This window comes from Sphaerodactylus townsendi, linkage group LG06 (assembly GCF_021028975.2).
Source record: "Sphaerodactylus townsendi isolate TG3544 linkage group LG06, MPM_Stown_v2.3, whole genome shotgun sequence".
Lineage (NCBI taxonomy): Eukaryota > Metazoa > Chordata > Lepidosauria > Squamata > Sphaerodactylidae > Sphaerodactylus > Sphaerodactylus townsendi.
The window spans coordinates 109,870,564-110,119,485 of NC_059430.1; the positions used below are offsets into that span (position 1 = coordinate 109,870,564).

The 248,922-nt window shown below is 50.5% G+C and overlaps 5 protein-coding genes and 1 long non-coding RNA gene across 15 annotated transcripts; 2 read left to right on the forward strand and 4 right to left on the reverse strand.

Moving 5' to 3' along the window:
* Positions 1-304: 304 nt before the first annotated feature.
* Positions 305-39,171, reverse strand: SESN2 (sestrin 2). 4 transcript variants are annotated; one of them, XM_048500544.1, is made up of 10 exons: positions 38,707-39,171; positions 18,950-19,010; positions 13,682-13,879; positions 12,075-12,257; positions 10,320-10,532; positions 9,469-9,619; positions 8,916-9,034; positions 7,639-7,829; positions 5,291-5,435; positions 305-3,962 (listed from the first exon to the last, which is right to left on the reverse strand). In XM_048500544.1, exons 3-10 carry the CDS (start codon positions 13,793-13,795, stop codon positions 3,876-3,878), a joined length of 1,203 nt encoding a protein of 400 aa, XP_048356501.1. In that variant the 5' UTR covers positions 13,796-13,879; positions 18,950-19,010; positions 38,707-39,171; the 3' UTR covers positions 305-3,875. The 4 variants fall into 4 exon arrangements, with proteins under 4 accessions (XP_048356501.1, XP_048356498.1, XP_048356497.1 ...); XM_048500541.1 differs by having other exon boundaries at positions 8,916-9,031; positions 18,950-19,015; XM_048500540.1 differs by having other exon boundaries at positions 18,950-19,015.
* A 3,586-nt stretch (positions 39,172-42,757) lies between these two features.
* Positions 42,758-43,976, forward strand: LOC125434808. The gene is made up of 2 exons (XR_007244830.1): positions 42,758-43,051; positions 43,593-43,976. It is a non-coding gene; the product is annotated as an uncharacterized LOC125434808 (long non-coding RNA).
* An 8,993-nt stretch (positions 43,977-52,969) lies between these two features.
* Positions 52,970-70,896, reverse strand: FAM76A (family with sequence similarity 76 member A). 2 transcript variants are annotated; one of them, XM_048501325.1, is made up of 10 exons: positions 70,783-70,896; positions 68,748-68,812; positions 67,917-67,971; positions 67,024-67,176; positions 65,921-66,078; positions 64,812-64,898; positions 63,639-63,770; positions 57,337-57,472; positions 56,061-56,162; positions 52,970-55,406 (listed from the first exon to the last, which is right to left on the reverse strand). In XM_048501325.1, exons 1-10 carry the CDS (start codon positions 70,861-70,863, stop codon positions 55,320-55,322), a joined length of 1,056 nt encoding a protein of 351 aa, XP_048357282.1. In that variant the 5' UTR covers positions 70,864-70,896; the 3' UTR covers positions 52,970-55,319. The 2 variants fall into 2 exon arrangements, with proteins under 2 accessions (XP_048357282.1, XP_048357283.1); XM_048501326.1 differs by lacking the exon at positions 63,639-63,770 and having other exon boundaries at positions 70,783-70,895.
* A 1,466-nt stretch (positions 70,897-72,362) lies between these two features.
* Positions 72,363-123,486, reverse strand: LOC125435892 (ryncolin-3-like). 4 transcript variants are annotated; one of them, XM_048502361.1, is made up of 9 exons: positions 122,512-123,486; positions 120,698-120,865; positions 82,313-82,450; positions 81,033-81,170; positions 78,896-78,949; positions 76,831-76,958; positions 75,092-75,221; positions 73,758-73,892; positions 72,363-73,207 (listed from the first exon to the last, which is right to left on the reverse strand). In XM_048502361.1, exons 2-9 carry the CDS (start codon positions 120,792-120,794, stop codon positions 72,957-72,959), a joined length of 1,071 nt encoding a protein of 356 aa, XP_048358318.1. In that variant the 5' UTR covers positions 120,795-120,865; positions 122,512-123,486; the 3' UTR covers positions 72,363-72,956. The 4 variants fall into 4 exon arrangements, with proteins under 4 accessions (XP_048358318.1, XP_048358322.1, XP_048358321.1 ...); XM_048502365.1 differs by lacking the exon at positions 81,033-81,170 and having other exon boundaries at positions 122,512-123,484; XM_048502364.1 differs by lacking the exons at positions 81,033-81,170; positions 82,313-82,450 and adding an exon at positions 119,313-119,450 and having other exon boundaries at positions 122,512-123,483.
* Positions 123,487-125,603: 2,117 nt separating this feature from the next.
* On the reverse strand, positions 125,604-143,078 carry LOC125434666 (tRNA selenocysteine 1 associated protein 1). 2 transcript variants are annotated; one of them, XM_048500211.1, is made up of 9 exons: positions 142,860-143,078; positions 141,199-141,293; positions 137,056-137,155; positions 135,394-135,446; positions 134,434-134,565; positions 133,675-133,794; positions 129,877-130,039; positions 127,557-127,590; positions 125,604-126,151 (listed from the first exon to the last, which is right to left on the reverse strand). In XM_048500211.1, exons 1-9 carry the CDS (start codon positions 142,884-142,886, stop codon positions 126,018-126,020), a joined length of 858 nt encoding a protein of 285 aa, XP_048356168.1. In that variant the 5' UTR covers positions 142,887-143,078; the 3' UTR covers positions 125,604-126,017. The 2 variants fall into 2 exon arrangements, with proteins under 2 accessions (XP_048356168.1, XP_048356167.1); XM_048500210.1 differs by having other exon boundaries at positions 125,604-126,169.
* Positions 143,079-143,190: 112 nt separating this feature from the next.
* LOC125434665 (CCN family member 2-like) lies at positions 143,191-188,147 on the forward strand. 2 transcript variants are annotated; one of them, XM_048500208.1, is made up of 7 exons: positions 143,191-144,384; positions 145,306-145,308; positions 169,167-169,341; positions 181,468-181,681; positions 182,245-182,499; positions 185,230-185,447; positions 186,744-188,147. In XM_048500208.1, the coding sequence occupies exons 3-7, from the start codon at positions 169,276-169,278 to the stop codon at positions 187,053-187,055; spliced, it is 1,065 nt and encodes a 354-aa protein (XP_048356165.1). In that variant the 5' UTR covers positions 143,191-144,384; positions 145,306-145,308; positions 169,167-169,275; the 3' UTR covers positions 187,056-188,147. The 2 variants fall into 2 exon arrangements, with proteins under 2 accessions (XP_048356165.1, XP_048356166.1); XM_048500209.1 differs by having other exon boundaries at positions 186,661-186,881.
* Positions 188,148-248,922: the final 60,775 nt, after the last annotated feature.

Here is a 248,922-nt window from a genome sequence, read left to right on the forward strand (position 1 = left end):
TGGCCAGAGAAGTTTACTCAGTGACCTTAGGACTAAACACTCCAGCTCTAACCTTCCTTCCAAGGTTGTTGTCGTGGGCATTAAAAAAATTTTTTTCTGCTGCATATGCATGTGGAATGGGCTGGTCTACTTCAATATTTTGCGTAAGGTACATTCTTTCTGTTTGGGTCTGTCGACTGTATGGAATAAACCTAGTATATGCTAATTTATGAGATGTGAGAGGGGAGAACAGTGCCCTTAAGCCGCAGCATGGCAATAAAAGAGCTAAATGGATACAGATTTAACTGTCAGGAAAGAAGCCATCTTTGGAAAACAAAAGGCAATTTTATTTGTCAAAACAGAATTGGTAGCAAAGTCACAACAATGGTACAGTCAAGAGTAAATACATTTAAAAAACCATAATAATTTACACAGAGTGAAGGTGCAGCTGAGATTAAGGGAGACTGCCAGGACTCTGACTGTCCCACTTGGAAGGGGGGGGGGTGGCCAGATGGCAAAAAAACATCTGGTGCAGGTGTGAAATGTAGCAGCCACACCCACCTAAAGAGTTCTACTTCTCTGGCCACCCTTTCTCCATCCCCCTTCCCCCCCCCCATTTATACTGGGCTGATTCTTCACCTCCCAAGGTCACAGAAACTGGCTTATCCCACAAAAAAGGAAAAGGAAAAAAAAGATCCACCAGAAATGAACGTACAACAACCAACAAGAACAAAAAAAAAAGGACCTGGATGCTGATGAAGCCATCCGTACTGTGCAAAATGGGTAGAAAACATTAGCTTGAAAAACAAACCAGGAATTGACGGGGGGGGGGGGCGGCGGCGGCAGAAACAATGATCAAAACCAGCTTGAGGAGTTGAGGCCTGCTCAGCCCAGTCATGAGACAAGCCAGCCTCTGAATTTCACAGTGTGTTTGTTGCCTGATTGTATAATACTGCTGTGAGCAAGGACAAAACCAGAAATCCCCTTTTCAGAGATGGCAGGGGCTCATTCTGCAAAACAGCCACGCGCCAGGCTGTTCCATGGTAATGCTACTTTGACTTGCGTTCCCCTGTGAAAATGGCTGGGGAGAGAGAGAGAACCTTGCAAAATTTTACAGAATGTGTCCTAGATATTTAATAGCAAGTCCCTGTTTCAGAAAGCCATTAAGTCTAGCTTTGCAATGGAAGAGGTATCGTAAGGCAGTGTCTTTATGCCTAGGACCAGCTCCTTAACTGCTTAAGCAGAGTTGTGCTGCAGGAAATGCAGATTTGTGGGTCCCCTCCAAAAATACTGCTCCTGGGAATCAGTAGACCTGAAGGAACACTGTCGAGGACAAATCAGGGATCTGAAGTTGGTGGGGGAGGGGGGCTCCAAGCTGTAATAAACCAGACAACTGACAAAACTGGATGTTTATGCCATCCAAGGGTAACTACACTTGGAGCACACAGACCTCTTTGACCATCTTCCAAGGGCAACTGTCACATGTTTCCAGGGACTTCCTTTTAAAGAAGAAAATTAGTACACCAGAAGAAATATAAATCTATCTGGACTCCTGGAAAGAAATTCGGGGACTCTGTTGCAAGCCCACTGTAAGTCACCCCTTTGAGTAGCTGTTTGGCAGACAGCTCTCTGGCAGGTGAGATCAGGTTGGGGAAAGGAGGCACTGTGCCTTCCAAAGCCTAATTTTAACAGATTTGAGGGCTCAGTTCCTAGTCTGTTAACCCTTGGGCTGGAGGCTTCCAGTCTCAGCAAGACGAAGGGGGGACAGAAGCGTGCCTGAATCAGGACAGAGAAGGTCAGCTTTGTTCTTAGTGAAGATGGTACCTGTCTTTAAACCCTCAAAGATCTCTCTCCTTCCTCCACAATCAGGATGGGCTATTTGGCACCTTTGCATAGGATGGACCCATAACCATATTAGGAGAGTGGAACATGGCCAGAATCCCGCATGCCACAACAGTGAACTCCATAGGCTGTTTGCTGTAAGCAGCTCAGAGGCCATGCTGTCAGAGATCTGGGCAGACTACATTAAGAGCAATTCCAAGCACCTCTGCAGTAGCTTTGGGCATATAGCACATGTTTCAGGCATTTGAGTTCTCCTTTGTTTGAAGGTACAGGATTGTTATCTGCGAAGATGTCTGCACTGGCTGCACAATCGACATTACAGGAATTCTCTTGCAGCCCCACCTTCTTCCTACTCCATGAAGAGAAGAATTTGACCCCTTGAGTGAAAAGGGTTAAAACGCACAGAAATGTTACAAGTTCACAGCAAGAAGGGTAAATCTCATGGCAAGATGTGAATGATAGAATGAAACATACAACTACCTTTTGGATGTTTTGAAATGGAGGGACATTTTAAAGAAATAACTGAGTTAAAAGGGTCAAAGGAAACAATTGGGGTGGGAAAAAAATGAATCAGTAGCTGTGCTCAGCAAGTTCTTTTCAGATGTTGCCTCCAATGAGTGCACAGGTCTTCCTACTCTCTGCAGCTGCCATGTTGTCTGAACAAAGACAAGGTGTGGGTATCAACTGCAATATGCACAAGCTGACCACTGGATTGTACAATGTGGCCACTGCTCCTATCGAGGGGGGGGGGGTTTCCACTTTGGCCGCAAATTACATTCCAGAGGATTTCAGGTTAATCCTCCCCGCCCAACTGAAAGTCACTGAGGGAGCAAAATTGCCGAAACATAGGCAATTCAGGAAAGGAGATTTTCCCATTGCTGAAAGCTAATAATTAGGACTTTGGGGAGAGAGGAAGTTGTAAAGAAGTTCTGCTAATTTGAATTCTCAAAATACAAAAGCAAGAGAAGATCTTGGAATCAGAGCTATTATAGGCAGATTTTGCCAAAAGACCCATCTGCCTTAAAGTGGGAACTTTTTGAACAGAAATTCACATCCTCTCCCTCGGCATGAATGGATGGTCCACTCAAAAACAGAAGAGCTGCGTGCTCCAGACGTGCAGTACCTCCAGTGCAAAACTGCCCAACTTTCACATGACTCCCACCCCTTGCCCACCTGCCAAAAAAAAAAAATCTCTAAGATTCTGGCCCAGCTTATCCCTAACATTGCATTTCTTCCCAACCCATCCCCCCAGAACTGTACACAAAACAAGGACAGTGTTTGGAGGGCAAAAACCCTCTACCAGCAGAAATGCAGTATAACCACCAATCGCAGAGAACAGTCAATCTGCCCCAACCCCCAGCACGCCACCTTCCCAATTTTTAAACAATCATCAAGTTTGCAAGAGACACTGGTGATCTGCTTGAACCTTCAAAGACCGACAGCAAGTATATAGGCCACAGAAAGAAAGCGCACTTTTGGTACGGCAGAAGGATCTCTTTGGTTCATCGAATCTTCGCCCCAGTTGGTCGAGGAGTAGCAACCTTGCAAAAAGATGCAACCAGAAGACCAGAAATTCATTGCACTCTTAATTTGGGGGCAGGGGGGAAGATGGGTGCAGCTGTGGCAGGAAGCTACCACCCATTCGAACACATCCTGGGCCAATCAAAGGCTTAGCAAACTAGTCTTCCAAGATTCCAGCCCAAAACTGACCCCATGGAACCCGGAGACCCTACATTGGCCAGCGACAGAGCTTGCAAGCCACGCAGCAAGCCGCTGATGGCTCCAGATCCAGCCAAAGTGGCAGGAGTATGCGAAAGTCATTTTTCACCACAGGTTCACCTGAACAGTTTGGACTTTTCCCCAAACCCCCTTTTCTTGGCAGTCTCTTGTCAGGAGATCCTCTTGAAACTACACTTTTTATCTCCAATAGCCAGACAGAGACACGGCCCGGTCTTTTCATGATGATTTCTGAAAACAGATCGCTAACTTTAAAAATCTCCCCTGTCCTCCAGGTGGTCAGTGCTTCTTGCAGGACAAGAGAGGGGACGGTCCCATCAGGTCATGTAGCGGGTGATGGCACGTAGGGCGTAAAGCAGGGCAGCCTGCATGCGGGCTTCCAGGAGAAGCAGGTTGACATGTACCTAGAAGGAGAAGGAGTAATTTGTCAGAAAAGGAAAACACAAGCAGCATGCACCAAGATGGTCCCCAACCCCACCACAAGAAGGAGGGCAACTCTTCAGCCCATCAGCAAAGAAATGCCCTGCCCTGGATAGGCTGGGCTAGCCCCATCCTCTCAGATTTCAGAAGCTAAGCCGAGTCAGCTCTGATTGTATTGGAATGGGTGACGACCAAAGATTTGGGCTGCTATGCAGGGGTATACGGTGACAAACCACCTCTGCTCTGCTCCTGCACTGAAAAACCCCACAGGGTCAGTCAGCCACAATTTGATACAAAAGAAAGATTTCATCTTCCCTACATGCAAACAAGGATTATCTGGGCTATTTCAGAGAGAGACATTCTTTAGTAGATCACAGGGTATGCTAGAAGGCACATGATAACTTTGTTGAATAAGCAGGGCTGGATCTAGTCCAGGCCTAGACATGATTCCTCTTTAAGTCCCCATGATGGAAGAAAGGCAGATTAATGGAATGGAATGTTATGATACTGTTGTCATAAAAAAATGCAGCAACTTAAGGGAAATTGAGGGAATACAGAGATGTCCCTCAACCTCAGGCCTGGGAGAATGCTGTGAGTGTATGGGAGCGCTGAGCTCAACTTCTGGAGACTCTCTGCTTCTTCATGTACTTATTTTAAAGGAAACCAATGTCTAGCTATTGTGACTTCAAATCCTGGAAGTTAGCATGGAAGCAGCATTTTCAAGAGGCAGAGGAGAAGTTTCTAAGGCTGTTCCCTGCAGGGCATCCCCCCAGGTGAGAACCCCCTCCCGCAAATGCTACCTATGAGGAAGTAACCGTGTTATGCCACTTGCATAGTTTGCACAGACAAGAGAAATCCAGTTTTCTCAATGCAGACTTTTCAGTGACAGTATCATTACTGCCCCTCCTCAAGAATTGTAGCTAGTTTTTATGCGGGGGGAGGCACTGAAAGTGTCGCTCTCTCAACCTGAAGTGGCATAGCCCCATTCTCACCCCGCCCCCCGCCGCCCACCAATTCTACCACTTCATTCTGCCCCATGTCTATATTAGGGTTAGACGAGGTGCCAAACAATACACATTTAACTCTTGGGTGGGGAGGTTTGAACAGGTGTACCCCTCTTCTGGCTCCGGAAGTGGAAATTCTCGTCTGTGGGAGGAGACATAAAGTTAAGATTTTCTCCACCTTTTTGAAAACTGGATTTGGAGGCTACATTTCTCTTAAGATTGCAGGAAACGATGGCCAATTTTCCAACCACCACCACCACCACCACCCCGCCCCCCCGGTTAGAACACATCAGTAAATAATACTTTACCTTCTCGGAGTGCTTGAAATGTCTCCAGAAGTGTGTATACATTCTCTTAGTGGTTTTCTCTGGGTAGCAGGCTACTGTTTTGATGTAAACCTTCAAGCTGCGCTCCAAGAGCTGGTTCACTTCCCTATAATCGTAGTCATCATACCTAAGAAAGGACAAGACGATGAGAACTTACGATGCTATATTAAAAACAAAAGAAAACAAAGAGTCTGATCTTTGGTTTACATACTCGGGCTACAGCTGTCCTAGGACTTTCCTTACTGATGCCAGGTTGCACGTATGAACAGGTTTCCTTACATCATGCCTTACTGATGCCAGGTTGCACGTATGAACCTGTGAAGCTGCCTTATTCTGAACCAGACCACTGAAGAAGAGGAGTTTGGATTTATACACGCCACCTTTCTCTCCTGTAAGGAGACTCAAGGCAGTTTACAAACTCCGTTCCCTTCCTCATCCCCCAAAAGCCACCAGGTGCGGCTGAGAGAGTTCTGAGAGAACTGTGACCAGCCCAAGGTCACCTAGGAGGAATTCAGGTGCGGGGAAACAAATCTGGTTCTCCAGATAAGAGTCTGCCGCTCATGAGAAGGAGTGGAGAATCAAACCTGGCTCTCCAGATTAGAGTCTACCTGCTCTTAATCACTACACCACATTGGTCCATCGAAGTCAGTATTGTCTACTCGGACTGGCAGCAGATCTCCCGCGTGTTAGGGTGAAGATCTTTCACATCACCTACTACTTGTTTATTTTGGAGTTGCCAGGGATTGAACCTGAAAACTTCTGTAGGCAAAGCAGAGGCTCTTTCACTGAGCCACAGCCCCTCTCCCCTTACATAGCGGGGAGGCTCTCCATTGGTGCCCTCAACCACTGAACACACATGCAGGGTCCCAAGGTAGAGGCCTTTCACATCACCTGATCCTTCCTAGCTGGAGATGCCGAAGATTGAACGTGGGACCTTCGGCATGCCAAACAGAGGCTCCATCATGGACATCCCAAAGGGTGTCAACATAATTCTAACCTAAAAGTACAACTGGAATGCACGTAGAACAAGCCATCAAAGCTGGAGCTGAGTAGATCGATGTCTGGGCAGAACCCACAGAAACCCAAGAGCATTAAGGTAACCCAGGGAAGTCCTAGTTGGGTTGATGGCCTGCCCAAATTCTGGGGTACACTAACCCCAAGTGATGGATAGGAGGCAGTCGATGCACACTGGCGAGGGGAAGGAGGCACGTTGCCTAGCCAAGCTCCAGGAGACACGTGGCCAAGTCAAACCCCAGACAGCAAACAAGAAGCCACACATGGTGTGAAGTTGCGCCAGCCCCTGGGGGGTGGGGGCTCTTTTTCCAGGCTGCTTACTTCTCCCAGTCTGCCCACGTACTAGGATGTGATTTGAAAGGGGAGAACTAGAACTGGGATCTTCCGTGTACTCTTACAACCAAACTAGGACCCCTCCTGGGAGATACAACCGCATCTGTCCTGCCAAGAGAGCACTGTCCATCTCCTTCACATGGAAGGCCCAGCAGAGGCGGAGATGGAGCAAGTCCACCCACATCCTTCACGCATGTCTAACATCCGACTTTGTAAGAATTAGGTGACTCAGTCCTTTAGTCACACCCGCTTGGGTAAGCTCTGCGCAAGGCCAGCCACGTGGCCTGGGCTCGTCTATCCAAACAGATACCAAGGACCAGTCAGGCGACTGGCTCAAAGGGTCTTCAGTGTTTTCTCATTCCAAGAACTGGAAAGGTAACTAATTCTTTTTTCCCCCGCAAGCAAAACACAGATAAAGAAACCAGACGTAGACCTGCAAGAGACTCCTGTTCTCAGCCCCAATCTTGCTACCCAGATATATGCTCAGGGTTTTGTACTCAGAACATAATTCCCAGGCATGCCAGGAATCAGATCTGAATCCAGACTGTGGGGAAAGAATGCTCAGTGCATCCTCTCCTCCAAACATGCATGCACCATTTTCCCAACCTGAAACACCCAGCAGGAGTTAGTATTTGCCCTAATGAGGAACTTTACTGATGGGCTAAACGTAAGTGCTCCCAGTGTGGGAAGAACGCCATTCCCCATGGCAGCTTGAGACTGGGAAAATGGTATGGGAAATGTAGGTGGAAGATTCTCTCTCCCCATGGTCCAAACCTGGGCCCAAATGTACCCTGAAATAAGGTCCTTGGCTGGAACTTTCCCAGCACATGTGGTGAACGGGACCACGGTAGACACAAGGAAAATATGGCCTGTTAGGCTGTCAGAACAATAATTCTTCAAATGCAGAAGGTCTACAAGTGAGTTTGTGATGAGGAGACACAACAGGCTAAATGGGGGGGGGGGGAGGACCGAGTGGGACCTACCGAATGCCAAAGACACAGTGAACGTAATTCCAGATGGCCCTCCGGAGCATAGAAGTGTCCACACCGCTGTGCATAGCTATTGTGTTATAGGTCAGGTTGTAGACCACCTGGAATTTCTCATCTAGCAGCTGCCCCACATCAGGATACAAGCGATTGATGAGAGAGTAGCCATGGTCTTCCCAGGTGTAGTCCTGGAGAGAGAGAAAGAAGTTGGCACAGACGTTTCAAAGAGATACACAGCCCCAAGCCTACAATACTGTGCTTAATTTCATTTATACTCCTTTTCTTGTCCAATGGGGATCCAAAGCAGCTGGCAACACCATTCTGCGTGCCCCCACTTTATTCTAAACACCCCGTAAGGAAGGTTGGGCTGAGTGTATGTCTCAGTGATCTGGTATTTGAATCTGATTCAAGGCCAATACACTAACTACCACGGCAGTTCTCTGTAGGACCCCCACGGTTTTGAAAAGATTCTCCCCAAAGACTGCACTTTGCCAGGGTAATCCACTAAACCAGGGGCCCCCAACCTTTTCTAGCCTGTGGTTGCGTTTGGGATTCTGAGACAGCACGGTGGGTGCAGCAACAAAATGGCTGCCATGGGAGGTGAAGTCAGACACAAAATGATTGCCAACAACTTAACTTCAGTAAGACAGTGCTGGTCCTTGTACTTCGCTGGCAGCTGTGGCCAAAGCAACGTTTTAAAAAATCTGCACAGAGAGCTCAAATCTCCAATAGTCAATCAAGCCTTGCTGGGCAAAAGACCTCTTGACCCCCAACCACTTCCTAAAAACATCAGGCAGGAAACAGAAAAGATGTCTGTGGGAACCACCATATTGGGGACACCTTACTCTAAATAGTACTGTAGGGTGTTCCACTGTTGACAGTAATTTTATATTCTGCCCATCCTTAAGGAACTGAACCCTCCCCCTCTCAGCCTGCCCCCCACTTCAGAGGAGAGCTACCAAGATAATTTGGTGGGGTTTTCTAGTTAATGGAATTGGAGCCACCAAACTGGTAATGTCCTATAGTTGCAAAATGTAGCTCTGCAGCTGTCAAGTCCAGCCTAGCCACCCATCTGTAGTACACAGGCAATCTAAAGACCAAACAATGACCTGCAAATTGCAGCACGCAAATGTAGAGCATGCTGTGAGGATTGGCACTGAATGAAAGAACTTAGCATCTTTAGGGAAAGGTTGGTTGCTGGGTTTTTTGAAATGAGGATGAATGCCAGGGCCCTCCTGAAAAGAACGGGTCTCAAACACAGACAGACGAAGTACCTGGGCTCGGAAAGTTGGTGGCGTTTGCTCTCCTCTCCTGGTGAAATCCTTGTATCCAAACTCTGGATCCTCCACAAAGCACAGGACGTTGGGAGGCAGGGAGTGTTCGGCAATATCTACTGGGGGAGGGATACCAAGAAGGTAACAAGAGGACACGGAGAAGGTCACCTAGTGTTCCCCTCTTGGACGAACCCTGAAAGGGTTCTTTGGTCCAAGAGAAGAAATACCCCCAGCACGTTAATATGATCATATCCTGTAGCCTGGAATTCCTAATTAGCAACATTTTGTGCTGTCAAACAAATTTAAAGAGACAAACATGTACTCAACCTCTTTGCAGACAGAAAAGTAACCCATTTGGGAACCTTCAGGCATGTTCACAGCATCCAGCTACGACCATGCAAAGTAGGGACGTTCTCTTCTTAGTCTGCTAATTCCACTGGCAAAAGCTACCTGCAGAGTGTTTCCCCCATCCCTTCTGAGCTGGCAAGAAACCCTGCAGAAGACCCTCTGCCATCTTTGCCCTAAACTCCATCCAATAACTCTGCTGTCTTACCTGAGGTAGTAACAAGCAAGCTCTCGGTTTTCTCCATCTCGAAGCGTGTTTCCATCTCCTCCTGGGTGACGGCCTCCTCTTCCAACTGGCACTCCTGAAGCAACTTCATCCTCTCCATCAACACCTCCACCTCTTCCATAGCATCTGTGCCCTGGGAAAGGGACACCAACATACAGGGCTGACTCACACAAAGCCAGATCCTTGGTCTACCAAGAGCAGGACTGTCTACTCTGGGCTAGCAGTGGCTCATTGGAAGAAGTCTTTCCACCTGATCCTTTTAATTGGAGATGCTGGGGATTGAACCTGGGACCTTCTGGATGAAAGCAGACATTCTTATCCACTGAGCCACATCCCACCTATGCTTTCACCCTCAACACAAAGGCCAGGCAAAATCCTGCCATGCTGTGCTTATCCATTTTGTTCCATTGCCTTGGTATTAAAACATTCTGCTTGGCAGCAAAACGGGGATTCAACAACTCTCCCTCCTCACTATTTTAAAGCCAACACTGGCTAAAAAGAAGAAGAAAAAATACATGTTTAGAAAGACAACTCAGACATGTTTGAGAATTTATCAAGGAGACCTGGTAGAAGTTCGCTTTTTTTGTGCCAAAGCAAACCTTGGCTATCCGTTACACCCAAAGAGGACAGAAGGGCCGAGGCCTTCCCAAGATGAGATCCCCTACCACCACACCGTCTTTGCTCAACTTCAAAAGGTCTAAAGTAGGTTGGATTTCATAGATGCTGGCCCTCTGGTAGAAGAGGCCTGCCAGTAGATTGACAGAATCCAACCCATCATGTTCCGCTGGCAAAAAAATTGGAAGGACATGCCCCAAATTCTCAAGTTCACTCACACTGGAAGCGCTCACTCCATCCTCCGAAGCTGGGCTGCTATCACAGCTGCGTGGCGAAGGGGGCTGGAATGCGTGGCCTCCGTCCTGGTCGATTTCCAGGTTGATGCCACACCCAAACACGAAAGAAGCCAAGGAGTGATAATGCGTCAGGAGCACCAGCGCTTGGATAAGTTCTGCGAGGGACCAGCTGTTATCGCCCGTCTTCAGGAGTGCCTGAAAAAAAAGACCACACGCTTGACGCTGCCTTACACTGCATCAGCCCTTCGGTGGATCTGAATCCCTGTTGTCCAGTCAGAAGGGCAGCACCTGTATGGCATCACCTCTTAGCTGATCCTTCTAACTGGGAATGCTGGGGGTCAAACCTGGAACCTTCTGAATGTCAAAGCAGATGTTCCACCACTGAGCCACACCATCCCCGCCCATGCAAAAGTGTCCCATCAGTTAGCGCAGAGTGCCAGAAGAGAATCCAACAATCTATGCTATTCTACCACTGAACACAGCCCAACCCTATGCCCTAAAGTCGGTATGGAGTTCAATAATTGGTCCTTCCTGTGATACCCAAAATATTAGGAAACAGTAAGTCTTTTAGTTCTACTACCCAAGATTCCTTAATTTCCAGAGCTGCTGGGAGCCTTAGTCACACAATGGAAGTGCTCTCCTGCCAAGCTACACCTGCAATCTCCAAACTGGCCTCAGCCCAAGAGCCACGACCAAGTCAAAGGCTCCTGTACAACCTTGCTGGTTAGGATGACATTTCACGCTTTGGATGCCCTCTTGGTTGCTTGCTTCACATAGTTAGCCTGCGTTACTGTACGCTGCAATGATGTGTTTCACTGGAGACAGGCTCAGCAAATTTAGAGACGACTGGACCTGGACAGCCCAGGCTAGCCTGACCTCATCAGATCTCACAAGCTAAACAGGGTGGACACTGGCAAGTATTTGGATGGGAGGCCTCCAAGGAATAGTAGGGTCCTGATGCGGAGGGAGGCAACAGCAAACCACCTCTGAACGTCTCTTGCCTTGAAAACACCCCCAGAGGTTGCCATAAGTCAGTTGTGACTTGATGGTGAAGGAAAAAAAATTAAAGACTTGGTACTTCTTGTCCCTGCAAACTGTTTCGCCTACACCGTCTCTGTCCTTACATGAACCCTGTAAGCAAGAACAGTATCCTCAGCAGCATGACTTACAACATGCCTTCCTGGCATTCGTGCGCTTGCACATGCACAGAAATCTCACTGCATGTGTTCCTGACCCTCTCCCACAGCTGGACACCACGGCCAGCTCATCACAGGCAACGTAACAGGCTTTGCATTACCACGAACTGGGAATCAGAGCTGTAACTTGAAACGAACTGAACACTGCAACAGCCCGGTCAAGGGAAGGCACAGGCCCTGGCTCCTTGATAACCTTCCCTGGGCAAGTTCAGTGGCTGTGTTTGCTCGCAGTTAGGATCCAACGGATCGCTTTGCTAGCTGTTGGCCAAGCCTTTTCCTCTCCCAGTCAGCCCAGTGAATGCATTTTAGCATTGTCCCATGTGAGCGAGTCCGTTTACTTGCCTGGCAGGGCTACCCTAAACAGATTGATTTTAAACACCTCATTGACTTCCACAAACTTGAAGGGTGCAGCTCTGCTCAGCTTAGGACTGCAGTGAAAACCAGTCTCCCAGCTCTTATCAACCCAGCGGCAGCCCAAGTGGGATTAACCACAAGGCCCCAGACTTTCTGAGGTCCCTTTTCTGCCATTTCGAGCGCTCACCTTGATGTGATCCTTGGTGATCAGCCAGGGTCGGTGGGCCAGGATCTTGTTGATCTCGTTGAGGTTCCGCAGTTTCTGCGGGGCATACTGCAAACCTCGCAGCCACAGTGGGTCCCCGCCGACTTGGAGGAACTCTGCCATGTGAAAGCCAACCAGGTAGGAGCACTGATGCCGAGCAGCAGCCTACGGGGAAGGCAACCGGCCAGAGGCTAATTAATTTATGGAACTCCTTGCTACAGCATGTAGCAGCAACCAGCTGAAATGGCTTTGGAGGCAGATGCACAGAGGAGGGTAGATCTACCAATGGCCATCAGCCTCAATGGCTAAATGGAAACTACGAGTTTAGAGGCAGCATACCTCAACCCTAATTGCTTTGACCTCGGTGTTATTATTTAAAAAGGGACTGCAGAGTTACACCACTGTGGAGGGAACATAGCATCTGTTTGTTGCATATATTACCTCCTTGTTGCTGCACTGCTTCCACTGACATAATATGAATAAAGAAAAATGATGTTCTTCATAATAAGTTATGATTATTCAGATTTCTGTAACCCTAGTCCCAGTACATCATTCATCAGATGGCTCTCTATATTGATTTAAAGCAGTGGTTCTCAACCTGGGGGTCGGGACCCCTTTGGGGATTGAACGGCCCTTTCACAGGGGTCGCCTAAGACTCTCTGCATCAGTGTTCTCCATCTGTAAAATGGATAAATGTTAGGGTTGGGGGTCACCACAACATGAGGAACTGTATTAAAGGGTCGCAGCATTAGGAAGGTTGAGAACCACAGATTTAAAGGATCTACTCGCCACTTTTCTAACTTGCAAAACTCAATAAAACAATCATTATTTTTTAAAAAAACTCATAAAAAACCACAATTCAAAATCTCAATTAGGGCTGCCACCCAATAAAAACGGAACAAGTCAAATGCAGTCCTGAATAAAAGTATCTTTCACTGTCTCTTGAAGGCACATCTCCCTGGGGAAGTTGTTCCATGATCATGGGGCTGCCACCAAAAAGGCTCCTTCTTGGGCGCCCACTGGATGAGCTTCTTTTTGGAGGGACAATCAGGAGGGCCTCAACAGTGTATTGACTTTCACTGAGACTCACACTGTGTAATCGACTTTGAAAGAGTTTATATACTTTGTCTCAGAAAAAGACAATAATAGAGCTGTATATTCCTCAATGTGCTGGACCTTCTTTGTTTCAGAATGCTCTGCCTGGCTCCTAGTACCTATCTGGCCCTGCTCCCCCGCCCAATCAGTTTGAAAGTAAAAATACACTGCTCGTGCGTCAAAGCACCATGTTCAATAATGCACAAAATAATGGTTTTGACAATGGCAATATGTAAAAATGAATGATAATTTTCACATTAGTTCGGGACTATATACTAACGCGGAAGCATACAGTTTTCTCAACAGTCCATACTGACATCTGAGACAGAGTGTAGTTTACTATAAAAACAGTAACAGTAAAAACAGTAAACAAAGAAATTCCAAGTATTTGGCAGATGCAGAACTAGTACACTGTACAGGCAGAAGGTAACCAGACCAGACTTACATCTGGGGTTTTGAATTAGAGAGCTGGTTCCTACCTGCCCTCCACTCACCATGATAGCGATATAGTGGCGTTTGTGATAGGGCAGTGGGCCGTCCATCCGCAGGAGGAGATACTGAGTCTTCCAGAAGCTGGTGAGGTATTCTGGGTGCAGCCCCATCACCATGGTGATGTTATCCACCCTGCCTGTCGAAACAAAGGCCTCAATGAAGAGGCGCCGCTGGGCACTCTCTACTCCTTCCTGTAGGATCTAGGAGTGGAATAAAAAAAACACCTCAGCCTTGAAAGAGCACAGACAGGCTGCACATACATATCTTTTCAAAACAGAGACAAAAATTGATGAGACATCATCCAATCGGAGAGACCTGGTGATTCATTTCAATATTTGTGCCCCAATTTTCTCCTCAAGCACCTGACAACAGTTCTCTGTTTTTCGATTTTGTCCTCACAACAAGCCTGTGAGGTAGGTGAGGCTGAGAATGGATGAATGGCCCAAGCTTCCATGGCAGAGTAGGAATTTGAACCCGCATCTGCCACATCCCGACTGACATCTGACATCCCAACTACTAGACAATGCTCCCTCTACAGCAGTGATGGCGAACCTTTTCGAGACCGAGTGCCCAAACTGCAACCCAAAACCCACTTATTTATCTCAAAGTGCCAACCCGGCAATTCAACCTGAATACTGAGGTTTTAGTTTAGAAAAAATGGTTGGCTCCAAGGCGTGCGTTACTCGGGAGTAAGCTTGGTGGCAGTCGGTGGCTTTGCTTTGAAGCAACCGTGCAACTCTTCCAATGGGTGAATCATGACCCTAGGAGAGTTTACTCAGAAGCAAGCCCCAGTGCCAGCAACCGAGCTTACTCCCAGGTAAAGGATCCCACTTTAGTTCTTCGCATGAAAATCAGTGGGGTTTAACAGTGCTTAGCAGGGTTACCTACACTGCTTCCCTAAAACTAGGTCTTAGGTTTAATGCTAATAATCGAGCCCAACAGCCCAGGCCAGCCTAGATGCGTGGGCGGGGGGAGGGCGGCGACTCTGCACGTGCCCATAGAGAGGGCTCTGAGTGCCACCTCTGGCACCCGTGCCATAGGTTCGCCATCATTGCTCTACAGGGGTGTGTGAGAGATGGAGGGGGCACTGAAAAAGAGTCAACATAAACTCTCAAAAGTCTCCATTTCCAACGGCAATTTGTATACTCAGTCAATTGACGCAATCTTGTTATTTGTTCAATCAATACCCTGTCCGGAAAATACACCCCTCCACCAGCCCAAACTATCGCACGCCTCCCTGCCTAGCACCCTCAGCTGGGGAGTTTCAACACAATATACACAGCTCCGGGCTCCCAGATTGAGAATCCCTGCCTCATGACGTCGGTTGGAAGCAGAAGCTGCCTCCACAGTCAGCCGTCAAAAGCTGTCCAGGAACACGGTGATAAGTTTCCACCCGGTCGGCCAATGGCTCTACGGAGCACTCGGGGAATGAAGAAGAGGGGAGGGGGGCGGAGGAACTGGCACCAGGCCAGGGGAAGGAGGCAGCGGCTGCCAGCCAGGGGAGGAAACACCCCGGCAGAGCATGCGAAGGCAGGGCACTGTCCCTGTCCAAATGCCAGAGCCGTTAGAGTGGTTAGTCACACACCACTCCCCGAAGGTGCCTCCAAGGCACAAAAGAGAAATGGAATTTGACAGGTGTAGGAACGTGGTTAAGAGAGGTAAGTCCGCACGGGCTCTTGAGATATGTTGTTTGTGTGCCCAGGCAGGGAAGGTCACTCGATAAATATGGAGATGACGCCACTGCTGGACGATGCTACCACATGTGTCAGATGAAGCACAGCCAAAGATCTGATTACAGCAATAGCCACTCCGTGTAGAAGCTACAGAGCTGGCTCCCCCAGAGCTGGCTCCCCACCCCAGGGAAGGAGGAAGAATTAAGTAAACACCTTGCATGTTTCCCAATGCAGCAGCCCGAATGCCCTGATTTCATCACAGCTTGGAAGTTAAGCAGGGCTGGGCATGGTTAATATTTGCTGGGAGACCACCAAGGAAGACTGGGGGTGCTATGCAGGGGCAGGCAATGGCAAATCACCTCCACTCATCTCTTGGCTTAAACCCCCCCCCTCCCCGTCCTGGTATCACCATGAATGGTGGACAACAGACCATTATAGTTATGCAACCAAATTTGCTGTTTCTCACCTGCTCTCTCACAACACTTTCAGAAATCTGAAAGAAAAACAAAGTTCCTCCTTTGGTTTAGGTCAGGGGTCTGCAACCTGCAGCTCTCCAGATGTTCACAGACTACAAATCCCATCAGCCCCTGCCAGCATGCTGGCAGGGGCTGATGGGATTTGTAGTCCATGAACATCTAGAGAGCCGCAGGTTGCAGACCCCTGGTTTGGGTTATTTAATAAGAGAGCCATCATGGCACAGTGGTTAAGAGAGGCGGAACACCAATCTGGAAACCGGGTTTGATTCCCCGCTCCTCCATATGAAGATTGCTGGGTGACCTTGGGCCAGTCACAGTTCTCTCAGAACTCTCTAACCCCTTGTGGCAGCAGGCAATGGCAAACTGAAGACCTCTTCCCTTGAAAGCCCGACAGCACAGGTGTCAAACTCGCGGCCCTCCAGAGGTTCATGAACTACAATTCCCATCAGTCCTTGCCAGTATAGCCAGTGCTCATGATGGGAGGGACTGATGGGAATTGAAGTTCATGAAACTCTGGAGGGCTGCGAGTTTGACACCCCTGCTCTACAGCACTGCCAAAATCAGATGTAACTCGACGGCAATTTCCACCACCACCATGTATTTATACCTTGCCTTTTTCCTAAGCGGGGATCAGAAGCAGCTTCCAGCTTTCTCCCCTCCTCCATTTTATCCTCAAAACAACCCTGCAAGGTTGGTGTAGTTCGGTGGTAATAGATAATTATGGACTACAATTCCTGCCAGCATGGCCACTGGTCTCCACTGCCGCTGGCAGGGGCTGATGGGAATTGTAGTCCATAACATCTGGAGTGCCAAAGGTTCACCACCACTGGTGTAGGCCGAACGTTCATGACAGGCCCAAGGTGACCAGGCAGGCTTTCCTAGCACATTTTACAGAGGAAATATGGATTCATTTGGGTAGGTTGCTCTTTGTTGTCGTCTGCGATGCCAGTCCCAACAGTGGCAATCCTATTATATTCTACACCCCAAAGGAATGGCCAAGGAGGTGGGGATGAAAGGGTAGCGTTTCCCTCCTTTCTCAGTTAGACATCTAGCCTGTGAGTCCAGGAACTGGTGGAGCATAACAGAAAGCAAGCTATAAACCACCGTTTCCAGTTCAAATCACAGTCATGAGCTTGCTAGGACAAATATCTCCACTTTGGGGGAGGGATAAACTAGGGCAGTGATAGCGAACCTTTTCAAGACCGAGTGCCCAAACTGCAACCCAAAACCCACTTATTTATCGCGAAGTGCCAACACGGCAATTTAACTGAATACTGAGGTTTTAGTTTAGAAAAAATGGTTGGCTCCAAGGTGTGCATTACTCGGGAGAAAGCTTGGTGGTAGTCAGTGGCTTTGCTTTGAAGCAACCGTGCAACTCTTCCAATGGGTGATTCACAACCCTAGGAGGGTTTACTCAGAAACAAGCCCCATTGCCAGTGACCGAATTTACTCCCAAGTAAAGGATCGCACTTTAGTTCTTCACATGAAAATCAGTGGGGTTTAACAGAACAGGGTTACCTACACTGCTTCCCCAAAACTAGGTTTTAGGTTTAATGCTAATAATCGAGCCCAGCGGCCCAAGCCAGCCTAAATGAGTGGGGGGGGGGGCTCTGTTTGCACGTGCCCACAGAGAGGGCTCTGAGTGCCACCTCTGGCACCCGTGCCATAGGTTCGCCACCACTGAACTAGGGGGAGGGAAGTGGCATATCTACCAGAGAGACATGGGGGGGGGGGTCAACTGACCATGGGTGCCCATTAGATCATGTGGGGGTGCCTGGTGGGCCCATGGCAGGCTCCTGGCCCAGCTGCTTCTTCAGGAGAAGCCAGGCAGAGAGACTGCTGCGGGCCCACTGGACGCCCCTTGGTCCAGCTTCGTCAGGCTGCCCAGGACCACCGACACCTGATAAGTGGGGCATGGGAAGGGGGGGCACCCAGAGCAGGTGTTGCCCTGGGCACCATTTTCCCCTGGCACACCTCAGGGTGAGGGTGAAAAATGTCAACCCTTGCTCTCAACTGCACCTCACAGCAGTATAGTTTTCTGCCTTCCATAGAATATTTTAAACTTACACTGGCTATTTATTGCAACTATGGCTGTGCATGCCCACTGTGAGTCGCTTTGAGGAGTTACTAAGCAAAATGCATTTTGCGTTAAATAAACATACTGTTCTATCTTACAAGGCTAGAGTGCGATAGTGAGAAAACTCTCTGAACGTCAACAACTCCCTCAGTGCCAAGTATTATTAGATTTTTTTTACACTCTTGTTCCAAACAAGCATTTTAAAAGCATGGGATAGCAATTTCAAAATATGCTTTCAGCCCTAATAAAAGGTATTACGTGGATTTTGGCCTCAAATTTAGTTTGAACTAATAAGGCAACTTTTTTGGGCTAGTTGCTAAACATTACAGATTCTGCTCCTGGGAGAAGACAATGCCCAGTGGAAGATGCCTTATCCAAGCCAACCACCAAACATTCCCAGAAGTTACACCTTTGCAAATTTAACCCCCAACTTCAAAAGTGACCACAAGGTCTTCCACACCTGGACAGGGCAATTTATTTTATTATTTTTATTTACAAAGTTTATACTCCTGCCTTAGAAGGACCACCTAGGCAGCTAACAATTTATTTATTTTTATTTTATTTATTTATATATTGGATTTGAAACCGCCCATCCCCGAAGGGCTCTGGGCAGCGTACAGCATAAACCATAATAACAACATGGCATTATAAAACCATTCAAGCAAACCTCCCTCCCAAATGCACTTCATCGCACCATTTTTAAGAGTTTTTAAATCACAATTCAAATGCATATAAAAGAGCTAAAATACATACGAAACATAAAACATTGGCTAGGGCACAGTAATCATTGAGGGGTGCCAAATAAAACAAAGAAGTCCTCGCCCGCTCGTGAAAGACCACAACAAATGAGAACAGACCAATCTCCCTGGGGAAAGGATTCTGGAACTTTGGGGCCATGACCAAGAGGACCCTGTCCTGGATTGTCAGAAGGTGGAGGCACCCGAAGCAGGGCCTCCAAAAATAACCAGGTTCATAAGTCTGTTGCAATTGTTACCCCAAGTCTGATAGCAGAAGAGAAGATCATCACAAGCCAGAAGAACTCACCTCTTCTACGGGGATGAAGGAGCTCGGACCTCGTCCTAACTGCCGGGGGATTTTCAGGCCTCTGTCCTGGGAAAAAGGAAAGAGGCATTAAACAACTCCCATCTCACACCCACCCTCTGTTATCAGGGATCCAAAGAAAAAGTCTTCACAACACCCTACCCAGAGGACATCAGCCAAAGGCTTCACATTATGCCCCCCAACCCCCCCCCCGCTCCCGCCCCCGCAAAGCAACAGATTGAAAGCGAACAGCTTCACTGCTTCAATTCTCAAGCTTCTGCTGATGAGACATCTTTTTATGCACGGCCTCCCCCAAAGCTACCCATGGCCAGATCCCCGATCTAGAGTGGCAGCAGTCGCCATACCTGCCTAGAACTGGTTCACCCAGAAGCATGCTGGGATTTTCCATTCACTTGCCTGCCCTGCTGATCCTCAGTCAAGGAGGCAGCCCGGAGGGAAAGAGAGGGACAGTTTCCCCAGCCCTCTACAAGGAGTTACTGTGATCTGGATGCTTTGGCAAAATGGGGCTCTTCTGACCCAGGCAGCCTGATGAAACCAAGCAGAACAGTTACAGGCAGCGATGCTTACATCAGCATTGCCTCTTCCCCTGGGGCAGGAGGGGTTCCTTTAACCTAGTTTTTCTCTCTGGTTCCAAGGACCGGGCCTGCCAACACAAACAGCCCCAGGGTGAAAGACAGCTGAACCTGCCATAGCTAACAAATTCCTTGACTAAGCAAACATGAAAGGTGTGTGTGTGGGGAGGGGGGGGGGATTTTTTTAAAAAAATAAAACTCTAACCTAACTAAAGGGGACCCACTAAAGCTACTTTCTACCTAAAACACACACTGACGCTCTGATAACTGGGGATCTGGTAGAAACTGGATTCTGTGGAGGATGTCGAAAGAATTACAGAATGATTAACTGTGGGAATCTTCCCATCAGGGGCATGCATAAGCCTTGAATCAGAACACAAAACAAGTTGCATGAGACTTTTGGCTCTTTTAAAAAATGCTTCTAGTCCTCATGACTGTGAAGATGAACATGAGTCTTTTTTTAAGGGGGAGGGCACAATGAACCAGAATATTTTTTCATGCCTCAACTTAAATCAGACATTATTCAGCAGATTTGCTTGATTTCTGATAGCAAGCAAAACACCAGAAAGACGCTTTACCATAAATTCATCAGGGTAGCAGTTAGCAGGGTGGCAAATCATAACACATAAGAAAAAGACCCCCCCCCCTTTAAAATGCCAAAAAGGAACTGAATAAAGATATTTGATTTCTAAAAGTTAGGGATAATGGAAAACATATTACAAATTACAACATATTACAAACAAATTTAAAAAAATTATCTCCCATTTCCTCCCAGGAGTTATTCGTGGAGTTCTCGCTGCTTCCATTTTAACCTCACAATAACCCTGTGAGGTAGGCCAGGCTCACAGAGTGGCCAAAGCCACCTAGCCAAGTGGGAATTTGAATCCAGATCCTGCCTAGGACAGCTACACCACCTGAATTCCTGCATCAGGAACAGTTTCAAAGCTGCACAGCTCAACAGTATCATGCACATTCATTATGAGAATATAAAATGCATGAAAAAGTGTATGTCCCAGGGACAGAAAGCCATCTACGCCCATGTCACTTGTGAATACAGGACCAGTACAAATGGAAATGATCTGTGGCCCGAGAGACAGCAAAAGAGGATTTCCAATGTTAGAGGGCAGATTCAGCAATAGCTCCCCCACCCCCAACTCATTATTTGCAAATCTTGAAGAATGCAAAGTTTAAAAAAAGGAAAAAAAGAACGTCATCAGCAATTCGAGGAAACTAAGCTAAGACAGCAAATATTCTTTTAATTAAGAGCTAATAACTTCCCAGAATTCACACACAGAGAAGGGACAGTAACTCTTTAAACAGAATGCCCACGGTTCATTCAGTTCGTTTGGCTCCATACTTCTCCCCCCCACCCCATGCCCAGCTCAAAAACGCTCCAGGCATGCCCACAGCCCTAGAACAATCCTATAAAATGGACAAGCCCTTTCCCTCATCTTACAAATGGGGGCATTGAAGTGACTTACAGGTATTTGTAGAACGCCACCTCTAATGGGTTCCTGTCAGAGTAGAGACTTGAACCCAGAACCTCTCACCACTTTACCAGACATGCGAGCGCCAACTTTGGGACCGTTACCCCATTTCTCCACCCCCAATCACTTTATATTTTCAGGCGACAGTGCATTCAAACTACGAATCACTCTGGTTTAAACCTTGCCTCTGCCACAAATCTTAGGCAAGCCATAATTTACAACATGTGGGTATTAATACTGGCCTACCTTATTGGGCTGTTTTAAGTGTCACAGCAATACAAGGCACCCAAAGTGCTTTGAACACTCAAAAACAGCCAGTTCTATGTGTTGCACAGAGGAGTACAGTTTAACAGCAATAAACAGTCGCAATAACATTGCCAAGGCTGATTATTAGGATTCTTATAAATAGCCCACCAACAATGGAAGAAACGTACTTTGACCTTTTTATTCCTGAGATCTGGGAATAGAAAGAATTAGCCAATTTAATGGATTGTTGAAGGTTTTCATGGCCTGTCGTGGGTTTTCTGGGCTGTGGACTGATAGTTTTTGCTCCAAACGTTTCGCTCACATCTGTAACATCTTCAGAGGTATGTCGCAGTACCCTCCCCTTAAAAAATGTACATCTGGTCTTGCAGAGGCACACACTAAGGACTTTGCCACAGGCTGACCTTCGCTACTCCTCCCTCTCTCCCCCCACCCTCCCCACCACACAAACACACACCTTCCTGGATCAAACAAGGCTAACTCAGCAGGAAAATAAAGCTCTTCCAAACCGCTGACTCTGCAAACGCCTCTCCAACCTCAGCGCACAACAAGAGCTTTGATAAAGAGACGGCAATAACAGGAGGGCAGCAGGAAAAGGGGCAGGATCCAAAGGTCAGGCCTTGCGCAGGGCGAAGAAGAGAGCCAGCTGCTGTTGCCAAGCACCTAGTTAAAGGGCAGAGCTAGTTAAACTGTATTCCTCAATCACCAGAGGCTCAAACGAGCCAATCACAGCTCGGGATCGCGAACCACATCCTTCCACCAAGGCTTTGGGAAAACTCTTTTAAGGAAAGGCAGTGAGTTAATGCGCGGCACTCATAGTGGTTTCTGATTAATTTAGCATTTATTATTTATTTGATTTCTCTCCCCCCCCCTTTTAGTTCACAGAGAAAAGAGAACTTTCCACCTTGTTTTTTTTGGTTTTTAATAGCAACCAACAGTAAAAACCAAAAGCAAGCAAGCAGTAATACAAAGAATAGAGCAAAGACCTCGGCAAATGCAAAATCACAGTGCTGTCCATTCAGGGCCTGTTTGACAATAGTTGAGTCCGGTAGCACCTTAAAAGACCCACAGATTTTTCCAGGGTATGAATTTACTGAGCTGTTTGTAAGTGACTAAGTGAGCTTTGATTTATAAAATGTTTGTAGGTCTTTAAGGTGGTACTGGACATAGATTTTATTTGGCTACTATAAACTAACACAAGTGTAAGAGTTTTTAGTAGCCTACTGGGTGACTTTGGCCTAGTCACGGTTCTCTCAGAACTCTTTCAGCACCACCAACCTCACAAGGTGTCTGTTGTGGGGAGAGGAAGGGAAGGACTTTGTAAGCCACTTTGAGACTCCTTACAGGTGAGAAAAGTGGGGTATAAATCCAAACTCTTCTTTCAAGTTCTTTTAATCCTGGTAGAACTATATGAATGCTCATTATTATTACAAAGGGAGGTAGAGTATAATTCAGACCCTGCTCTTCTTAAAGCGCAAAGTGTAGGACCAGGGACCCCGGCTCAAATTCCTATTCGCTATGAAACTCACAGGGTGACCCTGGGATAGTCTTTGTCTCTACTTAATCTACAGGGCTCTTGTGAAAATCAAATGAATGAGAAGAAATCCGTGAACACCTCTTGAGCATCTTGGAAGGAGGGCAGGATAAAAATGTTTTAAATGTACCTGTGTTACAGAAGCTTTCTAAGGTTTGACTTTTTTTGTTATATTGTCACTGTTTCCTTAGTACTCTTCTATGTAAATAAACACATTTATTAATTTTTTGAAAAATGTAATCAACTGGATACCAAATAACAGCCAATACCTGGTTTTGATAGACTAACGATTTTGTACAATCGCTTTGAGGGTTCCCCGCCCCCCTGAAAGAATGGGGTAAACAATCTTTAAGATAAACGTTTTGGCCAGTAAGTTTACCAGTGGCCTTGACAGTAACGCAAAGCTCAAGCAAGATGTCAATAAGGACCAACCAAGGCGAAGACTGTAGGAAGCCAAAAGCCATTTGAACAAGAGTCAAGGATACACTAGTCTAGGATGACTCAACATAAGCCAGACAGAAAAATACACAGGGCTATATCAAAGGTCTCCAATCCAAAGTGCCACATATTCAAGACTGCTTCCTCCTGCCATGCACAATTCCAGCTAAACTAATCACTGAGGACAGATCAATACTCGCAATTGACGGCGTGATTACGTACAACTCTCTCCTTGCCAGCAAGCACACACATGACAACCTCCCCCTTACTCTACCTCCAAAATAAATTAGGAGTCCAGGGGCATTTTAAGGGATAAAAGAAATTTATTCCAGAGTAAGCTTTCACGACTCAGTGCCCCTTTAATGGAATAACTATGTTAAATAAGCTTGAGATGATGCCTTATGTTAAACAGTTCTAAAACCTGGAACATGAAAGAAGCTTTACCCTACTGAGATTTGGTGTTTTTCCCCTCTGCCATTCTTGAGGGCAGATATAGAAGATCTCTTAAAGCAGTGGTGGCGAACCTATGGCACGGGTGCCAGAGGAGGCACTCAAAGCCCTCTCTGTGGGCACGCGCAAACAGAGTGCCCCCCCCCCCCACATCTAGGCTGGCTTGGGCCACTGGGCTTGATTATTAGCGCAATTATTAGCATTAGCTAATTGATTATTAACATTATTAGCATTAAACCTAAGACCTAGTTTTGAGGAAGCAGTGTAGGTAACCCTGTTAAGCGCTGTTAAACCCCACTGATTTTCATGCGAAGAACTAAAGCGTGATCCTTTACCTGGGAGTTAGCCCAGTTGATGGCAATGGGGCTTGCTTCTGAGTAAACCCTCCTAGGGTCGTGATTCACCCATTGGAAGAGTTGCATGGTTACCTCAAAGCAAAGCCACAGACTACCACCAAGCTTACTCCCGAGTAACGCGCGCCTCGGAGCCAACCATTTTTTCTAAACTAAAACCTCAGTATTCAGGTTAAATTGCTGTGTTGGCACTTTGAGATAAATAAGTGAGATTTGGGTTGCAGTTTGGGCACTCGGTCTTGAAAAGGTTCGCTGTCACTGTCTTAAAGCATGTGTTTGCCCATTTGGTGAAGGAGCATTGCAGCATACCCTGTGTGCATGTAACATGCACAATAAAATAAGGGAAGCTTTTATCAGTCCTATAATTAATCCTCTTCCGGGGAGAAACAGGAAGACTCTTCTATCATCCTGCAGATAAGACCTGCAAACTTATGCTTAGGGTTCCAGTGTATATTATTCGGAAAACCTGCAGAGATCATACATAAAGTTTTAATTAGAATTTTTTACAAGAAATGTTATAATTTTTAAGGTATTAGGAAATCTTTTAAATCATTCTGAAATGCCTTTTGCTGGTTTTACTAATATTGTGAGAGACTGGGAAGGTTATCTGTTTAGCTGACAGCATTTTGGAAGTTTTATGCATTATTTCACTGTATTTTCTCTGGTTAAAGACGGTAAAATAAATATGTTGTTGCTGAGTCAAAGCCCACTTCATCAGATAAACTGAAATGTATTTCCATTAAGTTGATAAAATCTACCTGTTCACCTTTCCTTGTTGCTTAATACCTTCTAGCCACGCTGAATCACCGATTCTCAAAACTGGTTAAGAGATAAATCCAGTGTTTAGAGGATTCCTGCTAAGAAAGCTGCAAAGGCCATAAAAAAACAGCAGTGGCGTAGAAGGTTAAGAGCTTGTGTATCTAATCTGGAGGAACCGGGTTTGATTCCCCGCTCTGCCGCTTGAGCTGTGGAGGCTTATCCCGGGAATTCAGATTAGCCTGTGCACTCCAACACACGCCAGCTGGGTGACCTTGGGCTAGCCACAGCTTCTCGGAGCTCTCTCAGCCCCACCCACCTCACAGGGTGTTTGTTGTGAGGGGGGAAGGGCAAGGAGATTGTAAGCCCCTTTGAGTCTCCTGCAGGAGAGAAAGGGGGGATATAAATCCAAACTCTTCTTCTTCTTCGTCCAGTAATGGGATCTTTCAGATGCCTGTTCTCTATAGATCTTGGATCCCCCATAGATCTTCTCGCCTACTTCTCAGGCCAAAAGAGTACACCCAGGATTGCAACAATTTGTTATCTTTACAGGCATTGCTCCCAAAATACGTGTTTATTCATTCCACATCTAAGAACCACAAAATGAACTCAGAACACCCCCTTCATCATAACTGAAGCATCAGGACTGTATCAGTCTCAAATTGCTAAATGACAGTCGATCCAGTGCTTTAAAATTAATCCACTGGTATGGAACAAGCTTGCTTCGCAAACATAGTGACCCTCGCCTCTAAACAAACGTATCAGATTACATTTGGAGAGGTCACTTCTGCAGGATCCATAAAGGGAAGGATACAAACAAGTGTGTCATTTGGCAGGGGATGCAGAAGCATCCAGTTAAGAAATAACTCTCCACAGTAGGCAATCTTCCTCAAGCATCCGCGTCTTCTCCAAATGCTCCTGAAAAGCGGCCAATTCTCAAAAGAAGCCGCTGTGACCAAACGAGTCATCCTCAAATTAGAAATGGCAACGTGCCTCCTTGTTTGGCGTCTTCTGTGCCCTCAATATCATGAGCTTCCTGGAGTATCGGCTGTTTAGGCATCTTCCCCCACCCGTTTTATGAAGTCATTTTTTCCTGCAAACCTGGCAAGTCCTCCCAAGTACTACTCCATGTTAAGCGTGCATCTGACCTAGTTTTGCAGCTTCCACCATACATTAGACATTTTGCGATTAGAGTAGTAGCCTTTCCCAGAAGTCAAATTTGAGAATGCCCACCTGCCCCTGGGGCAATTGAGCCACCATGTCAATTGCAGCCAGAGATCTCATATCCCCAAAGACTGCATAGGCAACCTGCAACTTCAAACCAGATCAACCACTTCTAATCTTGTGGGATGTGAACATGCAAATAGAGAATCTAGCTAGAATATTTTTTATCCTGCCCTTCCTGCAAAGCAGCATATATTATGCTTCTTTCCCCATTCAGTCTCACAACCACCTTGTGATGTAGGTTAAGCTTAGAGGACATGACAGGCCCAAAGTCACCCAGCAAGCTTTGGGGCATTCAAACCTAGGGACTTTAAGCTCTGACTCCAGCCCTAACCACTACACCACACAGGAAGAGTTGGATTTATATCCCCCCCTTTCTCTCCTGTAAGGAGACTCAAAGGGGCTTACAAACTCCTTTCCCTTCCCCCTTCACAACAAACATCCTGTGAGGCAGGTGGGGCTGAGAAAGCTCAGAAGAACTGTGACTAGCCCAAGGCCACCCAGCTGGCATGTGTTGGAGTGCACAAGCTAATCTAGTTCACCAGATAAGCCTCAACAGCTCAAGCAGCAGAGCGGGGAATCAAACTCGGTTCCTCCAGATTAGAGTGCACCTGCTCTTAACTACTATGCCACTGCTGCTCTCAACCACTGCACCACTGCACTAGCTAACGTACTTGATAAATTATGAGTAGTATTTGAGGTCGAGAGAGCATGACTAGCTCAATATTACCCAGTGAGCTTCGTAGCAAGATGGAGGTTTGAACTTGGTTCCTCTTGGCTCCACTGTGCCATCCCAGAATAATCATCCCTCCCTTGACCTTGTATTTAGTCAAATCCTACCATCACCCATAAGCAAATACTGAAGTGCATTAACGTGCCGGCATTATGATCAAAACAGGATAATGGAGATAAGGAAGCCACACAAACCAACACTGGTCCATTCAATCAATCTGGGATCCTCAATCAAGTCTTTGGGCCAGTCATGACCAGATGAGATCCGTTGTTAGGATAAAAAGCTAATTAGTATCTCCAGCAATTTCTTTGGCTTATCAGGGAAGGGCTGCAAGGTGAACAGAGAGATCTGCCACTTTCCCATGATCTACAAAACCCCTAAAAAAAGCTGCAATTACCCCCATGGGTGCAAAAAAATGGCCCCAGAGTTCGTAGTCGCCTTCTCCCACCTCTACAGCGAATTAGAGACAGGAGCACAGAAGGAAAGGGTTTTAAAAATTCCAAGCCCCCTTTTTTAAGCAGCTGCCCAGCGCTGCTAATAGGTGGTGAAAAGTGCCCTTGAGTTGCAGTTCCCTGATGGAAACCCCACAGGAGTTTTGAGGCAAGAGATGTAAAGGCCTGGTTTTGTGCAGTGACCCTGGACTTCCTCAGTGGTCTCCATTCCAAGCATTAACCAGGGCTGGCCCTGTTTTGGCCTATCAAGGTCAGGGCAGAGCTGTTAATGAGCGCTTCTAAAAAAAAGCCATAGAAGATCTTCTAAATCTTGTTCTGGACTGACATTTGACTTTAGTGGAAGTTGGCTCCTTTAAGCCAGGGATTCCCAAACTTGTTGAGCTTTAGGTAAGCACTTTCGGGATTTTGAGAAAGGGGTAGTGGACAATAGCACAAAACGGCTGCCGTGAGAGGGCAATCACAAAAAACACTGAGAGGTTCTAAACCAAGCATACTCCTATGACAGAGGTGGGCATTTCTGAATAGATGCTCCCTGTACACACCAAGGTGATATTGCTTGGCAGGGCTACCCTGTCCATCACACATATCTAGGCAACCGTTCAGGGCACTAAAGGTAGGGGGGTGCCCAAACCAGCCCTGTTGCTACCCCCCCTCCTCCAGTGGGGTCTGCCACAACAAACTGCCCCAGTGCACAGTCCACAGTGAGCTTGCTACTTCCTGCCCTCTGTCAGGAAAGGGGGTCAGCTTGTTGGGGGACATGGAACCTAGTAGTCCATGGCCCCAGTGACAGCAGCGTGAGGAGGGGGCAGCTTCCCCTAGAGCAAGGAGGGTGAGTCGCAGCTTTCCTGTGGTGGCAGGGCATGACCAAATTCTTTGGCCTAGGGCACATGTCATTTGGCCTAGGGGACAAAAGGGTACCCCAAAAAATCCTTGGGCCCACCCAGGCTCTGAAATATCCCCTGATCCAATGAGGAGGAGGAAGGAGCCATGGGGATCGCCAAATCTTGGTTGTAGCTTCACCCACACAAAGGGAGCCTCCACTAGGTTCTTACTAAAAACACATTCCTCACTTGGGATGCACAGCGTCAGGCAGGGGATGGGTCTCCAAAAAAAATATTGGCTCTCCTTCCACCTAGTCGATTGTGGCTGCAACGCAAGATCTACAACAATCAGCCCCAAGATAACACAGACGGATCTGCACACCAGACAGGAGGGAGCCTGTAGAAATCAATCACTCTCCCGTCTTTTCATCTCTGGCTGCCAAACAGCTCAGACAGGCAGACATACCTCGATTTTTAGAGCCTCCTCTCTGCAAAACACCTCTCCTCGTCCATCAATCTCGACATGTCGCTTGACTGGCTTTCCCATCCTCAGTGGCCTTTGGGCTTCCTGTTTTAACACCTTCTCCCAATTTAATAAGCCGGTCCCGCCCACGGATCTCTTACGTCACACGTCCCTATGATGCAAGTTCCCCTTTTCACGAAGGGAAGAGCGTAAACACCCAGAGATTTTGACTTTGTAAAGCAGGCAAGTGGGTGGCACCAGACAGCTCTCCGAAAGCAGCATTCTCTGCTGGCAGAAATTAATCACTCTCCTTCCATCTTCACGACAGCTGAACCAATTCTGGTACACTCTGCGTTGTGGGTAGGGCTGCCAGCTGCCAGATAGGATTTGGGGATCCTCCGGAATTACACCTCATCTCCAGACTACAGAGATCAGTTCTCCTGAAGAAAATGGCAGCTTTGAAGGATGGGCTGTGTGACTGTACTCCACTAAGGTCCCTGTTCTCCCCAGTCTTCAGGAGTCTCTCCACCTGATCTAGAACCTTAACCCCCATTTCTCGCCAGTCACCAGGGGAGGCCTGGCAACCCTAGTCATGGCTCAGTGGCAGAGCATCCACTTGGCATTCAGAAGGTCCAGTATCTCCATCTAAAAGAATCAAGTAACATGATATGAAAGACCTCCACCAGGGATCTTGAAGAACTACTGCCCATCTGAGTAGACAACGCTGATGGACTGATGGTCTCAGTAGGATGTCCAAGAGTTCCAGGACAGCATGTATGGGGTCTCCTCTCTCCATTTTACATTCACAACAGCCCCCTAAGAAAAGTTACAAATGAGGCTTAAGACTGACTGTCTAATTCCAGCATCACCAGATCTCTCCACCCCTTAGCCAACAGTCTAACTGCCACACCAGTGAGTTTCAATGCCTCTGTCTTTTCTATTACAGACAATGCCACTCACATCCCACGCAAACTGCTCCTTCAAAGCCTGCCCTAAAGTCTTCATAATATCTAAAAATAATAACGTGGAAGTAGAGGTGTCATTAAATGAGCAGTTTCAAGCCTGATGAATAATAATCCCCTACCTAACAGGTGGTAGTAAGGATGGGGGGGCGGGGGAACAAACTAGTTAACTTTGTTAATTAAAGGCTGCCTTTCTTAATTCTACTGGTTCATCTTCACTCTTTTACCATCTCACCCTATACTCCTTCAGTGCTGTTCTCCATTAGTTGTTCTTCACTTGTGCATTCCTTGGTTTGTGACTATGCCCCTTACACCTTGGTGGGGTATACATCCAAATTCTTCTTCCCTCTGAAACGCTACCTTGATCTACTTTTAAATACACAAATTAAGCTTGTTTCAACCCTTGCCTATATTCTCATTCCTTTGATGTGATCAACCACCTCCCCCCGCCCCGCCCCCGGGACATTTTAGCCTGACTACTGTTTGTTTCTGGCAACATTTGTATTGAGATCGCAACTTTTACCTTCGCTTATTTTGGTTAAGCACAAATATACTTCTCAGCACTTGATGAGAACTACAGAAATTTATTGTGTAACCATAAGTTAATCTGGGTCATTTCATGCAAAACAATTTTTTTAAAAAATATTACTGAAGCATACAACAGGTCATAGAGGAATGATACATATATTTTGAGTTGCAAGTGAAGGGACTTGAGAAGTGTGCCGCACTTTAACAAGACAGAACCAGACGGTAGAATCTTTTTGGAACTTGAGAAGAATTGTGTCTGTTCAGCGCCTGGTCAGAAAATGGGACTGTGAATCCAATGGGTGCCATTTTAGTTCCTTGTTATGTCAGATATCTGGGAAGGTCAGCTGTTCATTATCTGTTAGATTTCCCCCCCCCCAACTATTTTAACTTGTGTTTACATATCCCTTGTTATTTTTTTTAACTTGTACTAATCATCTTCATACATGGATTGCCTTTTCTAATTATAAATACAGTTTCTCTTCAGACTCTAAATGAGTTTCTCTTCAGATTCTAAATGATGGGGGGAGGGGGGAATTGTAGCATTTCTGAAGAAAAAGCTAGCGAAAGTCACTGGGTTTTTAACATTCCTACCTATTCCATCGACTTCTTATCATGTAGGAATTAAAACCAAGGCCAAGAGTTTGAAAAATTTCACAACACTTGACAGACAAAAAGATGTCACGATTTAAGGTGAATACACTTTGCAGTGCAGTGGATGGAGGATCAAACTAATTTATTTAGAATATTTCTATCCTATCTCTTCAGAGTCAAGGTGACTTACAATTTATCAGTATCAATTTAACAGTATCAAAGCCATAGACTAAGATCTCAAAGACCCAGGTCCGATTCCCCACTTGTTATGGCCAAGTGAGACCTTGAACCAAGTCTCTCAGCTCATAGCCCAACACACTTAAGTCTTCAGATACTTTCACTTCAAATACATCTGAGCTCAACTAGGATACCTGTCCCCTCAACAGAAACTGCATGGTAAGTTACCCTGGGATGGTAGTTAAGTTTATGAAGTGGCATCCTCTGCAATAATCAAGGCTTATTAAACTAATTAACCACAACAACATCCTCCTCTGGCTATAAGATCTACAAATGAAGAGAAAAGCTATTGTTTGTCTACGCCTGCAGGGCAAACTGCCCATCGGCTGATCTGATACCTAAGCTGTCTGATTTTTAGCATGGGAAACCATCTCAGCCTCCCTTGGAAAGAACTGACATTGGGTACTTGATTTGCTAAATAAGCTCCAGTATGCTGACTTGGATGAGTGACGCTGAACCGAGCCGCTCATGCTTAGTCAGGAATTGGCAAGCGCGCACTTGATAAGCAAGTCAGGAAAGGTTAAGCAAATTACATGCCCATGCAGCAAAACAAACCTGTCATCACAACAAACTAAAGAGGCCATAGAAGCTTCCAAGCCAGTTGCCAGCAAAGCCAAGCCTGCTATCAGGGACTCCTTCCAAATTCCAAGCTTGACGGAACCAACTGTGATTTGTTTGAATCAACTGCGATTTGTTTGTGATGAGGACCGAGACAGGCCTCTGGTCCATGAGCTCCTTCAGACTTCTCATGAGCAGCGACTGGAAAAAAAAATGCTATTTGCTGGGGTAGGCAAACCAGAGATTTGCCTACAAATCAGGATTCAGCTGCTTTAGAAACCCATTTTGGAGGCAGCAGAACAAGACCCAGTTTGACATTTCGCGTGATTTCGCATAATGAACAATGCAGTTCATTCCCATTTACTATTTTTCCCAGTCAGATGTTTTAAGCACACAAACAACTGGTTTTGCTACATATATTTTAAAGTGACCCCCCCTCCAGTGGCGAAGCTACAAGGGAGAGGGGGTGCGCTGTGCACCAGGCGCACGCCTGGGGGGGCGCAGAAAATCGCCGGCAGGTTCCTCCCCCCCGCGGCACCCCCCATTCCCACACGTACCTTAGTTCCTTTCCCTTTTGAGAACTTTTTCAGGCTGCAAAAGGCCTGTTCGTAGTAAAAACTCCCTAAGGAACTACAGTTCCCAGGAGACCTTGGGGCTCACAAGGTCTCCTGGGAAGTATAGTTCCCACCAGGCCATTTTTACTGAGAACAGGCCTTTTGCAGCCTGAAAAAGTTCTGAAAAAGGAAAGGAACTAAGGTAAGTGTGGGAAGGGGGAACGCTGCTGTGGGGGGGAATATAAAATGCGCACAGAGCGCAGTTTGGCCCAGCTACGCCTCTGCCCTCCCCCAATCTCTATATTGTTTACAAGTTTCAGAACATCCTGGCATATACCTCTCACAGATGTCCATCTGTGGCATCTGAATATCTTTATTTCAAGGGAGGCTGAATTCCAGTTTGAGGCTCTGAAGGGCTCCAGTGCAGATCTTCTCCTTCTCCCTCGCTGTCACCTCCGAATGATCAGGTCTCAGTGTACACCATTTTGGTTCTTACTCCATTTCACCTTCACAACTATCTTGTAAGGTAGGTTAGATAGAATGTATTTCATCTTCACAACAAACCTGTAAGGTAGGTTAGGCAGAAACTATGTGACTGGCCCAAGGTCAGCCTGTGAGCTCACCAGATGGGAGGAGTTCAGACATATTACTAAATATATTTAAGTCAGCGGTGTGATGCGGCGGCCAAGAAAGCCAATGAGATTTATTCTGCATTGGTTAGACCTCACCTGGAATATTGTGTACAGTTCTGGGCAGCGCAATTCAAGAAGGATATTGACAAGCTGGACCTGGTTCAGAGGAGGGCAACCAAAATGGTAAAAGGTCTGGATTCCATTCCCTACAAGGAGAAACTTAGGGAACTCGGTATGTTTAGTTTGGTGAAGAGAAGGTTAAGAGGTGACATGATAGCCATGTTTAGATATCTGAAAGGATGTCATGTTGCTGAGGGAACAAGTTTGTTTTTTGCTGCTCCAGAGACTAAGACAAGGAGTGATGAAGGAAAAGTGAAGGAAAAGAAATTCCATCTAGACATCAAGAAAAACTTCCTGACAGTAAGGGCTATTTGACAGTGAAATGCACTACCTTAGAGTGTGGTGGAATTTCCTTCTTTGGAGGTTTTTAAAGAGGCTCGATGGCCATCTGTCAGGAGTGCTTTGATTGTGTGTTCCTGCATGGCAGGGGGTTGGACTTGATAGTCCGTGGGGTCTCTTCCATCTCTATGATTCTATACCCCCATCTCTTATAGCTGCTTATGTACTGCTCCACAGACTACCAAGAAAGCACATATCCAGTATACCCTTTCCTGTGTGAATCAGAGACATTTTATCTCAGAAATGAACAAACAGTGCAGAGACGGACGGTAAAATTGGGTCTCTCTGCAGAACACTGTGCCATGAAAAATGGACATGTTTTCTATTTCTTCCTTCATTACCTAGAGCATGCAAAAATCACCTGCAGGCAACAAGGCAGATCAGTTTCTCATCTCTCCCCCTCAAGCGACAGGGGGGGAAAAAAAACCCAAATCCAAACTGTGAGCCAATAACCGTGGTGACTTTTTTTGCAAGTTCACAATAAAACTGCAACTAGCCAGCCCCAGTTCTCCAATGTCAACGTTATCGTGCTGATCAACAAGAGCCTGGAGAGATAAGGAACTTCATGGCTGAAGCCACAAAAGCGAAGTAAAATGATGTCACATCAGCAAATCGGTTTGGAAACAGCAGTCGGAGAAGAGAGCTGTGCACCGCTGCTGCTGAGTTAAAGTTTGCGTTCCACATTCAAGCACAGCGCCTGCTTGGAAAGGACATCAAAGGCTTTGTGTGGGATATCAAAGGCCTCCAGGGGGACATCACACAAATTGGCATTTGCTATGCTCCCACACAGACCTGCTAGCTAACCCCATACAGAAAAGCAGGCTGCTCCTCCTATTTAAGAGACACCTTGGGAGAAAATAAGAATGGCCACTATATCCTGAGATATTTGAAAGAAGAAGAACCCAAGTAGCTGAAGAGTTCTCAATTTCGTCCAGTTCCCCAATTTGCCTAGCGCTGTAATCATAGTTTATTCTGCCTGGTTGATGCAGGATCTCAGACAATTTAATAACATTTACATGGCACTTTCAGCCTGTAAAGTGCTTCACTCTCAAGCTGTTTTGTCATCTGTTACAACACCCCTGCAAAGGAGGGCGGCATCTGCTTCCCCTATTGCAAATGAGACACTGAAAGACAATACCTCGCATCTAGTCAGGTTGTGCAGGAGGTGAAATTCGAACCAGGGACTTTCTCTGATCACAGCCTCTTCCACTGTAGACTGTGAGACTAGGAACAGGTCTGAATTGCCACTTTACCAAGGAAACTCATTGGTTGTCTTTGTGCCCATCCTTCTCAGCCTATCCCAGTCGTTGTCAGAATAAAATGGAGGATTATGTTGTACAGTTGTCCCTCACACATTGCTGGCATTAGGGGAGCAACCGCCCCCCGTTATCTGTTTAACTTTAAAAAAGAAATTGTATATATTTATGGTATTAAAAGATGAAATATGTTGATATTATACAATATGATACATATATTTTATGCATTTCTGAGTTTCTAAACTTTTTCAGTGTTGCCTGCTGCTTTCACGAGTCTGTGGTTTCCGCAAAACACCCCCCCAAATTCCCATTTAATTTCTTACGCTAACCTGCGATATAGCAACACCGCGATGAAGAAAGTTGCAATGTGGAAGGGGTAACTGTATACTGCTTTGGGTATCCACAGGGAAGAAAAGAGAAATATAAATATCTGATCAAAGAAAAATTATCTTAATTGCTATATAGTATTGCCTTGTGTACTTTGATTCCAAACCACTGGGGGATAAAGGTTATTTCACTACAGGAGAATTAACAGGCTAGGTTTTTATTTTACCAGGTCCTTTACCGCCTTTGTTTTCCAAAATTCATTCCTCTACATCAGTGATGGAGAACCTATGGCACGGGTGCCAGAGGTGGCACTCGGAGCCCTCTCTGTGGGCATGCGCATACAGAGTTCATCATGTGGGGGGTGGAAAATCACCCCTCCCCACACACACATCTAGACTGACCTGGACCACGGTGAGCAGGGAGGACTCGGCTGGCGGGCCTGGTGCCTGTGCTCCGGGTGGCTGATGCCGGGGGGGGGGGGGGGGGCGACTTGCTGGAGGCTAGAGCAGGCTGGCCCCTGCTCAAGCGGGTGGGGTAGAGGAAGAGGGAACCAATCGGTTTTTTCTAAACTAAAACCTTAGCATTCAGGTTCAATTGTCAGGTTGGCACTGTGCGATTAATAAGGGGAGTTTGGGTTGCAATTTGGGCACTCGGTCTTGAAAAGGTTTGCCATCACTGCTCTACATGTTCCCTCCAGCAATTCTTTTCTTCTGATCCCATCTCTATAAATATAAAATCCTGAAAAACCATCCAGTTTGATCCTTCTGCAGCTTCCCTGACGTCTGCTCCTGCCACCCGTGCTCTCAAAAACCACTCCCCACCCTAATTTAAGAGAAGCAGAAATAGATTGCCTTTTGTTTGGCAAGCGTTATTTTCCATCTGCCTTGTTAACCTCCAGGCAGGGCTGTTGCAACACACTTTATAAGTTATTACCACTGAAGACTGGAAACTTCAATTAGTTCAAATTGCAACCTCCAATTTAACAAGCCAGTATGAAGCATACCAGGGCTTTCTGCACAGCGCATCTCCTGCTATTTGTTTCAAAATTGCAATCCAAAAGATCGGCATGACCTTTTTTATAGCCATGAACAGTTCACATCCCAACTACTTCCAGGGTCTATTACTTCATCACTGCCTTCCCTATGTATTCATAGCTCTAAATCTCACAGCTCTAAATCTCACAGAATCAGAGTTGGAAGAGACCACAAGGCCCATAAAGTCCAACCCCCTGCCATGCAGGAATACACAATCAAAACACTCCTGTCAGATGGCCATCCAGCCTCTGTTTAAAAAACCCCAAAGGAGGAGACTCCACCACACTCCGAGGCAGTGAGTGCATTCTACTAACAACCCTTACTGTCAGGAAGTTTTTCCATCTGCCTTGACATGACATCCCTTCAAATATCTAAACATGGCTATCATGTCACAACCTTCTCCACACTAAACATACCTAGCTCCCTAAGCAGCTCTTCCTAGGATATGGAATCCAGACCTTTTACCATTTTGGTTGCCCTCCCCTGGACCAGTTCCAGTTTGTCAATGTCCTTGAATTGTGGTGCCCAGAACTGGACACAGTATTTTAGGTGAGGTCTGACCAATGCAGAAGAGTGTGGTACTATTATGTCCCTAGACACTATATTCCTAATGATGCTGCCCAGAATCACATTGGCTTTCTTTGGCATCACACTGTGGTCTCTTTTCTGACTGAAGGACAGGACCTTTTCAGTGACCGTGTCCACATGATAAAATTATTTCCCTAGAGAACTTAGGTCAGTTGAGTTTTACTTTTTTAAAAAATAGTTTTTTAAAAAGAACTAAAAAACAGAGCTGCTGGGGAACCTAGTCTGAATGCTTTCACAATCAACCGAAGGAGATCTACAGTATATTTTTATTGCTCCTTTAAATATCGACTGCAACTTTAGGAGCTATGGAGGAATGGATTTCACAACTTCATCTTAAAAAAAATCTGCTCATCACTTTGAAGGTTCTTTACAGACCCCTTGGGTGGAGGCACTAGTGGAACAAATGAAAAAAATGTGTCTTTGGTGGGGAAAAACCAAGTATGAACCGAAGTATAAACAGGGGTCCCTTCTCATGTGCCCTAAGGAGGCAGCACAAGGAAAGAGGATTCAAACCACTAGCTGGATGGAGAATTACTCAATCAGGGGAGTTGTTCTGCGAAAGCTCCGGCTGCTATTCCTAGGGGTGGGAGGCGGAGCTCTCCTGCAGGCTGGTTGGGTTGAGGACTGGGGGATTATGGATGAGGGAGGAAAATGTGGAAATCCCAATGCAGCCTCCCCATCCCCAGTCTGTTAATTCTCAAGGGCTGAAGAAGCCTTTTGATTCAGCGGCTCTCAACATGCTAGAACAGTGGTGGCGAACCTTTGGCACTCCAGATGTTATGGACTACAATTCCCATCAGCCCCTTCCAGCATGGCCAATTGACCATGCTGGAAGGGGCTGATGGGAATTGTAGTTCATAACATCTGGAGTGCCAAAGGTTCACCACCACTGTGCTAGAACTTGCTTGGTTACCATCAAGCTGGTGTGGGGGATTTTCATCTTCCTCTTTCCTTTGATTAATTTGCAAACACCTTGCTTTTCTGCATCCCTGGGCAGTACACCAGAGGATACAGGGATCTTATCTCTGATTGGCGCGTTTTTGATGCGTCTCTTATCGGTGACCGGGAGACATCTCAGTCATTTGACTATCACAGGGATAGTCAAGTGGTGGACAGGAATCTATGGACAGGTGGGGGCAGGAAAAGGGGAACAAAAAGAGAGCAACCCCCCTCAAAACCCTCCAATGCATTTTTTTTAATCTCTGCCTTTATACCTCACTCTTCTCCCCAAGGGAGACTCAATACAATAGTGCTTACAACTCTTCTCGCTTATTCTCACAACAACCCTGTGAGGTAGGTCAGACTGAGAAACCATGCATGTGACTGGCTTCCAAGTTCATCCAGAAAGTTGAAATCCTTGGATTAAACAAAACTGCAATTGCCCGGAACATTCTGCATTCACAGGTTTAATGTCTGTATTGAAGTCTTTTGACCCAGAAGCATGAAAGGGGGAGAAAACCAGCCCCCCCCCCCTCGAAGATGATAATGTTGAAAGAGCAGCCCACTTGAATGATGGAATCCTACGCAACAGTTCCCTGGGATTACGCCCGACTAAACAGGGTGGGATTTACACCAAGTAAAGAATTCCAGGGCATGCAATCTCAAGGAAGACCCCACAAAAGTGATCAACCGTTTCATCACTCATTCAGTGGGGTAAAAGGTTTTAGGAACAAGCAATACAGGTGGTAGGGTATAGTAGCTAAAGTGTCAAAACAACCCCTAGGGTTCATAACTCACACCCAGCTATGACATTCATTGTGCGATTATGACCTACCTCAATGTGGCTAAAGATACAGAAGAAGATCTACAATTTAGCCGTCCACTTAGTAGGGCCAGAAGATCTGCAACGAAGGGCAAGTCTGTACTTGCCCCAGCCCAATTTTATACATCCCTAAAAATGAACTGCGGACGGAAGTGAGGCTGGCTCGGGCTCACGCCACTGCTCCCTAACTACCCAAAACCGATACAGAGTCAAGCGGCAGCCGATCTTCATGAGCATGCGTCCTTGGAACTCCCCGCCACTGGAGATCCGGGAGGCTGAAGCCGATGTAGCAACCCAACTGTGTTTACTGGAAGTGATACCGCCTTGCTATTTTGGAAAGCGGCGAGGCAGACCTTTCGCTAGCACGCCATTCCATTTGAGGACATCTGTCACACCAGGTCGCACAAAACTATCAGTTGTCTCTAGTCCAACAGCCCACTCCCGAGCCCCCCGCCCCACGGATCCTCCCCATTCTCAACTCCCTGCGGCTGATGCAACTACATCCTATCGAGAAAGTAACAGCCGACCTTTCCGCACCTATGCCGCAGCAACTGGAGAGCCCCTAGCTCCCCGCCCCCTCCCCGGGTTGCAAAACCCCGAAAAAGACAAAAATGCACCTGAAAGGGCGTCAAAGGACAGGAGAGTATTCCAACCCCAAATCTTTTTCCCCCCCTAAGTGACCGATGCGCGAGCGTCTGCTTTACCTTCTCCCTACTGAAAGCTCCGCAGTTTTCGCAGGGCAGATAGCCTTCGACTCCGGAGCAGCCGCAGCTCTCAGAGTCCGCCACGATCATAGCGCCGCTTTTAGCGCAAGGGAAGCCTGATCGGAAACTAATCTATTATCAACAGCGGGTTCCAAAACTTGGGGGAGTTGGCTTTATAAAAATAGTAATAATAATTTTTAGGGTGAATAACCCGAGCGCAGGGTTGCATAAGGCAGGAGAAAGACGCCGCCGCCAGTCTCAAGATCAAAGGCGATCGGAGCAGGCTTAGGATTCGACCGTGGAACGCTCGGAAGCCGCGGCGTTCTAGAACGTCCAGGGGCATCAGGGTTCTAAGAAGGCTCAAGCGGGGCTTCGCATCGCCGCCGGGCGCTCCTCTCCCCCTACCAGGAACAAAAAAATAACTTGCCGCGGCGGTTCCTAACAGCGGCTTATTTCATTCGGACGAGTTTGGTGGGCGGAGCGAACACTGGCGGCATAGCCAATCGGGTGGCAAAGGGCGGAACCTTTCTCCTCCTCGGCTTTGCCACCCTCCCGACACGCGCACCAATGGGCAGAAGACGAAGCACGCGTGGCCTGACGGGAAAGGTAGTTTTCCACTTCGAAATATTGTTTCTCAATTCTAGAAGAGGAAGGAGAGAGCGAGAAACAGAACAAAACATCGATACTTGTTTTGGTTTTGCAAAGAGGTCCCCGGACAGATTGAAAAGCCACCGATCCTTTGACTGCGCGAAGGAAATCAACCGCTCTAGGGCCACCCGTGCACGTCTTTGGGAAATGCACGGGATAGAAATCTGAGCTGTGGGCACGTAATGCGCTAAGTTCTGCCCCTAACAGGGCTTGAAGAAAGCCAGAGCAAAACACGTCGGTGTTTGCGCAACTAAAAGTGCCATCCTATGCAAAATGACCTTGGGTTAAGCCCCACCGGCGGCAGGAGAGCTTACGAGTCAATATTGCATCAAGTTGCCGAGAACGCTGTCAACAATGCCATCAGCTAAACCTCTCTGCTTCGCTCCTGCTCTTCTGGCATTTCTGTACTAGGGCAACGCATTTTCATTTGCCCCAACTTTTGGTTCCATTCTTTTCCATCTTTTGATTGACCATTTAAACATATACAGTAGTGGATGTACAGCCTGCATTATTTTAACATTTCTGCCTGGCGAGTGAGTCTGGTGCTGTTTTTCCTGCTGCTGCTAGTTGGGTTGGCTCGTTGATTGGATTCGTTGTTATCATTCATGTAATCGTGTTTCATAAGCAGATTGAGAGTTGAGCTGACACCAGAGTTATCGCTTGCATGTTTCCCAGTTTTATGTATCATAGGCCCCTTCCACACATGCAGAATAATGTACTTTCAATCCACTTTCAATGCACTTTGCAGCTGGGTTTTACTGTGTGGAATAGCAAAATCCACTTGCAAACAATTGTGGAAGTGGATTGAAAATGCATTATTCTCCATGTGCGGAAGGGGCCTTAGGCTGCAAATTGCAATCCTATAAACTGTTCCCTGGGAGTACGCCCCACTGAATATGGGGCTTACATAGAAGTAAGATAGCCAGAGAGAAGGTGCATACCCCGCCCTAGCATGTGCCAAGCTCTAAACTCTACTATTTTGCAGCATGAACCTAAACACGTCTACTCAGAAGTAAATAGCATTGTGTTCAATAAGGCTTTTCCACTGGTAAGCATGCATAGGACTGCTGCGATTGTAATGCAGTCCTACACAGAGGTACTTCAGTTATATTTCAGTGGGTTTAAACTACACAGCAACAGATAAGATTGTCATTGGAGGAAAGAACAGAAACTCGGCAAAGGATTCACCATTTGGTAGGTTGGGAGAATGCAGGCTTTTTTCATGGAGAATATGAGTAAACAATACCTTGTATTTCTGCATTCAGAACAACAATGTATATATATACACACACATATCTATATATATCCACCCCCACCCCCACAATCTTGCTTGTGTAATATAAACTGTATTTATTAGACTCACATGAAGCCCAATACTACACGTTTACTGAGAATAAGGCCACCCCCTTATAAATGGAACTGCTCCCTAAAATCCTAACCTAAACCAACCTGAAAAAGATTCACCAGCCATTCTTAATCCATCGAGAGAGTAACCTGAAATAGCTCTCCCAGGAATTCGACTTGAATCTATTCTACACGGCTTAATCTCCGGATAATGTTTTTGGTATTGTTCTGTAAGCCCAGGAATACTCCCAAAGCAAAATACAACTTAAGGATGTGGTGGTGAGTTTGTGACCTAAGTAAATAAATTCCCTGATTAACAGTTAGATCTGGTTAACAGTTAAATCAGTCCATAATCCAAATCAGTCTAAAGTCTTAAATTGTGCATTCCCGCTTGAGTGCAAATTTGCTCATAACTGAATGGGGGTGCTTTCATCTGAAGAGTGAAGTCCTTGGCAACTCTTCATTTCAAAGCAAGGTCGTAAGGAACAAAGTGGGGTTCGCAGAGCTTGGATTATAGAAGGATTCCAGCTCAACTGGAACAGCTAGTTAAAGGCTATAAACTGCTGTCTTAAACATCAAGGGTCTGATTGTCTTCCCATATTTTGCATAGATAACTGAGCCAGGAACAACAGGTTTTTTGGTAACAAAGGAGATATCTGACTAGTCTGTTTAGCTTTCAAGGTGAATTAAGAAAACAGACTGACTGAGCTCCCTCTTGGGACGTGCAAAACAGCACGAACGAAGAGAGAAAACAGAAGGAATAAGAGATGGGGCAAATGTAGGTGTGGGTGCAAAGCTTAGTGCTGTTCAAACAATGTTCGTTTCTTTTTTTAGACTCAGAGCACTGATCCAGAATCATAAATTAGTTCTTGAACTGAAGGCACTACTGAAGAAGCACTTCTGAAATCCCAAATCCACTGCCTTGTGTGGTGATCAAACACCTTCCCCCTTCACAAGAAGGGCTGTTTTTTTATACCCCACTTTTCTCTGCCTTTAAGGAGTCTCAAAGCGATTTACAATCACCTTCCCTTCCCACCCCCCAACAACAGACAGGTGGGGCTGAGAGAGTCCTGAGAGAACTGTGACCAGCAGGCTTCTTGTGGCAGAGCACGGAAACAAACCTGATTCACTAGATTAGAGTCCACCACTCATGTGGAGGAGTGGGGAATCAAATCTGGCACCCCAGATTAGAGTCCGCTGCTTTTAACCGCTAGAACTATGCTGGCTCTAATTGAATGTAACAATAATAAAGATCCTTTGGCATCTTAAAAATAGATAATAGCAGCAGCTTTTGTAGAGCCTATCAAATGTATGAGGAATCCTGCTTGTAGAGAAGTATACACACGTGTACAGAGAAAGACCATCCTCCTGCATCTTTGAAGTGTTGCGGCAGAGAACCTGGCAACACTATATGTTGGAATGAAGACCAAAGCAAGTGATACCAAGCAGAATGCAAACTTTGAGTTTGCCAGGTCTCTTTGTCAGACCTCCTGAGCGGGCAGAGAGAATGATATTTCAGACCAGGACTATGGGGGCTTTTTTGTTTGTTTCTGTATGGAAAGTCCTGCAGATTTAGGAGACTTTAGGGGCACAGTTTGTATCAAGCCATCTTGGTGCAGAAAAAGTTGTACAGTCATATTGGTTTGTGGAAAATTCGTCCCCCCCACCCCAAACAATCCCATGTCATACTTCTTACTGGGTCCAGCAAAAGGTATCACATGGATTTTAGTGCTTAGCACACCACTCATGTGGAGGAGCGAGGAATCAAATCCAGTTCACCAGATTAGAGTTTGTCGCCCATGTGGAGAAGGGAGGAATGAAGCCTAGTTGCCCAGATTAGAGTCAACTGCTCTTAACCACTACTTCACTAAAGACCCCCTTCTCAGCCCATTTTTGGTTGGCAAAACGGGTGGGGGTGGGGGTGGGGGCAGGGGGAACAAAGCTCTTTCTCCTTGTACACTGCAGTCCTGATCCAAATCAAACCCTGAATGGTTGGGAGTGTAGTTCCAAGCAGGGAAACTGCAATTGCAGATGCATTACACAGATCAGCGGAAAACTGTATTGTGTAGTTAGGGCCATGTACAAATCCAAAGTTAGAATAGCAAAGTTTTTATTGTCTGAGGTAACCAGTGTTCGTACTTTTGTCAGCAGACGTCAGCTTTTTTCGAAGTCCTGAAGATTGTTCAAATGTTACCCCCGATAAATGTGACAAACTGATTTTTTTTTTCAGGGCAAAGGAACCAGGGACAAGACGCTGATCAGGATCATGGTTTCTCGCAGCGAAATCGATATGCTGAAAATTAAGAGCGAGTTCAAGAGAAAATATGGAAAGTCCCTCTATTACTTCATCCAGGTGAGTGAGAGGTCAGAAGGGGGTCACTGCTTGCCTCTGCATAATAACCCTGGACTTTCTTGGCAATCTCCCATCCAAGCACCAATCAGGGCCAATTCTGCTTAGGTTCTAAGTTTGGATGAGATCAGGCTAACCTGGGCCAAAATGTTGTACTTGTCCCTAAAAATCAGCCTTGCGGGTACACTGTTCATAATTCTAATGATGACCTCACCACACCATACAGAAGGTTTTCACCGATTGGGGGTCACCCCCCCCCCCCAATTCAGTTCAATTAAGCTGTAAGCACATTTGGTGCTCTTTTAGGAGAGGGTCAAGCACTTTAAAATAAACAGGAAGGCCTGTTGAAAATTGCAACGTGAGGAAAGAATCCCCCTGCTTTACAATCAGAACAATACACGGATAGTGAAAGAGAAGAGGCTGAGTGAGGGGGGAGTTTTGTGTATTTTTGTATCTTTAATTCTGCGCCATTTTGAAGGTTCTTTCGAGATGTGCAGGAAGGTTCCTGGGATAATTTCTCTCGTCTGTTTCGCTTTCCATGCAGCAAGACACAAAGGGGGATTACCAGTAGGCGCTCTTGAACCTCTGCGGAGATGACTGAAAACTGCAATGGAGAAGACCCGTCCTTGCCCAGATCTGTGTTTTCTGCTTCCCTTCTCCTCCTGCCACTCTAGCCCCATCGATGCACTAACCTCTTCTGTCTCTGTATTTGCAAGACTCAATAATGTGGGTTGCTTTTGTGTAGTCCCCTAACTCGGCCCTGTGCGGCTTTTAACTCAAGTAGCTAACCTAAGCAGCAGCAGTAACGAGGCTGGAGAAGTTAACATTCCACAGAGAGAGAGAGCAGCGAACCTGTGCTGTGAAATATTCTGCTTCTGTATATTATGTACCTGTCAAAAGTACAAATAAAGTGGAATTGTTACTTTGAGAGAAATTGTTCTGGAGCTCAGGAAATCTCTTCTTTGTGCAAGAGCAATCTTTTGCCTTGTCAATTTCTCCTGATTCTGTCTTTCTGTTGGATATTCAAAGAGATTCTTAAGTAGCGGAGTAAAAAACAGTATGCAGGGATGCTGAGTTGCTTTTGTTTCAATTATACTTTATTTAGCTAAAAGGAGGGAATGGTTACGTGGGTGAAAAAAAAAGAAATGCTAGACTCGCAAATGCAAAGTACGACATCTTGTCTAATTCTATCTGACCATGAGGTCCTCTTCTCCTGTTCTGATCTGTAACTGCCCGGAGCCCCTAGGGGATGGGGCGGTATAAAAGTCTAAATAATAAATAAATAAATAAATAAATAATAACAAAGAAAGTCAGGTAATGTATTGTCAAAAGCTTTCATGACTGGATTCAACTGGGTGATGTGGGTTTTCCGGGCTGTGTGGCCAGCCCGGAAAAACCCACAACAAAAAGTCAGGTAACTTTGTAACCTTACATGTGTGTGCTTCTCAGCACCCAGGCAATGGTGACCAATGATTAAACCACAGGCTAGGTCATAAACTGTGACCTCAACATCTTGTTCACAAATAGGGACTTAACCGCTTAGTAGCTGGATTGGCTGGCAGACACTTGCAAATCCCTGCAGTTTCTCACTTCCTCGTCTATTTTTCACATCATTCCTCTGGAACGCCCCCCCCCCCCCCCCAATTGAACATTATTGATTTGGCCGCTTGATGGCAGCATTCCGGCGCCCTGTTTTGAAGTGTCACAGCGAATACTATATGAGCCGGAAGTATTCTCCTGAATCATCGCCCCCGTTTTGTAGTCTTTCCGCCACCACATGGTACTTGAAAGTGTTACCGCTAATGGGGTCCCGCATGCCTCCTGTACCAGAAGCGCACCCAGTATTATTCCCCCGTTGTGTAGTCTTCCCTCCACCACACGGTACCCAGAAATGTAACGGCCTAATATGGTCCCCTGTGCCACATAGACTTTCACAGAATCACCCCCCTCTTCTGTAGTCTTTCCTCCACCGCTCCGTGCTGCAAACTGCCCCAGCCAAAGACAGGCAGCGTGACACAGAATCGTTCCCTCCGCCCCCCTGTAGTTCCATTAGAAATGTAAAATCAATAAAACATTCCTCAAAATAATACAATACAAGTATTAAAATGGCCTGGGTTAAACGTGGTTCTAAATTATACCCTCCCGACCACCACAAACCCTCACGGAAAGAAATATGGGACTGGAGGGGCTCTGAAATCAGACAGGAAAGCACCCGGGTGCATGGGCAGGAGTTCCTGCTGCATCAAAGGCCCCAACAAAGACCCCTTGAGAGCAAGGGTGGGTGTTTACGTAAGATATCCTCCAGGTTGGCAAAAGAGTCCACTGGCTCAAATTCACCAACATTCCTAACATGTTGCCGCTGAATGATCTCCAGTACAGTAGATGAATTCTATCTTTTCTTTCTGGCAATCTAATGAATTCCTCTCTTACAGACCTGGAGCGATCTCTCTCGATCTCTCTCTGCCATAGAAACTGAGAGACAGAGGCTGTTTTCTTGGGAGGACTCCATGTTACCTGAGCAGACAGCACTATATTGCCACCTGCTGGCAATTTACAAACATTTAAAGCAATATGTTGAAGCGAGAGTTCCAGCCCAGGCAACGGAGCAAAAAAAAGGACATATATATTGTCTCCATCTGATACTCATTCCGTAAAATGAAAATTATTGCAACCGAGTTCACAAATCTGTATGAGGGAACGAGACCTTGTAAAACAGTTTGTGTATCAATAGCGCCTCTTGAAACAGACATTTGCTTTGTTGTTGATATTCTTTGCGTTCATTTTTTTTTAAGGGAAAGAGAAACGAGGACTTCTCGGTGGTCGACTAAGAGCTGATTGACCAAGATGCCAGGGTAGGTGGTGCTGTGCAGTTACGGATGCCCTCTTACCATCTTTTAATGATTTATTTACAAGCTTTATACTCTGCCTTTCTGCCTTTCTCAAGAGCACCAGTGCAGACAGGCATAATGAAAGGCATGTCTTAAAAACAATCTTAGAATCCTCCCAAGTAGGGAGAAAACCATCTTTCTCTGATGTATATCTTCAGCTTTGGGTATTCCAGGATACACTGCCTCTGAACCTGGACGCTCCATTGTTGTCCCATAGTTACGGTTGGACAGCCTCTGTTATGAGCAAGGCAGGCAAGCAGGCACCTAGTTGCAGGACTTTCTAGCATGGCCATAAAGCAGAGCTGTTTAGAAGCGCTGATGGGTCAACTTGAGGGTGATAGATATGGTTATGGGTTTTTAATTATCCGCCTTAATACTGCGTGTCCATGATCTTAATTTGTGATTATTTTTGCACTGTGTTTATGGTTGTTTTCTGCCTTGGGTCCTGATTGTGTCTGGAGAAAGGCAGAGTGTAGAAGTACTGGAAGTAAATATGTAATTACTGCAAACAAAGTTGAGCTGACCAAGAAGGGAACTTCAATATTTTGAGAGGGGTCCTGATGCCAAACTCCAGAAAAGAAGCAGGATAGAAGCTGGGTTTTTTTCTTTTTTTTAATTTCATCCACAGGACCAATCCACAGGAAAGGCGCTGTCCTCACCTGCAGAAAGGTAATTTGAAACACACTGAGGCGAGCGAGCGTTTACGGAGGCAAAATTCATATCCCAACTAGCCAGCCGGATTGATCAAATACACTAGACCATCTTTTGGTCTCCAGAGGGAGGGGCGGGGGGAGAATCATAGAGTTGGAAGAGGCGCCGAGGGCCATCAAGTCCAATCCCCTGCCATGTAGGAACACACAGTCAAAGCACTGACAGACGGTCATTCAGCCTCTCTTTAAAAACCTCCAAAGAAGGAGACTCCACCACACTCCAAGGGAGTGCATTCCTCTGTCGAACAGCCCTGGCTGTCAGAAAATTCTTCCTGATGTTTAGGTGGAATCTCTTTTCCTTCACCTTGAAGGAAGGAGAGGTGGAACTGGTGAGAAGGATTAATTTACTAACCAGCGTTACTGTTGTAGGGGTGCGTTAGCGAACCCAGTAGAGCTTCAGAAAATGCACAGGAATGCCTGCGCCATCTGTCCCCTCCTGGGCTCACACGTACGCACATCACGAGATCCCCCAGACGCCCGGGTCACAAGATGCCTGAATGTGGATTCGACCCAGACAGGAACGTTTCTCCCTGCACGTACGCAACCCTCCGCTGAGTCATGAATTGCGCAACTTTCTCCCGCTCTCCCGCCTTCCCAAACCCTTAATAAAGGTGCCAGGGACCCCAGCTCGGCAGACTAGCCAGATCAGCTAGATTAGCCACTGGCTTCTCTCCACCAGTTTCCTGATATCGCTGCGTCTCGTCTCTTAATTGCGTCGTCGTAACGACTTCATACTGTAATATTTTTGTTAATTGGTTTTAAAGTTTTAAATCAAGATTTATATCTTAAAGTTGTATGATGTTTTCAATTACATTGTAACCCGCCCAGAACCCTTCTGGGATGGGGCGCCATATAAATCCAGCAAATAAATAAAAAGGTTGGGGACTCCGATCTAAATAAAGGTTCTCTTTGTGCCTCTGTTTCCCTCCCCTGATGGTATTTGAGAGGTACAAGAGGCACAGGCCCTGTGATATGTAGGAGAGCATCAAGAAAGAGGTCAAGGGAGATCTGGAATGCGCATTCTGTAACCTTGGTAAGTAAATGGAAAGGCGGCTGGTCTGAGGGGGGTCGAGGGGGCAGAGATCGCTGACCTGTCCCTGCTGCTCATCTCTCCAGAGCTGTTGGTTGACCCAAAGGGGCTTTTCCTGCAATGGCCAAACTTATTCATACTTTAAAACTCATCTGAAGTTTGTGTCTTGCTGGATGACACCTGGGACCACTGAAACACTCGCTGGCCGTCAGCTTAAGATCTCCAAAACAAACACTGGGGAAAGCCATGAAATAGTGTTTGAGCAGACAACAGTTTAGATGTATCGGTTAGGAGGGGGGGTTGGACTAAGAGCATGTGACCCAATAAGTCACCCAGTAGGCTTCCACGGCAGAATGCGAATTTGAACCTGGGTCTGCCAAATCCCTAGTCCCACAGTTTAACCATGACACCATGTTGGCTATGGGCAGCAAATTCTTAGTCCTCATGGTACCCTGAGCAAACCTTTTGGGTCTTGCGCCCATGCCAGAGTTGAGAACTTGCCAATCATAGTTCACCTCAGAGGAAGCCATCTTTGAGGAAAGCTAATCTGCCGTCACTGATCTTCACATTTAGGAGTCTTGGAAAATTTACCACGAACACCTTGGGTTTAATTTTACCTTCCGTGCATCTTCACCTCGGGTTCTCTTTTTCCTCTCCCACAGTTGGCCGCATTCAGAACAAACAACTGTACTTTGCTGACTGGCTGTACAATTCCATGAAGGTAGAGTATCTGAAGACACGCCCAACACACGGTACTGTGGGAAGATCTCCTGCACAGATTCTAGCGGGCTGGTTCCTAGTCAGTGGAATTGAATGAGGGCTTTGCTGTGCCATTACGTTGTACTTTGTTTTATTTTTATTTATTTTCCACATTTTTATCCACTCAACCACTCAAAAGCAGAATACATTTGAAACAGCAAATAAAATAGTTAAAATCAATAAATACAATAAAATACAACTTAGTAGACAACAACCTACTAAAAAAGGTGCCACTCTTGCCCACGGGAGGCCGACGACGACGGGAACATAGCCCGGCTGGCTTGATGGAAATGCCTGATGGAATAGTTCTGTCTTGTTAGCCCTGCGGAATTGTTTTAGTTCCCGCAGGGCCCTGATTTCATTAGGGAGCTGATTCACGCAGGCCCAACAAAACTAAAGTCCAGCAGTTCATCAGTGAAAGATTACTGCATCTATTACGAGCTAGATTTGAGTTCAGTGGGACCTTAGAGACCAATACGATTTTGGGGTATAAAAGTTCAAGAGTCAGAATTCCCTTATGTCTGATGAAGGGAGTTTTGACTCTCAGATGCTCGTGCCCCAAAAATCTACATGGTTCTACACTGGACTTGAATCCAGCTGGTTGTGGTGGGTTTTCTGGGCTGTGTGGCCATGGTCTGGTAGATCTTGTTCCTAACATTTCACCTGCATCTGTGGCTGGCATCTTCAGAGGTGCATCACAGAGGGAAGTCTGTTACACACTGTCCAATGAGAAGGGAATGTTTAGTAGGCTACATATTGTCCATGTCCCAGGGTGGGGAACCAATCAATAAGTGTTTGGGTGGAACTTGCTAAGCAAAGGTGTGGTTGAGTGCATTGTATTGCAAGTTGGGTTGAATCCAGCTGCTTCTCTGCAGACTAATAACAGCTCCCCTCTGCACTCTTTGCAATAAGCCCATAGTGACAACTCATAATTACCTTGTAAACAACTAATATATCTCAACATCTCTTTCCTCCTTTGTGATTTCCAGCTGCTGAGTCACCAGCTAATGCTAAAACATATTCGCTTACTCTGTTGAATCCTTTAACCAAAAACAAAACAAAGCAGGTGTAGTTTTACCCGTGTCCAGATTTCGGGGTGGGTGGAAGGCTTGTTGTCATAGAATAAGCCATGCATTTTCATGCCATACTGAGTAACTGACAGAATGATCAGATGGTTTATAAATAACCAAGAGCTGTATGTTGTTTAAGTAAAAGAAGACATATTGTGCCTGTAGTGTTACATCATGGCTCAGTTAAGCAACAAGAAAAGCCCTTTAAAGGTCTGGAAAGCGATGAGGGAAATCCAGGCAGCCATTTCAGCCACAGCCTCTCTGAAGCTTCTCTCTCCTTTGGAGAAAATTAGTATTGTCTTTTCCCCAGACTAAAGGGGGCCAGATGAATTGTACACAGATCAGGGAAGATGTCTCATGGATACTCCACTTTCCTGCTGAGGCTGCCCACAGTACATATGGAAACAGGCCGCTAGACCTATGGAAATTTACGCTGGAATAAAACTGTAGTAGAGAGCCAGCATGGTGCAGTGGTTTAGAGCACGTGCACTTTAATCTGGAGAACCAAGTTTGCTTCCCCGCTCTGCCACTTGAGCTGTGGAGGCTTATCTGGTGAAGCAGATTAGCTTGTGCACTCCAACACATGCCCTTGCACTAGTCACAGTTCTTCGGAGCTCTCTCAGCTCCACCCACCTCACAGGGTGTTTGTTGCAAAGGGAAGGAAAAAGAAATTGTAAGTCCCTTTGAGTCTCCTTACAGGAGAGAAAGGGGGGGTATAAATCCAAACTCTTCTTCTAGTAACTCCTGTTCCTCTTCAGATCTGAATAAGTGCTTTTAACTTGTTCTGTCTGTTCATTAGATCCAGTCGACGTTGGCCAGGTGAAAATATACATTATGAGATGACATTTCTGAGGAGGTCTTTGGCGTTCTGCACCTGGGCCACCATCCAGCAGATAATGCACGGCAGTTCCTTTTTAGAGGGGTTTCTGGTGATTGAGAGCAAGTGTTTTGTTTCATTGACGGTTACGGCAAGGCATTGTAATAATCTTTTATGATTTATGCTTGGATTCTGGTGCTGATTGATTTTTTTAATATCTTTGATGGATGTTGTTGCATTTTAAAAGCTGTTATCATCTCATGTGCCAGAAAAGAGAAGGCATATATGTTTTTAAAAAAATCAGTAAATCAAACAGCAAGTGTATTGCAGCTCAGGATGTGAGCCTGTGCATTAGTAAACATGAGCTAGTGCTGCACAGCGGCAGCTCTTACCAATAAACAAAATGATGTCCTTTAAACCTAGTGAAGGTAGCCCTGGGTTTAAGCACAACGTTTACTCGTCTCAGTGTATTCCCACTGCACTTCATGGGAACATTACTGTTTACTAATCAGGGAAATTATACTTTTCAAAAGCCCCAGATAGCAATCTCCTCTGAAGTATGGCTGCAGCAAAGTCCGGAAACCAGAAATAGTTGCACAAACATCCCAGGTGTTTCTGCATTTCTTTGCCCAGCAACAGCCTTCTTTCTGCCTGAGCCAGGAAGAGTCGGCTAATGAAGACGTGTTTTTACACAGTACCTGGGAGCCATTTGCTAGAGCAGCCAATAAATGGGCTGTTGTTGGAAAAGCGGGGGGGGGGGGGGGGGGAGGACAGTCAAATGCAGTTGGCTGACTGGAGGCAGTTTCTCAGCCAATCTGGCCAGGAGGTACCACAAAGGAGGACCAAGGAAGCTTGTAGTCTTGCGCAAGCTGACTGTTTCCAAAACCCGCCCCCCCTCCACGAGCTCTCCCTAGCAGGGATGGAATAAAGATAGAGACCCTGCCTGTGGACTGCTCTGGGTTTTAGCCCTTCAGTGCCTTTGCACAACTCTGGTTCCACAAGAATTGAAAGGAATTCAATCCACCACAAAAAATCCAAACTTCACAGCACACCCTTTTTGTTAGGGCCAGCCAAAATATTGTGAAAAGCTCAGCAGAACTCTTCTTCAGACCAAATGTTACCACCAGTGTGTTGATCTGCATTACATTTTATTTTTGCTGCCATCAAGCCGACTTAGGGTGACCCCGTGGGGTTTGGAAGGCAAGAGGCAAGCAGAGATGGTTTGCCACTGCCTGCCTCTGCGTAGGAACCCTGGACTTCCTTGGTGGTCTCCCATCCAAGTACTAACCAGGGCTGAGCTTTTGTAGGGATTGGGCTGGCCTAGGCTAAGCTGGGCTTCAGTGCATGGGACTTGATTTCTAAGCAGTACATCATCCCGTGGCTCACTGCTTTCTCAAAAAAGGAGCAGTTCGAGCCATAGTGGGCTTTGGAGAGCCTTCCAGCGTTTTCTTCCAGAGGAGTATATTAGCTGCTAACATAAACATAAAAAGGAGTCTTGAAGCCACTTTAAAAACTGATTCCAAAAGAACTTCAAAGGGGAAATCCAATGCTGAATTATGACTCATCAGTTCATCTCACTCTCTTGCCCACACTTGAATAAGGACTTGGATTTCCTCCTCACAATCTGTGTTAATAGCTCAGTGAAAAATACTCCCTAGTTGCAGCTGACTCATGGCAACCCCATAGGGTTTTTAAGGCAAAAAAACAGACAGACAGAACAGAGGTGGTTTGCCATTGGCAGCCTCTGTGTAGCAACCCTGGACTTTCCCATCCAAGTACTAGCCAAGGCCAATCCTGCTTAGCTTGCAAGATTGGGCTAGCCCAGACCATTCAAGTCAGGACTTTAATTTTTCTGCAACAAACACAGCTACCCTTTGGGATTTATTAACCCTGGCCCCTCAATGATGCGGCTGGCCTCCACTCGGGCCAGGGCCTTTACAGCCCTGGCCCCTGCCTGGTGGAATGCTCTTCCTCCAGCTGTCTGGGCTCTGTGGGATCTCAGTGAGTTCTGCAGGGCCTGTAAAACCGAGCTGTTCCACCGGGCTTTTGGGGAGGCCGGCCGCTGATTGCCCCCCCCTTTTTTTCATAACATCACTGGACCCTGCCGTCCCCGCCCTTTTAGGGGGTTTAGCTGTGGGACACCATCTATTGTGTTTATTGTAATTAGAACGCTGTGTTTTAATGGGGTTTAGTTTTAATATGTACAGAGCCATAATTTATTTATTTCCGGTTGTTTGTTGATTTATTTTATTTTGTGCTCTGCCTATATATTCTGTGTTCACCTTTGAAGATGCCAGCCACAGATGCAGGGGAACATTAGGAACAAGATCTACCAGACCACGGCCATATAGCCCGGAAAACCCTCAACAACCAATCTCGTCAGACTTCAGAAGCTCAGCAGAACTGGCCCAGGTCAGTACTTGGACAGGAGACCACCAAGGAACTCCAGAATGGCTATGCAGAGACCAGAAATGGCAAACCATCTCTATTGGTATCTTGCCTTGAAAATCCTACGGGTAACCCAAAGTCAGCTATGACCTGATGGTACAGTCCACCATCATATAAGTGGAGTTCTGCATTTTAAAGTAATAAGAACTGCAGTAAATGCGGCAATATTGAAAGAGTCACATGAAACGAGAAACCCTAATTACAGAAAATACAGTTTAATCCTCTAAGTACAGCAAATTCCACAATAGCACCAGCAGTTCCTTACACTTTAATGCTTCAATGCCCGTGGTCTATGCTGGATCAGGTCCAAGACCAGGAAAAGTTTGGCTGACTTGACCGAGAAAGGATTATAGACAAAACAGCAAAACATGAAACCACTGAAGATTTCCCCTTCCCAGATCTTCCCCTCTCCCGCAATATTTACATTTTTATACAAATCCAAGCATTCTTTTAAAGTCATCATTACAAACAAGAAAAAGAAACAGCATTACTATAAATCACCCACTTAAAATGCATGATCGAGTCTGACCACAATTGAGAAAAAAGATATTATTTACAGAAAGTCCCATCTTTCTCTTCATTTCCATAGACCAGAGAATCTAAAATTAATGTTGCTTAATATTGGGTTTTTTTAAAAAAATCCTACCAATCAGGGTTCCTCCTCTAAGAAAGTTTACGTATAAAAATTAGGTCTCCGCTGTTATAGGTTTCCAGGGTGATAATTTTTAAAACAAGCTGAGACTTCTTTTTCAAAGCAAAAAAACAGCCCCAACAAAATATAAATAACCCATTTTCGTGTCATCCCCTCCATCCACATTCAAGGATCATAGTTCTTCAGAAAACCATCCTTTATATATATATATATATATATATGCTTTAAAATATCCGTAAAAAGCTCCAGCAGAGCAGCTGTCCTGTATCTTATAATTTTAAAAAGATTAATTTCTCAGCTCAAATGGCTGGATAGCATGCATTCACAAGGTCAGGTCTCTGGCTCTGAACCACCTCTTCAGGCCGAGGCCCTGCACATGAGAGCCACTTAGCTTTCTCCCTCCTTGGCGCCACAGCTTATGCTGTACAATCGGTTTCCCGAGAGATGTCTTTGGGTGCCTGAATAAAACAGGGGCCAAATTCATTTGCCTTCTCCACTCAATTAGGAGAGGGCTACATGGTTAGTCTCCCTGGAGCTCTCAATGCTCCCCCGACCCTCAAGGAGCCAATATAATTTTGGAGAACACTTGTCCTCCCTTTGTATTAGTTCCTGTACTCTTGCACCACTGCAATTCAAAACAGTATGGGCATACTCCTCCCCACAACAAAAAAACACATGCATAGTTGTGCATGCCCTGATCTGGATAGCCTCAGCCTAGTCTGGTCTCAGAAGCTAAGCAGGGTTGGTCCTGCCAAGTATTTGGATAGGAGACGTCCAAGGAATACCAGGATCGTGACGTGGAGGCAGGCTATGGCAAACCACCTCGCACATCTCTTGCCTTGAAAACCGCACCAGAAGTCACTGTAAGTCAGATATGACTTAACAACACACACACACAAATAATTGTGTGTCATTAATGTCAGGATAAAGCCCGCATTCCTCAGGATAGGTCTGGCCTTACATTAGATGTTAACAAAAAATCCACCTCCTTCAACCTTTCCTCCCCACAAGAGAGTAACAAACCACAGAAAGAAGCGAAGTCTTGATGATAAAACCCCCCAAGCCCACCACTATTCTTTGAAAACAAAAAGCCATGTAAATTAGCACAATAAAACAAATAAAAGCCTCTTGCATACAAATGAACTTCCCAGTAAGCTGTTAACAGAGATGCTAACTCTCTAGCAATCCAGACGACAATATTGTTTGGTTTAATGCAACCCTCCCACGCACCACAGAACCCCAAAGCATTTTAGAAATGCTCTTGCATTCTGGCCTGATGCTTCATGCATAAGGAGAGTCAAGATTTTTTTAAAAATTTTTTAACGCAAGGAAAACATTAAAAAGGGCTTTCAGTTCTGTATGCCTTGGATATATCGGAAGGGAACGCAGTGTGGTATAACCCAATCTTGTCAGATCTTGGAAGCTAAGCAAGGCTGGCACTTGGATTTCAAACCACTTCTGCTTCTCACTTGGCTTGAAAGCCCTCGCTGGGGTTGCCATAAGTCAGTTGTGTCTTGACGGCCCTTGCGTACATATGCTCAGAACAAAGAGAGAGCGAGAGCGCGCAACAGAAATCTCCTGTTCCCAAAACAATCCCTGTTTCCTGTATGGCAGCAATCATCAAACCATTTCTGAAATATGTCCATGTTGAGAGTGTCTTGGGGTTAGGAGCCAGGAGGGGTGGCAATAATGGGAAGCATCCCCTGTTGCTGGACAGCAACAAGAGAACTGCGTTATCAAAAACCCAGCATTCAAGCATGCGATTGAGTCTCCGCGCACAGCAGGTTATGTCTGTTACAATGGCAATCAAAGTTTGGATCAGGAAAGGTTCCAATAGAGCTGGTCAGGATCTTAGCTCAAAGGCTCCTTTGTGGTGGGATGAATTTCGGCATTGTGTTTAGGGGGAGGTGATCATTCCTGGCTTCTCGGGCTTCTTGCCCTTCGATAAAGCAGCGGCTTGCTTCAGGAGCTCCCTGTTCTTGGCCTGTTGAAAACAGAGGGAGGACAAAGGAAAGAGAGTGTGTTTTAAATGCAGCGGGGATGCAATTATTCAGGGTGGGCAATGGCACGAAATTCAGGGTAGGGCCCCGAGGAACACAAGCAAGGCAGCAAACAGCGCAAGAAAAACAGTTAAAAATTCTACACTTAAAAGCACTGTCCAACAACAGGCATGAATCGTGCAAACCTATTTAATTTGCAATGTTCTAAAAATCAGCACTGTATAATTTTATTCCAATATTTGCTGCTGCACCTAGAGCAGGCAGCTGCCAATCTACAGAATCTAGTTCTGTCTTTATTTTTAAATCCAAGATGCTGCACAGACCCGTCACCACATCCCACCCATTAAAGAATGTATTTTTTCTTAGCAGAAAGTTGTTAAATTGTGCCTGGACTATCTGGGACAATTTAACAACTTGACTCAATTTTCTAAGAGCCAGGGGCTCTCCCAAAATGGAAGATCTAAAGCTGTAGTTTAGATAGACAGGAAGCTACAGGGATGAACGTTATAGAGTTCTGAACAAAAACTAGAAGATGCACAGGGACATCACAGGACACAGACAGGTCGCTTGTGGAATGGGTGCAACAAGTACAGTGGTGAATCAGCTCCACGAAGCCACAACAGTGAACCCAAAGTTACCTGCAATTGTTCTGTGACTTCCTTGTGAGTCTTTTCCATTTGGTTCATTTTAACCCGCATCTGGGATTCCTGATACTGCAGATCAGCCTTCAGCTCAGTTATCTGTAGCAAAAAATGAACAAATGGGTTGGGCTCGGAAGAGAACGAGCAAGTTTATATTGCTCTATACTGGAGAGAGCACATTGCAACAAGGGCAGCCCTGCAGAAACTGAAATTGTTGAAGTCAGCCAACCAAGACAAATACAAGACTCACTGGAAATGACAATAACGCCAGGAAAAGTAGGAAAGAGGAAGATTCAACGTGAGATGAGTTGATTCAGTAAAGAAAGCCACAGCCTCCAGTTTGCAAGAACTGGGCGTGGCTGTTAACCTTAGGATGTTTTGGAGGTCATTAATACATAGGGTCACAGTAAGTCAGAGGAGATTTGATGGCAAATAACATACAGACGTGCGCACACAATACCCAAGATGTCACGAGCTAATGACTCCAACTGATAAAAAACATAAAAGGGGTGAAACTGTCAGGTGTGTGAAACACATTGGGAACAACATGGACCAGGCTTAATTCAGTCAAACTAACGTTTGTTTGTGAGAGGTACAGATTTCGTAAATCACCAGGCTCACATATGTCCTTGTTCCTTTCCCTTGCACAGCATGCCAAGACTGAAGACAGAAACCTTTGACAAACTCTTATTTAGATGTGGACACCTTTAGCAAACTGAGGTTTATTTCCTCAAATTTCAAACCCTAATTTCTTAATGCACCTGCACTGGGACATCACAACATATTGCCATTAGTTGAGGGTTTCCATTGTCAGTCTCAGGGCCCTGCTCAGGGGGAAGGAATGCAGGAGCCCAAGCATTAACTGGGTTTGTGTCTGTCATACATCAGCTTTGGTTTGTCCATAATGTCTGAGTGAGAAATGTAGAAAGAAACCTCACTTATAGTTAATATACACGTCTTTCTTTATGCTTTATAAGGACACAGATATATAACAGGGTCCCACAAATGCACTTGGAGGCCTCCCGATTTGATGAGAATAAACTTGAGTTTGATACCAAGAACCACCATCCTGCTTTCTTTCACAGAGCTTCTGAAGAGAGCAGAATACATTCTGCCTGCACACTGGTCATCAGCGGCATCAAGCTTATGCCAAGCAAAGCTCCATTCTTCAAGCAGCAACATTAAGCACAAATTTCCCGATGAAGACGTCGGCGGGGCATCTTTTAAAACAAACTGGCCTGCAGCCCTGCAAAGACAGGCCGAAGGATATTACCTTCTTCTCTTTCTCCAGGATCATTTGGTCCTTTTGGTGTAGCATCTTCTTTAGGCTGGCTACTTCTTCCTTCAGCTGGGCTATGATCACAAAATGGTCTGTGCCAGGAGAATCCAACGCGAGGTCTGGAGAAAAACTGCAAGAGACAAGGAGGAGGGCATCTTGTTACACACGGCTCTATTTGATTCAGATCTTCTGCTGCACATTTGCTCCATGGGGCACCACGAGCAGCCTGTTTCTCAGGGTCATAGTCAGGAAGAAAACAATCATTCACAAGATAAAACCTACAAGGGGAAGGCTGTACTTCTGTTTTGAATTCACTTTTTTCACCTGCTTGCAATTAGTCAGAGCTGAACCACAATTAAACTGGCAAGCCAAACCAGATCCTAAATAATTCGCATTTCTGCAGTCCCCAAGTGTGCTTTTATCACTCCTCCCACAGTGCAAACAGCAGCTCCAAGAGGCAAAGCAGTCAGGCAAATGCAGTCCCCATCAGAACTGATGCTTCTGATTGGTCTATGTATCAAAAAAGAGATTTCTGGAAGACCCAATCATTGATCACCCAGTGCTTCCTTTGGCTTGGCCATTTCCAAGGAAAGCCTTTATTTATTTGGCTATATCCTGTAATATGACAGAACATTCCTGAATCATAAATCTTATATAGATGCCTGAGTATTAAGGTATTCCTCGGAGGCCCTGGTCAGTAACCCCACTGACTGAAGTGCAGTTGGTGGTTATCTGGGACACAACTTTCTCAGTAGTGGTACCAAAATTTCACCTTGGTTCCTCCTGACTCGTGTTTAAGCACCCAGATAAGGCAATTCGATCCAAAACAGCCTTTCTGATGCTCCAAAAGCTGCCAGGATCTTCAATTCTGCTACTTTAGCCTGAGTTTGATTTTGATCAAGATACTATTAGCTTGATTGTTCTCTTTTGACAACCCGAAACAGCAGCACTTGTATTGGTGCATTGTGATCATTATATACCACTGCATTAAATTATTATTAAACCACTGTTAATGAATGGCCAAAGAATTCCTGACAAGGAATTAGTTTCACATCTCTTAGCCAACCAGCATCCTCTAACAACAGTGATGGTAGCCAAATTCCTCCTAATTACTATGAGGCAAGCTAAGCAAAGGAGTGCAATAGCCAACTTCAATGAGTAGAAATGGGAGTGTATCATGTTTGGTAAAATTATTTTGTAGATATCTTATGCCAACAAAGATTGATCAATTGGTTATTTTTCTCTCTCAACCCATCCCACCTTTATTCCCAGCAGTTCAGGGTGGCTTCCCCTCCAATCTTACCCTCACAAAATCCCTGTGAGAAAAGCTAAACTGAGAAAGTATTACTGGCCCAGGTCTCCTATTGAGCTTCTCAGCTGAGGATTTGGCCCTGGCTCTCTCCAGTCTTGCCCCAACTGCTATACCACCCTACCCTGCCTTAGTTCCAGATAATTCAAAGCAATTTCTTTTAAGTTTTGCAGTCTCTTTGATCTTTGTCAAAGTGGGTAATTCAAGAAGCCAGAGGTAGCACTTACTGTATAAGGCCAAACGCCCTCACACTCAATCACACAGAGTGTAAAACACGGTAATTCAATTGGCAGGATATAAATGCTAATAAAATAATAATATATATTTAAAAATAATAATACTAAAACAACAATAATCCTAGAAAAAAATCTTGTTGGGAACAGAGGAATTGGAAGAATTCAGAGGAATTGGAAGAGGAATTGGAAGAATTCAGAGCCCTTCGGGGGTAGAGCGGTATAAAAAACCCATAAATAAATAAATAAATAAATAAATAAGAACCCAGGGCTTGCTGTGAAAGCACATGGGACAACTATGTTGTCTTAAGCTAACTTGGACAGGATAATGGAAACAAAATGTAGGTGGTTCTCAACTGCCCAAGAGGAAGTTGCAAGTATAATAAAGAGAAGGATAAAAGATGCTGCCATAGCAGCTCTGTCATAACTAAGAAAGTACCAGAGAACTGGAAGGAAAAAAAATTATACATGCAGGATAGTATAGTCGTTCTATCCAAAAAAGGCTCAAGTTTTTCAGTGCCTTACACTGTATGAAAATCGAATAAAAATGGCAAATCTGTGGCACTTAGCCCTGAGTAGATTAGCCAAAATACATGGCACAACTGTTAGAAAATGCTGGCACTGTGAAATGGAAAATGTGTGGGGTTTTTTTGATGCATGGTGAATTTGTCCCAAAGCTGTTAAATATTGGCACATGGTGGTGGATACAATTACAGTTGGAAGAGGGCTTAAACTTTCCTTCGCTCCAAAGCCTGTCAGCAAGAACTGCGTCTAAGCACTCTGAGCTGCCTGTGCCCATCTAAAACATTATGCAGAGCATTTCAAACGTTCGAGGCGCTTCAGAAATCACAGCCACATAAAGAAGGTTGGTCTTGCTAGCCCTAGAAAGCCAGCCAAGGATGAGAGAGGGCAGTTTGTCTACAGTCAACCTTGCAACAAGGGACACCTGGCTTGTGGCTCACACAACCCACCATTAGGAACAGCTTTAAATGGGAATAAATGGCCAGGAGCTGTTCAACAGGTTGTGCATTCCATGACAGGCACGTCAATGCATATACGAGAGCCAGCATGGTGTAGTGGTTAAGAGCAGGTGCACTCTAATCTGGGGAACTGGGCTTGAATCCCTGCTCTGCCACTTGAGCTGTGGAGGCTTATTTGGGACACTAGATTAGCCTGTGCACTCCAGCACACACCAGCTGGGTGACCTTGGGCTAGTCACAGCTTTTCAGAGCTCTCTCAGCCTCACCCACCTCACAGGGTGGGGAGGGGGAGGGGAAGGGAAAAGAGTGTGTAAGTCCCTTTAAGTTTCCTACAGGAGAGGAAGGGGGATATACATCTAAACTCTTCTTCTCCTCTACAGGAGCCATCAAGAAGCAACCCAAATGCACAGCTGAAAGGCATTGCCTTCAGACAGGAGAAGGGCTTGCCAGACTTAAACTGGCCCCAACTCCATTTGCTTATTTAGACAATTCCCTGGATCTTGCATCTAAGAAAATGGTGCTATTCACATAAAATGAATATTTAGTATTTTGGTAAGATACTTTTTGTCTCCATGCATCTCCTGCACTCTGGCGTGGGGCAGGTTGCTTGCCAGAGCAAAGCCTTGGCCAGGAGTATAGAAAAGGCATGGGGGAGAAAAATCTTTGTTGTAGGGTGAATGGCCCCGTCATGTTTTGCATTCATGGATTCCAAGACTCAGTCCCTGATGTCACCTGTTAAATGATTTCTGGGAACTAGCGTTGGGAAAGACGCATCTCTGCCCAACAACCCAGAGAGTATCCACTTGAGCAAACCATGACGCTATCAAGTCACAGACATGGCAACCCCATACAGTTTTCATGACAAGAGTTGTTCTGAGGTGGTTGGCCATTGGCTGCTTCTGTGTAAATATCCAAAGTTTCCTTGGGTCTCCCATCCAAGTCCTAACCAGGGCCAACCCAGCTTAGCTTTCAGGATCTGAAAATACTGAGCTAGCCTGGGCCAACCAGGCAACAACACAGCAAATCATGCTGAGACATATGCACCAAAAGACCTGATTGAATACATACACAATGATTTCTGGTGAGAATATGGTGTTGCTGCCGAGGGCTAGGGTAGATTTGATGTGAAATTAGAGAAGGCATGCTAATGTTTTGGAAAATCTCTGTTTTTTTAAAAACGGAGTGAATGAATTGGCAAGATAACTCTTATCAGCCTGAGGTTTTGTGTTCTGGAGTTTAGGCTACTGTGGGTGTGTCCCCACCTCCGCAAATCTTCTATTTTCTAACAAGTATTTTAAGTCTCTGGGTTAGACAGCCTTTGATTGCTTGGCTCTGCCTTTTACAGGGCAGTATGTACCTCTACACATCTCCCAGCTCCCTAGGGGCATCATGTTTTATTTCACAAAGAAAAAAAACCCTATCCCATGGAATCTATGCCATTGGTCCCACAAGTACATAATGCCCTCAATACCAACACTTACTTTGTACGACAAAAAAAAGGGAGCCTTGTTCATGGGTTGCCCAAAGCACGCAGCCTCTGAATTTGGCAACTTGAATGTAAGATCCCACACTCCCACATCTAGATTCAAAATTATCAGAGCAATTGCTGAATGGTTCCCAAAGGCCAATGCAAATCCAAGGGGAACCACAACATTGCAAGACATCGTACAAACCTAGGTGAAACGTGGCAGCTAACACCAAACCTGGGATCTTTTCACACAGATGTTTTCCCTTGATTTGGGCACCAAACTGTGGCAATCCCCTACCGCCAAGCTTTCTTCCACCTGTGTTTTCCATCTGCTGTCATTCTATGGGTTCCTTGTCATTTTGGAGGCCTATCTCAACTTGGAAAGAGGGTTTAAGAAATCACAGAAAGAAAACAAATGAAAACATGGGCAAGAAGAAGCTCAGAGAACACTGTTCCAGATGGACACTTCATTTTCAGGCCCACCTGAGATCACCAAAGGCTTCTTTGAGGATTATGCAAGAGGAATTTACTAGCCTTCACCTCACCTCTGTAGCAGGCAGATTGGAAACCCACTGTCTTGACACAAAGTTTTAGAAGGCTCTACACTAGCCTTATGATTTGAATTTATTGTGCAAGCCAACTTGAAGGCAGAATATCAGTAGTTTAAAATAATAGATAAAAAGACACAGTAAAACTAAGGCTGGAAGCAGTGCCTTTCTGGATGGTTAAGGCATTTGCAAACAAGTTCAAAAAGGGCAACTTATCACATGGTAAACTAAAACGGGAGGGGGTGTGGAGAAATCTGAGGCGTAGCCTGCATTAAGGCCCTGCTCACAGTACCAACCTGGGCAGTGGCAAAACTACCTCAAAAGTTTTAAATCACTCCCACTACAGCTACATTCCAAAGTGATTTGTTTGGTCCCAGAATGAGCCATGGAAGCTGCTGGCCTTGAGCAATCCCTTCCCCTCTTTGCTTGCTGCACCAAAGGCTTATGAGTTTAGAGCTACACTCAGAAAACTGTTTGTTTCTTGACTGCAGACATGAATCCCAAACTACTGTTGAATCTCAGCTTGGAATCTTGATTTGTGGCTGAGGAATTAAGTGCAGCTTTGGAGCGCCTGATTCGGACATCATGGCAAACTTCAGTCTGTTCTAAACCAGGAAGCGTTCAATGGGAGCACACAGAGAGAGGGAAAGGGGCTGAAGACCTCCAGGTGTTGAACAAAGCCTATATGGGGCAAAGCCATCGCAGTATCGTGGCAGCAGGGCAAGCAGGCAATAAAACCTGCTAAGAGGAGATGACAGGAAAGAGAATAAAAGGGTTTCGTAAATGCCATGCTACAAGGGATACCTGTGTAATGTCCCCTGGTTACCTTAGACCAGTGGTTCTCAACTTGGGGATCAGGACCCCTTTGGGGGTCAAACGACCCTTTCACAGGGGTCGCCTAAGACTCTCTGCATCAGTGTTCTCCATCTGTAAAATGGATAAATGTTAGAGTTGGGGGTCACCACAACATGAAGAACTGTATTAAAGGGTCGCGGCGTTAGGAAGGTTGAGAACCACTGCCTTAGACGGAAAGGCCTAGGGCACTTTTGCACATGCAGAATAAACCACTTTCCATCCACTCTCACAACTGTTTGCAAGTGGATTTTGCTATTTTGCACAGTAAAATCCAGCTGCAAAATGCATTGAAAGTGACTTATTCTGCATGTGCGTAAGTGCCCTTAGCTAGCATGAGGATCCTTCTGTACTGGGGTACCATTAAATGGAAAGCATACTGAGAGATAGTGTTAGGAGGAACCTGGCCATGCGTAGCTACTGAGCAAACCCATTGTGCTCTCTCCTGAGTACCGCTAAAATCAAGAGATATCACCCTAATTTCATTCAGTGCAAACACCTTATTTGAATTGAAGCCAGGTGACTGCAACCTGCTTGCAACAATCCTTTTCCAAGAGGATTAGGATTGATCTTCCCCAATGAGGCTTATTAGCCCAATATAATATTTAAACTCTGGCATCACAGTAACTTATTTCTACTCCAGTGTTTTCATGTCCAGCCAAGGGCAACCGATTCACGTCAGGTCGTTGTAACATGGAGGTCAACCGGAGAGCCAAAAACAAGGCTAATGAGCAACTGGCAACGAATGAAGACCCACTTAGAAGTTGTGGCCTGCAATCTTAGCGTGATGACTTCTTATAAGAAGATCCATCGGTATGGACTGGTTCCAGGAAAGGAGAGAGACACACAAAAATACTCCCAAGGTCGGGAAAAGCAAGAGGGGGAGAAAATGATAGGTGGTCTCACTTCGCGATGTCAGTGCCTCGAGAAACAGGACAATCATGGGCAACGAGACTCTGTTGGGAAGCGGCCCACTGCGCCAACACGGACGGGGCACTCTGGATAGGGGGGCAAAGCATCTCGGGAGAGGAAGGAACGCTGAGAATCAGAGAGGAAAGGGAGGAATGAAAATATGCATGTCAAAGAGGCTTATGTCTGAATATATATTCCCCCCAACTTTGCCTAGTAAGTCAAAGGGAAGTCTATTCTATTCCATTTACTGTTGTTGCCTAATGTAAAGGGGGGGGGGGTGTAGACCACACATTCAGGCACACAGAAGCAGCTGAACAAAAGTGATAGCCTTCAGAAACAGCTGCTGCCTCCCTGCTGCAGAAGTAGAGAGGGGTGTGGAGAAGAGATCTGACACATTGTCCCTTTACAGCAGCCTTCTTTTACCATATCCTGTCGCACGCTGCCTAGTCGAAGCCTGCTCTAAGGTAGAAAGCATTTCTCCATGCTCCCACCCCTCACCGTACTACAGTGGATCCCTTTCAGGTCACATTCTGGGCCTTCTCTGGCTGAGCTGCTCTCTTTCCCAAACTTGTTTTAGTACAATCTTTTCTGACAGATCATACCCAAAGTGAGTTTGGGGGAAAGCGTGGGTGGAAAGGTGCAAGCTTCTGTAGCTCTCTGTCCATACCTGGGGCCATTCCCATGTGCATGCTGACAGCCTTTTTTCAATCAATAGTAGATACATGCCTAAAGTGATACTACTCTACAGTAATATGGCCACTATTGTTAAAAAAAACTCAGAAGGCAAAAAGGACTCAGGCAGCAACTGGAGAGCAGAGGGGGAGATGGGAAGAAAAGGGACACCAAAAGGAATCTCCCCACACAGAAGCTCTGTTGCCGCTGCAATTGGCTCTGCATTCATAGCAACATTGCGAACAGAATGGGGAATAATCCCTGTGCGGAAGGAAGTCAATGACGGTAGCCTGGAATATACCGCTGCACTCAACCATAATAAAATACAGCACATAGTTAAAGGTTCTCCCCAGTGGCAAGACAAGCTTTCAAGAGACCTCACACTTCTGAGAACAAACTGCATCCAAGTGCTCTGACTGGCGCCGATTACAGGTAATTTAAAATAAAGGTTCATCGGACCAGCCCACCAACATTTCTAAAATGTAACTGGCTCACCTGTCCCCGTTGGCTGATATGGCATCAAACATAGGCTTCTTCTTTGGGATTTCATTCTGAATTGATGATGTAGACAATGTTTTCTGACTGAAAAAAGGACAAAGATGACAATGACCTTGGTAATAATTCAGAAGCTCAGCAATTCCTAGCCAGTGTGCTACTGCCTTGTTTCAACAACTGCATCAAAATCGTTAAGACAATTCCCTGCCGCTTAAGAAAATTTAATGCAAAAATATCCTGTAGATTTACACATTGCATCATTTTTAACAAAATTGCCTATGTCTCACTGCTGCACTTAGAGAGAAAGAGCTAACCAAACTCAAATAATTTTTGGTGGCTATGTAATTAGGAAAAAAGGTATAGGCATTCATGTGGGTTTTCCAGAAAAATTAGAATCAGAAAACTTTCTGGAAAAAAATATCCAATGTCCCGAATAGAGTGTGATCTGATTTAGCATGTTTATTTTGACTTTTATTTAGTAAACCAATTTGAAAAGTACCTCATTTTAATACCCAATGGTTATGAATAATTGAACTGAAATGTTTGGCTCAAACGTTAGATGCAAAGAAATTCAAAATTTAAAGGAAAAATCACTCACTGGAAATTGTTGCAATACCAGTTTTAGCATATCCAAAGAACAGTGCGTGATATGCTCTGGATATAGTTCTTCACCAATCTGTTTCAAGAGAATGTAGCTCCCCAGAAGTCACTGTGATGCACCTTGTCACTTGCACAACTTATTAGTTACAAATCACACTGTTGATTAAAATATACCACCCCACATGTGAAAAGAAACATATAAATAAATAAATTGTGGCTTTATTCTCCTACTGCCAATTTACAAATCATACAACTCCCACTGAACTGATGAATGTAGGAAGACACTCAAGACTATGCTAGAAATCGCTGGGTTTCACATTCATGCAATTGGAATCCGAAACACCGACAAATTAACTACTGAAAAAACAAACCCATTTTTCCTACTGCACTGTCCAGCTTTCTTCTCTTACAAAAGGAAGCAGACAGTTAACAGATAAGTAGTTAACAGAAAGCCTTTATTGGCATATTAGGAAGCAGACAGCAAAACAGGGACAGTGAGAAGCAATTACCTGTTATAGTGGCCACTGCTGCTGAGTCTACCATACTGTTCCTTCTCTTGCAAGCTTGCTCGGGAAGAGCTGCTCAGATGTTTACGTTGCTCTTTGGTTTTCTGTAACACTCGTTTATAGGACAGCGTGCAAAGCCAACAGAGAAGCTTCCCATCCACCTGAAAGACAGGAAAGGAACAGACCTGGTCGGCAATTATCTACCAAAGAATGCACACACTGGAGCGCAACCTTCACAGTGAACTATTTATCTACTCTGCATCATGTGTAGAAAGGCATATCTGCTCTAAATCATGCTGCCTGTAGAGGCACTATCTGTATTCCAGACTTCGACTTATTCAGTTCAAAGGTTACTTCTCACTCAGGCAAGGGGTCGTGGCATGCTTGGCATGCAGAAAATCCCTTGTTCAATCCCTGGCACCTCCACTTAAAAATGTTAAAGCAGGAATTGATATGAAGGACTTACACTGAGACCCTGGAGGGTCACTGCCAGTCAGAGTACACAACACTGATCTTGAGAAACCAATCTTGTGATTAAATATAAGGAAGCTTTGTATGTTCACTTGACACCAGAAAGACATCCAATTTTAGAGTAACAGCCAAACCAGAGGTATACCAGGAGTTTTGTATCTGCAGCGATCAGTGACTTTCAAAAATTGAATTATCAAGTATGGGGGTACCTGATTTGCATCAGGACTGTGGCAGGAAGAGGCATCGTTTGTCTAATCTTCTATTTCTATGTAAAGTCCACTCAGTCTGCTTCATGCCTCTTTCTTGCCCCTGAACAGTGAAAACACCCTCCCTACCCCTAAGTCATGAAGCCTCAAGAAACATCAGTGGGTGAATTTAAATACCGTACCCAGCAAATCACAAATAATATGGATTGTAGTTCATCAGATGCCTGCAAACCTCTAGCTTGAAATCTCAGTTTCAGGCTAACTAAACCAATGCTTCTGAAATGTATGTTCAACAAAGAGTGATCACCAAGTCCAGTTCTGTTGCATACATGCATGCCTGAAGGCTGTGTGACTATCACCTTTTGATACGGAGAAACTGCAGAGGGGTCAGCTTCTTCAGTTTGGGTACTGAAATGTACAGAGACTCACTTTTTTCCTGTCATCTTTCCTGTCAAAGGCACACTGTTGTTTGCACTGTTCACAGGAATGTGGGGGTCCGTATTTCTTCTCAGAGTTCGTACAACGCTGGCACTTGTTACCGATAAATGCAGCAATTATGTTGCAATACTGGCAAGGTTTTGGCTTTAAAAAAAAGATGGACACAGCAGAGATTAGAAATGTTCAGTCCTACAGGCACTCTTCAAACTCTCCCAAGGTTAGATTAGAGAAGTAACAAAAAAAAACTACAAGAAATAATTATCTGGAAACATCACATACATTTAATTTTGCATATCTTTTTTATCCCACCCTTCCTGCAAGGAACTCAGGGCAGCATCTGTGGTTCTCTACTTGTCGTTGCCCTCACAGCAGCCCTTTGAGGATATGATTGTGTCTCTGTGGTCTTAATCCAAATATGCTAACCACTTTCCCACATTGTCAGGAGGAGGAAGAAGAAGAAAAAGGAAAAAAAGAAAAAGAAGAGGAGGAGCAGTTTGGATTCATACCCCCCTTTTCGTTCCTGCAAGGAGACTCAAGACGGCTTACAAACTCCTTTCCCTTCCTCTCCCCACAACAGACGCCTTGTGAGGCAGGTGGGGCTGAGAGAGTTCTGAACAAACTGTGACTAGCCCAAGGTCACCCAGCAGGAATTGAACCTTTTTTCTCAATTATTTATTTGATTTTTACCCTGCTTTCCCCTTCTGCAGTGAACACACTGCTATCCTCATCTATAGGCATGGCAGAATAGCTCCATCTTACAGGGCCTGCAGAATTGAGATAAGTACCACAGGGCCCTGGTCTCATTTGACAGAGTATTCCACTACAGGAATTAAATCAGTCTCCATGGCAGAAGGGAACAAGATAATGAAAACTTTGGCACCTACCGTCCCATAAAGTTTCACATTCTGAGCACATTTCTTGCATATTGTGTTGGTTTTGCTAGCGGAACAAGAAATAATTACATTACAAGATGGAAATACAACACGTTACTACCTGCACATACACATTATGGAACAATTCATTGATTTGTATTGTCGAAGGCTTTCACGGCCGGAATCACTTGGGTGCTGTGTGGTTTCCGGGCTGTATGGCCGTGTTCTAGCAGCATTCTCTCCTGACGTTTCGCCTGCATCTGTGGCTGGCATCTTCAGAGGATCCTCTGAAGATGCCAGCCACAGATGCAGGCGAAACGTCAGGAGAGAATGCTGCTAGAACACGGCCATACAGCCCGGAAACCACACAGCACCCAAATTCATTGATTATTTTTAGTTTCCCTTGTATGATTCATTATGCTTGAAGACCAGCTGGATTGTTTTTAATTGCGCAACCTGCCCTGAGTCTCAGTGAGAAAGGCAGATGATGAATTAAGTAAGTAAACAAATAAAAGCTGACTGAATAACTTTGCAAAGGAACATCATACCGTTACTGCTAAAATACTGTTAACATTAAAACAAACACTTGGAGGCAGTAAAACATGTCAACAAGCGAAGGCAGATTAAAAAGCTTTTGCCTGGAAAGCTACTGGGAATGAAAGACCCCTGTACAGGACATCTTCAAGAACATGGTTGCGATTTTCCTGACAATCTAGCTGTGGAGCGGAAAAATAAGACATCCCCTGAAAATAAGACATAGCGTGCCTTGGGGAGCAAAAATTAATATAAGACAATGTCCCATGTTCGGGGAAACACGGTAGCATTTACACAATAAGCATTTACCTTTCCTGCTGGAATTCAGTTCTACAGTAAGTACATTTTACCATAGGATGGGCAATTCGACACTCCTGAAAGAGAAAAGATGGAAAGGTTATATATAGGGTTTAGTTTTAAAAGAAACACAAATATTCAGCCTTCGCACCTGTTTCATCTCATAAAGAAGGAAATACTTCTGCCTAGGACTGAAAACAGAACAAGACCATAAAGACAAAGGTGAATACAACTGTCATTTCAGATACCCAGCTGAGCAAAAATACAACAATATAGAAAACTTTCCCCTAGCTTCACAGAACAAGTGCCACCCACTGCACAACCTTATACACCACTATGGCCTCCCCCCATTTGGTCTTTTTTTGTGGCTCATTCACACATTACCCCAGTGGTGTACACGTGAAGCACGGATTCTGTAATGCTGACACCAATTACAATCACACAAATTCATAAGGAAGTCGCACACCTTTTCACAAATTGCATGGTTGATCCCAAGCATAACAATTTGTTGAGAAACAAGAATGGACATTCCTCAGGTACAGACACAACAACTTACAGTCCTTGAAGTCACAGTGTAATGATACTTTACAGCAACCAGCATCTCAATTAATCTCTTCAGTGCAACACACCACCTAGTTAAGAGACCCCATTTTTAAACAATTTCTCTAATCAGCTTTCCCAAACTACAGCTCCAGTTCCTCCACTTGTAATAAGCTTTTCTTGCCCAAAAGAAACCATCATCATTTCCTTCAAAGCGTTCCCCCCTCACTTGTTCAAACCAAAGTAACAACTCCACTTTAAAACAGTCAGAATAAACATTGCCAATGCCTGTCCACACATATATAGACACACTGACAGGGATAACTAAATTCATCTTTCTTCAACAAAGACTGAATTAGGAGAATCAACTGATTCTGCCAAGAAAAGCACAAGAACCTAATGAGTTTCCAAATGCCCCATTGTCTAATCTACAGCTCAATCCACTCCATGTTTATTCAGATGTCAGCATGTCAAGTTCAGTGGGGTTTATACCCCTCCTCCCTCCACACAAGCAACTGTGCACAAACTTGCAGTTCACAGCCACATTTACACAGTGTTGCTGTGCAAGTGGGCAATCCAGGAACAATGAGCAATAGCACCATATCCAGAGGCATACAAATACAGCTCTACTTTCTCTCCACAGTCTTCTTTCCACCAATCCTGCAAGTCTTCCTAATAAATAATTATAAATTAATTCCAGTTTGTATCCTTTTCTTAGCAGCCACAGAACCCTTCCTGTCCCAATAATAATAAAAAGTATTGCATAACAGCATTTATCCTAGTAAAAACAATCTCTGGTTCAGGAAAGCTGGCTTTAACAAATATGGTAGCGTTTAAGATGCCCCAAGCCTTTTTGGGGAGTACACATTACACCATTTATACTCCACCTTTCTTACTGAGATCCAAATCAAATTACAAAATTTTAAAGAGTAAAAATCAGACAGCAAGGACATCTGAAAAGCAAACAATACAGCAGGTCTAGAATGACAGGAATTCACACACACATTATTCTCTCCCTTCCCCAAACATTATATTTATTTGTTTGATATTACCTAGCTCCCCCCCACCGCAGCTGGAAGCCAAAAGGGCTTTTTTCTTCTTATAACAACCACCCTATGGATTAGATTATGCGGAGAAACTGCGACTGACCCAAAGTCACCTGATGAGTTCCCAAGGCAGAGCGGGGATTTGAACCTGGGTCTCTCACATCCTAGCCTTACACACTAACCACGCTTTCCCTCACAACAGTCGTAAAAGGTGGGGCAGGTTGCACACACATTATTCCTCCCATCCTCACAACAGCCCCACGAAGTAGGCCAGTACATTCACACACAGACTCCACATTGGCGGGACGGGGACGAGGAGAAGCTGAAAAAAAACTAGGACTAAGGTCACCCTCAAGAAAATGGCTAAACGAAAACTCCAATGCAAAGGGGCAGAGGACAAGGGATTCCTGGTCCATGGGTCCCTCTCTTCCACCGCCTCCCCAATTACTGCCGGCCCTGACCTTGCAGAGCTGCTGGCCTTGGCTGAGAGCCTCGAACGGGAAGCGCTGGTGGCACTTCGTACAAGCATAAAGCGCCGCCATCGCGCCACCTTCCCTGACAGGCGAAGCCCGCGCCCAACCCGACTGTGCGCCCCCGCCTCCCTCCCTCCTCCATTGGCCGAGGGCGACGCCACTCAGAGGAGCAGAGGCGGGGCTATTGGCCGTACCGGGAGACCCATTGATGCTCTGGAGACGTCACTCAGGAGTTTGAGGCGGGGCCGGACCGGGTGTTGTGGGAAGAAGTCGGAGGGGAGGGGAGGGGAGGGGAGGGAGGAAGACCCGGCGCTGACGTCACCGAGAGGGCTTCTGTCTGGGGTTGAGTAAGGAGCTTTCCTAAGGCTACCCTCGGCGCCGTCTGTCCTCGCGAGAAGAGAAAGCTGAACCATAGAGAGAAGAAACAGACGGGAAAGCGTGGACAAATATCCTTTTTTAAAAAATATAGCGCCACCTAGAAAACAAAAGGAATGACCGCTGCGGAATTGCACAATTTTCTGGTTGACAATGAAGGATTAAAATTGTCATAAGATTTTCTGTTATTTGGTTCAGTCATCGGACAAAAGGCAACCAAGAAATTAGAAATAGATTGAAGCATGGAAAGGCAGAACATCCTTAAGGATAAAGGAGTGTTGCTGGAGTCCAAAATCAAGGTGATTCATACAATGGTGTCCTCCATTACTGTGTATGGATTGGATATGAAAGTTGGATAGTCAAGCAAGCTGACTGGAAGAAAGTGGATTTATTTGAAATGTGGTGGTAGAGGAAAGGTTTGCAGATACCATGGACTGCCAAAAATGACAAATAAGTGGGTTCTAGATCAGGTCATGCCTGAACCTCTCCCTCGGAGCTAAAATGACCAAACTGAGGCTATTGTATTTTGGGCATACCAGGCAAAGACAAGACTCACTGGAAATGGCAATAATGCTAGGAAAAGTGGAAGGCAGTAGGATACGAGGAAGAACCAATGTGAGACAGATAAGCACCATAAAGGAAGCCTTGGCCTTCAGTTTGCAAGACCACAGCAATGCTTTTAACGACAGGACATTTTGGAGGTCATTAATTCATGCCGTTGTCATGAGTCGGAAGTCACTTGGCAGCACATAACATACATACACCAATGGGAAGAGGCAAAGAGATTTCTGATTTGGATTCTGTGAACAGGATTTTGGGGTTTTTGGATAAGCCCTGACTATGACTCATTGTTTTCATGAAATTAAAATAGAGCCCTGGAATATGTGCAGAGTTTCCCTTGTTTCCCTCTCACTGAATAACTGTGATTAGTCCTCATTTGGTCTGGCAATACGAGGAAGGAAGTCACCAGCATGAGGGCACTTTTGAAGGTTAATTATTGTTTTAGTCTAGGCTGACCCCCAAATCTGGTTTAACAAAACGAACAAAATAGGACATGTGTAAAGTTCCTCTTGACTCCCTTCCACTAATAACATGTAGCTGAACCTCACTTTGCTTGGATAAATAGGGAGAGGAATACCAGCACAGGAGCACCTTCGAATAATTTCAGCCTCAAAACCTTCAGATTATGCTGCGTATGTTTTATTGGGCTACTACAGCGCTGCAGAATGTAGAGAGCAATGTCACAGATTTTAAAGGCAAAGACAGTAGCAACAGCCAATGGGGAAGGTGGAACAACAGTTAGTGGTGATGCTGTATCTTAACCCTAAGATACTGAGTGCATACTTGGCCCTTCCACTGCCTACTGTGGTCTGATTTTCATAGCAGTGTATTTGTAAGAGTAATGATACCCTTTCCCAGATTCCCAGTTGATGCCATCAGCAAAAGAGCTGTAATTCCCTTTCAAGTAACTGTTTGTATGTAAACAAGTTGCTGAAGTCACTGTTTATGACCTGATCTATTGATTAGCTATTAGTCAGTAAGACAGCCCTTCCTTACACATTAGTGAGCACGTGCACGTTTTATTTGGGGTACCACAGCGCTGTAGAATGTAGAGAGAAATGTCGCATTGCTAGAGAGGCTAGATTTTAAAGGCATCATTTCTTTTGACATTTTGATACATTAGCAAAGATAGTAGCAACAGCCAATGGGGAAGGTGGAACAACAGTTAGTGGTGGTGCTGTATCTTAACCATAAGATACTGAGTGCATACTTGGCCCTTCCACTGCCTACTGTCGTCTGACTTTCATGGCAATGTATTTGTAAGAGTAATGATACCCTTTCCCAGATTTCCAGTTGATGCCATCAGCATAAGAGCTGTGATCCCCTTTCAAGTAAAGTCCGTTGAGGTTAGACATGTGGCATTCCTTATACCACCAGCCACCCTTGTATAGCTCAGCACAGTTGGCGGTATAACTGATATCGTTATCTCTCTCGTGCGTTGAAAATGCCATCTGATTGTGCACTGTGAGGGAATCTCCTGTAGGAGAAAAAAGCCAGACTTAATAAGGACTAGTCACATGCATGCTGACATATACCATCCACTCAAGCATGAAGGGAACAGAATGTTTTGACCCTATAATTGTCCTTTGGGGACCCTTCTAGAGGCAAACTCTCCACTTTTGAGACACCATAACTTTCAAAGGTAAGTATTTGATAAACATTTACTTAGATTTGTCTAACTTCACAATTCCTTCCTAGAGTCTTTTCGCCTTTGGGTGACATTCCCATCAGCCCTCAAACTCTACTACAGCTGAGTTTGCATAATCTGCATAAAATTTGCACAGTCATGCCTGGCCATTGGTAAAAATCAATTGCCGAGTAGTGGTGCACAGTGTCATCAAATCACAGCTGAATTTTCGCAACCAGTATGGTTTTCAGAGCAATTGAGAAACAGAGGTGGCTTGCCTCTGGTGGTCCTTTATCCAAGTACTAATCAGGACTGACCCTACTTAGTTTCTGAGATCTGACAATATCAGGCTAACCAGGGCTATCTAGGCCTTTCCTCCCTACCCAAAACCATAACTCACCCATGTCACCTTGGGAATAAGCACCCAAGACCAGTTTATAGTTTTCCTTCTCGCTCAGGATTTGGAAGCCAGTATACAGGGCAAAAGTTCTGAAATTACTGAAGTCCTCAGCATCAATCCGCAGGAGGTACCTTCCTAAGTCCCAAATAAAAAAAATAGAGTATTGAATCTCGCTGAAGAGAAGCATGGAAAGAAATAGCTGCAAAATGTGTAGTCTGGGGTTGTTTTGTGATATATTTGCTATCTGAAGATGTATTAGATTGTTGTAGTATTATTATACTGTATTATTTGTGGGGTGTTATGTGGTTTCTGGGTTGTATGGCTGTGTTCTAGTAGCATTGCTATTTGTGTTTGTGTATTTTAACTTGGTATGTAAGGTGCCCTGAGCCTAACTTTGGTTGGGATGGGTGGGGCATAAATTTAATAAAATAAATACAATGTAGCTGGTTTCACTGTAGGACAGATGATAAAAGCAGGTGTTAAGTAATTTTGATGTGTCACGCTGCAACATAACGTCTGCCATGTGCGTCTGTCAGAGAGTCAGCTCTTTAATTTTTATGGGGTTGCGCCACCACATATTTTGAAAGCTTATCATACCCTCCCAGAAAATAATGATTCCCAGTTGACATTTCTGGTAGTGGCCCTTTCAGATCAATTTAAATTAATTTCCATAGTTCTGCAGATTGTGGCATGTCCTCTAATGGCGTTCTCTCTTATCTTGTTGGCAGAGAAGTCATACCTTCATCCATTCTGCAACATCCTTTGCCATACCAATTTAAAAAATCTTTCTGATACCCAATTAAGTGGCTTTTCATATCCCAAGTGACCGGCTGTTTCATTATCATGTCTGCCAAGTTCCCAGTTTGGGCAGGGGATGTGCTTCCTCATGTACTTTGTGGAAATGACCAAGGGTAGCTCCAGGACTTGCTGGAAACTCTATGGTTGTATGTTGCAGAATGCGTGAAGTTGTGTCTTGTCTGTTAAAAAAAGGAAAAAGAGCTTCTGGCCACCAAAGGCTACTGATCTATCATTACATTTATCATTACATGGACCATTCGCACCAAGTTTTTTTTAGCACTTCCCCAGCTTTGCCTCTGTTTCCACCATCAAACTGCAGTAAAGTTTAACCAGAATGGATTCCCAACTTCCAGGGGGGACCTGGAGATCTGCTAGAATTACAACTGATCTCCAGACTGGTGAAATCAGTTCTTCTGGAGAACAGTGGCTGCTTTGGAGGGAGGACTCTATGGCATCATAGGCCACTGAGATCCTTCCCAAGCTCCACTCGCCAACCTCCAGCAATTTCTCAGTCCAGAGGCGGCAGCCCTACTTACCATTGCTGGTGAGCAGGTGGATGTTGTCATTGCCCAGCCAGAACTCTGATTCCTGATTCCCAAAGCCTTTCTTGTAGGACTCCCAGTCACGATAGAAATGCATGGATCCATCTTGTCGCCGCTGGAACACCTGGGGGGAATGAAAGGGCATGGCTTAATTGGCAAGTATGTGTGGCCCAGATGCATTTGGAAAATGGATAGGCTTACCAGTGTATCCTTTTTCTTACCCCTGTCTTGCGCCATTACCAGCTGTCTGTCATGCAAGAACTTAATTGGTTAAACTTTTCTCAGCAGAGAGATAAAGCAATGGGGAAAGATTCTCAGATGGGGACCTTGCTTGCAAGGTGTTATTTAGGGGAAGGACCGTGGCTTAGTGGTAGAGAATCCAGGTCCCAGGTTCAAACCTTGGCATCTCTAATTAAAAGGACCAGATAATCGCTGATGTGAAAGGCTTTCAACCTGAGAACATGGAGACCTGCTGTCTTCCCCACTTTCAATTAGTTCCAGAATAGTGGAAATATCGTGGTTTCCTTGTGTTTTCCCCACTGCCGAACTTTGGGCCACAGATCAGTTCCAGCTCTGTCGCTCCCCCTACCCCTTACCCCGCATTCCCCCTGTACATGGTTGCTTGTGCAACTTTTGCCAGGTCACGTTTACATTCTGGATTGGTGGGGAATTTCGGGCAACTGAGTTCGTTTTCAGATTCCCGCCTTAGCAGTGACGCGATTGCTCCCAGCCAGTGGGAACATGCCAGGCAATGCTCAACGCGCGCACAGATTTTTCTTTAAGTTTCGATTTTGTCTCACTCAGCTCCGCCTGTTCCTCTGATTCGGTCATACATTTACCGGTCTAACGATAAAACGAGAACTCGAGAACTAAAGAGAGCAGGAACACTCGGATTCCCCTGCTCTTTTTACTAACTCAATAGAACAGGGGCTTGTTAGATAGCCGTGGGCACATATTTCTGCAGTAATAGATGGGGTGAACCTTCCATTGGAAACTATCCACCCCGACATGGTACGACAGCCAATCAGGACAGCCCTGGCAATCCGATCCCGCGGTAGTGGGGAATGTCCGTTTTCTGGAATCAGAGACAGTTCTGGAGATATTAAATGTCCATGTCCTGTAAGCCAATGGATCGAGGACTTTACAAGTTTATCAACTTTGAAAGTATTGCATATATAGTCACCAATTGTGCATGGACATATTTTTCAGTATTTGGACATCTTTTATGTATACTTACCTGTACACTGAGAGTCAGCATGGTGTAGTGGTTAAGAGCAGTGGACTCTAATCTGGAAAATAAGTTTGATTCCCCGCTCCTCCACCTGCAGCTTGCTGGTTACCCTGGGCTAGTCACAGTTCTCTCGGAACTCTCTCAGCCCATGTGGAGGCAGGCAATAACTCAGCATACTTCTTGCCTTGAAAACCCTACATATCACCATAAGTTAGCTGTGGATTGATGGCATTTTACATACACACACTTGTACAGATGCCACTGCTGTTGTTATAGTGTTATAGTTTCTGTTTCTTTTTCTGTTGGGGGTGGTTGTGTTTGCAATTCTATTGAAAAATGTTTAAAAAATTAAATGACTGCCAGGATTGTACCAGGTATGAAACAGGGTGCCTCTTTCATACGTGTATTTTTTTTTTCTCATTCTTCCAGTGGAGATCCACAGTGTGGAAATGACTTTACCAGATGTCCGTCAGTCAAGATGAATGATGGTCAAAGAACTCACCAGCCAGCCTCCTCCATCTGTCTCCATATCACAGAACACGGTTAGTCTTTTCCCTGTAACGGGGAAGATGGTGTACCACCCGCTAAGAATCTCCCCGTGGTCTAACAGTTCTTTGCAGTCCCGGGCTCCTGATCATGGACAAAATGCAAGAGAAGCTCTGTATCAGTATAAGAGAAAGTGGCGTGAGAAATCCCTGTGGTTTCCGCAGTGTTTCCTAAACCTTCCAGGCTCTGATCTTTCCAGAAAGGCTGGTGCTGAAGCAGGCTTGTCCATCATGTGAATGGGAAAGTGTGGATTTCTGCATTTCCCCCTCCCCACCCAGTGCCCTTTTCCTTGCATGCCACCTCCCAGCCACCACCTCCCCACCTCTGGTGAGCTTTTTGCTGGCTTTATAAAAAATCAGTACAGGTATACCACTAAGGTGTCATAACCCTGTTGCAGTATACTACCTCTAAAGCAGTGTTTCCCAAACTTTTCGAGGTCAGGTTACCCTTGACCTCACTCTTCATATCTCACTGTACCCCTGCTGCCACCCTCCACCTTCCCCTCCCATTGCCCTTGCTTGCTTCCCAGGGTGAAGGAAAGCACTGGGGGTGGTGGCGGCTGCTGACCTTGTGGCAGGCCCTGCCCCATGGGCCAGCTCCATGTCCTTGCTGGCGCCAGTGGGAGACACCACAAAAATGAGGGGGGCGGTAGAGTTGCTGCGGTACCCCTGGGACATGCTCACGGCACCCCAGGGTACCACGGAACCCTGGTTGAGAATGGCTGCTCTAAAGCATCACACACTGCATATACCTATTACAATTAAGAAGAGGAAGAAGATTTTGGATTTATACCCTGCCTTTTTCTCCTGTAAGGAGGTTCAAGGTGATTTACAAACTCTTTTCCTTTCCTCTCCGCACAACAGACACTTTGTGAGGTAGGTGGGGCTGAGAAAGTTCAAAGAAAACTGACTGGCCCAAGGTCACCCAGCAGGCTTCATGTGTTAAGAGAGGGGAAACAAAACCATTTCACCAGATAAGAGTCTGCCACTTACGTGGAACAGTAGAGAATCAAACCTGGTCCCCCAGATTAGAGTCCACCACTCTTAACCACTACAGCACACTGGTTAAAAAACATTGGCAGCAAAAAGCACAAGGGGATATCACAGAGAATATCCTCCATATCCTTACTCATCTTTGTAAACCCCAATTCTCAAGTGTCCCCAATATTGCTGAGCCTACGGTTACTTTATGAACACTGAGAAGGACAATCACAAAATGGCTGCCATGGAGTGCTAGGGTCAGTTGCCAATTATTGGGAGGTTCCAAGCAGTAGCGTAGCTGCAATGGGACAGGGGTGTGTGCCCCAGGCATGCACCATTGGGGTCACATTGGGGGTGGAAAATTGCATCCCCTCCCCCCGCTTACCTTAATTCAGCCAGCTGAAAACATAGCCTGTTGGGAACTACACTTCCCAGGAGACCTCTGCAGGAGTTGGGGCTCGCAAGGTCTCCTGGGAAGTGTAGTTCCCATCACACTGTCTTTTCAGTGGGGAGGGCATAGGGGGTGCCATCCCCCCCACGCCACTGGTTCCAAGTCAAACATCCTCCAGTGATGGAAGCAGCCGTGTATGTATAAGTACTCCCTATGAATGCAAAGGCGAGTCCTCTGATCTGTTCTGAAACACCTTCTGCTCCAATGGGGTGAAGGAAAGCCAGGAACGGCTCATGCTTTGGGTAAGAACTGCTTTAGAAAAGAAGGAAATGGGCATCAGGAAATGCACTGGTGTGTGCCAGGGGGCCCACGGGTGCTACATGGGGGACCACTGCTCTTAGAGATTGTAAGGGAATTGCATCCTAAGTTTCCATTCTGTCAGCTCTAGGGCATCATTTCTCTCTGGCAGAGGAGGAGGAAACTTCAGCAAGACTGTCAATTCATTGTGAGGTAAATGGGCAAAGATGGTATCTTGCCCCCAGCAAAGCACAAGTTTGTCCTGTAGAGAAGAAGAGACTCCTTGGTTAGATCACAGGAGCCAGACAATTCAAGTGTGTAGCAAGAGTGTTTTTTTCAAAGATGTCCCTTACCTCTGTTTCCTTGATCCCCGTTTGGTCCAACCTTCCCAGGCTCCCAAACAAAACCTATAGGAAAAATGGGGATGGGAGTTGCTGTTTTGTAATTTTTTTTAACCAGATAACCTTTAATGGCACAGTACAAAGACGTAAAACAAGATACAAAAAATTAAAAGACTACATACAAAGCAAAATTAAGATAATTTGTTTATGACAGTGCATAAAAACCTGGCCGTTTGCTCTAGGGCAGGGGTCTTCAAACTATGGCCCTCCAGATGTTCAGAGACTACAATTCCCTAATTAGTTTCTGCCCTGCCAGCATGGCCAATTGGCCATGCTGGAAGGGGCTGATGGGAATTGTAGTCCATAACATCTGGAGTGCCAAAGGTTCGCCACCACGGCTCTAGGGCATAGATGGATTCATTGTTTAATAGATAAACTGTCTTCTGCTGGTATGTCAACACTCCAAGCCCATCAATAAGGGTGAGAGGAACTTTGTTCTGGACCAGTTATGAAGGGGACAATAATACAGGACATGGTGTACAGTTTCTGCAGTTTTCAGCGTGCAGATGCAAAAACGCTCACTACGGGGTGTTTTGGAGCCTCTTCCATCCCTCAAAGCGGAAGGAAGCACATTGCATCCAGCCAAAGTAATGGCACGTTGGTGCTCTGGTTCAGAAAGAGCAAACAAATATCTGGCCATGCCTAGGTGGCCGTATGGGATGCCAAGGGAGAGGGGAGAGCAGAACTTTTTTTGCATGAGCCATCAATTCCTGATGTTCTAATTCAAAAAGTCTAGATTTTATAGTGGAGAACATCTCGTTGGAAGGGAGCATGGCTATAACATCGGGAGGCTGGCCCAAGGCATGGAGCTTTGCTTCTATGTGGGCCCACCATTCAATGACATGCAGAAAAGTTAAGGGCTGGGCAGTGAGGCTCATGTCCTGATGCCTGAAGCAAAGCTGGATCCAGTGCTTGAACGTTATACACCAAGCCCTGGTCTCCAGAAGATGTTATCCAGCTTCTAGGCACAAGGTAGCATAGAACACAGAGTGAGTCACTCCAAATATTTTATACAAAAATCTGCTCAATATCAGGATCTGCTCAATATTTCTATCCAGAATTGGATCCTTAAAGAAACACCATATAAAAGTTGTGGCCAGACTTTTGCATTAAATGCTTTAAGGGACGCAGGGAGAAATGGGTGACCCTTTCTGTAAAAGAAATGCAAGATAGCATTGGTTGTATTTTTACTGGTGGCAACTATTCTGTTCCTGTTTTGTAATTTATTTCTCATACACGCTACCTCTTTCAAAAGAAAACTCCCTGTTGTTCAATTAGTACTGAATACAACTAGTGTCTGTATGTCTGTTAAGAATAGGGTTACCAACTCCAGGAGGTCTCCCAGAATTAAAACTGATTCCCCTGAAGAAAGCAGCAACTTGAACTCTGTTATACCATGGAGTCCAGGAAAAACAAAGGTTCTAGAATAGTGCTGCATCTTCACTGAGCTCCATTGCCTCCCCTAACTCTGCCCTTTCCTGGCACCATCCCCAATACTCCAGGAATTTCCCAAGTTGGAGTTGGCAAACCTATTAAACAACATTACAGTATTAAACAACATTACAGCCCGGAAACCACACAGCACCCAACATTACAGTCTTGCTTAGGTGTCTGCATGTGGGCACTATTGAAGTGGGTCAGCAGTGATAGTCCGAGGCAGCCACAATAAAGACTTTCGCCACCTCTTCCTGTCTTCTCCCGTGACAAAGCGGGTGAGGATGAGACGGCAGAGCCCAGGCAAGGTAGAATGGATTGAACCATCAAGCTTGTGGGGGAGGGGGGAATTCCAACTTCAATTTTTCTTTCATGTAATAAAGTATCTGCAAAGCTAAAGGGAAGAACGATTCTATAGCCATTTTGAGAGGAAAGAATCTCACAGATGTTTGGGCATGCACCATTAGCCAGGCTATCTTCCAAATAAAAAAAGATGAGCGTTTTCTCCTCTGACTCTTGGGTGGGTAGTGGTGGCACCCAGTGGCCACAGTGAACAGAAATATTAGAACAGGCCACGTGTGCCCACAATGTGATTGGTCAGAGCAGTTCTGTTTTGAATCAGCACTCATCTTCACTGTTGAGGAGATCTTCTTACCAGGAGGCCCCGGAAGGCCAACGTCCCCCTTCATCCCAGGTAGCCCAGGAGTTCCTGGAATGCCGGGTGCACCTGGAATCCCTGGTTGGACCCGGATAACGAACATGCGTGGATGACCTTGGAGCAAGCCTTTCAGCTCTATAAGAGGAAAGTTTGCAAGGGTTTGAACAGATTTAGAAGGTGTGAGTGCCCTCTCCGCAAACCACTATCCTGCAGGATAGGCCACCTTGGCCTCATAGGAGCTTGGCTCCCCTCTTGGATCAAACAAGGCACCACTTTGGCTTCTGTTCATGAGCTCTTTACTTTCGCCAGGCAGTTAACAGCACTCCTGCAAGCTTGAGCCTCTTTGAGACTCCTTTTGTTTGAGAAAAGAGGAGTATATATCCACATTCTTATTATGTTTACTATATTTATTTTATAAGATGCTTCAGCAGTTTCTTGGAGAGGTGGCATATAATTTTTCTATATAAGTAAAAGTGTTAGTTATCTTAGCAAAACAAGAAAAATCACCAGTTACTGCTGACGTGCCTGCTTAAGTAGAGGGCCACTACATGCATTTCATGCTACGGTTTATAGAATTGCTGAATACAGTGATTAGGAGTTTGGCAGATACTGGGAGAGTTGTCCCAGCAATTTAAGGAAGTTATGCTATGAGGCAGCTATGTATAATAGCTAGTGAAGCTAGACTGACATCTGAGGCTTTGAGCGTTCATGAGTCAAAGCTCCCTTGACCTAATACAGCTTTGACTCTTGGTCTAATACAGCTTTGACTCTTAAAGGCTGATCCCCTTGAAGGCAGCCACAATAAAGACTTTCGCCACCTCTTCCTGTCTTTTCCCGTGACAGAGCGGGTGAGGATGAGATGGCAGAGCCCAGGCAAGGTAGAATGGATTGAACCATCAAGCTTGGGGTGGGGGGGGATTCCAATTTCAATTTTTCTTTCATGTAATAAAGTATCTGCAAAGCTAAAGGGAAGAACAGTTCTAAAGCCAGTTTGAGAGGAAAGAATCTCACTTAGATGTTTGGGCATGCACCATTAGCCAGGCTATCTTCTAAATAAAAAAGATGAGAGTTATCTCCTCTGACTCTTGGGTGGGTAGTGGTGGCAGCTATTGGCACTACCCACCTTCTGAGGTAAAAACAAAACACCTTGAACAGCCACCCAGTGGCCACAGTGAACAGAAATATTAGAACAGGCCACGTGTGCCCACAATGTGATTGGTCAGAGCAGTTCTGTTTTGAATCAGCACTCATCTTCACTGTTGAGGAGATCTTCTTACCAGGAGGCCCCGGAAAGCCAATGTCCCCCTTCATCCCAAGTGGCCCAGGAGTTCCTGGAATGCCGGGTGCACCTGGAATCCCTGTTTTGCCCCGGATAACGAACATGCGTGGACGACATTGGGGCAAGCCTTTCAGCTCTGTAAGAGGAAAGTTTGCAAGGGTTTGAACAGATTTAGAAGGTGTGAGCGCCCTCTCCGCAAACCACTATCCTGCAGGATAAGCCACCTTGGCCTCATAGGTGCTTGGCTCCCCTCTTGGATCAAACAAGGCACCACTCTGGCTTCTGTTCATAAGCTCTTTACTTTCGCCAGGCAGTTAACAGCACTCCTGCAAGCTTGAGCCTCTGCACCGCACCAACCTCCTCCCTCTTTCAGCCCTGTCCGGAGGTTCCCTCCCTCCTAGGAGCCAGGTGACAGGCGGCAGCTTTATTCTCAAAGTTCCCATGTGCTTTGATGTAAATGCTTCATCAGGAGGACTGATAAAAACACAATTTTATAGCAAATGTGAGCTAAGAGTCACCATTCTCCCCCCCAGGAGAACTTCCAGGGGAGACTCCAGCGAGAAACTGCTGAATTAGAATTCATCCAGAAGTTTAACACCATCTGTCAATAACATGTTGAGGACTGTTTGCCCTTCCTCTGGAAGGCTGAATAACACCTCTGGTGTGGCCATTAAGAGTGGTGGACTATGGAAAAGCGGGTTTGATTCCTCACTCCTCCACATGAGCAGCAGACTGTTATCTGGTGAACCAGTTTGTTTCCCTGCTCCTCCAGATAAAGCCTGCTGGGTGACCTCGGGCTCAGATGCGTAGTGGCAGTGGCGACATCTGGGGTGGCTTGTCCCGGGCGCCGCCATTGCCGTCACGTGTCGGGGCAGGGCAGGGGCATTTGGGGGGCAGGGTGGGAGGGGGCGCGCGGGCAGCTCATGCCCCAGGTGCAGTTCCCCCTCCCTTCGTCATTGCTAGGGCTAGTCACAGTTCTCTAAGAATTCTCTCAGCACCACTCACCAAACAAGGAGTCTGTTGTGGGGAGGGGAAAGAAAGGGGTTTGTAAGTCTCTTTGAGACTCCTTTTGTTTGAGAAAAGAGGAGTATATATCCACATTCTTATTATGTTTACTATATTTATTTTATAAGATGCTTCAGCAGTTTCTTGGGGAGGTAGCATATAATTTTTCTATCTAAGTAAAAGTGTTTGTTAGCAAAATAAGAAAAATCACCAGTTACTGCTGACATGCCTGCTTAAGTAGAGGGCCCACTACATGGATTTCATGCTATGGTTTATAGAATTGCTGAATACAGTGATTAGGAGTTTGGCAGATACTGGAAGAGTTGTCCCAGCAATTTAAGGAAGTTATGATATGAGGCAGCTATGTATAATAGCTAGTGAAGCTAGACCAGGGGTAGGGAACCTGCGGCTCTCCAGATGTTCAGGAACTACAATTCCCATCAGCCCCTGTCAGCATGGCCAATTGGCCATGCTGGCAGGGGCTGATGGGAATTGTAGTTCCTGAACATCTGGAGAGCCGCAGGTTCCCTACCCCTGAGCTAGACTAACATCTGAGGCTTTGAGCGTTCGTGAGTCAAAGCTCCCTTGGTCTAATGCTGATCCCCTGAAAATCTTGCTGGCTTCTAAGATTTGGCTGGAGTAGAATCTAGCTGTTTGTTTGTTTATTTATTCATTTATTTGTTGGATTTATAGGCCGCCTCACCCCCGAAGGGCTCGAGGCGGCTCACAATATGGCTGTTCTCTAAGACAGCAAATCAATACAAAAATATTACTTAAACCCATTAAAACTTAAGCAGCAGTTACTAGAAATAAATACCAATTAAAACAACAGAAGGTGTTAAAAACAGGCGCCCGATCTAAAGGCCAAAAGGGGTAGGGCGTAGGCAGGGCCCAAGATGGGGTCAGGGCCCAACCAAGATGGAAAAACAGGCAGCCTCAGTCTCAGTGAGGGGTGGTTCTACTGAAGACCAACTCAGCTACCGCTGAAATTAGGGATGCTGTGAATTTTGCAGCAAACATGTTTGGCAACCCGATATACCAGTATCAACTCTCACAATCAGAGGTGAGGTAGCCCCAGCAGTCTACTTGCCTGCACCCCAATCAGCTTGACCAATGTTTATCAGAAAAATCATAATGACAACTGATGCGTAGGAAATGCTTCAGCATATTTCCTGGGACTCCCTCAAATGGCTCACACAACTGTGGGATAATACACCACTATTGTATTATAGTGGTGGTCTCCAGTGTGGCACCTGGGGGCATCGTGGTGCCCATCCATATGCTTCCTAGTGCCTGCTCTTTTCTGCCCCCAAACATCTCTTCCCCAAAGTAAAGATCCAGGTCTTGGTTTCTTTTGGGGTTTTTTCAAATGTCTGTCACAACTCAGTCATAAAAGGGTTAACTGTTTGTATGTAAACAAGTTGCTGAAGTCTTTCATGACCTGATCTATTGATTAGCTATTGGTCAGTGAGATTGCCCTTGTTTACACGTTAGAGAGCACGTACATCAGAAGTTATAAAGTTAACTTGGTTTCTTTATTTGAGTAGAGAGTCACGAGGACATGTAGGCAAGATGTGACCAAATGTATAGTAATGTAGATGGGTCACAGGCAAGAAAGGATTTCTTATTTTATCTCCATATAACCCTCCCTTGTAGTCACTAAACCTATACATACAAAGCAACTGAGACTCTGTCTCTTCTATTCTACTCTGCTAATATATATCCTACAGTTTCCTGTGTTTCATTGGAGGCGCTTCAAAAGACCTTAGAAGACATCACCCTGTAGGTCTGCAGAGAATTCCCATTCATAAACAGAAGATAACCCATCATAGGAGGATGTTTTAACCTGGGACTCTCCCAAATTTTTAATTGCCCCCAGCAGCATCCATAGTCTAATGGGTCCCACTTCCCACCGCAGCTGTTCTGTGGTGGTGCCTGCTGCTCAAAATTGCAGAAACGCCCACCAGCTCAACAGAGTTTAGGATCCCTGTGCCGTAAGAATAATTCACAACTGGATTATGCTGCGCAGACAAGCTAATCCAGTTGTGAATGATTGCTATAGTATGCGAATAGCAGAATGTCCAGCAATGGTTTATCACTTTCTCAACATGAAAGAGTTGACGAGACCTACTGGCCAAGCCACAGCCAGAGAGGAAAGCAATGTTTGTTCACAACTCTGTGTAGAAAAGGGCATTATGAACAATTCACACTATCTATGGTGCCAGATCTGCCAACTGATCATCATAAAGGAACTGGATCATGGCTATGGCCAAGGACTCCCGATTTCTACAGGAACCCCGCTCCAGGGGTATCTACAGTAAATAGCACTTGGGGCAAGCAGTGGAATTGCGCCCCCCCCCCATGGCAAAAGGCAGTGAATTAGTGGAGGGGGGGCAAAATTTGAGAGCTTTCCCATAGATACACCCCTGCCCCAGAGTCAGCGGGATCCATTCTACCCGCTTTTAAGGGCGCTTCCCGAGCTCCTGTTTTAATAATAAACTGCAATGTTCTGGCACCCACCCAGCCGCCATTCATCTTCCTGTTGCCATCAAAGGGCAGGGTATTGTCTCCCTTGGGTGAAGCTGGGCTGCCCCACTGTGCCTCCGAGCCGCTGAGGGAAGCTGCCTCCCAGGCCCCAGCCCAGGCTCAGCTGGCCTCAGATGGTTGGCAGCTGCCTGGCAAGGAGGTTTTGGATCGCATCCGCCCACAAAACCTCCAGGTATCCAGGTATATCAGCTGGCCTGAGAGAGAGGCGGAGCGTGGCTGATCCTGCTGCAGCCACCACTGCTAAGTGGCGCCCCGACAGAGGCCCTGGCTCAGCCTCCAGGAAGGGTGGGGGTGGGGGGGGGGGGGGTTGGGGGGGGGGGGGGGGGGGGGGGGTGGTGGGGTGGGGCGGTGGGCGAGGTGGGGGCGGTGGGGGTGGGGGGTGGGGGTGTTGTGGGGGGGGGGGGGTGGGGGGGGGGGTGGGGGGGGGGGGGGGGGTGGGGGGGGGGGGGGGTGGGGGGGGGTGGGGGTGGTGGGGGGGGGGGGTTTGGGGTGGGGGGGTTGGGGGGGGGTGGGGGTTGGGTGGGGTGGGGTTGGGGGGGGGGGGGGGTGGTGGGGGGGGGGGGTGGGGGGGGGGGGGGGTGGGGGGGGGGGGGGGTGGGGGGGGGGGGGGGTGGGGGGGGGGGGGGGTGGGGGGGGGGGGGGGTGGGGGGGGGGGGGGGTGGGGGGGGGGGGGGGTGGGGGGGGGGGGGGGTGGGGGGGGGGGGGGGTGGGGGGGGGGGGGGGTGGGGGGGGGGGGGGGTGGGGGGGGGGGGGGGTGGGGGGGGGGGGGGGTGGGGGGGGGGGGGGGTGGGGGGGGGGGGGGGTGGGGGGGGGGGGGGGTGGGGGGGGGGGGGGGTGGGGGGGGGGGGGGGTGGGGGGGGGGGGGGGTGGGGGGGGGGGGGGGTGGGGGGGGGGGGGGGTGGGGGGGGGGGGGGGTGGGGGGGGGGGGGGGTGGGGGGGGGGGGGGGTGGGGGGGGGGGGGGGTGGGGGGGGGGGGGGGTGGGGGGGGGGGGGGGTGGGGGGGGGGGGGGGTGGGGGGGGGGGGGGGTGGGGGGGGGGGGGGGTGGGGGGGGGGGGGGGTGGGGGGGGGGGGGGGTGGGGGGGGGGGGGGGTGGGGGGGGGGGGGGGTGGGGGGGGGGGGGGGTGGGGGGGGGGGGGGGTGGGGGGGGGGGGGGGTGGGGGGGGGGGGGGGTGGGGGGGGGGGGGGGTGGGGGGGGGGGGGGGTGGGGGGGGGGGGGGGTGGGGGGGGGGGGGGGTGGGGGGGGGGGGGGGTGGGGGGGGGGGGGGGTGGGGGGGGGGGGGGGTGGGGGGGGGGGGGGGTGGGGGGGGGGGGGGGTGGGGGGGGGGGGGGGTGGGGGGGGGGGGGGGTGGGGGGGGGGGGGGGTGGGGGGGGGGGGGGGTGGGGGGGGGGGGGGGTGGGGGGGGGGGGGGGTGGGGGGGGGGGGGGGTGGGGGGGGGGGGGGGTGGGGGGGGGGGGGGGTGGGGGGGGGGGGGGGTGGGGGGGGGGGGGGGTGGGGGGGGGGGGGGGTGGGGGGGGGGGGGGGTGGGGGGGGGGGGGGGTGGGGGGGGGGGGGGGTGGGGGGGGGGGGGGGTGGGGGGGGGGGGGGGTGGGGGGGGGGGGGGGTGGGGGGGGGGGGGGGTGGGGGGGGGGGGGGGTGGGGGGGGGGGGGGGTGGGGGGGGGGGGGGGTGGGGGGGGGGGGGGGTGGGGGGGGGGGGGGGTGGGGGGGGGGGGGGGTGGGGGGGGGGGGGGGTGGGGGGGGGGGGGGGTGGGGGGGGGGGGGGGTGGGGGGGGGGGGGGGTGGGGGGGGGGGGGGGTGGGGGGGGGGGGGGGTGGGGGGGGGGGGGGGTGGGGGGGGGGGGGGGTGGGGGGGGGGGGGGGTGGGGGGGGGGGGGGGTGGGGGGGGGGGGGGGTGGGGGGGGGGGGGGGTGGGGGGGGGGGGGGGTGGGGGGGGGGGGGGGTGGGGGGGGGGGGGGGTGGGGGGGGGGGGGGGTGGGGGGGGGGGGGGGTGGGGGGGGGGGGGGGTGGGGGGGGGGGGGGGTGGGGGGGGGGGGGGGTGGGGGGGGGGGGGGGTGGGGGGGGGGGGGGGTGGGGGGGGGGGGGGGTGGGGGGGGGGGGGGGTGGGGGGGGGGGGGGGTGGGGGGGGGGGGGGGTGGGGGGGGGGGGGGGTGGGGGGGGGGGGGGGTGGGGGGGGGGGGGGGTGGGGGGGGGGGGGGGTGGGGGGGGGGGGGGGTGGGGGGGGGGGGGGGTGGGGGGGGGGGGGGGTGGGGGGGGGGGGGGGTGGGGGGGGGGGGGGGTGGGGGGGGGGGGGGGTGGGGGGGGGGGGGGGTGGGGGGGGGGGGGGGTGGGGGGGGGGGGGGGTGGGGGGGGGGGGGGGTGGGGGGGGGGGGGGGTGGGGGGGGGGGGGGGTGGGGGGGGGGGGGGGTGGGGGGGGGGGGGGGTGGGGGGGGGGGGGGGTGGGGGGGGGGGGGGGTGGGGGGGGGGGGGGGTGGGGGGGGGGGGGGGTGGGGGGGGGGGGGGGTGGGGGGGGGGGGGGGTGGGGGGGGGGGGGGGTGGGGGGGGGGGGGGGTGGGGGGGGGGGGGGGTGGGGGGGGGGGGGGGTGGGGGGGGGGGGGGGTGGGGGGGGGGGGGGGTGGGGGGGGGGGGGGGTGGGGGGGGGGGGGGGTGGGGGGGGGGGGGGGTGGGGGGGGGGGGGGGTGGGGGGGGGGGGGGGTGGGGGGGGGGGGGGGTGGGGGGGGGGGGGGGTGGGGGGGGGGGGGGGTGGGGGGGGGGGGGGGTGGGGGGGGGGGGGGGTGGGGGGGGGGGGGGGTGGGGGGGGGGGGGGGTGGGGGGGGGGGGGGGTGGGGGGGGGGGGGGGTGGGGGGGGGGGGGGGTGGGGGGGGGGGGGGGTGGGGGGGGGGGGGGGTGGGGGGGGGGGGGGGTGGGGGGGGGGGGGGGTGGGGGGGGGGGGGGGTGGGGGGGGGGGGGGGTGGGGGGGGGGGGGGGTGGGGGGGGGGGGGGGTGGGGGGGGGGGGGGGTGGGGGGGGGGGGGGGTGGGGGGGGGGGGGGGTGGGGGGGGGGGGGGGTGGGGGGGGGGGGGGGTGGGGGGGGGGGGGGGTGGGGGGGGGGGGGGGTGGGGGGGGGGGGGGGTGGGGGGGGGGGGGGGTGGGGGGGGGGGGGGGTGGGGGGGGGGGGGGGTGGGGGGGGGGGGGGGTGGGGGGGGGGGGGGGTGGGGGGGGGGGGGGGTGGGGGGGGGGGGGGGTGGGGGGGGGGGGGGGTGGGGGGGGGGGGGGGTGGGGGGGGGGGGGGGTGGGGGGGGGGGGGGGTGGGGGGGGGGGGGGGTGGGGGGGGGGGGGGGTGGGGGGGGGGGGGGGTGGGGGGGGGGGGGGGTGGGGGGGGGGGGGGGTGGGGGGGGGGGGGGGTGGGGGGGGGGGGGGGTGGGGGGGGGGGGGGGTGGGGGGGGGGGGGGGTGGGGGGGGGGGGGGGTGGGGGGGGGGGGGGGTGGGGGGGGGGGGGGGTGGGGGGGGGGGGGGGTGGGGGGGGGGGGGGGTGGGGGGGGGGGGGGGTGGGGGGGGGGGGGGGTGGGGGGGGGGGGGGGTGGGGGGGGGGGGGGGTGGGGGGGGGGGGGGGTGGGGGGGGGGGGGGGTGGGGGGGGGGGGGGGTGGGGGGGGGGGGGGGTGGGGGGGGGGGGGGGTGGGGGGGGGGGGGGGTGGGGGGGGGGGGGGGTGGGGGGGGGGGGGGGTGGGGGGGGGGGGGGGTGGGGGGGGGGGGGGGTGGGGGGGGGGGGGGGTGGGGGGGGGGGGGGGTGGGGGGGGGGGGGGGTGGGGGGGGGGGGGGGTGGGGGGGGGGGGGGGTGGGGGGGGGGGGGGGTGGGGGGGGGGGGGGGTGGGGGGGGGGGGGGGTGGGGGGGGGGGGGGGTGGGGGGGGGGGGGGGTGGGGGGGGGGGGGGGTGGGGGGGGGGGGGGGTGGGGGGGGGGGGGGGTGGGGGGGGGGGGGGGTGGGGGGGGGGGGGGGTGGGGGGGGGGGGGGGTGGGGGGGGGGGGGGGTGGGGGGGGGGGGGGGTGGGGGGGGGGGGGGGTGGGGGGGGGGGGGGGTGGGGGGGGGGGGGGGTGGGGGGGGGGGGGGGTGGGGGGGGGGGGGGGTGGGGGGGGGGGGGGGTGGGGGGGGGGGGGGGTGGGGGGGGGGGGGGGTGGGGGGGGGGGGGGGTGGGGGGGGGGGGGGGTGGGGGGGGGGGGGGGTGGGGGGGGGGGGGGGTGGGGGGGGGGGGGGGTGGGGGGGGGGGGGGGTGGGGGGGGGGGGGGGTGGGGGGGGGGGGGGGTGGGGGGGGGGGGGGGTGGGGGGGGGGGGGGGTGGGGGGGGGGGGGGGTGGGGGGGGGGGGGGGTGGGGGGGGGGGGGGGTGGGGGGGGGGGGGGGTGGGGGGGGGGGGGGGTGGGGGGGGGGGGGGGTGGGGGGGGGGGGGGGTGGGGGGGGGGGGGGGTGGGGGGGGGGGGGGGTGGGGGGGGGGGGGGGTGGGGGGGGGGGGGGGTGGGGGGGGGGGGGGGTGGGGGGGGGGGGGGGTGGGGGGGGGGGGGGGTGGGGGGGGGGGGGGGTGGGGGGGGGGGGGGGTGGGGGGGGGGGGGGGTGGGGGGGGGGGGGGGTGGGGGGGGGGGGGGGTGGGGGGGGGGGGGGGTGGGGGGGGGGGGGGGTGGGGGGGGGGGGGGGTGGGGGGGGGGGGGGGTGGGGGGGGGGGGGGGTGGGGGGGGGGGGGGGTGGGGGGGGGGGGGGGTGGGGGGGGGGGGGGGTGGGGGGGGGGGGGGGTGGGGGGGGGGGGGGGTGGGGGGGGGGGGGGGTGGGGGGGGGGGGGGGTGGGGGGGGGGGGGGGTGGGGGGGGGGGGGGGTGGGGGGGGGGGGGGGTGGGGGGGGGGGGGGGTGGGGGGGGGGGGGGGTGGGGGGGGGGGGGGGTGGGGGGGGGGGGGGGTGGGGGGGGGGGGGGGTGGGGGGGGGGGGGGGTGGGGGGGGGGGGGGGTGGGGGGGGGGGGGGGTGGGGGGGGGGGGGGGTGGGGGGGGGGGGGGGTGGGGGGGGGGGGGGGTGGGGGGGGGGGGGGGTGGGGGGGGGGGGGGGTGGGGGGGGGGGGGGGTGGGGGGGGGGGGGGGTGGGGGGGGGGGGGGGTGGGGGGGGGGGGGGGTGGGGGGGGGGGGGGGTGGGGGGGGGGGGGGGTGGGGGGGGGGGGGGGTGGGGGGGGGGGGGGGTGGGGGGGGGGGGGGGTGGGGGGGGGGGGGGGTGGGGGGGGGGGGGGGTGGGGGGGGGGGGGGGTGGGGGGGGGGGGGGGTGGGGGGGGGGGGGGGTGGGGGGGGGGGGGGGTGGGGGGGGGGGGGGGTGGGGGGGGGGGGGGGTGGGGGGGGGGGGGGGTGGGGGGGGGGGGGGGTGGGGGGGGGGGGGGGTGGGGGGGGGGGGGGGTGGGGGGGGGGGGGGGTGGGGGGGGGGGGGGGTGGGGGGGGGGGGGGGTGGGGGGGGGGGGGGGTGGGGGGGGGGGGGGGTGGGGGGGGGGGGGGGTGGGGGGGGGGGGGGGTGGGGGGGGGGGGGGGTGGGGGGGGGGGGGGGTGGGGGGGGGGGGGGGTGGGGGGGGGGGGGGGTGGGGGGGGGGGGGGGTGGGGGGGGGGGGGGGTGGGGGGGGGGGGGGGTGGGGGGGGGGGGGGGTGGGGGGGGGGGGGGGTGGGGGGGGGGGGGGGTGGGGGGGGGGGGGGGTGGGGGGGGGGGGGGGTGGGGGGGGGGGGGGGTGGGGGGGGGGGGGGGTGGGGGGGGGGGGGGGTGGGGGGGGGGGGGGGTGGGGGGGGGGGGGGGTGGGGGGGGGGGGGGGTGGGGGGGGGGGGGGGTGGGGGGGGGGGGGGGTGGGGGGGGGGGGGGGTGGGGGGGGGGGGGGGTGGGGGGGGGGGGGGGTGGGGGGGGGGGGGGGTGGGGGGGGGGGGGGGTGGGGGGGGGGGGGGGTGGGGGGGGGGGGGGGTGGGGGGGGGGGGGGGTGGGGGGGGGGGGGGGTGGGGGGGGGGGGGGGTGGGGGGGGGGGGGGGTGGGGGGGGGGGGGGGTGGGGGGGGGGGGGGGTGGGGGGGGGGGGGGGTGGGGGGGGGGGGGGGTGGGGGGGGGGGGGGGTGGGGGGGGGGGGGGGTGGGGGGGGGGGGGGGTGGGGGGGGGGGGGGGTGGGGGGGGGGGGGGGTGGGGGGGGGGGGGGGTGGGGGGGGGGGGGGGTGGGGGGGGGGGGGGGTGGGGGGGGGGGGGGGTGGGGGGGGGGGGGGGTGGGGGGGGGGGGGGGTGGGGGGGGGGGGGGGTGGGGGGGGGGGGGGGTGGGGGGGGGGGGGGGTGGGGGGGGGGGGGGGTGGGGGGGGGGGGGGGTGGGGGGGGGGGGGGGTGGGGGGGGGGGGGGGTGGGGGGGGGGGGGGGTGGGGGGGGGGGGGGGTGGGGGGGGGGGGGGGTGGGGGGGGGGGGGGGTGGGGGGGGGGGGGGGTGGGGGGGGGGGGGGGTGGGGGGGGGGGGGGGTGGGGGGGGGGGGGGGTGGGGGGGGGGGGGGGTGGGGGGGGGGGGGGGTGGGGGGGGGGGGGGGTGGGGGGGGGGGGGGGTGGGGGGGGGGGGGGGTGGGGGGGGGGGGGGGTGGGGGGGGGGGGGGGTGGGGGGGGGGGGGGGTGGGGGGGGGGGGGGGTGGGGGGGGGGGGGGGTGGGGGGGGGGGGGGGTGGGGGGGGGGGGGGGTGGGGGGGGGGGGGGGTGGGGGGGGGGGGGGGTGGGGGGGGGGGGGGGTGGGGGGGGGGGGGGGTGGGGGGGGGGGGGGGTGGGGGGGGGGGGGGGTGGGGGGGGGGGGGGGTGGGGGGGGGGGGGGGTGGGGGGGGGGGGGGGTGGGGGGGGGGGGGGGTGGGGGGGGGGGGGGGTGGGGGGGGGGGGGGGTGGGGGGGGGGGGGGGTGGGGGGGGGGGGGGGTGGGGGGGGGGGGGGGTGGGGGGGGGGGGGGGTGGGGGGGGGGGGGGGTGGGGGGGGGGGGGGGTGGGGGGGGGGGGGGGTGGGGGGGGGGGGGGGTGGGGGGGGGGGGGGGTGGGGGGGGGGGGGGGTGGGGGGGGGGGGGGGTGGGGGGGGGGGGGGGTGGGGGGGGGGGGGGGTGGGGGGGGGGGGGGGTGGGGGGGGGGGGGGGTGGGGGGGGGGGGGGGTGGGGGGGGGGGGGGGTGGGGGGGGGGGGGGGTGGGGGGGGGGGGGGGTGGGGGGGGGGGGGGGTGGGGGGGGGGGGGGGTGGGGGGGGGGGGGGGTGGGGGGGGGGGGGGGTGGGGGGGGGGGGGGGTGGGGGGGGGGGGGGGTGGGGGGGGGGGGGGGTGGGGGGGGGGGGGGGTGGGGGGGGGGGGGGGTGGGGGGGGGGGGGGGTGGGGGGGGGGGGGGGTGGGGGGGGGGGGGGGTGGGGGGGGGGGGGGGTGGGGGGGGGGGGGGGTGGGGGGGGGGGGGGGTGGGGGGGGGGGGGGGTGGGGGGGGGGGGGGGTGGGGGGGGGGGGGGGTGGGGGGGGGGGGGGGTGGGGGGGGGGGGGGGTGGGGGGGGGGGGGGGTGGGGGGGGGGGGGGGTGGGGGGGGGGGGGGGTGGGGGGGGGGGGGGGTGGGGGGGGGGGGGGGTGGGGGGGGGGGGGGGTGGGGGGGGGGGGGGGTGGGGGGGGGGGGGGGTGGGGGGGGGGGGGGGTGGGGGGGGGGGGGGGTGGGGGGGGGGGGGGGTGGGGGGGGGGGGGGGTGGGGGGGGGGGGGGGTGGGGGGGGGGGGGGGTGGGGGGGGGGGGGGGTGGGGGGGGGGGGGGGTGGGGGGGGGGGGGGGTGGGGGGGGGGGGGGGTGGGGGGGGGGGGGGGTGGGGGGGGGGGGGGGTGGGGGGGGGGGGGGGTGGGGGGGGGGGGGGGTGGGGGGGGGGGGGGGTGGGGGGGGGGGGGGGTGGGGGGGGGGGGGGGTGGGGGGGGGGGGGGGTGGGGGGGGGGGGGGGTGGGGGGGGGGGGGGGTGGGGGGGGGGGGGGGTGGGGGGGGGGGGGGGTGGGGGGGGGGGGGGGTGGGGGGGGGGGGGGGTGGGGGGGGGGGGGGGTGGGGGGGGGGGGGGGTGGGGGGGGGGGGGGGTGGGGGGGGGGGGGGGTGGGGGGGGGGGGGGGTGGGGGGGGGGGGGGGTGGGGGGGGGGGGGGGTGGGGGGGGGGGGGGGTGGGGGGGGGGGGGGGTGGGGGGGGGGGGGGGTGGGGGGGGGGGGGGGTGGGGGGGGGGGGGGGTGGGGGGGGGGGGGGGTGGGGGGGGGGGGGGGTGGGGGGGGGGGGGGGTGGGGGGGGGGGGGGGTGGGGGGGGGGGGGGGTGGGGGGGGGGGGGGGTGGGGGGGGGGGGGGGTGGGGGGGGGGGGGGGTGGGGGGGGGGGGGGGTGGGGGGGGGGGGGGGTGGGGGGGGGGGGGGGTGGGGGGGGGGGGGGGTGGGGGGGGGGGGGGGTGGGGGGGGGGGGGGGTGGGGGGGGGGGGGGGTGGGGGGGGGGGGGGGTGGGGGGGGGGGGGGGTGGGGGGGGGGGGGGGTGGGGGGGGGGGGGGGTGGGGGGGGGGGGGGGTGGGGGGGGGGGGGGGTGGGGGGGGGGGGGGGTGGGGGGGGGGGGGGGTGGGGGGGGGGGGGGGTGGGGGGGGGGGGGGGTGGGGGGGGGGGGGGGTGGGGGGGGGGGGGGGTGGGGGGGGGGGGGGGTGGGGGGGGGGGGGGGTGGGGGGGGGGGGGGGTGGGGGGGGGGGGGGGTGGGGGGGGGGGGGGGTGGGGGGGGGGGGGGGTGGGGGGGGGGGGGGGTGGGGGGGGGGGGGGGTGGGGGGGGGGGGGGGTGGGGGGGGGGGGGGGTGGGGGGGGGGGGGGGTGGGGGGGGGGGGGGGTGGGGGGGGGGGGGGGTGGGGGGGGGGGGGGGTGGGGGGGGGGGGGGGTGGGGGGGGGGGGGGGTGGGGGGGGGGGGGGGTGGGGGGGGGGGGGGGTGGGGGGGGGGGGGGGTGGGGGGGGGGGGGGGTGGGGGGGGGGGGGGGTGGGGGGGGGGGGGGGTGGGGGGGGGGGGGGGTGGGGGGGGGGGGGGGTGGGGGGGGGGGGGGGTGGGGGGGGGGGGGGGTGGGGGGGGGGGGGGGTGGGGGGGGGGGGGGGTGGGGGGGGGGGGGGGTGGGGGGGGGGGGGGGTGGGGGGGGGGGGGGGTGGGGGGGGGGGGGGGTGGGGGGGGGGGGGGGTGGGGGGGGGGGGGGGTGGGGGGGGGGGGGGGTGGGGGGGGGGGGGGGTGGGGGGGGGGGGGGGTGGGGGGGGGGGGGGGTGGGGGGGGGGGGGGGTGGGGGGGGGGGGGGGTGGGGGGGGGGGGGGGTGGGGGGGGGGGGGGGTGGGGGGGGGGGGGGGTGGGGGGGGGGGGGGGTGGGGGGGGGGGGGGGTGGGGGGGGGGGGGGGTGGGGGGGGGGGGGGGTGGGGGGGGGGGGGGGTGGGGGGGGGGGGGGGTGGGGGGGGGGGGGGGTGGGGGGGGGGGGGGGTGGGGGGGGGGGGGGGTGGGGGGGGGGGGGGGTGGGGGGGGGGGGGGGTGGGGGGGGGGGGGGGTGGGGGGGGGGGGGGGTGGGGGGGGGGGGGGGTGGGGGGGGGGGGGGGTGGGGGGGGGGGGGGGTGGGGGGGGGGGGGGGTGGGGGGGGGGGGGGGTGGGGGGGGGGGGGGGTGGGGGGGGGGGGGGGTGGGGGGGGGGGGGGGTGGGGGGGGGGGGGGGTGGGGGGGGGGGGGGGTGGGGGGGGGGGGGGGTGGGGGGGGGGGGGGGTGGGGGGGGGGGGGGGTGGGGGGGGGGGGGGGTGGGGGGGGGGGGGGGTGGGGGGGGGGGGGGGTGGGGGGGGGGGGGGGTGGGGGGGGGGGGGGGTGGGGGGGGGGGGGGGTGGGGGGGGGGGGGGGTGGGGGGGGGGGGGGGTGGGGGGGGGGGGGGGTGGGGGGGGGGGGGGGTGGGGGGGGGGGGGGGTGGGGGGGGGGGGGGGTGGGGGGGGGGGGGGGTGGGGGGGGGGGGGGGTGGGGGGGGGGGGGGGTGGGGGGGGGGGGGGGTGGGGGGGGGGGGGGGTGGGGGGGGGGGGGGGTGGGGGGGGGGGGGGGTGGGGGGGGGGGGGGGTGGGGGGGGGGGGGGGTGGGGGGGGGGGGGGGTGGGGGGGGGGGGGGGTGGGGGGGGGGGGGGGTGGGGGGGGGGGGGGGTGGGGGGGGGGGGGGGTGGGGGGGGGGGGGGGTGGGGGGGGGGGGGGGTGGGGGGGGGGGGGGGTGGGGGGGGGGGGGGGTGGGGGGGGGGGGGGGTGGGGGGGGGGGGGGGTGGGGGGGGGGGGGGGTGGGGGGGGGGGGGGGTGGGGGGGGGGGGGGGTGGGGGGGGGGGGGGGTGGGGGGGGGGGGGGGTGGGGGGGGGGGGGGGTGGGGGGGGGGGGGGGTGGGGGGGGGGGGGGGTGGGGGGGGGGGGGGGTGGGGGGGGGGGGGGGTGGGGGGGGGGGGGGGTGGGGGGGGGGGGGGGTGGGGGGGGGGGGGGGTGGGGGGGGGGGGGGGTGGGGGGGGGGGGGGGTGGGGGGGGGGGGGGGTGGGGGGGGGGGGGGGTGGGGGGGGGGGGGGGTGGGGGGGGGGGGGGGTGGGGGGGGGGGGGGGTGGGGGGGGGGGGGGGTGGGGGGGGGGGGGGGTGGGGGGGGGGGGGGGTGGGGGGGGGGGGGGGTGGGGGGGGGGGGGGGTGGGGGGGGGGGGGGGTGGGGGGGGGGGGGGGTGGGGGGGGGGGGGGGTGGGGGGGGGGGGGGGTGGGGGGGGGGGGGGGTGGGGGGGGGGGGGGGTGGGGGGGGGGGGGGGTGGGGGGGGGGGGGGGTGGGGGGGGGGGGGGGTGGGGGGGGGGGGGGGTGGGGGGGGGGGGGGGTGGGGGGGGGGGGGGGTGGGGGGGGGGGGGGGTGGGGGGGGGGGGGGGTGGGGGGGGGGGGGGGTGGGGGGGGGGGGGGGTGGGGGGGGGGGGGGGTGGGGGGGGGGGGGGGTGGGGGGGGGGGGGGGTGGGGGGGGGGGGGGGTGGGGGGGGGGGGGGGTGGGGGGGGGGGGGGGTGGGGGGGGGGGGGGGTGGGGGGGGGGGGGGGTGGGGGGGGGGGGGGGTGGGGGGGGGGGGGGGTGGGGGGGGGGGGGGGTGGGGGGGGGGGGGGGTGGGGGGGGGGGGGGGTGGGGGGGGGGGGGGGTGGGGGGGGGGGGGGGTGGGGGGGGGGGGGGGTGGGGGGGGGGGGGGGTGGGGGGGGGGGGGGGTGGGGGGGGGGGGGGGTGGGGGGGGGGGGGGGTGGGGGGGGGGGGGGGTGGGGGGGGGGGGGGGTGGGGGGGGGGGGGGGTGGGGGGGGGGGGGGGTGGGGGGGGGGGGGGGTGGGGGGGGGGGGGGGTGGGGGGGGGGGGGGGTGGGGGGGGGGGGGGGTGGGGGGGGGGGGGGGTGGGGGGGGGGGGGGGTGGGGGGGGGGGGGGGTGGGGGGGGGGGGGGGTGGGGGGGGGGGGGGGTGGGGGGGGGGGGGGGTGGGGGGGGGGGGGGGTGGGGGGGGGGGGGGGTGGGGGGGGGGGGGGGTGGGGGGGGGGGGGGGTGGGGGGGGGGGGGGGTGGGGGGGGGGGGGGGTGGGGGGGGGGGGGGGTGGGGGGGGGGGGGGGTGGGGGGGGGGGGGGGTGGGGGGGGGGGGGGGTGGGGGGGGGGGGGGGTGGGGGGGGGGGGGGGTGGGGGGGGGGGGGGGTGGGGGGGGGGGGGGGTGGGGGGGGGGGGGGGTGGGGGGGGGGGGGGGTGGGGGGGGGGGGGGGTGGGGGGGGGGGGGGGTGGGGGGGGGGGGGGGTGGGGGGGGGGGGGGGTGGGGGGGGGGGGGGGTGGGGGGGGGGGGGGGTGGGGGGGGGGGGGGGTGGGGGGGGGGGGGGGTGGGGGGGGGGGGGGGTGGGGGGGGGGGGGGGTGGGGGGGGGGGGGGGTGGGGGGGGGGGGGGGTGGGGGGGGGGGGGGGTGGGGGGGGGGGGGGGTGGGGGGGGGGGGGGGTGGGGGGGGGGGGGGGTGGGGGGGGGGGGGGGTGGGGGGGGGGGGGGGTGGGGGGGGGGGGGGGTGGGGGGGGGGGGGGGTGGGGGGGGGGGGGGGTGGGGGGGGGGGGGGGTGGGGGGGGGGGGGGGTGGGGGGGGGGGGGGGTGGGGGGGGGGGGGGGTGGGGGGGGGGGGGGGTGGGGGGGGGGGGGGGTGGGGGGGGGGGGGGGTGGGGGGGGGGGGGGGTGGGGGGGGGGGGGGGTGGGGGGGGGGGGGGGTGGGGGGGGGGGGGGGTGGGGGGGGGGGGGGGTGGGGGGGGGGGGGGGTGGGGGGGGGGGGGGGTGGGGGGGGGGGGGGGTGGGGGGGGGGGGGGGTGGGGGGGGGGGGGGGTGGGGGGGGGGGGGGGTGGGGGGGGGGGGGGGTGGGGGGGGGGGGGGGTGGGGGGGGGGGGGGGTGGGGGGGGGGGGGGGTGGGGGGGGGGGGGGGTGGGGGGGGGGGGGGGTGGGGGGGGGGGGGGGTGGGGGGGGGGGGGGGTGGGGGGGGGGGGGGGTGGGGGGGGGGGGGGGTGGGGGGGGGGGGGGGTGGGGGGGGGGGGGGGTGGGGGGGGGGGGGGGTGGGGGGGGGGGGGGGTGGGGGGGGGGGGGGGTGGGGGGGGGGGGGGGTGGGGGGGGGGGGGGGTGGGGGGGGGGGGGGGTGGGGGGGGGGGGGGGTGGGGGGGGGGGGGGGTGGGGGGGGGGGGGGGTGGGGGGGGGGGGGGGTGGGGGGGGGGGGGGGTGGGGGGGGGGGGGGGTGGGGGGGGGGGGGGGTGGGGGGGGGGGGGGGTGGGGGGGGGGGGGGGTGGGGGGGGGGGGGGGTGGGGGGGGGGGGGGGTGGGGGGGGGGGGGGGTGGGGGGGGGGGGGGGTGGGGGGGGGGGGGGGTGGGGGGGGGGGGGGGTGGGGGGGGGGGGGGGTGGGGGGGGGGGGGGGTGGGGGGGGGGGGGGGTGGGGGGGGGGGGGGGTGGGGGGGGGGGGGGGTGGGGGGGGGGGGGGGTGGGGGGGGGGGGGGGTGGGGGGGGGGGGGGGTGGGGGGGGGGGGGGGTGGGGGGGGGGGGGGGTGGGGGGGGGGGGGGGTGGGGGGGGGGGGGGGTGGGGGGGGGGGGGGGTGGGGGGGGGGGGGGGTGGGGGGGGGGGGGGGTGGGGGGGGGGGGGGGTGGGGGGGGGGGGGGGTGGGGGGGGGGGGGGGTGGGGGGGGGGGGGGGTGGGGGGGGGGGGGGGTGGGGGGGGGGGGGGGTGGGGGGGGGGGGGGGTGGGGGGGGGGGGGGGTGGGGGGGGGGGGGGGTGGGGGGGGGGGGGGGTGGGGGGGGGGGGGGGTGGGGGGGGGGGGGGGTGGGGGGGGGGGGGGGTGGGGGGGGGGGGGGGTGGGGGGGGGGGGGGGTGGGGGGGGGGGGGGGTGGGGGGGGGGGGGGGTGGGGGGGGGGGGGGGTGGGGGGGGGGGGGGGTGGGGGGGGGGGGGGGTGGGGGGGGGGGGGGGTGGGGGGGGGGGGGGGTGGGGGGGGGGGGGGGTGGGGGGGGGGGGGGGTGGGGGGGGGGGGGGGTGGGGGGGGGGGGGGGTGGGGGGGGGGGGGGGTGGGGGGGGGGGGGGGTGGGGGGGGGGGGGGGTGGGGGGGGGGGGGGGTGGGGGGGGGGGGGGGTGGGGGGGGGGGGGGGTGGGGGGGGGGGGGGGTGGGGGGGGGGGGGGGTGGGGGGGGGGGGGGGTGGGGGGGGGGGGGGGTGGGGGGGGGGGGGGGTGGGGGGGGGGGGGGGTGGGGGGGGGGGGGGGTGGGGGGGGGGGGGGGTGGGGGGGGGGGGGGGTGGGGGGGGGGGGGGGTGGGGGGGGGGGGGGGTGGGGGGGGGGGGGGGTGGGGGGGGGGGGGGGTGGGGGGGGGGGGGGGTGGGGGGGGGGGGGGGTGGGGGGGGGGGGGGGTGGGGGGGGGGGGGGGTGGGGGGGGGGGGGGGTGGGGGGGGGGGGGGGTGGGGGGGGGGGGGGGTGGGGGGGGGGGGGGGTGGGGGGGGGGGGGGGTGGGGGGGGGGGGGGGTGGGGGGGGGGGGGGGTGGGGGGGGGGGGGGGTGGGGGGGGGGGGGGGTGGGGGGGGGGGGGGGTGGGGGGGGGGGGGGGTGGGGGGGGGGGGGGGTGGGGGGGGGGGGGGGTGGGGGGGGGGGGGGGTGGGGGGGGGGGGGGGTGGGGGGGGGGGGGGGTGGGGGGGGGGGGGGGTGGGGGGGGGGGGGGGTGGGGGGGGGGGGGGGTGGGGGGGGGGGGGGGTGGGGGGGGGGGGGGGTGGGGGGGGGGGGGGGTGGGGGGGGGGGGGGGTGGGGGGGGGGGGGGGTGGGGGGGGGGGGGGGTGGGGGGGGGGGGGGGTGGGGGGGGGGGGGGGTGGGGGGGGGGGGGGGTGGGGGGGGGGGGGGGTGGGGGGGGGGGGGGGTGGGGGGGGGGGGGGGTGGGGGGGGGGGGGGGTGGGGGGGGGGGGGGGTGGGGGGGGGGGGGGGTGGGGGGGGGGGGGGGTGGGGGGGGGGGGGGGTGGGGGGGGGGGGGGGTGGGGGGGGGGGGGGGTGGGGGGGGGGGGGGGTGGGGGGGGGGGGGGGTGGGGGGGGGGGGGGGTGGGGGGGGGGGGGGGTGGGGGGGGGGGGGGGTGGGGGGGGGGGGGGGTGGGGGGGGGGGGGGGTGGGGGGGGGGGGGGGTGGGGGGGGGGGGGGGTGGGGGGGGGGGGGGGTGGGGGGGGGGGGGGGTGGGGGGGGGGGGGGGTGGGGGGGGGGGGGGGTGGGGGGGGGGGGGGGTGGGGGGGGGGGGGGGTGGGGGGGGGGGGGGGTGGGGGGGGGGGGGGGTGGGGGGGGGGGGGGGTGGGGGGGGGGGGGGGTGGGGGGGGGGGGGGGTGGGGGGGGGGGGGGGTGGGGGGGGGGGGGGGTGGGGGGGGGGGGGGGTGGGGGGGGGGGGGGGTGGGGGGGGGGGGGGGTGGGGGGGGGGGGGGGTGGGGGGGGGGGGGGGTGGGGGGGGGGGGGGGTGGGGGGGGGGGGGGGTGGGGGGGGGGGGGGGTGGGGGGGGGGGGGGGTGGGGGGGGGGGGGGGTGGGGGGGGGGGGGGGTGGGGGGGGGGGGGGGTGGGGGGGGGGGGGGGTGGGGGGGGGGGGGGGTGGGGGGGGGGGGGGGTGGGGGGGGGGGGGGGTGGGGGGGGGGGGGGGTGGGGGGGGGGGGGGGTGGGGGGGGGGGGGGGTGGGGGGGGGGGGGGGTGGGGGGGGGGGGGGGTGGGGGGGGGGGGGGGTGGGGGGGGGGGGGGGTGGGGGGGGGGGGGGGTGGGGGGGGGGGGGGGTGGGGGGGGGGGGGGGTGGGGGGGGGGGGGGGTGGGGGGGGGGGGGGGTGGGGGGGGGGGGGGGTGGGGGGGGGGGGGGGTGGGGGGGGGGGGGGGTGGGGGGGGGGGGGGGTGGGGGGGGGGGGGGGTGGGGGGGGGGGGGGGTGGGGGGGGGGGGGGGTGGGGGGGGGGGGGGGTGGGGGGGGGGGGGGGTGGGGGGGGGGGGGGGTGGGGGGGGGGGGGGGTGGGGGGGGGGGGGGGTGGGGGGGGGGGGGGGTGGGGGGGGGGGGGGGTGGGGGGGGGGGGGGGTGGGGGGGGGGGGGGGTGGGGGGGGGGGGGGGTGGGGGGGGGGGGGGGTGGGGGGGGGGGGGGGTGGGGGGGGGGGGGGGTGGGGGGGGGGGGGGGTGGGGGGGGGGGGGGGTGGGGGGGGGGGGGGGTGGGGGGGGGGGGGGGTGGGGGGGGGGGGGGGTGGGGGGGGGGGGGGGTGGGGGGGGGGGGGGGTGGGGGGGGGGGGGGGTGGGGGGGGGGGGGGGTGGGGGGGGGGGGGGGTGGGGGGGGGGGGGGGTGGGGGGGGGGGGGGGTGGGGGGGGGGGGGGGTGGGGGGGGGGGGGGGTGGGGGGGGGGGGGGGTGGGGGGGGGGGGGGGTGGGGGGGGGGGGGGGTGGGGGGGGGGGGGGGTGGGGGGGGGGGGGGGTGGGGGGGGGGGGGGGTGGGGGGGGGGGGGGGTGGGGGGGGGGGGGGGTGGGGGGGGGGGGGGGTGGGGGGGGGGGGGGGTGGGGGGGGGGGGGGGTGGGGGGGGGGGGGGGTGGGGGGGGGGGGGGGTGGGGGGGGGGGGGGGTGGGGGGGGGGGGGGGTGGGGGGGGGGGGGGGTGGGGGGGGGGGGGGGTGGGGGGGGGGGGGGGTGGGGGGGGGGGGGGGTGGGGGGGGGGGGGGGTGGGGGGGGGGGGGGGTGGGGGGGGGGGGGGGTGGGGGGGGGGGGGGGTGGGGGGGGGGGGGGGTGGGGGGGGGGGGGGGTGGGGGGGGGGGGGGGTGGGGGGGGGGGGGGGTGGGGGGGGGGGGGGGTGGGGGGGGGGGGGGGTGGGGGGGGGGGGGGGTGGGGGGGGGGGGGGGTGGGGGGGGGGGGGGGTGGGGGGGGGGGGGGGTGGGGGGGGGGGGGGGTGGGGGGGGGGGGGGGTGGGGGGGGGGGGGGGTGGGGGGGGGGGGGGGTGGGGGGGGGGGGGGGTGGGGGGGGGGGGGGGTGGGGGGGGGGGGGGGTGGGGGGGGGGGGGGGTGGGGGGGGGGGGGGGTGGGGGGGGGGGGGGGTGGGGGGGGGGGGGGGTGGGGGGGGGGGGGGGTGGGGGGGGGGGGGGGTGGGGGGGGGGGGGGGTGGGGGGGGGGGGGGGTGGGGGGGGGGGGGGGTGGGGGGGGGGGGGGGTGGGGGGGGGGGGGGGTGGGGGGGGGGGGGGGTGGGGGGGGGGGGGGGTGGGGGGGGGGGGGGGTGGGGGGGGGGGGGGGTGGGGGGGGGGGGGGGTGGGGGGGGGGGGGGGTGGGGGGGGGGGGGGGTGGGGGGGGGGGGGGGTGGGGGGGGGGGGGGGTGGGGGGGGGGGGGGGTGGGGGGGGGGGGGGGTGGGGGGGGGGGGGGGTGGGGGGGGGGGGGGGTGGGGGGGGGGGGGGGTGGGGGGGGGGGGGGGTGGGGGGGGGGGGGGGTGGGGGGGGGGGGGGGTGGGGGGGGGGGGGGGTGGGGGGGGGGGGGGGTGGGGGGGGGGGGGGGTGGGGGGGGGGGGGGGTGGGGGGGGGGGGGGGTGGGGGGGGGGGGGGGTGGGGGGGGGGGGGGGTGGGGGGGGGGGGGGGTGGGGGGGGGGGGGGGTGGGGGGGGGGGGGGGTGGGGGGGGGGGGGGGTGGGGGGGGGGGGGGGTGGGGGGGGGGGGGGGTGGGGGGGGGGGGGGGTGGGGGGGGGGGGGGGTGGGGGGGGGGGGGGGTGGGGGGGGGGGGGGGTGGGGGGGGGGGGGGGTGGGGGGGGGGGGGGGTGGGGGGGGGGGGGGGTGGGGGGGGGGGGGGGTGGGGGGGGGGGGGGGTGGGGGGGGGGGGGGGTGGGGGGGGGGGGGGGTGGGGGGGGGGGGGGGTGGGGGGGGGGGGGGGTGGGGGGGGGGGGGGGTGGGGGGGGGGGGGGGTGGGGGGGGGGGGGGGTGGGGGGGGGGGGGGGTGGGGGGGGGGGGGGGTGGGGGGGGGGGGGGGTGGGGGGGGGGGGGGGTGGGGGGGGGGGGGGGTGGGGGGGGGGGGGGGTGGGGGGGGGGGGGGGTGGGGGGGGGGGGGGGTGGGGGGGGGGGGGGGTGGGGGGGGGGGGGGGTGGGGGGGGGGGGGGGTGGGGGGGGGGGGGGGTGGGGGGGGGGGGGGGTGGGGGGGGGGGGGGGTGGGGGGGGGGGGGGGTGGGGGGGGGGGGGGGTGGGGGGGGGGGGGGGTGGGGGGGGGGGGGGGTGGGGGGGGGGGGGGGTGGGGGGGGGGGGGGGTGGGGGGGGGGGGGGGTGGGGGGGGGGGGGGGTGGGGGGGGGGGGGGGTGGGGGGGGGGGGGGGTGGGGGGGGGGGGGGGTGGGGGGGGGGGGGGGTGGGGGGGGGGGGGGGTGGGGGGGGGGGGGGGTGGGGGGGGGGGGGGGTGGGGGGGGGGGGGGGTGGGGGGGGGGGGGGGTGGGGGGGGGGGGGGGTGGGGGGGGGGGGGGGTGGGGGGGGGGGGGGGTGGGGGGGGGGGGGGGTGGGGGGGGGGGGGGGTGGGGGGGGGGGGGGGTGGGGGGGGGGGGGGGTGGGGGGGGGGGGGGGTGGGGGGGGGGGGGGGTGGGGGGGGGGGGGGGTGGGGGGGGGGGGGGGTGGGGGGGGGGGGGGGTGGGGGGGGGGGGGGGTGGGGGGGGGGGGGGGTGGGGGGGGGGGGGGGTGGGGGGGGGGGGGGGTGGGGGGGGGGGGGGGTGGGGGGGGGGGGGGGTGGGGGGGGGGGGGGGTGGGGGGGGGGGGGGGTGGGGGGGGGGGGGGGTGGGGGGGGGGGGGGGTGGGGGGGGGGGGGGGTGGGGGGGGGGGGGGGTGGGGGGGGGGGGGGGTGGGGGGGGGGGGGGGTGGGGGGGGGGGGGGGTGGGGGGGGGGGGGGGTGGGGGGGGGGGGGGGTGGGGGGGGGGGGGGGTGGGGGGGGGGGGGGGTGGGGGGGGGGGGGGGTGGGGGGGGGGGGGGGTGGGGGGGGGGGGGGGTGGGGGGGGGGGGGGGTGGGGGGGGGGGGGGGTGGGGGGGGGGGGGGGTGGGGGGGGGGGGGGGTGGGGGGGGGGGGGGGTGGGGGGGGGGGGGGGTGGGGGGGGGGGGGGGTGGGGGGGGGGGGGGGTGGGGGGGGGGGGGGGTGGGGGGGGGGGGGGGTGGGGGGGGGGGGGGGTGGGGGGGGGGGGGGGTGGGGGGGGGGGGGGGTGGGGGGGGGGGGGGGTGGGGGGGGGGGGGGGTGGGGGGGGGGGGGGGTGGGGGGGGGGGGGGGTGGGGGGGGGGGGGGGTGGGGGGGGGGGGGGGTGGGGGGGGGGGGGGGTGGGGGGGGGGGGGGGTGGGGGGGGGGGGGGGTGGGGGGGGGGGGGGGTGGGGGGGGGGGGGGGTGGGGGGGGGGGGGGGTGGGGGGGGGGGGGGGTGGGGGGGGGGGGGGGTGGGGGGGGGGGGGGGTGGGGGGGGGGGGGGGTGGGGGGGGGGGGGGGTGGGGGGGGGGGGGGGTGGGGGGGGGGGGGGGTGGGGGGGGGGGGGGGTGGGGGGGGGGGGGGGTGGGGGGGGGGGGGGGTGGGGGGGGGGGGGGGTGGGGGGGGGGGGGGGTGGGGGGGGGGGGGGGTGGGGGGGGGGGGGGGTGGGGGGGGGGGGGGGTGGGGGGGGGGGGGGGTGGGGGGGGGGGGGGGTGGGGGGGGGGGGGGGTGGGGGGGGGGGGGGGTGGGGGGGGGGGGGGGTGGGGGGGGGGGGGGGTGGGGGGGGGGGGGGGTGGGGGGGGGGGGGGGTGGGGGGGGGGGGGGGTGGGGGGGGGGGGGGGTGGGGGGGGGGGGGGGTGGGGGGGGGGGGGGGTGGGGGGGGGGGGGGGTGGGGGGGGGGGGGGGTGGGGGGGGGGGGGGGTGGGGGGGGGGGGGGGTGGGGGGGGGGGGGGGTGGGGGGGGGGGGGGGTGGGGGGGGGGGGGGGTGGGGGGGGGGGGGGGTGGGGGGGGGGGGGGGTGGGGGGGGGGGGGGGTGGGGGGGGGGGGGGGTGGGGGGGGGGGGGGGTGGGGGGGGGGGGGGGTGGGGGGGGGGGGGGGTGGGGGGGGGGGGGGGTGGGGGGGGGGGGGGGTGGGGGGGGGGGGGGGTGGGGGGGGGGGGGGGTGGGGGGGGGGGGGGGTGGGGGGGGGGGGGGGTGGGGGGGGGGGGGGGTGGGGGGGGGGGGGGGTGGGGGGGGGGGGGGGTGGGGGGGGGGGGGGGTGGGGGGGGGGGGGGGTGGGGGGGGGGGGGGGTGGGGGGGGGGGGGGGTGGGGGGGGGGGGGGGTGGGGGGGGGGGGGGGTGGGGGGGGGGGGGGGTGGGGGGGGGGGGGGGTGGGGGGGGGGGGGGGTGGGGGGGGGGGGGGGTGGGGGGGGGGGGGGGTGGGGGGGGGGGGGGGTGGGGGGGGGGGGGGGTGGGGGGGGGGGGGGGTGGGGGGGGGGGGGGGTGGGGGGGGGGGGGGGTGGGGGGGGGGGGGGGTGGGGGGGGGGGGGGGTGGGGGGGGGGGGGGGTGGGGGGGGGGGGGGGTGGGGGGGGGGGGGGGTGGGGGGGGGGGGGGGTGGGGGGGGGGGGGGGTGGGGGGGGGGGGGGGTGGGGGGGGGGGGGGGTGGGGGGGGGGGGGGGTGGGGGGGGGGGGGGGTGGGGGGGGGGGGGGGTGGGGGGGGGGGGGGGTGGGGGGGGGGGGGGGTGGGGGGGGGGGGGGGTGGGGGGGGGGGGGGGTGGGGGGGGGGGGGGGTGGGGGGGGGGGGGGGTGGGGGGGGGGGGGGGTGGGGGGGGGGGGGGGTGGGGGGGGGGGGGGGTGGGGGGGGGGGGGGGTGGGGGGGGGGGGGGGTGGGGGGGGGGGGGGGTGGGGGGGGGGGGGGGTGGGGGGGGGGGGGGGTGGGGGGGGGGGGGGGTGGGGGGGGGGGGGGGTGGGGGGGGGGGGGGGTGGGGGGGGGGGGGGGTGGGGGGGGGGGGGGGTGGGGGGGGGGGGGGGTGGGGGGGGGGGGGGGTGGGGGGGGGGGGGGGTGGGGGGGGGGGGGGGTGGGGGGGGGGGGGGGTGGGGGGGGGGGGGGGTGGGGGGGGGGGGGGGTGGGGGGGGGGGGGGGTGGGGGGGGGGGGGGGTGGGGGGGGGGGGGGGTGGGGGGGGGGGGGGGTGGGGGGGGGGGGGGGTGGGGGGGGGGGGGGGTGGGGGGGGGGGGGGGTGGGGGGGGGGGGGGGTGGGGGGGGGGGGGGGTGGGGGGGGGGGGGGGTGGGGGGGGGGGGGGGTGGGGGGGGGGGGGGGTGGGGGGGGGGGGGGGTGGGGGGGGGGGGGGGTGGGGGGGGGGGGGGGTGGGGGGGGGGGGGGGTGGGGGGGGGGGGGGGTGGGGGGGGGGGGGGGTGGGGGGGGGGGGGGGTGGGGGGGGGGGGGGGTGGGGGGGGGGGGGGGTGGGGGGGGGGGGGGGTGGGGGGGGGGGGGGGTGGGGGGGGGGGGGGGTGGGGGGGGGGGGGGGTGGGGGGGGGGGGGGGTGGGGGGGGGGGGGGGTGGGGGGGGGGGGGGGTGGGGGGGGGGGGGGGTGGGGGGGGGGGGGGGTGGGGGGGGGGGGGGGTGGGGGGGGGGGGGGGTGGGGGGGGGGGGGGGTGGGGGGGGGGGGGGGTGGGGGGGGGGGGGGGTGGGGGGGGGGGGGGGTGGGGGGGGGGGGGGGTGGGGGGGGGGGGGGGTGGGGGGGGGGGGGGGTGGGGGGGGGGGGGGGTGGGGGGGGGGGGGGGTGGGGGGGGGGGGGGGTGGGGGGGGGGGGGGGTGGGGGGGGGGGGGGGTGGGGGGGGGGGGGGGTGGGGGGGGGGGGGGGTGGGGGGGGGGGGGGGTGGGGGGGGGGGGGGGTGGGGGGGGGGGGGGGTGGGGGGGGGGGGGGGTGGGGGGGGGGGGGGGTGGGGGGGGGGGGGGGTGGGGGGGGGGGGGGGTGGGGGGGGGGGGGGGTGGGGGGGGGGGGGGGTGGGGGGGGGGGGGGGTGGGGGGGGGGGGGGGTGGGGGGGGGGGGGGGTGGGGGGGGGGGGGGGTGGGGGGGGGGGGGGGTGGGGGGGGGGGGGGGTGGGGGGGGGGGGGGGTGGGGGGGGGGGGGGGTGGGGGGGGGGGGGGGTGGGGGGGGGGGGGGGTGGGGGGGGGGGGGGGTGGGGGGGGGGGGGGGTGGGGGGGGGGGGGGGTGGGGGGGGGGGGGGGTGGGGGGGGGGGGGGGTGGGGGGGGGGGGGGGTGGGGGGGGGGGGGGGTGGGGGGGGGGGGGGGTGGGGGGGGGGGGGGGTGGGGGGGGGGGGGGGTGGGGGGGGGGGGGGGTGGGGGGGGGGGGGGGTGGGGGGGGGGGGGGGTGGGGGGGGGGGGGGGTGGGGGGGGGGGGGGGTGGGGGGGGGGGGGGGTGGGGGGGGGGGGGGGTGGGGGGGGGGGGGGGTGGGGGGGGGGGGGGGTGGGGGGGGGGGGGGGTGGGGGGGGGGGGGGGTGGGGGGGGGGGGGGGTGGGGGGGGGGGGGGGTGGGGGGGGGGGGGGGTGGGGGGGGGGGGGGGTGGGGGGGGGGGGGGGTGGGGGGGGGGGGGGGTGGGGGGGGGGGGGGGTGGGGGGGGGGGGGGGTGGGGGGGGGGGGGGGTGGGGGGGGGGGGGGGTGGGGGGGGGGGGGGGTGGGGGGGGGGGGGGGTGGGGGGGGGGGGGGGTGGGGGGGGGGGGGGGTGGGGGGGGGGGGGGGTGGGGGGGGGGGGGGGTGGGGGGGGGGGGGGGTGGGGGGGGGGGGGGGTGGGGGGGGGGGGGGGTGGGGGGGGGGGGGGGTGGGGGGGGGGGGGGGTGGGGGGGGGGGGGGGTGGGGGGGGGGGGGGGTGGGGGGGGGGGGGGGTGGGGGGGGGGGGGGGTGGGGGGGGGGGGGGGTGGGGGGGGGGGGGGGTGGGGGGGGGGGGGGGTGGGGGGGGGGGGGGGTGGGGGGGGGGGGGGGTGGGGGGGGGGGGGGGTGGGGGGGGGGGGGGGTGGGGGGGGGGGGGGGTGGGGGGGGGGGGGGGTGGGGGGGGGGGGGGGTGGGGGGGGGGGGGGGTGGGGGGGGGGGGGGGTGGGGGGGGGGGGGGGTGGGGGGGGGGGGGGGTGGGGGGGGGGGGGGGTGGGGGGGGGGGGGGGTGGGGGGGGGGGGGGGTGGGGGGGGGGGGGGGTGGGGGGGGGGGGGGGTGGGGGGGGGGGGGGGTGGGGGGGGGGGGGGGTGGGGGGGGGGGGGGGTGGGGGGGGGGGGGGGTGGGGGGGGGGGGGGGTGGGGGGGGGGGGGGGTGGGGGGGGGGGGGGGTGGGGGGGGGGGGGGGTGGGGGGGGGGGGGGGTGGGGGGGGGGGGGGGTGGGGGGGGGGGGGGGTGGGGGGGGGGGGGGGTGGGGGGGGGGGGGGGTGGGGGGGGGGGGGGGTGGGGGGGGGGGGGGGTGGGGGGGGGGGGGGGTGGGGGGGGGGGGGGGTGGGGGGGGGGGGGGGTGGGGGGGGGGGGGGGTGGGGGGGGGGGGGGGTGGGGGGGGGGGGGGGTGGGGGGGGGGGGGGGTGGGGGGGGGGGGGGGTGGGGGGGGGGGGGGGTGGGGGGGGGGGGGGGTGGGGGGGGGGGGGGGTGGGGGGGGGGGGGGGTGGGGGGGGGGGGGGGTGGGGGGGGGGGGGGGTGGGGGGGGGGGGGGGTGGGGGGGGGGGGGGGTGGGGGGGGGGGGGGGTGGGGGGGGGGGGGGGTGGGGGGGGGGGGGGGTGGGGGGGGGGGGGGGTGGGGGGGGGGGGGGGTGGGGGGGGGGGGGGGTGGGGGGGGGGGGGGGTGGGGGGGGGGGGGGGTGGGGGGGGGGGGGGGTGGGGGGGGGGGGGGGTGGGGGGGGGGGGGGGTGGGGGGGGGGGGGGGTGGGGGGGGGGGGGGGTGGGGGGGGGGGGGGGTGGGGGGGGGGGGGGGTGGGGGGGGGGGGGGGTGGGGGGGGGGGGGGGTGGGGGGGGGGGGGGGTGGGGGGGGGGGGGGGTGGGGGGGGGGGGGGGTGGGGGGGGGGGGGGGTGGGGGGGGGGGGGGGTGGGGGGGGGGGGGGGTGGGGGGGGGGGGGGGTGGGGGGGGGGGGGGGTGGGGGGGGGGGGGGGTGGGGGGGGGGGGGGGTGGGGGGGGGGGGGGGTGGGGGGGGGGGGGGGTGGGGGGGGGGGGGGGTGGGGGGGGGGGGGGGTGGGGGGGGGGGGGGGTGGGGGGGGGGGGGGGTGGGGGGGGGGGGGGGTGGGGGGGGGGGGGGGTGGGGGGGGGGGGGGGTGGGGGGGGGGGGGGGTGGGGGGGGGGGGGGGTGGGGGGGGGGGGGGGTGGGGGGGGGGGGGGGTGGGGGGGGGGGGGGGTGGGGGGGGGGGGGGGTGGGGGGGGGGGGGGGTGGGGGGGGGGGGGGGTGGGGGGGGGGGGGGGTGGGGGGGGGGGGGGGTGGGGGGGGGGGGGGGTGGGGGGGGGGGGGGGTGGGGGGGGGGGGGGGTGGGGGGGGGGGGGGGTGGGGGGGGGGGGGGGTGGGGGGGGGGGGGGGTGGGGGGGGGGGGGGGTGGGGGGGGGGGGGGGTGGGGGGGGGGGGGGGTGGGGGGGGGGGGGGGTGGGGGGGGGGGGGGGTGGGGGGGGGGGGGGGTGGGGGGGGGGGGGGGTGGGGGGGGGGGGGGGTGGGGGGGGGGGGGGGTGGGGGGGGGGGGGGGTGGGGGGGGGGGGGGGTGGGGGGGGGGGGGGGTGGGGGGGGGGGGGGGTGGGGGGGGGGGGGGGTGGGGGGGGGGGGGGGTGGGGGGGGGGGGGGGTGGGGGGGGGGGGGGGTGGGGGGGGGGGGGGGTGGGGGGGGGGGGGGGTGGGGGGGGGGGGGGGTGGGGGGGGGGGGGGGTGGGGGGGGGGGGGGGTGGGGGGGGGGGGGGGTGGGGGGGGGGGGGGGTGGGGGGGGGGGGGGGTGGGGGGGGGGGGGGGTGGGGGGGGGGGGGGGTGGGGGGGGGGGGGGGTGGGGGGGGGGGGGGGTGGGGGGGGGGGGGGGTGGGGGGGGGGGGGGGTGGGGGGGGGGGGGGGTGGGGGGGGGGGGGGGTGGGGGGGGGGGGGGGTGGGGGGGGGGGGGGGTGGGGGGGGGGGGGGGTGGGGGGGGGGGGGGGTGGGGGGGGGGGGGGGTGGGGGGGGGGGGGGGTGGGGGGGGGGGGGGGTGGGGGGGGGGGGGGGTGGGGGGGGGGGGGGGTGGGGGGGGGGGGGGGTGGGGGGGGGGGGGGGTGGGGGGGGGGGGGGGTGGGGGGGGGGGGGGGTGGGGGGGGGGGGGGGTGGGGGGGGGGGGGGGTGGGGGGGGGGGGGGGTGGGGGGGGGGGGGGGTGGGGGGGGGGGGGGGTGGGGGGGGGGGGGGGTGGGGGGGGGGGGGGGTGGGGGGGGGGGGGGGTGGGGGGGGGGGGGGGTGGGGGGGGGGGGGGGTGGGGGGGGGGGGGGGTGGGGGGGGGGGGGGGTGGGGGGGGGGGGGGGTGGGGGGGGGGGGGGGTGGGGGGGGGGGGGGGTGGGGGGGGGGGGGGGTGGGGGGGGGGGGGGGTGGGGGGGGGGGGGGGTGGGGGGGGGGGGGGGTGGGGGGGGGGGGGGGTGGGGGGGGGGGGGGGTGGGGGGGGGGGGGGGTGGGGGGGGGGGGGGGTGGGGGGGGGGGGGGGTGGGGGGGGGGGGGGGTGGGGGGGGGGGGGGGTGGGGGGGGGGGGGGGTGGGGGGGGGGGGGGGTGGGGGGGGGGGGGGGTGGGGGGGGGGGGGGGTGGGGGGGGGGGGGGGTGGGGGGGGGGGGGGGTGGGGGGGGGGGGGGGTGGGGGGGGGGGGGGGTGGGGGGGGGGGGGGGTGGGGGGGGGGGGGGGTGGGGGGGGGGGGGGGTGGGGGGGGGGGGGGGTGGGGGGGGGGGGGGGTGGGGGGGGGGGGGGGTGGGGGGGGGGGGGGGTGATGGATAGCTTTAAAAGGGGCTTGGACAGATTTATGGAGGAGAAGTCGATTTATGGCTACCAATCTTGATCCTCTTTGATCTGAGATTGCAAATGCCTTAACAGTCCAGGTGCTCGGGAGCAACAGCCACAGAAGGCCATTGCTTTCACATCCTACATGTGAACTCCCAAAGGCACCTGGTGGGCCACTGCGAGTAGCAGAGAGCTGGACTAGATGGACTCTGGTCTGATCCAGCTGGCTTGTTCTTATGTTCTTATGTTCTTAGGCCAGATGAGACTCATGCAGTGTGACCTCCACTGTATGGTCCTCAATCTGCACCTCCCCTTCTTCCCTGCAACAGCTGTTGTCACTGGGCCCTAAAGACAATGTTTTTTCTTTCTGTGACTCTGACTTCTGGGAGGGGTGTGCATCCTTCCATCCAAGCCTCTGCAGCACAGATTTCCTTGCCCGTTTTGTGGTTTTTTTGCACGGGAAGTTTCCTCTCTCTGCAAAATGAAAGCTTGTGGCAGGGATCAATTTACGATGGGGACCTCAAATCAAGTCACCTTTCCCAGCTGACCACCCTCCCTTTCAAGTGTGCAAATTCAGCACATATGGGTAACAGAGGGCCTAGGGTCCCATTGGGCCAATGTTGCATAGAACGGCATTTGGGTCTGGAAAAAAATCCCTCTGGCCACGACTCTGATACTGTGATTCCTGGTTCTCTTTGACCTGGGTTTGGTTAAAAGGGACTGTGCCCAGGAGGGGTCTTTCCCCTCCTTCAAGGAGCCGTGGCTGAAGCATCGACTCTCCCAGTGTGAGGCAGGACAATTACTCTGTGGCTTCCACAGGAAACGTGCTGTCCCCCACCTTTGTGAAGGTGCCACCTCCACAAAGAAGGGCAGTGGGGTGGTCAGTCGTTCTGCCTAGGGCAGTCACATTGTTTCTCTCTAAGAGCAGTTGTGGTACACTGCTGGCACTCTCACCATGTGCTGCGATTTGTCAGGGACAACCCTCTCAAGTCACGACTTGCTCAGACAGCCCATCCTTGCGCCCCAGACTTATCTCTGTCTCCAAATGTTGACTGCTCAGTTTGAAGAGCCTCTGAGATTCCATGTGATGTGTTCTCTGGTGGGTTGGTTTTTTCCCTGTGAGGGTTCTGGGTAATGATTTTCTTATGGACTCTTCTTGTTCGCAACGGCCATGTTCCTCATGCATTCAGACAGCGTTGTGTGACACACACAGTCCTCATGCCAGCTTGTCCGCACTTCCTTCCACAGGTGCTGAATCTGTAAGAGCAGAGTCCAGACCGCAGAACATGTGTCAAGGGTGGAGGCAGAGGTGCAGAACAGGTCACCAGTTATAACAGAGAGAGGCCATTGTCCACACAAACTGCATGCACACAAGTGAAATGTGCACATCAGCTACTCAACAAACCAACCCCTTGAGGAACGTGAGCGCACCTGGGTGACCATTGAAAAGTCACGGTGCGCCAATGGTGGTAACCATTGCTGCGGAAGGGACAAGTTCAGAAGTGTTAGAAGGAGCAGGTAGATCTTTGAGTTGTGGATTTGGCTTTCAAATCACACTGTCTTGTTTTTTTCCCCCCAGTTAATGTTTCCTCCCCAACTTTGGTGGAGATTACTTAAGCACAAGTGCGGAAGAGTACAATAAAGGCGGTAGTCCTTTGCCCCAAAAGGGACAGGTGCATGTCTTGTCAACTCCGCTTTTTTAATTATTGAACGGGGTAAGTGCCTGAAATTGTGTAGGCAGAATATGCTTCAGTGGTCAGAGTTGGGAACAGTTCGTGATATTATTGTGAACTGTTGTGCACCTGTATGAATCTCTCCTTGTTTGGGATGGCTGTCAATTGATACCTACCCTTGTGAACCTAGGCCAGTGGTGGCGAACCTTTGGCACTCCAGATGTTATGGACTACAATTCCCATCAGCCCTTTCCAGCATGGCCAATTGGCCATGCTGGCAGGGGCTGATGGGAATTATAGTCCATAACATCTGGAGTGCCAAAGGTTCGCCACCATGGCCCTAGGCACTAACCGCGAATTGTGCCCTGCACACATTTATAAATTCCCTTCCACTTTTACTTCCCTTGAAGCCAATATTAAGGCAATGGCACCACTAACCATCTCGATGTGTGGCACCCGTAAAGTGGAGGCACAACACATGAATCCACAAGGAGCACTGCACCCTTTGTCTCCCACTATTAGATATGTGGCAGTATCGCAGACTATCTAGTGGTACTTCTGCGTCTTTGCTGGGCACAGCATCCTCCCCCCACCTTGAAACCAATGATAGGAATGTAATGAGTTAACAGGCGTTTATTGGGAAAGAACACGGTACACCAGGAAAAGATTAAAAGATCAGTCAAACAGCTCAAACTCTACAAACCACCCCCCAACCCCCTGCGACGCTGCCAGAGGACACATTTACACAATGTACATGGCTGTTCCCCCAAAACTGCTGTGCCTATGGGCCCCTCCGTCGCTTGCAGACATCCCTGAGGCATTTATGAGCCTCCTCTGTTCGCTCCTGTTCCTTTTTGAGCTGCTGCAGTGTTGCCTCAATCCTCTTCTGTGCCACCTCCTGGCTTTCAACGCGCTGCAGCAGATTTTGTACTGCAAATCAAATGGTAAATTATGATCAACACTTGCCATCTAAGTGAGTCACCGACACTCATAAGAACCGTACAGCTGAGGAAAGTCACCGCAGGATTGCACCGTAGACCATCTAGTCCAGCACTCTGATTCTCTCAGTGAATCTCCGTCAGCCAGGCTTGATTTTCTACATGTTCTACATTTATAGCAGTAATGACAGATTTCAGCTATGCACCAGGGGCAGAAGTGAAACAGGTTTGGCTGTAGTTTCCTCCTCCCCCCTCATGATCCTTTCATACAGTTCTGTTTGGAATGGGCCATTATGCAGTATGTAGGGATGTATGTTGACTTATGGGAAAAGTTGCATATCTCGGTGTGAAGATCACCAGTCCCAAGTTCAATCTGTTTAAGACTTCTTGGGTGAATGGAGCCTGAGTGAGGGGATTTGTTATGTTTATTAATAGCTGCCAGATCTTCTGTCTGGTTAACCACAATTTTTGCTATTTCCTCAGAGTCCCCCCACAAGGAAGCTTGGGTCTGGTGGTGGAATTTTCCACACTTCCTCTCGGGTGCAGACTGTTGCAAAGAATTCACTAATCTTTTTTGCAAACTCCCTGCCATCTCTTAGCACACCCAGGGTCACTTTGTTCCTTTATGTACTTGTCTGTGACTTCAATGTAAGAACAGAAGAACATAGGAACAAGCCAGCTGGATCAGACCAGAGTCCAACTAGTCCAGCACTCTGCTAATCGCAGCGGCCCACCAGGTGCCTTTGGGAGCACACATGCAGGATGTGAAAGCAATGGCCTTCTGCGGCTGTTGCTCCAGAGCACCTGGTTCGCCAAGGCATTCACAATCTCAGATCAAGGAGGAGCAAGATTTTTCCTAATTATCCCCAATTATCCCCAGCGTGGACTGACTTCTCCATAAATCTGTCCAAGCCCTATTTAAAGCTATCCAGGTTAGTGACCATCACAACCTCCTGTGGCAGCATATTACAAACTCCATTCTGACGTTGCGTGAAATTTTTTTTTCTTCATTAGTATTTATTGCTCCCCCCAGAATTTTGAATGTATGCCCCCTGGCTATAGTATTGTGAGTTGGAGAGAAAAATATGTCTCTGTCAACATTTTCTAACACATTCATAATTCTACAGACTTCAATCATATCCCCTCTCAGACGTCTCCTCTCCAAACAATATAGTCCCAAACGCTGCAGTCTCTCCTCATAAGGAAGGTACTCCATTACCTCAATTATCCCCATTGCCCTTCCTGCACCTTTTGTATCTTTTCAACATCTGTTTTGAGATGAAGCGACCAGAACTGTAGACAGCAAAAGTAGATGGTGCCTGTTTCATGCCAAAACACAATGCCTGTGGCAGGGACGTAGGTATAGATTTTTTATGGGGGGTTCAGGGGTGGGGCCACGCCCCCATTCGTGCCTGGGGGCGTGGCCATGCCTCCACAAGCCCCGCCCCCAGCCTAAGTGCTTATAAAAGCAGCTCTCTGAGGCCGGGGACAGCAGACTCCCCTGCCCCACCCTCCCCTGCCCCCCACCAACTGGGCTCCCAGCCAGCAGCCCCTTCTGCCCTCCCCTCTGGGCAGAGGCGTAGCTAGGGAAAATGGAGCCCGGTGCAAAATCTGGGCGGCCGCTGTGATGCTGGAATCCACCGCAAACAGCATCACTTTCAATGGTGTTTAAACTGGAGAACCCAAATTCTCCTTTTAAATCCACCTTAAAGGGAGAATCTTGGGTCCCCAGTTAAAACAACATTGAAAGTGATGCTGTTTTGGGGCAGATTCTCCCCCACTATGAAACAGCATCACTTTCAGTGTTTAAACTGAGGATCTCAGATTCTCCCTTTAAATCCATGCCAAATTTCTGATTTAAAAGGAGAATCTGGGGAAATTTGGGGTGTGCCTGCTGTCAGGGGTGCAATTGTTAAGCTAGCAGCACCAAACTTTCAGAGTATCTTTAGGCAACTCTCCTAATGATACAACCCAGGTTTGGTGAAGTTTGGTTCAGGGGGCCAAAATTTATGGATCCTCAAAGGCGTAGCCCCCATCTTCTATTAGCTCCCATTGGAAACAATGGGGGATGTGGCACCCCCTTTGGGAGTCCATATCTTTGGACCCCCTGGACCAAACTTCACAAAATCTGGGTGGTATCAGTAAGAGACTATCCTGATGATACTTCCCAGGTTTGGTAAAGTTTGGTTCAGGGGGTCCAAGGTTATGGGCTCCCAAATGTGTAGCCCCCATCTTCTATTAGCTCCCATTGGAAACAATGGGGGATGGGGACACCCCCTTTGGGAGTCCATAACTTTGGACCCCCTAAATCAAACTTCACCAGACTTGGGTAGAATCATCAGGAGTGTCTCCCCAAACATCCCTGAAATTTTGGTGCTGCTAGCTTAAAAACTGCGCCCTCTGCAGGCCCAAAACCGAAAAAACACTGAAAATACAAAAAACCCACAAACGAGGGGGGTGGAGCTTCGGACATGCAATGGGGGGGGGGTTGAACCCGAGAAAAACCCCCCTTACCTATGTCCTTGGCCTGTGGTTTGTCTGCTGGCGCAGTAACACTGATGTTTGGCAAGCGTGCATGCTCAGTGTGTCCTCTGCATCCATGGCACTCCATGGTCTGCCTATCAGTTTATGACCTGGCCATTGTGCACTGCAGAAAGTGATCCTTATACCTCCACAAACACGAGTGCTTGTGGATTACACACGCGTGACCGCAGAGGTAATCTGCACTCTTTTTCCGCAGCAAGTGTGCCAGCTTATACCCTGGTTCTAACAGACAGCTCTGTAATTGTTTGCAGCATACAAAAGGAAACACTCACTTACTGATCAGGAGGCACTTATCACACGATAATCCCTCATTTGAGGCTTGTCCTGGCAGTGTTCCCTGTGCTTCAACTGGCGCTGTTGACGAGAAGGAGGTACCTGAAAATGGAAAGGATAACATGTCTCACTGCTGCATCTTCGTTTACTTGTACAGGGTGTTTGTTGTGAGGGGGGAAGGGCAAGGAGATTGTAAGCCCCTTTGAGTCTCCTGCAGGATAGAAAGGGGGGGATATAAATCCAAACTCTTCTTCTTCTTCTTCTACAGGGGTATGGGTGTCGATGATCCAGGATTAGCCAGGGGACAGGAACGCCAAGAACGCAGTCACCTTTGCCAGGTCCTAGCTCCCTCTCCTCTCTGCCCTCCTCGCCACGGCTGTCATCTTTGCTTGATGATTTAGGTCAGTGGTGGTGAACCTTTGGCACTCCAGATGTCATGGACTACAATTCCCATCAGCCCCTGCCAATTGACCATGCTGGCAGGGGCTGATGGGAATTGTAGTCCGTAACATCTGGAGTGCCAAAGGTTCACCACCAAGGATTTAGGTGGTGCTGGAAAGGGAAATGAGGAAACATGGAGAGAGCAGTTAGGTCACATATGACAATCTGCAACAATCCAATGGATTCAACCCCAACTGCTCCTCATAGTCTCAGTAGTGCTTCAATCTGATTAACTCCTATCCTATCCAAAGACCACAATGTCATGGGATCACACCCTGCGGAGAAATGAGGCAAGAGCTCCTCTCTTCATTACAATCGTGACCATCTGCATAGGGCTGCCTTTGTTCGAAGAGTTTCAAAAACATGTTGTAAGCCATACAGCATCCTGTTCCTGGAAAGGTGGGCAAGCTTGTTATCCCCAAATTGCAGTTAGAGGCTGAGGTACTGTGACTTGTCTAAGGTCACCTAGTTAATTTATGGAGTGAAAATCTCCCAGTGTTGAATGATTATGGTGTATGCAGAGTGAGTGCTCTGTAATTGCCATACAAATTGATTAAGCAGGAAAGGAAAGGAAAGCTTTGTTGAGGGACTAATGTACTCAGTGGAAACGAAAGGGAACGAATCTTCCCTCTGCCATCTGAGATAGTTCTTGATAAGTGGAACTGCCTGGAAGAAGCGATATTTAAATGGAAAATTTACAGCCAGAGACAGACAGTGAAAGACACACCGAAGGGAGAAGGTGCTGACCTGACCCACCCACCCTTCCTACTTGACTACCCTTTGCTGCCCCCTGAAGAGATTTCTTCTGCAAACACAATATTGCTTGCTGTTGCTCCGACACTTTCTGGGATAAATGTAATGTTGGATTAAGTCCACGTCACTGAAAATGGTGATACTGGTAAAGTAGGACGCCTTTTAGTATATCCTCCTTGTCAGTGACAATTTTTAACTCCCTGAAGTTTAAAGTATTGTTGTTCAGTACATTGTTAAGCAAACATATGCTAGTCAAAAGCTAATTCTTAATTCTTTTACAAATGTTAGCTCCAATTGGCCATGCTGGCAGGGGCTGATGGGAATTGTAGTCCATAACATCTGGAGTGCCAAAGGTTCGCCACCACTGCGTTAGCTGTTAGCAGATCATAATGCCAGTACGCTCAACAAAAACAGTAGCAGGTCCTTTAATCTCTGGTTGGGTCATGAAATTCTGATCACATCAAACTAGTTGACGCAAGCTTCAAACGAATGAAGTGCAATTTTCATAGGGCACACATATTCCTGTAGAGCTCCCAGTAATGCTGCATGAACTTATGAATCTCTCCCTACAATCAATGCTCACAACGCAGACATGATGAGCATGAATATCTCCTCTCATTGACTGTGGCATGTCAAAACAGTAGCAAGTAAATGAAGGATGGGAATGGATTTAAATCTGTCTGGGTCATTTTTATTTATGTATTTATTTATTACTTCCTTAGTATTGAACACAACTAATGTCTGTATGTATGTTTAGAATAGGGTTACCAACTCCAGGAGGTCTCCCAGAATTAAAACTGATTCCCCTGAAGAAAATGACAACTTGAACCCTGGCATACCATAGAGTCCAGGAAAAACAAAGGTCCTAGAATAGTGCTGCATCTTCACTGAGCTCCCTTGCCTCCCCTAACTCTGCCCTCTCCTGGCACCATCCCCAAGACTCCAGGAATTTCCCAAGTTGTTGGCAAACCTATTAAACAACATTGCAGTCTTGCTTAGGTGTCTGCATGTGGACACTATTGAAGTGGGTCAGCAGTGATGGTCCGAGGCAGCTACACTGAAGACTTTCGCCACCTCTTCCTGTCTTCTCCCGTGACAAAGCGGGTGAGGATGAGATGGCAGAGCATAGGCAAGGTAGAATGGATTGAACCATCAAGCTTGGGGTGGTGGGAATTCCAATTTCAATTTTTCTTTCATGTAATAAAGTATCTGCAAAGCTAAAGGGAAGAACGATTCTATAGCCAGTTTGAGAGGAAAGAATCTCACAGATGTTTGGGCATGCACCATTAGCCAGGCTGTCTTCCAAATAAAAAAAAATGAGAGTCATCTCCTCTGACTCTTGGGTGGGTAGTGGTGGCAGCTATTGGCACTACCTACCATCTGAGGTAAGAACAAAACACCTTGAACAGCCACCCAGTGGCCACAGTGAATGGAAATATTAGAACAGGCCACGTGTGCCCACAATGTGATTGGTTGGAGCAGTTCTGTTTTGAATCAGCACTCATCTTCACTGTTGAGATCTTCTTACCAGGAGGCCCCGGAAGGCCAATGTCCCCCTTCATCCCAGGTGGCCCAGGAGTTCCTGGAATGCCGGATGCACCTGGATTCCCTGTTTTGCCCTGGACAACGAACATGCGTGGACGACATTGGGGCAAGCCTTTCAGCTCTGTAAGAGGAAAGTTTGCAAGGGTTTGAACAGATTTAGAAGGTGTGAGCGCCCCCTGTGCCAGCCACCCCTGCAGTGTAGCCCACTTTGGCCTCATGGGAGCTTGGATCCCCTCTTGGATCAAACAAGGCACCACTCTGGCTTCTGTTCATGAGCTCTTTACTTTCTCCAGGCAGTTAACAGCACTCCTGCAAGCTTGAGCCTCTGCGCCGCACCAACCTCCTCCCTCTTTCCCTTTTGCCCCTCCCAGGAGGTTCTGTTGGTATTTGCAAGTGTCTGCCACACAATCTAGTTACGAAAGGGTTAACTGTGTATGTAAACTAAATGTTGAGGTCACAGTTTTATGACCTGGTCTGCTGGTCAGTAGGTCGACATTAAGCACGTACACCAGAGGTTATAAACTGTTTTCTTTGTTCTTAGCCAGAAGCCAGCATCAAGAAGCCATTAGTCATGAGGCTGACCAGATAGACATAGGCAGGATGTAGTCTTAAGTGTGTACATTATAAGCATGGGATTTCTTGTTTTAGCTCCATGCAACCTACCCCTCTTTGATGCTATTAAACTTTTCTCTATAAAAGCAAACTCGGTCTTTATTTTTGCCACTGCGCAATTGTGCTTATGAAGAATCTCTTCGTATTTTTATTAAATATCCAACAGGTTCCCTCCCTCCTAGGAGCCAGGTGACAGGCGGCAGCTTTAGTCTCAAAGTCCCCATGTGCTTTGATGTCTACGCTTCATCAGGAGGACTGATAAAAACACAATTTTATAGTAAATGTGAGCTAAGAGTCACCATTCTCCCCCAGGGGAACTTCCAGGGGAGACTCCAGCAAGAAACTGCTGAATTAGAATTCATCCAGAAGTTTAACAACATCTGTCAAGAAGATGTTGAGGACTGTTTGTCCTTCCTCTTGAAGTCCACATGACACCTCTGGTGCAGCGATTATGAGTGGTGGACCCTAATCTGGAGAACCAGGTGTAATTCCTCACTGCTCCACATGAGCAGCAGCAGTGTTACCTGGTGAACTGGGCTGATTTTGCAAGTTTAAAATGCCCCATTGTTGGCACAGGGAATGCTCTGGCACAATGGGAGTTTTGCACAGCTCCCGCCGCTGCAGCATGTCTGCCATGCTGAATTTTGCAAAAAAAACAAACAAACCACATGATTAAATAAATGGCACCCAGGGACAAGTGACCCTACATGTCCTTCTGGCAGGCATGCGTCTGCGCTCCTCCCTATTCAAACTCACCTGCACAACAGTCAGTTTCAGCATCCTGCGCCAAGCCAGACTCTACAACTGCAACAAGGAAGATCAGAGTGAAGGAGAGAGACTTCTGGGGCACCATCTTATCCTCTTGGCAACTACCTGCACTGCTTCGTTCCCTCTTCTTGAGCTAGATACCTTTTGGCAAATGCTCTTGTTCACAGACAAAACAGGAACAATAATGAGGAAGTCTTTTAGGCTGTACATCATTGAGTCCCCTTGTGGACCTGTACTCCTGTTAAATCTTAACAGGAGAACTGTGGGCTGGATACAGATTAAATTGATAATTCCCCACCCATTTGCCTCTCCTCTGCAGACTCCTCGTGCCAACCCTCAGGCTCCCCTAATGCCTGAGAAGAGGCGGAAAAGTTTACACTGGGTCCAATTCATTCTGAAGTGTAATATTACAGAACCGGGAATGGGACCCATGCAGAAGCAGCCAAACAGCACAACTGCAAATGGAACGTCACGTCTTTAAGAATTTCCTTTTTTCTTTCTCCTTCCTTTTTTCTTCGAAATTTGCTCTTTTTGATGACAGTAATTAAACAGTTACTCAAAAATAGGACGTGTTGCAGAACTGATGTCACATTGAATTTACATTTGTGCAGACAAAACAGTTTAGAAGTGTGGAAAAATTGCCATGTCACTTTAAATTTCTCTAATTTTTAGCTGCTCTGGCTAGAAGAGCCCCAGCTGTAAATTATGTTCTTTCTGACTCTAATGACTTTGTTAAATTAACACCTGTTAGCAACAATGATTTTGCCAGCTGACTCAGCAAATCTCTATGGAAGAATTATTGGTCCATTTACGTCAGCTGACCAATCATTTTCCATATAATTGCCTTTCAGTACTTTGTTTAGCATTCTCTCCCTATCTCTAGCTATCTTTCTTCATTCTAGCTGTTGCTATGTGAGAAAACTCTGCCTGTTATCTTGAGTAATTTTGTATGTTGTTGATCTCTGCCAGTTGATTTAACTGTGTTTAGTCTCTGCTTATATTTTGTCTGTAAAGTTACACTACCGGATTGTTTTAAAGTTATATTGTTTTAATTTTTTGGTTTACGCATCTTTTTGTTTATTGAGCGGGTGCAGACCTCAATAAACCCCCAAAATATATTTTATTTGAAACCTGTTTGTTTCTGAATTTTTGCCTGCACTAACAAAGTCCCAACCCACGTTTTCTTGATTGAGGAGTGGCAGGAAGCCAGCTCTTCCGTTACAAGAAGTATATGCGGAACTTGCTTTAACCAGTTAAAAAAACCCTACCTTTATAGTAACTCTCTGCATCACTAAAGATGGGCAGAAGAAGCCAAGTGAGTTAAATCCAACTTATTTGGGGAATGACCTTCCTGAAATGGTTGTGTGTTGAAACTGAAAACTTCATATCCACATCGATAAAGTTTTATTAGTCTGCTTATTTTGTTGTATCACAGACTTATAATAATTAATGTGTGCTACAAAATCACAACAGACTCATGGTGACCCCAAGACCTTGGGATTTTCAAGGGAAAGGGTGAGGTGGTTTGCTATTATCTTCCTCTTCCTTGGTCTCCTGCATATGTGGAACTTGCTTAGTTTCTGTGTCTGACTTTGCTAAGTTTCCAGCCTCTAGAGATTATGGTAGGCTAAACTGGGCTCCACAGATCACAGGCCCGCCTACAGGACACGAGTGTAGCCCCTACTGTCTGCCCTCCATGGGAGCTTCTTTCCTCCTTTTTGGAGGTGGGTAAACAAACAATTCCCCCCTAAGAGGGTGGCTCTCTGCTACATCTACGTGACGTTTTTTGGTGGAGGAGTTACCTGTCTTTTTACCGCCTCCGCTTTGCAGAGCAATCATCCAGTAGGGGCATGATTCCAAAACAGTTGGACGCTTTGGATTTGTAAAAACCTTACACCTTCTTAGTCTCCAATTTTGGTGGCATTCTATGTGCAAAGATATAGAAACCTATATCAGAGGTTGTTCTACTTATGCCATGGCCAAAGGGAATCCAGGTAAACCACAAGTGCTCCTTCAGCTAATACCAGCCCCCACCAGTCCTTGGAAGGTTATTTCTATGGATTTTATTACTGATTTGCCCGCCAGCCATGAAAATACTGTAATTTGGATGGTGGTCGATTTATTTCCAAAACAAGTGCATTTCATTCCATGTTCCTCCCAAGCACTACTAAACTGGCCAAAATGTTCATTCAGCATATTTTTCGTTTACACTCCACCCCAGGCGAAATTATTTCTGACAGGGGCAATCAATTTGTCTCAAAATTCTGGAGGGTGTTCCTACAACTCCTGGGGGTGGAGCAAGGCTTATCTTCAACTTATCACGATGAATCAGACGGCCAGTTGGAACAGACCAATCAGACCCTAGAACAATATCTTAGGTGTTACAGTAACTACCATCAAGATAATTGGGTAGATCTCCTACCCTATGCTGAATATGCTTACAATAATGCTGTCCATAGTAGAACAGGAAAAACACCCTCTGAAGCAGTCTCCAGGCAGTCTGGCAAGCCTCTCTCCTTTTTAAGGCAGCCTGCTGTCGATCCTCCTGAATAGCAGGAGTGGATTCAGCAGATTGTGGAGGGCTGGGATCCCATCCTCCGCACACTTCAAAAGGCCAAGGACTCACACAAAGTGCAGGCAGAAAAGCATCACTGTCCCATAACCCTGGCTGCTGGAGATACGGTTTATTTGTCTACCAAGAACCTTAGAGAAATTCATAAATACAAAAAACTTGGACACAAGTATATAGGTCCATTCCAAGTCATCCGTAAAATAAATGAGATTACTGGTTTGGTGGGTTTTCCGGGCTGTGTGGCCATGGTCTGGTGGATCTTAAACATGTTGCCTGCATCTGTGGCTGGCATCTTCAGAGGTGTATCACAGAGGGAAGTCTGTTACACACAACAAACTTCCCTCTGTGATACACCTCTGAAGATGCCAGCCACAGTTGCAGGCGAACCGTTAAGATGCACCAGACCACGGCCACACAGCCCGGAAAACCCACCAGAACCAGTTGAATCCGGCCGTGAAAGCCTTCAACAAAATGAGATTACTGTTTAGCTGGATTTGCCTAAGGCTTTACATAAAATTCAGTTTTCCATTGCAGCTTCCTTAAGAAAGCTGCTTCCCCCAATGTCTGGCACCCTGCTATGTCTCAGTCTCCTCCAATTCTGATTAATGGTGACAAATACTATGAAGTACAGGAAATGTTGGACTCTCGCATCTATCACAACTACAGGCAGTATTTGGTTTCATGGAAAGGTTATTCAACTGGACAGAATGAGCAGGTTGATGCCATTTGCATTCAAGCTCCCTGTCTCATCAAAGCATTTCATTGCACCTGTTTGAGCAGACCAGGGGGAGGGCCTTAGGGGGAGCAGAAATGTCAGGATGGCATTGTTGGGAGGGGGAACTGTTTGGGAGTGACTTTCACTTTTGCAGGTGCACCACTATCTCCTAGCTCTGGCCTTGGAGTTCTGCTGCTGGGACGGGCCTCCAGACTGCACCTTTCTATCTCCCTCTGTTCCCATGTGGGGGTGCTACTCATCTTGCTACTCATATGATCAACTGCTTGACGCCTTTTTCGCCAGAACTGTCTTCTTCCGTTTCTTTCATTCCTGCAATAAAATCCTTGGAAACTTACAAGTGGTTTGTTGTCTGATCTAGGAACTGACACCTTCTCAGCTCAAGGTTACTGGATCGTTGTTGCTGTTAGACTATTTGGCATCTTCCTGTAAGTTCTTTCAGGAGCAAGACAGCTGCACCACTTGGTTTGTTTCTGTTCATGCAGGGCAAGTGAGCTGTTCATGCAGGGCAAGTGAGCTGATTGGGGCTCCCCTTCATTGTCTGTGTATTATGGTGTAGCTTTGCATGCTCCATTGCTACCTCTACCTCATTCTCTCCTCCTTATCCTTAGGCTGTATTGTTGATGCTGCTTTTCCTGTTTGATTATTGTGTCAGCTTGTTTGCTTGCTTGTGCATTTTGCACACGACTATTTTTCGTCTTCCTCTTTTGTTAAATATATTTTTCAGCCTAACTTTTTATATCCAGAAGCTTATTAAAGGATCATTCCTTTTATAACTCGGTTGCGCTTTACTTTGCTGAGAACTGGGTCATTTCAGTTCTTCTATCAGTTGCCGGTGGCTAGAGTGTTGGACTGGAAGATGGGAGATCCAGTTTCAAATCCCCATTCTGCCAGGGAAGTTTGCTTGGTGACCTTGAAGCCAGTCACAAACACTCAGCCTAGCCTACCTCACAGGGTTGTTGCAAGGATAAAAACAGAAAACTATGTAAGTCCCTTCAGGTCCCCATTAGGGAAAAAGATGGGAGATAGTAAGAGTAGATAATACTGAGCTACACAGACTTGTACAGCTGTTGCGGTTTAAGAGGAAGAGTTTGGATTTGTACCCCCCTCTCTCCTGTAGAAGCCTCAAAGGGGCTTACAATCTCCTTTCCCTTCCCCCTCCCCACAACAAACACCCTGTGAGGTGGGTGGGGCTGAGAGAGCTCCCTAGAGCTGTGACTAGCCCAAGGTCACCCAGCTGGAGTGTGTTGGAATGCACAGGCTATTCTAGTTCCCCAGATAAGCCTCCACAGCTCAAGCAGCAGAGCAGGGAATCAAACTCAGTTCTCCAGATTAGAGTGCACCTGCTCTTAACCGCTATGCCACTGCTGTTTAAGGCAGTTTCTAACAAACATAGGTTAATCAACTGATTCACCCTCTCCCTTCTGGTAAAGAGAACCATCTCCTCCTTCAGCACATGTTGAGATTATGAGCTTCCACCAAATTATTAGCATAGGACAAAGAGAAGGATAAACACCCAGTGCATTTCCTCTCATCACCTCATTCGCCTCATAATCCCATCTATACAACAGGAGGATAACCACACCGTCCACAGTGGAAAAGATAATTTTTTTAATTGTATACCGAAGTAAAAGTTTTCCCACATCATCTCCCCCCACCCTGCCTTAAGGTTCATAAATTACAACTCCAGAAAGTGTTAACAGTCTGCTCCGAGACAAAAAATAAAACAAAAAAATCTTCCCCCTCCAAAAAAACAAAAACAAAAATCCTACGCATCTTCAGTTCTAAATTTTCATCATGAATAAAAGCGTGACCGCAACGCTCCTCCGCCACTCGCCCTGTACAGGAAGTGCCGCGGGTCTTCCTCCATACTGTTCTCAAGCCGGGGGATCCGGAGGAAAGGGAGGCCAACCCTTTCGCCGTGGCTGGCTCTGTGCGCTCGGCAGAGACCCTTGGGCACGCTGGCTTCTTGCTTGGAGATGGCGTATACGCAACGCAGGCCCTTATACAGCTTGGATCTCCGAAGAGACACTGTCCAAAGGCTGCCAGTGGCATTCTATCAAGGCGTCATAAAGCTCCTCGCTCTGCTCCATGAATTGTTTGTTGGCTTCGCTCACATCCGTCTGGGGCATCGGATCTGGAAACGGGAGGAAGCCTACATGAGTGAATCTCGGGCAGATGCAAACAACCGTCTCAATTCGACAAATCTAGAGAGGGAGTCTCAATGCCATTGGTTTATGTACTTCATTTACACCCTCACCCCAACTGGGATTTGATGTGGCGAATATTCTTCTCCATTTTAACCTCACTTGTCAGGTAGGTTAGGCTGGGAGCGCGAATGGCCCAGGGTCACTCGGCAAACTTCCATGGTAGAGTGGGGATTAGAACCTGTGTCTCCCAGATTCCTGGCCTGACATATTAATCTTCTAATCATTCTGCAAAAGGAGTTACTGGCAACTGTTATGGGGATACCTTGAAGGCCTTTTCCTAGGTTCAAGAAGTCCAGTTGTGTTGCCCAACGCACGACCGAGATACTTTCAGGACACGACACTTTGTCTGGCTCCTTTGGTCACACTTAGGTCACCAACTATGACAACTGTTCAAATTGGGAAAGGCCAGTGGGATTTCTGTCCCCACAAAGAGAATGTGTCAAGATGATGATGATTGAAGATGATGATGATATGCTGTCAGCTTGCAGCTGACATGACAACCCCCCCCCCCTTGGGTTTCCAAGGCAAGAGATGGGCAGAGGTGATTTACCATTGCCTGCCCCTGCACAGCATCTCTGGTCTTCCTTGGTGGTCTCCCGTCCCAGTACTGACTGTGGCTGACCCAGCTTAGCTGCTGTCCAGGATGCCTACCATCACATTAAGAGAGCTGGCGCATTGTAGTGGTTAAGAGCGCTGGACTCCAATCTGGAGAGCCAAGTCTGATTTACCACTCCTCCACATGAAGCCTGCTCAGTGATCTTGGGTCAGTCACAGTTCTCTCAGAACTCCCTCAGTCCTACAGAGAGGCAGGCAATGGTAAATCACCTCTGAAAATCTCTTGCCTTGAAAACCCTGCAGGGTCGCCGTGAGTCAGCTGTGATTTGACGGCACTTTCCACCACCAAATTTTAAAAGTAATGAGAAGGCAGGGAACGCCAGTGTGTGTGTCAGATTCCTGCAAGCTCAATTCCCGATCGCCCCGACAGTGCAATAGTAAGTAGAATTCCACCCTGATGAAGTCTTTTGAAATCAAAGGGTTTGGAAGGGTGAAACTATACTTACCACAGCACTGTGAGAGTGTCAAGCCCACTAAGTGTAGGAGAAACAGCACAGAGAAAAGGGGAGGGACCAACTCCAACTTAAAACTGAACCCGCTAAACACTCAATTCCAGCAGATCTCACATTTTTTCCTCCCCTCACAATGTCCCCATTTATTCTTCAACACGGCAGGGTTCCTACAGCATCCTGCTGCTCCAGAATGTCTCTGGAGCACCCTGCGCTATCTTTAAGGAGTCAGCAGATGAAAGGAAAGAATTAAAATAAGCATATCTACCTTCTAACGCATCTTCACCAACCTCTTCATAGGTCTGCAAGAATGAGAATGACAAAGCAGTGAAGGAATCAGGCATGTTAGGTATTATTGACCATCTGTTCGCACCTTGTAGGACTGGCTCAATGTATTGTTGAGGGCCTTCAATGTATTGTTGAGGGCTTTCACGGCCGGACTCAACTGGTTGTTGTGGGTTTGCCAGGCTGTGTGTCTGGTAGATCTTGTTCCTAACGTTTCGCCTGCATCTGTGGCTGGCATCTTCAGAGGTGTATCACAGAAAGAAGTCTGTTACACACATCTCTCTGACACACACCTCTGAAGATGCCAGCCACAGATGCAGGCGAAACGTTAGGAACAAGAGCTACCAGACCACGGCCACACAGCCTGGAAAGCCCACAACAACCAGCTAAGTAGGCCCTTTTCCACTAAGCAAGAAGCCTCCCCACATCAGAGGGGAATCTCCTCGCTTCACCGAAGGAAGCCTACTTGTATAAGTCACACATGTCCAGCCACTAACTACTCTTAATGCTCTCCAAGGTAGATCCATATGTCATATTTTTACTACATCCATCGGCATGGTATGGATTGTCAGCCCAGTTTTTAGGGGGAAGATAAGACAGTAAGCAAACATTTCTATACCACCCTGCTAACCAATGGTTTTTCAAGCAATGCAACTACTTCAGATTTCACAAGCTGTCTGAACCATCATGACAAAATAATTAACAGCAAGGACAGCTTTGAATTTGTGAAGAGCAGCCTGTGAACGTAAAGAGCGTCCATGCAAACAATTCATGCAAATAACAATTGTTTCAGAGGAGGGTCTGTGTTGATACATCTACTGTGCTCAGCGAGGTCTGTGTTACTCCACAGTACCCTCACAACAATCCAGTGAGGTGATGCAAGAACCTGACACTGGTCCAGGTATTAGCTGCACCCTCCGAGCAGAGATAGACAGAGGTCCTTGTGGTCACAGTGCCGTGCACAGAGCAACGGAAGCTTGGGAAGAAAGATGGTGGCAACCGTGTAGGGAGGTGATAAGGCCATGTGGAAGCACCTCTTCATTTGGGCCAAGGGGACATAGACATGTGTGGTGGAAGGTCTGAGAGTCGGGTGACTGCACATGCTGATGCAGGAACTGAAAAGGGCAGCTAGACGGGAGGAGGGCTTGGATTAGGATGAGCCGGAAGCCGAGGAGAAGCATGAAAACTGCCTTCCTGGCATCCTCTTGATTGACACCATAACTCCAAGAGGCAGAAGAAACTGTGCCCCAGCAATGCTGGAGATTCTGCATCTTTGCACACTTGGGATTATGGATTAACATGGCATGGAATGGAAACACCTGCCTATTCTGCTGTGATTGGTGGGCGCCATTGACTTTTAAATTTTGTATTAATCGCTGTTTTTAAAAAAGGGATTTAGTAGTATATTTGTATTGGAATTTATTTGTTTAGCTTTGATTTTGTTGTTTAGCTGTATTACGATTTAATTTTGTGGTACACCGCTCAGAGCCCTTCTGGGATAGGGCAGTATAGAAAACCAAATAAACAATAAATAAATCCGACCCTGAACCCACTGCACCACAGTAGTTATGCCACCCATATGATGTCACTGTCTGCACTGGCAGTCAAGAAGATTTATGCTGAACTCTTAACGTGTTACTTGGGCATCATAGTCTGTTGCAGTGAAAATAAACTGGAATCTTGTAGCATCTCAAAGCCTAACAAGTTTTTATTTTAACAGGGGGGTACCAACCCCTGGGATTGCACGCTGAGAGCAGAGTGTCACATCATTTTGCTAGGCACTCAGTGCTCAAGCAACTGAGGCTCCAGCAGCACCTTCTGGAACCAGTGGCACAGGAGAAGACTGAAGGCGTGACTTACGATTGGTGCAGACACCAGCTGAGTCAAAGGTTGAATCCAAGCAACTGAGCAAAGGTGCTCAAGCAACTGAGGCACTAGCAGGATCTTCTGGAACCGGTGGCACAGGAGAAGACTGAAGGCATGACTTGCGATCAGTGCAGACACCACTGAGTCAAAGGTGAATCCATGAGATGCTGCTAGCTCTGCTGGGCTTGGCTGGCTCCAAATAGAAATTTCAATTTTCTTCCCTTTTGGATGGCCAGCACTTGCTCTGGCATAAGCTTCTGTGAGGTGGATCCATGTATCTGAAGAAATGAGTTCCAGTCCCCAGAAACCTAGAGTAAAAACTTGCTAGCCTGCAGGTACCACAAAATTCCTGTGTATTCCTCCTTAACCATGACTGCTTTTAACAATTTCTCAATGACCAGTCTGACATGCAGCAAACACACTTTTCTCCGCCTCACCTGCATGGTATTTTGTGTGTAGCCGTACTGTGGATAGCTGTAGCTGTAACTGCCTGTGTTCTGGTCGTACCCCCAATGGGCGTAATAGTTCTGATATTGCTGGTAGTACTGGTTGTAGTTATAGTTGTACATCTGATTGTATTCAACTGTCTTCAAACGATTACTTCAGGAAGAAGGAAAAGAAAGTTACAAACTTACTGGAATGCACGGGAAGAGAGAAGGAAAAAAGCACAGAGAAAAACAAAATCTTGGGGATAGGTATGGTGTTGGAATGAGGATTTTGAAAACATCCGGGTTTATCATTACTGATGTTGTACAACAGTCATGACCAGACCTCCAGTTGTTTCTGCCCTTGATCACCCTGGCTCTTAGCCTTCTTTCTCTCCCAACTTCCAGCCAACAATATCCCCCTTCTGTCTACCTTGTATGATATTCCTCATTTCCTGCTGTCTCCCTTCACAATGCCCCCTGGTTTCCAACACTATTTCTCCATACCTCTCTGTTCCTCTTTTATCTAGGCTTTGGGGTAGCCAATGAAACTGATTGATGGAAGTTTGAGGGCCAAAGGAACTACATGTAACTGATTGAGAGTCAATGTGGTATAGAAGTTTGTGTGCCAGACTAAGATCTGGGGTCAAACTCCTGGGATAAAAATGTCCTCTAGGGGTAATGTGTGGCATTCTCTGCTGTAAAATGTGTTGAAGATCCTAGACAGGCTCTCTAAACCCTACATCGCACTGGCTCTTTCTTTAATCATTGGCAAGTGTGATAGTAAGCATCTCTGCTCTTTCTACAATATTATAGCATCTTACCCCATTAGCCTTGGGAGAAGAGAAGGAGGAATCTTTCAGCAGGGGCATAGCAGTTTTTAAGCCTGACAGTCTCTTTTTTAAAAATAAGGTTTGACAATGGCCATGCCAGCAAACTATGTCAAAGAAAGACCAAACCAAGAATTTCAAAAGAAATGGAAAATGTACTTTTCATATTATTCACAACATTAAAATCAACAAAGAAAGATTGAAGAGATTTAAATGATATAACTATGTTGAATATGATAAGTTTTTAAAAAGGGAAAAATTGTTTGAACAATCAAAATAAAAACATGAAAATTTGATAGCATAAAATACAGCTTGTGAGAATTGTGACCAGAAACTAATGTTAGTAATCATACATCAATGTTTATTCTGTATTAATGTATTTAATTATCAGAACTAGCTCGTGATTTTACTGAACATCATCTATATTTAGCCAGCTCTCTAATGTTCAGAATTGTGGGTTAGAAAAGATTAATCTTCTTTTTCACTGTTCTATTTTGTTGTCTTATTGTTTTATCTTGTTGTCTTGTTTCTTTTTTATATTATTGTTGAAAAATAAAAATAATATATACACACAGAAAATTTTTTTGTTACAGATTTCTTTATAGAGTGCAAGGAAAACACTCTTCTTAGATGACTTCTGAACCAGAGATCCAGGGGGACCACTGATACTTTTTTGCAATGCCTGGCCCAGAAATATCTGTTGCCTTAACTGCTTCAAGGCAGCAAAAAGGCTCCTTAATAGTCCATTCCCTAGAGCTGTGGTAGTATGTTTCTTGGTCCTGTTTAATTGCACTTCATTATAAGCCAAGAGAGTTTGGCCTGATGCAGCACCCAAGGGAATGCGGCACAACAGAGGATGATGTTCCTGTAGCTGAATAACAGTCTGCTGCCTTGGAAACCTTAAAGCACTTGACATGCACTCTCAAGCAATTCGACACAAACGGCAGGACTCTAAAGGCTGTATTCGGAAACAATAAACTGTGACTTATATTCTGTTTTTTTTTCCAAATTCCAATATCCAAACACAGAAGAGTCAACAAATCAAAGTTCGTTGGTTAGTGCCAAACTGAAATTTCAAATATAGAGTTTGTAACTGGTTTGCAAACCACAGATACAAACTGTGATTTGCTTGGACATAGGAATCTCCCAAACCACAGTTTAATTAATTAATTTACATGGACAACATCTAGGGACCTTTCGGGGACAACATCTAGGGACCGGATTACTCCGGTCCTATATCAGCTGCACTGGCTGCCAATCGAGTACTGGGTCATGTTTAAAGTTTTGGTATGGACCTTTAAAGCCATTCACAGCCTTGGCCCTGCATATCTGAGGGACAGTCTCTCCATGTACCGCCCTTCTAGGCCCCTCCACTCGTCGGAGGCGGACCTCCTGGTGATCCCTGGCCCCAAGGAGATCCAGCTGACCCTCCCTCCCCAAGGGCCAGGGCTAGAGGCCCACCAAGCCCCTCCATGGTGGAACAAGGCTCCCACAGGAGTGGAAATTCAAGGGGAGCTCCATAGGAGACAAAGGAAGTTTCCACCAGGGAGACCCACTCCACCAAATCAGACCCTCAATTCCTTGACATTTGGCCCAGCCAGAGGTAACATCAACTCCTCGCCCGTGTCAATGCTGCATCCTGGCCTCCCATGTGGCCACCAAAGTAGAAGAGGGAGAAGGAAGGGAGGCCTCATACAGCTCCATCTAGAAGGAGATTCATATCTCAAGTTTTCCCTATCAATTGGATTTTTAGTTGTTGTGTATTACTTGTTTTTAATTATGGCAACTTTGTTTTACGGCTAATGTTGGACACCGCCCTGAGCCCTTGGGGAGGAAGTAGGTATAAATAATGGTCATGAAACAGAGCAAAATATCACCACCCTGGATTGCCTCCATCCCAGAAACCAGGGAACCTGCAGCCCTCTCCCTTCCTCCATTTGTCCTCACCACGATTCCGTGAAATGGGCTAGGCCAGGGGTCTGCAACCTGCGGTTCTCCAGATGTTCATGGACTACAAATCCCATCAGCCCCTGCCAGCATGGCCAATTGGGCTAGGCTGAGCAAGTTTGTATGGCAGAGCAGAGATTTGAACCTGGGTCTCCCAGCTCCTAATCTGATACTGCACCACAATATGCTGCACCTTGACAAACAGTACATACCCTTGCATCTGCCTAACCACAAAGGCAGCTGTCTGTTGAGGTTGCTCTCCCTCCCATTAAGGCAGAAGAGGAAGCAAGAAACAAACCAATTGAGATTTATAGTTTATGCTGTACCAGACAAGCTGCATCAAGAACAATTTATTGGAAAATCTGAATGCAATTTAGTGCTAGAGAGTTTTCACAAGCTTCAGGGTCATTCTGACATCTTCCTAAGAAGATCTCCTCTCTGCATCTTGTTCCTTTAAGTCAGGGGTCCCCGACCTTCTTGAGCCTTTGGGCAGCTTTGGAATTCTGATTACAAGGTGAGGGAGGGTGTCACCACAAAATGTTACACAATGAGGTTATGCATAACTCTCACATTAAGTAGCAATAAGTCTTCAACATTTCCGGCAGAAGGTCTGTTGAACAGGACCTCTTTTTAAATTAACGTATTGATTAAAAATATATTTTTTTAACATGCACAGCTTACCTTCAAGCACGCCATGAAGTTTCTTGTGTTATGTTGGCAGCTATTGCCCAAGCAACTTTTAAAGAATCTCCATAGCCAATAAGAAGTTCTGCTCGGAAAAAGCCTCACCTGCCCCCTCCCACTTTCTAAAGACACTTGGCAGGCACCAGGAAAGATGTTACTGGGTGCCATGGTGCCTATGAGCTCACAGTTGGGGACCCTTGCCTTAAATAACACTGCTTGATCTCAGCACAAATTACTACGATTTGTCATTCACTGAAGGTATCTGTATCCTGCCTTTCCAAAAAATGTCTGAAGCAGTGTCCATATCCCACCATGCTTAAAATTAATGTTCCCGTCTTAACGCACTTACGCTTTTGGTATGGCAACGCTCAAGCGTATCGGTTTGGTACCAAGACCCACGGCACCCTGGCACTCCACCAGTGCTCTTTTCTGCTCCAATTCATCTGAGAATTTCACAAAACCATAGCCCCTGGTCAAAAGTCAGAAAACAGTGTGTTAAAAGAAAGAGTAACAAAGTCCCTTTTAAAAATGTCTGAGTATCCTTCCAAATGGCTGACCTGTTAAAATCTCATCCCTGGCACATTCTTTAAAAGATAAATACAAATTCAAGAAAAATCCAGAAATCTTGAGCAGACCCACCCTGGGTAGCTAGGAATCCATGCTCTAATTGGAGGACCCCTCAACTGAAAAATAAAAAAACAAGATTCTGTTGTGAAGCAGGCTTCAAGTTTAATCCTGGGAAAAGCGGTGTCAAGTTAAAAGTCAAATGAAAAGGGAATAGAAAAGAAACAGTGACAGACTTTCCATATTTTTTTAAAAAAACTTCTGGAACTAAGACGTAGGCCCACAATATCCAGAGAACAGTTTGAGTAACCATCAAAAAGGTCTGCAGAATCCAGTTCCATTTAGTTATTACTATATTTATGTTTTGCTATCAAACATACAATATACGGACCAGTAATGCAAACAACCAGTAGTGCAAACGTCAGAGTTATATCTTCCCAGATGTTGTTTTTCTTTACCAACTTGTGAAACAAAGAAAAACCAGCCTCCCCCTCTCCCCACAAGCAACTCACACAACTACGAAGAGCAAAAGTAGAACACTTACTTGGAAACACCCGTCTGGTCTACAACAACTTTGCCACCCCTGCAAGATGGGTATACTTTAACGAAGAACTCGTATATCATCCCGTCGTCCACATCCGGGGAAAGATCTCCCACAAATAATGAATATTCTGGACTAAAAAAAGACGCAATGTATGTAAGGGAATCATAACCACAGACAGTGCAGGGAGAGCCTGGTGTCCCTTACAGAAATGGTGTGGAATGTCTCCTCTTTGGGCACTTTCTCACGTGTAGAATAATGCACTTTTACTCCACTTTCACAATGGTTTGCAAGTGGATTTTGCTATTTCGCACGGTAAAATGCATTGAAAGTGGATTGAAAGTGAATTATTCTGCATGTGCAAAAGTGCCCTAAATGAGGACCGTACATACTTTTCACAGTCAAAATCTGTGAAATATCAGTTTTGGCTCAAAGTCAGCAATGCACATGCCACAATGCTCACCTTCCCACCAAAACATTACTTGCAAAATACCAGGCAGCACTACACTTATGATAACCACTTTAAGGACATAACGAGAACTTGTGTAGTTATTCGAAGGCTGGAATGAGACTGGAATGGGAGTTGCCAGTTTAAGTCTCTACTCAGTTATGGATCTTGGGACTGTTTCTCTGTCTATCAAACCTACCCCACAGAACTCTTATAAGAAGACTGAGAATTACCCTGATTAACTAAAGGAAAGACTAGGGTTGCTGTTATTTTTCCAGGTGTACTTAAAAAGAAGTAAAAAGGGTTATCTTAAATTCACAGACAAGTTAGTTACATACAATAAAACATAATCCTACATAACCTCTTTTGTTGTAAGGAGAGGGGGGGTGTTATCTTACATTCGGAGCAATTTTCCATTTGGGTAAGCAAAGCATGTTTACCACCCAGAACTCCTTCAAGGACAAGAGGAATAAAAATATAATACAGAGATAAATAGATAATAGTTTTTGGCTTACCTGTTGTCTGGCTGCTTTCCGTAAGTTGCGTAGTTTAATTTAAATCGCTTTGTCTGAAACCAAAGCAAAGCAAAAGCTGATAACAGATATGCCAGCACTTCTACTAACTACATATTTATAACCCCATATATCAAATATCTATCAAAGGATGGAACATACAACTCAATTTTAAAGTCAAATCAATTCCAAACACTAAAGGGTTTTATCTTTTTTCATCATATTTGTGCCTCTGATTTAGGGTATGTTCCGTAGGGTGTTTAATGACACTGGTTTTATGCCCCTGACTTGTTTTGTTTTTATAATAAATCATGGTTTTAGGATATTGTTTTTGACTTCAGAACCTATGCAGTTTAGTCAGACAAGGATATGCGAAACCCGGGTTTAATTCCCCTTTCTGTGATGGAAGGTTGCTAATGACCTTGAAACAGTCACACACTCTCAGCCCAACCTACTTCACAAGGTTACCCCAATGGAGAGAAAAGAGGGATATAAATGAAGCAAAATAAACACAGGATTCTGGATAGGTGTCATATGTGTTTCCTAAATAAATAAATACCTTCTCAGTACCCCGAAAAGGCACTGAAAAAAAACTACATTATACAACACAGCCTGGACACTCAGCCTGAAAGGTGAGTGGGTGTTTCCAAACTCCCCTTTCCTATTGCACAAATAATGAAGCTAAAACTACAAATTTAATCCTCAAAAGTTTTTCCACATTCAGAAGGACAAGTATCAGACAGCATCAAGCAGGGGATTGACAAGAGCTGAAAGGGGCGTCTCATTTCTCCCCCCTTATTATTTTCTCTTTCCCTTCCCTGAAAGTCCCTCTAGCCTCTCCCTTTTTCCTGGCTCCTTCTCATCCATCAGCCAACCTTGGGCCAGTCACACATCTAATCTACCTCACAGGGTTGTTGGATAACATGGAGGAGAGAAGAAATGACGTCAGCTGTTTTGCTCCCTATTGAGTAGGATATAAATATAAAGTAAATGAGTACACTAAACATATGAAGCTGCCTTGTACTGAGTCAGACCCCATATCTGAAGCGGTTAGTATTGTCTATTTTGATTGGTGGCACCTCTCCAAGATCTGATGAAGAAGCTTTTGGGCATCTATCAACTACCTGGTCCTTTATTACTGGAGATGCTGAGATTGAATTTGGGTCTTCGACATGCAAAGCAAAGGCTCCAACACTGAGTCTTGACCCCCTCCCATGTAAAGTGCTTTCTCCTAAGCACCTGATAACATCTTCCACAATTACTACAGACTCTAACCAGTACTACAGGTCCATACAGCCAGTATTATCATCCCCAAACTAAGTAGGCAGCTGAAGATGACAGAACTTGAATAGCCAAGTGCTATTCAGCATGATTGCCACAAGTATCCTCATGCCTCTGAACTACTGACAGCTCACAATCTTATCCAGTACACCCGACCATCATAACACCTTATTATTTGGAAGGAGGAGTTTTAGTACTCCTACATTTGACTTGGATTTGACTTGGATGCAACTGCTCGGCCTGCAGTACTGCATCCACTTTCTTTTTAGATTATCCATGTCATCCCTCATCCGTGTAGATGTGTGCCCATATGGAGTTCAGCAGAACTTGCTGTCATGGGTGGACAGGATTTCACCCTGAGCCTCAATGATTTAATTTACTTACAGGTGTGGCACCAGGAAGAGGTTTGCCGTTGATTTTATGTAAACATTTTTCAGCAGTGGCTAGATCAGCAAATTCTACAAAGCAATAGCCTGCCGGAATCCTGGAAACAAAGAAACATCTTGTAAGATTCAGGCTTAAAATTGGCACAGCAGGGAAAAGTTGTAGATCACAGGTGTCTAACGCTTATCCCCCCCCAGATGTTCACAGATTACGATTCCCATCAGCCCCTGCCAGCATGACCAACTGGTCATGCAGGCAGGAACTGATGGGAATCTTTGTCCAAGAACATCTGGGGGGCCAAAGTTGGACACCCCTGTGGTAGATGATGCCTGTGAATTTTAAGGCAGTCTTCATTGCATTTATTGTGTGGCATTTATTGTGCTGCTTTCTAATTTTGTAGTTTAGTTTGATTATACTGTTCTCAGATCTTGTAACCCTGCTTTGATGCCTAGATCATACTAAGTTGTTCATGCAATGCACTTTCATTTGTTGGCTGAATATATTATACTATTCTTCCTGTATTATTTTCTGCGGTAATCTTCCTCAAGTCACAGCAAGAAACGTTAACTAGACATGAAGTAAAATAAACAAAACAGAATACTTTGTGGCCAAAGGGATGTGAAGGGGCTAATTTTAGACATTACCCCAAACTCAAAGCCCATTTCCCCCCTAAAATAAATGACAATCAGCCTCAAAATGGCTCTGAAATAATTCTGCCATCATGTTGGGTGTATTTAGAGATTAGCACAAATCCAAGGTTTGCCGCCTTATCTTATTCAGACGTCTCTAACAAACTGCTGTTTTGCAAAAAAAAAAACCCCAGGAAATCTTCAGTTTCCATGCCAAATGTGAGGAGACTCAGGGCTTCCTGTCTCGTTCTCATCGTGAACACAGCCGTGACTGGTCCATGTCACTTGAATGTTGTCAATGTAAAGCTCTCGGATATCACTTTTCAATTTGCTGAAAGCTCCAATGTTATCTTCAAAAAGAAATATATTTCTTAAAAACTTTTGTCACCGACAACTCCTTGAAAGTTCCAAACATAGCCAGGGATGCAGAAGCATCAGGATGTTCTATGGGGAGCCATACACCAGGGCTCCCCAATGTGGCACCCATGGGCACTCAATGGTACTTTCCCTAGCACAGTGGTTCTCAACTTGGGGGTCGGGACCCTTTGGGTGTCGAACGACCCTTTCACAGGGGTCGTCTAAGACTCTCTGCATCAGTGTTCTCCATCTGTAAAATGAATAAATGTTAGGGTTGGGGGTCACCACAACATGAGGAACTGTATTAAAGGGTTGCAGCATTAGGAAGGTTGAGAACCACTGCCCTAGCATCTAGTGAGGATTTCAGAAAGGGGCAGGGCCATTGTAAGGTATGACTTGCTGGTTGCTCCCCGCATGCAAAGGGAAGTGTTAACCGTGGCTGCATCCACATTTAGAGCAGCAGTGGCATAGTGGTTAAGAGCAGGTGCACTCTAATCTGGAGAACCGGATTTGATTCCCTGCTCTGCCGCTACTTGAGCTGTGGAGGTTTATCTGGGGAACCAGATTAGCCTGTGCAACACACACCAGCTGAGTGACCTTGGACTAGTCACAGCTCTTCGGAGCTCTCTCGGCCCCACCCACCTCACAGGGTGTTTGTTGTGGGTGGGGGGGGGGGGAGGAAAAGGAGATTGGAAGCCCCTTTGAGTCTCATTACAGATGAGAAAGGGGGAGGGTATAAATCCAAACTCTTCTTCTTCCTTAGTCTGTGAAAGGTTCCATTCCCCCTTCTTTTTTTCTTACCATCCCTTTGGGCTTTCCTTCATTTATTTTTGTTTCCCTTCAGAAATTCTTTTGCAAAGCAAGGAGGGAAATAGGTGCTGCTTATCGCCTCCTCCCAGAGGTGCCCCATAGGATCACAAAAAAGTTGGGGGCCCCAGCTGTGGACAATACAGATAACACATACTGAAAGGAAGTTGCTAAATCTATAAGGAGTTGCCCATGTAGCCAATAAACTACACAGCAGCTGGGACTGATGCTAGTAACTATTAATTACAAGATCTGCTTGCAGTCCATAAACCTGCGTTGAGGTGAAAATAAGTTTCACGAGAGCACAGCCAATCAGCATTGCTCAGAATGTGGAGACAAGCAGCTCTTGGTGTATTTTTGTGAAATCTGAGAATTTTTAGCTATTTTGAGAATACGCTTAGCCTCAAAGCTAGAAAGAGAAATTAAAAACAAACAAACAAGGAGGTCTGCCTGTGTCTTTAAAGAATGGATCATTAAAAAAAATTATTCAGACTAAACAAAAGGTCACCTCATGTGGAAACGTATCAGGAAGCCAATCGCAAAGGCATGCAGATTCCAACCAAAATTGATCATTGGATCAAAGTATTATCCAGTGCTTTAAACAACTACTCTGAAAAAAACCTGGGCATAGACGTATTTTAACTAAAACAAACCTCATATTCAAGACACTGAACATTTCTTGACCTTTATTTCAAGCCCTCAGTTAACATACTTCCTGAGAAATGAAATGAAATAAATAAGCCTGTAATTCCTTTGGATCCTGTAACTTCTTTGAACTGACCCGGATACTGTGACTCCCCTGGGCCAAGTCTTTCTCCAACAGAAAAAGACTTCCTTCAAGAAAGAAGGTCTTTCTCCATCAGAGAAAAACTTAGCAGAAGAATTAGTCATAAGGTCTGCCCACATGGATACAAAAGCCTGGTCAGTTTTGCAAATGCAGGGACAGTTACACCACAGTAGCAGCAGCCTATGAGGCACGGAGGTCTGTCACTGGATGGAAATTTTGCTCTTCTGCAATTGACAAACAGAAGGGCAGAAGGGAGGCCATTTAGACTTCGCCCAAAGTATTACATTTGCATATTTCTACCTTGACTCCTGCAGGACTGACTGCAGAAGAAAGAGCTGTTCACACCCATCTTTGGTATTAGATAACACTGTGATGGAATTCAAAAGGCAGATCACGTCCCACACAAAGGCATGTTTTGCTTCAAGTATGGTTCAACAAAGTTTGTCCAGAGACATAAGAATATTAAAGAGCCCTGCTGAATCAGACCACTGGTCTATCCAGTCCAGAATCCACAGAAACTGACCAGTTGCACGGACAGGCCAACACATAAAGGCCAAGGCCTTCCTCCAGTACTGCCTCCTAGCCCTGGTATTCAGAAGCTTATTGCCTCCGATTGTGGAGACTCCTCTTTGATCACCACAACTGGTAGCCGCTGACAGACCGATCCCCCACAAATTTATCCAATCTGCTTTGAAAGTCATCTGTGCTTGTGGCCATCACTACATCCATTGGCAGTGAATTCCCCATTTTAATCACTTGTTGAGTAAGGAAGTAGTTCCTTTTGTCCATCCCGGATTTATGGCCTATCGACTCCAGTGGGTGCTCTCAAGTTCCAGAATTGTTCAGACAGGGAGAAAAAGTTATCTCGATCCACTTTCTCTGCCCCATGCTTTCTCTGCCCCATGCTTAATTCAGTACACTGCTACTGTATTATCTGCCGCCATCCCGTTAAAAGCACGTTAATAAGTACACAGGTATATGTTGAATAATCAATAATTATTTTTATGTTGTTGAAGCAATGAAATAAGTTTAAAGCATGATACAAAGCTAACAGTTGCATATATTTCATCCCCCTCCCTCAGCATTTTAACTTTTTTCTCCAGGCTCTGGCACTTTTGGAAAACACTACGCTATAGGAAATTTTGTTGCCTTTATTTATTTGTTGTTGAGGGCTTATCGCCGCTAACCCTCCCCACGAAGGAACTCAGGGCGGTGAACAATACATAATAGAGCACAATAATAAGTTAAAATTCAGTAAATATAAATTAAGTACAGCTCCAATAAAAATAAGCCCGACCCCATTAAAATACCGTACTATAGCTTTAAAACAAGATGGCACCAACTTCAAATTCTCCAAAACTTCCGAGAGTGGCCGGGCGGTAAGATCCAGCAGATGTGCCAGGATCACTGCGGGAGGGGGGGTAGGGGGCCCCATCATTGGCTAGACTCCCCAAAGGCCCGGTGGAACAACTCTGTCTTGCAGGCCCTACGGAATTCAACAGAATCCATGAGACCAGACGATTAATTAAAGAGGACAGGCAAATGAAGGAGAAAGCTCGGCACCCTGGGCAATCTGGGATGATTTTGACACTCAGGACCAGCTCCCCCATAGTGGCAAAAGCTCTTGAAATGAAGTTCTCGTCCATATATGGCTCCAGCTAAAGAAAAGTAAAATAAAATAAAATGAGGCAGGGAAAGGTAACAGAGCAAAGTAGGGCAAGTTATACTGCTACAACAGCGAGGTTTCATTAAAAACTGGCTAGCCAGCTACACCTTTAGGCATCACAGTCTAAAAAGACATGCATGGATACACCTGTTGAAGTTTGCTAAAGTCTGATTCTTTGAAGATGACTGGAAAGGCAGGGCAGAGAAGCTGGATGAACCACAGAGGTTTGGCACTCCTAGGCATCATAAACTTGGCTGAGGGATATGCAGAAAAGAGCAGATGGACCAGCAATGGAAAACATAAGGCAGTTTTGTGGTTTCTGGCCAAACTAGAGTCCCCAAGTTACAGCGTTAAATAAATTATTGGATATTATAGCCAACAGTTAAATATTATGCAAAGCTACTCTAACTTAAGCAAGCTGAAACCAGCTCTGCATAGGATTTGGCTGTCCCCCATTTTGCCTTCACAACCTAGCCCTGTAAGATAGGTCAGGATGAGTGAGAGCATGGGCGGCCCAACAGTACCTGGTGATATTCATGGCTGGCTGTGTATTTGAATTCAAGTCTCCCTAGTCCAACATTCCCACATCTAAACAACACTGGCTTTTCTGGACCATATCAAAAGTTCCATTAAATACAGTACCCTTATCCCCTACACACTAAATCAAGCAGATGCTTCCAGGGAAGTACAAAATGGACAGTAATTCCAGATGTGTGATTCTGTTAGTCTGCAGTAGCAAAAGCAAACAGAAGGCAAAGGGCACTTTAAAAAGAGTAACAAAACTAACTCCAGCATGAACTTCCAGGAGTCAGCAATCACTTCTTCACAAGCGTCAAGAGTCACAAGCATCGGATCGGGCAACAGAAAAGCGAAAGCAAGGGGAGACGCTCACAGGCCAGTTTGAAAGATGACACCGGTGGCATCCTGACAAAGTGATAAGCTCACAAAAACTTATGCTAGAACAAATTTCGCTAATCCATTTTATTCTACAGGGAGAAGAGAATGATGCTGGTGAGCCAGAACGGGAAAGGATAAAAATCAATACAGGGAAGGAAAGTAACAGCTCTCCTTAAGACTGCCAACCTCCAGGTTGGGGCCTGGAGAGTTCTTGAAGTTACAACAGATCTTCAGATGACAGAGATCAGTTCCCCTGGAGAAAACGGCTGCTTTGGAGGACACACTCTAGCATTACACCCCGCTGAGGCCCCTTTCCTTTTCAAATTCCACCCTTCCCAGGTTTTAAAATCTCCAGGAATTTCCCTACCTCAAGATAGCAACCCTACCCCAGAACCGGCACCTTGCTCGGGGGGGTAGGCTCCTCCTAATACCTGGAGGAACCGTTGCCCTCTGCTAAACTCATAGCATCAGGCTGGCCTTAAGCCCTCCTTCCGAGGCCATCTTGTGGCAGGGAATTCCGCCAGCCAACTAACTCCTAAAGGAGCCCCCCCTCATCCCAGGGCTAAATGCTCCGGACGTTGCCAGCCTCTGCCCAGCCGTGTGTGTGTGTGAGGGGGGGTCCCCCTATATAGCCGCCCCCCCCCCCTCCGGCCACACTCACGTCGCCCATCCACAGGCTGGCGGCCATGCTGGTCCCGCGGCCCAGGGCGGCGGAGGGTGGGAGGGGGCGACGGGGAGGCCTCCCTTCTCAGCCCCGCCGCCGCCTCTTCCGCCTCGTCCTCCCGGGGCTCTCCAGCGCCGCGGCCCGCTTCGCTTCCCCTCCGGCGCGCGCTCCCACGGGAGGCAGCCGCTTCTTCGCCGCCGCCGGACTGAAGGCGCGAAGGAGAAGGTAGCCGCAGTTAGAGTAGGCCTCGACGGCGCCCACAGCGACCTCGGCCGGTGGGGAGGAGCAATGGCAGCCTGATGGGAGGAAAATGCCCAGGGATGAGGCGGGAAAAGACCAAGATGACAGGAGGAAGGAAAGTGACAGAGGAGAAAGGAAAGCGAGGACATTGATAACAGGGGAAGAAAAGAAACGATAGAAGGCAGGAAAGGGAAGGGTAGAAGAAAAAAGACGGGGAGAGAAGGAAGGACAAGGAAGGAAAGGACTGAAGGGAAAAACAAAAGGGACAAAAAAGGTAGAAGAGAATGAGAGAAAGGGAAATCAGTGAAGGGGAAGAAAAATAAACAATATGAAGCGGGAAAGGATGGAATAGAGGAAGGGAAGGGGAAAAGAGTGACAGAAAGAAGGAAAGACAAGGGCTAAAAAGAAGAAAAATAGGAAGCCAGCCAGAAAGAAAGAAAGAAAGAAAGAAAGAAAGAAAGAAAGAAAGAAAGAAAGAAAGAAAGAAAGAAAGAAGTGGGTGCTGAGATAGTAGAATTGGTTGCAGGGTATACATATTTTCCAGTGGTTCTCTCCTTTCAACACACACAGTAATAATTGTCTGTAAATTAAAATCTGATCGAACCTCTCCAGAGCCCAGCTAGAACATTTCTCAGGAATGTGTTGTTTTTAAGGAGTTTTTACATAGGGGAACATGAACAATATGCGCCTTCCACCTGCAGTCTGAAGTGGTGCAGCGTGCTCCTCCGTCCTAGGATTCTACCACCTTATTCCATCGCACTTGTAAACTAGGCTAAAGATTTGGCCTGATGGTGCCGTCATGAAAGCGATGGCCACGTGAGAATGAACATGAGCCTCCTCATAGGGAATGCAGTTTGGCACAAAAAGTATCTGTGCACAGTGAAGAAATAAAGTGGAACAGAAATCCCAAAGCACCTTTAAGAACTCAAAATGATTCCAGCGTAAGCTTTTTGTGAGTTGGGACCCACTTCATCAGAGGCATTGGAATATACATCCAGGATTTCATTCCTGAATAACACTTTCATAAATCTCCAGATGTGGGAAAGGAGGACAAACAGGCAGTAATGAAGGACAGAATGTAAAAAACTTTGAGGGCAGAGGACAGAGATCTCCCTTGAACTTTCCCCAAAAGTTCTTTCCACACACCTCTCTCATTCATGTAACAGTTGCCAGACCCTAGATGTGGAGGTCTCAGTTCTGGAATTGAAGAAGAACTCCTTGGCAGCTGTTCCCATCACCTAATCTGGAAGGAACCCGGATATCCTCACCTGTGGAGGAATTAGTCAAAGTCATGTATCTTGGCTTGGTATTCGATAACGATGGGGTGCATGGGGCAGAAGAGACCAGCTATGTTTTTTATCATTATTTATTTACTTATTTTATGCTCACAACATATACAATTTACTTCATTCCGCTCAGAACATACAGCCGGGACTGCGGTTTGGAACCAGGGGACCAGAAGTCTACATGCACGTCAACATAAGACTTCGCCATAAATATTGCCGTAAAGGCACGGCGTGGCGATTTGCTTATTACCTGCTTTCATCCTATTAAAATATATGATAGCTATGATGGCTGAATACATACTCCTAGGTTTGAGGCAGTGTACTTTTGAATATTAGTGGCTTAGAGATAACCACAGGGAGAAAAATTTTGGGGCGTGGGACGGGTTGGAGATATGGGAAGGAGCTGGCGTTGTGGAACAGGATCGCGAGCTTAGATCAGTGGTAGCGAACCTATGCTTCCGGTGCCAGAATTGGCACTCAAAATCTCTGTGGAGCACGCACAAACAAAGTTCAGCATCATCGCCGGGAAATCGCCCCTATCCGAGGCTAGCCTGGGCATGGGCTCGATTATTAGCATTAAACCTAAGACCTAGTTTTGGGGAAGCAGTGTAGGTAACCCTGTTAAGTGCTGTTAAACCCCGCTGATTTTCATGCAAAGAACTAAAGCACAATCCTTTACCTGGGAGTAAGCTTGGTTGCTGGCAATGGGGCTTGCTTCTGAGTAAACCCTCCTAAATTAAGTGATTCACCCGGTGGAAGGATTTGCACAGTTAGCTTCAAAGCAAAGCCAAGCCGCTTAACTTCACCGCAAACGCTTACTCCTGAGTAACCGCATGCCTCAGAGCCAACCATTTTTTCTAAGCTCAAACCTCAGTATTCAGGTTAAATTGCCGTGTTGGCACTTTGCGAGAAATAAGTGGGTTTTGGGTTGCAGTTTGGGCACTCGGTCTCGAAAAGGTTCGCCATCACTGGCTTAGATCGACTTTTGATCTGATCCAGCAGGACTCATGTTCTCATTAGAGGTGCCAGGTACGGACTGTTTCTAGTCCATGGAAGTCAAAATAACACCAAGAGATTCAGTTTAGGTGGAAGAAAAAGTCTTATTGAGAGAAGCTATCCTGTCGCTGTCTTTTTCTCTATGGCCTTGCCTGTTGTCAGCAGTAGGGGGAAGCACAAAATAGAGGAATGACTGAATAGAGATGACCCATTTCAACAGTGAATGACATACACAAAGATTACACGAATTACTTTGTGAAGACTTTTTTTGAAAGGTACTATTCCAGTTGGCCCTGGTTAGTAATTGAATGGGAGACCACCAAGGAAAAACAAGGTTGCTGTACAGAAGAAGGTAAATCACCTTTGTAAATCTCTTTCCTTGAAAATCCTGCAGGCCCACCGTAAGTTGGCCTGCACTTCAAACCCACACATCATTCAGGATCTCTGGTTACTTTTCCAAGATGTACGTGTGTTAGAAATCCATATCTGAATTCAGAAAAAAGTAATGTGTGAAAATTAGAAAAATATATTCTAAGTTACATTTATGGAACTGATGGGGTATCTGGAAATCATACTGTATATAGTTGGAAGACTTTGCAGAAATAAAGGAATGTGCAGCTCGTCATGCAGACCAGTCCTGTATGTGTTTATTCAAAAGCAAATTTCATTGGGTTTGAGGCAGTTTACAACTGAGGGTAGGGTTGACAACGGTTTACTCTGAGGGTAGGGTTAACTTTGGAGTTATACCTTAACATGATGAAGGGGTTTGTGTGTATCAGCAAAGATGGGAGCAATACTGTAAGGGTCTAGATTCTGTCAAGAGGCTAAGCTCCTAGCAGAGTCACTCAAGATGGAATGGTCACACCTGAGGCCTCAGACAAAGATCTGTCCACCCCTTCAAGGATCAATGGCCACATCAGCAGAAGAGAACAGACTGTTCCAATGGTGATGGGGGCAAAGAAATTCTTAAACTTGAGTCTACCCTCCAAAGCAGTCATTTTCTGCAGAGGAACTGATCTATGTAGTTTGGAGTCGTAATTCCAGAAGATCACTTGGAGGTTGGCAACCCTAGCCAGGGAAGGGTGTATAAGATTGCCACCCGAATCTGCAAAACACGAACAAGGCAAAAGCATGTTTGTTTAAGCAATTGTTGATGCTCCCAGTCTGCCCTCAGAACAGTCAATTATAAACATGGGGATTGATGAAGTCCCTGAACAACCAGCAGATATTTACATGGTCAAAGATATTTACATGGTCAAACTGAATTTTGTTTCCAACAGATTCTTTCTGTTTTAATAGAACTGGGAGAATTGGCTTGTGATACAAAGAAACAGACAAACATGGTCAATCCACAAAGTAGGAGCCAGAGAAGTTTGGAATAGCTGCTGTCTTCCCAAAGACAAAGCCATTGTGCTGAGGATCTGTTTCCTATTATAGTGTGTGATGAAATTCAGAAGAAAAAAAACTTTTCTCAACTTTCACTGTCCTCCCCTCATTTATGACAACAGTAATAGTTTGATGGGCCATATAACTGCATAAATTTTTCCCTTGCAGTGTGCACAAACGATCTGAGACCTGGCATTGTCTTTACTAGCAGAATTGCTCTTTCCATTAGTTATCTTTCCCCATCCTGTTCTGGATTACTCTGGTTGGGCCTGATGCAGGTTTAGGTATGTACTTAAGAAACTCTAGGCATCTAGTTAACTTTCTTATATACCAGCTCATTTAACTCTTAGCCAGAGGAACACCTCAATAAAGCTATAGATTCTTTCTGTGTATACAACACAAGTAAACACTGTTAAAGAATCTCTGCTTCCATTGTAAGCTCTTTTGATTACAGTCAGCCCTGAATTAACCATTAAGCATAATAAACACATGGTTTTAGTCGCCATTCACTCAAAACTTTTTCATGGTCCAAGATCAGCACATGATAAATCAATATAAAATACAAAATACAGCAGTTCGGTAAAATAATGTATACATTAAAAACAATAAAGATCATTTGAGATAGCAAATAGAATTAACCAGGGACCTCCTCATCCTGGTTGTAAGACCAAATTTTGCAACTTGGAGTGAAATTTCTGGATTCCTTCTCAGAAAGCATCAGTGAAAGATAATGCAATCTATGTATTCCTGGATAGTCTGTGAGTAAAGCAGTATACATCTGTTGAAAACAACATAAAAATAGGAGACAAACTTGGTAGATGAAGGGACACTTACTGCTGGATCAGCATGCAACCTTGGTTTTAGCTTGAGTCTTTAACCAAAGATACCCCATAATATTCTTGTGAGTAAGCTTCTTGGAAAGATATGGACTAAGAACTAATTAAACTGTTGGTTAATTTTTGTACCAATTGGTTGACTGGCCAAACACAAAGAGTGCTCATCAATGGTTTATTTTCATCCCGAAGAGAAGTAAGTAGTAAGATTTTGCCACAGGGGTTTGTAATCCTGAGAGCCCAGTGCTATTCAATATTTTTATCAAGCGAAACGGATAATAAAATGCCAGAGGGCATGTTAAATCAAATTTGCAGATGATACCAAATTAAGGGTGCAGGTAGCTAGTACTCTGGAGGACGAGGGGCATGATTCAAAATGATCCCAGACGGATTAGAGAGCTGGGGACCAGGAAACTTAACAGAAATGAATTTCAACAGAAGGATAAATGTAAGATTCTACACTTAGGCTGAAAAGGCCAAAATGCACAGAATCTGGGATGGGTGACACCTGGCTTGACAACAATTGCATGAGAAAGGGATACAGGAGTCTTAGTAGACCTAGAGCTGGAGACATGGAATGAAACAGTGTGATGGTATAGCCAAGAAAGCGAATAAGGTTCTGGAATGCATCAATTAGAGTATAGTGTCTAATGCAGTCGAGGGAGGCCATTGTACCACTCCTAATCTGCATCAATCAGGGCCTCACCTAGAAATTATGTTCTGAGTTCTTAGGCTTTTACAATTTAAGAAGGATATTAAGCTAGAATGTGTGTCCAGAGGTGGGCAGCCAAAATGAGCAAGATGTCTGGAATCTGAGAGAATTCTCTGAAGGGAGGAGCTGCAGGGAGCTGGGAGAAGTTTAGTCTGGAGAAAGCAGAAGGTTCAGGGACTTTGGTTGTTTCACTAAATGTTGGAATGCTTTGGAAGAGAATGTCTCATGTCGAAGAGAGATAAAGCATGTTCTCACTTCCTCAGGGGCTTGAACACCAATTCAAAAGGTGCAGGAAAAGAGATGCCATCTAAACATTAGGAGAAACTTTCTACAGCCAGTCCAGAGGCATTAGGCCAATTAAATTCCACTGCCTTGGAGTGTGGTGGAGAACCTCCTTCTTTGGAGGTTTTTAAACAGAGGCTGGATGAGCATATGTCAGGAGTGTTTTGACTGTGTGATCCTTCATGGCAGGGGGTTGGACGATGGCCCTTGTGGTCTCTTCCAATTCTATGATTCTAGGTGACAAGTATAAAATATTCTTAACAACAATAGCAACACCTTTTATTGGCATATAAATACATAAAATTATAACATATTAATATGTAAAGATTAAAAAATTAAAATATGTGCTAACAACCCCCCCCCCAAAAAAAAATATGTGGATTATACTCCAAAACCCAACCTAAACAATTTGACTTTGCATGCCTTGCTGAAACTAAAGTCCAGCACGGCACAAACATCATCAGAGAGTGCATTCCACAGTATAGGGGCCACAACTAAGAAGATCCTTCCCCTAGTGACAGCTAACCGAGCCATCCTGGGGCCAAGTATCTGCAGGATGCTCTTAGAAGATGACCAAAAAGAGTGTGTGCAGTTTATCAGTCAGAGCAAAACTGAATGTTCAAATATTCTGTGCATGTGAATCAGTAAAATCAGGGAAACAACTCCCCACAAAAATGTTTGGGGGCAAGGAAGGAACACTTCTCCCCTTACACACAATTGCTTTTAAGCACATTTGGACTCTTTATTATTTTTTAAGCCATTTGCCTCAGCTGCTGTGTAGCTTCAGGGAGCTGAACCCAGATCCAGCTCATTAAAAACCCAAATGAGTATTTTGGCCCTCATGAAGCGAACAGTTTCTTGTGGTACATAATGTTGCAACAGACATATCTGAGCTGATTGTACTTACATGACCTCAGAGCTTTGGTAATAAGCGGTACGGGGAAGTTTACATCTAATTGACAAACATGTCACTACCCAGGACGTTGATGATAACCGTATATTTTGCGGTACCCTTTGCCTGAAAGCGCCTGAGAACCATGGGCCATGATGATAGATGAGTGCTCATACAATCTTCCAATGAAAAAAACAAACCGCCTGTAAAAAAAAACAACCGCTTTTCCCACCGGTAGAGCTCCTTTCAAGTTATATACTTCCATATGCCCAAAACCACAATGTCGGTAATTACTTCTTGAACCAAGAAATTGACTGAAACAGAGAACTCGCCGGTGCTGTCCCGGTACTATGCATTCCATCATCAAAGAGAAGGAAATCAGGGAAAGAGAAGGATTGAGCCCCAGAGCCAAACATTCTCTGCATGCTCTGATTACACCTACACAGCAGTCAAACCACTAGCGCTGGATCAGGGCCAGCGCTAAGGGGAAGTAACTCCTCCTTGCATAATGATCATATGCACAAAACACTTTTAAATATCAACCGCTATACTGTGTCCATTAAGCCAGGGGTGTCAAACTCGCAACGGCCTATCCAGATATTCCTGAACTGCCAGTTACCACCGGTCCTTTCCAACGCGGGCACTGGCTATGCCGGAAGCGAGCCGATGGAATTTGTAGTTTAAAACTGAACATCTGGAAAAGGCTCTGAAGTTGACACCTGTGCATTGACAAACACTTTACTGATAGCTCTCTGTCCAGCCTATAGCTGGAAAATCTTCCGTGGAAGCAGATATGCGCTCACGAGATTCCAGTCATTTGGTGACTCTGGCTTCTCCGAATACTAAAGTTTGCATCTCTAGCAAGTTGGCTTGCATACCGCTTTTAGCAGGTGCGGAGGTAAAAGTAGTCCTAATACCGAGCATGAAGATTAAAATTATACTGCCCGAGGTGGTGACATCACATTGCAGTGTTTATTAGGCAGTCTTGGTTTAGGGTGGTTTGCCATTGCCTTCCCAAGTCATCTACACTTTACCCCCAGCAAGCTGGGTATTTAGTGGTTGTACAGAATAACAATTTCTCCTATTTCTCATGTTTGAAATTGTCACCTTAAATCTTCATTTCTTCATTTGCTTCATTTATACTCCACCTATCTCAGGGAGGATCACACAACAAATAACAATATTGTAGGAATATAGGCAACGGAAAGCTGACCTAATAGCAATGTATGTATGAAAAAATACGGCCAAGCACGCCAAAAGGGTACCAATTAAAAAAAGGAAACTACATTATGAAAGTGGAGACTGCATGAGAGGAAATGAACAATCCCTACAATGAAGGTGGGTGACAAAACTAAAGGACGATGCAGAAAGGACAGGATAAGATATATGATGAGCACAGACGGTAGCTAAAACCCTGCTGCCTTTATAAAAATGCCCTCCTGGACAATTTGGATTTTATACTTTGTGCGGGACTATAGAAATATGCCTCTTTAGGCAGGCCATTCCACCAAATATGGCCACAATAAAGAATGCTTGGGTTTAAATTTGCCCTTTTCTTGAGGGTAAATGTATGTAGCATTTGTAAAGTTCTTTTGTTACCCCAAAGAAGAAGGCAAAGATTTGTTTTCTCTTTCTTCATGGGCCAAGTCTAGATCGAATGAGCTTAAGTTACCAGTGGGTAGACAGTGTGCACATAAGGAGAGCCACAGCAGTTTGACAATGGGAAGCAGTTGCCAGCAGGCCTGGAGAAAAATGTCCAGCCTTTTAATGTGTTCAAATGGGCAATTTAAGCTTTTCGTGGCATGGAGGTAAATAACATCCCATTAAGCCCAGGAAGACCCAATATGAGATGGATTGACTCAATAAAAGAAGCCACAGTCTTCATTTTTCAATGGTGGGACTTTTTGTGACCATTATTTAGTAGGATTGCCATTAAGTCAGAAACTACTGCACTCCACAAAATATGCTCACAAACCTCTGTTAAAAAGACCGGGCATTTTGCTCCAGGTGTGTTGGCAACCTTATTGGGGAAGTGAATGGGTTCTCACTCACTGGACAGCCACCTGTTCCCCTCTAACTTTAGACTTCTGACTCTGAATAGGGGATTAGACTAGATGACCTAAAAAACTCCTTTCCAACTTTTGATCTTCCAGCTCACCACAGCACTGAGTAACCCAGTAACTGATCTCACATGGTTTGACTTTCAGTCCTGAAGTTCACTGGATGACAGTGAGACAGTCACTGTCTCTCAGCCTTACCTACCTCAAAAGATTGTTGTGGGCTAAAATGGCAGTAGTGTAGGATCCTCAGAAAAAGGCAGGAGATAAACATTGAGAATAATGTAAGCTACAGCTGTCTTCAGGTGAAATGTTTGGCTGAAATGCTAACTGTGTGTGGCTGGAGCCAAAAAGATGGAAAACCTTGGTGCAGAAAACATTCATCGGTCTACCAGTTCCAAGATGAGGCATCTTTGGCAGAACATAGGGTGGATAATACTTTCCCTGTTAATAATTCCTGGCTGAAGGTAAAACTTGGTGTTTACTTCTGCTTCACCCTGTCCTCCTGTTGAATAATAACAAATGACCCTCTGGCAAATATTGTGCAATGAGGTCCCATAAAATAACACCAGGGTGGATTTCAAGGGTCACTCTGTTCATGATTTCCCCAGCTGGCATTGTTTCTCATCTGTTTACAGCTTTCATGAGCGCCCCGTGAAACAGAATCCTTTTAAAGCTTTCATTGGAAACAGATGGAAGAGCTCCTGCCAAGGTGTTTTTCATGCTTCATTCATCACAGGGCTGTCTTGATTTGTGAGACCAGCCTTGCAAGTTGATGGCTACTTTTACGGAAATAGTACCCAGATGACAGCAGATCCCTATTAGCTTTGCATATTGGATATTATTCTAAATTTTAGGCTGGGGACAAGCTGCACAGATGCCATCTAAGGCCATCAATGACTTTCCTGAAATCTTCAGGCTGAATCCAGAAAGAACGTTCTGAACTGATGGGTTGTATGTCAGGTCGCCAGGACAGGTTTCCATCAGGACCGGCACATCTTCAGGGTGGCTTCCATCCTATTACAAACAATTACACACATAAGCTATATTACAATTTTAAAAACTCAGATGGCGACTAAAACATCCCGTAGGTATAAAATGAAAAACCCAGAAGATTTTAAAAACCAGAAACAAGAAGGAGTAGGGGAGAGGGAGGCTATTTGAATAATAGAAGACTTAGCTGCCTCAACCATATGCCTGATAGGACAGCTCTATCTTACAGGCCCTGTGGAACTGCATGAAATCCTGCAGGCCCTGGTCTCACCAGGCAGAGCATTCCACCAGGTGAGGGCCAAGGCTGAAAATGCCATGGCTCTGGTTGAGGCCGGCTGGATATCTTTTGGACCAGGGATTACCAGAAGATTGTTGTTAGCTGAATGCAGCATCTTTCAATTGACACACTGGGAGAGACGGTCTCTGGATCTTACACGGCTCAAAGCATCAAAACAGTCCCTGACTTCAAGCTCCTTTCTTATCTGGCGAACGAGAGTTATTGCTCCTCTCACTTCTGCACATGAAGCCTGCTGGGTGACCGTGGGCTAGTCACAGCTCTTTTGAACTCTCAGCCCCACCTAGTATCTCACAAGGTATCTGTTGTGGGGAGAGGAAGTGAAAAGAGTTTGTAAGCCCCTTTGAGTCTCCTTACAGGAGAGAAAGGGGGGGGGGGTATAAGTCCAAACTCTTCTTCTTCCCCTTTTTAGTACTGTTACTTTCTAACCAAATAATGTTTTCCTCCCTTTGATCATCCCTTGGAGGAGAAGAGATGTGCACCAACAAGGAATTTCTGGGAACTACCAGAAACTGAGCATTCTCTCTGCTGCCTTGTTGGCTTTGTGGAGATTTTTATCGAGGTGATTTCATTTTATTAAGGGACCCGATGAGTCGTAGTTTCTGCCCTGCTGCACTGTAACAGCTCCATTCAAAACTCCATTTCATTTTTTAAATATTTAATACTGTACCAAGTAAGAAGGGGGTGGTCTGAACAATACAGCTCCAAGTAACTGAATAATTTGAAGCATTTTCAAAACAAGCTGGAAAGTAACCCACTAGGGATTTTGCCTTGTAGAAGTTTCTCACAGTTTGGGCTGGAGGCATGCAAGCGACTCCTGTGAACCTTTTTTGAAGATTAGCAAAGAACAGACTTGTCAGCAAAGACAGACTTGATGTTGTTTAATCTCAGGCCTTGGGGAAGCCGTCCTAGGTCGGAAGCCAATGTGGTGTAGTGGTTAAAGTGTTGAACAGTGGTGGCGAACCTTTGGCACTCCAGATGTTATGGACTACAATTCCCATCAGCCCCTGCCAGCATGGGAATTCACTGATGGGAATTGTAGTCCATAACATCTGGAGTGCCAAAGGTTCGCCACCATGGGACTAAGATCTGGGAAACCCAAGTTTAAATCCCCATTCTGCTTGCTGAGTAGTCTTGGGCCAGCAGAGGCATGGGGGAGGGGGATGGTGCCTGGGGCAACACTTGCTCCAGCTGTCCCCCATGCCACCCCCCCATTTACCTTAGCTGGTGGGAGCTTGCTGTGAGCTGCCCCTCAGCCCAGCCCCACCAGGCTGCTCTTTCAGCCAGCAGAGCCTCCTGCCCGCAGAGCAGCCTGGCGGGACGGGCCTCCTGTCGGTGAAGCCTCAGCCGGCGGAGTAGCCTGGCAGGGCGGGCCTGAGGGAAGGGTGTGGGGGGCAATTCTCTACCCCCCATGTGACCAGCTGTCATGCGCCCGGGGACATGTGACCCCACATGTCCCCGTGAGTGCTCCGCCTCGGTGGACCAGTCCCAACCTCTCAGCCTGACATACCTCACAGGTTGTGGTGAGCATAAAATGGAGAAACAAGAATTAGGTAAGCTACCCATTGAGGAGAAAGGTGGAATATAAATAAAGTAAACAGAAAAATAAGACACTATGAGACCTTTTGTGATGCTGGCTTACACAAATGCATCTAATGCTTGCTGACTAAAATTTGCTAATCTGCCTGTGGCCGATTACCCACCAGCACTCTGGCACTCAGTAGGACAGGAAGCATGTTAGGGCAAGAAATCCTGTCCCGGCATGCTTCCTGTTTGTGGTGCGGCTGGAGAGGAGGTGCATCAGGGCAAGATTTCCTGTCCCAACATACTTCTTGTCCCGCGCATGCTTCTTGCTTTCTGCAGGGAAAGCGAGAGCATTTCTGGTGTGACTTCTTGCACCAGAGAAGGGCAAGGTCAGGGAACGCCGGCAGTGGGTGATCAGCCTCTGACATGGATTCTGCAAACGGATCAAATTGCTGTCACAGGGACCAACTCTAGAATGAGTAACCCTGTTCCAAGGCATCAAGGAAAATCCACTGAAAAAAGTTGACTGACATGCAGGATCTTCAGTGGGCAGAAACAAATTCTGAAGGCCTCCCTTGACAGGTGACATATGCCCAGGACGAATACCAGCAACCAGAGGAGGAACAGCAGACCTCACTGGCCCCTCCCCCTCCCCCCTAAAGTCCTCACGTTTCTGGGTGGCTTTGGGGGTTTTTTTTGGTTTTCTGTCTGTAGAGGCACATTTTTTTCAATGTAGAGGCACCAAACTTTGTTATTAAAGATATATTTTGAGGCCCTTACAGAACATGGCATCATGTGCTAAAGAAATATTTTAAGTGTGGAGAAGAAGAAGAAGAAGAAGAAGAAGAAGAAGAAGAAGAAGAAGAAGAAGAAGAAGAAGAAGAAGAAGAAGAAGAAGAAGAATTGGATTTATATCCCCCCTTTCTCTCCTGTAAGGAGACTCAAAGGGGCTTACAAACTCCTTTCCCTTCCCCCCCTCATAACACCCTGTGAGCTGGGTGGGGCTGAGAGAGCTCAGAAAACTGTGACTAGCCCAAGGTCACCCAGCTGGCATGTGTGGGAGTGCACAGGCTAATCTGAATTCCCCAGATAAGCCTCCACAGCTCAGGTGGCAGAGCGGGGAATCAAACCTGGTTCCTCCAGATTAGAGTACTCCTGCTCTTAACCACTACACCACTGCTGCTCTAAGATCCCAGTTAGTCAGTTGAAGTCATGTCTCTCCAGCCCAAGAACTCTTACCACAGTTGAGATCCCAGCTGAGCTGCCAGCTTGCAACCCAGAGAGTCGAATGTCAATGTTCAGTGTTAAAAATGCCAGGGCAGATTATTGTCCAAGCCTCTGTGCCACCCCACCAACTCCTGCACTAGTCCATCTACTGACCCTTCTCTGCTGCCTTTTAGGGGGGAAGTTTAAAGTGAAGGGGGGGGGGAATCAGGAGCGATCTTGCCTGTATGCTTTTCTGCAGCTACAACACTCCCCCTTCCCCAAAACCCAATAATCTCCAAACGGCCCAGTTTTCAGAAGACATTTTCAGGGCCAACCTTTTGTCAGACTGTAGGAGGAAACAGAATGACAGCGCTTTTACTGAAAAATAGTCTCCTGTAGAGAAGAATGTGTCTGGAAGATATTTATCATCAGAAGGTCACATCTGGGTTTCAGAAGGCACCAACAGCCAAGGATTCCCTATTGGTTTATCTTTGAGATTCCCTCAAAGACCAATCCTTAAGGTTTTCCCCCCTCAGTCCCCTTTCTTTTCATCACAGTGAGGCATCACTTGTTCTAGGGATGCTCTGGGGTCTCGTGTGACATGAGAGGGAAATGACAGGGCAAAGATCGCAAAGGGACCTCTTGGGGGTCCTAAAAGTCCCTTTTCTCAAGCTGCATGAAACTGAGAAAACACAACTTTCATATTGGTCATCAGGAAAGAATGTCTCTCTATAGCTTTCCACAACACCCCTATGTGGTTTTGATATTCCTCACTGTGCAGTGGAGAGGGAAGAACAAATGTTTTTTAAAAAATCTGAAGACAGGAAGACCTGCTGATATTTTGGTGGATGCTTCACATTGTGAATTTGCACATTGGAGGATCACAACATTGATGGCACACTTGATGCTTTGCACATGCTACACCCAGGGAGACCCATTCAAATTCCCACTTTCCCCCAATGAGACTCACTGAATGGGCTAGTCGTTCTCCGATAGCCAGCACGGTAGGGCAATGAACTGTAATCTGGAGAACTGGGTTTGATTCCCCACCCCTCTACATGAAGCCAGCTGGATGACTTTAGGCTAGTCATGGTTCTCTCAAAACTCTCTCAGTCCCACCTACCTCTTAAGGTGCCTGTTGTGGGGAGGGGAAAGTCCTTGCAGTACAGGAAACTCTTCATCTTCTTACCTTGTCGGGCTAAAATGGGTGAGAGGAATCCCTGTATGCTGTCATGAATTCATTGGAGGAAGGGTAGGATTAGAAAACATCCCCCCAATAAATAAATACTCTATAATGAGCATATTTCATTGCCCTTGCAGAATATTGTATCCTGTGGCAAAGTAATTTGCTAATTTCTGCATTCTGAAGAGCTGTCAGACAAGTGTTCCAGGGGCCACTTCAGAAGTTGCTGCCGTGCCATGATTTGCAATTCTCTTGAATCCCAGTTTCAAGCTATGACTAACAGTCCTCTCCCCCTGTTAAAAAATTCTTAACATGGGGATTCTTCTGAGGATGAGTGATAAAAAAGTTTATGGGGAGAAAAGGCATTCTCTCTGTGGCTGGCATTCTTTCTGGGATTCCCCACAGTGCTTTCCATTGACTTCCAACATCTGCTGTGGGGACTCTTCATAGGCTATTTTTAATCCCTGTTTATTTGAACTAAGCATACAGCTTGCCAAAAATACCTAGTTGTCCTCTACAAACACAGCAGCCAGGTTTTCTGGCCGGGGGTTAGGTTGTGCTCCCATCCCCACACAAGATGTACTAGGAAGCCTTCGCCTGAGCTTCAAGCAACAAAATCTGATTTGTACATGCATGAAAAACTGGTTGTTGTGGGTTTTCTGGGCTGTGTGGCCAGTGGTGGGATCCAAAATTTTTAATAACAGGTTCCTATGGTGGTGGGATTCAAACAGTGGCGCCAACGCACACACGCACCTCCAGTCCCTGTTGGGCAGGGAGGTTGCTTTAGTAACCCCTTCTCAGCACTCAGAAAAAAATTAGTAACCACTTCTAGAGAAGTGGTGAGAGCTGGTTGGATCCCACTTCTGTGTGTGGCCGTGGCCTGGTAGATCTTGTTCCTAACGTTTCGCCTTCATCTGTGACCAACATCTTCATAGGTGTACATCTTCATAGGTGAAGAGGCTGGCCACAGATGCAGGCGAAACATTACGAACAAGATCTACCAGACCACGGCCGCACAACAACCAGTTGAATCCAGCCATAAAAGACTTCAACAAAATAGTGCATGAAAAAGTTTCAGCTGGCCACCCCACGCTAGGCACCTGTTGCGACAGACCCCCTCACCTTCTTAATGTTCAGAGGCAGGCTAAACGCTTTCTGACTGAGCTGGTCAGATTTCCTGCCTTTTCTTAGAGTCTGAGCTGCTCGATATGGTAGTGTGAGGTGATTTAAATCACGACTGCTCAGTTCTATAACTCTTCAGAAGGTGCAAGGAGCCTGTTGTTTAACTTTTGGCCAAATCCCCTTGTTAAGGCACCAAAGGATACAGAGGCAGGTTAAACAAACAGAAGTAAAATTTATTAAACAGATGCGATGGGATAGGAGAAAACTGAAATGGATGGAAAATAGGCAGGAGATAAATATGGTACAACCTTAGTTCATATTTCAGTTTTCGGCGTTCAGACACTGGCACAGATCTTAATTAGGCTTGTAAGTTTCAGTTTCAATTAGGCTTGAGCAAAACAGGGGTGGGGGGGAAATCAGTAAAATTCAGGTTCAGGTTTATCATGCATCAAAATTATCAGGAAACCCCAAAATCTGATTTGGGAAACTTGAAAATATTCAGGTTTCCTGAAAAAGGCAAGAAAAAATTCAGCTCAGTTTGAGTCTCTGGGAAACTTTTTTTGGGGGGGGGGTCTGGATTTCCACCTGTAGGGGGCACATTTGTCAAGTTAGAGGCGCCAATCTTGCTTGGTGGCCTTGGAAGACTCTCCTGATTTGAGCACCCAAGTTTGGTGGAGTTGGTTGACGGAATCTGTAGGTCCCCAAAGGGGTAGCCCCCATCTTCCATTAGAAACCATTGGAAACAATGGGAGATGGGGGCTATCCCTTTGGCGACTCATAGCACTGCACCTGCTTAACCAAATGTCACCAAACCTGGACTATGTTATCAGGAGGGTCTCCTGAATCCACCCTGCAAGTTTGGTTCCTCTAACTTGAAAAATGCACCCTCTACAGAAACTCCCAGAAATTCTCCAGATTCTCCTTATAATTGACTTGACTCCATTGTAGCCAGTAGGAAATTTCTACACGGAGCACATTTTTTCAAGGTAGAGGTACCAAACTTGCCCTGAGGTTGTGAAGGTGGCCATGCTGGCAGGGTCTGATGGGAATTATAGTTCATGAACATCTGGAGAGCCACAGGTTGCAGACCCCTGGTCTAGGGGGCTCAAGAAGAGGTGATAGAAGGGAAAGATGTTGAGATAGAAGCACCTCAGGGTGCACCTCTATCTGTTCCTCCTCCTCCAGCTCTGCCCTCCCCTCTTGAGCTACCCCAGAGCCAATTTAACCCCACCCCCACCATGTAATGTGAGGAAATGGTCACCACCAGTATTGAATCAGGGAAAGTGGCAGCTATGGGCAGCTTCAGAAAAATCTAAACTTTCCCACCCATTCCGCAGCCATTCAGCTTGTGCAGGGATCTAGTCTAAAATTTCAAATCAAAGCAGGTTTGAAAAAGATCACAGAAAAGTCCAGAAAACCTTGAATTGTGGGGAAGCTGGGGAGAAGCCACGACCCCCGACATCTAACTCAGGTCAAATAACCTGTATGGAAATGGCCAGGTACTGCTCCAGATTGCTGGTTAATCGTGCTAAATCCTCCTCTTAGGAAAAGTACCAAAAGTCTTTCTGAGTCTCCTCTTCATCTTCTGGTAAGAGCGCATTTCACAGAGCAGACCGCAACAGGGATATATATTCACTTTAGTCTTAGGCCTGAATCATGTTTTCTGATCCCAAATGGCCATTCCAAGCAACACATGGCGGTAAACAAGACCTGTTCAAGCATGCTGCCGGGAAGTAAAGTGGAGGAGTTGTTTAATGAGCCTGAATGGTCTTGTTTTTCTTGCATCGGGTCCAACCAAACATGGATTTCATCGAAGGAAATTGCGATTGAGAAATGTAAGTAGGGAGGGTGTGTGAGTGGGTGAGTGATGCTCATTCATCTTCCTCTGTTATTCTTAGTAGGAAACATCCCTTTGATCCTTCCCTTTCATATCTTAGAATTAAATTGTGATCTCAAAAGTTTTTATCGTATGATTCTGCATTGAAGATTCTTGTGGTGGCCTCTAAAAGGCCAACAGCTTAATTTTAGCAGAAGCTTTCATCCTAGGAATGGTGCATAATCCACAAAATATTTCTGCCACAACAAACCTTGAACTGTGACAGGTCTTTGTTACTTTTAGTAATTTGTTCATCTAGATATTTATCTACCTTTCATTCAGGGCCAGTGTCAACATATCCTGAAGTGGGACAGCTGCCCAGACCCACAGTTTCTGGCAGGGCTCCTGTTGCCAACCCTCTAATCCAGGAGTCCCCAACGTGGTGCCCAGGACATCATGGTGCATACCAAAAATTTCCCTGAAACCCACCTACTGTTTGTAGAAAGTGGATGGAACCTAGTGGGGCTTTTGCCCAGCAAGACCATCAAAGATTTGATTGATTGGACAATTTTTTTAAAAAATTGCTGCCACCGCTGCACAAGGATTTTCATTGTACAGTGGAACCTCCAGAGGTGGGATCCAGCAGGTTCTCACAGGTTCCCGAGAGTAGGTTACTAATTATTTGTGTGTGCCGAGAGGGGGTTACTAATTGGTAATTTTGCCACGTGATTTTGGCCTTAGTTACGCCCTCCTCTCAGCAGTAGCGCGCAGAACTTGAAGCAGTCTAGCAGGAGGTGCACTGGTGTGCGTGGCAGCCTGTGCCTACATGCATTTGTTTCCCACCCAAGGACTGGTGCAGTGGCTGCGTCCTTGCCACAGCCCCGCCAAGGAATGCCCCACCCCCGGAATGCCCGGCCACGCCCCGTCGTGCCCCGCCCAGCCCCATTGGTGCTACGCCACAGTTTGAATCCCACACCATGGGAACCTGTTACTAAAATTTTTGGATCCCACCACTGGGAACCTCGGTTTTCATCGATAATCTGTCCAGAAAACCTTGGCGAAATCTGAAACCAACAAAAACTGAGGCAAACACTGGAAAGCAATGGAAACGCACGGTCACCGTTTGTTATCGCAAAATTAGCGTGCGCGCGCCGACAAAATCTGACAAAAACCGAAGCAAACGACGAAAACCAAGACAAAATTTTCGGGGACAGAATTGACAAAACCCGAAACCGGTGATAACCAACGACAATGAAAACTGAGGTTCCACTGTATGACTAACAGCAAGCAGCAACAGTCATTTTGTGGCTGAGTCCACCACACTGTCAGAATTCCAAAGATGCCCACGCCCTCAACAAGGCTGAGGACTTCCGCTCTGCTCACATATATCCTCTGCAGCCTGCACTCACACCCTTCCACTGCCTGCTTGTGAATGCTTTGGCAACACTGCTCACAGCTGCATATGCTACCTAGAGCTGAAGAAGAAGCCAGGGTGTGTTGGTGGTGCGCAAAGCATTAACATTTACGGTGGCTATGGCAGCAGGACTCCAAATTGTGCAGGCAATGTTGGCAACTGTAGGTGGTCGAAGAGCTTGCAAGTGGCCAGGAGAATGAAGCACAAGTCAGTGGGATCACAGGAGGTGGGCAAGAAGAGGGGGCTGATAATGGGCACGAGGGACCCCTGAGCACTCTGTGCCCAAACCTTGTCCCCAAAACCTGGAACCAGCCCTGCCTGTATTTTTCCTCTATGCATGTACTGTTAACACACTAGAGATTCATATCCCATGCTAGTAGCTGCACCAGTGTGCTAACATTACACGTTTAGTGGCTGACGACGCCATTGGAATGAGACTCAGACATGTGCAGCATTGTATAGAGAAGGTCTTCGCTGCCGTTGGCACCCTATTTAAATCAGATCGGATACATGTGGGTTTAAGGAAGAGTTACAACTGGAGCCAAATAAACACGTGTTGCATGCCAAGAAATAAAAACAGAAGTCTTGGAACTGCATTCCCCTGCCAAGCAGAAAGTGCATTGCTCAAGACCGAGCTTTCCGATAAACTGTAAAGTGGCTTGCCAGAGCACAAACCGGAGATGGTTTGTTTCTTTAATAGTTCCGCAGCTGTGAAACGACACAGCTGCATTCTCACACCCCCTTCCTCCTCGGGCCCTGTCACTAGTGTTGCCAACCTCCAGGTGATGGATGGAGATCTCCTGCTCTGACAACAGATCTTCAGGCAACAGAGCTCAGCTCGCTTGGAGAAAATGACCGCTTTGGAAATTGGACCCTATATAGCCATATAGTTGGTTGACTGATGTCAATGCAGAGCATAATATAGAGCAATAAAGACCCAGATACCAGTGAGTTTTCGTTTAATAAGTTTACTAGCTAAATGGGAGAGTACACATGGAAGGAAAAACAATAAACTCTCTTCTCTACCGGCGGGATTAGGGGTGTCCAACTCTGGCGCTTCAGATGTTCATGGACTACAATTGGCCATGCCAGCAGGGGCTGATGGGGATTGTAGTCCATGAACATCTGAAGCGCCAGAGTTGGACACTCCTGGGCTAGATTGTTATACTCCTCTGAGCATATGGCTGAAAAGGCAGAACAGTACGAAGAACAAAGGCAACTTTTATAACTCTGACAAACATGATCTTACAGTCAACAGCAACTGTACTGGCTAATGACTAATCAAAGAGAGCAGCAGTGGCGTAGGAGGTTAAGAGCTCATGTATCTAATCTGGAGGAACCGGGTTTGATTCCCAGCTCTGCCGCCTGAGCTGTGGAGGCTTATCTGGGGAATTCAGATTAGCCTGTACACTCCCACACATGCCAGCTGGGTGACCTTGGGCTAGTCACAGCTTCTCGGAGCAATCTCAGCCCCACCTACCTCACAGGGTGTTTGTTGTGAGGGGGGAAGGGCAAGGAGATTGTAAGCCCCTTTGAGTCTCCTGCAGGAGAGAAAGGGGGGATATAAATCCAAACTCCTCCTCCTCCTCCTCCTCAATAGGTCAGCTCATCAGAGTATGGCCTCAAGATTTTGTTTACATACAAACAGATGCTTAACACTCATGACTGATTGTAATTCCCAACAATTATACCCCACTGAAATCCCTCCCCTACCCAAACCCTCTCCTACTGAGGCTCTGTAACCCCTACATAGGAATGGAATGAGCCAGGAAGGGGTTTCAGGGCTGTGTTTATTTTGTGGGAGTTCTCTTGGGAACCTTCATCTTCTGAGGCCAGTTCATCTGGAGACTTCCTGAGCCACCTACAAGAAAAAGAAATGGACTTGTGGTTGGCAAGCTGTGGAAAGGGGACAAGTTAATTGAATATGATCATGGTTTTGTTGTATTGCTAAGTTCTATGTTGATATATGATTCATTAAGTGAACAGTAAGAAGAAGAAGAAGAAGAAGAAGCAGCAGCAGGAGGAGAGGAGGAGGAGGAGGAGGAGTTTGGATTTATACCCCCTCTTTCTCTCCTGTAGGAGACTCAAAGGGGCTTACCATCTCCTTGCCCTTCCCCCCTCACACCAAACACCCTGTGAGGCAGAAACTTTCTTTTAAATTGTTTACAAGACCCATTCCAATTTCTGCCCAACAGAACCCACAAGCTGAAGTTGCAACTGCAAATTTTGCAAATATTTCCCAAACCCAGAGAAGAAGAAGAGTTTGGATTTATATCCCCCCTTTCTCTCCTGCAGGAGACTCAAAGGGGCTTACAATCTCCTTGCCCTTCCCCCCTCACAACAAACACCCTGTGAGGTGGGTGGGGCTGAGAGAGCTCTGAGAAGCTGTGACTAGCCCAAGATCACCCAGCTGGCGTGTGTGGGAGTGTACAGGCTAATCTGAATTCCCCAGATAAGCCTCCACAGCTCAGGCGGCAGAGCTGGGAATCAAACCCGGTTCCTCCAGATTAGATACATGAGCTCTTAACCTCCTACGCCACTGCTGCTCCAGAGCTGGCATCCTTACCTGTCACCCTCATTCTCCTTCCGTGTGATGGGTAATATGGTGGATAATCAACTTATAGCAACCTTGTAAGGATTTCAAGGCAATTGTTTGCCATTGTTTGTCATTGCCTGCCTCTGCATAGCAACCCGAAACTTCCTTGATGGTCTCCCAGTCCAAGTACTAATCAGGGCTGACCCTGCTTAGCTTCCAAGTTCTGATGAGATCAGGCTAGCCTGGGCCATCCAGGTCAGGGCATGGGTAGCATAGGGCATAGACTGGACAAGATCAGGCCATCCCATACCATTCCAACTCCCCTGTTAGAAATGTAGAGGAACATTAAAAGAAGCAGCAGTTCCTCCCCAGTCCAAAATGATGCCTTTTGTTCTACTCTCCTGCATTCTACCACCTGTATTATTATTATTATTATTATTATTATTATTATTATTATTATTATTATTATTATTATTATTATTAATAATAATAATAATAATAATAATAATAACAACAACAACAACAACAACAACAATAATATGTTTGGATTTATATCCCCCTTTCTCTCCTGCAGGAGACTCAAAGGGGCTTGCAATCTCCTTGCCCTTCCCCCCTCACAACAAACACCCTGTGAGGTGGGCAGGGCTGAGAGAGCTCTGAGAAGCTGTGACTAGCCCAAGGTCACCCAGCTGGCATGTGTGGGAGTGTACAGGCTAATCTGAATTCCCTAGATAAGCCTCCACAGCTCAGGCAGCAGAGCTGGGAATCAAACCCGGTTCCTCCAGATTAGATACACGAGCTCTTAACCTCCTACGCCACTGCTGCTCTGCATAAGGCATAATATCGGGTGGTTCACATGATATTTAAAGCAAATCCACTTGGCATTTTTGCCATCATAGCCCTCGGGAACTTTGTGACTGGACTATCCCTGTAAAATTCTAAAATAAACTTTTTCCATAATAGAGGGGACAGACACACAGCGCATTCAGCAAAGCCCATTAAACTCAAAGTGAACCCGAAGCCCATCTGGCAGCTACGGTATTTACGAAGTGAATACTTCCTGGGGAAAAAGAATAGTGTTTCTATGTTGCCCTTCTTCCCTTACCCCCATGCATGTTCTCAAAGTCCTATTCATTCTGGAAATATCAGATCTAACATGGATGTGTGGCGATGGAAAGTGCTGTCTATCCCCCGCAGCTGATTTTTGGCAACACCATAGAGTTGTTAATAGGATAACATTCTTCAGCTGAGCATCGGAAGGGCTGAACTAGCTTATTCATTCATTCATTCATTCATTCATTCATTCATATCCCACCTTCCCCAACAGGGCTCAGGGTGGCAAACAGCAAACAATCCTAAAACCATTTAACAATCAGACCAATAAAACCCAGTCATAGATAGCAAAACCCTCCCCCCTTCTCGCACACACTGGAGGCCAAAGATAGTAGCAGGTCAGTCCGGCCAGCAATTACACAGAATAGGGTGGCCAGCTCTAAGTTGGGAAATATCTGGAGATTAGGGGGTGGAGCTTGAGGAGGGCGGGGTTTGGGGAAGGATTTCAATGGGGTATGTATGATGCCATAGAGTCCACCTTCCAAAGCAGCCATTTTATCCGGGTGAACTGATCAAATGTCGAATGGACATCAGTTGTGATAGCAGGAGATCTCCAGCCACCACCTAGAGGTTACAAAAAAAAGAATAAGGGAGTGATGCCTAATAAGTATGTCTTTTTATTTACCACTATATGATTCCATTTATATCATCAGTTGCATTCCATTCATACTCCTCACTGAAAAAGGCCACAGTTGTTCACCCCCCTTTTGCTTAAAAGACCTCAGGGCAGCATATATCGGTCTCTCTTCTCTGTTTTATCTTCACAGATAGAGGCAGGTTGGGCCAAAGCTGCATCCACACAGCAATGTCTCTCTGTGTGATTTTGCAGTGGCATACTCAGGGGTAATACAGTCTGTATGATCAAATCAGAACCTTGGCCTACTCACAGTTCTCTCAGAACTCTCAGCTCCTCTTCTCAAGGTGTCTGTTATGGGGAGAGAAAGGAAAGGAGCTTGTATGCTACTTTGAGACTCCTTAAAGCTAGAGAAAATTGGGGTATAAATCCAAACTCTTCTTCTTCTTGGGGATTCAAATGTGAGTCTGCCAGATACTAGGCTGACCCACTAGACCACAGCACTACACTGGCTCTAAGATTCCATACACAGTATCATAGCCTATAGTCCTTAATCATTGAAGTGACTTAGGCTCCTTCCGCACATGCAGAATAATGCACTTTCAATCCACCTTCAATGCACTTCGCAGCTGGATTTTACTGTGTGGAATAGCAAAACCCACTTTTAAACAATTGTGAAAGTGGATTGCAAGTGCGTTATTCTGCATGTGCGGAAGGGGCCTCCGTGAACCATTTTGTACAGCACAACCTTCTACCTGGGTAGAAAAGCCCTCTTGAATAATGCAGTTTTGCATGATTTGCAGAAAACCTGTGCCCGTTTTTCAATGTCCTTTTGGGCGGGATTCCTTTGGAGTGTTTGGCTTCTTTTCAGCCACTGTTCTCTGGAAGAGGGAAGAGGGTGAGTGAGCATAGTCAGAAGGGAAAGGAATCAAAAGAAGGGCAAACAAATGACAGAGTTACTATGGAGACTAGAGGTTTTCCATGGTATCACAGAAGGAAGCCCTACCTAGTGAGGTTAATGGGGGGTGGGTGGGTTTGAGATCAATCTCACCCCCCATTCCACATTACCAGCCAAGAGATGCCAAACTTAAGGTTGACTGACTCTGGCTGATCAAAGAGAGACAACACCCAAGTTTGGGGCTATTGGCATCTTTCGATTTCTCTTTGCCTGAGCAGTTTTAGAAGGTTAAGAGATCCAGATGTCAAACCTGCTTACAATCTCCCTGGAGCAAGGAATGCTGTGTGTTTAATTCACATTTTAGCGCTCTTCTGAATCAGACCCCTGTGTCTTGCCAGCGGTTTCTCCTGAATGAGTGTTATTACATCTCTCCCCCTCCCCCTTTTTCACCTGTTAGTGAGAGCAAAACATTTAGCACTGCTCAGTTAGAACAAGAACAAATGGGGGAACATCTTTCGTTCTAAGAGGGTTTCTCAGATCAACTCTTTGATGCCTGTAGGAAAGTCATATCAAAGCTGAAAGCATGACTAGTGGGCAACAAACCGTCCAACGGGGCAGTACACACACATACCTCTGGCACATAAGGTAGCCTCACCTGTGTGGGGCAGGGTGGGACCAGGGGCAGGAGAGTAGACTTGGCCACAGGGCAGCTTTGGTAGCCGGCTACAGGAAGACTCACAAGATGAGGAGGGAGCAGGTGAACCTTAGTGGGGGAGCAATGGCTGCTTACCTGAGCTCAAGTGCTTTAACAGGGTTGGCAATCTCCAGGTAGTGTCTGGAGATCTGGAATTACAACCCCAGAGATCTGTTCTTCTGGAGTAAATGGCTGATTTGGAAGGTGGACTGTGTGGGACGTCCCTCTGCAAACCCCACCCTCCTCAGGCTCCGCCCCCAAATCGCCAGGCATTTCCCAACCCCGAGCTGGCAACCTTGTATTATAAGGCCTGGCATGCCTATGGAGAACAGGAGCTGGCGAGGAGTAGAGGACAGAGAAGAGGAAAGTGGAGCTGGGGCTATAAAAAGGGGGAAGTGAAAAGGAGACAAGATAGGCTCATAGGGTTGCCAGTTCTGGGTTGGGATATGCCTGTAGATTTAGGGGTGGAGCCTGAGGAGGGTGGAGTTTGGAAAGGGAGGGGGACCTCAGCAGCATATAATGCTGTAAAGTCCACCTTCCAAAGCAGCTATTTTATCCAAGGGAATTGATCTCTGTTGCCTGGAGAAGATCCATTGTAATTCCAGGAGTTCTCCAGGCCCCACTGGGAGGTTGGCAACCTGGCTGGTGGGAGAATGTGCAGGAGGAGAGGCAGAAAGGGGAAACAAAGCCAACCAAGAGCAGAAGAAGCCAGAGAGAAGTTGTCTTAGGGAGGTTCCTAGGCAAAGCAGCAGGTTGCAGGATAGGGTTGCTAACCTACAGGAGGCACCCGGAGATCTTTTACTAGTACAGGTGATCTCTAGGCAACTAAGATCAGTTCTCCTGGAGAAGATGGCTGCTTTGGAGGGTAGCTTCTATGAGTTCTACACTTCCCAGCCTCCACCCTCAAAATTTTAAGGTATGTCCTGATCCACAGCTGGCAACATGGTGGCTCTTCTTACTTGTAATGCATGGTAACTCTGAGGACGGTGAAGCTAACCATGTCTTCAGGTGCTGTAAACCTGCCCTTCAGAAAGAGGAAAACAGAACCCTAAGGGCTCTCAGAAGAACTTTTTAAAAAGACTTAAATATCTTGTCGAAGGCTTTCACGGCCAGATTCAACTGGTTGTTGTGGGTTTTCTGGGCTGCGTGGCCATGGTCTGGTAGATCTTGTTCCTAATGTTTCACCTGCATCTGTGGCTGGCATCTTCAGAGGTGTATCACAGAGAGCAGTCACTTCTCTCTGTGATACACCTCTGAAGATGCCAGCCACAGATGCAGGCGAAACGTCAGGAACAAGATCTACCAGGTCACAGCCACACAACCCGGAAAACCCACAACAACCACTTAAATATCTGTTTTCCCAAAAAGTCTTGCAAATATGAAGGTCTCATGAAACGGTCTCTGACCTACCTTATGCTAGAAAACAAAACACCAGGCTACTGTGCGTTTTGGAGGTTCAGACTGTACAAGGGACTTCCCCCTGTTTCCTTTGTAAATATGATGATATTGATATAATAATATTATGATTTGATATATCCATAATCCCTGCTGGAGGGAATGTAATGGGTGGGGGGAGTTTTCCTGGCTTCATAACATACTTTGCCATGTTAGCACTCTGTTTACCTAGATCTGGGGTCATCAACTCTTCCTTAGGAAAATTCCTGGAGATTTGGGGACAGTAATTTGAGGCAGGGAAAGAACACAGCAGGGATGCCATGCCATAGTCTGCCATTCCTCCAAGGGAAGCTGATCTCTGTAGCCTGCAGATGAGCTGTAAGTCTAGAAGAACTCCAGTTCCAACCTGGCAGTTGGCAACTCTCCCCAGGACAGGTGATTGCAGCCAGCAGAAATGTTGGCACCGTTGCTCTTGGCACTAGATTGCTTTCCTGGCAGCTGATCATTCCATCTCTTTCCTCCCCAGAGGCAAAGAAGGTAGCTTCATATTTCTTTAACCGTGCAGCTTGGAGAACCAACAGAAATGAATCCCTGGGGAGGGAGCAGGAGGGGGGGCGGGCACACAGCCTGCAAAGATCATTCCATACAACATGTTTTCAAGATGAAAGAAGAAAAAGGCCCCCTCCCCAGTTTTTTTTAAGGGGTTGGCTGGCAGTATTGGTTTCCCCCTTGTAGAATGTTATGCCTGTATCCCAGACTCTGCTGCCTGTCCCACAGGAATTCTGAAGAGGAGGATTTCTCTTTCCTCTGGAATCCGGTGCCTTTTCTGTTACAACCACTTTTGGGCTGTGTTCCAGGTTGTCATTCATCTCTGCACACACCCCTCCGAGGAGGCTATTTAAAGATGAGCCGGAGAGCTGCACCCTCAGACAGAGAAGGAAGAATAGGCAAGGCAAAAAACTCAGGATGTACGACAGCATTGGGGCGACCTTAGCGTCCACCTTCTTCCTCGTCCTCCTTGAGCCTGGCTGGGTATGTACCGAGATACCCTCTACTGGCAGCTGATGGCTTGTCTTGGAATGAATGGGCTTGGGCACATGCTGAGCAAACTGAGTTTGGAGCAGGAGTATGGCCTGTCTTGGAAGGTTTTTGGATGAGAGCAATTTTGTTTTCTGTGTGCATCATCCAGAGAAGCAGCACTAAGGCCCCTTCCGCACGTGCAGAATAATGCACATTCAATCCACTTTCACAATTGTTTGAAAGTGGATTTTGCTAGTCTGCACAGTAAAATCCAGCTTGAAAGTGGATTGAAAGTGCATTATTCTAAATGTGCGGAAGGGGCCTAACTCGGGGTCCTCTTTTCTCTTCCCTCCCCATGCATTTTGTCCACACTCAGAGATCGACAGTGCAAACCTAAGCAGAATTGCACCCAGAGTTGAAGTCAATGGGATCCAAAGCAGTAACTTTGCTTAAGATTAGGGCTGTCAAGTTTTCTGTCCCTTTGGCTGCTATCCTAAGAATACTGTCCTGGAAGGGAACCTTATGGGGCGGGGGAAGGGGGGGAATTATGAGATTCGTTTTTGAGTAGATCTTCTAGAGGAGCAAAACTTTTTTTGCTGAAAATTACTCTGAGAGACAGCAATCAGATAGCCTCCTCTGGGCTTATGCTGTGTTTCAGCCCAGGATGTCTCAAATGGGACACACAAACACGTAAGGGGGGGGGGGGATGAGTGAGAGAAGCAAATGTTGTGTGTATGGGAGACTCAGGTTTGAATCCCTGTTCATCCATGAAAACTTTTCTGGGCCAGTCACACGCACGCAACCCACCCAACCTCACAGGGTTGTTGTGAGGATAAAAGGGAGGACAGAAGGACGATATAAGCCGCTCCGGGTGCCCACTGGAGAGAAAAGCGGGGTTTTAAATATATCCAGTAAATAAATGAATGACAGTCTTGGTGAGCTTGCGAGAGAATAGATGTCAATAGATTCTCCCATTGGGTAGGGTGGGTGATAAAAATGTCAAGCTCTGGAGCAAGAATTGGCTTTTCTCATTTGCAGATTTAACTCCCTCAGCTCTTGTGGGAGAGTGGACCCCTGAGGTTCTGGTGGCTCGCAGACATTTTGACCAATTTTTCATCCAGTGGGGCTATGATTTTTCCAGGACAGATTCCAAAACCGAGGGATTGTCCCTGCTCAGTAGGAACAATGGAAGCTTGTTGGCTATTTATTATAAAAATAGCCCTGTGCACTGGAAGCAGCTCCTCCGCCTCTTAGCTTCAAGGAGAATATCTTCAGTGTCCCCTTTGAATCTCTGGATGACTCAGTGGTGAGCTCTTCATGCCAAGAGTGTATTATCCTCTTTAGAAATGGTTTTCATGTTGGTCCTTTTAATCCATATTTTAGGTTGGATTCAGCCAGCTTTTCTGCTGAATCTCATCCTATTCCCCTCACTCTATCCTCTTCATCCTGCATGGTTTTTGTCCATGGTTGTCCCCTAGCTGTGCTGGTGATTCAAAGAGACCTTCTCCTCCCTTGTTCACCAGAGGAAAACCTGGTTGGATCCAGTCTAGTGTTTTGACCCCCAGAGCTTGCCTTACTAGGCTGTGCTAGAATTTTTGACCTTGGGGCACGAACATCTTCTGTCTTAATACGGCTCTTGCAAGAGGCTGATGGAGCTCCCAATTTCCTCCTGACGAAGTTCTTGTTGGTTCAATGTATTGTCGAAGGCTTTCACAGCCGGAATCACTGGGGTGCTGTGTGGTTTCCGGGCTGTATGGCTGTGTTCTAGCAGCATTCTCTCCTGACGTTTCGCCTGCATCTGTGTCTGGCATCTTCAGAGGATCTGAGGATTCTTGTTGGTTATTATTTACCTTGCCTCTGTTTGATATTTAACAACAATGACTGATTTAATACTTTTTACAATATGCTTTTAAAAAATGACTGATAAAAGGACACTGTAAAAATTAACTAAACAAATCTCACTGGGTTTACCCTGATAAGAAGGTGCACAGAGGTGAGTGGAAGTTTACAGGCCTCCTTGAAATACAAGGTAATGAACACACATAATAAAGCAATCTTCTGAGTCATACATTTATCTCAGGGTCAGTACTGTCTCCTCAGACCAACAGTAGCTGCCCACAGTCTCCGTTTGAGGTCTTTCACATCACGTACGACTTGATTCTTTTAATGTGAGGTAACAGGGATTGAATCTGGGAACTTTGTATTTAGAAAATAGATAGGTAGTCCCCTATGCAAGCACTGGGTCACCACTGACCCAAGGGGTGATGTCACATCACAAAGTTTACTAGGCAGAATATGGGCTGGTTTGCCATCGCCTTCCCCAGTCATCTACACTCGACTATGCTCTTCCCACACAAGTTCAGCTGAGTGAGAGGATTGTGTGAAGTGAGTGGCACAGAATTTGAAACATTGAGGAGTATTTTATTTTTAAGGGCGTCAGACTGGGCAGCAAGAGGCATTGGCATAACTTCTGCTTCCTGCTTCATGATTTCATGCCAGCCTGGGTGAATGAAATTCCCTGTAAAATGAGGCATGAGGCAGAAGAGCCACAAACAAACAAATATTACTTTTTCATGTGCTTCACCTCAACTGTTTACGGGAGAAAGCCCTGCTTATTTCTGGTGTCTGACTCTGGTGAAACACTGTCCCCATTGTCCCTTCTGCAGGCAAAGTGTTAAAGGTAACATTTTTTTTTTTAGAAAAGTGTTCTCGCGTGTGGGCAAATGTACTAAAGTTCCTCAGCTTTCAGGCCCAGTTCTGGGGTTCTGGATGTTAAATATCCAACTAGGACTATTATAATATATCAGTTTATATGAGCTATGCGAAAGTATAGTGTTATATTGTCAAACTGAGATTTGGAAACCAGTTTTTGAATCTCCACTCTGCTGGGCCAGCAGGCTGGGTGACCTTGGCCAGTCACAAATCCTCCGCTTAGCCTACCTCTCAGGGCTGTTGTGAAATAAAATAGAATGTGGCAAACCGCCTTGGGTTCCCACTTGGGAGAAAAGAGGGGTATAAATGAAGTAAATAAAATAAAATAAATAGTAAACGTTTACTTATGGGGGTACATGCATATAAATAAATGCAAGCACATCAGCATAAAATGTCAATTCACAATTTTTCTTCTAGTTTCTCATAACTACCTACTGTATCCAGCCAGTTTTTTCATGCTGTCTCACCCAGTCACCTCCTTTTCTCCACCCAAAGCTGCTTTGAATCATCTTATAGGAGAGAAAGAAGAGGTATATATTCAAACTCTTCTTCTTCCCTGCCTCTCTGCAGCAGTGGCGTAGTGGTTAAGAGCAGGTGTACTCTAATCTGGAGGAACCGGGTTTGATTCCTCGCTCTGCCTCCTGAGCTGTAGAGGCTTATCTGGGGAATTCAGATTAGCCTGTACACTCCAACACACGTCAGCTGGGTGACCTTGGGCTAGTCACAGTTCTTCGGAGCTCTCTCAGCCCCACCTGCCTCACAGGGTATGTGTTGTGGTGGGGAGGAGGAAAAGGAGATTGTCAGCCTCTTTGAGTCTCTTTACAGGAGAGAAAGAGGGGATATAAATCCAACTCTTCTTCTTCACAGCTTTTTGTCCCTGCTGGTCCCATCATTGACCTTTTCATGATTAAAGGAGATTCCCCCCTTATCCCCTTTTACCAAAAAGCTGGTTAGAAGCAGTCCATTGAGATTATGCAATTACCAAACCCATGAGTTACAGATATTTTTTTGAACCAGCCCAGAAATTAAATGTTCCATTCCACATTCTTGAATGGGAGCTGGGAGGAAAGTTTTATGATCAGTTTACTAACATCCTGTTTGAAAAGACGGTGCCAGGATGAGCCAAAGTGAGCAAATACAGCACACTACAGATGGGGGAAAAAAGAGAAGGAATCAGCAAGAGACGCTTGGGTTTGCGTACAAGTTTGCATGCCCCTGTTTCCATCTGTGAAAGGTTGATGTGTGATGTGTGCAGATTTTACTGCACACTACAGTGTGTCCCAATGCAGCCATTAGAAACAGGCATAAAATTAAACAATTAAAAAGTAGAACATGAAATATAGCATTAACATAAAAGACAGTTTTCAGACTAGAAAAGCTGGTGTGGTGGAGCAGTTAAGGAGTTGGGCTAGGAAATGGGGGAACCTGGTTCAAATCCTCACTTCTGCCATGCAAACTTGATCAAGGGGTAGTCACACACTCTCAGTCTAATCTACTACACAGGGGTGTTGTGAAGGTAAAATGGAAGTGTGAAGAATGATGCGAGCTGCTTTTGAGTCCCTCATTGGGAAGAGAGGAGAGGTAGAAATAAGTAAATAAATGCACCCCTTCCTTAAAAGCCTGGTTAAAAATAACTACGTTGGCAGAAGTTGTTTATGCATAAGATAAGCATCAAGGTGAGCCTGAAGGGGTAGGGCCACTGAGGCAGCTTTTTGAATTTTTAAATTTAAAATTAGGGTTGGATGACATTCCTAGCACTGAATCAGCATGCTCTGAAAGCAGAGAATCACCAAGAACAAATCTCATGTCTCATAGTCAAGTGTGGGTCCAACCGTAGATACCTAAATCTGCGTATTGGGGTCACGCTGACACAAAACGGGGGACTTGGGGGACTCTCCCAGGGTTTGCAGAAAAATCTGAAACTCCTTGAAAATTATACTGGAGGGTTTAACCCCTGCAAAATAAAGAGTAGTGTCTGTGCATGTGCAAACAACAATACATATCTCCTATGGCAGAGTCCGCCAGCCACGCTAGGTATAGTGGCAGTAGGCAGAGACCGGGAGCCACACTGGCACAGTGGTGGTAGGCAGAGGCTAAAAACTGCATTGGCTATGGTGGGCGGAGCTGCGCAGGGCTCAGCCATATCAGCAGCAGTGTCTCAGACTACTGAAGTCTATTACAGGCTATTAAATATATTTTTAGTTTTCAGGGATGCCATGAAGTCTCAGACAACTTATCACGACCCCCTTATGTCATTTTCAAAGCAAGAAATGAATAGAGGTTTTGTCACTACCTGCGTAGCCATCCTGGACTTCCTTGGTGGTCTGTCATCCAGGGCCAACTTTGCTTAACTTCTGAGATCTGACAAGATCGGACTGACCTGAACCGTTTTGATCAGGACACTATTGGTCTTTAAGGTGCAACAAAGCTGGTCATTGTGGGCTTTCTGGGCTGTGTGGCCGTGGTCTGGTAATTTTTGTTCCTAATGTTTCGCTCACATCTATGGCTGGCATCTTCAAAGAACGTCTTGGTGAGATGTCTTCCTCTCCATGGCACAGCCCGGTGAGATATGTTTCTGTCAATGACACAGCCTGGAAAACCCACAACAGCCAGTTGATTGTGGCCCTTTCCCCACTTTCCTTAAGCCCCGCGCTACTCTCCTCAAGTAGCGCGGGGTCCAGCTCCCTTCCCCACTTCAGGGGCAGCGAGAACGCAGCCGCCCCGACGCTGCCTCTCTCCCACCCCCTCAACGCACGGAATTCCTGGCGCCTTTTGAAATGGCGCCTTTTGACGACCCCGCACAGAGCGCGGGGTCGTGGGGAAGCCAGGGCGCGCGCCAGGAATTGCGCACGCCGGGAATTGCCCGCAGCAAACCTCGGGCAAAGGTGAGTGGGGAAAGGGCCTCTGGCTGTGAAGGCCATCAACAATGCAATGCAACAAAGCTCTTTGATACTTTGACTGTGGCAGAGGAGCTTAATAGCTGAACTGGCTTTGCATTGTTTGTTTTTATCTTCTACTCCCATGAACCTCATCCTGGAATCCAGGGCTGGATGAAGTCCGACTGATGCCATGAGCACCACCCAATCTTGATGCTTTGGCCCTTCCATTTGCAAGATTCATAGATCAGTTTACTTGCCGGCCAGTCCGACCAATTTCACAATTTATATTCACAATATAGCCTGTCATTTATTTGACACTTTATAGCAAAAAACAATTTGCTTACGAGTAGAGCTGGGCAGTAGAAAATTGCAAAACAACAACAATGACATTATTAAAACTAAAAGCTGGCCAAAATTGTTGCTCAGTAGCAGATTGTTAATAACTACCACCGTGCCCACCTACCCCCTAAGTTGAGTTTAAATGAAAGCTTCCCGCCTCAGAATAACAGAATAAAATGTTGTTACTCAATATATATAACTAGCGGGCCCGGCCACACGTTGCTGTGGCAATTGTCCTTCTCATCACAGTCCGCAACCCACACAGATGTCCATGCAGGTCCAATGATCCCCAGCATAGCCTTTTGGGGTGGTCAAATGGAATCCCTCTTTCCCTTTTCAATGCACATTGTTATATGGTGGTGTCTTGTTTTTTTAGTATAAGGTAACCCTTCCCATTCCACAACGGAACTGTCCAGAGTGTGAATCCCGCTGTCCATGAGGCTGGTTGACATGCACAGTCCTGGCTTGGGTGAGGCAGAACTGGGGCAAGCAGGCCATCCCAGTCAGGCAGCAGAGGCAGGGTGGTGGGGCGCTCAGATCAAGGCCAGCTCCCTGGGTTCTTAAAGGGCCACATGCAAAAGAAGCGGAGCCAGTAGTGTTGGTTCGCCCCCACCCCGCAGATTTTCTTAGAAGAAAAAGGCAAACTCCAGCTCGCTTTTAGTAAGAGAGATGTGGTGAATATGGGTGAGGAAGTGGGTAAGTGGTAGTTGGATGTGAGGAAGGGCAGAGTGAGGTGTGTGAAGATGAGCTGGATGTGTATTGTGTGGTAGCAGTGGGTGAGGCACAGAGAGTGAAAGTTACCTGCATGTGAAGGGGGGGGACTCCACCTGACGTCTCACATGGCAAAGTGTGTATGTGTTTCACTTCCACTCGTATTACCTAAGTATTACCTATTTACTGTTTTAACTGCTCATCTGTGGCCGCTTACCTTTATGCCTGTACTGATCATGTGAGAGATACACACACACACACACACACACACACACACACACACACACACACACACACACACACACACACACACACACTTAAACTGACTGATCCTGGTGGTTCCTACAATATCAATGCTCGTGCTTATAATCAGTAACTTTAGCTGTCAAAATTCGCATTCTCTACATGGCAACTCTAAGATGGGATAGAGCCATGTCAATCTTGCTGCATTTTAGTTAAGAGTATTAGCTGTATTTCTATCTGTAAGACATACATTTATGTGACAAAGGCCTTTATTGTGGGTCTAGTTCATCGGAAGTTGAACTAACTTTTTTTTTTTGTGGTGGTGCCCCTTTTTCACACACCTTTTTTAGCCCTGGTAAAAAAATGGTGTGGGGGGGATGCCTCATTTTCCCTTGCTTATCATGCTTAACAGTTAATCCAGGGCTACCAGAATCCTAGAAGACTCTCCAAAAAATGTACTGAGTTTCATAATAGCAACTCTGCTAATCCCTCTTGAATGCATGGAATAAATCATAAAGCAGCCACCTGATGCTTTTGACACAGCTTATGTACGTTCACACTTCCCCTGAGGTGAGATCGGTGTGGTTCACTGCTCAGATTCGAGGCTTTTTCTTTTTTACAGCTGTGGAGAGGAGAGCTGTCTTCTCTTCCTGGAGGCCTTGGCATTGGCGAGGGTTATCTGAAGCAGAAAGAACATTGAGTCATTTAATTTCCCAGGTACCCAGGTTCAGCCTGCAGTGCTAACAGGTTGGAGTGGGGGGGGGGGGGGACTCTTGTTTTGACTTGTAGACTGAACAGATGGAAACGGGGAGTGATCCAACATTTGCACAGAGTCCCAGTTTTTTAGGGGGTTTTTGGCATTGGAATGATTTTGGGCAGCATCTGTTGCTGAGGGTGCTGGGAGGACAGCTGTACAAATCGGTTGCGCAGTTTACCCATGAACTGACAGCAGTGTGGAAGGACGGAGATTAAAACATGGGCTGGGAAAAGCAGGACTAAGCATCTCCTCTTCAGACACTGTAATCCCACTTGCTGGAAGCCCACCAACGGCACATAAGACGAGCGTGTGCAATCCGCAGTTTTCCTGATAAGCATGGTCAGAATGTTGTGTGAACATAAGCAATACGTGTAGTCACCGTGTGCAAATGCAAATCCTGAAAAATCCAGTTGTCACGTCGCTCCTGTTCACACAAGATGAGGCCAGGACGTATTGGGAGAACTGTGGTTTGTGTGCGCTCCTGTTACATGATTGTAACTTGTGGAAAGGACTTGTGTGTGGTCTATTCAAGTATCCGTCAGATGTGCTTTGTGCAAGTGGGCTTGCTTCCTGAACTGAATCCAGACTTCATGCAGAAAAAGCCCGGCGTAAGAATGAAACCCTTGTTGGGGGTATATATATAAGCAGAGTAGAACAGAAGAGGCAGATTCTCAGTTGCTTTTTATAAATGAGTTTACTGACTATAAATGGAGGGTTACATGGAGACAAGAAAGGAAATGCTTTTCTTTCCTGTTACATCTACATTACTGTACAGTCGGTTACATCTTGCTACCTCTCTGGTGTCTCCTCGTGGTCTCTCGTGGTCTCATGGCGTGGTGTCTGCTCAAACAAAGAAACAGAGTTCGCTTTATAGCTTCTGATGTATGTGCTCACTAACATGTAAGCAATGGCTATCTGAGTGACCAATAGCTAATCAATAGACCAGGTCATGATCTCAGCAACTGGTTTACTTACAAACAGTTAACCCTTTCATAATGAAGTTGTGACAGACATAAGAACATAAGAACATAAGAACAAGCCAGCTGGATCAGACCAAAGTCCATCTAGTCCAGCTCTCTGCTACTCGCAGTGGCCCACCAGGTGCCTTTGGGAGCTCACATGTAGGATGTGAACGCAATGGCCTTCTGCGGCTGTTGCTCCGGATCACCTGGTCTGTTAAGGCATTTGCAATCTCAGATCAAAGAGGATCAAGATTGGTAGCCATAAATCGACTTCTCCTCCATAAATCTGTCCAAGCCCCTTTTAAAGCTATTAAGGTTTGTGGCCATCACCACCTCCTGTGGCAGCATATTCCAAACACCAATCACACGTTGCGTGAAGAAGTGTTTCCTTTTATTAGTCCTAATTCTTCCCCCCAGCATTTTCAATGAATGCCCCCTGGTTCTAGTATGGTGAGAAAGAGAGAAAAATGTCTCTCTGTCAACATTTTCTATCCCATGCATAATTTTGTAGACTTCAATCATATCCCCCCTCAGCCGCCTCCTCTCCAAACTAAAGAGTCCCAAACGCTGCAGCCTCTCCTCATAGGGAAGGTGCTCCAGTCCCTCAATCATCCTTGTTGCCCTTCTCTGCACTTTTTCTATCTCCTCAATATCCTTTTTGAGATGCCGTGACCAGAACTGGACACAGTACTCCAAGTGCGGTCGCACCACTGCTTTATATAAGGGCATGACAATCTTTGCAGTTTTATTATCAATTCCTTTTCTAATGATCCCCAGCATAGAGTTTGCCTTTTTCACAGCTGCCATGCATTGAGTTGACATTCCCATGGAACTATCAACTAAGATGCCTAAATCCCTTTCCTGGTCTGTGACTGATAGCACTGACCCCTGTAGCGTGTATGTGAAGTTTGGATTTTTTGCCCCTATGTGCATCACTTTACATTTTGCTACATTGAACTGCATTTGCCATTTCTGAGCCCACTCATCTAATTTATCAAGGTCCGCTTGGAGCTCTTCGCAATCCTTTGTGGTTCTCACCATCCTACATAATTTGGTATCATCTGCAAACTTGGCCACCACGCTACCCACCCCTACTTCCAGGTCATTTATGAATAGGTTAAAGAGCACTGGTCCCAAAATGGATCCTTGGGGGACACCACTCCCGACATCTCTCCATTGTGAGAACTTCCCATTTACACCCACTCTTTGTTTCCTGTTTCTCAACCAGTTTTTAATCCATAGGAGGACTTCCCCTCTTATTCCTTCATTGCTGAGTTTTCTCAACAGTCTCTGGTGAGGAACTTTGTCAAAAGCCTTTTGGAAATCCAAGTAGACAATGTCCACTGGTTCACCCCTGTCCACATGCCTGTTTACACCCTCAAAGAACTCTAGTAAGTTTGTAAGACAGGATTTGCCTCTGCAAAAGCCATGCTGACTCTTTCTCAGCAGGTCTTGCTTTTCTACATGTTTTATAATTTTATCTTTAATGATAGATTCTACTAATTTACCAGGAACAGATGTCAAACTGACTGGCCTGTAATTTCCCGGGTCCCCCCTAGATCCTTTCTCAAAGATTGGTGTGACATTGGCCATCTTCCAGTCTTCAGGGATGGAGCCTGATTTCAGGGATAAGTTGCATATTAAAGTGAGAAGATCAGCAATTTCATGCTTGAGCTCTTTAAGAACTCTTGGGTGAATGCAATCTGGGCCAGGGGATTTGGTAACATTTAGTTTATCAATGGCTGCCAGAACTTCTTCCTTGTCTACCACTATCTTCGCTAGTTCCTCGGATTAGCCTCCTAAGAAGCTTGGTTCAGGTGCAGGAATGTTCCTCACCTCCTCTTGGGTGAAGACAGATGCAAAGAATTCATTCAGCTTCTCTGCAATCTCCCTGCCATCTTTTAGCACACCCTTTGTTCCTTTGTCATCTAACGCGCCTACCGCTTCTCTTGCTGGCTTCCTGCTTTTGATGTACTTGAAGAACTGTTTGTTGCTGGTCTTGATGTTCATAGCCATGCGTTCCTCATAATCCTTTTTTTTTTGCCTCCCTTACAGCTAACTTGCTTCTCTTTTGCCACCATTTGTGTTCCCTCTCATATTCTTCATCAGCCAAACTGGACTTCCATTTTCTAAAAGACATTTTCTTTTTTCTGATAATTTCCTCAACCTCTCTTGTTAACCATGGTGGCTTTCTTTTGGATTGGGTGCTGCCTTTTCTAACCTGTGGAACACATTCCAGCTGAGCTTTTATTACTGTGTTTTTAAATAACCTCCAAGCATCCTGGATAGTTTTGACTCTCTTGATTTTCCTTTTCAGCTTCCTGCGCACTATCCCCCTCATCTTTGAGAAATTTCCCTTTCTGAAGGCGAATGTAACTACATTAGTAGTTGCCACTTGTTCGCATGCTGAGATACTGAATCTGACAGCATTGTGGTCGCTGTTCCCTATCGGCTCAACAACACTGACTTCCTGCACCAGGTCCTGGGTCCCACATAGAATTAGATCTAGGATCACCTCTCCCCTGGTTGGTTCCCCAACCATCTGCTCTAAGCCACAGTCATTTAGCATATCCAGGAATGCTCTCTCCTTACTATGACCTGAACATGCATTTTTCCAGTTTATATGGGGATAGTTAAAATCACCCATTACCACTACATTTTTGTTTTTGTTGGCCTCTCTCATTTCTTTTTCCATCTCAGAATCCTCTTGTGCACTTTGGTCAGGGGGACAATAATATATTCCTAATATTAAACTGTCCTTCACACCTGGTATTGATATCCACAGTGATTCTGTAGGGGAACCAGCTCCCCTTGCATTGTCTAGTTTATGTGATACTATGCTCTCTTTGATGTAAAGGGCAACTCCACCCCCCATCGCTCTGTCCTATCCTTCCTATAGAGCCTGTAGCCTGGTATAACAGCATCCCACTGGTTCTCCTCATTCCACCATGTCTCTGTAATGCCCACTATATCAAAGTCCTCCTTCAAAACTCTGTATTCTAGCTCCCCCATTTTAGGTCGAATGCTTCTACTATTAGCATAGAGACATCTGTATACCCTGTCTCTGTCCTTAACCTGGGATTTATGTGCTTTACCCTCAAGTCTTTTGTAGACACTATCCCTTGTCACATGCACATTGCTATGTTCCTCGCTTGTATGTGGTTGATTTAGAAAAACCTCCCTCTCTGTCTGCATCCCCATAGAAGTCACCTCAGCTCCTGTCGGCTTTCCCCCAGTGATCAGTTTAAAAGCTGTTCTGCCACCTTTTTAATGTTGAGCGCCAGCAGCCTGGTTCCTCTTTGGTTAAGACACTTGCAAATACCAACACTTCTCCACTGCCCCTTACCCTGGATCTAGCAAAAGCTCTGAACTTAGGTTCTAATACCCAGCCAAAAGGCCAAGTCCGAATCTGAATTGGCTCTCCTGTTGCACGATGGTGTTTTAGGAGAAGCTTGTACAGGCTTCCTCTATCAGGCTGGTTCTGCAAAGGTCCCATTCATGGGTTTTTTTACCATGTTTTTCATTCTCCCTACAGGTGGCATCCCGAGCGTGCTCGTACCCATGCCAGTGTCCCACACAGCCCCTCCAGTGTCCTGTTGGCATCAGCCTTTTGCTGGACAGCTGTGGATGCTGCAAGGTGTGCGCCCGGCAGCTTGGTGAGCCGTGCTCCCTCCGGAAACCCTGCGATCACCATAAAGGACTCTACTGCAATTTCTCCAAAACCCACAGAGACAGCGGGATCTGCTTGGGTGAGCTGCTCTCCTAGCACAGAGATGCCACATTTGGTCCATGGGACATTTTGTAGGATTGCCTTGGGGAATTCCTGGAGATTTGGGCGTGGAACCTAGGGAGGGCAGAGTTGGAGGAGGGGAGGGAGCTCAACAGGAACGTGATGCCATAGAGTTAACCGTCCCAAGCTGCCATTTCCTCCAGGGGAATGTTCTCTGAAGTTTGGAGATCAGTTGTAATTCTGAGAAAACATCAGGGACTGGGGAAAGTGGGCAGTCTCCTGTGTCCACTCCTGAAACCCGCTGCTTCTCTTCAGTCCAGTAAGATAAAAAATGGGAGGTGGGCAAGAAACTACTTTGCATGACATCATGACTTCTCTTCCTGTTATAGCAGGAAGTGTTGTATGGTGTTGTGTGATGTTACTTCACCCTCCATTTTTTATTCCTCTGGAGCAAAAAGGTGGGCTGGCAACACTACTGAGAGGTCATCCTACACCATTAGGTCAAGAACTTGCTGATTCAACAAGTACCACGTTTGCCGCCAACTTTCCGCAGCTAACAGGCTTCTTTCTTGTTTCCTACAGCTCATGAAGGGGCCACCTGTGATCTGCTGGGCAAAATCTATCTGAATGGTGAGACCTTCCAGCCCAGCTGCAAACTGCAGTGTATCTGTTTGGACGGCGCCATTGGTTGTATCCCCCTCTGCTCTGACAGTGTGTGGCTGCCTTCCCCGGACTGCCCGTTCCCTCGCCGGAAGAAAGTACAGGGCAAATGCTGTGAAGAGTGGGTCTGTGAAGAGTGGGCCACTCAGAAGAAACCCTTTGAAAAGGGTATGGCAGGTAAGACACACAGGTCAGAGCTGGTTCCAGGTTTGGGGGGGCCCTGGGCAGAGAATGTCAGTCAGTCAAGTATTTATTGTTTGAGCCATTGGCTATAACAATACAAAAATACATGCAGTTAAAACAGTAACTTAGTTAAAACAATAATTTAAATTCAAACAATAATTTAGTTTTACATTAAAATATAAATTATTAGTGTTCGCAATCTCTAAATTAAAATGCCCCATCAAATACGTCAGATGTTTTTGCAGCTTCTTCAGCTAGTCTAAGTTAATCTCCAGTACTGGGCAGAGAATGTCCACCGCTACTCTGCCCACCTCCAGCCCTCCACACTGGCATCTCCCTGCCCTCTCATCACCTGTCTAAGAGTCCTTTCTCCACCTGCAAGCTCTCCCAGACATCCCTTCTCTGATGGTACCAGTAACTGCATGGGTGGAGAGTGCTGCTGCTACTGTCACTGCCAAAAATGCCATCGCTTTGCACCTATTGCATACCTTTCTCCAGTGATGCTGGGCAGGGCATTTGGCAGGGAGCTTGGGTGGTGGAGTCCCAAGCGGATGTGGGGGGCACACTGGTAGGTATACAGGCAAGAGGTCAGTGGGAGTGGGCTGTGCCAGAAGCCCTGGACCCTGGTAGCTGCCCCACCTGATGGCACAGGTGATGGCTGAGGGACAGCTGGGAAATGGCGAATGTGAGGGATAAAGGATCTTTTTTCACCACCAGAAGGAGAGCTTGAATGATGGTGGTGAAAGAAATGTCGGGTATATATACATATTAGCAGAGGAGAACGGAAGAGGCAGATTCTCAGTTGCTTTTTATGTGTGAGTTTACTAACGATAAAGGGAAGGTTACATGGAGATAAAATAAGAAATGCTTTCTTTCCTATTACACATCTACATTACTGTATGTTTGTTTACATCTTGGTACCTATCTGCTGTCCTGTGGTGGTGGTGTGCTCAAACAAAGAGTTAGCTTTGTAACTTCTGATGTATGTGCTTACTAACATGTAAGCAATGGCTATCTCAGTTACCAATAGCTAATCAGTAGATCAGGTCATAAACAGTGACTTCAACAACTTTTTTTACATACAAACAGTTAACCCTTTTATGACTGAGTTGTGACAAACGCTTGCAAAATCCCAACAAGAAAGGCAGGAAAGGGATGAATGCTTTAATGATTTCCCTTGGTCGCTCAGCAAGAACAAATGCCATTCATTGGGTTGGATCCAGACTAAAATTTCCTCTTATTCAATCAGCAGGACAGGACTTTCTTATCTGCCGCTGCAGCCCACTGATCTCCCCCCAAAAGCTGCTCTTGGGGACAGGAGAGCCTCAGGAATGGCACAAGTGGCAAATCGGAGGTCTGCAGCAGGAAGTGAGAATTGGTGGAAATTCCAGCTCTCTTCCACGACCAGAAAATTTACTCTGGGTGCAACACAACGTCTTTTGTTTGGTAACATCTCCTCTCTGGCAACCTCCACCATTCCAGAACACACGTATCTCTTAGATAGAACAGAAGTGGCATAGTGGTTAAGAGCAGGAGTACTCTAATCTGGAGAACCGGGTTTGATTTCCCGCTCTTGCACTGTGGAGGCTTATCTGGGGAACCCGATTAGCCTGTGCACTCCAATACATGCCAGCTGGGTGACCTTGGGCTAGTCACAGCTCTTTGGAGCTCTCTCAGCCCCACTCACCTCACAGGGTGTTTGTTGTGGATGAGGGAGGGAAAGGAGAATGTAAGCCCCTTTGAGTCTCCTTACAAGAGAGAAAGGGAAGAGGGTATCAATCCAAACTCTTCTTCTTAGTAAGATGCACTTTGATGCACTTTGGTAGCGGAAAGCCCTATATATGCATGGTGCTCCCAGGCTCAACGATGGCAAACAGCTCCATGTGTGCACTGTCCCTTGCTGGAAATGGGACTGTGTGTTTGCACAAGAGCAGGATTTGTTCAACCCATGACAAGCAGAGGCAGAGATACAAGGGGGCCGGGGGGTGCGTGTTGCACCAGGGGTGCGTCTGGGGGAGCAGCAAAAATTTCAGGTTTGTTTTTTGTATTTTTTAGTGTTTTTCAGTTTTTGGCCTGCAGGGGACACAGTTTTTAGGCTAGCAGCACCAAAATTTCAGGGAGTTTTTGGGGTTTGGGGGACTCTCCTGATGATACCACCCAAGTTAGGTGAGGTTTGGTTCAGGGGGTCCAAAGTTATGGACTCCCAAAAGGGGTGCCCCCATCCCCCATTGTTTCCAGTGGGAGCTAATAGGAGATGGGGGCTACACCTTTGAGAGTCCATAACTTTGGACACCCTGAACCAAACCTCATCAAACCTGACTGGTATCATCAGGATACTAGTCTCCTAAAGATACCCTGAAATTTTGATGCTGCTAGCCTAAAAACTGTGCCCCCTGCAGGCCGAAAACTGAAAAACACTAAAAAATACAAAAAACACAAACATGGGGGAGTACTCAGATGTTGCACCGGGCTCCATTTTCCCTAGCTACACCTCTGATGACAATGCACATGACAATCCTACAAAGGAAGCCACCATTATTCCTCACAGACCCATTACACACAGACCAATTGTCTAAGGTTGAGGCCACGTTAAAGATGTGAACTTGTCATCCCTAATTCCTTCCCAGCATGTGGCCCACTGAAGTCACTTAAGCAGAATCTCTAAGAACCCTTCTGTTTTGGAGCTTTGTGTATCCCACATCAAGGTCCCTTTATCTGTTTCAGTATACAGGGACAATCCCTCCCCAAAACCTGATCTTCAGCTCAACAATCTCCAGGAAAACTGCTTGGTACAAACCACGGAGTGGAGCTCCTGCTCGAAGACCTGCGGCATGGGCATCTCCACGCGGGTAACCAACAACAACCCTCAGTGCCAACTGGAGAAAGAGAGCAGGCTTTGCATGGTCCGATACTGCAATGTCCCTTTGGAGAGGAGCATCAAGGTACTGTGTCTCAGGAGAGGGTGGGGACAGCGGACATGGGCGCACATCACAGGGTGAGCGCTGCAGAGCAGGCAAATTGGAGGAGGGAAACCAGTTTTGTAGTTCTGACCTCACCATACTGAATAGAACAGGGGTAGGGAACCTGCGGCTCTCCAGATGTTCAGGAACTACAATTCCCATCAGCCCCTACCAGCATGGCCAATTGGCCATGCTGACAGAGGCTGATGGGAATTGTAGTTCCTGAACATCTGGAGAGCCGCAGGTTCCCTACCCCTGGAATAGAAGAAAACGAAAGGCTTTAGTTAGAGGTCTTAAGGCAGAGGTGTCCAACTCTGGTGCTTCAGGTGTTCATGAACTACAATTCCCATCAGCCCTGCTGGCATGGCCAATTGGCCATGCCAGCAGGGGCTGATGGGGATTGAAGTCCATGAACACCTGAAGCACCAGAGTGGGACACCTCTGTCCTGAGGTCTCATTTGCCTGGATAGCAAAGTCATTACATGTTCTTGTCTGTTTTTTCTTTGTGAAATACATAAGATCTCCAGAGGCCTGATTTATATTGGGGGGAAAACATCCAAGAGGAAGAAATAAAAGGTTATTCCCCCCTTCCCCTAGCATGGTGTTCCTGATCCAAAGCCCCTGTGCTCACCAGCAGTGATTTGCCATTGTCTGTCTCCACATACCACCCTGGAATTCCTTGTTGGTCTCACATAAAAGTACAAACCAGAACCAACCCTGCTTTTGAGATTTGGGCTATCCTCGGCCATTCAAGTCAAAGCTCTATTTTTACTACTGATGAAAATTTACAGAAAGGGGAATTCAATCAAAGATCTCCAATATCCTGTGCACTTCAGTCCTAACTGAGGTCACAAATCTGTCACTAGAAACAAAGAGTCCAGTTCACTAGTCACAGTGAACGGGTGTACCATCCATGTACAACGTACACTTGATTTTGCTTTACTTGTGCGTTAATTCTCAAGTCCAATGCATGTACAAGTCAATGTCTGATTTATCCAGGTCAATATGTGATTTGTACAGCGAATGTGCATTGTCTATTTCTTACAAACAGTTGTACTTCCATACGTAGCAGGATGTACATGCATGTCAGTGGACAGTTTATGTATTCACTTCTCTTTCTGACACACTAGTTTTCCAAGTGTGAGGATTTTTGTCTACTTATATGGAGCTTTTAATCATGTGTCCCCCCCACCAGCTGTTTGAAGTGGTACAGCCAAGATGCGGGTTCACCACCTCTGGAAGAACTGGGTCACCTACTGATTTGTCCTCTCTTTCCAGAAGGGGAAAAAGTGCGTGAGGAATCCAAAACCCCGCAAAGCGATCCACTTTGAGTTCACAGGCTGTACCAGCACACGCACCTACCGGCCCAAGTTTTGTGGCAGCTGCGTGGACGGGCGCTGCTGCACTCCGCACACAACCAACACCGCGGAAGTGGAATTCCAGTGCCCGGAAGGAGACTCTTTTGTGCGCAAGATGATGATGATCAAATCCTGCTCCTGCCATTATGACTGCCCGGTGGACAATGATATCTTCCTGGCTATCAACCACAGGCGAATGGTTGGGGACCATGTTGAAACAGAGAGGCAATAGATCTTCCCCATCATGGGGCCGTGGCTCATTGGTAGAATATCTGCTTGGCGTGCAAAAGGTTCCAGATTCAACCCTTGGCATCTCCCGTTGAAAGGAGAAAACCGTGGGAAAGACCTTCTCAAATCCTGGGCAGCCACCAGTCAGATTAGGCAATACCAGTTTTGATGGACCAATTGTTTGATTCACTAAATGGCAGCTTCATGTGTCCATGCGTGTTCCTGCTTCCCAAGATGCTTCTTGCTGCAGTTGCTCCAAGATGCTGCAGTTGATCCTTGGGACAAAGCCATGACTGAATGAGGAGGTTCTCAGGAACAGAAGGCTCTTTAAGAAGGATGGTGGCCTGGCAGGTCTTGGTGCTGTGTGCTGTTGTTCACACCTAGCATTTCATGTTCTAGAGGTGAATTTAAAACATTAGCCAAGTCTCAGTGGACAGCTCAGGCCAGAAAGCTTGAGATCTAGCTGTGCAAATACTTGGAAATCAGTCACTCTGATGGCTTTTGCATAGTATGGATATCACACACATCTTAGATGCCAGCCGCAGAGGCAGGTGAAACGTCAGGAGAAAACGCTACTGGCACATGGCCATATAATTCGAAAAACCCACAACACTCTAGAATCAATATGAATGCTATTGCAAGGACAAAGTTCTTCTTGCCGAAGGACCTTTTGGAATCTTCCTGAGAGGACAACTTAATTTGTTATTAAGAAATCTTACCATTCATAGGTCCGGCTCCCCTTCGATGTCCCACTACTAGTCACATTATGGTGCCATCTCCAATCACCAGCCTGCAGTTCCACCACATCCAGAGGAAGCACGAGAGGACGGCCACCGGATAGCTTGTCTCTGGTGCAGAGGTGCTACATGGCTCCTCTTTTCGGAATGGTAGTGATCACTGAAATATTTGCAATCATTTACCTCTCCTTGTTTTCTATCTGCCTGTCCCAACAGAAGATCAGAAACTCTTCTTTTAAGAGAGAAGTTTGGCCATGTGGGTTTCTTGGATTCCACTTTCCACTGTAAACACCATTGTAATTATTACTATTATTTTTAAGCCTTTGTATAGTTACTTATCATAAGCAGACTTTTTAAAAGCTGAGTATCATTGTCTGCTTCTTTTAAAAAAATGCTTGCTTGCTTGTCTGACTCGGCAAAGTCATTTTAAGGTAACATTGCATTGAAAGAGAAGTATAATCAGTGCAAAATCTACACAAAATGCACACAAAACACAACCTGAGCTGCAAATTCATCCCTCTGACACTCGGTGGGGCTGTTTGGTTGCAAAAGGCAGGCCGCCCATAGACAAGGGTGAAATTTTTGCAAGGGTGCACGATAGGTGGGTCCCCCAGCTATGAGGAAAAAGACAACTTTGCAGAAGAACCGAAGGTCAAATGGAATCCTCCCCCACCCCCCATGGTCCAATGCAGACTGAGCATGGTCCAGAAAGCAGTGGCCAGAGCCAAGGGGAAAGGTGACTGCAGAATAATGCACTTTCAACCCACTTTCGCAATTGCTTGCAAGTGCATTTTGCTGTTCCGCACAGTAAAACCCAGCTCTAAAGTGCACTGAAAGTGCATTATTCTGCATGTGTGAAAGAGGTGTGAGAACTGACAGAATCCCAGCAGAGAAGTGCCTCACAGTTATGGTTCAGTTCTCTCATCCCTGCCCCATCTGGAAACCAGGAGTTTCAAAGCACAGGAGTGGAGACAGGAGACAGAGCTGGTCTCCCAGGGAGGAGAGCATCTGAGAGCGCAACCTGGCAGGAGAAAAATCAATCAGGTCTCCGCCAGGCATCTTCCAGGCTCCCCGCTGGCTGCTTTTTAAGACGCCAAAGGCCCAGCAGGCAAGTGACTCAGGTCGTTACCCCACTTACCTTTTGTTGTGCATTACTCTCGCCAAGTAACGCGGGGTCCAGCCGCATTCCCCACTACAAGGGCGGCGACAACGCAGCAGCCCCGATTCTGCGGCTCTCGCACCTCCTCAGTGCGCATCATTTTTAGCACTGTTTGGAACAGAACCTTTTGGAAAAACCCGCGGGGAGTGCACGGCGGTGGGGAAGCCCAGAGGGGGTGACTGCGGGTTTGAGTTTCCCGCCCCTGGCAGTGATGTGGAGCCTATTGCCCAATAAGGAAGCAGTGGGCTGTGCGCAAGCGCAGAGATCGACGTGTATTTGACCCCACGTTGCAGAGATCGATGTGTATTTGACCCCACGTTGCAACTTAGGGTCATTTATATAGCAATGCAAGGGAGAACTCACTGAAAGCCTAGTATTTTTCCCTATCTGCTATTAGAGTTTCTGTGGCTTAACTAGGTAATGCAGCCTTCTGTCTGCTTATGCTGCAATGTGAAAGCTTGCTACTTCTAGTCCCACCAGGGATGGGTCTTTTTTTTAAAAAAAAAAACGTGTATGAAGAAATTGGGGCTGGTTTTTGCACAGGACAAGTTTCTTCTGTTTGGATTGAAAGCTGCGTGAAAGCAACTGGTCCCACTGTCATTCAGGTTTACTCAAAACACACCACCATGAATTCCCACAGTTTCTGTCCCCTAGCACAGTTTAAACATCTTCCATTCACTGTCTTTTAAAAATCGTGGAACTGAGATCCACTATTCGAAGCAACGTCTGGCTGGTGAATGAATGAATGAATGAATGAATGAATGAATTTGTGAATGAATGAATTTGTGAATGAAGAGGCAACAGTGAATGAATTACTGAGGCAGCATTAAACAGGACAGGACGTGGAAACAGAGCTTCATTTCCCTGTTTCACTGTGTTAGTCAGTTCTGCATTGACATGCCTTTTTCTCCACCTTCATTCATAAGTGGCTCAGTCTGTTAAGTGTTTGTGCGGGTGTGCAAGAGCTTGCTGGTTTGAGCCTGCCCAGGGATGATTTTGTGTGTGTGTGTGGTTCATAGAACTAAGCAGCTCGTGGCATGGAGAAGAACGTCTAACAGAAGGACCAGTTCCGTTGCTATGTATTTTCACCCCAGCAGGAAGTGCTAGTAATGGGAGAGTGTTTCATGTGAATGCTTCAGGTGGGATAGACGTGAAAACACGAAGGCATGCAGGTTGCCCTTAATCCCCTGTTTCCCCGTTTCTGGGTATGGTTGTGCGCATGCTTGCACAGACATGGATAAAAGTTTTTAAAAAGTTCCGCCCAGCAGCAGCAGCAGCCAATCAGGATAGCCCCTGAGCTCAACGCGCGTTTCACAGCTTCAGAGTGGGGAATCCTGGTGGCTGCTGCCTGAGGATCATTTGAGAGGCAGAAGCTGCAGTGGGGAGTACAACCTCGCGCTCAAAAACACCGATTCAAACGAGACTGGTTTGCCTCAGCTTTTTTTTTTTAAGTGGGGAAATGCCCTCAGATGTTTTTTCTTTGTAAAATGGGGATAAAAGCGACCAGTCTGGAAAGATTATTGTGAGGTTGTACAAATTAAATTAAGGAAGGATTTTGCTTATTAAAGTGCTGAAGAAAGGGACAGTAGTTGTTGGAAAACAAGTCAATTAGAAAACAATTTATTAATGGAATTAAGGAACATCCTAGCTCAGTGATAGCGAACCTTTTCGAGACCAAGTGCCCAAATTGCAACCCAAAACCCACTTATTTATTGCAAAGTGCCAACATGGCAATTAAACCTGAATACTGAGGTTTTAGTTTAGGAAAAAATGGTTGGCTCCGAGGCATGTGTTACTCAGGAGTAAGCTTGGTGCTAGTCGGTGGCTTTGCTTTAAAGCAACCGTGCAACTCTTCAAACGGGTGAATCATGACCCTAGGAGGGTTTACTCAGAAGCAAGCCCCATTGCCAGCAACCGAGCTTACTCCCACGTAAAGGATCACACTGTAGTTCTTCGCATGAAAATCAGTCGGGTTTAACAGTGCTTAACAGGGTTACCTACACTGCTCCCCCAAAACTAGGTCTTAGGTTTAATGCTAATAGAGCCCAACAGCTCAGGCCATCCTAGATGGGTGGGGGTGGGGGGGGCGACTCTGTTTGCATGTGCCCACAGAGAGGGCTTTGAGTGCCACCTCTGGCACCCGTGCCATAGATTCGCCACCACTGTCCTAGCTGCATTTCAGCCCCCTTGTGGTCAGTGCAGAGAATACATCTGATATCATCAGCTTCCATTAAAAAAATAATAATAAGATTTTGAGTCTTCTTGCTGAAATATGACCAATGCTGTCAGCCAGCACACAGGAAGATTGCGGCCTGGACTGACTGTGGGGGGGAGACGTCACGTGCATTTCAGCGCATGCTACTTGGGTCACCAGGGATCTGCAGTCTGATTCCCTGGACATCCAGCTGAACAGCAGAAAGCAGCCCTGGGGCAAGATGGGTGTATAGGGGGGAGGAGGGTTGTATCATTTGGGGGTGTGGTTTTGAGGAAGGAGGGGCATTACATCTCCGCCTCCTGTGTTTCAATTTTCACAGTCGAAATGCATCACCAGGCTGCTTTAAGTCTTGGTGTGCATTGTAGTGGTTAAAGTTTCAGACTAGGATGTGAGAGAACCCAGTTCGCATCCCCAACCTGCTATGGAAATGAGGTAACTCTACAACCTCAAAAGGTTGTTGCTGTGAGTGTAACCCAGAGTCCACTAGGGGAGCTAAAGAGTTGGGATATTCCCATATAAGGAAGAAAAGGTGCAATTCTCCCAGATTCGTCAGAGAGTCTGAAACTGTAGGGAGTTTACCTCAGAAGGGCTCCAAGTTTGTTATGAACTGTATATTAACATTCCAAGGCTATATTGAAACCCTTGAAGAACAAATGGAGAGTAGTGTTCTAAGCGGAGAGTAATGTTCTAAGTCTCTATGGGTCTCTCTTGGGGAGTACAGCAGGTTTATGAATAAATATCAGATTGAATTAAAAAAAGAAAGGTTTTTAAGAAGCCCGTAGCAAAGGTAAAGCAAAGCCGCAAAGGTAAAGCAAATCCAAACCATCTCTAAGGCACCCAGCTAGGCAAAAGCCAGACTGCCAGTCTGTTTGAACACAACAGGCCATTATATGTCTTGGAGTTGAAGCTTCAACGCAAAGGCTCAAATGCAGCCATAAAACTCTGTCTTTGCTTAAGGCCTGCATCATTGTGTTGAGACAGTTTGGGTGTTCTGTAATATCCACCAGAATGGCAAGATCTTGAAGCCGATCTTTTTTCTGGGACAGCCTTTCCTGTCTTATCCATGAACTCCTGCATTTCACTTCGTAATTAATAGAAGCATTTTAGTACAGTTCCACAACCCGACAGTCACACTTCACATGGCATGGTACACCATCATGGCCCCTTCCGCACATGCAAAATAATGCGTTTTCAAACCACTTTCACAACTGTTTGCAAGTGGGTTTTGCTATTCCGCACAGCTTCAAAGAGCACTGAAAGCAGTTTGAAAGTGCATTATTCTGCATGTGCGGAATGAGCCCATGTCCAAATCCTTTCCTCCAGAAACTGTTAAATTGTCTGTGATTGAGACCTCTGGCTTGAATGAAATTAACTGTCTTTATATCCACACACATCCCATTATATGACATTGTTTTGTCAGTTGACCTGTACACCACCCAGAGCCCTTAGGGGATGGGCCCAGTGGTGGGATCAAAAAATTTTAATAACAGGTTCCGGTGGTGGTGGGATTCAAACAGTGGCGCCGCCGCACACACGCACCTCCAGTCCCTATTGGGCAGGGAGGTTGCTTTAGTAACCCCTTCTCGGCACTCAGAAAAAATTAGTAACCACTTCTAGAGAAGTGGTGAGAACTGGTTGGATCCCACCTCTGGATGGGCCAGTATATCAAATCCAATAAACAAACAAACAAATAAATATGTTAATTACTGTTTTCTATATTTGACTTACTGTTCTGTACGTTATTTCTTATGAACAGAGGAAAGAGAAAAGAAAGAACAAGTTGGAAAATGGTTTACTGTAATTGTTGTAAGTGTCGAGTGTCACAAGGTGGGATCACATGGTCAAAAAGTGAACTTTTAAAATTTCAATTGAGAACAATGTCCCTCTTGGAATTAAGTTGGGCTGCATGAGGATAAAGTGGAGGAGCGGAGAGTAATGTTCTAAGCCTCTATGGGTCTCTCTTGGGGAGAACAGCAGGTTTATGAATAAGTATCGGATCAAATAAAAAAAAAATAAGAAAGGTTTTTAAGAAGCCCGTAGCCTACTACTGGACAGCACTTTTCCAGTTTCTTGCTTTACTGGCATCAGCCACTAGGTGTCAGTAGATATCTCTAACCAGATAGAGCAGAGAAATCCTAGATTAGTGATGACAACCTATGGCACGGGTGCCAGAGGTGGCACTCAGAGCCCTTTCTGTGGGCACGTGCAAACAGAGTTCGTCATGTGGGGGGGAATCGCCCCCCCGCCACACGCATCTAGGCTGGCCTGGGCCGCTGGGTTCGATTATTAGCATTAAACCTAAGACCTAGTTTTGGGGAAGCAGTGTAGGTAACCCTGTTAAGCGCTATTAAACCCCACTGATTTTCATGCAAAGAACTAAAGCGTGATCCTTTACATGGGAGTAAGCTCGGTTGCTGGCAATGGGGCTTGCTTCTGAGTAAACCCTCCTAGGGTCATGATTCACCCATTCGAAGAGTTGCATGGTTGCTTCAAAGCAAAGCCAGCAACTAGCACCAAGCTTACTCCTGAGTAACGCACGCCTCGGAGCCAACCGTTTTTTAAAAACTAAAACCTCAGTATTCAGGTTAAATTGTCATGTTGGCACTTTGAAATAATAAGTGTGTTTTGGGTTGCAATTTGGGCACTCGGTCTCAAAAAGGTTCGCTATCACTGTCCTAGATCTTTAAAGTCAGCGTTCCTTAAACGGGACTCTGAGCCCCTTCTCCTGCTCATTTCTTTCACCTAAAAATGGATCCCTTTCAGTTTTCTAGGAATTTGGGCTAGGGAATCTGCTGCTCAGAGGAAGCAAAGTGTGGCTCATACACTCTCTCCCCCGCCCCCCACCCAGTCTGCCAACTTCTAGATCACTTCAGAAAGCCCTGGAAGTTCAATTCCTAGTAGGAACTCTCATTGGCTGAATGTGACCAAGGAGCTAGTCCTCATGAGATAGTCAGTGTTTCTTCCAATGTAACACTGAACTGAACTGATTTTGTTCTAGGCTGGCAAAGGATTTTTTTGGTGGGGGGCTTTACGGTGGATGGACACAATCAGTGAAGACCTGTGGGCAAAGAACCTTACCCCAGAAGACACTCAAAATCGTGACCTTGGGAAGAGACAGTTAAAAAGCTGACCCTGCATGTGTAAGAAACCAGTTCGGAAAGAAGGGCTTTTTACGCTGAATACTAGAGGTTTTTTGCATCACCAGCTGCCTGGGCCTTTGAACTGGAGATGCTGGGTATTGAACCTGGGCTGGGACATGCAACTCAGTTGATCTACCTTTGAGCCTTATCCAAGGTTTTGAGACAAGCTGCATTATATTATTCTTGTATTCATCCCCATTAACTCTGCCCTTTAACATATATTTTGCACCAACAGACATGGCTATTGGGAATCCCCAGCTCTGTTGACACCTTCCACACCGTTCTTCATCTCTCTGCCCTGCCGTGTAGCATCTGTTTCCCATCCTTCATCCACGCTGACACCCACATCTATTCTCCCTGCTCCAGGGGCAATTATCACAGGCGAAGGATTGGACTGTTTGGTTACCCAGCTTGGCTAATGAGTCACATGGGACATGTTCCCTGTGCCTGTGAGCCAAGATCAGGACATTGCCTTCCCTGCCTTGTTTGCCATGCTTGCAAATAGCCGTATCGCTCAATCTCAAACTGTTCCTGGCCTGCGTGTGTGTGACTGATAGGGCCCTGGCTGGGTGGGTGTGTCCACGGCCTCAGCAGCTACTGAAAGGATAAGAGAACGCAAGTGAGATTCTTGGTACTTCCCTGTTTGAGAAAAGACAGGAGTTCCTCACGAGTAGAACAGTTTATCAAGCGGGCCCAGCTGCTTCTAAGGGAGGAGAGCATTTTCATTCTCCAGAGCAGGGAAGAGACCCTGTTTCTCCATTTTTCTTCAAATAATGGGGCTGTTTGTCATGCTCGAGACCCCACTTTGTTCAAGAAAAACAAGAATGCTCCTAGGCCTTGCAGGAGAGACTTCTCTCCCCTTGAATCTTGGCTACAGAGAGGAAATAAAACCTCAGTAATACTAGAAGAATAAAAGCTAAATTGTAACCGGCTATGATATTTCTTAAGGGAATGGCAGTCCTACTCAGTATATACACGCAATGAGTCCTGTTGGCATTTTCATGGTTTTAACTATCTTACAGCAGTGATCCCCAACATGGTACTCATGAGCACCTTGACTCCTCCTCCAACTGTGCGCACTTCCTTCCTCCCAAGGCAGCTGTTCCCCAAACCCAAGAATCCTGGCTTTCATCTGTCTAGCTCAGGGGTAGGGAATCTGCGGCTCTCCAGATGTTCAGGAACTACAATTCCCATCAGCCTCTGTCAGCATGGCCAATTGGCCATGCTGGTAGGGGCTGATGGGAATTGTAGTTCCTGAACATCTGGAGAGCCGCAGGTTCCCTACCCCTGGTCTAGCTCTAGCTGGAGCAGGAAGACCACAGGATTGCCAACCTCCAGATGGTTCCACCACAATGAAAAGTGGGGCAGGTGCACCAGTATTCAGACAGCAAAAAAATCTGCACCAATTGGCTCAAAATAACCAAATACTATAATAATAAATATCTTATCACTCAAAGAATCTGGGCAGTGGCCCACTGGGCGGGGGGGCATGACGCCCCGGGCGGAGCAATGGCAGAGGTGTGGCCGGGCTGTCAAGGAGGCGTGGTGGAGGCGTTCTGGGGCATGGTGGGGCGAGTGACACTACGGCAGTGGCACAGGGCACGTATGTTGTGAGCCTCTCTGAGCCATTTTGGGAGAGCGGCATATATATAAACAAACAAATAAATAAATAAAGGCTCAAAACAGCTCCAACTGCAGCTGCAAATTGCCTTAAAGAGGCTACACTTCAAGGTAAGTCATGGTAATATGAGCTCTATAATACGGGCTATGGATATGGGCTGTCTGACAAAGGAAAAAATATGACTTTGTTGTAATAACTTCACAAGGCCCAATTATCTTATAAAAATACATCAAGGAAAGAATCTAATTCTAACCCAATCTGAATAAGTTTTAGCATGATTACTGAGGACCAGGCTGCACTATAAGGGTCACTTTTGAAATGGGATATTAGACTTCCCAGATCAGCTCTAAAATGAATTTTAAGCCAGTACTTAAAAGTTATAATCCCAGCCTTGGTCTCCTAGAGAGGTCCCAATTCAGCACATATAGAGAAACAAGAGATGCACGGACGGGTCACTAATTGATGAAACAAGGATGTTTGAACTGCTTCCATTGTGTTATTAAATGCCTCAATCCATTTGGGAATGCCCTACAGAATTTGTGATAAGATTTTAGCATTAAAGTTTCTAACAGCAGAGGGTACATATTAGTTGCCTCTGAGAAAATAAAAGTGTTTAATTTGGTCCGAAAAGCATCTGGCCAGGTTTATCTCCTGTCTTTGGTGCACCATCCAATTAAGATTATAATACCGGTAATAGAAAATGCCAGTGTATTTAAAGAATTTAACTTGCTCAACTTCCATTCTGCCAATACGTCGTTTCTGTGGATGCCAGCTCTTTGAGAAAACAATCACCTTGACCTTTGAATAATTAATGAAAAGCAAATTATTTTGGCAAGGAATTTAAATATCTTTCAAGGCCCACTTTAATACATGAAGAATGGCTGTATCATCCGCATAAAACAATAAAGGGAGCCTAATGAACCTAATTTAAGTGAATGGCAATTTACATGAGTTAGTTACTGGACCAAATTACTCACAAAAAGATTTAAAGGATGCAGAGCACGAACACATCCTTGTTTGACAGCCTTAGTAGTGGGATTTCTGGATGCTAGATAGCCATTTGCTAAATATTTAGTGGCAATGTGGAGTTTCCTTAGAAGAAATAACAGCTGGGGCTCTCAATTCCCAAGCTCATCAATTCATCCTATAATAAATCTCTGGAGATTATATCAAATGCACTTTTCAGATCTACAAAGCCCACAGAAAGTTTTTTTTCCCCTTCCAGAGGTCAAGTATTCATTAGCTAAAAAACCCAGTGTGAGGTAGTGATCTAAAGTGGATTTTTCTTTGGAGAATCCAATTTGTTCTGGACCACTGATGTTATTTAAATGCAGACAGTCTGTTAAGCAACATTCCAAATGTTTGGCATAGAGTTTACCCAATATAGATAAAAGGCTAATTGGGCAGAAATTGACTGGCTGATCAAACCCACTTTTTAAAAAACAAAACACTGGAATAATGACTGAATTTAACCAGGAATCTGGAACAATCCCAAATTGAGCAAGAAGGTTAAACCATTTGGCCAGTGGCTGGGCCCACCAATTAACATATTTTTTCAAGATCTCAGCAGGCGCACCACCGGGATCAGACACGTTGCCAGATTTTAGCTCAGTGATTAACTTTGCAATTTCATCTGGACTTACAGGAGGCCAACTAAGGATAATTCCATACAAGTAAATGTTGCTAGTTTGACTATCTTTTTATTCTGTCCTATATCCAAGGATCACAGAATGGCACCCTTAGCTCTCTTGACCCCATCATCCTCACACCCCTGTTAGGCTAATTTGCAAGGGAAGGCGAGCTATATATATACCCTGTGACAGGGGCCCTCCCGAGGTCAGCACCCAGGAAGGGTGAAGTGGGTGACATCCCCTAAATCCCACCCTGTGTGTGATTTTTTTTTAAAAAAACTTTTGCTGCCATAAACTAACACAGCTACCACATCTGGAATTATCACAACGAAAGTAAAGTGGAAATCCATCAACTTCCTGGAAAAAAATATTGCACAGAGCATGGCACCCCTGAAGGGTTGCAACCCTTTTTAACTTATGTGTGGCACACTGGCAGGCTCTCAATAAAGCTTATTCAAAATATCCAATATTACTCACAACGGATCTCCCGCTTGTTAGATCAATTCGACTTTTTATATTTCGTAATTGTTCAACAGAAACCCAGTGCTGCATGTTATTATAACATTATATTTACAAACATAACTATCATCCATAACAACTAATCGTATAATGAATCAATCTCGATCCATGCTTATAATGTCCAGCTATACCATTCAACAAATAGACTTGTGTCTTATGTCCTTTATAACTTGGAAAGAAGGAACCCTGAGTTCTTGAAGATTCACCCTCCAGTTGTTCAAGGTAAACTCTGTACTGGAATCCAAAAATAAATGGAACGACTTCGCGTATAAGTGTTTTCGACTGCTGTCTTCCTCAGACTTTTAAATACATAATCTCTATAGTACTGCCATAAAGTGTGCCATGCTTAAGTTAAAAAGGGTTGCATTGATTAAACGTGGTACACACACCTAGTATTTGACCCCTGTAGGGGTTGCCAATCTCCATGCAGCACCTGGGAATCTACTATTCCAGTTGGCTTCCAGCTGACCAAGATTAGTTCCCTGGAGAAATGGCTGCTTCAAAGGTAGTCTCTATGGCATTATACCCTGCTGAGGCCCCTCCCCAGGCTCCACCTCCACCTCCAGGTATTTCCCAACCTGGAACTCGCAACTCTGTGCTCCATTTTCTGTGAGTATAAATACTTTCACTTGAGTGTGGAATGCTTCAGGCTTCTTTGGGGAGAAGCCACGGCTCAGCGGTACAGCATTTCCTTGGCTACACAGGTGTCAAACTTGTGGCCCACCAGATGTTATGAGCTACAGTTCCCATCATCCCCTGCCAGCATGGTGCTGGCAGGGGATGATGGGAACTGTAATCCACAACATCTGGAGGGCCGCAAGTTTGACACCTATGCTTGCCAGGTAGAAGGTCCCAGGTCAGAGGCATATCTAGGGAAAATGTGGGCTGGTGCAAAATCTGAGTTTTCTGGGGGGGCCCCATAGGTGGCCGCCCTTTCCCACCACGACAGAACAACTTTTTTTGCACCAGGTCATCTCTTCCAGGGGAAAGGAGGAGGGTGGGTGGCGTGACTGAAAGCCCCCCACGTGATTAAATGGCTGCAGCCTGGGAACATTTGACCCCATATGTCCCCCTAGAGGTACGCCCCTGTCCCAGGTTCAGTCCCCAGCACCTGCTGTTAGAAGGCCCAGGTAGCAGGTGATGTGAAAGACCTCTGCCTGAGATCCCAGAAAGCAGCTGTCTGAGTAGACAATATGGACCTTGATGGACTGATGGTCGGGCTCAGTTGTAAGACAGCTTCACATGCATTCATATGAAGTGAGCTCTGACTCACACAAGCGGATGCCAGAATAAATCTCATATGATGGTGCTGGTGTTCTGTTTTATTTTGATGCTACAATGTAGCTCGTGGTGAATAACAGTTTGGATTTATACCACACTTTTCTATCCTGTAAGGCAGACCTGGGCATTATACGGCCCGCGGGCCACATCCGGCCCGCCGGATGACCCTGACTGGCCCCCCTGCCTTTTGGCCCGGCCCTCCACAATATTTTCAGTTTCTTATGTGGCCCCATGGAAAAAATAATTGCCCACCCCTACTGTAAGGAGTCTCAACGTGGATTTCAAACTGCTTTCCTTCTTCTCCCCACCACAGACACCTTTGTGAAGTAGGTGGGGCGGAGAGAATGCTGAGAGAACTGTGATTGGACCAAGGTCAACCAGCAGGCTTCGTTTGTAGGAGCAGAGAATCAAACCCAGTTCTCCATATAAGAGTGCATCTGCTGTTAACCACTATACCATTCTGCTGGTGGAAAGTAGCGTCAAGTCACAGCTGGCTTATGACAGCCGCATATGGAACTGCCAGAGATGAACAGAAAACCTTTCCTCCGTGTAAAAAAGGCGTTATTAACTGGAGATAAACATCTTCGCCTTCAGCATTGACTTCTGCCACATTAAATTTCTTCACGTATATCAGATCTGCTATCGGTTGTAAGCATTCCGTATGTTAAATACACCTGCAACGTTGTGGGTGTTGACGTGTTCATTTAGAGCTGTTCCCCATGAAAAGTTATATCAATTGTAAATGTACATTTTATAGTGTACCTTTCAGTGAAGTTACCCCTTCTAAGCCCTTTGAAGTCAGTGGGTTTAAAAGGGTGTAACTTTTCTACCTGGTTAATTGTTTACATCTACATGCATTTGTGTAGGAGAAGGGGATTTTCTTCCTGTTTGTGACAGGAAGAAGAGGTGTGGAAATGCTTCTGTTAAGATTATGCACATATGTACACAACCTAAATACCAAGCATGCCTCTTTAGAAGTATTTTTTCTCCTGTACAAATGGATGCACACATATTAATTTTTTTTAAAGGGCTATAAAAATGCAGATGGATTTCAGAGACATTCTGTCCCCTGTGAAAAAGCAAGGTGGAAAGTTCTCTCTGCTGGACAAGAACCAAGAATTTGTATTGAAATAATTAACACATTTTTAAAATCTGAGTGCCAATTCATCAGGACTACCTGTTTTCCCCCTTGAGGAATTGACAATGCTTTTCATGGATTAACCCAAATGATTAGTTAATCGTGGCAATTTACGCTGAGGGTTTCCTTGGTTTATCAATTCCATGCTTTCTAAAATGATTACATATTATCACTTCCATAAAGTGCCCCCATTACTTCTTAATGCAGGGCTGTAAAAATAGCCCTCCCTCCTCATGACTTTTCCTTTCAGAGGCCCAGGTGGGGCAGGGGACGGGAAACTCCGCGGGTCTTGCCACACTAACTCTGCACATGCTCTTTTCAATCTCTTGTAGGCATTTGGGGCCCCCGTCTTTGGTCTCTTTCTGCCACCTCTATTTTGGGATCTAGGAGGGACTTGCATCTCAGGACAGCATTCCAGGTGAGGGCAAGTCTGTGCTCAATTTAGATGGGCCAGATTGAGCAGAGCAGGCGGTACCCAATCATAAATTAGCAACCTTCCAAGGGTGTTGTGTGTGTGTAGAATTCTATCTGCTTCTGGCCTGAGCGCTTTTCATGCCTAGCTGCGTATCCAAAATGTTTCCCCAGATCCACTTGTCTCCCAAGTTAGACTTTCCTAAACAATACTCCTTGGCTCCATCCCTCCCCTCACATTATTCGGTAATTGCACCTTGTCATTTGGAAACCATTCTGACTTTTCTGAGAAGCATTTTGCTGGGGAATCTTCAGGCTGGGAAAACCATATAGAGGGGCATCTGAAGCTCCTTCTTCTCTGTGGTCCTGATCCAAACTGGGCATGATGCACATGAGAACTGAGGACAGCCTGAAAATCATGCCTGATGCCTACACAGCAGGGTGGGTGTGTATGTCTCCAGATCCAATCTATGGACTCTGTAATGTAAGCAGCAGAGAGCTAGGTCCAAATCCTTACCCACCTGTGGTGCTTGCAAGGAGATCTTAGACCAAAAACACTCTCTCAGCCTAGCCCACCTCTCAGGGTTGTTGTGAAGACAACACGAAGGCAGGGAGAATGATGTCTGCTCCACAGAGCTCCAAGGAGGGACAGAAATAAGACAAGCAAATCTGACCGCTGTCCTATGAAGCAAGAAATGCCATAGAGTCAGTACTTTTGCAGCCTAGTGGGGTTTCACTGAGTCATTCTATTCACCTGCAACACCTGCAGAGATGGTCCTGCCCTATGGTCCAATGGCTGTCAAAACAATTATGCTACTCTGCTCAGACCTGCCAGAATGCTGACTTGTGTGCTCTGCAGCTTGTGTGCTATTGCCTAAGGGTACACCCCCTCTTTCAGGCGCACACACACACACACACTTGGGCATTCAGCTGATGCCGAGTTTGCTTTCAGAATAAGCCTTTTCGATGCCCTGGCCCTGACAGAGCTGTGACTCAGCTCATCTGAAAGTGCATGCCCATGGCTGATAAGTCCCAAGATGGCGGCTGCTGTCAGCACGAGGCCAGCTTTACTTTCACAAATATTGGCCAGTTCAGCATGCCTGAGGCTACTTGAAAAAGGGCAGATTGTGGGTTTTCAGCCTTGAAAGCGGAAACAATGCTTCGAGTTTCTTCAGCATAGTTTGACTGAGGTGAACAAGGTGTGCAACAGGGCTGCCAACCTCCAGCTGGGACCTGGAGAGCTCCTGCTATTATAATTGATTTCCAGGCAACGGAGAAAATGACTGCTTTGGAGGATGGACTCTGTGGCATTATACCAAGAAGAACAAGAAAGAAAGAAAGAAAGAAAGAAAGAAAGAAAGAAAGAAAGAAAGAAAGAAAGAAAGAAAGAAAGAAAGAAAGAAAGAAAGAAAGAAAGAGGATTCGAAGAGAGAAGAAGGGAAAAGGAGGAGTTTGGATTTATACACCTCTTTTCTCTTCTGTAAGGAGTCTCAAAGAAGCTTACAAACTCATTCCCTTCCTCTCCCCTCAAGAGACACCTTATCAGGTAGGTGGGGCTGAGAGAGTTCAGAGAGAACTGTGACTGTATCTTTTTCAACATAAAGATGACAGGAGATTTGAGAACTCATCTGCCATTTCTTGGACCATCTTTGTTCTAGAATGCTCCGGTTGGGGCCTGGTGCCAACCGTGTTCTGTCCCCAAGTCACTGTCACCCAGCAGGCTTCATTTGGAGCAGGGGTAGGGAACCTGCGGCTCTCCAGATGTTCAGGAACTACAATTCCCATCAGCCCCTTTCAGCATGGCCAATTGGCCATGCTGAAAGGGGCTGATGGGAATTGTAGTTCCTGAACATCTGGAGAGCCGCAGGTTCCCTACCCCTGAGGAGGAACAGGGAAACAAATCAAGTTCACCAGATAAGAGTCTGCCAATCAGGTGGAGGAGTAGGGAATCAAACCCGGATCTCCAGATTAGAGTCCACCTGCTCTTAACCACTAGACCACGCTAGCGCCGTCCCATTCCCAGGCTTCACTTCCCAAATCTCCAAGTATTTCCTCACTCAGACCTGGCAACTCTGTCCAGATAGGGACTAGAGTTCTGCTGAAATCATTATTGATGTCCAGACCACAGAAATCCATTCTGCTGCTCTGGATGCTGCACTCTGGAGGAGCAGCAGTGGCGTAATGGTGAAGAGTAGGTGCATTCTAGTCTGGAGGAACCAGGGTTTGATTCCCCGCTCTGCCACTTGAGCTGTGGAGGCTTATCTGGGGAATTCAGATTAGCCTGTGCACTCCAACACATGCCAGCTAGGTGGCCTTGGGCAAGTCACAGCTTTTCGGAGCTCTCTCAGCCCCACCCACCTCACAGGGTGTTTGTTGTGAAGGGGGGAAAGGGAAAGGAGATTTTAAGCCCCTCTGATTCTCCTACAGGAGACAAAAGGGGGGATATAAATCCAAACTACTACTACTCCTCTTCCTCTTCTTCTATGGCACTATACCCTGCTGAGATCCCTTCCCTACTGCAGCTCTGCGTTGGGTCGGGCTTTAGGTCAAATCTTCCCGACTGGGAGCTTGTAGCCCTCTTTTGCAGCCTCACAAATGAGACACCACTGAAGAACAAGGGTTAATGTTTGCTTTGATCTGAAGCGGGGGACTGCAACTACTTACAATTAAAGAGCCAAGCTTTTCAAAATTCAGACTATTCAAGAGGCAGAATAAGAAAGCTCATGTAGCTGAACGTTTGCAATTTGACATTGCTGATCACTGAAGTGTGGATTAATAATCCACCAAATTTGCGCAACCCAAACACTAGTTGCTGTGAGTCTTCCATTAGGAAGCAGCACAGGAGAGGTCTCACAATAAGTAATAAATACACACACAGGAGCATGCTGGGCCATGGTTTTAGCATACTGGCATAAAGCTGTACATCTGTTATTCCTTCTATTAGGTGGAAATTGTTTGTATCCTCTCCTTTTTGTAGGACTTTTTGATCTCATTGCTGATGAGATTTTTTTTTGCCATCTGAGCTGGTTAGAAAATGTAGATTTTAAACGAGTCATCACTTTTTATATTTATGACTACTGTATTTTATCTTGTTTATGAACTATTGTGAACTGCCCCAAGCCTGGAAGGGGAGGGGCGGCATAGAAATGTTAATAATAATAATAAATATCTGGTGACAGCAGGGTCACTGAAAAGGAACATGAGAAGGTCACTAAATACCACAATTTGAAAATTGAGATTCAACGACTATAGCACAAACGAGCTGAGGTTGTCCCAATGGTAATTGACTCCCTGTGCACCATTCTGAAAACACTACGGTGGCACTTGAAACATCTTCAAATCAACAAACTCAACATCTGACAGATTCAGAAGGCAACCCTGCTGGGATCTACACAAACACTATGCCGATATATATATTACAACGTCCTCGGCCTTGAATTGTAATGAAAGGACAACAACCAGCTAAAGAACTGGCATCTGTGATAAGAAGCAACATAATAATAATAATAATAATAATAATAATAATAATAATAATAATAATTATTATTATTATTATTATTATTATTATTATTATTATTATTCAGCATTTAAGGCACAAACCAGCTGAGGTCGTCCCAGTGGTAATCGGCACGCTGGGCGCCATCCCCAAAACACTAGGGCAGCACTTAAAACATCTTCGAATTGACAAAATTAACATCTGTCAAATTCAGAAGGCAGCCCTGCTGGGATCCACACGAATACTATGCCGATACATTACAACTTCCTAGGCCTCTGGGTGAGGCTCGAATTGTAATGAAGGCCAACAACCAGCTAAAGATCTGGCAGCTATGAAATCTACAATAACAACAACAACAACAACAACAACAATAATAGTTCCCACTTCGATTTCTGGCAACTGTCATTTTCTGAAAAGCATTTTTCAAAAGCCCTTGAGATCCAAATAAACTTTCCCCTACAATCCCCTTCACCACATGTTTATTTTAGCATCTCACCTTCCTCTTCATTATATCGTAGAGATTTCATTTTTCTTTACAGAAGATTAATGTTTGGCTCTGTACTGAGTCGCGCTTGGTTCTGGAACCATGGGTTAGACACCTCTAGAATGGAGGAAAAGCCAAGCTCCCTTCCAGTTGCAACAGCACCCCTGAGAGGGGCTATGGCTCAGTATCCGAGAGGGACTATGGAAGAGTATCTGTTCTGGTCCCAGGTTCAATCCTCAGAATCTCCAGTTAAAAGGACCAGGCAGTACATGATGTGAAAGATCTCCACTTGATATTCTAAAGAGCTGCCACCCCTCAAAGTAGACAATACTGACCTTGATGGACCAATGGTTTGATGCAACCTGTGGCTCTCCAGATGTTCATGGACTACATTTCCCATCAGCCCCTGCCAGCATGGCCAATTGGGAATTGTAGTCCATGGACATCTGGAGAGCCACAGGTTGATGGGAATTGTAGTCCATGAACATCTGGAGAGCCACAGGTTGCAGACCCCTAGTGGAAGGCATCTTCATGTGCTCATGTGAGACTTCCAACGCAGATGGGACTGTGGCTCAGTGGGAGAGCACCCACTGGGCATGCAGAAGGTCCCAAGTTCAATCCTGGGCATCCCCCGTTAAAGCAATCAGGTAGTAAGGGATGCAGAGAGCTGCTGCCATCTGAGTAGACAGTACTGACTATGCTGGACCGATAGTCTGATTTGGTATAAGGTAGCTTCATGAGTGTCCATTTGCCACTCCTGCAAGAACAAGAGTTGAGACTTCCTGTGATGTAGACTGGAGACAGAGGACAGGAGAAGGAAGGCCGCCCTAGAGCTTTAGACTACAACTACGAAGACCTGAGCTCAGCCTTGAAGCTTGCTGGGCAAACTTAGACCAGTCTTGTCTTTTCAGCCTTATTTGTTAATTTAAAACATTTATATGCCATCTCATCCCCTCAGGCTTAGAATAACTGTTATTGTACCCTGCTTTTGTCTACCTTTAAGCAGTCTCAAAGTGGTTTACAAACTCCTTTCCTTTCTCTACACCTTGTGAGGTAGGTGGGGCAGAGAGAGTTCTGAGATAACTGTGACTAGCCCAAGGTCACCTAGCAGGCTTCATGTGGAGGAGCGGGGAAACAAATCCAGTTTACCAGATAAGAGTCTGTCGCTCCTATGGAGAAGTTGGGAGTAAACCCCGTTTTCCAGATTAGAGTCCACCACTCTTAACCACTACACTATCTTGGCTGTCAGCAACTGACAAGGCAGCCAACAATGCAATGCCAGCCTGCAAGAACACATAACAAGGCATTAAAATTGCTGAGATTTCTAACTTAGGAGAATGTTTTTATTAAACACACAAATAATAGATTAAAAGGTATTCAGAACAACATGACACACATAATAAAAAAACATCACACCATTATAAACTGGCAGAATTAAAAACACACCACACACTCAGAGCAGATACAAAATTGGGGTGGGGGGGGAGCAGTCTGAAATAGAACACAGCCCGAACTGCTGAGATGGTTTACCCTCCACTATGTTTGCACATAAGCCTTAGCTTGCCTTGCAGGGGGATAAAAGTGAGGCTGGGCAACTTTGTGCAATGCCTGTTGGAGGAACAGTAAGGATAAAAATGCACTGAATAAATCAATATTTAAACCCAGTGATGGGTCTCCAAACCACGTCATGCTCTGCTTTAGAACAACTCTAGTTCCAGCATGGAAATTTAGCCTCCTGTGTAATGCTGCTCTTGCTTAGTTCCTTTTGCCGTCCTGCTTCTCTGCAGCTGCAGGGTTCGCTTCTATGCCGACAACCAAATAATCCCGCAGAGGGTTCTTTCTGACTGATGTAATGTCCCAGTGGCGCCACAGGGCAGCTCCAGATGGTTGAACAGGTATTTGCCGAGTCTAATATTATGCTTAAGTGCTTCTCTGCGCTGAAGGGCAATCCTGATTTCCTTCTTCCTGTTAGGCCTACAAGGGAGACAAAAAGAGACATTATACCAGGGTGAGGCCTGGCTGTTAAACCCTCTGGTCAGTTTCTGGCTCTCCAATTCCTAACCATCCTACATGGTAATATGAATTTCCCCCACTTGCCTTGCAATGCTTTCACACGATCCAGTATCTTCCTGTTGTTGCATTGACTTACACTGGCCCTTTCTCACATATCGTTGAAAATGTTTGTAAAACGTTTTCATCCCATCCTTTACCACAATGAATGTTTACACTCAGGCTCATTCCGCACATGCAGAATAATGCACTTTCAAACTGCTTTCAATGCTCTTTGAAGCTGTGCGGAATGGCAAAGTCCACTTGCAAACAGTTGTGAAAGTGGTTTGAAAACGCATTATTTTGCGTGTGCGAAAGGGGCCTCACTTCCTCGAAACAATTCTTGGCCATTTTGTGTTTTTCCCCTTTTTTGGAGTGTGTTGATGAATCAGTCCTTCTATGCTGCTGCTTCCATATACTCAATTCTTTGAAGATTAAGCCCCTCCAAAAAACAAAAACACCCAGAAAAGCTCCTAAAACAGGAAAGGGGGGACGGAGAGTGAGCAAAGGAAATGGTGCTGAGGAGAAAGTCTGGGGACTGCAGAGAGGCGTTGGAAACATTTTAAAGAGAGATGCACAGCAGGGAAGCCGTTTTGAAAACGTTTCAGCCTCAAGAATCATTTTAAAAGGGGATTAATTTAAAACGTTTTGAGGCGGGAAATATAAAGTTTTGGGAAGCTAAGCGGGTAAAAACAATGCAGAATTCCATGGAGGAAATTTTATTTCCTGCCTCAAAACATTTCAAATGAATTGTGCAGAACGGGCCACTGTGTATCCGCCGAGTCTCAGTGAAGAAAGCCAGATTATGAATAAAGTAAACAAATAATGGCACAGTATGGATTTGAACCTGGATCTTGTAGATCCCATACCAGAACAGCTAAGTGATTATTAAAGCCACTCTTTGGGAATTTGTCACAATATATATTTGCAGCTGATGGACCTTCAGTTCTGCCCTGTGTTTTGTTTACACCAGTTCAATTAAGTGAATAAAGCTTGCAGTCTGCTCTGAGAACTCTGGCTGTTGCAAAATTTTCAAATCATTGCCGTTCATACAAACTTGTGCACATTTTGGAAGTAGAGACATATGGAATTTATGTTCCACAAGCCTTGAAGCTTGAACAAGACTGGTACACTTCTGGGTTCCGGTTAGCTTAGTGCACTTTCATTGTGCACATTCATTTGCTCTGTACGACACAGGATTGTTATCCATGTTATTAGAGTCTGTATTTCACAAACCTTGTAGTACTGTTGCATTGTTTGTGGTTTTGGACACGTATTACTTATAACAAGACTTCATCTGAAAGTAGTCAGCAATTTCTGCAAGCCTTCTTCAGTGCAATTTCTATTTGGCTGGACTGCATTTTGTTTAGCCTGGTTTCCAGGGTCAAAACTACCCTGCAAGCCAAGTTACTCTGAGAGGGTGTAAGGGGTCCAAAGTCATTCAGTGAGCTTTCATGGCAAAGAAGGGATTTGAACACAGGTATTTCGGTGCCTGGCCTGCCCTGGCTGGCGCAGGCTAGCCTGATGTTGATAAATATCAATAACAGCCTGAGTAAACTTGGATGGGAGACCACCAAAGAAGTTCAGGGTTGCCATAAGTCATCTGTGACTTGACTTTCAGCCATCATTCCCATTTGTAATCCATCACTCTAAACACTACACCACTCTGGGGGAGGAAAAACCCTGGGCTGGTTTTGCTACTAAAATCTGATCATTCCCTGGCAATTTTATTAATTGGTAACAGGGGGAAAACAGATTGGGTCTTCTAGAAAAGCAATCCTTTCTATCCATCCATTAAGATTTTTATAAGGTGGATGGGAGCTTCCGAGTTATGTCACATTCAGCTTCAGCCGGTGGTATTCTAATTTTAAAAAATGCTCAAAACTGCAAAAATGACACTACCCAATAAAACTGCTGGTTCTCTAAAAATAAAAGATGTATGATGATTTAAACAGAAATCTGGAGTTGTATGATGCAAATAATAGGAACGTGGAATGTAAGAAGACAAGACTCCCTAGGAAAGACAATAAATCTAGGCAAAGTCAAAGGCAGCAGGAAAAGAGGAAGACCCAGCACGAGATGGACAGCCCTCAATCTGCAAGACTTGAGCATAGAATCATAGAATCATAGAGCTGGAAGAGACCACAAGGGCCATCAAGTCCAATCCCCTGCCATGCAGGAAAACACAACCGAAGCACTCCTGACAGATGGCCACACAAAGGAGACTCCACCACACTCCAAGGCAACATATTCCATTGTTGAATAGCCCTTACAGTTAGAAAGTTCTTCCTAATATTTAGGTGGCATCTCTTTTCCTGTACTTTGAATCCAGTGGAAGGCTGTTAACGTTGATTCATAGGGTTGCCATGAGTTGGAAACAACTTGACAGCACTTAACACACACAAAATAAAAACAAACAAACAATCTTTTAGCCCAGTCATACCCATTTTTGCTTAGAATTAAGTCCCACTGCATTGGTGTGACTTCTTCCCATGTATGCATGCATGTGTTGCAGCCTTAAGTAGATTATAAATGATTATTTTGAGTTGAAATGACCAGGTTATACAGCATCATCTTGTCAAATAACGGTTTACATCTTTTTTGTTGCAAATAAGTATATGTCTGAAGAATATTCTTATGTCCCTACTTGGCCTCTGCGCTCGGCAGAGGCCAATTTGCTGGCAGTCCCCGGCCCTTCAATGATGTGGCTGGCCTCCACACGGGCCAGGGCCTTTACGGCTCTGGCCCCGGCCTGGTGGAACACTCTTCCTCCAGCTGTCCGGGCCCTGCGGGATCTTGGAGAATTCCGCAGGGCCTGTAAGACGGAGTTGTTCCACCGGGCCTTTGGAGGGTCCAACCGCTGAGGTGGTGCCCCCCCTTTTCTCGGTTCTGTTTTTACATCAGGGTACCCTATATCATTGGGACCCGCCATCCTCCCCTTTTTCTGTTCTGAGGGGAGGATTTGATATTAGGTTTATTGGGCGCCTTCTATTTCTTCTATATTACCGCTGTTTTAAATGGGATTCTATCACTTATTTTAGTAATTTAAATTGTTGGAGCCTATGTAAATTGGTTTTATTGTTTGCTCCTCATTAGTAGTATATTAAATTTTATGTTGTAAACCGCCCAGAGCCCCTTGGGGATAGGGCGGTATAAAAAACTAAGAAACAAACAAACAAACTTACCGTATATACTCATGTATAAGTCGAATTTTTCAGCACATTTTTAATGCTGAAAAAGCTCCCCTCGACTTATATGCAGGTCATTAAAAAAATTGGGTTTTTATTTTGCCGGCCAGCAGGGGGCGCAGTTTTTATGCTAGAGGCACCAAAATTTCAGAGTACCCTCAGAGAACTCTCCTGATGATACTAACCAAGTTTGGTAAAGTTTGGTTCAGGGGGTCCAAAGCTATGGACCCCCAAAGGAGGTGCCCCCATTCCCCATTGTTTTCAATGGGAGCTATTAGTAGATGGGGCTACCCTTTTGAGGGTCCATAACTTTGGACCCTCTGAACCAAACTTCACCAAACCTGGCTGGTCTCATCAGGAGAGTCTCTTCATGATACCAGCCAGGTTTGGTGAAGTTTGGGTCAGGGAATCCAAAGTTATTGACCCCCAAAGGGGATGCCCCATCCCCCATTGTTTACAATGGAAGCTAATAGTAGATTGTTCATTTCTGATAATATCCCTCTTAAAATCTAAGTTGGGTTACATTTGGACATACAGATGATGATGAGGAATACAGTTTTGAAGGATTTTAACTCTTGTGTTTTAGCTTGGTTGCTGGTTGAGCTAAGGTTTTTGTACTTTTAAAGTTATTGTTGATACCATATTGTTCTTGTCGACCCTCTTTTCCACTTACAGAGCCAGTTTACTGTTTTTCTTTGAAATAAATATTCAAAAACATTTAACCTACTGATGCCTCAATTGATGCTGCATTTCCCACCCTCGACTTACACGCGAGTCAATAAGTTTTCCCAGTTTTTTGCGGTAAAATTAGGTGCCTCGACTTATATGCGGGTCGACTCATACACGAGTATATACGGTACTTAAAGGCTTGCTTCTATCATTTTACTGGATGGGCCTAGCCAGCTCCCAAATCCTGCTACATCGATGTCTTAAGGATGAAAACTACCACAAATATAATCTCAAAGGTATAATCTACGGATTCTCCCCCCATATCTTCCAGGAAATTCCTCTTAAGATGCCTCCGCACACAGAAACAACTCCGACAACATTAAATAAAAATAAACAGTCCAAATGCAGTTCTGTCTCCTCTCAACAAGGACAAAGGTCGGTTTGTCTAAAGCAAATACACCCTCCCATAACGGCTTTGTGAATTATAACCCCCACAGCAAGAGACAAACCAACAACCATTGGGAAAACAGGTTTTGATCAGCAGCCCTAGGGGTTACTAGCTCCTGATTGAGAAATTCCTTTGTGGGTGAAGCCTGGGATGGTGAGGTTTGGGGAGGGATCTTCGCTGAGTATAATACCATACAGTCCATCCTCCAAAGCAGCCATTTCTCCCCCAGGGGGACTGATCTCTTTAGTTTGCAGAACAGCTGTAATTCCGGGGCTCACCTGGAGATTGGCAACCCAATCTCAAAGTAGCTTAAATTATTTCAGTGGTGCCCCAAACCCAACCACAATATTTTATTTTATCGTTTGATGTAGAGGGATGAAACTCTCATGCCAAACGACATTCTTGAAAGCATCTGGGAGAGCTGTGAGACGATTTATGACGTCATGCCAGTTCCCTGTACTATGAGATCACGACCCTAAGTTCCGAGCCAATCAGAACCCGCAATTATTTAGCCCCTCTCTGTTTTGGTCTTTGCACCGTATCCCTTTTCTTTTTTGGCTGCACTAACCCCACTTCACCTTTCGCAAGAAACACTTTTCTTTCCTTCCAGCTATCACGTCAATGCACTACCTGCCGCCCCCCCCCCCCCTTGCAGCCATTCACTGCCAGAATTCCGTCCCTTGAGTCATGATAGGCGGGGCAGGCAGCCAGTGATTGCTGCGAATGGGGAAGGGGGCGTGGCCGGAGCGCCGGCGTTACGTCAGAAGAGGCAGGTCCGCCCGCTTGTGCAGGTGGAAAAGGAGTAAGGGAAAGAGCGAGAGAAGAGCGCCTTAAAGGGCGAGGGCTCCTTAACTCTCCCGGGATCTGCCTGGCCTGGGCTGCGGAAAGGGCTGCCTCAGGTAAGGCTGGGTTAATCCTAGGAGACAGTTCTGGGGAGCCCCAGCCGCCAGGCGGAGAGACTCTTGCACTCTTTGCAAAGCAGCTGCTCCCCTCTCTGACTTGTAAGGGACTAGTGGCTTGGGTTTGCAAACCGTTGCACCCTACAGAGGCCGGCGCAGGGAGTTCCTCCTGCCCGGACTTGCAGGTCGGCTTGCACGGAAAGACAAGCGAGTGGAAGGCGGGGAGAGCAGAAGCGCCTGCAAAGGAGCCGGTCACTTTGGAGGCAGCGGCTGGTGCCTGCGCTCTGCTTCCAAAGAGGTCTCCCCTTTACACCTGCTTTTCTGTTTGAGCGGCATAACCGGGGGAGAGGAGAGGAGGGGCGCGGGGAAGGGAGGGCCACTTTCTCGACTTGTTGCCTTTGAGCCTGGAGTTGGACACCCCTAGGCTGAGATTTTTTCCCCCTAAAAATGTATTTATTTTGGAAAGCGCGTCGAGGCTGGGATGACTTCGCATTTCTGGGCTCGGGCTGCTGCTGACGTGTTTTGGTATTACTCAGCAGAAGGGGGGGGGGGAGGAAGAGCAGGAGGTCGGGGAACTTCCTTGCATCGGCAGCTCCGGCAACCCCCGCCCCGGTTGCAAAAGACTTGCGGGGTCGGGCGAACTTTTGGGGCCAAGCGAAAAGCTGGCGGCGTCGCGTGCTGGCAGGGCGGCTTTGCACACGCCCTCTTGCACACCGGGCTGCTTTTGCCACCGGCCGGGTTTCGTTTGGAAAGGCTCGCGAAGAGAGGGCAGGAGCCTGTCTCTCCACCCCCGCCCCGTAAGACTGCAGTACCCAGACAGCTTCAGGATCCCACAGAGCTCTGAGCCAAAGAGATGGGTGCCAGGAGCGCCATTGCGGAATTGCTCTGCTTTTCCTGGACGGCATCCACCAGCAAAGCTCGGCGCCTCTGCTTCCAAGTTCGGCCCAGGCCAGAGGCGTGAAGGAAACTTTCCCTTCCAGGCCAGGAGCTTGCAAAGTGCATCGTTAACTTTCGACTTCACCTCTCCTTGGCTTTGTTGACAAGCGGGGGAAACGACAGTCTAGTCTAGGGGTGTCCAACTCTGGACTACGATTCCCATCAGTGCATGAACATCTGGGGCGCCAGAGTTGGACACTCTGGGTCTAGTCGCATGTGAGGTATGGCAACCCTGGCCTGTGTTGAAGCAACCGGTTCTGTCAAGAGGAGTGTACCAGCCAGCTGAGGCCACCTGCACCCCTCAATCTGACCTGGTGAGCCTGCTGTAGGTTTGCCAGTCCAGGCACCCAATTACCTTGATCCTATCTGGCTTGGTGAGTCCACTGTGAGCTTGCAGTTCCAGGCGGCCACCCCGCTTTGGGCTCACCAGCTCAGGTACTCTAGCACCCACACATGTACCCGGCTCCTCATCTGGTCTGGTGAGCCCGCTGTAGGCTCAGCAGTTCAGACAGCTGCCTCACACTGCTGCAGGCTTTTCAATCCAGGCAGGCACCCCACTCCTGGTGGCTGGTGAGCCCACTGTGGTCTTGACAGGCAACATAGCCAATCTGGGCTGCTGAGCCTGCTGCAGGCTAGACAGCAGAGGCAGCTACTCCCCCCTCCTGATCTGGGCTGGCAAGTGTGTTGGCCGCTCACCAGGCAAGTCAGCCAGAGTACGGCCTGATCAAGTCACATTTATGCAATATCCAGCCCTTGCAAAAATTAGCTCCGCACCCCATTGACCCTGAACTTCCTTGCTGACCTCCATCCAAGTATTAACCTGCTTAGCTTCTGAAGTGTGGCAAGGCTGCCTATTGCCTGCCTCTGTGTAGCAACTCTGGACTTCCTTAGTAGATCCCCATCCAGATACTAAACAGGGTAGCCTGGGACATCCAGGTCAGGACAGGTAGCAAGCGGGGAGGCAGTTGCAGAGGGCAGAGAGGAGGGGGCAGCAGTTCCGTGGGTGGGGAGATGTTAGGGGCCAGTCAGAGGCTGTCCACAGTCGGGGCGAAGAGCAGTTCCAGCCACTGGCCTTGGAGAGGTCTGCCAAGCCATTCAGTTGGGTGTGTGAAGATAGTTCTTACATTAATACCAATGTGGAGTATTTGCAGGACACCTTGCCATAACCCTGCAAGGTAGGCCCGCATTGGGAGTGTTGGGGATTGGGCAGTGTCTGAGGTTCACCAGGAACTGGCTTGCTATGTGCTGAACTGCCCCTTGTATGATGGGCCAAGGGCCAAGTTCCCTCTTAGCTTTATATCTGTGCCCCAGATGTATTCTGATGCAGATAAAATATACCTTCCCCTTTCAGACTCGGATCCTTTTATATCCTGTAGGGTTGGCCTTTTCCCATTGGCAGCCTCAAAGATCCGATCTAAGACTATATGGAAGGAAACACTATGATCGAATTTTGCAGAAGGCATGTCCGATTTTAGCTCAGATACATTGGAAGGGTGAATTGAGGGTTCATATATTTTATTTTTGGTTGGTAAAACTTCTACTGTATTTTATGTTAATTTATACATTTTAATATTGTAACAGCCTATGGCTTCACAATAAAGTCTTATTGTATTGCAATAACTGGCTTGCTTGAGGTCACTGAATGACTTCATCATGGCAGAAGGGACAATTCGGCCTCCAGATCTCAGGAAATTGCCTTATACCAAATCAGACCATTGCTTTATCAAAATCAGTCTTGTCTGGCTGGCAGTTCAGGGTCTCAGGTGAATGTCTGGCTCCTCACCTATTACCTGGTCCTTTTAAGTGGGGATGCTGGGAATTGAACCTGGGACTCTACCACTGAACCACAGCTCTGTACCCATGAAACTGCCTTATGCTGAGTCAGACTTTTGGTCTATCGAGCTCAGTGTTGTCTTCTCAGACTGGCAGCTGCTCTCCAGTATCTGAACACTTCAGTCCTTTAAATTGGAGATGCTGACGGTGCAACTCAGTCGTTTCTTTCTGCTAAACTGCAGAGCCACAGTCCAATTCCAACTCATTCTGTTCCTCCCTCTGTTACATGTTGGGTGGGGACAAGAAGTGCATCTAGGGGAGGTGCTGTGCTGATGAACCTTGCAGGAATTAATTAGTACAAGAGAAAGGAAAGTGCATGCCTTAAACAGCAATCCCTGTTGACTGTAAATCTCAGCCTCAAGAATCGGGCGAAGGAGGATGTGGTTTTGTGCAGGTTGTCATGCTAATGGGATGCCTGGCAGAGCAGTGAAGTAATGTGGTACCTGTAAAAATAGATTTTGAAGCAACCGGTTCTTCCTCCTCTGGCTGTTCTGCTGTTTTGTTTTAGGAGTGATGAGGGAGAAAGTCAGGGGAATAAGCTGAAATCAGTGAGGAGGCCACAAGTATTCCATAGCTTTGGGATAGGCTTTCTGGGAGGAATTATTTTGCTGGGAGAATTTGAGAGCCCGTCCCACATAATCTACCCTAAGGGGTTTGGTGACAGCAAGGCAGATCAGTTCGTGTGGCAAAATAAACAGATGTGTCCTCTGAGGGAAAAGAAATCTTATTGGTTCTCCAGCTCTGGAAAGTTGCTGCAACCACGATGTGGAAAGGCGGCCATAATAGCCCAGCCTGGCCAGAGCTTGGAAGCTAAGCAGTGTCAGGCCTTCTTAGAGCTTGGATGGGAGTCTGCCGAGGAAGTCCAGAGTTGCTATGCAAAGGCAGATTCACAAACCACCTCTGTGGATCTCTTGCCTTGAAAACCCCATGAGGTAAAACTCAATTTGGTTGCCATGAATCAGTTGTGATGGAGTTGCACGTTTTATTTACCTTACAGTGTGGCCGCAGAACAATTTTTTTAAAAGCTCTTGTTCAGTGACGAAACAATAGCATGCAAAATCTGCCATCAAGTTCCAGTCTCAGAAAATATATAATTTGATTTATACCCTGCCTTTCTTCCCCAGGGGTACTCAACTCCATTTTATCCTCACAACACCCCTGAGAGGTAGGTTAGGTTGATAATGTGTGACTGACCCTAGCTCATTCAGCAATTTACATGGCAGACTGAGGATTCATACCTGGGTCACCCAGACCTTAGTGGTACACTCTTAACACTACAGTACTGTGGCTCTCAATGCTCCATATAGGATAAAATGTTGTGGAGTATGTCCCCTGTACTCACAAAAGAAATATATGGCCATGGACAGCTGATCAGAGTTATAAAACAGGCCCTGCTAAGGAACTTAGAAGTCCCTGACCTGAACTGTGACATAGCCAGTAGCCTTCCCAAGTCCCTAGCTTGTGATAAATTCCATTGAACTAGGTATCTGAAACGCATGCGGTCTTTCTTCCTCCTGAGGTAGCCTCTCACATTCCAGAGGCTTTTCCAGAGTTATTTACATACTACTTTTCATTTTCTCAGTTGCTGCAGTATGTAAAACTATTCTAATGCCAGTTCAAAGAGTGGAAGATGTAGGAACAGATTTCCAGTATGTTTATTATTAATAATGAAGTGTGGAAGGTGTGGCCATTGTTGACTCAGTGCAGGTGAAGCGGAAACTGGACCTGTCCCTACTTGCCCCTTGTGCCAGTTTATGAAATTCAGACATCATTCACCCAGTTCCCTGTATGTTTGTGGGGCAGCTATAAGGGGGGCCCTATGCACCGGGGGCGTGGCAGTGCGGCCAGAAAATCACCCCTTGACACGTCCCCCTTCCCCCTGCCTTGCCAGGCCTGGCCCTGCCCTACCAGCCTGGCCTGTTTTCAGCCAGCAGAAAAAGTTAAGTAGGATGGGGGTGAGTGGGGCCACTTTCTCCTCCTACACCCCTGTTGTGGGGCATATACTAGTTCAGGGATTAGGAAGATTGTGGAAGGGGAAAGAATGATCCCTGCCCTGTTTTTCTGTGCTGCAACCCCTGTCGGAAGGGAGGATTTTAAACAGTTGCTGATTTGCAATGAAAAATGTGGCCCGGATCTAAATGTGAATCCTCTAGTGTTACATGGATCTTCCTTATCGGCGTAAGGCACATTATTGGTCTATCAAGGCCAATATCGTCTATTCTGGCTGGCAGCAGATCTTAGGAGAAGATCTTTCCCATTACCTGATCCTTGGAGATGCTGGGACGGACCTGGGAGTTTTCATACACAGCGGTTGTTCTCCAACTGAGCTATGACTCTTCCTTAGTTCTGGCTGGTTTGGTCCTTGTATTTATCCACATCAGCCAATAAATAAGGAGTCTTTTCAGAATCTAAGGAATTGATCGGCAGGGCCTTTATATAGCAGGTACAGCAAAAGAGAGCACGTAATCTGAATTTTGTCTGCATATGTATCAGATTTGCAAGAACACTTGAAGCATTGATCCTCTCAATATGCTGACAGTGGAGTTTGGAACATGGACCTCCCTGGAATGATAGGAGGGTTTGAAAAATGACATTTTGTGTGGGTTTTTAAAAACTCTTGATTATGTTACCACCTAATTGTTGTCCTGATTGTCACTTAAAGCAGAGGTTTAGACCCTCTGGTGTGTTGCAGAATTTTACCTACTCGTTTCTCTGCGAAACCACCTTTGGGGAGGCCTGCTTTTTGGAAAGCCCTATTTATAGCGAGTGTGCATGGAAAGCAGGCTATGAGGAGGAACAGCTGTAGGCTGACGGTACTTGATGATTTATTTATTTACATAATTTATATTCTTTCTTCCCCTCCCTTGGGAGCCCTAAGTGGCTTGCGTTGTTCTCCCCACTTCCATTTTATCCTCACAACAACCCTGTGAGGTAGGTTAGTCTGAGAATACATGACAAGCCAGGATCACCCTGCAAACTGTCATAGCAGAGTAGGGATTCAAATCCAAGCCTCTCCCAGATCCTAGTCCGACGCTCGAACCACTGACTACACCATGCAGACTGTTTGGCTGGAATGCATTCTTCCATCTTGTGAATCCTGGCTTGTTCATTACTGTGGTGTTTTTCCTCCTTGTGTTTTTCTGTCCCTGGGCATTCTTGGTCTGCTGCCTTCAGTTCTAACTTTGAAGCCCGCAAGGTCATAACTCGGACCTTCCCTCATTCTGTGACATGACTTTGTGGCCACATACTTCCTATTACATGCTAGCAGCTCAGTGGGTCCCATGTACGGAAAAACTGAAGACCACTGATATAGCATGCTAGATCTGGTTGGAAGGCCTTCATGTCAGTCATGAAGCTGCTCCCTCCCTCTTACTTGGAGCCAGAGGCGTAGCTGAATAGGCGTGCGCCCAGGGCGCACTCCATGTTTTCTGCCCCGCTACGGCTTCGCCCCTCCCTCTCCCCTCCCCACTTCCAGCCAGCAGAAAACAGCTTTCTGCCAGCTGAAAATAGGGCAGGCTGGTGAGGCGGGGTGAGGCAGTCCCAATGCAGCATGCTTCATCCACTCAGTCAATACTATCTGGAAAGGAGGGACTGAGCTGGGATGGGGGAAACTTTTGTGGTTCTTACATTTAGTTGAAGTTATTTATCACATTAAGGGGGGAGAATTCTAACCAGTGCAAGTCCTCTTCCGCACATGCAGAATAACGTACTTTCAATCCACTTTGCAGCTGGATTTTACTGTGTGGAATAGCAAAATCCACTTGCAAACAATTGTGCAAGTGGAAGGGGCCCAAGAGAATGGTGAGTAGAGGTATGTGTTCAAATTACTACAGTGCAGGAGCAAACTCCAGGTAATATCTTGCCACAAGATTAAACTGCCACAAACCATTGTGCAAGGTTTTGAGTATACCAGAACTTTTGAGCATCAATTGCCACAAACCATTGTGCAAGGTTTTGAGCAAAGCAGACCTCACAACAGGTCAGGTGTTTTGTGTTTGTGTGTGTGTAAAGTGCAACCACATTGCTCTGTCTTAATGATAACTCTGAAGGATTTTCAAGGCAAGTGATTAACACAAGTGGTTTGCCGTTTCCAGTCTCTGCACAGCAGCCTGGGCACGTTTTGGTGGTCTCCCATCCACCTGCTAACTTGAGCCGACCCTGCCTAGCAGCTGAGATTGGGCTAGCCCAGGCCATCCAAGTCAGGGCAGGTGGATGTTACAACATTTCAAAATATAGTGTGGTTGAAAGCAAGTTTTTCAGGCCATGATATAACTGCCTGATCTTACCGGCATCCTCTGTGAAATGCATGCAGTCATAATGCTTTATTGCTGATGGTAGCTTAGGGAACACAACCACCAAGAGTATTTTGGCTGGTCCCTTTTCAGTATTGTGGGTTGTTAGGTCAGTTAGAACTCTGATCGGTCAGTGGAAAAAAATGGAAGTTTATGGAGGAATGGGGTGAAAGGGAGGAGATATTTTGCTGGGTTTGGGGTGGGTAAAGGAACAAAGACCCTGCACAGGATGCCAGCTTCAAATTTAAAAACAAGGCCTCGAGGACTTTTCTCTATGGGAGCAAGAGTTTACTTGCTACACTCTTATTTCTACATTTCAGTTGAGTCTTGGCAGCGTGATCCTTGTTTTCCTATAAGGGTCAGAATAGTGCAGAATGCAAGAAGCAGGTTGCAGTAGGGAAGACAGATTGCAATCACAATTGGGATCACAATCCCAAAGATCTAGTGAGTGAGTTGGCTCGTCCAGTGAGTTATTCTGTTAACAGTTTGGCTTTAGGCTCAACTGTGACTGGCGAGTTCCAGCACAAATTGGTAACTGTTCAGTAAGCTCTGGAACTGGTTCAGTTCTGGTTCATGAGGGAAAACACGAGCATGATTGACAGCGGTAACTTCCAAAGCAGGGAAGAGCAAGTGGACTATGTCGCAACTCAAGCTGTGATTTTCGATGTACTCAGTGGGGAGAGCCCAGATGTTAAATAAGGCTTATACTGAATAAACATGTTCAGGATTGAAGTGCCCTGCCAGTTGCAAAATGAAAGGATTGGGAAACTTATGGGAGTTGATATAACTGGAATGAATGGTCACTGCTGAGCTGATGTAGCATAATGGCTAAAAAGCTATGAAATGGGAAGTCCTGGGTTCAAGTCTTTCCTCTGATGTGAACTATTCTAGGCGACCTTTTGGTCTTAACTTTCCCTCTTTAAAATACGATCGTGGTAAAGGGATTTGGCAAAGATCACAAGAAGGTACAGTATCTTAAATGGTTAGAACTCAGAAAGTTCTGTGTACAATTGAGCATTAGGAATAGGGCCTGGGTATCTTGTTGTGAATTTATACTCTTCCATCACAGTGGATGGCGCCCTTAGCCTGCTGTTTTCCACTGTTTGAGAATATGGAAGACTAGACAAAAATTCATGTCTTTAAAAATGCTTCCAAATATTGGTTTGTATGAGTCATTCTTAATTGTGAGTATAACGCTAAAAGATATGGCATTAGGTCAGGGTGTTAGTTCAAGACATTAACCTGACCTTTATATTTGTTTTAAAACAAACTCTGGTTCAGTTCAGAGATATCGATTTTCAAATAATGCTTAAGGGTCTGTCTGATCTGGTTAGGGTGTGAGTGTTCTGTTTTGGTTTTAGGTTCCGTTTAAGTCATAATCCTTTGACACAATGGGGTTAAACAAAGAACACCGTTTGCAAAAATGTTGTGTGTTGTGATCTGAGAATCTGAATGGTTGCCAGCGACCTGTCTTTAAAGGAAATGCATTGCCGGTGTTGCTAAGCGTTAGTAAGAGCTTCCTCTGTGCAGGTGGACATAGTTAAGAGCCTGGACCCAGTCAGACCTTATGTACATACAAATCTGCTTATTTATTTTGTCTGTAGTCCACCTTTCTTACTGAGACTCAGAGTACAAAATATTTTAAAAATGCAATAAAACATGATGACATGCAATAAATAATGTAGTAAGAGTGGATTATGTAAATTGACTATGTGGTTTAGATTTCTCATGCAGACATGTGCTGTTCATGTAGTCCCTCTGGTATTTGTGAAATCTTACCCTCTAGACTAGAGCATGAGTCTGCAGTGCTTGTGGTTGCTGTAGCACCCACTAAGTGTTTTTAGAAAGTAAGTTAGGCCTGGCCAGACTCTGTCTAGCATGACTTCTGATTGGCTGCTGGAGATCTGATAGACTTGGCAGTTAAAAATAATGTTGCTTCAGGGGTAGCTTTAACCAAGTATTAGTCTTATTCTCTCTCACTACTCTTTCCCAGTGTATTTTTAAAAATACCTCCCACCTTTCTCTTCATTTGAGCTTCCTTTGTGCGTGTGTAACTCTGCCTCCAACAGCAGCCATTTTGTAGTTTACTCCCATCCCTGTCCTAAAATATTGTTACTGGATTCTTTCTTTTTGACTATACTCCGTCTCAGCAAAAGATATTGGTATGGTCAGTTGAAGTGCAGTGGTCAAGAAAATTTATGCTTCCACGTTAGAATATCGTCCTGAGGGAACATGAGAATTATAATTCATTTGTACACCCTGCCTTTGTCAAGACAATTATTTTGGGCATTATTGAACATGGCACTTTGGTACATGAACTTTTATTTTATGTTAACTTTCAAACAGATGGGGGGGAGCAGGGCTAGGAGGGCACTAGGACCCAGGCAGAGCATTCTACAGCAAACAAAAGTTTGGCATGTTGAGTTCTGTGGTGGAGGAATATATAACTCTACTAACATCTTTTTCTGAGACAGACTTTCCCATTTTACCTCAAGACCTGCACATGTAGTGGGCTAGGAGCTATTGGATTAGTAGGCAAGGACCATTTGGACTCACTGGGAGACTTGACCATCTGTGGCTACAGTTGCTTGGTATTTTTTGATAGTATGGGGAGGATTCTTTCCTTCTCTGATAAGTTCTGAAGTTCTGTAAAAAAAACCTCCTAGCTTTCAGAACCTCCCGTTTATACTGGTCAGACAATTGTGGAGGGAGGCATGATTGCTTAGAGGATTAACCAGGAATGCTGTGATGAGAGAGCTTTTTCCGTTCTCTCCCAGAATGCTGGACACTGAGTGGTACATTTTGGAGATGCAAAAGGAAGTACTTCTTCACATGGTACAGAGCTAACTGGGGAACTCACTGCCATACGATGTCTTAGTAGTACAGATGCTTTAACAAATCATGGATTTAAAACACAGATGGAGATCAGATCTATTAATCATGATTGCTCTTTATGTCTGGGGGCAGTAATCGGAGGGGGGGGCAGGTGAAGGTTTGACCCCAGAGATCCTCCGAAGACATCTTGTTGGCTACTATGTCAGACAGAATTCTTCGTGAAATGGACCTGTTGGAACAATCTAGCTGGCCTGTTCTTGTGGCTTTCTCTTCAGATGCGACTTCTCAACCCGGAGGCCTAGAATCTTGCTTTTTGTGCTAACAGCAATACACGTTTGTTTTGCATACTGTTACAAATGTATAAGGATGGAAATACTTAAAGCATTTAAGTTTTGTGTCAGGTGATATGTGTCGTACATTCAGGAAACTCAGCAAACAATGACCGCTACCCATGATGCATTGCTGGTGAGCACTTTTTGGATTGTGGCCTAATTTCCCTCTGAGTTCTTGCTGTTCTTGCCTTGTGCAGATGTGTTCTACCAAAAGTTCAGAGAATGTAGCCTTCAGTGCATTATCAAAGACTTTCATGGCCAGAATCAACTGGTCGTTGTGGGTTTTCTGGGCTGTGTGGTTCCATCACATGTCTCTGAAGATGGCAGCCCTAGACGTGGGCAAAACATTAGGAGCAAAAACTGCCGGACCACAGCCACACAGCCCAGAAAACCCACAACAGCCAGTATAGCCTTCCTTTTGCCAGCATACTGTCACAGTTCGAGTGTGGAACTAGGTTTGGATCCCCACTTGCCAAAAAGCAATGTACATCTCAGGCCTGGCAACACTTAGGCCCCATCTGCACTTTCAGTCCACTTTCACAATTGTTTTGCAAGTGGATTTTACTGTTCTGCGCAGTAAAATCCAGTTGCAAAGTGCATTGAAAGTTATTCTGCATGTGCGGAAGGAGCCTTATTTAGCCCAGCCTACCTCACAGGGCTATTGTTGCAAGGATAAATGGAGGAGGGGGAGAATTACATTGGAAGTAGCTTTGAGTCCCTGCAGAGTATAGCAGAGTATAAATCTCTACATGAATGAAATTGCTTTCTAGATGGCAACAGCTTAAGAGAAAGAAAGTAAAGACCATATAAGAAATAGGAGGGAGTTTGCTATAGATGTTCATTGCTTTTTCTGCCTGCTGTATATTATGAACTGACAGGGTGATGCAGTTCTCTCTCTCTGGAATAACTTTCTCTCGTTCTTCCCAGTTGGCTGTTAGCCCTGGCGACGTGGCCTCTGCCAGCTGGCCGAAGGCAAAAACAGACTGCCGTTTCATTTGTTCACAGTGCATTTGGGTTGTTTTACATAATCTGGACTTGCAAAACTGGCTTGGGAGCTTTGAAAACCTTGTTTGCTATTGTCCACTGTTCAAAGTTAAGTAAACTTCCCGGATCGGCGTCCAACTGTTTTTGGGCCGCAGCGGAGGGAGACCAGACTTTTCTCTGCCAACACGAGTGGGTGGCAGCTGGCCCAATTCTCGCCCAAAGAAACTATTTTTGTGCCTTGCTAGAGGTTCTGAGCCACTTCTCACAGCTTTGCGAAGCAGGGCCTTCTATCCAGCTAGTGAAAATAAATGCCAGTATTGCGGCAGCCAAAAAAACTCACAAAATTTTGTTTCAGCATAAGCTTTTGTAGAACAGAGCCTACTTTTTCAGCTGCAAAGGTTCAATTTCTGTCTGAAGAAGCTGGGTGTTGTCCATAAAAGCTAATACTGGAATCAGATGCTGTCCATCTTTAAGGTGCCACAAGTCTGATGTTTGTTTTAGAAACAGCAATACATGTCAATTTCCCTATTGGGGCAAATAGTAGCTCTCCGATGCAGTTTCTGATCAGAACATTTATGCACTGAGAAAGCCTGCTCCCCTTGTGCTGTGATTTTGATCTGAATTGGTCCACTCGATCTCAGGGTTGTACATTCTGAGCATGTAACGAATTCCTAGAGCACCCCTATTGATGGGACATTCCTAGAGCACCCCTATTGATGGGACATTGACGTGGAGGGGTGAGAGAAGTTCTTAATAAACTGGGATAAAAAACCTTTTGGTCGTTTAGGTACTACTTGACTCCAGTTTGGTTTGCTAGAATGAACCATCATGGTTTGGTGGTTTTTTCCAGACATCCAGTCACAGCCGATTAATGGTGACCTCAAAGAAATGTGGTTTGCCATTGTCTCTGCACAGCCACCCAGATCTGCCTTAATGGTCTCCCATCCATGTACTAACTAGGCTGACCCTGCTTAGCTTCTGAGATCTGATGAGCTTCTGAGAAATGACAAGATTGGACTGGCTTGGACCTTCCAAGTCAGGGCTATTAGAGCTATTCCTCTAGAACTGACAGGGTGGTCTTAGCTGATGGGCAACATGAGCTGCTGCCCTAGGCCCTGCACTTGGGAGGGGCCGACTCTGACGCCCTAGGGAGGGGAAAGAAGAAAAGCAGGTTCTGCTCTCATTTGCTGCTCTTCTCATCTAGGGCTTAAGCAGCTGGCTTCTGGTAGTACTGGTCACTCTTATCTATCAACACTTGCTTATTCCTGGCAGTGAGGTGGTGTGGTTCTGGGGCCCAACCTGGACTTTTGCCTAGAATTACCAAGACCACCCCAAAGAACTGGCAGCGCCTAGTTGCTTATCTATTTAATTAGCATTTTCTAGAGTCTGGTCTTTTTCTGTGGTAGCTCTACCCTGTGGATTGGACTGCTTGAAAAGAGCAGAGGGGAGGTTGCAAACTATTCATAACTGAATTATTCAAGAAGGCCTTTCGGCACAGTTAATATGGTTGCCCTGTATAAAATGATTTACAATGTTAGTTGGATAGATTATTACGGACTATGATCTAGACTGCTGTGTATTGTAAGTGGGATCATGTTAATAATATGCTATGCCCCAGACTTCTACAGTCCTAATGCATTGTTTATTGAATGTCTTGTTCTGTACTGACTTGTATGTAATCTGCCTTGTGTCCTGGTGAGAAAGGTGGGCTGTAAATAATGTAAACAAATAACAATGTATTAAGTACAAATCCCAAAGCATAAACATAAAATAGCAGCAGTGATAAAACTGAAGAAAGAAAATTCAACAATAAAAAAGGCTAAATATAATAATCGTACCGTCGATAAATCCTCATTAAGAATCCAACTGTACATATTGAGGAATCTAATCAAAAGTGAGGGTAAAATAGACCTTTTAATTTAACACTAAAATATTTTAGCAGATCTCTGGGAGTTGAAGATGTATGAGGAATGGAAACTTTCTGTGAAAGAGGTTTGTACGCAAACAGGAGTGGTTTTGAATGCAGTCAAGACATCATGACAAGTGGGAACTTGGTGTGTTCTTGAACTTCCCCCCACTTTTCTCCATGTGCCCAGGGTGCAGTTGAAAACATCCTAGGTTGAGTAAGCATCAGTTAAACTCTGGTTTGATCCTGCAACCTGGAAATTGAAATAGCTGTTACACTGGGTTGGAATCTGGGTGTGTGTGAAGGAAACAAACTCTAGGCACTAGTATCCGGATGTTGTGGCGTATTGGAGTTTGATGGCATCTCAAACTTAAAAGCTTCCTTTATGTGAAGGGAGAGATGAGGGGGAGCATGCATGCCCAGCAAAGAATCTGTGGCTGTGCCCGTCATGGAGAAACGAAATTTGTCATGACGCTTGAAAGTGGCCGTTGCCTTCTCTGGTATTGAATCCAGGACTAGAGAAGTGGTTGAGTCGTTCCAGAACCTCTACAATAGTAACTGCTTTCCTTTTTTTCCTTCTTCTACTACAGGTAACGGCTTTATTGGATCACAGCAAGCGTTGCAAGTGAAGCTGCATTTGCCAGATGTGCCAATTATGAAGAATGTGGCAGACACATATGCACAGGGTTTAATATACACAAGGTGAGAAATGAAGCACATGAGCCCAAGAACTTCTCCAGCCTAGTCATTGTTGTAGTAAACCACCATTCTCTTCCTTGTCCATCCTAATGTAAGAATCTGTTCTTACTGCGCAGCAACATAACATTATACACAGGGCTCTGAAGAAAATCCTCTTCTCACAAGTGATTTGGGATTCATTTGGGTTAGCCTGTAGGTCCGTAATTACTCTTGGCCTCTGATGACCTCAGCCGGATTTGAGCAAGAAATCTCAAGTGGGAGTGGTGTGTTTCTCCCTGCCGAAACCTCGAGCTGCTGCCCGCTGCTGGTGCAGAGTGATGCTCTGAGGCTAGACACATGCTGTGCATGTGTATCTCTGTGTTTTGAAATTGGTGCAGGGATTGTGGAATGGCTCTTCTGCCCGTTGTAAACAGGGATGCAAGCAGGTTGCCAGCCACAGTTTGAGAACCTTGGTTAGTATTCAGGGAAATAGAAAATTACGGCTGTTTCCAAAATGCCTCACTGAACAACCTTTGTAAAACAACTCATACACGTTCTAAGAAATGTGCTGTCTTCAGGGCTGCATGGATTTGGTGCAAAACTTCTTTTCAAGATATCCAGGAGATCCCCCCCCCCCCCAAACAAGCAGTCAGTTTCTTTTCCTAACATGGGGATCCCCTATGTGGAGTCCTTGGGTACCTGCCAATACCTTTTCTGGCATCTGCCAAGTGTTTTGAGAAAGCAAGTATGACCCATAGGACTTTTGCCCAGCAAGGCTTCTGGTTGGCTAGGCAAATATTTTTAAAAAATACTTCAGCAGCAGCTGCCACCACAGCACAAGGACGCTCGTGGTGTGACCGAAGGTAAGCTGTGTGTGTGTGCGGAAGGAATGATGTTTAAACAATGTGTTCATTTAAAAAGGCATCCTGCTAATTAGAACTTCTGCCTGAAATGTTGATAAGTTAATATGACAGTTTGCATAACCTGACTTCCTGACATTTTGAGGTTGGCTCTGTCGCCAGGGCAGCCATTTTGGGGTTGGCTCCATCTCCAGAGACAGCCATTTTGTGGTAGTGCCTGCAACCCTGTGACAGAATTCCAAAGGTGGCCACAGGCTTAAGAAGGTTGAAGGGTCCTTGTTCTAGTACCTAAGCATTCGCTGGGCACAGCTAGCCAAGATGAGAAAGATCCATGACTGGATCTCTTGAAGTCTTTTATTTTGTGCCAAAACAGCCATGGGGGTGGGGGGAGGGTGTGGACCCTCAAATTAGGTGAAAGTTCTGGTTCTGTGGTAATGGTTGTACTGGTAATGCCCACTCCATTTCTAGTACTGAAAGAAGTCCCCTTCCAGCAGAAAAGAAAGACAAATTGCCTCAGTATTGGAGAAGCTCTTTTAAGTATCCTGGTCTCAAAACTTTTAATGGGTTTCAGGCTCAAAACCAGCACTTGGAACAAACTCTTCACCCACAATATTGGGTCAAAATGCGTGTGACATGACCAGAAAACTCCTCTGACCAGGAAACCTTATTGTGAGCAAATCAAAATTTCCAAGAGTGTTTCAAAGGCAGCAGCATCTAGACTCTTATAACCATAGTCTAGGCTTGAGTGTGAACGATCTGGGAAGGAGCTACATGCTGGCAAGCGCTGGTCTGACCGCAGAACTTTGGATGACCTCCCTGGCTTTTAGCAGAAGCGCTGGGTAATGAAGGCTGGCTGGCTCTTGAGCACGTCTTGGTTGTGTGGGAACACGGCAGCATCTGATGACCTTCCAGAGTGCTCCTTGTCTGTAGCGCTAATGCATTTTCCATATCTCAAAGGCATCTTGACTGCTTGATAGGAGAGGTGATGGAATCAGACATTGATCAAGCAGCTGGGGAGACAGCATTAGAGGATGAAGAACAGTGAACTAGCGTAGGGGAGCAGCCCTGTGGACACAGACTGGCATTTCTGACCAGCGTTGCCTTGTGCTGCTTGAACAGAGGAAGCTGCCGTACAGCCCTGTTTGCGTGTTGCAGTGCACACACGTTCAGCTGCAAGTTTGTGTATATGCTTGTTCATAAGAAACGTGGCTTACTGTGCAGCATTAGGGACAATTTGGATGAGTGTTGCTGTATTCACAAGGGGGTTTTGCAGTGTGTTACTTTCCCCAGTCCCAACATGGGTGTAGTGTCTAGTGTATCAGACTAGGATCCAAGAGACCGGGGTTCAAATGAGAAGCAGACTAGGAAGGTAGAATGGCATGGGAGAAAGGCAGAGGGCACAGCCCCTGCAATGCTACAGGTTGCCACTACAGGGGGCTATTCTGCTCAGACCTGACTAATGGGGCCAGCTGTGAACATTGGTTCACCTGTTACCTGGTCCAGCAAACTAGTGGCCATGCACAAAAAGGCAGTTAGTGTGCTGATGCCAATCATTGCTCGTGAAAAGCCAGCACCATGACCTTTGAGGCACTAGCAGAGCAACTCTCCTATCTGTCCAGCCTGCTTCCGGTGTAGCCAGCGTGGTGTAGTGGTTAACAGCAGGTAGAATGAATCTGGAGAACTGGGTTTGATTCCCCACTCCTGTGCAAGAGTGGCAGAGTCTTATCTGGTAAACCAAATTTGTTTCCCCACTCCTACACATGAAGTCTGCTGGGTGACCTTGGGCCAGGCACATTTCACTCAGAACTCTCTCAGTCCCACCTACCTCACAAGGCGTCTGTTGTGGGGGGAGGAAGGGAAATGAGTTTGTAAGCTTCTTTGAGCCTCCTTATAGGTCAGTATATATCCAAACAGTTCTTCATCTTCTGGTTCAAATCCCCACTTTGCTATAAAGGTTGCTAGGTGATCTTGGACTAGCTGCATGTTGTAGTAGTTAAGAGTGGTGAACTCTAATCTGGAGAACTGGATTTGTTTTTCTGCTCCTACACTTAGAGCCTGTTGGGTGACCTTGGTCTAGTCAAAGTTCTCCCAGAAATCTCAGCCCTACCTACCTCACAAGATGTTTGTTGTGGGGAGAGGAAGGGAAAATAGTTTGTAAGTTGCGTTGGGACTCCTTTCATTTGAAAAAGGCCATGTATGCTCTCTCCCAACCTAGCCAATCTCAGAGGATTGTTGTGAGGGTAAAATGAGGATAGACAAACCATTGTATGCCACTTTCTGTTGCTCAGAGAAAGCAGTCTATCTAGAAATGCACTAGACAGTCCTGCATTGCTTTCTATTGCTACATCTCCTGTGAAGTGGAGGAAAACTATTTGGCATTTTCTGTATTTCCACCAGAAATGTGTTGGAGCAAGTGCTGAATTAGCAAAGTCAAAGAGATCATCTAAGCCTATCAGCTCCGCATGCCAGGAAAACCACTCTACGCTTTGCTGCTATTGAAACCTGCTTTGGGGGATCGTATGACTGCATTGGCACGCGTGCCAGCTTGGCTTTCCATCAAACCCCTGGGTCATAACGTCTGATTTGCGCAGATGACTGAATGTTCACATGGTTGGCTTAGTGTGGGGAGAATGGAGAGCTGTCGTATTCTTAAGTGGACATAGGTGTGTAAACAGGATTAAGCTCTTGCCACCTTTCCCTGCTGAAGAGACGTTCAGTTCCAAGAACCATTCTCCGAGCTTCAAGACTTTTGATTTAGCAGGTGTTTGATCCAGGAGTCCACGTGCTGTCAAAGGACTTATCTGCGGGGGGGGGGGGGGGGGGGGGGGGTCATAACAGAGCCAAATTGCTACTGGAAAAAGTGCAATAAAAGCAGATGTATACTCAGAGAGCCTTTTAGCCAAATGTCAAAAACTGCTGCAAAATGAGTCATGCTGCTATATTCAGGCGACCCCATAGGAACACACTTAGTAACGCTAGGGTTGGTTATATGTTGATGTTCCAGCAGCTAGAAATGAATGTACATAGCCTCACATACACTTCGTTGCTAGCATTGCTGGCACGCCGATGTATATGCAACTTGGTGTTATGTGTTCTGTAATTGTATTATCTAAATATAGACTCATGACTTCACACTAGGGCAGGCTAAACATAAGGAAGAAAACCTCCCATCACCTTTCGCACTCCAAAGATAGATCTGCGGGATCTTTCGCAGTTCCGCAGGGCCTGCAAGGTGGAGCTGTTCCACCACGGCTTTGGTTGAGGACAGCAACAGTGTCCAGCTGGCCAGCCTCTCTTCCCTTTCTCTTTCTTTCGGAGTTTGTTTTGATGTTTTGCTGTTTTCTGTACAGTTGATCATGTATTAATATGTTGCTAATTCCATCCTTTTAATCAGTTCTACTTGGGTACCATGGGTTATATATCTGATTTTTAAAAATGTATTGTACTGTTGGAAGCTGCCCTGAGCCCATATGAGGAAGGGTGGTCTAGACATCAAATTATAAATAAATAAGAATATGATCTGCTGCCCTGGGTTCTATATACCCAGATTTAAAAAATGCATCCAGTCTGCCTATCACAGGCAGAAATCAAGGGGGTCTTTGGTGAGATGATGGAAGTTTCTTCACAAGTTTGGAAGGAGTACTGAGACTAAGTATGTTGAAAGCAGAGAGCGGGAAATAGTGTACACAAGAAGCCATGCTAACAGCAGGCATGTAACACGAGTACTAATTATTGGGTGACCCATGTTAAGATACAGATGTTCCAAGTGTCCACACAATACTATGCAACTGGAGTCACTCAAGAAAAAGATAAGAGAGACCAAAAAGAGGTACAACTGCAAAGAACAACTGCAAATTTAGAACTACGTGTCTGCTTAGGCCAGGTAGGGGTCTCAAATATCTGGGTTTGGACCCCAAAGGTTAATCCAGGAATGAAGAGCAGTGAAAATGAGGAGGTATGGTAGGAACAGACAAAACATCTGTCACTGTACCCTGAATGGTGGGTGGAGCCATGATAAGCATCTACAGTGGGTAGATTCAGGCTTCAGTTAGAGGAAGTGATGCTTAAATGCTAATAAATAATCCTTTGTCCCATACTTGGATAAAGGGGAGCTAACAGGAGTTTTTCCTTATTAGTTAAAGGTGAGAAGGGGTCATGATTCCCAAGTGCTGGGAACATTTTGAAATAAAGGAATGAAAGAAAATCTCTGAGCAGAAAAGAGGTTTGTTCATTGAGCTGGGATTTTCAGTTCCTGATGGCCTCTGTTCAGTATGAACGGAGAACCTTTTAGTCGAGAATGCTAATCTGAGTCTAGGACTTGGTCTGCAGAAATGCAACAGGGTCCTTTGTGTGTGAAAGTATTTTGATTAATATCTTGGGAGGTCCTGCTGAATGATCTGGAACTAGGCTGAGAAGATCGTCACTTCTTAAGGCAGCCTTTATTTCCATGGGTGTGATGACATTATGCAGAATTATGCTTGATTTGTGTCCCTTCTCTGCAAGCCAAACCTTGCTTTCTACTGTAGGTGGGGGACATCTCAGATGGGTGTCTTCTCCACCAATAGCAAGGAGGCAGGAAGTCGTCATTAGTCTTTTGCCGTGTCACTTCCCGTTTGTAGGTCCAAGGTCAACTTTCGTCAGTATTTTTCCTGCCTAGCAGGGAGTGCTTGTGTTTGTGAGAGGCTCCGAGTTAGCTAATAGGTGTGTGTGTATTGGTGCGGTGAGAGGCTAGCCACCACACTCATAAGCTTAGAACCAACTGTTACTAATATCTCAGGCTCGCACAACCAGCGCCGAGAGTGAGGGAGAAGGCGAGACCGCTTCCCGCCTTTTCTCCGTCGGAGCGTCAGACGCGAAATGGCGTCGGGCTCATTCACCCCCCCTCGCGAAGCGTTCGCTAAAACTGCGGCTGAAGGAACTCGAGCGGCCAAAGGAGGGCGCAAGCACGCTGCAGAACCTTCCCAGAGCGGATCGGCAGCCGCAGCGAAAATCACCGGCAAGGCAGCAGGGCGCGCGGAGGGACCTCCGGCGCCCAAAAAATCCAAGAAAAAGCTGCCAGGGAGCTCGACGCCTTACCAGGGCGCGGCCACGCTTGGCGGCTCCCAGACCAGTTCCTCCCACCCCAGTAGGGATTCGGAGTGCTGTGTCGACCCCCTGCCAAATCCTCCGTCGCAACTCATCGAGGATCAGACGACACAATTAATGCAGGTACCGGGGCCCCGGAGTAGCAGCGGGGAAGAGAGCGACGCGGAGCCGACAGGCGCTCCCGCTCAAAATCAAACTGCCCCAGACGACCTGGCCTTATGGCAAAGGGCCCCTCCTGACGCGTTCGCGCAAATGCTAACGGCCCAAATTGAAAAAATTCTAGATGCCAGGGAACAGCGGGCTGCAGCAGCCAAAGCCCCAACGCCACCTACCAGAGCCCTGACTTGCTCTGCAGGGGCGTCTACTGTTCCTCAATATAGAGACCCTCTTGCACTCCAAGAGGAAGAAGAGGAGGAATTAGAGGGGGAGGTGGAGGAAGAGGAATGTGCTAGGTTCTCAGACTCTGAGGAACCTATCATAGAAAAAACGGATCAATCCCCACAGTTCTTCAAACAGGAGGATATTCAACTCCTAATCAATAAAACTGTCTCTGCTTTGGGCCTCCACGACCAGGCAGACGCTGAGGAACCGCCCAACCCTGATAAATCCTCAAATGCCACAAAACCTGTTAAGGGCTTCCCCAAAGGAGACACGGCGTGGTTTCCCCAAGACTCAGAAGGACAAAAGTTCTTCCCAGTCCCTGAATATTTCGTTAAGCGCATTCAGCGGGAGTGGCTCAACCCCACCAGCAGGAAGGGTCTCCCTCCAGCTTACAAAAAAGTCTACCTGTTACCACAGCAGTTCCACACTATGCTAAAGGTCCCTTCAGTGGAAGCCCCAGTGGCTGTCCTACACTCGGGAGCACTGGTAGCGAAAGAAGGGGAAAGCAACATCAAGGACCCCCTCGATAGGAGATCGGAGGCGGCATTAAGGAGATCCCATGACTGGCTGGCAGCAGCCATCAAGGCACTCACACCTGCTTCCACGGTGGCCAGAGCCTCTATGGCCTGGACCAAAAGGATCCTAGACATGATCCCTGCAGAGAGTACCGCCATCAGGGAAGGCCTAGAGAGGGTTCTCATTGCCAATGCTTTTATAGCTGATGCCTCGCTCGACGCCATCGCTATGGTGGCTAGGACCATGGCCTCCAATATGGTGGCTAGACGTAACACATGGCTACGCCCATGGCAAGCAGATATTCAATCCAAAAATGCAGTAGCGGCTTATTCATACTATGGTGAACAGGTATTTGGAAAAGATTTGGAACAAGTCCTGATTCAAACTAAAGACCAAAAGAAGGCTATGCCTAAGTCAGTCCGCCCAGAACGCACATTTACCACACAGGGAGGCGCACGCACCACATTTAGATCGCAAAAGACGCTCCCCAGGTTCCACAGGGATTTTAATCGTGGTTCATGGCAGAACCAGAGTTCCTTTCGTGGCAGAAATTCCTTCCGCCCCTTCCAAAAACAAGGGAGGAATTTCAAAACAGACAAAACCAAACAATGACTATCGAGAAATTCCAGTGGGGGGCCGACTTGCCAGCTTCCAAGCGGCATGGCAAGGTCCACATATAGACCAGTGGACAAAAGAGGTGATAAAAACGGGCTATGTAATAGAATTCTTAAAGTTCCCCACCCGGCTCTTTGTCCCCTCCCCACTGTCCAAGAACGTCTCAAAAGCCAACAAAGCCATACACGCAGTCACACATCTGCTGGAAATCCAAGCGGTGGAGCCTGTCCCTCCCCTGGAGAGGTCCTCAGGGACTTATTCTCACTTTTTTACAGTTCCAAAACGGAACGGGGACTCCAGGGCAGTGCTAAACCTCCTCGGGTCTTGTCAACCAGTTCATTCGACTGCCAAAATTCAAAATGGAATCCCTCCGCTCCATAACATTAGCACTGAGACCCTCGGGAATTCCTTACATCATTGGACCTGAGGGAAGCATACCTTCATGTCCCCATCAACTTAGCACACAGGAAATTCCTCAGGTTCACGGTAGGGGACGCCCACTTCCAATTCAGGGCGTTGCCGTTTGGTTTGGCCACGGCACCCAGGACATTCTCGAAAATCCTCCTGGGCCCCATCATCCAACTCAGGGAAGAGGGGATTCACATTCATCCCTATCTAGACGACCTCCTGGTAAGGTCACCAAACAGACAAAAAGGTCTACAAGAAATCACCAGAGTACAAATGACACTACAGGAATACGGGTTCCTGATAAATGTAGAAAAAAGTTCCCTCTTCCCAAAACAAAGATTAGAACACTTAGGGGCGACAATAGATACCACCAAAAACACCCTGTTCATCCCACGGGAAAAAGCCCTCAAAATTCAGGCAGCGACAGCCAAAATCCTAACCGCTCCCCATCCAACACTGCTACAACTGGCAAGTTTACTAGGCCTATTCATTTCGGTCATAGACCTCAATCAGTGGGCACGCCTGCATGCCAGGCCCCTCCAGCTATTTCTGAGGCGCTTCCAGCTGGATATCATATTAAAAAAAGACAGAAAACTGGTCTTAACCCCACAGGTCAGAGACAGCCTAAAATGGTGGACTTGCAAAAGCAACCTAACACAAGGAAGATGCTACCTTCACCAAGAGAGACTACAGATCTTCACGGACTCGAGTCTGGCGGGGTGGGGAGCAACTCTCAGACAAGAATATGTACAGGGCACTTGGAGCAAACAAGAAAGCTCCCTTCCCATCAACCTGTGAGAAACCCGGGCGGTCCTGTTAGCTCTACAACACTTCCAAAAAGAAATAGAACAGCAACACCTCATTATAAGAACAGACAACATTTCCACCAAAATGTATACAAACAACCAGGGAGGGTCAAGATCCCAGACCCTTTACAAGGAAGCCCTGAAGGTGCTCAACTGGTCAGAAAAACATCTGCTTTCAATAGAAGCGCAATACATCCGCAGAATAAAAAACGAAAAAGCAGACTGGTTGAGCAGACAACAGATCCAAGAGAGCGAATGGAGACTCAACCTGGAGGTGTTCAGGGACATTTGCCAACAACTGGGGCAGCCCAAGATAGACCTGTTTGCCACAGTGCAAAACAAACAACTGCCCGACTTCATGTCAAGATACTACCATCAGAGGGCGATTCAAGTGGATGCTATCACAGCCCCCTGGCCTCAGCAACTCCTCTACGCGTTTCCTCCAATACCAATGATACCGCGCTTGCTGCAAAAAATCCGAAAGGAAAAAGCCAGAGTCATCCTCATAGCTCCAAAATGGCCCAGAAGGCCGTGGTACTCCACACTTCTCGAGATGTCCATATGCCAACCCATAACGCTGCCGCTCATCCAGGACCTTCTAACCCAAGGACCTATAGTTCACCCAAACCCAGGCTGGCTCAGATTAACCGCGTGGAGTGTGAGCGGAGACAACTGAGACTGCGAGGCTATTCGAATAAAGTCACCAACACTATTTTGGCGGCAAGAAAGCGATCGACAGTCAATATATATAACGCCTCATGGAGGACATTTGTCAAATGGTGCCAGGGTCGAAGCCTGGACCCAGAAAACCCATCCATAGGAAACATTTTAGAATTCCTCCAACAGGGCTTTGACAGGGGACTCCGATGCTCTACGCTCAAAAGACAAATTTCGGCCTTATCTACAGTATGCCAATCAGTAGACGGCACAACTATAGCGGGCCACCCGGAGGGGAGTTAAACTGTCCCAACCTCCAACCCTACATAGATTCCCGTCGTGGCGTCTGCACGCTGTCTTGACAGCGCTAACAAAACACCCGTTTGAACCCATTCAAACGATCCCTCTACGCTGGGTAAGAATGAAGACCCTATTCCTACTCGCAATCACATCTGCACGCAGAGTCTCGGAACTTCGGGCATTATCCACTAACGCAAACCTATGCTCTTTCTACAAGGACAGAGTGGTCCTCCGGATGGACCCAACGTTCATCCCTAAAGTATGCTCAAAATTCCACCTACACCAGGAGATCGTGGTTCCGAACTTCATGCCCAACCCGTCTCACCCCAAGGAGAAGGCTTGGCACACATTAGACGTTCGCAGGGCCCTAAAAGCGTTCATTATCAGAACAGAACACGTCCGCAAAACCGAGACCCTGTTCATAAACATTAATCCCCTAACCTGGAGTAGCCCATGTCAACCGCAGCCATAAGTACTACATTGAAGGCTACAATAATTGAAGCGTACAAGGCTGCGGCCCTGCCGATACCACCAGGCATTACCGCGCACTCTATTAAGACAGGCAACCAACGCTGCACTACGCAACAGGGCCTCAGTAGAACAAATCTGCAAGGCAGCCACTTGGGCTTCAATTTCCTCATTTGTCAGACATTACAAAATGGACTCCATAGCATCGGCCGAGACGGCCTTTGGCCGCCGGGTGCTGGAGCATATCATTGGGGAATAGTGGACCCCTCCCTACTTGGGGGACACTGCTTGGGGAGGTCCCATCTGAGATGTCCCCCACCTACAGTAGAAGGATCCATTGAATCCTTACTGTGAAGGGTCTTTCTACTGTAGGTAAGGGGGACATCTCGACCCCCCCTGGTCCAAGATTCCCCGATGCCTTGTATATAGTTACACACATAGAGTTTGAATGTGTTTGGTGTTTCTCGGAGCCTCACTTGTTTATGCATTAGTCAAAAGTTTAGCCGTGCACGTTTGAATACTTGTGTTTAAGACTGCTTGGCCATAGGGAGACTGACGAAAGTTGACCTTGGACCTACAAACGGGAAGTGACACGGCAAAAGACTAATGACGACTTCCTGCCTCCTTGCTATTGGTGGAGAAGACACCCATCTGAGATGTCCCCCTTACCTACAGTAGAAAGACCCTTCACAGTAAGTATTCAATGGATCCTTCTGGGCCTCCTGTGACTGGCAGAAAAGAGCTGGTCTTGATGACCACAGCTCTGAGAGTTGCTCTCTAGGATCCCTTTAGTACATAAGTGCCATCAAGTTCCAACTTATGATGACTCCAGCAAGGGGCTTTCAAGGCAAGCGAGAAGCAGAGATGGGCTTGCCAGTGCCTTTCTTTACAGAGCCTTCCTGGGTGATTCCTCATCCAAGGACCGCCCCTTCTTACCTTCCAACCTCTGATGAGATCAGGCTATCTCAGTGATGGTGAACTCATGTCAAAAATTGGGAAAATGCCTAGCTTGACTCTGGTAGAAACACAAATTGGCAAGAATTGTATTACCCCGACCTTGAGCCTACAGCTCCAAAAAAGAAGGCTGATTATATCAGGCTGTGAATGTCTAAACAAAAACTGAAAATAATGCTTTTTATCACTGTAGATATATTTATAAATATTTACAGGCTAAATTCTTTAACACAAGAAACATACACTTAATATAAGCAACACAAACATACACTTAACAGAAGTAACACAAGCTAGCCTGTCAGCCAGATTCAAGACAGAGCCTCGATATTCTTCAAGGCTGGTGTTTACACAAATAAATCCTTTTTTAAGCAGGCACAAATTCATCTGCTAGACCACAGCATTTCTGCCTGGACCCAGTTCTAAAGCACTTCCATTATACAAAGAACCTCGACTCTAGTCGCATGTCACCACTGCCAACCCCCAACCAAAAGAGAAACAATTCTTTACATATTCATTTATTTTTAAAAGCACATATCATATGTGGTGATATGTATTATATAAAGAAACATCAAATAATTACAAAAATGACTAACTCAAACGGGGAGAATAGTTATTATCAGATGTTGGGGTGGCACCCAGACTATATCATGCCACCTTCCCTCCCCCAGGGCCCTTGTCCAGCCCTCAAATGGCAACACCAGGGATTAGACCTGGAAATTTGCATGCAAAATACATTTCTACCCTCTTAACAGATGCTGCTATCCACTGAGCCAGTGAAACAGATTCATCTAGCTCTGTAGTCTGCACCAACTGGCAGCATCTGTCCAAGGTTTCACCCAGTTCTCTTTAATTATTTTTCCCTTGGAGATGCCAGGGATTGAACCTGGGACCTTCAATACACAAAGCAAGGGCTCTACCACTAAGCCACAGCTCCTATTGGAATATTTCAGTAAGTGTTTCTAGGAATCTGGGGTTCTTTTGCAAGAAAACTGGTGACAGATAAACTGCTTGAAAGACAGCATGCTTCACACAGCTGCCAAGGGGCGTGTTCTGGGCCACACGCAGAGCTAGGGCCGACTTCCTAACCAAACACAGAATACAGCCTACCTTGCATTCCCGGATCCTTCGCAACATGCAGACATGCCTCACAGATTGATCTATGTCGAAAGAGTCCCCTGCAGGTAGGGAAGTTTGAAACAATTTCTAAAAAGTCATGGGGCGGGACCACGTGTGCAGAAGTTCTCAGATTCATCTTTCTTTGCCTCGAATCCTGGGCGAAGAAACCCTGGACAAAGGTACTGAGCTAGGTTGGACAATGGCTCACCTGTGTTAAGGGAAGGTTGGATGCTTGGGTGGTGGAGTATATGTTTTGGATGCACAAGGCTCCAGGTTTAGTCCTTATGGGAACTAAGGACTAAGGACATGGGGAAATAAAAGGATTTCAAGTGCTAGGAAAGACCCCGGGAGACCCCAAATAAACAAGATGGACCAATGGTCTGAAGCAGTCTCCTGTATTTGTTGACTCTTAAACATGTAGGTTTGCGATTTATCTACTCTATGGGGAAATCCCCACTGTCAATTAATCACATGAAAATATCAAGGATTCAGGAAGAACTCCCCACTGCCTGATCGACGAACAAGGAGTCATCCCGGCTCTGGCGCTCATTCTCCTCCTTATCACGTGTTTTTTAAGAACCTGCATGAAAGTGCACCTTTAAAAAAACGTGTCCAATCCAGATCGGTGGGGAGGATCGGAGTTTCAGTCTAGATTCGTTTTTCCTGCCATAGGGAGTGACACAGATCCTTCCAGCCAATTAGAGTGCTGTGTGCGATGCAGGCGCAGCCTTTTTTCTTTGTTTTGCGCTGGTGGAGGTTACGTGGCATTGTTTAAACATGGGCATGAGGAGCAGAAGCTGTTGAAGTGTGGGCACGTTTTCGTGCCAAATTTTTTTTTAAAAAAAGTTCCCACCCCACACTGCACGACAGCCAATCAGGATAGACCCACCGAGCGATTGCGTGTTCGTGGGGAACGTAACATTGTTTGAATCCGTGATAGACATCGATGTCTTTACTAGAAACATGCTGCAGTGGGGATGAAAAGGTGCCGTTTCTTTTGAAACCTGGTTCTATCTGGCTTTAATTTCTCAGTGTGGAAATGACCCATATGTGATAAAGTCCTTTTGTTCACTGTTACAGTAGGAAGGGGATTAATGGTGTCTTTTCTTGGTGGGGAACTCCCTTAGACCAAAAGTTCCTTGGAAAAAAACACTGGTAACCTGCTGTCACCGCTGAAGACCTCCTGAGAACGTCTAGACTGACCTACTGAGAAGTGCAGTTAACCAAGTGATAGGGCAGAAACCCTAGAAAGTATCCTATAACCAACTCATGCTAGGACACCATAACTTGTCTGTGACTTGGTGCACCTCTCTACCACCAAAGTAGACCTCCAAGCTTCTGTGAAAGAAAAGAAACGGGGAACTGGATGTTCAGGAGCCGAAGCCTCGCATCCTGTTCCACCTTCATGGAGAAGTGAAGTTAATCGTTGACAGAAGCAAAACCTTTTAAACTGGTCCCTTGCCAGATACGCAACACCCTCTCTCTCCTCTACCTTCTGAAAACTGACCCAATTGCAAACAGCTTTTTGGAGAGGAAGCACTCTTTATTTCTTTCTAGTTTTTTTTAAATTATATTTTGCTTTTCTGTGAACAGCTTTTGATTATTTTTAAATGGTCTTTATATTCTTCCTATGCTGTAAGCAGCTTTGAGACCTTGAGGAGGTGGAGAAATGGTTGCAATTTATTCCAGGAGGTGACTGTAGAGAGGAGTGAGTGTGGTGTAGTGGTTAAGAGCAGTGGACTCTAATCTGGAGAACCAGATTCCCCACTCCTCTGTACGAGTGGTAGACTCTTACCTGGTGAGCCAGGTTTGTTTCCCCACTCCTACATTCCCACTGGATGACCTTGGGCTTGTCTCTTAGCCACACCTGCCTCACAAGGTGTTTGTTGTGGGGAGAGGAAGGGAAAGAAGTTTGAAAACCCCTTTGAATCTCCTTACAGGAGAGAAAGGTAGGGTATATATCCAAATTCTCCTCCTGCTTCTCCTCTTCCTCCATTTAATAAAGGAACAAGGGAGAAAATTCAGAGATATTATTTTGATAAAATGTACTAGGTAATAGTCAAGAGCAGTGTGCACAGGTCTCTTGACAAAAAGAATGTGGGGCACAATCTATGAGTGAAAGAATTAACTGAGAATTCTACCCCCCTAACCAGTCCCTTCCTCTCCTCCAAATGCATAAGCGGACACCCAAGAAACCTCTAGGCTTTGTGCACAGTTAGCATTTTAAATAGTAAATATCTGATTACGAGTAGGCTCTCCAGGACGAGCTCTGCTAATTACAGCATTAGGCCTCGGTGTAAAGGAGGGCGAAATGTGACCCATTTGCTTTTTCCTCCCCACCCCGCCACATGGTACTGTAACGTGACTTTCCTACGAGGTTGTTTTCAATGTAGGGATTTTCACATGGCCACGATGTGAGATGTAAACCTCTTGCTGGCAGGAATGGATTGCCCCCTTGCCCGTCTGCGGGTAGCCTGGTTTTTCAGAGCTGGCAGATGGGGTCAGTGCTGCTCAGGGATTTCCTGAGATGTGGGATCTGAGCTTTGAATAGACAAAGGGGGGAACGGACGATGCGCCAAGGAGTTGGAATAATCTGCTGCCCACGAGTGCGCTTGTAATTAGAGATACGCCTGTGCTCACCTGCTCAGGCATGTGTGCGCACACGCTGCCTCCATTCTGATTTGCTGTCTGCTTGTGATGCACGAGAGCGCCACTACTTTTATTTGGTACTGGGGTGTGTGTCAACATTTATGTAGTATGGAGCTTCTGAAAAGCAGACTGTCGTGGGGGTCTCCAGCGCCGTTGATTACAAATGAGACTCGCTGTATTTCTGACATGCAAGCAAGCGGGCTTGACGTTTTTGCCTCCTGTCCATTTAGCGGTGTGTGATTGGCTGCGCTTATTAATGAATCCAAGTCACTGTTTCCCCCCGGTTGGTGCCATAGCTCAGTCTACACAAATACTGTGGCATTGATAGTCCAGCCCAGCAAAATTCCTTGTCCCTCTTTTTTGTTTTAGGGCAAACCTTCTGTCAGCTTTCTGAAATGCGCATGACTGCCTTTTTAAAAAAGAAGCTGATGGCGTTGTGTCCTTTCAGTGAGATAATCTGAAATCTCTCAAGCCCCGACCTCCAGCCCGTTCCCCCCCCCCCAGTACACGCATCAATAATCCCAGCTGCAGTTCTTTCACTTAACAGCAGCTCCGCCATGCAGAACTGCCACCCAGACCCTAAAGGGATACAAGGTCAATGTTGTCATGTCTGTAGGGCGATTGGCTCAGCCCTGTTTGCTTCTCTCTTTCCCTTTCTCTTGAACCTTATTTTTGGTGCACCCTTCTCGGCACCTTAAAATTGTCTTGCATGTGCAATCACGGGTGAGAACTTGTTTCTGCAGTTGCTGTTTTACCCCAGAGTGGGTTGGTAGATTTAGGATGAGATCAGAGGTGAACGTTTTGTGATGAACATGTCCGGGCATCAGCCTCCAGCAGCACCTGGCAGCGCTGTCCCCATCCTCCACCCGCAGTTGACCGAGGCAGCTCATTTGCACAAGCGTGTTTAATTCTTTATATGTTATAATCTGTGGGACCATCTGCGTCCCTGCCTGGGCTTGGGAGAGTATAAAGCTCTTGGGATTTATTCCAGAAGGTGAACGTCGAGAGGAGCTGTTTATTCACTGGCTGTCCAGATAATATTCCCAGGTCAAAGGAGGACAGGTGTTTGCTTGTGTGTGTGTGTGCCCCCCCCCCCTTTGTTGGATGTTGAAATCGGCAGGCTGAGCGGCTCTCATTGAGGCTGGGAGCTTTTCAGAGAGCGGGGGTGGAGGGGGGGGGGATGTGCGTTACTTAAATTGCATTGATAGAAAAATGCCCTGAATCTGCTCTTCGCCTGTTTAAGGCCTGCAGCGCCTTTCCACAAACCTTCAAACAACAATTCATAAAGCCAACCACAAGTGAAACAGAGAGCTACGATGTAAACCAATAACAGCGATTCACGTTGTTTAAGGGCTGCAGAGCATGAAATCTTTTAATATGTTTTGAATGAAGGGTTTTGATTGTTTGGTTTTCTGTGGGTTTTGAGGAAACGATGTAAGGCTCTTTGAGCCCTGGTGGGGAATAAATAGTTTAGGACCCATGACATATCTGATGCAGAGCTGTTTCAGTCTGTTCCCAGAGAAATCAGTAGGCTTAGAGTGGAATAAGCTTGCATAGGGTTGCATGTAGATTCAGATGCTCTCCTGAGTAATTCGGGGTGTTCAGGGGCAGTGTACTTGGATCTCTGCTCCTCCATTGTATCTCCCCAACAACCCTGTTGGGTAGGTTAGGCTGAGAGGAGGGGAAGTGTTGATTGTCTCAGGGTCACACATCAAGCTTCATGATTAAGTGGAGACTTGCATCTGGGTCTCACCTGTTTAGAGGCGTAGGATGGGAAATGGCATCCAGGGCAACACCTGCTCTGTCCGCCCTCTTTGGACCTGCACCGCTCCCCCACCCCCGCCCCCGCTCACCTTAGCTTGGCTGGGCTACCACCGAGCAGGGAAGGGAGGGAAGGGAAAGGTGAGGATTTGGAGGTTGTCAGGAGGAGGGAAAGAGGAAATAGTGTGAGGAGGGTGATCCACGGGAATGTGAGGTGCCCCCTTCCTCCAAATCCTTGCAGATTCCTTACTTGGGCTAGTGACCGGCACTGCAAAACTTGGCCATCGTTTTCTTGGACATAGGCTGGTGGTGGGGAGGGGAGGAGGGAAAGCTGAAGACATAAAGTTAGATAAAATTAGGTTGGTTGGTTGTTTGGTTGGTTGGTGGGAAGGTGTAATAAAAACAGCAAAAGGGGAAAAGCAACGAGGGGTTGCCAGGGAAGGGGCAAGTGGAGGAAGGGGCTTCAGGGGAATGTGAGAGGAGGGGCCTGGCTCAGTGGAAGAGACTTTGATTGGTGTTCAGAAGGTCCCAGGTTCTATCGCCAGCATCTTCAGTTAAAAGGATAATGATGCATAAAAATCATTCCCCAAGAGCCTGGAAAATAATTGCCAGTCTGATTACACAATACTGACTTTGATTGACAAATGGTCTGATTCAGTATAAGGCAACTTCATGTGTGATGCCCCCACAAGTCCTTGGTGGTCTATCATGTGTATGTGTAGAAGAAAAGAAGACAAGCTTGAGTTTATATCCTGCTTTTCTCTACCACAAGGAGTCTTAAAGTGGCTTACAAATTTCTGCTTTTCTCTCCCCACAACAGAGACCTTGTGAAGTAGGTGGGGCTGAGAGAGTCCTGAGAGAACTATGACTGGCCCAAGGCCATCCAGGAGATTGTGGAGGAGCAGGGAATCAAACTCAGTTCACCAGATTAGAGTCCACCTCTCTTAATCGCCCCTCTGAGGCGTTTGGGTTTGTTTATTTAAATATTTTTACCTCCCCGCTCATGCAATGCAGTTTAGATAGAAAATATGCCCCTCCCCCCCCCTCCAATTGAAACAGCACTGCTCGGCTGGGCGCTCTGGACATCCTCCCAGTAGATGATGGCATATAAAGTCATCGTGACTTGATTCTGACACATCCAGGGCTAACAGGGTGCTGCCAATGAAGTTGATGGACAAAACTAAATGCTTCTTTACACAGTGGGCACTTCCACACATGCAGAATAGTGCACTTTCAATCCGCTTTCACAATTGTTTGCAAGTGGGTTTTGCTATTCTGCCCAGTTAAATCTGGCTGCAAAGTGCATGGAAAGTGGATTGAAAGTGCATTATTCTGCATGTGCGGAAGGGGCCAGTGAGTGGTTCAATTCTGGAATTTGCTGCCAATGAATATAGTAATGCCCATGGCCATAGATGGCTTTGAAAGGTGGTTAGACAGATTAATGGAGGAGAGGTCCATCAGTGGCAACTAGACATGGCAGACGAAGGGAAATGCAACATTTAGAACCAGCACATCTCCAAAGACCTCTCAGTCCTGAGAGAGTAGCCCCAGGGAGGGTTTTGGTCTTTACCCAGAATTTGGTGACATATATCTTGGGATATGGTTTTCCTTTCACCTCCTATCTAAGAGTTCACCAAGACAAGACATATGGACCATGCCGAGGTCTGTGGATCATGGGTGGAGCGCTTGTGTGCAAGTCACCTTGCCGTGCTTCAAACTTGCATGCCAGTGCTTGTCAGAGCGGCACCTTCGATGTCAACACATCCCTTGTGTTTCTCGTTGTGGTTGTTATATATGGAATTTTCTCATCCCACAAGGGTTGTTTTTCCTTGGGTCCTTCCCCGCCACTGTCATCACCAAGGATCTTGCTTGGTTGCCTCCCCCGGAGTCCTGGATTGGGTGTGTCGTTTGCAATGAAGTTTGCGACTTGCTGGTGAGAAACACAGTTGAGCAACACCCATGCTCACTCCTTGCCATTCCCAGTCCTGTCTGAGAAAGCTGTTCCTCTCTAAAATCAAATCGTGACCTAATGGATTTGAAATCTTGACCTGAATGGATTGTGCTTCTAGTTTTGTCTGCTCTAATGTGTTTTTAGTGAGGGGCCTTCAACTACCTGGGCTTTGTGCAGTGGCGTAGGAGCAGCAGTGGCGTAGGAGGTTAAGAGCTCGTGTATCTAATCTGGAGGAACCGGGTTTGATTCCCAGCTCTGCCGCCTGAGCTATGGAGGCTTATCTGGGGAATTCAGATTAGCCTGTGCACTCCCACGCATGCCAGCTGGGTGACCTTGGGCTAGTCACAGCTTCTCGGAGCTCTCTCAGCCCCACCCACCGCACAGGGTGTTTGTTGTGAGGGGGGAAGGGCAAGGAGATTGTAAGCCCCTTTGAGTCTCCTGCAGGAGAGAAAGGGGGGATATAAATCCAAACTCCTCCTGCTAGGTGCTTTTTCAAGCGTACGAAGCAGACTAAACTTCTCATGACCACAGTGAACTCTGCTGCATCCCAACATGCTTCTAGAAGTGGACCATATTTTCGGAGGAAATTTTGGTATGCTGTAAGAAGTTCCGTTCTTGTGCTGGCAGGAATGATTCTAGGAGTTCTTGGAAGAAATGCTCGTGTTGACAGAAGAACAGTGTTAGCTCTAGTTTAACTGTTCTCTCCAATACTCCAGCCCTGGTGTAAAACCACCCTTCTGTGGATTGGAGACAGCTCCTGTGTGGAAAAGCACATCTTCGGAGCCAGATCAAAAGAAAATACAATTATGCTTCTAAAGAATAATTATTTTTAATCTGTGCAGGCTAATTCGACTGGTTAACAGAAGTTTCTTTAACTGACAGCCCTCCTACTCATATTTTACACAAAGTTAGGAGGATACCGAAGCAGTAAGTACAGCACAAATGTCTGCTCAGGACTGACCAAGTAACACTGGAGAGAATGTAACCTTGGTCTGGATGTAAAAAACTGTGAAGCTAAGAGTGTGATTCTTTTAGAAAAATATCCCTGCCAATTTAATTCATTTTTCTTGACGGGGAGGATTTGGGAGTATGGGATGGTAGGAGGTGTTACTTTAATTGATATATAGTTTACAACCGGGTACCCAACGGTTTTGAACTTGTGGGTGCATTTGGAATTCTGATACAATATGGTGGGCACAGCAAGAAAATGGCTGCCTCAGGAGGTGGAACCAGCCACAACCAGTCAGGGAGCAAGGCTGTCCATAACTCCAATAGTAACTCTGCAACATTTCAGGCAGAAGCTGCATTGAAAACACTTAGTGGGCACCAGGACAGATGTCAGCGATTGCTGTGGCATGCACAGCCACCATGTTGACTTAAACTGAACCCCTGGCTGGCTCAGCTGTCCGGGAAGACTGAAGAAGTGCCTCCACCAGACTCCAGAGAAGGGAAGCCCTTAGTTAAGTCTTGAACACAATCTTTTAAACATGTCTGAACAAAAGTCAATGGGGAACAATTCCTCTTTTTGCATCAGGATAGCCAATGTTTAAATAAGGTTCTTCTTACAGTTCCTCAGAAGTACTGTATAAACCTGATTTTTTTAGATTTAGGATGTTTGTGCTTGTGTGTATGTGTTAAGCAGCAGTGACTGACTAATCATCCTGTGACTTTCCTTCTTTTTCCACCTGTTGCTCATGAATGGATTTTGCTGGATCACCCGTGGACTTCCTCCGTCTGGCTCCTCTTTCGGTGAGTATGAGCTGCGTGACGTGGCAGGGAGTCTTGCTTCTCGCATCTCAGTTCCGTACATCCAGCTTTACCCTTCGGCACGTTCCTTCAAGTGCAACTGAAAGACAGTGCTGCTGTTTTTTGTTTATGCTGGGTGCTTGTTGTTCGAGACCAGGAGATGGGAGTAAAATGCACTGCCTTTTGGATAGGGGCGGCTATCTTCACTGCAGCTGTATTTTTTTTTAAAGGACGCTGCATTACTGCCCTGAACTCTGTTCTGGATTATGCTTAAACCTTTGAGTGGAAGAAGTGCTTTCAGCATTTGGCAGGCAGATTAATATTGGATGCTTTAGGGTGGATCTACAGGCTAAGGGTAGCTCTAATCATTTTGAGAGATGCCTTTCCCCCCCTTTTTTCAGATTGCAGCTGCAATTTCCAGGGAAACAAAAACGAGCTTTTAAGCCCCTTTCCCAGTGCTGGTTGCTCCTGAAAAATTGTTGTTTTCTAGCAGATTCCATTTTTTTACCTGCAACACCCCCCTTTTTTCCCCTCCAGAATGTACTTGTGGTATGTGGGTGTACAAGTGTGTAAAAAGCAGCTTGCCCTGCCTGGATTGCCCCGACTACCCTGATTTCATCAGATCTCAGAAGATAAGCAGGATGGACCCATGGTTTGTACTTGGATTTGAGACCTCCAAGGAAGTCTATGGTTGCTACCCTTAGGCAGGCAATGACAAACTACCTCTGAATATCTCTCGCCTTGAAAAACCCATGAAGGAGTCACCATAAGTTGGCTGTGTCTTGATCGGGGGGAAAAGGTTTGGCGTTGGTGAAATGTTTACCATCCATGTAAACGTGAGAGGAAACACAAGGAAATATTTGGAACATGTGTGGTCCTATGGCAGGGAAGCTGTTCAAAATGCTTCGATGGATGAATCGAGGCAGGGGCCCTTTCCACACAAATCACCTAAAACGTTTCCAAAACATTTTTAATCCCCGCTTTTATCAAGATGTATGTCCACACTCACCCCCTCAAAATGATTCCTGGCCATTACGTGATTTTCTCCTCCTTTTGGGGGGTGGGCTTTAAATGTAGAATTGATGCTTCAATGCTTCCCATTTTCAGGCTGCAATTCTCTGCACCTCGTATACTTGAAGCGGCAAAGATCCCCACCCCACCCCAAAAAACCCAAACAGAAATGGTGCACATAAAACAGGCAAGGAGGAATATTGAGTTCAGAAAATGGCGCCGAGGAGGAAGTCCAGGGACAGCACAGAGGTGTGGGGAAACATCTTAAAGAGATAGCACAGGCAGCTGAAGGCATTTTCAAAGCGTTTCAACTGAAGAATCGTTTTAAAAGGACACTCATTTAAAAATTTTTGAGGCTGCAGATAAAATGTTTAGGGGTAAAAACAATGTGAAACTCCAGTGGAGGAAAACATTCATTTCTTGCCTCAAAACGTTTTAAAAGGCTTGTGCAGAAAGGGCCAAGGACTGATGCTGTGCAGCCTGATCCTGTGTGGGCTGGCTCAGAAATCAGTCTCACTGAATCCAATGTGCCTTACTGCCAGATGAGTATGTGTAGGATTGGTGACCTGGTTTGCTGAACAACTGCATTATGTCCCTCTATTCTGCACTCCTTGTATCTGATTAAGGGAGTTTTAACTCTTGACAGTGTGTGGAAGAGTGAGCTTCAACACTTAAATATATTGCTTGGGTGTTGTTCTCTCCTCTGTTTATTCTTTGTTTGCTGTTCTCTTGAGGTAGATGGAGATCACTGGCAATGTGTGTGGTTTGTATTCTCTTTGTGGACAAAAGCAGAAGGGAAAACGAAAAAGGTCTGGACTGTGTAGTGGTGGAAAGAGTTGTCAAGTTGAAGCTGACTTATGGTGACCCCATCTGGGTTTTAAAGGCAAGAGATGAACAGAGGTAGTTTGCCATTGTTTGCCTTTACATAGCAAACCTGGTGGTCTCTTGTTCAGATACTAACCAGGGCTAACCCTGCTTAGTTTCTGAGACATGATATGATCAAGGTTAGCCTCTGTACTTTAACAATAATCCTGAATGCACTTCTGTGGGAGAACATTCCAGAAACATGGGACCTTAATACAAAAGTCCCTTTCTTGTGTCACCTCCAATAGTAAAGGAACCAAGAGATGACCTTCTAATCTAAGTGAATGGAACTTAGAAACCTTCACTCCCCAACTTTTGGCAAATGTAGGCTCCTTTTCATACTTGATGAACTTCTTTCTGGATTAAAATTGGAGGCCTGTGTGTGTTTTGAATGCATTTACAAGAGCTCTGGGGTGCATTGTTGGTTCGAATCCATTTGCCCGAATCGCTTTGCCCTTAAGTCTGCGGTATAATGCTTACACTAAATGTTTGGCCTTTATACTCTGCACATGAACAATTGGATCCCATACATGTTTGTTTGGAAGGGAAGGTCATGGAGTTTAAGAGGACGTACTCCCTAGTACGTATGTGTAGAAATGCAAGCAAGGAGACCTAAATCAGCTGAAAAATCAGCATGTGGAGGTTATTCTGTTCAGAATGAGGGACATGATCTGGTCATTGCCAGGTGCATATCAAACCCCTGTATCTTTTCAGGAGGTGTTTAATTCTCCTGCTGAAGTCTTTGTAATGGGATTGTGCTCCTTGTAATGTGACGTTAGGTATGTCCCTAGTAAAACTTGTCACTTCCACCTGGCTGATCAGACACCCTCCTTATGCTGCGA

What these genes read in the sequence shown, in the direction of transcription:
- LOC125434666 (XM_048500210.1), bottom strand. Translation starts at nt 142,886, where the DNA reads ATGGCCGCCAGCCTGTGGATGGGCGAC. An exon ending in CCAGCCTGTGGATGGGCGAC is followed by an intron (nt 141,294 to 142,859) that starts GTGAGTGTGGCC and finishes ACTTTTCTTTAG; the next exon opens with CTGGAGCCATATATGGACGA. An exon ending in ATCATCCCAGATTGCCCAGG is followed by an intron (nt 137,156 to 141,198) that starts GTGCCGAGCTTT and finishes CTTTGTTTCCAG; the next exon opens with GATTCCGGCAGGCTATTGCT.
- SESN2 (XM_048500540.1), bottom strand. Translation starts at nt 38,796, where the DNA reads ATGATCGTGGCGGACTCTGAGAGCTGCGGCTGCTCCGGAGTCGAAGGC. An exon ending in CACCAACTTTCCGAGCCCAG is followed by an intron (nt 7,830 to 8,915) that starts GTACTTCGTCTG and finishes CTCTCTCTCCAG; the next exon opens with GACTACACCTGGGAAGACCA. An exon ending in CACTGTGTCTTTGGCATTCG is followed by an intron (nt 5,436 to 7,638) that starts GTAGGTCCCACT and finishes GTCCTTTCTTAG; the next exon opens with GTATGATGACTACGATTATA.
- LOC125435892 (XM_048502361.1), bottom strand. Translation starts at nt 120,794, where the DNA reads ATGGTGCCCCAGAAGTCTCTCTCCTTCACTCTGATCTTCCTTGTTGCA. An exon ending in TGAAACTGACTGTTGTGCAG is followed by an intron (nt 82,451 to 120,697) that starts GTGAGTTTGAAT and finishes TTCCTCTTACAG; the next exon opens with AGCTGAAAGGCTTGCCCCAA. An exon ending in TGGCTTTCCGGGGCCTCCTG is followed by an intron (nt 81,171 to 82,312) that starts GTAAGAAGATCT and finishes TTCCTCTTATAG; the next exon opens with AGCTGAAAGGCTTGCTCCAA.
- LOC125434665 (XM_048500208.1), top strand. Translation starts at nt 169,276, where the DNA reads ATGTACGACAGCATTGGGGCGACCTTAGCGTCCACCTTCTTCCTCGTC. An exon ending in TCCTCCTTGAGCCTGGCTGG is followed by an intron (nt 169,342 to 181,467) that starts GTATGTACCGAG and finishes TTCTCCCTACAG; the next exon opens with GTGGCATCCCGAGCGTGCTC. An exon ending in CTTTGAAAAGGGTATGGCAG is followed by an intron (nt 182,500 to 185,229) that starts GTAAGACACACA and finishes TATCTGTTTCAG; the next exon opens with TATACAGGGACAATCCCTCC.
- FAM76A (XM_048501325.1), bottom strand. Translation starts at nt 70,863, where the DNA reads ATGGCGGCGCTTTATGCTTGTACGAAGTGCCACCAGCGCTTCCCGTTC. An exon ending in GGAAAGATGACAGGAAAAAA is followed by an intron (nt 66,079 to 67,023) that starts GTGAGTCTCTGT and finishes CCTGTCTTTCAG; the next exon opens with GTGGATGGGAAGCTTCTCTG. An exon ending in TCCTGGAGAAAGAGAAGAAG is followed by an intron (nt 56,163 to 57,336) that starts GTAATATCCTTC and finishes TTTTTGCTACAG; the next exon opens with ATAACTGAGCTGAAGGCTGA.